General features: G+C 38.7%; 1 protein-coding gene and 1 pseudogene across 1 annotated transcript; one reads left to right on the forward strand and one right to left on the reverse strand.

Annotated features, from left to right (window-relative positions):
• The first annotated feature begins 13693 nt into the window (after nt 1–13693).
• On the forward strand, nt 13694–171233 carry ANTXR2 (ANTXR cell adhesion molecule 2). Its single transcript, XM_062198612.1, has 17 exons — nt 13694–14237; nt 14730–14801; nt 16825–16896; nt 31703–31784; nt 32242–32349; nt 32457–32525; nt 33314–33394; nt 51604–51664; nt 54558–54656; nt 56564–56633; nt 66023–66101; nt 77760–77855; nt 91274–91318; nt 92168–92260; nt 102508–102675; nt 103663–103743; nt 168046–171233. The coding sequence occupies exons 1-17, from the start codon at nt 14086–14088 to the stop codon at nt 168082–168084; spliced, it is 1467 nt and encodes a 488-aa protein (XP_062054596.1). The 5' UTR covers nt 13694–14085; the 3' UTR covers nt 168085–171233.
• On the reverse strand, nt 149700–149842 carry LOC133766164 (U2 spliceosomal RNA; annotated as a pseudogene).
• Nucleotides 171234–288358: the final 117125 nt, after the last annotated feature.

The following is a 288358-nucleotide window of genomic DNA, read 5'->3' on the forward strand; positions in this document are numbered from 1 at the left end:
AGTCCCATGAATAAGTGCCTTTAGGGCTTTCTCCCTAGTTTCCATGAGACCCTTTGTAGCTTTATAACATTGCTTCCTCTTGTCTTTACCTAGTTCACATCGCTGTCTATTACTAGCACTAAATATCTTTAGCAGCACATAAGGGTAACTCTGTGTGTTGAGTTGAAAACTTTGGGTCCCTATTCACTGTCAAGATCTCTGGGCAGTGTCCCAACAATGAGAGCTCCTGGGTGCTGTTTCCTCTCAGCCATCCCGCCCACAGTCTAACGCACACCCACCCATCTCCAGCTTTAGTCCAGGCATAGCTTTACCTCCAGACTCCACGCATTTCCCTGCAGCATAGGCATCTCCCTGCCTTCCCACTCTTAAATGTGTCATTCTTCTGATTTTACTTTCAAATACAGTTTTGAACCAGTCTGGGCTTTTATATTTCCTTGGACACAGTATAAAAAGCAATATAATTTATACCAACTTTTATCTACTCAAAATAGTTTTAAATGCTCTCTGTGCCTTCTTGTCATTCCCTCTAATTTGTCTTGCTGCAGCAACCTGACTATCCTTCTAAAAAAGATCACTCTAGTCAAACCCCTCTGATGTTTAAAATCTGCTATTGGAGACAAAAAAATGTTCATATGCTTATTTTTTTAATCTAGTGCAGAATACAGCAAACTTTTGTTTGAAAGGGAGAAAAAGAGAAGGAAAAAGAGAGCTCTCCTGTCTACTAGTTCACTCTCTAACTGCTTGCAATGATGGGGCTGGGGAGCTCAGTCCCAGTCTTCCATGTGGATGGCAATGACTCCACAATTGGGCCATCACTGCTGCCTCCCAGGTTCACTTTAACAGGACACTGGAGACAGAACTCGGAATTGGACCCAAGTATTCCTAAATGGGATGCGGGCTTCTTAACTGCTGGGCCATACGCCTGTTTCTGAAAAACTTTTTCATTAAAGGCCAAAGTCAATATTTAGACTTGTAAGCCATAGAGTCTCTGCCTCAATCATTCATCTCTATTGTTATAGCATAAAGAAGTAGCTACTGGTAAGACAGAAACAATGGCCATGGCTCCGACCAATGCAGCTTTATTTTGAAGAATATGTTGTAGAAGGGATTGACTTAAAGCTTCACCAAATCTGACAGCTTTACTTTCTGCTCTCGCCCTTCACATACTCAGGACTGCACGGAAATTAACTTTCTTACTGTGTGCACATTCACAACTCTATGCACTATTCCCTTGAATAGGGGCTGAGGTGGGTTTTTGGGAGACTGTTGTCTCTCCAAGCATATTTTACGTAAGAGATGCCAAGAGATCCATCTTAAGGTCATGCATTGTCATATTGCTTGTTAAGAGCATGATAAGGATATACTGGAGAAAACATAATAAAATTATTAAAGCAACACTCCTCGGACTATGATAAAGGCGATACCAGCTGACAGGTTGAAAAATAGTTAAAGGGTTTGTCTTTCTGAAAACCTTGTGCCCTTCCATCCGTCCCAAGGTGATGCCATCCTTTCATCACCCCAACCCGCAGATACAAGCCCGTTATTCTTTTTGTTCCTATCGAGTTTTCCTCTACTCACCTGTGTTCATTTAAAATATTACACATGATTCAAGATGCAGATTGAATTCTCCATCCTCCATAAACTCTAATCTCTCCAACTGCAAGTAATCTGTCCTTCTTTGACATTCCTTTTGTGCTCTATCCCTTTATTTTAATTTTGGTGGTATCGTTATTCGTTTCTGTATCATAGTCAATAACTAGAATATCCATCTATATGATCTGTCTTAATAGATCTTACAGATCAATGCTTTGAAGAAAGTAGGCAGTAAATGATTATTTGATTAATAAACTTTTAAAATTTGCAAAAATTGCCTCCTCTAAATTAAAGTTTCATTTGATTTAAGAAAGTATACAGGGGCTATTGTGGAATCGCAGCTGTTGCCTGTGATTCTGGCGTCTTGTGTGAGTGCTGGTTCAAGTCCCGGCTGCTCTACATCTGATTCAGCTCCTTGTTAATGTTCCTGGGAGAGCAACGGAACATGGCCCAAGTGCTTGGGTCCCTGCCATCCATGTAGGAAAATTGGATGGAGTTCCAGGCTCCTGGCTTCATCCTGGCCCAACCCTGGCCATTTGGGGAATGAACCAGAAGATGGAAAATCTGTCTCTCCTTGTATCTGTAACTGTGCTTTTCAAATAAATGAATAAATTTTTCTTTTAAAAAAAAGTTTTACAGAGTTAATAAGTGTCAACTCTGTCTAAAGAGCAGTGAAAAGCAAACCCCTGATTCACCAATCTTAAAAAAATACCCTCAGGCACTCGGGGTTCCATATTATTGAACTTTATTGTTCAGCAGTATTGTTGAACAGCATTGTTGGTATTTTTGCCAGCCAAATTTGCTGCATATGAAACCCATTGGCCATTTGGGGATTGAAAACTTCCCTACTGCTCTTTGCAAAGAACTTCCCAAGAAAACTGGGATAGATAATCTATGTGCCATATGTGCTGTTAAAATAAAGTTGGATATGCACTAATCAAGTGGTTTCCATGAGAAACACAAGGCCTCCTAAATATAAAAAAATCTTTTTAATTGTAGTACTTATGGTAGTCACTCCAAAGAGCAAAATTACATTTCAAACTTTTTTTGTCTTAAAAAAGGAGTTAAATATCCAAAACTTAAATATCTTGGAGCAGAAACACTGTGACTGTTAAAAATGTTATATAAACAAGTTGGAAAAAAAGCAAAAAAAAAAGTTTTGATCTCTTTCATATCGCCTACAAAGTCTTTAAGTTAGTGCTTAGGCTAAGAGATTTTCTTTTTCCTTTTTTAATATGGTAGAAACGTGGTTATAGTGCCCTGCTTCTACTCTGCAGGCAGGGAACCTTGAATTTTCTTCAATGAAGGTATTGGCTAAGATAATTTTCTTTTAGGTACCATTCCAGGGTAACCCAGCATTTTTTTATTTGTTTGCTTTTTTTGAGAAAGGTGATGGATGAGGAGGAATCACAATTGAGTACTGTTAATTTTTAATGTGCATAGAACCAAAAGCCAGGAAATTGAAAACTCAAAATGTGTTTATCAAAAAGACAATGTACAAAGTAGAATTTTAAAATTATAAGTTATTATTCAAATTTCTTTCTATTATATCCTAAATTTTATATTGTTATAGTATATCAATATAACATCAATATTGCTATTATATATTAATTCTTTGGAGTTATTCTGTATTATAACCTCTGAGAAGTAGGTTGATATGCAATCTATTTATGTATTAGAGAGACAGATAGATAGATATATAGATAGAGAGAGCAAACAAGTGAGCTCACACTGATTGGTTCATTCCCTAAATGCTTGCAACAGTCAGAGTTATGTCAGGAGCTGGGAAGTCCATCTGGATCTCTCACATGGATGTCAGGAACCCAAGTACTTGAGCCACCACCTGCTGTCTCCAGGGGATGCATTGTCAGGAAGCTGGATTTGGGCAGCAGAATTGTAACTTGAACCCAGGCACTCTGATATGGGATGCCACCATCCCAAATGGCATCTTAACCACTAGGCCAAGTGTCTGCCCCTGAAATTTTTGCTTAATTCTAGAGTAGCGGTAGGGAAGTTTGCTATTTTAATCATTCCTAGGTGTAATTTGTTTTGTCTCTTTTCTGAGATATTAGTTTCTATCTACAATCAATCTCATTCTTTTAATTATTTTTTTAATTTGAAATCTATGTCCATATTCTGAAGTTAGGTAACCAAAAAGATTTTTTAATTTGTTTTGTAAAGTTCTCAAGGAAATATGTTGAATTTCCTTCTCTTCTACCCCCTCCTCCTTTTTGAATTTAATGTTGCTTTTTCTTCCAGGATATGTGAGTTTAACAAGGAAAAGAATTTAAAATGCAAGCAATGGGCAATTTACAAACTTTTATAATTTCTTACCTCTTTTCTTTCACTTTTCATTTTTATTTATATACAAATGCCAATAAAAAGAACCAACTTCATGTACGTGGAGTTCATAGGACCTCCCTGTAGAAGACTAGGCATTGTCCACTTTCAACCTTCCCTCGCATTCAGACAGATGTGCTAGAGGGAAGTTGGAGCAGTGATGGATGACTTCCTCAATGGTGTCTACCATCTCTGTCATCTTCTATTTTCTTTGATATCTCCCATGTAACCTAACCCAACCCCCTCTCATCTCTCCGCAGGGATCCTGATACTCAACAAAATGAATCACATTGTGTCACAGATGCATCAACGAGGGGCTGGCAATGTGCATAGCAGGTAAAGCCGCTGCCTGCAATGCCAGCATCCCATAAGGGCACCAGTTCCTATGCCAGCTACTCCACTTCCAACCCAGGTCCCTGCTAATGGCCTGGGAAAGCAGTGGAAGATGGTCCATGTGCTTGGGCCTCTGCTATCCATGTGGGGTACTTGGAAGAAGCTCCTGGCTCTGTTGCAGCCATTTGGGGAATAAACCAATAGATGGAAGATATCTCTGCCTCTCCTTCTCTGTAACTCTGAATTTCAAATAAATAAACAAATCTTAAAAAATGCATCAAAGATCTATGAGAAGAATGACAGTAATATACATTAGGATGTCAAGGAGACACTGGTGTGAACTGAAGCCATTAAGTAAAGTTTCAAGAAGATTTTTTAAAAAGATTTATTTTATTTACTTGAAAGGCAGAGTGACAGAGAGAGAGCAAGAGCTCTTTCATCTGCTGGTTCACTCTCTAAATGGCCACAATAGTCAGGAATGGGCCAGGTTGAGCCAGGAGCCAGGAGCTCCGTACAGTCTCTCACATGGGTGTCAGAGGCCCAGGTACTGGGGCCATCTTCCACTGCTTTTTCAGGTGCATCAGCATGGAGCTGGATCAGAAGAGGGGCAGCCCGGACTCAATTCAATGCTCCAGTATGGGATGCTGCATTGCAGACAGCAGCTCAACCCACTGCCCCACAGTGCTGGCCTCTCATAAAGGATTCTGACCTTACTATAACCTTCAGCTAGAATCTGAATACTCAAAAATATTCCAGCCTTGTGTGATAACACAACTCAGCAAATGTTTATTAAAGTCTATAGTGATATGTTCACAGTAAATCACAATTTAGGTAGATTCCTGTGTGTATAGGACATATATGTTTTCTCTATTGGTTTTTAGTGAGTTGCATATTTTTTTTTTATTTTTATTTTTTTTATTTTTGACAGGCAGAGTGGACAGTGAGAGAGAGAGACAGAGAGAAAGGTCTTCCTTTTGCCGTTGGTTCACCCTCCAATGGCCGCCGCGGTAGCACGCTGCGGCCGGCGCACCGCGCTGTTCTGATGGCAGGAGCCAGGTGCTTCTCCTGGTCTCCCATGGGGTGCAGGGCCCAAGCACTTGGGCCATCCTCCACTGCACTCCCTGGCCACAGCAGAGAGCTGGCCTGGAAGAGGGGCAACCGGGACAGGATCGGTGCCCCGACCGGGACTAGAACCTGGTGTGCCGGCGCCGCAAGGCGGAGGATTAGCCTGTTGAGCCACGGCGCCGGCCGTGAGTTGCATATTTTGATATTTAAATATGTATGTGCTAATATTCTGCTAAATATATTTACCTATTGTTACATGTAATCTATATTTGTTTATATATCAATATAAATATTCTAAGAGGTTAATATAAATATAAAAATACTGATATAAATTAAACAAAAACTGCTTTGGCTGAAATTTGGACTGTTAAAGGTGAAATAAACTGACCAGCAGTGATGGTGAGTTGAACATGTTTTATAAAGGGGAAAATATATGAAATATGTCTCTATGGTGAATGGTATTTTAACTACACTGAACAGACCTTGAAGCATGAATAGTATTTATGTTAAAAAATTTTATTTTAGGATAATTTTAGATTTAAAAGTTTACAAATAAGCTACCCTCTACCCATTAGCATGTGACATAACCATGGCACATTTGTCAAAAATAAGAAATTAACACTGGCACAAAACTGTTAATCCTAATAATGTCAGTGTCAGCACACATACTATTAATGAAACTGCTTTATTACAGTTTTAGTGATCTTGGATTCCCGAGCTATGAGAAGCAAATTTCTCCACTTATGAGGCACACACTTTATGATATGATGCTGCAGCCGCCCCAGTGGACATGGACACTCCCTAAGCTGAGCAATCTCTGGTCATCACTACTGCCCATCCAGCTTGAGTTCTGCCATAACCACCACTGTTCACGCTGACCCTGGTGCCGGGCTACCCTCTCCCATCCTCCTCATCTGGCTTGATCCCCACAGACTGCATCCTGTTCCCTCCGTGTGGAAGCCACTCGCCTCTCAGGCTTCCATACTGTGCACCAGATCTGTACACTTGGTGCAGTCCCCTGAGGCGATGACTCCTGTGCTGGCTGATACTCCCAGAACGGAGTCCTCCCTGTTCTGAGGGCTTCCTCACCCTGCTTGGGTTCCGATGCCCCACATTGGGCTGTCTTTCCTGCTCAGAATTCCTCTTCAGTGCCTGGGCTCTTATACCTGCTCTCTGCTGGTCCATCCCTGCTCAGAGATTCTGAGATTGCTTGCTCTCTTTCAGTATAGCTTCTTTCTTCCCTGTTGATGCTCTGGACTCTGTGTTGGGATGACCCCCTGAAGGGGGAAGTTCGTGCTTGGGCTCCAAGTTCTCCAAAGCCCCCACTTCTAAAACCTCAATGTCCCCCTCTTCATCCTTAGGTAACCTCCCCACCTAGCTCATTCTTGGATTCTACATGCTGGACCATTGCCTTCCCTGGTGGACACCTTGCTCAGCCCTCTCAGACTTTGATACCCCATGCCAGGCTGCCTCTCCCTGAACCAGAGGGACACTCTCCTCACTGTTTGGCTTCTGACACCTGCTCTGGACTGTTACAGCTCCTCTCCATCCTGACACTCATTTGCTAGTCCTACCAAATGGCTTTTGACCTGGATTTTCCCGGAAGGGAATGGAAAGAAAGAGAATGAGAAGACAGCATTTGACACCTGGAACAAGATGGCAAGGAAATGGGGGTACGAAATGAGGTAAGATCCAAAGGTACAATAATGTATATGGAGGAAACAATGACTACCATGGTTACTCTGGAGCACATGGTACATGAGGGGACCACAGTAGTGCTCTTTACCCTTATTTTAAGTCAATCATAATATGAAAAATTAAATGGAAAAGCCTAGAAGCAAACCCTCTAAGTTTTACATTGCATGCCATTCTGGACAGCGTGGCAAAATCTCTTGCCAGACCAGTCTATTCCTCCTGGGACGAGAATCATCTTTCTCCAGCCATATCCAACCGTCTACACTACCTGTGCCTTAGTCCCTTGATAGCCTTCGTGGTTATCAGATCATCAGGTTGACTGTCGCATTAACACAGTGCTGTGTTCAGGTTCCCCTTACTTCCATTCACTTACTTAATAATAATGGCCCCAGAGCTCAGGTGTAGTGATGCAAATGAAGCGCCAGTCCCTGAAACACGGAAGGATTGATTAAGGCTGGTACTGTGCGGCAACAATGCAAGGCGTTTAGAAGAGAAACAGGAAATATATGGGATTTGCTACTATTTGTGATTTCAGGCTTCCACTGGGGTGCTTGGAACATATCTGACATGGATAAGAAGGGACTACTATGGACTTAGGAGAGGTGGAGAGAGAGAACCATGTAATGGTGCTACTGTGGAGGGCCTTGCATTGTCAGGACATGATCTGCCACTGGCAGTAATTCGGTAGGTGATAAATGCTGTAAACTTTACACTTTGGAAGATGAATCACACTGAAGGGTATAGGAGGGGTAGGAAGACAGAACACTTATTGAATAGTGAGCAACTGACATGGACCAGGACTACCATATAGGGCATGAGAGAATGGATCAAATACATGACAGCATTCCGGCATGGCAGGCCAAACCTGAGCTGTTTGGGAAGGCCTGGCTTTGTGTGCTTTCACCAAAGTGCCTTTCAGGACCTTCAGCTTCCCGGTGGATGCTCTGGATAACATGGCTGTGGACTGTTCTCAGCTGAGTCGATGCTCACACCTATCCCAAAGGAAGCCGCAGTGCCACAGGTTATGTTCCCCGTCAAGTGGCAGCCCACGTTAAAAAGAAGTTTTCAAAATTAATAAATTAATTTTACTTGAGAGAGAGAGATAGAGACAGAGAGATCTCCCATCTGCTGGTTAACTCCCCAAATACTCGCAATAGTTGAGGCTGGGCCAGGCTGAAGTCAGGAGACTAGAACTCAATCTGGATCCCCCATGTGGGTGGCTGGGACCCAAATACTTGGACCTGCTGCCTCCCAGGGTGCACACAAGCAGGAAGCTGGAATCCAGAGCAGAGCCAGGACTGAACCCAGGCGCTCTGAAATGGAATGTGGATATTCCAAGCACTGCCAAACTCCTACGTCACAGTGTTTTTATCATGACAGTCATGTTGGGACTCTCTATAGCTTTCAATTTCAATCAAGAATAGGAGATGGAATGCAATTTTGTTGGAGAGAAACTTTGGCCTGAAATTTCATAAAGTCCTAGGCTCCATGTCTCATTATGTTCAGGAAAACTATGAAAGGCCCCTGCAGCTCCAGAGATTCCCCAGGGCTACAGAGGTCGCCTTTGCCGCTGCGTCATTGTCCAACTTTGCTTGGACCGTTCCTGCTTCTATCTTCTCTCACGTTGAATGTGCACCTCAGTATACCTCCTGCAAGCGAATCTGATTCCCAATCTGTCTTGAGAAACTAGACTTAAAACACATCTGGTTCCAGAGTCAGACCCTGGGAATCATTCTCTGACATTGGCTAACACCCTTGGTTGTCATGCGTGGAGATATTAATTTAGAAGTAGTTGCGCTTTCCCAAAACATTTTATTCACTCTCAGGAACTAGTTCAGACATTGGGGAAATCTAGCTGTTTAATGACTCTACCTGATAAAGGTTGAAGTCAGCTTTGTCACCTATACATAGTGAAGATTGATTTTCCTCCTCTGAATCACCATAGATATCATATAATGAATCACTTCCTATGTGATGTGAATATGAATCACTTCCAGAGTCATTGTGGATGCTCTACATAGAGGTCTAGTAGCAAATCCTATAGAGCAGTGGACAATTTTTATACGTTATTTTCCTATGCTTACTGTTAATTACCTTTTTGTTTGTTGGGGTAAGGAATATAGAAATAAACTAGAATGGAAATGCAGATGGCTTGAAAGCAAGAAGTCTAATGTTTGTGCTTAGAACACTGCTAGATACACAGTAGGTATCAAGAAATACTAGTTAAATAAAAACTGATAAATAAATAAAATTTTATGTGAATCTCACAGTGGCTCTTCAGGTAGAAAAAACAGCCAGTGATAGAGAGTCAAGTGCTTGCCTTAAATCATTAGGTGTGAACCTCAAGCTGGTCTAACTGCATTACACTGAATTTAAAATATTTTGGGGTTCATTGGCCTTGTTGTGTAATGTTGACCATTGTAATCTTGACTTAGAAGTTTGGTTTGATACACAGAATACTTTCCAAACTGAAACCATAGATCTGGAAGCAAATGCAGTCTAAAGCTTCTCTCCTTAAAGTCAGCTTTCCAGGACAAGTGTTGTGGAGCAACAGGTTAAGCCACCACTCTCTTTGCTTACACCTCGGAAGGAGTGCCTGGTTTGAGTTCCATCTCCACTTCTGATTCAGCTTACAACACATCCTAGGAGGCAGCAGGTGATGGCTTAAGTGCTTGGGCACCTGCCACTCACAAAGCAGTCCTGGATGGGGTCCTTGGCTCCTGGCTTCAGCCTGGCCCATTCTCACTGTAGTGGGCATTTGGGGAAGTGAACCATTAGATGGAAGCGCATGTTCTCTCTCTCTCTCTCTCTCTCTCTCTCTCGCTCTCGCTCTCGCTCTCTCTCTCGCTCTCTCTCTCTCTCTCTCCACCCCCCTACCCCATTGTTCTGCCCTCTAAGAAGATGAAAAAAAAAAAAAAAAAAGCTCTCCTCCCACTGTTGACTTAAAATCTAAAGCTAAACAGTCCAGGCATGATTATCATGGTACAAAAGTCACTTTGAAACTTTAGCTGGCAAGTATCCAGCAGATAAGGGCAGATTTCTCTCACTGATCCAGGAGAAGGGAAGTAGTTGCTGTTGCTACCACTCCTACATAACTTGGAGAGATTTGAAAGTCTGCTCTTGCTTCCACCTTCCCGGCTTGGGAAACTGGCAAACACCAGTCTTCATAAGCAGGGACCAGTCCAGGCACTGTTGCAGTTTTAGCACTGAAAGTCTCACAACCCTGGATATCCTGCAGGCTGGGAAAATTTGGGACAGTTGATTGCCCCAGTAATTAATGACCTTCCCATGCATTTTCACTAGATGAAAGTGATTCGGTTAATTATCATTCTGTGCTAGGTGAGATTATTTCTTCCTTTGCTGTTGATGTTGTATGAACAAGTGAATGATATGTAAAAAAGCTCCAAAAGTGGGCTGAATTCATTATCCCCAAACAAGCAAGAAAACAAAACAGTGCTAATATGCTTTTTATTTATTTATTTTTTTGACAGGCAGAGTGGACAGTGAGAGAGAGAGACAGAGAGAAAGGTCTTCCTTTGCCGTTGGTTCACCCTCCAATGGCCGCCGCGGCCGGCGTGCTCTGCGGCTGGCGCACTGCACTGATCCGAAGACAGGAGTCAGGTGCTTCTCCTGGTCTCCCATGGGGTGCAGGGCCCAAGCACTTGGGCCATCCTCCACTGCCTTCCCGGGCCACAGCAGAGAGCTGGCCTGGAAGAGGGGCAACCGGGACAGAATCTGGTGCCCTGACCGGGACTAGAACCCAGTGTGCCGGCGCCGCAAGGCGGAGGATTAGCCTATTGAGCCATGTTGCCGGCTGGCCGCTAATATGCTTTCATATGCCTGTCACCTCAGTTGGCCTTATTGAAAGACTGATTGAAAGAAGAACTGAAAATTCTATGAAGGCACAGGGAATTTTAGTAAAGATAAGTCTTAACTTCAAGTTATTTTGCTTTAGTTTGAGCCTAGGACAAGAACTCTTAGGCTAGTTTGTGGGGTCCTAGAAGGGGAACAGATACTACGGCAGGAAGCTAGGGACAAAAGAAACCAATAAATGTGAGTTTGTAACACTTCATCAAGAGGACAGAGTCCAACGTTAGTGTCTCAAACTTCTTTATTTCTGTCCCCTTCTAATTTGAATCCAACCTTTCCATGCAGATTTTACTCAGTAATAGACTGTTGGGTGGGATTGTTAAAATGTGTAGTGTCTTTGGTTCTGTCGAAGACTAACTTTGAAAATGTAAACAGTGGCAGCCAGCAGCAAATAATACACACTTTGGAAAGAAACTTGAATAAGTTGTTGATGCAAATTTTCTGAAAGTGTCAGCCTGTTTGAGTTCTGCTAAGGGAAATCAAAGAGATGAATGTATTCGCAGTTGGACCCAAATGTGAAAGGAGAAGTAACATGCTCTTGGAGACCTGATGGGTCACAGAGTAATCAGGATGGCAGAACCCTAGGGAAATTTGAGGCCAAGGAAGATGGAATTAAGGTGCTTACAGTAGAGCTACCCCCTCCCTTTGACTTTTCTGCTAGTGATCATTTCTCTGAAACAATGGACATTTATTTTTATTTCCAACAAAAATGAAAATCAGCTTCCAGCCAGCCAGCCAGCCCCAAGGTCTATTTGTACCTTCCCCACCTCTTAAGAAGTGGTGGATCTGGGGGGAATGGTGGTGGTGGAGGAATTTCCATCTGCAAGAGGCCAATTGTTGAAGTCAGAAGGGATCGATCGTAGGCATTCTCCATTCAATCTTTGAGATTTTTTAATGCAGAGATTTTCAAACTGGAGGTCTGTTTGTACTTACTGAAGTTTTCATTCATTCACCTCTCTCCGTTTAGCTGTTAGAGGGATGATCACCCAGGATACCATTTTGTTTTGCTTTAACACCAAAATAATCTCTAACTGCTCTTCCTGCTGTCACTCTTGTTACCTCTAAATTCATCCTCTCACAGCAACTAGAAAGATCTCTGAAATGATCATATCAATTCATCGCCACCCTTCCCCCTGGACTCCTATCATTCTCAATAGAAAATAGTTCATAAAGCCCCACACAATCTGGCTGCTGCCTGTGTTTTTTCATCGGTGTAACCGCGGAGCTGCAGCCATACTACTTTTCTTTCTCTTTCTTGAATATGCTAAGCAAATGCAGTTTCCTCTCTTAGCTCATGGAGTGGTTCGGTCCTTTTTGTTGGCCATCTAGTAAGTCATTCTTTTTTGTATCACCATATTTTACATTTCATGTTTTATTTATTTGAAAAAAAGGAGGAAAAGGAGGGAAGGAATAGGGAAAGGAAGACAGAAGAAGGCAGAGAAGGGGAAGACAAAGGGGCGGGGAGGGGAAGTGGAAGGGAAAGAGGAAGAGGAGGGAGACAACTCCCATCGGCTGGTTCATTCCCCAAGTTCCCCAAAGGAGCTGGGATCCCAATTCAGGCCTCTCATAGAGTGGCAGGGACTCAAGGACTTGAGCTATCACCTGTTGCCTCCCAGGATGTGCAGGCTGCTGGAACCTGGCGCTGAGTCAGGCCTTACCCAGGCACTCTGATATAGGATGGAGGCGTCTCAACCTGTATCTTAACCACTAAGCCAAACATGGGCCCCGCATCGCCATATTTTTAAGTCTCTGCAAACAAACTTGTGACACAGACACATTTCTCTTATTTATGGATTTTAAATCACTTGCCCACCCTCACTTCCTCACCAACCGGGCTTTATCATTATGTTCTAGTCATTAACGGCCACTCCTGGAACAGCGCCCAGCACGTCGTAGGCTCTCAGTAAAGCTTGGTAACGTGAATGGTGTCTTGACAAAAGCTGACAAATCTGACCAGTACGACCAGAAGGAAGATAAAACGCAATATACGAGCGCTCCAGGTGCTTTTTATGGTAAAGCATTGATTTTGTTAAAAATGAAAAGGAGGGCGTGGCCCCTCCTACGGCAGTTGCTACAGCAGTGGGCTTAATTCTAGAAGTCACTTTTGGTAAAGGGAGGTGGGCAGTCACAGGTGGGGTAGTGGGGTAGTGGGGCGGAAGGGGGTTGGGATGGCGCGCGCAGATGAGCGCGTGGAGAGTTGGCCGCGCGCCTCAGCTCCTGCGCAGGTGTGGCGAGCGCAGCCCACTCGTCCCGAGGTGGGATTCTTGCTGGCCCGGCCCCGGGCCGAGGGACAGCGGGACGGAGTACTCCGAGGCTCAGCAAGCCCCTCCGAAGTCCGCCCTCCGCCTCTCCCTCTCTCCTCCCACTTTTTCTCGGCCAGGAGACGTGGAGCCCCTTAGTAACTTTCTTTAAAAGGAAGGAAGAAAGAAAAAGAAAAAAGAAGTGAGCTTCTTGAAGCCAGCGGGTGCGTCCGCGGCAGCCACCGGCGCCCGGGAAGCGCCAGGCTCCGGCCTGCGGAGCTCGCGGGGCGCCGCTGCCGGCGGAGGCTGGGCCTGCCGCCTCGGCGGGTGGGTGTCGTCTCCCGCGGACGCTTGTTCGCCTCCACTCCGTCTCCCCCTTTCCAGCTGGCGTTCGCGGTCTCGAACCGTGTGCGTGCGCCGCTCGCCCGCCCGCCCCCGGCGCCAGCGGCCCGTCCCCGCCTCGCCCCGGCGCTCGGGCCGCGCGCCCCGGGCCCGCTCCGCCTCCTGCCCTCGGCGGCACCGCCCCGCCGGGCCGCGCCGCTCCGGGGTCCGGCGCACAACAAAGTTTCTGCGCGCGGAGCGGACTCGGGCGGCGGGGCAGGGGCCCCTGGAGGAGGCGTCGCCGTGTCCAGAGCCGCGCTCAGCCGCGGGACTTCGGCCTGTGGGAACCTCGGTGCGGGGGGACAGTTCGCGTGCGCCCGTGGCCGTGGGCCTTGGTGGTCCGCTCGCGCGCCCGCTGCGATCTGTCCGGAGTTGGGGCGACAGCTGCGGCGCGCGTGGAGCCTCCCTTTGTCCTCTTGGACCTCCCTCCCCGGCGCTCGCCCGCCCTAGCTGCGCGGCTGGGTCTCTGGGTCCTGCGACCCCGCCGGCTCCCGCCACCCTCGCGTGCCGGCCAAGCCGAGCCCAGGGGACTGCGAGCGGGAGGCAGTCGCAGGCCCCCGGCCGCAGGATGGTGGCGGGGCGGACCCCGGCCCGCAGTCCCGGGAGCTGGCTGCTGCCCGGGCTGTGGCTGCTGGCGCTAGGTGGGCCCGGGGCGCTGCTGCACGCCCAGGAGCAGCCCTCCTGCAGAACAGCCTTTGATCTCTACTTCGTCCTGGACAAGTGAGTGCCGGAGCGGGGCCGGGGGCTGCGGGTGCGGGCGGCGCGGGATCAGCTGGGCTGGGGAGGCTGCGGGGTGCTGGATGCCCTGTTGCTCTCCCCTTCCCAAGGGCGTCCGTTCTCGGATCTGGGTGGGCTGGGGGGCAATACAGGGCCCGGGCTACTTGGTCTTCCTTGGAGGGATCCAGACGGGCTCTTTCTCGGCCCCTCCGTCCTCTCTCACGCTGGCTAAAGTTTGCCTGCTTTTCCCCCTGATGTCAGCGCCTTCAGCAAAGCCAGGAAAAGCCCTGGGCTACCGAATCCAGCGCGGTTTGCATTTCCTGCGGAGAGAGGAGGCTTTTGTGTTTATTTTGAAGAGCCCCGGCGGGCTGACTTCCCTTGAAGAGCCCAGGGGCCCCCATCTTTGGGATCGAGAAGGAGGAACTGGTTTGAAATGTCTGCTTTCTTTGCAGCCCCTTGCTTGGTTTTTCTGATCAGTTCAGTTTTGTTTTTCAGGTCTGGGAGTGTGGCAAACAACTGGATTGAGATTTACGATTTCGTGCAGAAACTTACAGAAAGATTTGTAAGGTATTTTCCCCACTTTTTAGTTTTCTAGGCTGCGGGGAGGAAGTGGAACGAAGTGTAGGGTTTCCCTTTTCTGAAACCTTTGGCAGGAAAACTCTTTCCTGAAATGGTGATTAAGTGCCTCAAGGTTGTCATCGCATCCATGCTGGCATTAGGACGGTCCCTAAGTCCTTGCGGGTTTGTTTCATCTGCATCCCAGAAACTTGGCTCAGACTGTGCGGAAGCATCTTCAAATGCTATTACAAATGGCTTTTCCTTTCTGAATTTTCATCTGTTTCAAATTTCAGTTATGCCTTCTCATAATTTATCACATTAAAAAAATAAACGTCGTGCTAATAGTATCCCTGATCCATTTTCCATTCCACACAATTCTTAGTGTTGTGGAGGTTCTCACCTGAAAAAACAGTGTTGGAAAACTTCAAATGAGCATGTGCTAATAGCCCACTATCAGAAAGGCACTTGTGCCTGTGTTTAAAGAAAGGAGTTGTGTTTACACAATGTGTGGGTGTGTGGCTGGCTTTAAAATGTTCTATATATGCAATAAGTGTCACTACCAAAGAATGGATTTCTCTCCTATAAAAAACACTGCTGCTATGAAATCCAGCTTACTGTCTTATTTAGTGGCAACCAGGAATTAGTGGCATCTCCTACTTAAAAATAACCCCAAGATACCACGCTTCTGAGGCTTTTAGTTGACTCCTTTTTTTAAAAAGAAAAAAAAAATGCATTGAGCCAGTGTAAGTTTATCAAGATAATGGGAAGGACATGAATAGGAAGTGTATCATTAAATATTGCTTCTTTCAGTCTTGCTAGCCCAAATGTTTTCTGTAAAACAGGCTTGGATGATCAAAACATTTTGAAAGTCATGTTGCAAGTAACTTCAAACAATCTGTAGAGGCCTAGGCAATCCTTGCTTTCAGTTATTGGCAGCAGTAAAGTTATCCCCATAAAAATGTATGCCTGTCCATGTTCAATCATCAGGCCCCCTGCTTAAGAAGCCAAGTGTAACACTCATATCTGGACAGGGTCTGAGATAAAACTGTCCAGGAAAGCGAAATAAACAAGACCTTATATCTTTAAACATCAAAGGCAGAAGAGACAGTTGCTTAGAGGTTTTCTGATTTCATACTGGAGTGTGCAGGGTCATGTCCATTTTAACCAAAAACAATGGGTCAATTCACTGCAACAGCTTTAGGAAGCAAGGTTTTTAATCAAGTTGGAATTCTGTAATACCTAGTTTGCTCACTCATGGCTCAGTTACTAACAACACATTTCAGGAAATGAAGAAGGGGGCGGCTGCTGAAGAGAGTGACTTTTGGAATATACATAAGCCTTTGAGTTAGCTCTGATCTTGAGTTTATCACTTAGTTTCCCGACTTCAGTTTTGAATCTTAGTAATAGCTGCATGGAGCGCCCCAGAAACGAGAACCCTTCCGTGTCTAAAGCGTGAAAGGTACAGCTTCCTGGGCGTTGGTTGCTGATTGGGAATGTGAAGTCTGAGACATGGAACGCTGAAAATACCTAGCAAAAGGTGACTTGTTAGTGCCTTTCACATTTTCCCTCATCCTTTTAAAGTATGCTTAGTTAACGATGACTTTTGTAGGAACTCATGTTGTCCTTGTGGTCATTACATCAGATGGGCTGCTCTCCAGCCCTAAGTACCGGTGCAGCTGTTGCTACTCACGATGGAGCCTGGCCTCCTTCCAGGAGATGGGATAGCTTACCAGGGAAAGAGGAGGGCATTGTGCATTGACTTAGAATTTATGTTTCTAGTTAGTCTCATTTCTAAATGCAAGTCCCCATGAGTTGCAGAGGAGTGTGATTGCTGGAAAGCATCGCCTAAATCCAGAATGACTTAGGCAGTAATGTTAAGCAGAGTTTGTGCATCAGCTCAGGGACTTCCATTTGAAAGGAGCCTGGACCATTCAGAGAGACCAATTTTAAATGAGACTTCTTAGCTCTGCATCTGTATTGTATCAATATTTCTTTTTAAAATGTTTTAACTGCCTCTTTTCTTATTTTGCAGCCCTGAAATGAGATTATCTTTCATTGTGTTTTCTTCTCAAGCAACCATTATTTTGCCATTAACTGGAGACAGGTTAGTGCATTATCATTTCACTGCAGGCTTTTAGTAGAGATGAATCTTCAAGGAATGATTGATACTTCCGTGTGGTGATTCAGGCCTCTCAGTGGAGTCAAGCAAATGCTCAGACTATTTGGTTTCTCCGTACTAATAGAAGGGAAGGGAGGAATGAGTAATACAAAATAGCAGATTATCTCCAAATCAATAGCATTTGTATTGGCTGTGGAATGAACAGTGAAACTCAGATCCCTGCCTTAGTGGTATGTAAACTAAGTCCCAGGTTCCCTGCTCTGTTACAGCAAGGAGTTCTACATTTTTCTTGTTTAGGTGTGATACACTAATCAGCCAGGAATTGGAAGAACACTGGGGAGGGCAAACTTGTGGATCTGTTTGGGTAACTTACTAGATTGAGCAGACAGCCTGGGTTTCTAGGTTTTCTCTGAGGTCCACTGATGCTAAATACAGTCACGCTGATAAAGGAATTTGCAATACTTATCTCCTTAGTGCTTTAGAAAAGTACAGCCTTTGAAAAGCCAGTGTCATGGTATTTCCTGTAATCATTTCTGTGCCTTTATAATGACATTTCTGTTATTTGAACACAATGTGGCAAATTAGAAGTCACTGACATGTTTTGAAGAACCACTACTTTGCAAGGTGTCAGTTTTGCTTCTTAGACTATGAAATCCATAGTGGGAGGAGAGCTTTCCTTCATTCTTCTATTTCCTGTAACACAAACTATGTAAGGTATCTTGTGCCCAATAAATTTATGTTGAATACATGAGAGGAAGAATGAATGCGTGAATATTTTGAAATCAAATATCTCCAAGATGTAACTTTAGCGTGTCATTTTAGGCTAGCGTTTTGCATGATGTGTGGATATTTGAAAAGTTGTGTGAATAGATTTCTTTTTTGTAAGTTAATTTTCTCTTAAGAAGGTCAAAGAAGCATACTATTTAAAGGAGATCAAGGAAAGAACTTGTTGTAATTTATTGATTTTAAAAATTATAATTTCTTTGTGCTTAAAGTTTTCCTCCTTCTGGACAGTAAATATCTCTGCAGTTTATGAGTCTGGCCTTGGATCTGTGTCTTGTTGATATTTCCCCAATATTTTCACTTCTTCCTTTCTTGTGTATACATGGGTATCATCGGGGCCAGAGCAACACAACTCACTTACAGCAGCTTTTTATAGTTCTTGCTTTGGTAAAATTTTTTTTTCTCTATTGTCCAGCTTAAATGTTCATTAAAAAAAACCGACTTTGGACTCAAGCCAATTTTAATGCTTGTGGTGTGCATGTATACAGAAAAGCTCTTAGCATAGCGCTAGAAGATGTGCAAGGCTGTCAGTAATTGGCAGCTACATACATTGTGCCAGGGTCTCTGCTAAGCAATTGCATTTGGGTCCTCCAGCACTTTGAAGGTGAAGTGTAGTGTTTGGTAGAACAGACTGGTACTGCTTCCATAGACACAGAGCGAGTTTGAATCTTTAAGTTAAAGATTCTTCCTTTAGCAGTGGTTGAGTGTCATAGCAGAGAGACTGCAAGGGGTTGGAGGAGAGAGGTTTCTCTTTGACAGGCCGTGTAATGTTGTAGTGAAGTCACTGAAGCCAGTCTGCTGGTGAGCTAAATGGTCAAGGGCAAATTGCTGAACTTCTTGATGTCTCAATTGTTCCCTGTGTAATGACAATGACGATGATGATGGCGATGACAGTAACACATAAATTATAAGGGTATTGTAATAAGGATCGAAGTTGATGAATGTGAGTGTGTAGGACAGTGTTTGGGATGTGTATAAATATCATCCTCATCCTCATCTGGAGCTAGGGAATATGTAGTATTTTAATGATCATGGAAGAATTATGCTCATATAAAGGGAATGTTGCCCTAGTTGGAATGATTTATAATACTCCAGGAAGGATTTTAATAGAGTTCCTTGCAACTTATTCCAAAATGAAGCTGGCTTCTCTACCTCTTTCAAAATAGAAATACTTTTGGTTTTAATGAATTTCAATACTGTGGTATGTTGAATTAGTTTGGAGTTGCAGGCAATACACTGAGAAAGCTTGATGAGTGTTCTGGTTTTGCCACTTACTGATTTGGAACCTGGGGCAGATTATCAAATCAGTGTGTCAATTTTTATGTCTATAAAATGCAGACATAAAATCTGCCACATTTCACTGGAGAGCTGTGAAGATCAGAGTAAGAGAATGCATAGAAAGGTACTTTGCATATCATAGAAAATCTCCAAGAAAGGATATTATTTCCTTCTATTTTATTGTCCTTTTTTACTTAAGTAAACTATAACTTCACAAATTTCTTTGGTCCTCCATATTTGAACATGGAATTGCTTTTCTTCCAGTACACTTTTTACACTTTTTTTTTTTAAAGATTCATTTATTTATTTATTTGAAAGGCAGAGTTACAGAGAGGCAGAGAGGCGGGGGTGGGGGGGGAGAGAGATATCTTCCATCCGCTGGTTTACTCCCCAGATGGTCGCTGGAGCTGTGCCAGTCGAAACCTAGGAGCTTCTTCTGGGTCTCCCACACAGGTACAAAGGCCAAGGACTTGTGCCATCTTCTACTGCTTTCCCAGGTCATAGCAGAGAGCTGGATCGCAAGTGGAGCAGTCAGGACTCGAACTGGTGCCCATATGTGATGCTGGCACTTTAGGCAGTGGCTTTCCCTGCTACACCACAGTGCTGGCACCAATTACACATGTTTTTAAAATTTTATTTAAGATATACAAGTTTCATGTATTTCATACATACAGATTTGAGAATATAGAGATACTTCTCACCCTACCAACCCCCCCATGCCTCAGCCCTTCTTCCTCCTCCCTCTCCTATTCCCACTCTTAATTTTTACAAAGATAATTTTCAGTTTACTTTATACTCAAAAGGTTCACCCTACACTAAGTAAAGAGTTCAACAAATAGTATGAAGAAAAAAAACACTGTTCCTCAACAGTAGAGACAAGGGCTGTAAACAGTCATTGAATCTTGGAATGTCCATTTGTAATAACAGTTTACATATTTAGATGCAAGACCACTGAGCATGCTCCCACACCTATTGTAGATCTTGGTTTCAAACCTAGAAACAGGAATTTTACATAGCTACTTTCCTGATAGCATGTGTCACACTCACATGTAGATCTGCATGAGACAAGCCAAAGTTAAGCAAAAAGAAAAAAAAAAGCAAATGTCAAGTACAGCAGGTTTCACAATTTTGGCTCTGTTACTCATAATGCTTTAGTACTTTGGTAAATATGAGAAGTTGTGCTTTTGTGTTTCTCTGAGTGTTGCTAAAGATTTTCAGCAGTGATGAGGCAAGACTGGCAGGCAGTAATTACTTATGACCGAACTGTGTCTTGTTATGATTTCAGCATGGTGCCTGGCAGTATGGAATTGCACGAACAGAGTAAACATGCAAGAAACTATCAGTTATACAATTTATGTTCTCATCATTTAAAAACTTCCTTCTGTTCAATAGTTCAATTTAACATACTCCCTTTCTTTTTCTTAGCCTCATGATTTTTATCTTCCAAATGTCTGTCTGTTCATTCATTCACCTACCTACTTACTTGCTTATCTCCTTAATATATATGAGAGCTGTGAGCCTTAGAGATAATGCAAAGGTGAATAATCTACTGCGTGAGTGAGCGGGGGTGGGGCGTGCACATCCACACGGGCATTCCAGGGTTGCATTATAGGGACAAGGAAGAGGAAACTGCCTGGTGTTGATTAAGTATGGAAACATCCAGCCTCTGGATGTCACAGAATTTGGAATCAGGGCTAATTTGAAAAGATACTTTTAGTTATTCTGTTACATAATTGGGAGTAGTGAGTTATGGTCAATTCTGTTGGATAATGTCTTAATGCTGTTGTAGTGATGTAGTTGAAAACATTTACTGAGCAATTACTATATGCCAGGCAGTGTGCAAATTTCTTTTCACACATTGTTTCAGTTAATCCTTCTATACGCTTCATGTAAGAGAACATGTTGTTATCTCTCTATAGATGAGGAAACTGGAGCTGAGAGAGGCCATGTAGCTTGTCCAAGCACCCACAGTTAACAAGTGTCAAGCAGTGCATTCACCAGAATCATATTTTAAAGCAGATCTTGCCACTCTCATACTTAGAACAGCGTTGGCTTAGAATAAAAAACAAGTGCCTCCTGGTGCCCTCAGAGCTCTGCTTGATTTTCCCCACCCAGTCCTCTCCTTCAACATCGTCCAGCCCGACCCACCTTCTTCCCATTCCTGGGACAGGTCATGTGTCTTTCCCCATTAGTACCTTCACTCTTTCCTGTGCCCTGGCTCTTCCCTGGCTGGCCTTGCATGTGTCACCTCTCTGAGGAGCCTTGCCTGGCCAATACATCTAAAGGAACCTCTCCTCTCCTCCCCAGTAATCTCTTACAATGTTCTGTTTGACTATCACTTTTTGAAATTAAAATTGTAAATTAAATAACTTATTTTTATCTCCATGACCTTAATGTAAACATAAAAGCAAGGAGATCTTAATTTGTCTTGTCATTCATTTTTTCCAACACCTCAAATAGAACCTGATGCACAGTAGATGTTAGTAAATGTTTGTTAAATGAATAATTGAATTGGTCTGACTGTACAACCTGAGTTACTAACTGCTAGCATAGAATGTCTCTTAAAAATCATGCCAATGATATATGATGGCTTATATTTGCTATTTTTCTCATCCATTTTCTCGTAAGTTATTTATAAGTATCTCCAACTCCCTTTTCAATACTCTTGTCCCTAAATTGAAAAAAATCATATGATTGTTTGACACGAGCACAATAATCAATTACTTATGAAAAAATATTCCTTAAGCAAACTTGTAAGAAATTATAGAGAAGCCATTTAATTAAGTTTAGACAATATATACATTTCTTATTTAAAAGAGTTTCCTCTAACTCCTTAAGAGGTGAATTAAAATTTATTTAGGAAAACAGGCTTTTGTCTACAATTGGTAACTTATATACATCCATTTTGGAGGGAAATTTGGCAGTATCTAGAAGGTTCCTAATAGCAATTGTACTTTTTAGGATTATGTCCCACCGAAATACTAGCATTAACATGCAAATATAAGTATGTGTGCAAAATTAACTACTTCATTGTTTGTAATAGTGAAAAACTGTATTCAGTCTGAATGCTCATCCATTGATGATACTATAATTAAATTATCATAGATACATAAAATAGGATACTATGGAAAATTGGAAACATTCATATGTATTGACATATACACAAAATATATATATATTATATATTATATTATATATGTATATATAATAATATATACAAAATATATTAAATCAATCAAACAAGTTACAAAACATTGTTAGTATGGTTTTGTTTTTGTAAAGTAAAAACAAAGCAAAATCCTTACCTGTATATATGTGAGGGGTGTGTGTGTATGTGCATGTGCGTGTGAGTGTGTGATCACAAATGCATGGAAAAAGTCTGGAAGCTAAGCAACAACTGATAGAAATAAATATTGTCTTAAGTGTGAGATTGAAGGTGTGAGAACCTCACAGTTCTAGGTTGTTTGGTTTTATTTCAATAAGAATTTATTTGTTAAAATTTTACAGATGCTGAAATTAAAAAGAAAAAAGTTACTGATTTCTTCTGTGGCCACAGATAGCTAACTTGGAATCAGGATGGAATTCAGGGATTAGAAAGAAAAAGCATTCGAGAATAGAGTGAATCCAACTATTCCCTTGGAGGATCCCATTGGCTCCCTGTGAACAATGGAAAGACCAGGACTGGACCTTGCATCAAGTAGATATAGGAGTTGCATACCAGCTGGGTAATCTTGGACAAGTTACTTAACCCCTGGCTCCACAATTCTAGGCCTCTTAAAAGGAGCTAACTGTTCCTACCATATGACAATGTTAAGACAATTAGATGCATATAATGCACGAGAAAGCCTTCGAGTTTGATGCATGCAGGATATGTAACAAATGTTACAGCTTTGTTCATTTTTCTTTCTTTTCCTCTGTCACCTATTTGCAACTGCATACCTTTAATATTTCTCTGAATTTTTCCAGTTCTTCCTTCTTTTTCTTTATTTGTTGTCTTATTGATTGGGTGGGAAGGAGGCTGAGGCTCAAGTGGAGCTTGGAGGTTGTCAGTGTACCCATTGTAGTCATTGTGCTTGGATGTTAACCGCTCGAGGTGTGCATGTGCTGGGATGCTGATTTGTGCTTAAGGAGTCAAAGGTCTATGCTCACAGTGACCCAGCCCAGCAGTTGAAACCAGGATTCACACCCAAGTCTGTGCTGAGTGTGAGCACCTAACCAATGCACGGTACTGACTCACACTTCCCGAGTTCCCCTTCTGCAGTCCTCACATTACTCAGAATTCTGTCATAATTCAAAAGCGTAGTCATCCGTTTATATTTCCTCTATTCTTTCAGACTGGTTAAGTGGTAAGAGGAAGTACCCTAAGTTGAGTTGGTAAAAGCAAGCAAAAAAAAAAAAAAAAAAAATTCCTTCCAATCAAGTCCTCCATCTGATTTTGAGTATGCCCTAGAAGATTCTGTATACTGTTACTTATGCCTGCAAGACACCTGGTACACAGCAGTGGTAAAATGCTGGGGTTGATTTCTCCTGGCTCAACAAGGCAGTGAGCAGGAAAATGGAGTAAAAATATGCAAAACGCATCAGGCATGAGCTTCAGGTGTGAGCTGAATACCACAATTTGGTATGTGCAGACAAAATTGGAGAAAATGTTCCACAAAACTCAGATTGTGCAGATTACTTTGTGAGTAGCTATTTTTGGATCTTGGACTGACACCTTGGATTTATTGGTCTGAATTATGGACCCCAAAGACCTATGTGAGTGTTAGTCATGGAGTGACATGTGAGCTGAACGATGGTGGGTTGTTATGTGAAGTATAACAAAAACCTGTTAGTTCCTAAGAGATATATATATATATATATATATATATATATATATATATATGATAAACATATGTGAGATTTATTTATTTTTCTGAAAGAGTTACAGAGAAACAGAGGCAGAGAGGGAGGGAGTGAGAGAGAGAGGAAGAGATAGAGAGAGAGATATGTCTTGTATCCACTGGTTCACTCCCCATATTGCCCCAATGATCCGACCTGGGCAGACCAAAGCCAGGAGCCAGGAGCTTCCTCTGGGTCTCGCACCTGGGTGCAGGTGCCCAAGCACCTGGGCCATGTTCTGCTGCTTTCCCAGGCACATTAGTAGGGAGCTGGAACAGAAGTGGAGCAGCCGGGACTCAAAACCAGCACCCGGGCAGAGGCTTTGCCCGCTGCACCACAGTGCTGGCCCCTAGAATACATTTTATATACATACACACACACATACATTTAAGAATCTGGACCAGGTGTTGACTGACTTCAGTTCGCAGAATGCAGCAAACGTCGAGATGAAATCGTGCCAGTTCCAGGCCTGCCACTGAGTAACACATGCCAGTTTCCTCTGAAAGGCTCTTAATGAGGAAACCAACTACCGTATAAAAACTTGGACTGCCTTGGAACAGCCATTCTAGGAGGACTTCCAGCCTAGCCCTGTGGGGAGACTCTGTGGAGGGGAACAAGACCCTGGCCAATGGTTCTAGCTGAGCTCTAAGGCTACAGCCAGCACCAGCCCCAGTGCCAACTTGCCAGCTATGTGAATGAGAGCATTGCAGGTCTTCTAGCCTTTCTAGCTTCCCACCTGGCCACATGGGAGGCCCAAGAACCACTCATTGAATGCACAGTACCATGAGAAGCAATCCTTCTTATTTATAACTGTTAACTTTGGGGTAATTTTTAATGCAGCAATAGGGAATCAAAACACATTGTATCTCTCTCTGTCTCTCCCCCTCTTTAGCTCTGACTTTCAGATAAATAAATCTTATAAAACAACAACAAACAAATGATAGACATTGTGGCTAGGATGGAAGCAGAAAGACCTCGAGGAGATTGGTAGTGAAAACTGGAGAGGCAGCAGTGAGTCAGTGGTTACTGCAGACAGAAGCACAGGGGCCAATTCTGTAACCGTGGAACGTTTGGTGAGGATGTGGGAAATACAGAATGTATGCAATCAACTTATGGAAATAGCTAAGGAGGCTTCGAGACAGACCCCTGAAGGTGCCAGTTGGCTTATTTATTTCCCGTATTGACACATGAAAGAAGTGATACAAGCCAAAGAAGGATCTTTTTAGTTATAAATCAGGCTGTAGAGGAAATATAGAGAGGCAGGAAGTGATAGATTTGAAAATAAAATTCTTACTTGTAGTCTCCCTTGGCAGAGCATTCTTCCAGTTTAAGAAATGGTCATGGGTGTGGTGGTGTGGCACAAGGGGTTAAGCTGCCACCTGCAATGCCAGCATCCCATATCGGAGCTGGGGTTTGAGTCCCGGCTGCTCTGCTTCTGATCCAGCCCCCTGCTGATGTGCCTGGGAGGACAGTGGAAGCATGGTCCAAATTCATGGGCTCCTGCCACCCATGTGGGAGACCCAAATAAGAGTTCCTGGCTCTTGGCTTCAACCTAGCTCAGCCCTAGCTATCAGAGCCATTGAGGGAGCAAACCAGTGGATGGAAGAGCTCTCTCTTTCTCTGCCCTTTCCGTCTCATGTCACTTTGCCTTTCAAATAAATAAAATAAATACATCTTTTTAAAAAATGGTTTTACATCAGTCAGGTCTAAATTGTTACCTTTATAATGTGGCAATACGGGGCAATTAAGGGTGCAGCTGAAAGAGACTTGTAGGACTTTAGAAAGGGTTGAGAGTATGACTTATTGATCCTCTCTCATCTAGACAAAGAGACTTATAAGAATCTTAAAGGTGCGCCTCTGGGAAACAGCAGAACTTCTAAGCATCCTTTGGGTGTGGGTTTCATCGTGCTTACTGCCTAAAGTGGAAAGAAACCTCTTGAAGAAATTTTGTGCATGTGGCTTTTGTCTGATAGACAAATCACAGTTTGATATTCAGGCATCTCACAAGAATTTTAAAGGATTTTCATCAACTTGGGTTAAAAGAAACAGGTATTTCAAAATGTAAGAGACTTCTGGACCCCATCATCCTATGGGCAGGAAGGTGTTACAAATGTGAACTATTTCTTATGAAAAAGGAGAGATGACTCAAAGTGGAACCAAAGTGTGGAGGGTAGAGTCAGGGGGCCGTAAAGCTATTTTTTTTGTTAGGCAGAGTTACAGAGAGAGAGGGAGAGATGCAGAGAGAGACTTAAAGATATTTCTGGGAGATGGAACTTAGCGCTAATCAAAGAACTGGGACTAAATGTGATGATGGCCTATCTGACAACTCCCTCTCCCTCTTCTCTTTCTCCTTCTCTCTCCTCCTCCTCCCTTCTCCAGAGGACTATAGAATTTGGTCCTCTGATTCTCAGCTTCTTGATCCAAAAACCAGAGGTTAAACATATCATTTCATTGTTTAAATCTTACTTCTTTGCAAAAAGTATCTGAGACTGAATACAAAAGAATAATTATTAAATTTTGGAAATTTAAGATCTTAGAAAAGAGGATGCAACAGTGGGATAATCATAGGGACTTGAAAGAATTTTTCTTAATGAGTCAGAAGTTTTACCGTGGGCTTCCCACATTTACATAGTTCTGAGTAGCTGAAAGGAGGAAATGTGTAGCAACAGTTACTCAGTGGTGATAAAGAAACTTCTGCTGTGAGACCGCCTAGGGGCTGTCCTGCTCAGGATAGCAACATCCTTGACAACAGGTTCACAACAAATACTGAAGCAGTTTCACTAATACCATTGCTTGTAGCTGAAGACTTACCTTAAAGGCAAAGTCAGTGAAGCTGACCTTTAAGATGATGTTGGATTTGAGTTTATCTGTATAACAAATCTTTTTATCTTTCTAAAATCGCTCACCTGCCCCCAACCCTGCTTTCCTTTAGAGTTTTGTTTAACATCACAGGGTGGGTGGATGAGTTCTGTATTACATAATTTTGCTTTTCTTTAGTTAACTGTTTGCTTTTCTTTATTCATTGAGAACCTTAGAACATTTTAAAAAATATTTATTTTCTTATTTTAAAAATATTTATTTATTTGAAAGGTAGAGTTACAGAGAGGCAGAATCAGAGAGAGAGAGAGAGAGAGAGCGAGAGATCGATCTTCCATCTACTGGATCACTCCCCAAATGGCTGCAACAGCCAGACTGAGCCAATCCAAAGCCAGGAACCTGGAGCTTTTTCCAGGTCTCTCATGTACGTGCAAGGGCCCAAGACTTGGGCCATCTTCTGCTGCTTTCCCAGGGCATAGCAGAGAGCGGGATTGGAAGTGGGGCAGCCAAGATTCGAACTGGCGCTCATAGGGGAGGCTGGCACTGCAGGCGGCAGCTTTACCCACTACACCACAGTGTCGGTCCCAGAACATTTTTTTAAAAAGATTTATTTATTTATTTGAAAGGCAGAGAGTTACAGAGAGGCAGAGAAGTCTTCCACTTGCTGTTTCACTCCCCAGATGGCTGCAACAGCCAGAGCTGGGCCCATATGAAGCCAAGAGCCAAGAGCCTCTTCTGGGTCTCCCACGTGGGTGTAGAGGCCCAAGGACTTGGGCTATCTCCTACTGCTTTCCCAGGCCATAGCAGAGAGCTGGATTGGAAGTGGGGCAGCTGGGACTCAAACCTGCACCCATATGGGCTACCAGCACTGCACACAGCTGCTTTACCCACTACACCACAGCACCGGCTCCCTTAAAACTTTTTTTTTTTTTAAGATTTATTTATTTATTTGAAAGTCACAGTTATATATGGAGAGGGAGAGAGAGAAAGAGAGCTCTTCCTTCCATCTGCTGGTTCAATCCCCAAATGGCTGCAGTGTCCAGTGCTGAGCCAGGCGGAAGCCAGGAGCTAAGAGCTTCATCTGGCTCTCCCATATGGGTGGTAGGGGCTCGGGTACTTAGACTATCTTTTGCTTCTTTTCCCAGGCCATCAGTAGGAAGCTAGATTGGAAGTGGAGCAGCTGGGACACGACTATACACTCATATAGGATGCCAGCATTGCAGGTGGTGTCTTTACCTGCTATGCCACAACACTGACCCAAAGAACCTTAGGATTTATGTTGAGTTCCTTGGCATCCTTTGGAAGCCCAAGATCTGCCCTCCTTTGCTGTGGCTCCTGTTTTCTCTAAAGTGACGTCCTGTTGGTTAATAACAGGTCTACCCATTGGGCAGTTACCCTGGAAGAAGTGTAAGACCAAGACTTGTGTGTTGATATCATTGATTGTGGCCAAGGTTTTGTAATGCCCAGTTCAGTCGTCCCCAAAGACCACCAAGGAGCCGATACCGCTGTAAAGCACACGAGAGTTTTATTACAGGTCCGGGCCTGGTCTCTTAATCAACACCGACGCAGTGGGTCTGAATTGAGAGCCCCAACCCTTCAGTTAACAGGGTTTTTATAGGGTTTTCAGAGACATTCTATACATCATGGTACCATTTAGCAAATGATCTCATCCCGCGGGAAATTCAAAGGACATCTCCTAGAATTGATTAGTGCATCCAGTGGTGGGAACGGACCTACTAAAGGTGGTTGGATGGCTTTGGGGTTGATGCCTTTTGAATTGATTGGCTGAAGCTTAGGGTCCAAGCTGATGGGGTGTATGTGCCAAACTGCAGGGTCTCAGGAAGCTAGCTAGCTGTCAATTACCTTATCTGCCCTGAGAAGACACCAGGGACTCTAGGTATTTCTCTGTTATCTGTTAATCGGCTGTTGCTAGGAGAGTTTATTGCAAGGTGAGCTCATTTATTTACTTCTGGCTTAGGGTTCAGGGCCTGGTCAGGCCCAAGTTACAAGATGGAGGCCTAATTTAAAGTAGTTACACCTTGATTCAGGCTCAGGTCTCACAGTTTTATGGGATAAATTAAGACACAATTTAATATTTCTGATTCTTGATGTTTACCTAGAGAAGAGTTCTAAGCACCAGCTCAAATAAGGCATGTGGCATGATAAGGTTTAAAATTTATTTAGAAGGTAAGAAGAATACACAGGAATGTGAGGGCTTTATTAAGGGAGAGTGGGCCAAGAAGGGTAAACCGGGAACTCCATATTCTTAGACGGAGAGCACAGGTAAGAGTTCATGGGAGCAAGAGCGGGGCAGGCAAGAGAGAAGAGGCAGGCCCAGTGTTCTCCTCTTACTTCCAAAGTAAGGCCTCTTACTTCCAAAGGATAGTGGTGACATAATCTGATTCACAGATGGGTAGATATAGGTGAGCGTACATGGGGGTAAGGGAGGGTGTGTGGCTTCCAGCTCATGAACCTAATCTGACTCCTTGACCAGTCCCATGTCAAAGGGGCTCTTGCGATTGTGCAGCGGCAGAAGTAGTCTTGGGATTCAGTGGAGCCTGGCCTGTTATGGGGCAGGTGTGGGTACAGACAGAACACCACAGTGCTCTGTCTCTTCTACCGAATAGGCCAGCAGAGGCTCACCTTTCCAAAAGACTGCAAATCCTACACATGCCTTCAGGTTTGAGTCTTCTGGTGTCATCTGATTCTTAGAAGTAATGGTGGGGGCCGTCACTGTGGTGTAGTGGATAAATCTGCAACCTGCAGTGCCGGCATCCCATATGAGCACTGGTTCGAGACCCGGGTGTTCCACTTCCACTCCGCTCTCTGCTATGGCCAGGGGAGGCAGTAGAAGATGGCCCAAGTCCTAGGGCCCCTGCACCCATGTGAGAGACCCAGAAGAAGCTCCAGGCTCCTGGCTTTGGATCAGCTCAGCTCTGGCTGTTGCAGCCATTTGGGGAGTGAACCAGCGTATGGAAGACCTCTCTCTCTCTCTCTCTGCCTCTGTCTCTATAACTCCACTTTTCAAATAAATAAATGAATAAATAAATCTTAAAAAAAAAAGAGTAATGGTGAGCTGATCTGAACTGAGTGAAGAAGGATATTTTTACCAAGCAAAATCTGTTTGTGTAAACTCGCATTTCAGTTGTCTTTCTCATTTCCCTTTTGGCAGCCAGCATTACTGCTTGAGGACACGCTGCCACTCATCTCTGGGAAGCCCCAAATATTTGGTTTGTATCTGCATTCAGACAGAATCAGTTTCAAATTGTTTCTGTAGATACTAAACATAAATATTTGGATAAAACAAGTTATAAATCATGTAATTTACTCCATCATCGGGGGAATTATGAATATTTGATGCATTGAAGAATTTATTGAACATTTACTTTGCAAAAGGTATTATAGAATTAGTAATTAGTGAGGTATAAGGGGGGACATCATAAACAAAAGACATGGCGATAGCCTTTTGTAACCTTCCAGATTAGTTCAGAGGTGGAAATATAAATGAAAATAATTAAACTTATTAAGCATTTTTAAAGGAGAGTGTTTTAAAGAAACAAAACTTTTCATCGTAGTAGAAGTTGCATATAAGTATGAATAGAAAACTTGGGGTATCTTAGGAGAGAGTGTAATGAAGTTAGAGAAAAGTATAGAATGCTTAGATATTAAACCAAGTATGCAATGAGACAACCGATGTGTGTTGGTAGAAAGGACTGGACCAGGAAGAAGGAAGGTTAGGTTAATACTTTGAAAGTTGTCTGTTTTCTAGAACTTTCCTGAGATAGAGAGCTTGCTTATATGATAATATGTGTGCATCTCTGGTGAGTGACTCACTTGTTTCCAGTATTTGAGCACCATATTTCAGTGACAACTTTTTTTTTTTTTTTTTAACTATTTTTGGCATGTGTTATAATGGCATCTGATGTATACATGCACATACTTATAAATTTTGTGTTTGACACCAGTAGTAAACTCCTTGTTGTTCAGATAATACTTTTTAGAATTCATCTCCTTCTTCTCTCACCCTCGGATGCTCTCCATGTTTTATTTAAAAGCTTGTCGTTCTGTTTACCATTTCAAGAACTTTAAAAAGACACTTTTCCTTGCTGCTTCTGTTGAAAAACTAAAATTCTGAAATGAGTGTCTTAAGAAGGAGTCTTCTGATTTGTTTTGAATAGTTTTTGCAACAATATTTGATTTATCTCTTAATATTCTTGTAGTTTTATTTATTTTTAAAGGGATTTGCAATCTAAAAAAATTTCTTAACATATTAGGTCTTCCCTTATCCATACACAATGAAGAGCTCTTGGTAGTATATTTAGACATAATCCATTGGGACAATTAATTAGTCATGATGAAAAAGATTATTCTGTGGTTTTGCATCTTTTTCATTCGTATTGCCTCTTCCATGAGTTTAGTACCCACTCATCTATTTATCCATCCTTCTGTTCTTTCGTTTATCCATTAAATATGCGTTAAGGATCTACTGTATTTAAGAGAAGGTGCTGGTGTCTGGATGGGGGAGAAGGGCCACAAAACTGAATAAATTATGAGACTGAGGACTCTGAGAGGCTAGAGTAGAAAAATGTTGCTCTCTGTGAGGGTTAAGTAATGTGCTTTTGGAAGTCACAGATAATAAAGAAAATTTTTCCACTTTTAAAGAGGTGGGAGAGTGTTTTGAGAATAATTTTGCAATGAAGCTGAGCTACTCAATCCTTGTAGTTTTGTGTTAATCCTTAGAATTTAGTAAAAAAAAATGAAGATATTTGTTCTTAGTTCAGAATGCCTAGAATATACTTAGATTTTTTTCCAGACATTTTTAGTACTTTTGTTTGTAGTTAACGTTGTAGACATTATTAAGTACATATTAAAATGACAAAAAGTATTGTGGAGCCATCTGCCCACAAATCCACTCCTTTACTCTGGTTCTTACTAAGGAAAATGTGCTTGTGTTTCTGCTGGGTCTTTCAAGAGGTATTTATTGCGATCTTTGCTCACTTTTCTTTCATTGAATATTATAATACATTATTTTCAGGGGCAAAATCACCAAAGGCTTGGACGATTTAAAGAAAGTTAGTCCTGTAGGAGAGACGTATATCCATGAAGGACTGAAACTAGTAAGTTCTTTTACATTTCTAAGTGTGGGAGAGAACCATTTCCTCTAGTGAAATGCAATTCCCTAGCAAAGTGTAAAAGCCCATCACCTAGTTTTCTGTAGGCAAGTTTTTTTTTTTAAAGATGCTTTTCATTGTGCTAAAGATGAGACTGGTGTAAAACATTAGTTACTGTGGTGATTCGAATTTGGATGGCGTTTTCATTTTTAAGGAATTTTCAATTTTTTTCTGTGGTTATGTTCAGATGAGGCCCAAAATCTATTATCATTAAAACACAATAACTACTTTATCATGTGACTAAATGCATATTTCAAATAAAATAGCCAACACAAAATACCCTGTTTCAAAATCTAGTCAGTAGTATTTCGATTTTGTCCGACTTAAAAATTCAGCTTGATGGAACATGCTGGTTAAAAGTTAAAATTAAATTGTGAGTTGGATAATTATTCTTCATTTTCAGGCGAATGAACAAATTCAGAAAGCAGGAGGCTTAAAAACCTCCAGTATCATAATTGCTCTGACAGATGGTAAGTTGGACGGTCTGGTGCCATCATATGCAGAGAAGGAGGTGAGTATTGAACTGAAACTGTTCTCTCCACCCCACTGTACATGGATATGTGTGTCTGCATACATAGCTGGATATTTGAATAATTCACTTCCGCTTTTTCTCGACAGGCAAAAATATCCAGATCCCTCGGGGCTAGTGTGTATTGTGTGGGTGTCCTTGACTTTGAACAAGCTCAGGTGAGCTACAACAGATAGGAACGCTTTAATCTAAATCACACACTTGTCCTTTCAGGCTAGTTTCACCTGTTCGCAATAATCACTTGTTAAAGGTTTTCTATAAAATGATATCAGTTTTTCTATAAAGTGGCTGTTTAATGAGCTCTACCTTACTAACATGAGAATTATGATAGGCTTCATGACCGAAAGTAAAACTGCATTTCTTGAACACTTTATTTGTTTTGAGGAATTAAAGTACACATTTGGATTCATTTGGATGAATTTGGATTGTTATGAATACTCCTTTAACCCAACAAACAAGATTATTATGTCAATTTAATTTAGAGTTTTTACTTTGATTTAATACCTGACTTGTAGGTGTAGAGGATTTGAGAAGTCCATTTAAGAGAAATCTTTAATAATTTTCTTTTGGAGAATTGAGTTTTCATGAAGTTTTGAGAGTTCTGCTTTTTTTTTTTCACTCGCAAAATCACCTTATGTCTAAATTTTTGCTTGAGCCTGGGTTTGCCTCCTGAGTCTTGTGCCGGTAGCAGCTATCAGAACTCTGTATTGTCCTGAAATTGCAGCTTGGGGCCCCGTAAAGGGGTTTCACTGATCTCAGTGATCCATTTAAAGTAACACTGGCATCACCGCCCTCTCTCATTTCCTGACCTTGACCCCAGATCACACTGGCAAATGTATGCTGTGGAGTGAGGTGTCAGATGGACCGAACTGAAACACAGTGGCTACGTTTGCGAAGTTTTATGTCTCTGCTGCATCCTAATTAAGTTTTCTTCCTTTTTCCAAAGCTTGAAAAAATTGCTGATTCCAAGGAACAAGTTTTCCCTGTCAAAGGTGGATTTCAGGCCCTTAAAGGAATAATTAATTCTGTGAGTATATCCCAGGGGGACAGGAAAGGCAGATCATTTTATACATATCTTAACCATAAAAAGTAATCTTTATATGCAGCACAAATGGTCAGTTTCTAGAATAAAGAGAGTAAGAAGGAAAGTGATCTGGTATCACAAATGCAGCGTAATTCTGAGGATCTGGATTTTGCTTGTAAATGCTTTGGTACTAATTCTTGCTTATTGGGCTGTATTGAGCCCGAGTTTGTGATTTCATATCCATAACATTCTCAGACACGTCCTCTTTGGGAGCACAGAGTTAACTGTCTGGATACCTTGGAGGTGTTATAAACTTTTTAGAAGAAATGTACAATAAAAGCTGGGATTGAATACGTGATGCCTCCCTCCTCCAAAGATGGTTGTTCTGAGCTGCCCGGTGGGCTGCTTGAGCCAGTGGCTGAGTTTTCCACTGCCATTGTTGTTCTTTACATTGAAATGATAAATCGTTTCACTGGGGCCCATAACATTTCTGTTTGGAATTCAGTTGAGCTGTCTCTTGTGATCATTAGAATCTTGGCTCCCCGGAGCAGGAGATGGGGAAGGAGAGTGATGAAATGCAAAGCAAAACTCCTGGGCTTTCACAGCTGAGGTTTATGTTTCATTTCACTGCCTTTTGCTAGAAGGACTATGAACAGTTGCTATTAAGTATTTATGATATTTTGGTAAACATCATCCTAAAATGGAGGTGAATAATGTGTATTCTCCAAGCCAAAGCATTTCCTTTCATCTTTAGGTGTTTATTAAAGGGGGAAAAAAATCTCAGTTTCTTCTAACATTTGGTTCTGGCATTTAAAATTTCCCTTTAAAGATTATGTCTTGCAGAAACAGAGTGAGATTTATTGAATTTGTTTTTAGTAGCCTGTAGGTCTCTTAAAAAAATAATGGAGCTTTTCAGAGAAGACATAATTTTGTTCCATGACATATCAGTACTTTTAGTGGACAAACCAAATATAAATGCAGAATGGAAGAGAGATGCAAATATTCTAGGAGTTCGTGTATATTATGGTGTTCAGTTTTTAGGGAAAAGTTGCAATGTGAAAAATGATAAATAGTTTTATAGTTGGGTTCAGGAAAATTGTTCTATAACTGTGATTTAAGTTTTGAAACACAGGACAAAGAATGGGTAATGCAAAAGTGTGGATAATTTGACCTACTAAGTAAACAAGTCAGCGGACAATTTTTTTTTAAAGATTTTATTTATTTGAAAGGTAGAGTTATAGACAGTGAGAGGGAGAGACAGAGAGAAAGGTCTTCCTTCTGTTGGTTCACTCCCCAAATGGCCGCAATGGCCGGAGCTACGCCTGCCAGGAGCCAGGAGCTTCTTCCTCGTTTCCCTTGCTGGTGCAGGGGCCCAAGCACCCGGGCTATCCTCCATTGCTTTCCCAGGCTACTGCAGAGAGCTGGACTGGAAGAGGAGCAGCCAGGACTAGAACTGGCGCCCATACAGGATAAAGGTGCTGCAGGCAGAGGATTAACCTACTGTGCCATGGTGCCGGCCCTAGCAGACAATATTTTAAGTAGAATTTTATTGTGTTTGGAAATTTGTATTAAAAATAAAAAAAAATTTTGTCATTGTTCTGGCAGGGAAAAGAGACCTTTTAGATGTTTGTGTATGGTTTAATTCAGAATTCTCCAGATGATGGATTAGCTTTCCAAAACTCTATTTTTATGGGTTAAAATCATAGATTTCCCTTTAAGGAAATTGGTCGTTGACTATCAGAGGAAATAAAAGTTGTTTTATTAAATTCATTCATTAAGTTCTTCTATTTGTATTAATTACATTTTTTATTCATATGAGAGGCAGAGAGACAGAGGGAGATAAAGCCAGAGAGAGAGAGAGAGAGAGAGAGAGAGGAGAGCGTGTGCCAGCTTCTATTCACTGGCTCATTCTCCAAATGGTGCAACAACTGGAACAGGGACATGCCAAAGCCAGCGCCGGGAACTCCATCAGATCTCCCACATGACTGATAGAAATCCCAACCGTTTTAGCCATGACTGCTGCCTCCCGGGGTATGCATTAGCAGGAAGCTGAAGTCAGGAGCTGATTCAGGCATCATACCCAGACACTCCAATATGGGACAAGGGCATCTTAACCAGTTCCTTAACTGTTAGGCAAAATGCCTGCCCCTGTTTTGATAAACTTTAGAATGTAGTATTTCAGTACCTTCTTGTCTGAAGTTCTTGATAGAACTTAGCTTGAATAAGTTATGGTGAGAGATTTTGCATGAAATTAGGAAGATCTGCATTATTTTAGCCAACCAAGTCCCTTGAGTTTCATCTGGAGGAGGAGGGGTATAGCTTTCGCATCAATGTATTTTCACACAAAGCTAGCCTCTATGGAAACTGATAGTATTGGCAGAGCTGGCAGGCAGAAAAAGGGAGTCATTACAACCAAGCTTCATTTTCTTTAGTAATTAAGGTTTTTTTAAAATTAGAGTGATGGTCATAGAGATTTTTGGCCACTTTGTAGAAACTTAAGGTAATGCAAACATATCATCTCTCTTTAAGGATAGAGATTGCTTCACCCATGAGAAATGTACAAAGGCTATAATGCTGCCTCATATTTGAACTGTACTTTATAGGTACAGAGTATCATCTTATTTTAAAAATATATTTGATCTTTAAAATAAATAGAGTGTGTATATTATAAGGTAAGAGAAGATAGAATATCCCTTTATTCTTTGCGATTTACCAAACAAATGAAAAAATTTATATTGTGGAATGTAATTACATAATAAACACATACAAGCAAATGGAAGAAAGCAGAAAGCTTAAAACTTTCAGGTATTTAGCACTATGAAGGCAAGATTTACTAAGTTGATAGAGAGTTTCTTTTTCCTGAAAGATATTATTTAAATACACCTTGTCTCATTGTTTGTCAGCGTATTAATTTCTTTGAAGTTAATCTTTGAGAAAAATGGAGAACATGGATTTCTTTGTTACCCCTCCTTGCCCCCACAATGCAGTGACTTGTCCCCTTGATGTTTAAGGTATCCTATGTTCTTAAGATGTTGTTTGTCTAGAATCAGTTTCTTAATCAGTAGAGGTCAGGGTTTCATTTTGGAGACTTTCTTTGTTGTGGTTGGAAAAAAGCAGAAGCACTGTAGTAGGTCTGTCTTTTTTATTACTTAGAAATCAAGTGACGGGGTTCAGCATTGTGACGCAGGATAAGCTGGCATTTCATATCACAGTGCCAGTTCAAGTCCTTCTCTCAGTTTCTGATCCAGCTCCCTGCTGTGCTTGGAAAGGCAGCAGAGGATGGCCCAAGTACTTGGACTCTGTCACCCATGTGGCAGACTCTGATGGAGCTCCTGGCTCCTGGCTTCAGCCTGGCCCAGCTCCAGCCCTTTTAGTCATTTGGGAAGTGAACTAGCTGATGGATGATCTCTCTCACTCTCCTCTCTTTCCCTTTCTCTGTAACTCTGCCTTTCAAATAAATAAATACTTAATAAATAATTTTTTTTCTTTCTCTTTTTTTTTTTTTTTGGACTGGCAGAGTTAGACAGTGAGAGAGAGAGAGACAGAGAGAAAGGTCTTCCTTTTCCATTGGTTCACCCGCCAAGTTGCCGCTACTGCTGGCGCTGCGCCAATCCGAAGCTAGGAGCCAGGCACTTCCTCCTGGTTTCCCATGTGGGTGCAGGGCCCAAGCACTTGGGCCATCCTCCACTGCCTTCCCAGGCCACAGCAGAGAGCTGGACTGGAAGAGGAGCAACTGGGACAGAATCCGGCGCCCCAACCGGGACTAGAACCCGGGGTGCCGGCGCTGCAGGCGGAAGATTAGCCTAGTGAGCTGCGGCGCCGGCCTAAATCAAGAAATTTTTTACATAGTATTAAATTGTTAGCATGCAGGATATTCATAACAAAGACTTTTTTCAGTTACTTGATTTTTAAAAAAGATTTATTTCTGTATTTGAAATTCAGAGAGAGAGAGAGAGAGAAAAGAGAAGAGATCTTCCATCTGTTGGTTCAATCCTCAAATGGTTGACATATCTGAGATTGGGCCAGGCATAAGCCAGGAGCCTGGAACTCCATCTTGGTGTCCCATGTTGGTGCATGGACCCAGGAACCTGGGCTATCTTCTACTGCTTTCCCAGGCACAATAGCGGGGAGCTGTATTGGAAATGGAGCAGCTGGGACTTGAACCAGCACCCATATGGCATCACAGGCGGGTAACCCTGCACCACCGCGCCAGCCCCTAGAAAATCATTTAAACATTCTGCTTTAACTTTGGGGAAAAGATATTGTTTCAACATTTTTAGATTTTTATCCAGGCAAAAGTAACACTTTTTGGAATGTTGGTGTAATTTCCAATCTTCACAGCACATATGGAGGTTTATAATTCATTATTATCTCAAGGAGATACTTGTGAAGAAACATTTTCTCTTTTTCTCCCTTCTTCCCTCAATTAACTTATTCTTTCATTCATTAAACACAAAACTCAAATATGACAAATTCTGTCTTTGAAAGGTTCTTAAAAGGAATGCTGATTCCAGGTTTGGAATCTTTAAGGTTTACTGTGGGGACTTGAGGTAATTTTTGTGAGTCACCTTCTGGGATAAAAAAGGACTTTGTGACAGAATTGGTGGTGAATGCCATGTGACTGGAGTGGAAGTTGGCCTGGCCAGAGGACAGATTTGGTTTTATAAAGTTGCAGAAGACTTCTCATTGTAGGATTTGAACTGAGCTCTGCCACTAGGAGTAGGGTTAAACAGACGCAAGTAATGCAGAACTTCAAGAACAACCTGGACCGAGTGTCACAGGAAGAAATGTGGTTGGGCTAGGATTACGGAGAGTGGAGCAGATAAATTGACAAATAGTCGGATTCCAGATTATAGAGACCTTCACATACTTGGATAGGGGATTGACACTTAGTTCATAAATAATCGGCTAATCACAGGAGGTTGATTTAGAGTGTGGGATTTCTCTGGTAGCATGAACGTTTAGGAGAAGTGTTCTCTTAACTTACAGGATGATGTGGAAGTTGGGGAGGTATACATATCTGGCAGTTGTCCCGTGAGATATGCTAAAGGGAAACCTTATATAATTGGAGACAGTATGAGTTTGGGAGTAGGAAGACCTGCGTGTGAATTTCAGCTGCTGTTGCCTAGGCACGAGACCTGCCTTATGTCCTGTAATGTGGTTTCTCTCAAGGTTAAAATTAAACCAAATGGGATGATGATTTTCATTTTGCTGAGCTGTGTTTTGAATTAAATGAGGTTAATTATTACCAGTGATTTAAGTCAAGAGCAGGCCTTGAAGAGGTTTGGTGGGAAACTAGGAGTGGTGGGCAGCTGTGAGTGGCAGAGCTAGGATGGGCTCTTGGGTGTGTCTCCAGGACAGTCCAAAGAAGAGGTGGCCAGCAAGCCACATGATTAAAGTCTTAGTTACACAAGGACATGGCACTGAGATGTTAGAAGATCAGATTCAGCAGGGAGTTCAACAAGGACTTCTGGGTGGTGTAGCTACCCGAAGGCGAGCATTTGGGGTTTCCTAGTTCCAGATTCTCAGGCCATGAAGTCAGGATCCAGGCAACAACTGGGAGACAACACTGAGTGTTCCCATGACAAAAGCAAAGTAGAATTTCAGGACCCCACATTCAGAAGAGAGCCATAATGCTTACAGCGGGGAGGGTGGGGAACTTCCAGGACTAAGGAGGGATTCAGAGTAGAAAGCCAGTTGTTAAAGAGGAAACAGCAGTCCTTATTTCAGCATTGGGACTCTGAGTCTTTCAGAATAAAACTAGGTCAAGGGCCATGACGAGAGCATCTAATAAACTCTCTGCCCTATCAGAATTAGGTCAGAAGCAGGGAGGGGCTGAACCTCTAGGTATAAACTCCTGGTTTCTTGCTGAGCTCCTAGGGATATGGCAAACGTTGGCTGGCACATACTAGGTGTTGTTATTATTATCGTGATGGAAGGCAGACTGGAAATGGAAAGGTAAATTTGGTGAGCACTACAGAACCAAGAGAGCCTCAGAGCTCACCACAGATAGGATTAACAGGACGGGAAGGCGGTGTGTCAAATGTAACTTGGCTGTTCTGACTGGTATGAAGAAGTGGGCGTCGACAGAGTGTTGATGCAGAAGGGGGGAGTGTTAACTGCTCCAGGTGGAGGAGGGCAGAGAGAGAAGCTGAGCTTGCCAAAAGAAAATCCCAGTGGGGGATGTCCCTTAGGGAGCTGGAAGTCTGGTGACAGCAACACACTGAGAAAACTGCAGAACTGAGTCATTGTTTCTCCTCTTACTCCTCCTCCCCTCCCACTACCCACAAACCCAAGCATATACTTCTGTTTTTCACTTCAAATTATCTTTAAAACCATGGACTGTTAAAAAAAAACTTTCTGTTTTGGTTTCTTGGAAGGTGATTATGGAACTTATTTTTGAAAATAAATTTTATTTGAACTGTTAAAGACCAGACTGACATAAGAGTGTCTTATGTTATGGGTTCTTAGTGTTTCATAATACAGTGTTGAGGATGAAAGCATTACAAATAAAACAAAACCACAGATTGGTGAATAATATGGAAAGAATAAACATCAAACTATTCTGTTTATACCCCCTCTTATTTCCAAAAAAAGGGGGAGCATGTGATGTATTACTATTTGGAATTATTTCCACATTTTTTTAAAACAAAAATGTCTCAGAAAGTATTAAGTTGAAACAGACGAATCAGTTGTGAAGCTTGTTTTATAAATAATTCTGGTCTAAAAGAATTGGGAACGTTATATCCTAAGTGATGGCAGTTCATGCCTGAGCTTCTAAGTCCCTAATGGGAAATACAGGAGTGTAAATGAGAGGAGAATGGCTACCCATACACGTAGGAAATTTAAATAAAACTGGAGTGGATGACTTTGAAAGAGAAAAATGCAATATACTTTTCAAAAAGTAACTTCATCCATACTGCTGGAAATACAAGCTTCATTTGATGTTTGGAGCTAAATTGTTTTTCTTAGTAGTGTCTGTTGTTGTTTTGTTTGAAAAGTATCTCAGAGGGATGTCTAAAACTATATTATCGTGGAGTAAGAAGATGGTGCAAACACACTTTTTCTCTAGGTAAATCATTTTCATAGGAGAATTGGGTACCTAATAAACTTTCTGATAAGACCTTAGCTTAAGTGCTTTCGGCAGGCTGTGCTGTGAATGTTGACTGTGTAGTTGTGGAAGCCTCTATTTGTAAAATCATGGTTTGATGAAAAATCTGATGTCTGAGCAACAGTAAAAACACATTCAGGAGCAAAGAGCCACTACATTTAGGAGTTTCTCAAAATTAGAAATTGATATTCAGGATTTCTGTTATAGAACGCTGACTATAATGTGAGGATCACTATAAATTAGAAGAGTTGGGGCTTCTCTTTATCTAAAGATATTTAATACTGAATACAGATGAGATACCTCATTAGAACATTCTTCCCGTTAATAGTATGAGGCTTGTTTTTTTTTTTTTTTTTTTTTTTTGACAGGCAGAGTTAGAGAGAGGGAAAGGCATTCTTTCTGTTGGTTCACCCCCTAAATGGCTGCTATGACCGGTGCGCTGTGCCGATCTGAAGCCAGGAGCCAGGTGCTTCCTCCTGGTCTCCCATGCGGGTGCAGGGCCCAAGCACTTGGGCCATCCTCTACTGCCTTCCCAGGCCACAGAAGACAGCTGGACTGGAAGAGGAGCAACTGGGACAGAATCCGGCGCCCCAACCAGGACTAGAACCCTGTGTGCCGGCACCGCAGGTGGAGGATCAGCCTAGTGAGCCGAGGTGCCGGCCACATACTATGAGGCTTGTGACTGTATTCTGCCAACCCCTGTTTTCAATATAATGTATGATCTAGTGTTGGGAAGTAATCATTGCTTAATTCGTCAATGGATACATAAAATTCCTGCAAGTTTTTAAAAATATATTTTATATTTCTATAATATAGCATATCTGAATATTAAAAACATTTCTGAATTCTTATAACTTTGATTTTTAAAAAAGATTTATTTATTAATTTGAAAGATTTACATAGAGATAGGTGGAGAGATCTTTTATCCTCCGGTTGACTCCCCAGGTGGCTACAAGTAGCCAAGAGCTTCATCTGGATCTCCCATGTGGGTAGAAGGGGTCTAAACACTTGGGCCATCTTCTCTGCTGCTTTCCCCAGGCTATTAGCAGGGAGTGGGATTGGAAGTGGAGCAGCTTGGGACATGAACTGGCACCCATGTGGGTTGCTGGCATTGCAGGCTGTGGCTTTACCCACCATGTCACAACACTGACCCTATAACTTTGATTTTACTGCCTTACTGTGTTCCTCTGTGTTAAATTTCTTGATCACATGTGACAGTAATCCAGTTAATACTAGTTTAAGGGAGAGAAACAAATGTGTTATTGGCCTACATAAGCAAGCCCGCTAAAAAAAAGTTCATACCATTTCTTTCTGCATCAGTGCGTGTGGTCCCAGGTAAAGGCTCTGATTCCATTATTCATTCCTGTATGTTATACTGTATGTTGTGCCGTTTGTCATTCTTGTACCAGTTATCATGTCAATGTTACTTAAACTAGTCTAGTAATATGCCCACCCATGACGAGGGGTTAGGGGCCAGGCAGAGAAGGAGAACAAGGTAACCTCACTAGGGCCAGATGGAGTGGAGAACAGTTTCCCCAGTTGGAAGAGGGTGCTGTTCATAGAACTGTGAAGGTGAAGTACAGGCAGGTGAGCTTTCGTTTTAAGTCACAATCCATTTTTGACATTTTTCTATGTTGTGGTAAAAAAAAAAGACCTGGTAATATGATTCATTATAAAAACTACAGTTGTGAAGTACAGAGTAATTTAAGTGTCATTTGGCCTCTTTTTTGTTTTGTGTACTGTGGGCATATTTTAACCAAAATTGTAGTCAAAGCAATTTTTTGCTTTGTTTTGAGATAGGAAGAGTAAAAGGCAATGATTGTGACTTACACTCTTCCTGAGCTTTCTCTTTTTAAGAGTTTGTTTAGAAATTTGTCACGTGTACCTTTATGACCTTCTTGCAGAAGAGAGAATCCATATTGAGAAATAGGTCACAGTGGTGCCTGCTATTGAGCAACTGATAATATTTTGAAGCTCCAAACATTTTTAAAGAATGAATTCAACCAAAACATGTGATTACATATGACCATTATTTTTAATTAAAGTATGACTTATTAGAGAAAAATATATTTGGGATGTTTGGTAGAGAGCAAATAAAATTTTCATATCTGAATATTGAAAAGAAACAAGAGTATGAGAAATGTCTTTGTGATTGTTTTGGCTATTCATTCCATACACAAAGAGGGTTAATTACCAAGGCTTCATTTTATTGGGAACTTTAGAACTAATGCTCTTCAGGGATTTTTCCTTATAAGAATCAAAGTTAGGAATCTATGTATTTGTAGTGCTTAAAGCAGCTCTTTGAATCAGAAAAAAATGCTTTCTTTTTTAGAATTTGTTCTTCTACTGATGTTTTTTGGCATGCTGGCAATCATGGCAACTAGCAGCCTCCCTGTGCTGAGGACCACCGGGGGTGTTTGTGAATTAAAGCAGTGAGTGGTGGTAGGCGACACTATACACCCAAAATCGCGTGAGAAAGTTATTGCTAGGATGAATACTTAGAATTCTTTAATAGAGTTAGAGCAGTGTTACAGAAGTTTGGGTAGCATATGTGAATTTAAATGTAATGAAATATGACCATTTTAAGGGAAAATAGCCCTATTATTTAGAATTGACCTTAAAAAATCACAGAAAAAAAAACCCATTTGATGGAATTTAATATCCCTTTTCTCTTTTTACATATCCTATCTAAAATCAGCTTATCTAATATAATGTGTATCTTATATTTGTTCCTTTTCATATTGTTCATAATGTTTTTATTGTTTCTTTTATTTTTTGTTTCTGGTCCAGAGTTTTCTGAGTACCATTGATTACCCAAATTTAGATTTATCTGAACAAATTTTTTTTCATTGTGTGTGACTGAAAATGTGATCATGTTAATTCAGATAACTCCTTGCTAAACTCTGTAGTTTTTCTTTACGTGCTTAATGGTTCATGAAGTGTCACACACCTCATTGTGCTTTTCTTAATTGAGAAAGTATTACATTTATTTTCAACTAAAAGCAGTAAACATTAACTGAGCAATTACTGTTTGATAACATTGTACTGTATACTTTTTATATTAGATTGAGTTTTGAATATGTAGTATTACTATTCATTAAAAATGTTATTTTTGGTCTTGAATGGTCAGTTATTTTGCAGATATAGTCTCCTTCCCACTACCATTTAGAAACTAAAAAAAAAAAATGGATATTTAAATCTATCTTGGCTTATGTTAGCTGTAAAAGGTACCCTTTTTGTTTTTCAAATTAGATGTTTGATCTTCAGAGCCTAATTTCTAGATACTTCTTCCAAATTCAACATAAACCTCAAAAACACCACAGGTCCTAAATTATGACTTTATTTCCCAATCATAATTATTTCTATGCTAGATTTTTATATTGGGTACATCTTAATTATAACTCTCCACTAAGTCATTCCGTGTTCCCTTGAATGCCAGAAGTAGAAGGCTGTAACTATAATCATTGTGGCATTTTTCAGGCCATAATATGCCTGTAGCTGTGTCTTGCATGTCCCATAATTTGCTATGGTAACACGTGTCCATTATGTAAACGTGTCAGTGACTTGCAGGTTCTCAAAATACGGTTCCATATGTTTCTTAAAATCTCTGAGAAAGGAGAAATCAAGTGAAGATGCTCAAAAAACTCAGACCTTCTGTATTCTCTCTGGTTATTTCTGCTTTGGATAGTTCCTTGACAGTCCTGTCACTTTATCTGGTGAATATGAAGTAATTATAAGGACATGAATGTGAGCCTGTAGGAAAGTGAGATAGGAACCCTCTTTGTAACCAGTGTGATCTGGGGACACCTGTGTCTTGAGGTTACAGTACTATCTCGGTTGTCTGAAGGGTCACAGGCTCACATCCACATATCACAGGTTGAGTATCCATTATTGCTAGTGCCCAGAACCAAAGTGATTTGGATTCTTTTAAGACTTTAGAATATTTGCATATTCATAATGAGATAACCTGGGCATCTGACTCAAGCCTGTATTTGAAATTCATTTATGTCTCATATATACACCGTAGGTTCACGATCTGATGGTAATTTTGTATAATCTCATATCTCATATCTCTGTCTGCCTTGCAAATTTAAAACGATATCTGAGAGGCAGAGAGAGAGAGAGAGAGAGAGAGAGAGAGAGAGAGACAAAGAGAGAACGCTCCCATCTGCTGGTTCTCTCCTCATGTGACTGACCCTGGGCCAGGCTCAAGCCAGGAGCTAGTCTAAGTCTCCCATCTGGGTGACAAGAACTTAGTTACTTGAGCCATCACCTGGTCCCTCTGAGGACCTGCATTAGCAGGAAGGTGGAATTGTGAGCTGGGGCTAAAATACAAACCCAGGTATTTGAATCCATGTGGTGTGCAGATGCCTCAGCTGGCTTCTTAGCTGCTGGGCCATCCAGCTGCTCCTGTGGGATATCACACATGAAACAAAGTTTCACAGTGTGGAATTTTCCACTTGCAGTATCATGCCAGCATTCAAAAAGTTTTGGATTTTGGAAAAGTTAGATTTGTGATGTCTGAATGAGGGATGCTCAGCCAGCAATATGCATGAGTTCATGAAATAATAATAGGTACACTGACATGGGATATTTGGGAGGTAAGACAAACCTAGATAGTGATTATATTCAGAAAAAGAGCCTCTGTGTGTCCAGCAATCTGGGTGAGACAGTTGAGGGGCAGAGATTCAAAGATTAATCTATATAAAAAATTTGCCCCAAATTGGCTCCCTTTTCTGAAAAATAGGAGGAGGGAGGGAGAGAATGGGGAGGGGAGGGGAGGAGAGGGGAGGAGAGGAGAGGAGAGATAGAGGAGAGATGGAGGAGATATAGTCAGGGAGAGATAGCCAGGGAGAGAGAGAGAGAAGATCCAAAAACCTGTGTATCCCATTCCAAATGCCTTTGCTGTATCTAAGACTCAGGCTAGTTCTAGAATTTTAGAACCATGAAACCTAAGTATTGTTGGCACAGTTAATTTAATAAAATAAGTGTTCTAAGATCAAATAAAAAATGTAATTTTTTATAAACACATTTTGTTTTTAGTTTTCTAGGCATTTGCTGTGTCCCTAAACCAGAGTTAGGGCTTCTGGTAGCTTGGTGTTGCAGTGTGGCCTCTGTTGTCTTCAAGGTTCTGGATGATGCTGAGAAGTGGGAAGGACAGTATTTTACCTGAAAAAAATAAATGTGAGATGGAGGGCAATAATTAAGTGAGATGCCCAAGAAAAAAGAAGAAGGGGCCCTAAGGATCTGGATTATTTGCTAAGTTACTAATTTACAGGATGGTTTACAATTTTAATTTATCCAAAGCCAGTGGTGCTGGAAATTTTACAACAAATGTAAAAACTGCTAAGATTAAGAATAAACGTTTAGTGACATACTTGTGAAGATAAGAGAGAATCCAGATTTTAGATTGTTTTGGGTAGTATTAAAGGAGTCCAGTAAAAACAGGCTGGTAAATTTTGCGGGTTGTTAATAGGTTTCATAATGGTGAGTCAGTCCATCACAAACCTGGGTTCCCTGGTAGGAAGAACAGGTGTTGGCCTCAACCAAACCTGAGAACATCTGGCTTACTATTACTTGAAAGCGAATTTTTCTTGGGAATTTAAAGAATCTCTTGGTTTAGATTGCTCATGCATAAAATACTGATAAAAATAATAACTGTTCATAAGACTTGTGAGAATTAACTGAAGAAATTCAGATAAAGTGCTTGGTACAGTTCCTGGAATAAGTACACAGCAAATGATACTTGTGTTAGAAATTCTTTTGAGTTTTTGACTGTTGATATTAGTACTTTATTTACTAAGTTTATTTACAAAGTTTGACTCTTTGTCATCCATATTAATGTTTGGGGAGCTAAAGGTAGGGATTATATAATAATGCACGTATTATTTTTCATTTGTAAGTACTCATCTTTCATACTAGTATTAATTTTTGAGTGAATAGATACTTCAGTGAAATGTGTTTTTCATGGTGAGCATGAAGTTTCTTGTCTGTTTTGTATTTTTATGTGTATGTGTGTGTGTGTGTTTATGTCCCAATATTTAAATGATAAGATTTTGAACTTAGTGTATATGGCTTAAAGTCCCAATTTTATTAATAGCATTTGATTTATCTGCAAATTTGGTCTAGGGTGATCTCTCTGGTGTCACCTAGGGCTGATCTTTGTTCAAAAATACTTTGTTTCTGTTGGAATATATTGAAGACACATGGAAACACCTAATTGTTGAAACTTTCTTGCCTGTTCCTCTGTTGTACAGATGATGGAAGTATAGAGAATGAGAGAGAGATTGTCTCAGTTATCATAGATGGAACATCTGATCCAATGCCCAACCAATTAGTAACAGTATTTAATTTGGTATGAATGAACCAGAGGGTTTATAGAAGACTTGTCTTGCTTGTCCATTGTTTGGTGATGATAGTTTAATATGTAATAGTCACATTGTGATATCTTTAGCATTTTAACTTATACAATTACTTCATGAAGCTAGATTGTGAACTATTTTTAATGGAATTGAGTTTTAAAAATTGATGGTGTAAGCCATTTCTTCAAACATCAAATTAATTTGATTTGTTGTTGCTTTCTTTATGTAGGAAAACAAAATTTAGACAAATACTTATTTCTCTTTAAATGTTTATTTTCATCTAATTGAAAGGCATAGAGAGAAAGGAAGGGAAGCAGGGAGAGAGGGACAAAGTGGGAGGGAGGGAGGGAGGGAGAGAGAGAGAGAGAGAGAGAGTCAGCCATCTATCTTTCATCTGCTAGTTCACTCCCCAAATGCCCACAGTAGCTGGGGCTGGGCTAGGCTGAAGCTAGGAGCCTGGAACTCCATCGTCATCTCCAGTGGCAGGATCCCAAGCACTTGAGCCATTGTTAATGCCACCCAGGCACATTAGCAGGAAGCTGAATCAGAATTAGAGGAGCTGGGACTCAAATCAGGCTCTCCGATATGGGATGTGGGCATCCCAAAATAGCGGCTTCACCCGTTGCATCACGATGCTCACCCCTGTTTTCTGAAAGTACATAAACTCTCCTCTTCTCTCCCATCCTTCTCTTATTGTTTTTTCATTTATAAATGGTGTCTGTGAGCTTGTTTCAAATTACAGGTTTCTGGATTTCCAATAATAATAATAATAATAATAATTTATTCAAGGACTTGATGCTTTTTTTCACATAAACACACTGTATCATGACTTAGTCCTAATGATTGTTGGTTTGCTAGTTAGCTAGGCATTTTTAATATTTTGTTCATTTATGCATTTGATTAATTTTCTAAGACTTTTTGAGTTATACTGCATGTACGAAACAATATATCAGGTACTGAAAGGCTTGTCTGATATTATAGATCCTATTTCTGTCCTTAAAGAGTTTCTCTTTTACCAGATGAGCTAAGTTATGCACTCTAATAAGGCCCAAAGAGATTTAAGGTGGTGAACTCCAAAGGGGAGCAGGTAATGTTGTGGACGGCATCAGATGGTGATGCCAGTTTTCTGGCTCATGATTTCCACTGCTTACCTTTCAACAGATCTGTTACTGGAGGCACCTTTTCATTCAAGTATACAGTTTCTTTGAAAACCTACTGTATTAAAATAAATGCAAATATTAAACTCATGTAAGCGTTGTACAGTTTACTGCAGGATGTAATGAAGCTTAGTTATTCTTTTTTTTTGGTAGTAAATATTCTTTTTTTTTTAAACTTTTATTTAATGAATATAAATTTCCAAAGTACAGCTTATGGGTTACAATGGCTTCCCCCCTCCCATAACTTCCCTCCCACCCACAACCCTCCCCTTTCCCGCTCCCTCTCCTCTTCCATTCACATCAAGATTCATTTTCAATTCTCTTTAAATACAGAAGATCAGTTTAGTATATATTAGGTAAAGATTTCAACAGTTTGCCCCCATATAGCAACACAAAGTGAAAAAAATACTGTTGGAGTACTAGTTATAGTATTAAATAACAGTGTACAGCACATTAAAGACAGAGATCCTACATAATTTTTTTTTAAATTAATTTTCTATGCCATTTCCAATTTAACAACAGGTTTTTTTTTTCATTTCCAATTATCTTTATATACAGAAGATCGATTCAGTATATAATTAGTAAAGATCTCATCAGTTTGTACCCACGCAGAAACACAAAGTGTAAAAATACTGTTTCAGTACTAGTTACAGCATCACTGCACATTAGACAACACATTAAGCACAGATCCCACATGGGATGTAAGTACACAGTGAAGCTTAGTTATTCTTAATCTCTGCTTGATGTAACTTGATGCATTTAGTCTCAGACTCTGTTACAACAGAGTTGTAGATGGCTACATCACCCAGAGCCTTATGTTTAAAGTTAAAACTCCTGACAGGGGACAGAGAGGGTCTGGCTTCAGAGCTGCAGGCCATCCACAGTTCTTGAAGGTGTTTCTTTAGCAACTGGGAGAGCTCCATAGCTGAATTGCTCATTCATCCTGCTACTGAAGCGTTCGTTCGTTTAGAAATGTTTTGATGGATTAGACCACGTGAGAGGAGGAAGGCAACATATGAATACTGTTTGAAGTTTTCCTGAGGTCTGATTAAGTTATGGTCAACACTAGCAGGCTAGAGAAAACAGTTTACGAATTTCACAGAAGTCATTCTGGGATATATTCCCTGACACGAGCTTAAGAGCAACCTTCTGATTTAACCTTATTGTAAGAGATTCTTAAAAACTAATTCATTTAATAAATGAAGCCATCTTTAAAACCCTTAATTTTCCCTGTTACTTGAAACATGTTACAGTATGCTAATAAAGGTGTGACTAAAATAATAAAGAGATTGTAAACTGGAAGATGCGGTGAGCCTCTGTAATAGTCTCTGTTTTGATATTTTATTTAAAAAATTATTTCAGGGAGAATTGTGCACTGAGTTAGTTCCCACTTTGGGAAGCCCACATCCCAAAGTGCCCTGGATGGAGTCCTGCCTGGGGTGGGGTCCTGCCTGGGTGGGGTCCTGCTTTCATTCCTAGCTCTCTGCTAATGCGTGGGGGAGGCAGCAGATGATGGCCCAATTGCTTGGACCCTGCCACCCATGTGGGAGGTCCAGATGGAGTTCCAAGCTGCTGACTTTGGCCTGGCCCAGCCCCAGCTGTTGCATGCATTTAGGGGGTGAAAGTCTGGGTAGAAGGTTCCCGCCACCTTCTTTCTCATCTTGTTCCCCTCTTACTCTCTTTTTGTCACTGTGGTTTTCAAGTAAATAAATAAAAATCAATCTTTAAAAAAATTTCCTTCAGAACTGGTAGCAGGCAAGATACATTTGGGGCTTTTGTGTTTTCCATGGGCCTTTTGTTTTCATGGCTCACCCTCACTTTTATCCCAGAGGGGCCAAAGCTACAGTTATCATGTGGTTAGTTGGAACCTTTGTGGCTCCCTGTATTCTTACAAAGCTCTTCTTTCCTTTTTTGTTCAGAGTGTTATCAGCTGAATTATGTCAAAAATACTTAAAGGTGTTAGTGATTAGAGAGATTACCCCTTCTAGCGGCCACACTGAGCCTTTTTTTTTTTTTTAAAGATTATTTTACTTATTTGAATGAGTTATAGAGAGAAAAGTAGAGGGGGGGGGGTCTTCCATCCACTGTTTCACTGGCCAAATGGCTGCAATGGCTGGTGCTGAGCTGATCTGAAGCCAGGAGCCAGGAGCTTTTGCCGGGTCTCCCATGTAGGTGCAGGAGCCCAAGGACTTGGGCTTTCCTCTGCTGTGTTCCCAGGTGCATTAGCAGGGAGCTAGATTTGAAGTGGAGCAGCTGGGACTCAAACCAGCACCCATATGGGATGCTGGCGTTGCAGGCCAGGGCTTTAAACCACTGCGCCAGAGCACCAGCCTTGAGGGCACATTGAGCTTTAACAGTGCTGTTCATTTGCCGGAAATGGGGTGAGTGTGGTTACAGTCGATAAAGTCACAGACCAAGAGTCTCTGTTTATGCTCAAAAAGGTCTTTGAGTGCCTATGGAATGTCTTTGGTAATTTCTGAGTTTAGATAGGTTTCATGCATATTTTTCACCCATGAAATCCTACTGTATTTGTTTTCTAATCCCTGAAGCCTCAATCACAAAGTGAAACTTTGGTTTCACGGGAAGTAATCTAAAAAAGTGCAAATGATGGCCCCTTGGCAGAGCTGCGTATTTTGCAACCAACGTTTCATGATTCAACACTGTTGGTTTTAGATGCTAAGAATTCACATTTCCACTGTGAGTAGGGAGAGCATTTCTACTTCCTGTAAACAGTTCTTCTTCCTGTTCTAGTTAGGAGCAGGGGATACTAGAAATCACTGTACATCATCTGCATTCAGCTTCTGTCCAGAAAGGAACATTGTACAGAGATCATCTGGAACTTGTCTGACTCTGATAATGTGGTGCAGAGCAGTTCTAAAAATAAAGGCAGGATTGTTGTGTCCGTTAGGAGCAGCTGATTTCATCATTGTTATTTTTCAGTTGTAGCCTCGTGCCTTGTATGGTGGTTTCTGTTTCTTGGAACGAGCTAAGAAGAGCCGATCTATTCTTGGGCTCTGGGAATGCTTCACTGCAAGTCTGTGTTTTCGAGAATAATGTTTGGCTCATACAAGGAGTCTGTGTTCTGGAAGTGTCATGTTGGATGCATGTGAGGGGGATTAGCACCCATGGGAACTGAGCCTGAGAATCGGAATAGAAAACGCCAGTGTCAGATGAAGAAACGCTTCTTTATTGAGACTGTATTCAAGTACAGAAAACACAATAATGCAGCATTATTAAACAGGAGCCTTCTTTGCTCTCTTTCTGCCTGTTGGGGAGGCTCGACTTGGATTTTATGGTTATCAGGAAATTTTAGTTTCATCCATACCCCAGGCAGCAGTACCTTTGCTTGTGTTTATTTGGATCTACTCTAATAAATAAGGGTCCCACAGTACATCCTTAGAATAACCAGAGAGACAACGTGGATGTTCCTGAGAGCCTGGTAGCTGCATATGTAATAGTTCATAGATTTTTCTTGCCATCTGTTGAAGAAAGGAGAGGACTTCAGGATTATTAGTTATCTTACACTTAACATGTTATAATTTAGTTGTTTAGATTGATCTTCTGTCTTTTTTTCTTTTTTAGATACTGGCTCAGTCATGTACCGAAATCCTGGAATTGCGTCCCTCAAGTGTCTGTGTGGGGGGTGAGTGTTTAGAATTTAAAAATATCATGTAAGAAATTGTATTTTTCCATAGCTAAAATATATGATTTGAAACTCATGTTGGAAGAAGAGTAGCAAAATTAACTTTTTTGGCATCTTTTTTTGTGTAAGAATTTTTAAATAATTCCTTGAAATATTTCTATTTTAAATTCAAATTTTTAAGATGGGAGTGTTATTTTAAATAATTGAGCATATTGTGTGACAGGCTTTTAGAATCTTCTGTACCCTTAGTTCACATGTGAGACCTTTCCTGTGACAAATACAATAAAAAAATCATTTCTTTTATCTGATTAGATAGTCAAGTATCTCTAGACTGTGAGCTCCCTGCTTTAATGCCCTGGCCAAGGCACAGCATCGCCCACGTTAGGCACTTAAGGAAGTGACTCCCGGGCGTGTGGCAGGAAGGAAGCAGGTGGCCAAACAGCTATGCTAGAACAGACTCAGGAGTTTGCACCTCTCAGCGTCTTTGCCCAGAGAGAGTATACTTCTTTCTGGACCATTTGTATCTTCCTCAAGTCTGACCGAGAGTTCACTGTAACATGATTTTCTTTGTAGAAATACAGAGGGGTGAGTGTTGGGCACAGCAGTTAAGTCGCCATTTGGGATGCGCGGATCCCATATCAGAGTGCTTGGGTTAGATTCTTGGCTCTGCTCCTGATTCCAGATTCTTGCCAATGTGCACTCCTGGAGGCAGCATGTGGTGGCTCAAGGACTTGGGCCCTGCCATCCACATGGGAGATCCAGACTGAATTCCTGGCTTTGGCCTGGCCTAACTCCAGCCATTGTAGGCGTTTGGGGAGTGAACCAAGAGATGGGAAATTTCTTTCTGTTTGTCTATGTTTCTGTCTCTGCCTTCAATTAGAATGAAAGTAAATAAATAAAAAATTTTAGATGGTGATTCAGTGTAGTTGAGGAGGAAACGAAATATATTGTATCGTTGACCACAGAGCTTCCTACTCTGCTGGACCTGGGCCTGGCCTTTTATTTACTTATTTGTTTATTTCTTAAAAAGATTTGTTTGTTTATTTGAAAGGCAGAGTTATAGAGGGAGGAGAGAGAGAGAAATCTTCCATCTGCTGGTTCATTCCTCAAATGACTGGATGGCCAGGGTTTGGCCAGGCCAAAACCAGGAACCAAGAGCTTCTTCCAGGTCTCCCATGTGGCTGAAAGGCTGTCAGTGGCCCAAGGACTTTGACCATTCATTACTGCTTTCCAAGGTCATTAGTATGGATCTGGATTAAAAGTGGAGCAGCCCGGACATGAACCAGTACCCAAATGGGGATACCCACATTGCAGGCAGTGGCTTAATCAGCCATACCACAATGCTGGCCCCTGGAGCGGGTCTTTTTTTTTTTTTTAATGATTTATTTATTTATTTGAAAGGCAGAGTTACAGAGGGGCAGAGGTAGAGATAGAGATAGAGATAGAGATAGAGAGAGGGAGAAAGTCTTCCATCTGTCGGTTCATTCCCCAGACAACTGTAAAGGCCGGAGCAAGGCCCATCTGAAGCCAGCTGCCAAGAGCTTCTTCCAGGTCTCCAATGCTGGTGCAGGGACTCAAGGACTTGGGCTGTCTTACACTGTTTTCCCAGGCCATAGCGAAGAACTGGATTGGAAGTGGAGCAGCTGGTAACTGAACCGGTGCCCATGTGGAATGTGGTGCCGCAGGCAGTGGTTTTACCCACTATGCTATGGTGCCGGTCCTGAAGCTGGTCTTAAACTCTGCATTTTACAGACCTCTTAGTAATTAATCATTGATCTGTTTAACAGAAACAGTGTATCCAGACATCCTAGAGCATGGATGAACACATTTCTAAAGATAGTAAGGAAAAATAAATGGGAAAATAATATGAAAATGATAGTATTTATTGTTCTTATTATGTTCTGGCTTCATACTGGGCCCTTTGCATTTGTCATTTGTTTTAAATTAAAAAATTATTTTGGGGGCCAGGGTTGTGGTGTAGTGGCTATAACTGCTGCTTGCAATGCCAGTATACCATGTGGGTGCTGGTTCATGCCCAGGGTGTTCTATTTCCAATCCAGCTCCCTGCCAATGGCCTGGGAAAAAAATACTTGGCCTCTGCTACCCATGTGGGAGACCTGGCAGAAGCCTACGGCCCTGGCTTCAGCCTGGCCCAACACTGGCTGTTGTGGCCATGAGGGGAGTGAACCAGCAGATGGAAGATTTATCTGTCTGTCTCTTTCCTTCTCTCTCTTTCTAGCTTTGTCTTTTAAATAAAATAAGTAATCCAAAAAAGATAAAAGAGAGAGAGAAAGAAAAAGAGAAAAAAAATCTTCCATATGCTGGTTCACTGTCCAAATGCCCACAATAGCTGGATATATGGAGCTAGTGCAAAGCTTGGAGTTTGTTCTGGGTCTACCTCATGGATGGCAGGGACATACGTGTGTGAAGCCATCATCTGCTGCCTCCTGGGATGCACATTAACAAGAGGGTAGAGATGGGAGTGGACCGGACTCCAGCCAGGCACTGCAGCTGCAATATCTGAGAGTGGAAAACAACAACGTGATTTCTTTCCTGTTGATGTTTGTCTAAGGAGAGAATTTGAGTACGTTTGATGTGACTCTCTGAAATTACTGTTAGCCTTCAGTTCTAATACCCTGAGTCCTGTTGGAAAACGCTTGGTCTAGAAAATAAAATAATACATCTCTATATGACAGTGGGGAGTCCCTTCACTGCATTGACCTAGATGTCTAAGAAAGGAAGCACAATTGGAAATACAGAACTAGATCCTCCTGTTGTTAGTGGATTGAATAGGATGAAGGAATTCATTTTGTGTACTGTGATTTATTCCGTTCAAGTTGTCTTTTTTTCTATAAAGCAGTGACTAAAATGTCTCTTTTTCTCTTTATTCTAGAGGAATTTCAGATTGTTTTGAATGGGAGAGGATTCTCGTTGGGCAGTCGGAATGGCAGTGTGCTCTGTACCTACGCTGTAAATGAGACATACACGAAGAGTGAGTCCCCAGTGATCTCAGTGTTGCTTCAGTGCCTGCACAGTGTTTGGCACCAACTGCTTTTTTTCTCCAACTAAAACCAGCTGTGTTATATTTTTTATTCAAAGAAGAAAGAAATGCAGTCTCAGTAACATAACTATTCGTGGTTATTTTATAATTATTAAAATGGCAACATTTATTCATAAATATTAAATTGTTTTAAGTAAGCCTCATTATGCAGATAATATTTTGAGACTGAAAGGATAAAATGACTTGCTGTGGTGCCACCATTAACGGTAATACTAGGCAGAGCTCATATTGGAACTCAGTTTTCCTGACTGTTTTTATATATGGTACCATTGACTGATTTAACTACCTCTTTCTCCAGACTTTTTTCTTCCTACTCTTGCCTTGAAATCTAATTATCTTGAGTAGTTCCTACTGCTTGATCTCTTTCATTGTTGCTTTTAAAAACTCAATTTCCCAGTAATTTGTGAGTCAGTTTCGTGAAGGACAGGTTTTTTTTGCCTTACAGATTTTTTTTTTTTTTGTATCACCAATGACCACCCAGTACATTGTCTGTTGAAAATAATTGTATTTGGGCCGGCACCGCGGCTTACTAGGCTAATCCTCTGCCTGTGGCTTCGATACCCCGGATTCTAGTACTGGTTGGGGTACCAGATTCTGTCTCGGTTGCTCCTCTTCCAGTCCAGCTCTCTGCTGTGGCCCGGGAAGGCAGTGGAGGATGGCCCAAGTGCTTGGGCCCTGCACCCACATGGGAGGCCAGGAGGAAGCACCTGGCTCCTGGTTTCGGATCAGCAGCGCGCCTGCCGTGGTGGTCATTTGGGGGGTGAACCACCGGAAGGAAGACCTTTCTCTCTCTCTCTCTCTCTCTCTCTCTCACTGTCTAACTCTGCCTGTCAAAAAATAAAAAATAAATAATTGTATTTATAGAATTGGAGTTTATTTTCCCTGGTTTCAACTTTCAGAAAAGCTTAAATGAATCTAAGTTTTCCGAGTATTTTGGGTCTCTATAAAGTTCCTCATTAATGATTGTGTTGGTTTATAATTCTATAAACGCTAGTAGAGTTCTTTTATTGAGAAATTCATCTATGATTTTACTGATTATCTGATGGTGTGCACAGCTCTGGCCACACAGAAACTGTTCAATATGTGTTTGTTCAGTTAAAGTGATGAAGATCTCAGTATGATCAGTGTCACAATTAGTTACTGTCTTTCCTATTAAGATCGAATTTCAATAAGGCAAAACAATAATATTTGTAACAAATGCTCTTCATAGTAGGTTTTACTGTTAAGTAGGACAAAATAATTTTATTTTTATTTAGTATTAATTTGTATTCTAAGTGTTCATTTTTCAGAACTCTTTCTAGTTACATATTTGAGTTAAATATATGAATATTTTATGCTTAGCTACATAAGATTAAGCTTATTAAATCCTCAAATAGAGTCAGAGTTGTATTTTCATTTCTTACATTCTGGGATGATGCATTTTATGATAGTACTTTTTTGAATATTTCTAGTCTTGTTCACTTTTCTCATAGATTATTAAAATTCCAAGGACAATTTTAGTACCTTGCTGTATAAAATATACTTATTTATTGTAGACACAACTGTTTTATAAATTCATGAGCTAAGTTTGTTTTCCTTTGGAAATTCATCTTCCTTTCTCAATCTTTTCTAAATTCTACCTAAAAATTAAACATATATGCATATATATATATGTATATGTATATATGTATATATATATATGTCCCATCACTTTTCTTCTCCTTCTTCTTCAGATTTTTTTTATGCTAAGATACCCAACATTCAACCGTTGAACTCTGAGGGATGCTCTTCATAGTGCCAGTGAAACTGTGTGAGTTACCTAAAACTCTTTATTAACCCAGTGGCATTTTATCTTGCAGGTGTAAAGCCAGTAAGTGTGCAGCTCAATTCTATGCTTTGTCCTGCACCCGTCCTGACTAAGGCTGGAGAGTAAGTACCTCCCTGCTGTTCAGGTCAGCAGCCTTGAATCACTGATTCTTTCCCCCCCGTTTTCTTGGCTGCAGATCTCCTCGGCTGTCCTTTCCAAGTATGTCCAGAGTTCAGTCTCAGCTCACTGCTCGCGCTGCTGCCATCCTGAGCTCAGCTGCTGTCACTGCTCGCTGGGCCTTTCTGTCTTGCCCTTGGCAAGAGTCATTTTGGTAAAGCAGAGCAGCCCCTTTGCCCGACTTCTCCATGCTAAGTGCCTCCTGCCACTCAGAGTCCAAGTGCAGCCTCTTCGAGGGTCTGCAGGACATGGCCCCGCCCTGCCTCCCAGACCTCTTCTGCTGTTTGTTCTCCGCTGACTCAGTTACGGTCACTCTGGCCTCCTTGCAGTCCTTTCCCTGGTCAGCAGCTCACTCTCACTTCAGCTCTTCTACCTCTGCTCTCTCCGCTTTGAATCCTCTTCTCTTCTTGGCTTGCTTCCTTGCCTTTCAGTAAGCCCTTTTGTGGGTACTCTGTTTTTTTATTTACTTGAAAAGCAGAGTTATAGAAAGAGAGCGAGCGAGCCTGGAGTTTCTTCATGGTCTCCCACATAAATGCAGGGTTCTAAACACTCGGACCATCTTCTGCTACTTTCCCAGGTGTGTTAGCAGGGAGCTAGATTGGAAGCAGAGCAGCCAGGACTAGAACTGGCACCCATATAGGATGCCAACAATATAGGCAGAGGCCTAGCCTGCTGTGCCACAATGCTGGCCTCATGTTATTCTATTTAATCAAACAGTCTTCTCTCCATTTTGGGTCTGTAACTCCTGTTCCCTTTGCAGGTTTTAATTTTTCTCATCAGCACTTCCTTCTTTATTCTTGTTTATCTTCTTTCTGCCAGGATGCATTTTGTCTAATTTCTTGTGTCTCTAACACCTAACAATACCTCAAGCTTAGTAGATTCAATGAATATTTTAGATGAAAGCAAGTTAATTTTTCTCAAATATTTTGGCTTATCAATTATTATAAAGAGATAAAAGGGCCATTTAATTGCTGGAGGTGGGAGTCAATGTTGGGTAAGGGAAAATAGGTCAGAATCCTGTTTTGGGGGTAGGCATACCATTTAAAAGAGCAGAATACATCATTGGATTTTAAATAATGGTGACTGGCTAAGGAAGGCAGCTTCTTTCCCAAGGTAGTTATAAAACTCAGTATGCCTGTTCTGTTCCAGGCATTGAATTTGTTGCCTCTAGAATTTGCCTTTGGGCACAGTCTCCTTTTGCGTAGAACACCATAGAGATTGCTATAGTGTTTAAAATCTCAAGAACAGAATAAATACTGGACATGAGAAGTAACCATTTGTTTGGCTTTTGACATTCATATTTTGCCTATGAGCAAACAGAGTGTTTCCGGATTGATATCTGCCAAACAGGATTACTCTTTTGCGTTCTCTCCCCCACTTTGTCTTTTGGATCAAGCACATGCAGCCACTAACTGAAATTGGTTGAAGGTTTTCTTTGTGAATGTATAGGGTATTTTGGGACATCATTATTTGTTCTGCCTAGCTCATTGCAGGCAGGTTGGACCTTTCCTTTGCCTTGGATTTTCTTCAGATACTTTTGTAGGTAACAAGCTCTCTTATGAGATTGAATTAAAATCAATATAAGTGGAACAGTGTAGCCTCCTAAGGTGACTGATGCTTAATATGTTTGCCTAATTAGCTTTTGGCTAAGGATTCAAACCCGTTAAGTAGCTAGTTAGTCTATGTTTCAAATAAACACATCTGGCCCAACAATGAAGGAAGGCTTTTCCTGTGTGAGGGTGACAGATGTGGTGATGGTTCCCCCTATTCTCTCACTTAAATAATTAACAAGGCGCTGGTGAAGTAACCCTACACAGACAGCCTCAAAGCCAGATGCATGGTCTCAGAGCTGACTCCATGGGCATGTGCCTCATCTCATTAGCCTGCTCTGTCGTTCCGTTTCCATCATTACGTACATGCTGAATTCATTTTACTTGAGGATTATTCTTTCAAACACTTAACGCTTTTGGATTTTGGTTTAAAAGAGGGTTCACATGAAGATATTTACTTACTGGTGAGGACTGAGAAGGTAGGGGAGTAGCTAACACATGGGTGTGCATTCAGAAATTGATGTTATGAAGTAAACAGAGGTATGTGGGCAAATCCCATCCAGGGATGTCATTGTTGAGGATGGTAGGAAGTCTTTCAAGGAATTTCTTTGAGAAAATTCTGTTTAGGTAATTTCTTTATTTGAAGTTTAAGGCTTTCAGGCTCTGAGGAACAAATTCTTAGTATTTACATAGAAACAAATGAGTGGTAGTAGTGAGGTTGTTCTTTTCTACTTCTTCCATTGGACACAATTTACTGTTAAAATGCCATATGACTAAACACATTGTGCTACCAAGAAAAATCTGTAGATTACTTAGGAGTTTATTTCTGCCAGTGGTTCATTTGTACCAAAATGCCTCACGTTCTCATAGGATGATCTCTTTGAAGTTCTGTGGGTGCTACCCGTCGTAGCCTCACGGTTTAATCTGCAGGTGTCACAAATCCTTACAATATAGGCTGATTCTCTGACTCCTGTTTTGTGAGACAGCAACAATAGCACAGCTGCTCTGTAATAGTTGAGATCTCAAACCTGTAATTTGGCAAGAAGAACGGAACGAATTGGGTAAATATACATAAACACATTGTGAAGAAAGAAAAACAGAACAGAATGAACCAGAGCCTTATCCTACAGCTTGTTTGATAGCGATGATTTAAGGAGGCATATGGTATAGCTAAATGTGCTTTCAAAAACATTGGCCACAGTCTTCTGGCAAATATGAAATAAATATCTAAATCAGATGAAAGTGATAGTATTAGTTCTCCTAAAAGGCAGTGTGGGAAGACACTTGACAGAGTGTTTTGAGTCAGAACTATGGGGTATCAGTGCGTGTGGAGAATTTCAGACATCAGATGCTGAAGGATCATTGAGCTAAACAACATGGGCAGCAGTGGGGTTAGGGGCTGGCCTGGTGATGGAATCTCTTTATTTTCCTCAACACTGTGACTTTTTCAGTATTAAGCCTAATCTATTTTGGCTGGAATAGAATCAATTAATTCCATTTCTCTTTCTTGGTTGAGTAATTTCTGCCTTGATGACAGCCTGTCTTTCCCAAAGGATACCTGCGGGTGTGCACGATGTACGTCTATGCAGTCTATAATTGCATTTTGTTAGTTACTTACTTATTGATTCTTCTGACTCGTGTCTTCTGCAGATGACATAACCACAGCTGTGTTATTTCTTTCATTTCTTGTGAAAAATGGGAATTTTAAAAAATATAATGGCTATGAAGATGTTACACTTTTATTTTGAATATGAATATAGGAATTTTGGTGAGTTGGGGAAAGACTGAGAATCCTCTATGTTCTTCCATGTTTGTTGCAGTTAGATGCATATATTGAGTTGTCCTATAAAGAAATTATTTAATTCGTGAATCTTTTAACCACTTTAAAGAAAGTATCCTTGGCAAAACAGTAATTTACATATATACTATAACCAGAAGTAGAATCTTATAAAACTATTCACTAATGTGAAATGCTGTTTTTAACTGAACATCTTTATTGTGAGTAAAGTTTTAACAAATTCTGCAGAATATTTAATAGTAGCACTTGATTTCAAAATATCTTAAGTCACCATGATTTTAATAACTTCTTGAGTAGTTGCCAATTTAATTTTCAGTATGTGCAAATTGGAGGTAAATTATTTATCCCTTTCAGCAAATGTCTTTTACAGTTTTATTTAACTTCTTCATTCTTTTTAATGGATCATAAAATGGCAGCCTTTTATTGGATATACATAAACTCTGAAGTAAATGAATACTTAGCAAATAGGTTACTGTGGATCGAAAAGTCAACCATGTTTCAAGGAGTATGAAATTTCTCAGATCAGAGTAACCCTGACATATGGCTTCTCTCCTGTTTTGGAACAGTCACGCATCTTCAAACATTAAATTAAAGTATTGTGACTGTTAGTACTGATTGAATTTTACTACTCAATTATACATCACAATATAATTTAATACTTTCTCTTGTGGAATCAATTTAGTACACTTGTACTTAGCTCTATCACTACTAATTGAGTACCAGTTGATGTAAAAATGCACTTCAAAGAGCTTTTCTATATTTAAAGATTTCTTTTATTCACCTACTTTGAAAAAACATTCTTTTTTATTTTTTATTTATTTATTTTTTGACAGGCAGAGTGGACAGTGAGAGAGAGAGAGAAAAGTCTTCTTTGCCATTGATTCACCCTCCAATGGCTGCTGCAGCTGGCGCGCTGCGACCGGCGCACCGCGCTGATCCGAAGGCAGGAGCCAGGTGCTTCTCCTGGTCTCCCATGGGGTGCAGGGCCCAAGCACTTGGGCCATCCTCCACTGCACTCCCGGGCCATGGCAGAGAGCTGGCCTGGAAGAGGGGTAACTGGGACAGAATCCGGTGCCCCGACCGGGACTAGAACCCAGTGTGCCGGCGCCGCAAGGCGGAGGATTAGCCTGTTGAGCCACAGCGCCGGCCCTGAAAAAACATTCTAAAGCTGGAATAAAGAGTGGATTAAGATATTTGCAGGAAATATTGAACAGTGAAGAACTAACTTATAGAGTGGGAGATTAAAAGCATTGTCAGTTCTTAGCTCTGTCTTTTTGACCTCCCTACACTCTCAGCGCTGGGACCTTACTTTCTGTCCCAGAAAAAGGCCTTCCCTTGTATTCTGTGATTTTGTATTTTCACCTTGGCTGTTGTTTTTCCCGCAGGTATCACTTAAAGCTCTTCATCTTCTTGCAGTTCCTTAGTTATGAATTTTCACTGAGGTTGGATTCCTGATCCGTAAACTCATCTTCTACAAAGGTTTCCTTTTCTAGTTGATGAGCTTCACATTTTTCCTTAGTTTAATCCTCTGTCCAAATGTCTTCTATACTAATGTCTGCTGAGTCACTAGGCTTTCCCACAGGCACCTTAAACTTGGAGGTCACAAATTAAATTGATGTTCTTATGTTCAGGCATGCTTCTTCTCCTGCATTTCCTGGGAACTGGGTGATATGTGAATGTAGTAAAAAAACAGGAGGAATGATACCAAGCTCATATCAATAAAAAAAATTTAAATATGAGGCCATAAAATAAGTGTAAAAGAGTAAAGTAGAGAAAGTGTTTTGCTTGCAGAGGGGTTCAATAATTGAACAAGTTGCATTTTTTTTTTTAAGATTGCTTTATTTACATGAAAGAATTACAGAGAAAGAATGAGAGACAGAGAGAGCCCGTCTGTCTGCTGATTCACTTTCCAAGTGGCCAAAATGGCTAGGGCTGAGCCAGGCTGAAGCCAGGAGCCAGGAGCTTGGAGCTTCACGGGGTCTTCCATGTGGGTAGTAGGGGCCCAAGCACTTGAACCAGCTTCCACTACTTTCCCTGATGTATTAGGGACTGGATTGGAAGTGGAGCAGCCAGGACTTGAACCAACACCCAAATGAGATGCTGGTGTTGCAGGTGGCTGCTTTACCTGTTACAGCAGAATGTGGGCACCAACAAGAACGCTGGCCCCAACAAGTTACCTTTTTTAAGATGCAGGTTTTGTTTGTTTGTTTGTTTTTAAATGGAGATAATACTAGTGCCTACCTCCATGGGCTGTTGTGAGAATTAAATGAGAAGATGAGATAATTTGTCTCCTAATAAGAAATCAGTAAGTGCCTGTAATTATTAGTGTCGTGGATACTAATGTTTTGATTTTGCTGCTATCACTTTCAGGAAGGGCGAGTTTTGTTTAATTGAGTCCACATGTCAAAAGAATCATGCAGTGGCTTTTCATCTCTGTGGAGACTTAGGTATATTTGACAGTAGCCGCATTATATTAGTCTGAAATCTGAGGATAGCAGTTATTTTGGTTGGCTATAAGATCTCATTAGCATGCATTTTTATTTCAGGAAGGAGTGAACTTTGTTTTAAAATTGTATCTTGTGTTTTTATTCCATTTTAGTAAGCACTAGAAATTGTGAATATTTCCTGCATTATAGAACTGTTTGTTTTGAGTAAATTCAAAATGTCAGATTATGAATGTCGGTCAGTATCTACTGATCTCTTAAAGTTGCATCATGTGATTACCTGTGATAATCATATGACATCATGAATCAAAATAATATTGTCCCCAAATGAAAATAGTCTATGTCATATGATTCCTGGAACATGCATAAAGTAGGGAAATTAGGAACTAGGGAAGATTATTTTTGGATTCAGTTATGCTTAGTCATTAAAACAAAACAAAACAAGTCCTGCAGAGTGAGCAATTATGTTTATATTTCTTTCTTAAGTAGGCCACTTGACATTCTGTGTTGGGATAGTGGCAGAATTTCAGTTAATTTCATGTAAACACCCCAAATTCTTGTTGTTTATTGAACCCAGCTAAACTTTTGTTAAACAACATGCCTTGAAGTGAATATTTTTCATGAAATATTTGTAATAGTATTTCTGGGTTTTGAAAAGGAGATCAACTTGAACTTCCCCAGTATTATCTTTTCCTGGTCCCTATATGAATCCACAATAAAAGCCACATTGAGAAAAGAAGCACATTATGGTCTTTCACCATTCCATAACATGGTCTGATGGAAAGAGTTCAAAATTAGAGTCATAGCTTTACTACTTTGGGCAAGGCAGTTAACATTTGTGGGCCTCCGCATCTGTAAGATTGAAGAACCACTATTTCAAGTGCTGATGTGAAGATTAAATGACAAAATGATGATAAATTGCCTAGGACTGCATCTAGTACATCACAAGGACTAAATACCACTTCTCATCTCCCCTCTGTGGCCTCATTATTGAAAATTCATTGACTTGCGATTGCTTCTGTCTTATCTTGTTCATAACTAATAGCATTTAGCATTGAAAGGCATTGAGAAGAAATCTTCTAAATATAATAAAATTCTAATTTAGCATGAAGTTTCTGTCTTGGAGTTTGGAATCTTTTATGATAATTGGAGCTTGATGCTTTAAGAGGCATACTATTGAATATAAACCATATTAACAAAATGATGTCTACTACTCTCTGTTTTTAATGAATGGACGGCTTTGGTTTGTTGGCAAGCTGATAATTGTATGCACTAAACTTGGTGAACTATTTTAGAAAAGAGCTGTTTCCTTATATACTTTAAAACTCCCTTATCATTTTTCCCTTTGATATCATGTTATAGCTTTTATTTTATTTTTCATTTTTTAAAAGACTTATTTTATTTATTGGAAAGAAAGAGTTACAGAGAAGATAGGGAAAGAGTTATTGAGTGAGTGAGTGAGAGAGATCTTTCATCTGCTGGTTCACTCCCCAGAGGGATGCAAAGGCCAGTGCTGGGCCAGACTGGAGCCAGAAGCCAGGATCTACTTCTTCTTCTTCTTCTTTTTTTTTTTTTTTTTTTTGACAGGCAGAGTGAACAGTGAGCAAGAGAGAGAAAGACAGAGAGAAAGGTCTTCCTTTTGCCGTTGGTTCACCCTCCAGTGGCTGCCGTGGCCAGCACGCTGTGCCGATCCGAAGCCAGGAGCCAGGTGCTTCTCTTGGTCTCCCATGCGGATGTAGGGCCCAAGGACTTGGGCCATCCTCCACTGCAATCCCGGGCCACAACAGAGAGCTGGCCTGGAAGAGGGGCAACAGGGACAGAATCCGGCACCCCGACCGGGACTAGAACCCGGTGTGCCGGCGCCGCAGGTGGAGGATTAGCCTATTGAGCCGCGGTGCCGGGTAGGATCTACTTCTGGGTTTTCCAATGTGGGTGGCAGGGTCCCAACCACTTGGGCCATCTTCCACTGCTTTCCCAGGCACATTAGCAAGAGGCTGGATCAGAAGAGGAGTAGCCAGGTGGGTGTCACAGGCTGCGGCCTAACCCACTGTGCCACAATGCTGGCCTCGGATATCATGTTAGAGTTTTTATTTATTTTAAATAATTATTTTATTTTATTTATTTGAAAGAGTTACAAAGAGAGGTAGAGAGAGATGGAGAGAGAGGTCTTCCATCTGCTGGTTCATTCCCCAGACCTCCGTAACGGCCAGAGCTGCACTGATCCGAAGCCAGTAGCCAGGATGTTCTTCTGGGTCTCCCACGTGGATGCAGGGGCCCAAGGACTTGGGCCATCTTCTACTGCTTTCCCGGGCCATAACAGAGAGCTAGACAAGAAGTAGAGCAGCCAGGTCTCAAACCAGCGATTGGACCATCTTCTACTGCTTTCCCAGGCCATAGCAGAGAACTGGATCCGAAGAGTAGCAGCCGGGACTATAACTGGCGCCATTGGGGATGCTGGCACTTCAGGCCAGGGCTTTAACCTGCCCCATGTTAGAGCTGTTAAAAACAAAAGACTTGGCCGGCGCCGTGGCTTGACAGGCTAATCCTCCGCCTTGCGGCGCCGGCACACCGGGTTCTAGTCCTGGTCGGGGCACCGGATTCTGTCCCGGTTACCCCTCTTCCAGGCCAGCTCTCTGCCATGGCCCGGGAGTGCAGTGGAGGATGGCCCAAGTGCTTGGGCCCTGCACCCCATGGGAGACCAGGAGAAGCACCTGGCTCCTGCCTTCGGATCAGCGCGGTGCGCCGTCCGCAGCGCGCCGGCCATTGGAGGGTGAACTAACAGCAAAAAGGAAGACCTTTCTCTGTCTCTCTCTCATTGTCCACTCTGCCTGTCAAAAAAAACCACAAATAAAAACCAAAAGACTTACCAATTCTGTTTTGATTCCAAATAATTAATTGCTCGAATCTGAATTAATGAAATTTTAATTATTATAACTTGTTTACAGTATGTTTTAAAAATGATAGCTGTATTTTAACCATGATATTTCTTACCTAGGGACAAAAATTATCCTCTCTTTTTTTCTATTGTTTGTCAGGATATTTTATTATCTTGGGACTGTCGGCAACAAATGCTTGTGCACACATCTCTTTCTCTTTCATTCATTTTCTCTTTCATTTGCAGTTTCCATATGTTTTATTCATCCTTGAATGATTCATTACTTCCAATTTTTTTTGTTCTTAAACAATAATCTTGTGATGATAATATCTAAAAACAGGGAAAAATAAGGTAAACAGATCCAAGGATTTTCCCCCTTAACACTTTTTGTGGAACCTGAAACAATCTCACCATTTCTGTGAATTAAGGAATTTCTTAATATTCCTATTAATGTAATGATTGTAAAGGGAGCAGTTAGGTCACTTAGGGAGTTACCTTTAGCTAATGAACAGGGAACAGAAGTGAGGAGCCCAAGAGCTGGGATAGCTGATCAAAAGCTGTGACCTTTATGCAATATGTTTTCTGGCTGGTTTTGAATTATACAAGGAAATAAAAATCACCCACAGTCCTTTAGTTTGTTAATTATTGTTTCTTCATTTTCTTTCAGAACTCTTGATGTGTCAGTGAGCTTTAATGGAGGAAAATCTGTCATCTCAAGTTCATTAATAATCACAGCCACAGAGTGTGTAAGTAAAAAATTTGTGTAAAGTTAATTTTTGAAAATAATCCTATCCAGAAATCATCTATGGAGTCTTTGTGTTGTTCCATATCACAATAAAGAAACTATAATCAATAACTTTGGAGACCATTACAAGGGAAAATTTATATGGAGTTTATTTAAAGTTGTATTTTGAGTATGTGTTTCCTCTGTAATGTGTGTTGCAATTTTTTGGCTTTGTGGGTGTTGCAATCTTTGTAGGTTTTCTGGTCCCTGAGGATGTGGTTGGTTGAGGTTGCAACTCTCTGGTATGTAGTTTGTCAGTGGTTAGCTTACTGAAATTGCTTTCTTTCTTGTTTCTTCCTCTTATTTTGCACCTCTGGCTATCTTTATCACTTCTTTCCTGCAGGCAAGGAGCAGATGTTTGCTCCTGTTCTACAGCCATGCACTGCCTCCTTGCACACAGCTGCTGGGTTAAAAGACTCAGCTGGAAATTAGAGGCTGGATGCTTTAAGGAAGTCCTCCTAGGTCTCACTAGTTGTCTGGAGAGCTGGTTCTATGACTCCAGGTAGTTTAACAATAAGGTGATTTTGGAAACAGTAACATTGGTTGTAGGAGGTAAGGTAGAATGATGGGGCAAGTTCTAATAGGAAATCAGGGACTTGAGAAGCCTGAAGGAGTGAGCCCTGAACTACCCCCTACGCAGAGAGAGCAGCTGGAACAAAGCCTGCAGAGGGAGGCAGCCATTGTGCTGCAAAGGTGGTAGTCAGGAGAGAATGAGAAAGAGCTGTGTAAGCTCTGATGAGAGCTTGATGTTTTCCTCTGAGTGAAGCTGGGACGCCCCAGGGGTGAAATTATTTGACTTAACCTTTTAAACAGATCAGTCTGGTTGCCGAGTGACAATTGGTCTTACATATGGGGATAACATTGGGAACTTTGAGAAAAATTCTTGCTTTTCACTGGTCCGGGAGAAGGTGAGGGTAGTCCTGTCACTAGAGAAAAGAGCCGTGGAAACTGTGGGGTTCTTGTCTTCATGCAAGGAAGAATGCAAGCAGGAGACAGAGAGTGAAGTAATAAGGTGAAGTAATAAAGTGAAGTATATCCGTTAGAACAGAAGGGATAGATAGAAGGTGTCCAGTCACTTGGACTGGGGGAAAGCAAGATTACATGGTTGATTGGAGAGAATACACCTGGGCAGGCCAGGTGGGTTGCTCAGCAGAGAGCAGAGGGCTGAGCACGCAGTCTTTGTTTGGACTCCTATTTTTTTTTCTAGAAAACTTTTATTTAATAAATATAAATTTCCAAAATACAACTTTTGGATTATAGGGCTCTTCCCCCCATAACCACCCTCCCACCTGCATACCATCCCATTTCCTATTCCCTCTCCCATCCCATTCTTCATTAAGATTCATTTTTAATTATGTTTATATACAGAAGATCAATTCTATACTAAGTAAAGATTTCAACAGTTTGCACCCAGACACACAAGTATAAAGTACTGTTTGAAGACTAGTTTTACTGTTAATTCTCATAGTACAACACATTAAGGACAGAGGTCCTACATGAGGAGCAAGTGCACAGTGACTCCTGTTGTTGATTTAACAATTGACACTCTTATTTATGACCTCAGTAATCACCCGAGGCTCTTGTCATGAGCTGCCAAGGCTATGGAAACCTCTAGAGTTCGCCAGCTCCGATCTTATTTAGACAAGGCCATAGTCAAAGTGGAAGCTCTCTCCTCCCTTCAGAGCAAGATACCTCCTTCTTTGGTGGCCCGTTCTTTCCACTGGGATCTCACTCACAGAGATCTTTCATTTAGGTGTTTTTTTTTTTTTTTTTTTTTTTTCCCCACAATGTCTTGGCTTTCCATGCCTGCGAAACTCATGGGCTTTTTTAGCCAGATCCGAATACCTTAAGGGCTGATTCTGAGACCAGAGTGCTGTTTAGGGCATTTGTCATTCTCTGTGGACTACTGATTTTTAAGGGAGTCTCTTTACCCTCTACCTCCTCCTCCTCCAGGACAAAGGATGGGGAGCCCTAGCAGAAGGGTTTGTTGGGTGAAAATATGAAAAATTCATTTCCAGGTTTACTGCTGATGTTGTCAGACAGGGGAAACCTTGCTGGCATCAGCCAAGGGGCTTCTCTCTAGGGTGCCCACCTTAGAGGAAAGATGTTTATCAGGCCAGGCAAAAGGGGCGGGGCTGTCTGGAAGGTTATCAGGGTCTGGACAGGACTTTGAAATGCAGATGCTGGATACAGATGCTGGACTGCCATAGATGTCATTTTCCTTAGGCCCTTCTTACACACATAGGCTGATTTCTAACTTCCTGATTACAGTCCCCTTGGGATGAGAGCAGTGGAGATGTGGAGAAATGATCGAATACATATGTATTTTAAATCAGAACCCAAAGGATGCCTAGACAGATTAGGTATGGCATGTGAGGGAGAGAAAGAAACAAGAGCTTCAAGCTTTTTCACCTGAGCAACCTCTCTCCCTCCCTCCTTCTCTCCCTCCCTCCTTCCCTCCCTTCCTCCCTTCCTTCCTTTGTTTCTCTTCCACTTTTCCTTTCTCACTTCTCTTTCTTTATACATTTCTGTCTTCTTTTTGTCCTCTTCCTCATCTTCCTCCCATTTCTCTTCCTCCTTTTTCTCCTGCTTCTTATTTATTGTTAACTTGGAAAAATGATTAGCTAGTAAACATATATGAAAAGCTCCACTGTTTTGTTTCATTGGCTTGAGAAAATGCTCGAGTCTGACTGCATACATAATAGTGGGTTTCCAAAGGGCTTTGGGCTTGACTGTGATGGTACAACCTGCTATTTTGGGAAGATTAGGTTACGGGTGCCATGTAAGAAAATTAGGACTGAGAAAGAAAAACAAGACACAGAAGAAAGCTTTTTGGAGGCAAATACTAGGATTTAGGCATAAAACTTTAGGTTCTGAAATGACTGAAGGTGTTAGAACCATTACTAGAATCTGTAGTAGAGATTGTGTTAATGAAGAAACATATGCCCCAATTCACCCAATTTTAGAGGGAATGATTAATTCCAAAGTATCAATATTATGTTTTGGAAAACTGATGGGATCTTTGGAAATATCTATAGACAGTGAAATCTGGAGATGAAGAGAATTTTCACTGGAAAAGTACTGAGATGGAAGATGGAAGTTGGCAACACCAGATGAACAGTTGTGGGCACAGCCCCAAATCTCAGGGATCAGGACTAGAGATACAGATCTGTTTCACTTGTGCTGAGTTTGTAGCAGAGAGAAGGAAAATTGGAAAATTTGGGGTTAATGGCATTTTTTAAAAAGATTTCTTTACATTGAAGTCAGAGTTACAGAAAGAGGGAGACACACACACACACACACAAAGAGACACAAAGAGACACACACAGAGAGATTCCATCCATTGGTTTACTCCCCAGATGGCCAGAATGGCCAGGAATGGGCCAGGCTGAAGCCAGGAGTCAGGCGCTTCATCTGAGTGTCTCCCATGGGTGGCAGGGTTGAAACACTTGGGCCATCTTTTGCCGTGTTTTCCAGGCTATTAGCAGGAAGCCGGATCAGAAGTGGGGCAGCCAGGACACGAACCAGTGCCCATATGAAATGCCAGGATTGCAGGTAGTAGTGTTACCTGCTGTGCCACAACACCGGCTCCAGTTAATGGCATTTTTGACATAGAAGAAATATATAGAGTCAAAGAAAAATTGTTCTGGCCAAAATTACACAGATGAGGAAGACCTCATTTAATTCATTAAATTCAAAACACCAGGAAAGCAAGAGTGAACTCTGCTGCAAAAGCGACTGAGGATGTTTTCTTCAAAGCTTTACTTATTTCTACGAAAGGTAGAGTGACAGAGTGGGAGAGAGACCTTCTGTGTGCTGGTACAGCCTCCAAGTATTGGCATTAGCCAGGGTTAGGCTAGGTCAGAACCAGGAGCCAGGAATTCCATTTGCATCCCCCACCTGGATGGCAAGAAACCAAGTAATTGGGCCATTATTTCTTGCCTCCCACGTGCCTTAGCAGGAAGCAGGATCACAAGTGTGGAGTAGGTAGGATGTGCATCACACTCTGTTATAGGAAATGGGTGTCCCACTCCTCTGTGTCACATCACCTGCCCCAGTGGTGGTGAGGGGAATTGGAGGTGACTTGTATATGCTGATTTGCCTTACCTAAAGGAAAAGCAGACTTGCTCTCACCTTCCTGACAGGAGGTTGTGCTAAAGCTTGGAGCCAGGGACACAGAGAAGCTGGGCACCTCCCCAGCTGAGAGAGGGGTGCTGTCTTCTTTGATCCTATTTCAAAGGGTTTGTCCTCAGGCCCTTAATAACAACCTTTTCTAAGTAAAACTGACTTCCAAAATACTTTTAAGGAAATTTAAATACATTGCAAAGGATAGAAAGATTTTGCAATTACGAGTTTTCTAATGTAGCCTCTTTAGGACAGTGGAGATTAGAGACCCACAGTCCAGAATAATCTCATTTGAATAAAGTTTAAAATTCAGTCAAACTGAAGGAAAAGGTCATCAGGTCATCTTGATCAATAGAATAGAAAAAGAAGTGAGTAAGAGAAGAAACAGCTCAAGATATGGTAAAACCAGGATGCTTACCAAAGACAAAGAAAGATGGAATTCCCACCTGCCTCAGCCCAGGCTGGTGACTTGAAGGCTTCTTTTCATGTGACTTTTTTTAAAATTATTTTTTGATGATTTATTTATTTGAAATGCATAGAGAGCCAGATAGGTAAAGAAAGATCTCCCATCCACTAGTTCACTCCCCAAATGGGTACAATGGATGGGGCTGGGCCAGGCTGAAGCCAGGAGCCTGGAACTCCATCTGGGTCTCATAATGGGGAAGGGGCCCAAGTACCTGAGCCAACTTCCCCTGTTTGCCCAGGGGCGTTAGTAGGAAGCTGCATTGGAAGTGGAACAGCCAGCACTGCAGGGGGCAGATTAACCTGCTGGGCCACAGTGTCTCCCTCCTCCCTATAACTTTTATTATTGCCCTAATTTTCTGGCTAATAAATTTTATCATTGGTCATAGTCATGGGGAATTTTTTCTCACTAGATTTAACTATTATTTTGTATTCAATCTCAAATACCTCTATCAGGTGGTAGTAATATTACTATTTTATAGACATGAAAAGGGAGACTTGAGTTGATCAGGTACATCTGCTGACTTGGACATTAAATGTATTCAAAATACAAGAGGATTCTGGGTAATACTTGTATTAGGAAAACTCTCTGAGCTTTGAATCTAAGAGATATTTAGTCCTTCAGGCATATTCAGATAAGGGACTGGGTGAAATATGGTTAGTGGTATTGCTCATTGCATAGATGATGCTTTGGACTTTCGTGGACATTTGAAAGTCAAACTAAATAAAGCACCATTATTCTAGTAATTGGCTAGTCCTTGTGAAAATTGTGCAAATAATAAATAATAATAAAACCCTCTCTATGCTCCAAGAGCATCCAGGACCATGTCACATTAAGGCACTTAGGACACTGACCTGCAACTCTCTGTTTACTTCTGGGTTTTTCTTACCAGCCTTGAGACATTGTTGTGATGGCAGGGCCCATGCCTACCCTTTTTCATGCTCTTCTCCCAGTGCCTGGTTACATAGTACAGGTGCTCCAAAGTTATTTGCTTAATAAAGGTTGGTGTATATTTAATTTAAAAGTGGAGAAGTGAAGATTTAGATTTAATAGACTTAAGGGACAGGCATTTTGGCAGTTGGTTAAGGCACTGCCTGGGACACCCATATGCCATGTTGGAGTGCCTGGGATTGAATCCTACCTCTTCTTCCAATCCCATTTCCTGCTAATACACACACTGAGGGGCAGCAGATGGTGACTCATATAATTGAGTCCCTGCCACTGATGTGAGAGACCTGGATTGTGGGCATTTGGGGAATGAACCAGCAAATGAAGATAGCTGTCTGTCTCTATATGTCTTATCTCTTTCTATTTCTCTCTCTCTCTCTATGCATGCCTGTGTGTGTGTGTGTGTGTATCATTCTGCCTTTCAATTAAATAAAAATAAGCATTTAAAAAGATTTAAGATGAGCATCTGAGATGTTTGTATTTAGTCAGTCCCTTCTCTTCATATCTTCTCAAAATCTTTTAAATGTATCTCAACTTAAAAAGGTAATGCTTTTTTTTTTTGTCTTGGAACTTCTGCTCTTATTCTACCTTTTTGAAATAATAATACCAAGACCATGTTTTCTGAGCATGCATTCTATGCTGGACATCGTGCTGAGCTCTATTGGACAATTCATAGCTTCATTGGATACAGTCCCAGAAGAGGCTGCTACTGTTAGGTTTCGTTTCCAAATGAGAAAACTGAGGAACAGAGTCACTGCCAGTCTTTATGGGAACATTTTAGAAGGTGCTTCTTCTGTTGACGTTCCCAGCCCTTAAAGGGGGCACGACTTGATGAGCAGAAAATTGGCTGATTTTAGTCCTTCTTGTTCCTGAGAGAGGAGTTACCTGGAGCCTGGGTGCTCTAAAAGTTAACTTACTTACTCAGTTTCACAGTCTGGTAAATGCTAGAATTGAACCCATCTGTCTCCTCACCTAGACTGAACACTTGCACAATCTACCATCTTTAACTCAATCCTTAATTGATTTATGTAGGAGAGAGGTTAGAAAATTTTCCCTATAAAGGCCAGATAGTAAATGTTTCAGGTTTTGTGTCTCTGTCAAACTACTGCAACCTGCAATTATAGTGCAGATGCTGGATTCATGAAAACCATGTATGTTGAAATTTGAATTTCATATAATTTTTTTTTCAATGATGTAATAGTGTAACAATGATTCTTAACTCACAAGGGCCTTACAAAATAGATGGGCCTTATTTGGCCTGTGGGCCATAGTTTGTTAATTCCTGAAATAGCATAATCCAAAAACACTTTAGTAAATGAAATTAGCATTTATTCTATGACTGTTTTTTCCTTTCTTACTCTAAATTCCCAGGAACAAAATTGTGGAAACCCATTTCCCCATTTCTGTGGCTGCTTTGTTCTATGAGATTGCTGTGATTATTTTTCTAGATAGATTACAGCATGTTATTCATGCAGTTTTGAAACTTCTGAACAATTCATCCCTTGTTGATAGTTATTTTACAAGTACAACATGACCCTGATTTGTTATTATACTTCTATGATTCTCTTAGCTAGAAGTTCAGGTATATTTCACAGAGTGAAGCTCTTTTATTGTATAACTTGCTTTTAATGAAGGAAAGTAATTTATATGAAGATGAAATCCAAAACTTAACATGTCCAGGATGAATGGAAAATGTGTTTCTTCTACACTACCAAGCTCCAGGTTCTGGCATGTCCCCAGTAAACCACTGAAAGAATTTTGACTTCATAGCCTTGACCAACATCTGGGTCTTGAACCTCAGACTGGAGTCCTCACTTAACTTTCACCCCAAGTCTCCTAGCCAGCTGAGAATGCTGTTGTTCAGGAAGAATTGGTGCAGCAAATGGGCAGTTGAAAGGTCAGCTAACAAATGGCCATTCATCCAACAAATGGCCAGTTCTCTCTGTCATAAACCACAGCTTTTCAGAAATTTGAGTTTATTTTTTTCCAGCTTCTGCAGGTGTCTGTCAGTCCCTTCAGACTCTGTGCTCTCTCTATAGTGTTCCTTCTCAGATTTTTCTAAGAAAATGCTAATCTGGCCACCCCTGCAGCTTTGTTTTCTCATCCTTCCTTGAGGTCATCTCAGAACCCTACACTAGGTTAGTCCTTACTTTACATGTTTCTGTTATATTTCCCTTCCACATTTCTCATAGTTATACTTATTTGTCTGAGGTTTGTCTCACTAACTAAACTGTGGACTTTATGAATACTTGTTTAAAATTCTAACCCTAGTACCTCTTTATCTGCTTAGCAAGTAGTGGGGGCTCCTCAGATATGTTTTGGATGAATGAAAAGCTATATTTAGCTTCCAGTCATGTGTATTCACTATTTCATTTAGTTCAAGCAGAATGACACCCAAGTGTTGAATATTTATTAAGATTTTTTTTACTTGAGGTCTGCTTAAAATGGGCTTGCATAAGTTGAAGTGAGAAGCTTTTAGTTGCCGTCCACAACACAGATCTATGTGTAATCATATCTACTTTCAACTTTTCTTTGTCTGACTCATGTCATTAAATAACCTATGTGTTTGACCTTTCCTTAATGTGTTTGTGAAGTTATATGAACAATGAAATTATTTCCCTTTCATGACTGAAATCTTGCATGCTCTGATAATGTCTCTGGCAGTCAAAACAAAGGAAATAGGAAAGCCTGAATTTTTAGACAGTTAATTGAACCAATGTCTGGGTACTTTGCAGCCAGGAGCTGTGTCTCATACAGATATATCAAGGTTTGGTTGCATTAAATTCTTTACTTCCTGTGACTTCCCCCTTTCTGTTGTGATTGGTTTAAGTATGAGAAAGATGAAGTCTGTCCATCTTTAGAAAGTAATGATTTTATTTTAAAAATTTTTAGGAAAGTCTTTGGAATCAGTTGAGATAATATTGTCATAATAAATGTATATTTGCATCTGGAGGTCCCTGGTATTTTGTCAGTGCTACTAAGAGAGACATTTCTTTTAGAGAAAAATCAGGATTTCTAGTATGTATCAGGGCCAGCCCCCCTACTTCATAATGTGTCAGCAAGATTATCTGAGTATCCTGTTTATGACACATGCACATAAAGAACAAAGTAATTACTAAATTGTTGCAAACGTGTGACCTGTGGTTGTACATCCTTTTTCTGAACACAGGATGTGAATTCTAAGAAAAAGGGGAACTAGAAGTTTATTGAAATCTTTTGAAAGTGGCATAGCCTAGGCAAATGACCCACTTTCATGAGATCCTCACGTGTGGAAGATCTGGTAGGGAGTGCTGCTTTCATTTCATTCATGGGCAGTCTCAGATTGGGGTGTCTTACCTATGCCTTTCTATTTGAAGGTGAGAGTAAGAGTGTAGCCATTTGGCCACATTTCTCCCATGGGATCCCATCATTTTCCATGTATTTCTGTGCCATAATTTTCTTGTTCTATTCCTGTTTGCCTAGATTTTAGAGCTTAACCCCACGGAGAGTAGCAGGATTTCTTTATGAACATTTGAAATTCTGTGTGGAGAGGTGCACATTATTTCCCTGAGTAACCCGATGCATGCTCTGCATTGTTTTCTTTAAGAACAGAATGCTTAGATATTTTCCTGGAAACTTAGACATTTATTATGAAGTTTCCTCTCTGTCTTTCTTTCATTCTCCCCATTTCTCTTTTTTCTTTCCTGAATTCTTTTCCTTTAAAAACAAAACATTCACACCGAGGAACCCAGCGAGTAAGAGTTTGGGAGAGACACTTTGTTTCCATGGAAATTACCTTTACACTAAAATTTCAGAAAAATGCTCTTCTTTATATTGATGAAGTTTGCAGTCTTCTTTGTTTGGAGTTCATCCTCTCAGTAAATAGTTTTTAAGTGCCAGGCACGTACAGTGGTATGTAGGTTGGGTCTAGCCCCTGACTTCCTGGGGCTCTCCGTGAATTATGGCAGAAAAGATAAATAAATAACTAGAAACTCATATGGATTAATTGCATTGTGATGAATGCTAAAGGTTAACATGTAGAGATCTTTAAGATATCATCGGGAGAGGCCGTTTCTGGCTGTTACCAGAGACAGCTGCTTGGAGTTCCTTGTCTTTGTGCAAGAAAGAACTCGGATAAGAGACGGCGAGTAGTAGTAAGCAAGGTGGCAAGGTTTAATGAAGAGAAATACACCTGGTAGAGCAGCCTGAAAGAGCTAAGTGCCCAGCCTGCTCTAGATTGGTAATAAAGACAGTACCTCTGACAGAGCAGGTGGGCGTCTCGACAGAGGACTGACGGCCCCGTTTGCATTCAGACAGGAGTTTCTCTGCATATGGGTGTAGGTCCTCTGCTTCTCCTCCCTGCCCTCTCCTAGGGTATTGCTGGGCAGAGGGCTTTCTGGGTGTGGAGTCCCTGAAATTCCTCCTAGGACAGTGATTGAACCTGCTAGTTCCCTTGGAGCAGGGTGGGGAAAACACCCCTAAGTTGCACCCCCAGGAGAGGGCTGGAACCCACCCAACAAGTTCATTGAACAAGAGCAACATTGCTTTTACATTTTTCCTTATCCTTCTACACAGAAATTCATATTTTCTTAAAAATAAAAATTTGCATTCTTGCACTGATTTTACATACACTGTGCCAACAAGAATGGTTGTTATTGGTTTGTCATATACTTGCTGATTTTGTATATTTATCTTGTTTTTACCATTTAAATATACAAGTAGCATTACATCATTGAAAAGTCTGTGGGGATTTTGCCTAAATTCTACTTTTGGGGTAACGATACTTGGAATTGAAATAATCCTTGCCCAGATGCAAAAAATAGGGTCCACAGGGCTGATGCTGTGGCAGAGTGGGTTAAGCTGCCTACGATGTTGACATTATATGTGGTCACCAGTTTGAGTCCTGGCTACTCTACTTCCGATCCAGCTTCCTGTTATTGTGCCTGGGAGAGCAGTAGAATGTTGGCCCAAGTCTTTGGGCCCCTGTACCCATCTGGGAGACCCAGGTGAAGCTCCTGGTTCCTAGCTTTGGCCTGTTCCAGTCCTGGCTGTTGGGGCCATTTGGGAGATGAGCCAACAAGAAAGAAGTTCTCTCCTTTTCTCTGCCTTTTAAATGAATAAATAAATAAATAAAAATTTTTTAAAGCATCTATTAACCCCAAATGGTTATTTTTTACTACATTCCTTTAGAATGTATTTTAAATAGTCTGCAGCATTTTGGCAGATTTTGTGTTTATTGTTGCATTTTTTTAAAGATATATTTATTTATTTGAAAGTCAGAGTTACACAGAGAGAAAAGGAGAGGCAGAGAGAGAGAGAGAGAGAGAGAGAGGTCTTCCATCCACTGATTCACTCCCCAATTGGCCTCAATGGCTGGAGCTGCACTGATCTGAAGCCAACAGCCAGGAGCTTCTAACAGGTTTCATACATGGGTGCAGGGGCCCAAGGACTTGGGCCACCTTCTACTGCTTTGCCAGGCCATAGCAGAGAGCTGGGTTGAAAGTAGAGCAGCAGGGACTCAAACTGGTGCCCATATGGGATGCCAGCACTGCAGGCGGAGGCTTTACCTGCTATGCCACAGCACCGGCCCAATATTGCATGTCTTAACATAAAATAAGTTAAATAGAATATAAAGCAATTTATTAAATTTAAAGGGCATAAAGAACAATAGCAGAAATCTGGTTCGGTATTTTTTGTTTTCTGTATTATTTTCTGGTGTTTCCTTTAAAAAATATGCATGTGGTTACAGAGGCTGGGAAGGCTGGGTAGAAGTGAGGTAGGGTGAGGTTGGATAAAGGCCAACACGATACAGTCAGAAGTAGCAGATTCTGTGGATAGTACTGTGGGGATACGAGTTCATAATAATCTAATATATTCTGTATAAAGAACTGGAGAAGAGCTTATCAGTTTCTGGAGGAAGGGCTGGAAGATGGTGATGACTGAGTTGTTCAGATTACACTGTATGCATGTGTTGAAATATTGCACTGTGCTATAAGGGTTTACAAGATTACATGTTAAGCAAAGATTTTTTAAAAAAAAGAAGGCCCGTGGGATCTGACTCTGAGCATTGCTGACTGCTTTGTTTTTGTCTTTTGCCAACTTTAGTCTAATGGGATTGCGGCCCTCATCGCTGTTTTGGTGTTGTTGCTGCTCCTGGGCATTGGTTTGATGTGGTGGTTTTGGCCTCTCTGCTGCAAAGTGGTGAGTAAGAAGGATTGGCTGTGCTACCTTTTTCTAAATAGTAGGATATCAAATAAGGCTCCAAATATGAATGAATCATGCCATGTTGTTCGACGATAGAAAAGCTTCAGTTAGCAAATTGGATTTTAAGCATTTTCATTACCATAATAAATTCTAAAAACATGCGTATCAATAAATGTTTATTTAAAAACTTCTGCAGAGTGCTTCAAAGTCAAGTTTGTGGGGAGAAGAGGAAAGGTAGGGAGATAGCATAACAAGTGTTTCTATTCAAGCATAAGAGAAATTCAATCTAATTGAACATTTCTTTTGTATTCATTTTTTTAAAAGTGCTTATTGAATCTTTTCTCTTTGAATGATCTACTATTTCAGGACCTCTTTTGTCTTTGAAAAACATTTTAGAAATTAGCCATGTGCAAATGTTAGTGTGTCTGTTCAACAGTGCCTTTTGGAGGAACAGCAGGTGCTTTCTGTTTGTGTCATTTCTTGTGTTTCCATAAACCGTGTGAAGGAATATGACTCTGCATTGTGGCTGCTGTAACAAATTGTCACACACTTACTAGCTTACGTCTCCACAGGTTTGTTAAATCTCACCAGTTCTGTAAACAGAGCTTCCACCCAAGTCGCCCTGGACTTACCTAGGCCCCCCAGGTGTCAGCAGGGATGCAGTCCACTCTGAGTGCAGTGCTCTAGGGCAGAATCCATCTGCTTCCGGTCGTAGCTCCTAGGTGCCGCCCGCATGCCCTGCCTCCTGGCCTCCTTTCGCCGCGTTCAGAGCCAGCAGCAACGCATCCCTTTGACCATTCTTTCATAGTCGCAGCTCCCTCTCCTTCTGAACCCAGCTGGGAAAGGCCCTCCAGATTTAAGGAACTGGGTGGTCAGATTGGATCCAGCTGGATGATCACCACTCTCAGAGTCTTCAGCTCTGCACCTACAAAGTCCCTCTTGCCCATAAGGTAATGTATTCACCAGAGGTCTCAGTTACGGACATCTTTGTGGGGGCATTATTCTGCCCACCACAGGATAAAAGGTTGAGTAATAAACTTCAACACATTTCAAGCGATCTCAATTTAGATTGTTCACATTTCAGAGAAAAGATTACCCCGAGGAAGCCCTCTCTCAGAGCATGCTTGTTGCTTACTTTGAGAGCATCCTTCAGGTATAGGCACATTGTTTAGAACTTTATATCCTATAGATCACAATGGGATTTTCCATAATAGTACTAGACTCCCTCCTGCCCTTACTTTTGCTCACTGATTGCAGCTTCCTTGCAATTTCAGGCAGTGCTTTGTATATCATCCTTGCATTTATTAATTGTACTTCAGTATGCTTTCATGAAGCAACTTTGTAATCCTTTATCTCAGAGCAGTTGGCCCACGGAGGAGGCATAGAATTAACTCAGACAACAGTAGAGACAAGAAGCATCCTGTCTCTTTGCTGAACTAATCAGTTTCCTGCCATAGCAATTTATGCTCAGCCGGCTTCCTGTTGTAATCTTGATTATCCTAGATATGGCTATTTTAGGGCAGCTAGCGTTCTTGAGTCTCAAATTAAAAAGCAAAAAGGTGGCCTAATATGATTTGTGCTCCTTGGGTTTTTAATTTAAATTTTGCAGGCATGGATTTCCTTCCCCCATTACTTTGCAATTTCATTTAAAATTGGCCAGAAGGTTGCAAAGTGTCAAAGTATGTGATTTTTTTTAAAGATGCATGAAAAAACTAAAACACGATTCTTTGAGGGTGGGTGCTAGATGTGCTCAAACACAGGTTTCAGGGATTGTTTCGGATATTATGGAGCAGATCTAATCATCCGGTAGTGGGACTGGATCCTTTCCAACCCTGGGATACAGATTGCCAATCATGGAGTTATCTTTATGCAAGGAATGGAGGAGCCCTTTTCTTGTGGTATCATCATGTTAAATAGGCTTCCTGTCCTCAGAAACATCATGAAGGCTTATTCGTTTGTAGAACATTTTAGTAGAGAAAACCATGTTTATCTTGCCCTTAGAAACATATAGAACACAAAGTAGCTACTCCTGAGTGTGAACTTACATTTTACTGATGTATACATAAATCATAGACAGTGTTTTCCAAAGTAGGTTTAAAAGCAAGGAGAAGGTAGCGACAAAATTCTGTTTTTGGTCCTTGGCAAATAAGTATATCTTTGTCATCTAGCAGGTGTCAGTGGTGGGCTAGAAACTGGGGACATGGAAATGCCTGTGATAGGACATTGTATGGAAATTCACATTTTAATATGCAGACACAGAAGTGTGGCTTAGAAAGTGTAAATGGAAGGTCATGAGCACCCTCACAGTAACGTGTTAGGAACATTAAGAACATATGGAAGGATTGGCCAGAGTCTAGACAGGGTGTTTCAGAGAAACCTGACTGAATGGATGACCCCAAAGTGAGTTGTGAGTGATGAATAAGATGTTGTCAGAGGAAGTGTGTGTGTGCAGCTATGAGTTATCCTGGCATGCTTTGGGAAGTGCTAGGCTGACACCCAATGTGAAAGATGGTTTAGGTTTCAGTAAGAACCCCAAAAGGGAGGGTCTCCTCTGTCTTGTAGGAAGTCAGAACCCCTTCCAGGGACAATGAGAAACTAGTGGAGGGATCTGGGCAGCATAACCAACTGGGAGAAGCTTTGCTTGTGCCAAAGTCTGCCCCTGCTGGGGAGTAATTGATCTTATATCCAACTGAGCTCCTTCCACAACTGAAACGGAAAAGCAGCGATGGATGCCAGAGCCAGTGCACATAGTGCACATAGTGGAATCTTCAGATGGAATTAGAGTGACAAGAAGAGAACATTAGAGGCAGTGTGAGCAGAGAGAAGTGAGACCGTGTGCTCTGTGTAAGTGCTTCTGAGAGCACTTTGAAGAGCAGCTGCCTGGTATTCATTTCATTTGGATCCTGCTAGAGGATAGATGTGGGCAATGCTGAAATTAGGATGTGGCCAGTCAAGTAATTCTTAGTAGTGATAAGTTATTAAAGATCAATTTGACTATGTCTATCATTACTAGTAATACATCTTCTTAATGGAAAATGAAACATTTATTTTAGCTTGGGTTGTACAAATTTCCTTTTGTTTGAATGTATTTTAAGTCCTAGTGGCAAATATTTAAATCTAACCTTCCAACCGAAACATGGAAACACAGCTTAAAATGTCTGTGCTGAGGCGTATTGGTATTATGTCAGCTGTCTGCCTCCCTGGGTATCATATGCTCAGGACCTGCTATCAAGACAAAGAGCCTGGAAGGAAGCCCTGAACAGAGTCCTCAGTATCTGCCACATATTCTTCAATCAATCATTTCATGTTTTATGAAATAGTAAAGTAGGAAACATTGAATCATATGTTATGAAATGATAACGCCATTGTTCTAATCGATGACTTGGTGATGACCATGTTACTTCAATGTAGACCGTAGTAGTCAGTTTGTTTTCATTTTTTTTTTTCTGCCTCTCATAATGGGAAGGCTGTCAGAACAGTGGTTCTCAGGATTCCAGCAGTGGTGCTGCTCCTTTGGAGGATGGGGATGGCAGAGGGAGACATCTGCAGAGATCAGTGCAGTGTGCTGTAGCTTCGCTGGTCGGCTGAAGGAAGATCCCTGAAGACATCCAGGTCTTAGTCCCTGGAGCATGTGAATGTTGTCTGCAGCCAGAGACCTTTGCAGAAGTGATCAAATTCAGGATCTTGAGATAAGGGGATTATCTAGGATAATCTGGGTGGGCCAGGAATGCAGTCAAAAGGCTATGAGAGAAAGTAGATTTGACTACAGAAGGTGAGAAGGCCATGTGAGCCTGGAGGCAGATTTGAGTGATGCAGTCACAAACCAGGGAATGCTGGCAATCAATAAAAACAGCAAAGACAGCAAAGAACTTGAACACTTGACTAAATCCTGTGACTATGAACATGTAACACATACCTGGTTAACCTGAAAAGTTTGGTATCAGGAAGCAAGAAATGTGAAAAGGCAGAAAAATCTCTGGGTTATTTTATATTAAATTTTTTTTACCTTTTTTTGTAAAATTATCATGAAAGATTTACATCATTAATTATAATCTCTGTCCTTTTATAGATTAATAATTTCATTATGGCAGATACTGAGTATGTTTTACCCAAATTTTTGTGTTGCAACAGTAAATGCTTATTATTAAGTGCAGCTCCTTGAACTATTCCCAATTCTCAAAACTGAGAAACTTGGTGTCTTTTTCAGAGTACTGATACTCAAGTAGAATATCTTCTCGCGAGTTACAATAAACATTCCGTTAACTCTGTATGAGAGAGTTTACAGAACAGTTATGGTTCTTTATTTGATTTTCATTGACTTCATTTAACATTTTATTGCCTTGGCAATGTTGTTCTGTAATAACTAAGATACAACTACATAAGAGTGTCATAATTTTAGTAAAACTAAAGTGGAAACAGTTTAATTATCTAGTTACAGCTACATATACTTCATAGGCCTTTCTCATCTGAGGAGTATGGATTTTTATGAAAAAAATGTGCATTTTTACTTGTAACTGAAATTTGTCATTTTCTCATTTATGATTATAGGCCACTTTCTACAAAAGTATTAGCATTTCTAATACTTCATTATCACATTTACGCCATATCACATTTATAGTTGAGGTATTTTATTTTCATTGTAAGTTAAGGTATTTAAAAATTATCTTTTACATGTTTGATTCCTTAAACATCGTGCTCGCTACTAGGCCTTGTACTAGATTTCATTATTTAATGAATTATAAACAAGCACACTTTTTTTTCAAAATTTATTTTGTATTTTTTTGAGACACACACACACACACACACGGAGGGAGACAGAGAGCCAGCACAAGCACTCTCCTTTCCACTGCATTGCTCCCTAGGTTCCTGAAATGGCTAGGGTGAAGTGGAGAGCTAGGAACTGAATCCAGGTCTCCAACACGACTGGCAGAAGCACAGTTGCAGCGGCCACTGTAGTCTCCTCGGCTCTACACTAGCACGAAGCTGCAGTCTGGGGCCGGAGCCCGTCATTGAGCCCAGGTTCTCCATGTGGGACACAGGCATCTTAATTAGCTGGGCTAAATGTGCAACCCCAAAACTCAGATTTGTATATAACTATACCTAAATATAGTGGCGATTCTTTAAATTATGCTTGTTTTAATTTAACTTCCTCATGAAAAGAGTTCAGAGGTTCACCAGATTGCCAAAGAGGGACACAGAATAAAGTGATAGATAGATGCTTTTCAAATGATACTGTTTTACAAATTCAAACCTTGTAGTTCATTTTAATGAATGCTTTCAATGATGATAGAAAATATCTTTTTTAGTGTTGATGAAAGTTTCTTCTATGGGGCTGGGTTTTCCATGCAAAAGTAGAAATCTCTAAACCAATGCTATTTGGAGAACTTTATCTAGTCATACTTGTAAAAACAAAACAAAACAAAAACCTCCTGTGAAGGTGATTTTTTAGGCACTGTCATTAGTGAATTATAGATGGTGTTGAGTTTGCTGTTTCCCAAAGGGAAAAGTTTGGGTGAAGCTTCTTCTTAGCTTCTATTTAAAAAATTATATCCTGCTCATTGGGTATCCTCACACATCCTCTACAACAGCTTCTCTTTAACAGAGACTTAGTAACAGCTTCATTGCTTTATCTTTAGACTTAAAAAAGGGATAGAGAGAGATGTTAACAAATTAGTGTATTTCCATCACCATAGCTTAGAGGATATATTGAGTTTATGGCAAATTTGTTTTGCCCAATAGGATAGCAGAAATGATAGTCCTATAGTTGTATCATTTGGGATAACCATACACTCCGTAGAATTATAGATGGAAGGTTAATGAGGTGGCAAACAAAGGCTTTCTGGAGTGTTGTCAATTAGAGAGTGTTATACAGCTGCAAATCAGTATCAGAATATGCTCGAAATGATAAATGTTCACTTTGCTCTGGTGTCCTTGGCTAAACTTCTCTATCCTCAAGAGAAGATTGCAAGTTCATTTTTCCTTAGTGCATTTAAGACATTACATAAAGATCTCATAAATCTTAATTTAGAAAACCATTTCCAAAAGTTATCTTTTTTAAAGCTTAATTTGCTTATAAGTAAGTTGAGCTTTCATGATGAGGATATATCCGACTGAAGCTCTATAGAGTCTTTTTCTTAGCCAGCAACAGCTGTGCTGTACTTTCTAAATAGTAATAATACTTCTACATTGCACTTGTTTTTTATTGTTGAGGAGGGCTCCTGGTGTCTTTATTGAGTTACTTTGAGAACTGCCTGATTTCTTTTTTGGAATGCACAATAAAACAGAAGTAATTTAAATTTTAATATGCCTTCCTTGCACCATTAATTAAAATGATTTATGTTTGGTTGCCTCCTTGAAATAGTGTGATGTTAGATCTTATTGCTTCCATGGTGATGTTTTCCAACTGAACATCATTTATGAAGCAGGATATCAAATTCTTCCTGGTCTTAGTTTATTTGCTTTGACAGCAACACCTTTATTACTTAAATCCTGCAGAATACACTCTCACAGCGTTCCTCCGAGACCCCATTAGGCATTTTAAGCTACATTTTTGTCTGGATTTCTGGCCACTTATCTCTTTGTTCTGAGTAAGATTCTTTGAACACTGACGAGTTTTCCAAAGAGGAAAGAGGTAAGATGAGATAATCTGGACCCTATTTTGGTCTGGATGTTGAAAGCATTTCATTTTGTGTAATGCAGGAAAGGACTTCCCAAATATGAATATGAGAGCTTTGTGTTTATGTACTTCAGAAGAAAGGCATGGTTCTTGCTTTCAGATCTTATCAGAGAGAAAAGGGAGAATGAAAGGAAGACCCTTGTATATTTTAAACAAATTTCTGTAAACACTGAGAGTGTTTCTTGTATTGTCTGTGGGCTCTTAGGCACTGAGATGACATTGCTGATGAAATGGGCATTTATTCTGTCACTAGCCAGAGTCAATTCTGAAATACTACTTGACTTACAGTCATTGTACAGTATCTTTTTTTTTTTTTTAATCCAAGGCAGTTCAATGTTGACAGTTCTTTTCAGTTTTTTCTGAATATCGGAACATATGATTGCATCAAGCTGGCTGCAGGCTCCGGTGCTGACATTTTCTAGTGCAGAGAATGCCCACATCACTCGAACATTTGAAAAGTGTTAATGAGCGGATCAAAAGGACTGTTGCCTGAAGCAGCTAACTTACTTTGTTTTTTTTAAAGAAGTCGGCTCTCCTCCAAACTGAAATCTTCATTCTAGCAGCTGAGTAGATGAGATGTATTCCTCCCTCGTGATGATAATAACAAATGAAAAAAACTGGAGAAGAATCAAACTCTGCATATGGTTCATAAAGTGGTGAAAGTGTTTTCCAGAATCTTTAATACAGAACTGAAGGATGCTAAGTGGAAAAAATCCTGGCAACTAGGCAATATTATGCCTTTTAAAATCTGCAAATTCTCATAAAATATGGTGCAGATGAATACATCCTCTTCTGAAATGTGTTCTTGCACTATTTAATATAAGAGTGCGATTCTCATGACTGTTATTTTTAATGTATTTGGACTAACAGTAAATTTTCTTTTTGTTCCTGAATGGGGTGTCAGTTGGACACAGATATTTATCAGTTTTGACTTTCTGGTCAAATGGTGTCAGAATTTTTTCTTTCCCTTTGTTGTTTATGAGGCCATGTTGTAGAGCATAGAGAGTGAGCATTTCAAATTTTAACAGGGTGCCCATTTTATTTCCTGCTACAGAATTTCTGGTTAGGGAATATAGGGCATGTTGAATACTTCTACATCATTATAAAGTGAAGATCAACTGTTTTACACAATTATCATACGTTTTAGAATCATAGCTGCCTAATTATCAGTCATCTGTATATCCTTCTGTCCATCCATCCATCTATCCATCCGACTATCCGAGTAAGTAGCAGTTTCTCAACAGAGCTTAGTCCTTTTCTTCTGCATGCTTTCCTTTTATAGTCCAAACCTTATTTTTTAAAAAAACTTTTTTAAATTTGACAGTCACACAGAGTGGTGGCTGGGGGGAGGGAAGGAGAGGTCTTCAATCTGCTTGTTCACTCCCCAAATAGTTGCAGTGGCCAGAGCCGAGCCAATCCGAAGCCAGGAGCCAGGAGCTTCCTCAGGGTCTCCCACACAGGTGCAGGGGCCCAAGGACTTGGGTTATCTTCTACTGTTTTTCCAGGCCATAGCAGAGAGCTGGATCAGAGGTGGAACAACTGGGATTTGAACCAGTGCCCATATGGGATGCTGGCACTTCAGACTGGGGCTTTAACCTGCTGCACCACAGCGCTGGCCCCCAAACCTATTGTTAATAGTAATAAGAACATAGATGGGCCGGCGCCATGGCTCACTTGGTTAATCCTCTGCCTGCGGCGCCGGCATCCCATATGGGCGCCTGGTTCTAGTACCGGTTGCTCCTCTTCCAGTCTAGCTCTATGCTGTGGCCCAGGAGGGCAGTGGAGGATGGCCCAAGTGCTTGGGCCCTGCACCCGCACGGGAGACCAGGAGGAAGCACCTGGCTCCTGGCTTCAGATTGGTGCTGCATGCCGGCCGTAGCGGCCATTTTTGGGGGGTGAACCAACGGAAGGAAGACCTTTCTCTCTGTCTCTCTCTCTCACTGTCTAACTCTATTTGTCAAATAAAAAAAAAAAGAAAGAAAGAAGGAAAGCATTCTAATGTTCCTTTCTGGAATACAGTGAATACAAGTGCAAATAGACATAAGGTCATAATTTTGGAAAGGCATAGAAGCAAAAGACCTGGTGGAAATATGGTGAAAAGTATTTTAGAATTTTATTAGAATTTTCCTATTGGAAAGGACCTTAAATTAATTATAATTATTTTCAAAATGAAGAAACTTTAGTGATCTTGTGACTTCCCTTCTGCCATTGAGTTTATTGATTCTCCATTGTTTGAGAGAGAAATTTGATGCCTGGGTTCATGGAAATTTGTCTCTATCATTTGTTTATATATTCCTCAAAATTTCACTTATCAATTCGAAGATCTATGATCCTTTGTGAACCTTATCGTCCCTTTACTTTCACTTTAATTATATTTTTAGTATTTGATCTTTGCAGAGCACTTTATTAGTCACTGATGCCATTGATAAAGAAGGAGAAATGACTATTACCCTCTAGAAAACTGAACTTTCCAAGGATAATTTTAAAATTCCACAATAAACATATAAACCCCAGGTAATGAATCCCGAATGGTTCACCCAGGAAGAAATATGTGTTTTTAGAAGTGTTACAGCTTTTAGGTGAAGCCGTAGGAAGGTGGTGGATGGAAGGATGAATGGAGCCTAACATGGACACAGTGTACTGGGGGAAGAGGAGAGGTACTCAGGCTGGTTGCAGTACATGTAGGTGCAGATAAATGCTTATCAATAAGATGTTAGTGCTGAACTGTGGAGGGACTGGTACACCACACTGAGCCTTTTAAACAATGAGAATAGGAAAGCTGGCTCACAAAGCTGAACTGAAAAAGGGGCTTTCGTTTTCCGGCCTGTAGCTCATTTTAGGTAAAGGATCTCTGGTAAAGACAAAGAATACAGTGATACCTCTTATGATCCTCTTGTGAGTTTGATAGCAGTGGCCATATGAGGATTTAAAATTGAAACTTAATTTTCTTATATCAATGCTAAGCTGGATACCATACAAGATAAAGAGTATTACATAAAAAGGAAGAGTTATGGAAGATGATTAGAAAAGAAGTTAGGGAAACTATTTATGTCTTCAGAAATTTATATACCAGTGCAACATGTACAGGTAATAAGCAGAGTAAATTTGAAACCCTCACAATGCAGTGAAAATGAGTACATATATATTATGCTCAGACTTGGAAGAGCAGAGGGAGCTTGATTTTAATCCTAGTTACAGAACTCCAGAGAGTACTATGTGGGAATTTGCTAAACTGATAGTGGAGGCTATCAATTTGGAAGGTCCTTTGAATAAAATTCATTAATGCATTGATTTAAACTGTGGGCATTGTAACCATTAATTCATTTTGATTGGGAAATGATTTATTAAGTTTCTATTAGAGGAGTATTGACCTGGCTATGTAGGTTAGAATGAAGCATGAGGTAGAGATAAAGAAACGAGCTGAGTGTCTAACTTAACTGCAAGTGGAGCATGTAGCCACAGAGTCTATGGTAATTATATACTGCAAATCAATTTATCTATGTATCATCATTTGAAGTGCTTAGAATTGGGGTTGAATAGTGAAGCGGGTACATCTGTTTTGTCTGAGCACTGCTCATTTACTGAAAATAGCTCGAGCATACTTAAAATGCCATTTTCAGTTCTGGAAGGCACACTTTGAAATTGTAACCAAGTGAATATCTTATACCAAAGAAACTGACCGAGATGACTAAATAACTCAGAACCATCCCATGAGTAATGGTTGATGTATTTAGCTTCCAAAGGGGTAGACTCAATAGTAGTTATAGGGTAATTATCCTAGTATTTAAAAATAGAAATTATTCTCTTCTGGAAGATTAAATTTGTGTGTGTGTGTCAGTGTGTGTGTGTGTGTGCATGTGTCTGTGTTTCCAGACTCCAGGATTAGGACTAAAGAGTGGAAGATACAGAGAAGGAAGCTTTGGCTTCATTTGAGGGAAAAATTTTCAAATGATGTGAGTCCCTTGCCAGTGGAATGAATTGCTTTGTGAGGTAGTGAATTTCCTTTATTGCAGCAATTCAGACACAGTTGGACTACAGCGTGGTGAGAATATTTCAGAATATTGAAATTTGGGTTGTGTTTGCATTCTGAGAGATGAAAATTGTTGAACTAGATACTTTTATGTATCCTGAGTTTATGATTTTAAATAGTAACAGTGAAGATGGCAGGAAAAAAATCCTTTCTAAAGTTATCCTTTCTTGTTTTTTCCTCCCTCTCTCCATTCCTCTTTTCTTTCTTCCTTCTTATCCTGTTTCCCTCCTTCATCCCCCCTTCCCTCCCCTTCTCGTCTCCCTTTGTTCCTTCCTCCTTTTACTCCTTTCCCACCTCCTTTTCCTTTCTTCCTAACTTCCTTCCTTCCTCTGCCTTCCTTCCTTGAATGTCTTGTTTGTTCCAGACACTCTACTAGGTGCAGGGCTTCAGTGAGGAACAAAGCAAACATAAAACTTGTCCTTGTGGAAATTATGGTTTTTTGGAGCTATAGTAAAAGTATCAACTCTGACAAATGCTGAGGAAGAATAAAGACATATCTATGCTTAGAAAGAGAATCTTGCTTTGGGAAGATTGGAGAGGAAGGGAGCGAGAGGCAGAGATCTATTGGACATGGACATTATTTGGTAAAGTCTTTTAGGAGTGGTAAAGAAATTGTGAATTAGAAGAGTGATTTACTTAAAAAAATAAAAAGACTAGGGAAGATAAGATGGAAATTTGACTTTTAAGTGAAGACAAATGGGTTGGTTTTGACCTTGTAGAGTGACGTGGTGACAGATCTAGTTTTCATTCATTGATTTGAGCATTCAGGTGGATAATGATATGAGGTGTTTCCTTTTTTAAAATAAAGGAAGGGCCGGAGCTGTGGCTCACTTGGTTACTCTTCCACCTGCGGCACCGGCATCCCATATGGCGCCGGGTTCTAGTCCCAGTTGCTCCTCTTCCAGTCCAGCTCTCTGCTGTGGCCCAGGAAGGCAGTGGAGAATGGCCCAAGTACTTGGGCCACTGCACCCGCGTGGGAGACCCGGAGGAAGCACCTGGCTCCTGGCTTCGGATCAGCACAGCGCCAGCCATAGCAGCCATTTGGGGATAGAACCAATGGAAGGAAGACCTTTCTGTCTCTCTCTCACACTGTCTCACTCTGTCAAATAAAAAAAAATAAAATGAAAGAAATATAACTATATTGGTAACCCTAATTTATTATGTTTTACCACAGCACTATTTTAAATTTTAATCTTCCGTTGGCATTCATTCTACGCTAACTATAAAAATTACAGATTTTTATTCTTCAATGTGACCTGAAAGTACTAGAATTTTATGTTAATTGATAAAGTTGAATTAAATCAAAGACTTAATAGAAATGATGACTTTTTTTGTAGCATTCAGATAGAGAATCAATCAATTTATATTACTGCTGAGTTGTATCTGTGGTGTTATAGTTACTGTGTATATTTTTTTCTGAAGTTTAGATCTAAACTAAAATTTGAATGATGAAAATGTTATACTTACAGGAAATTATTGATCAGTTCTCTAAACATTAACAATATTATTGAAACTTAAAATCCTTTCATTGTGAAAAATTTAAAACACTTACAAAAAGAAAGACTAACATAATGATTCCTCATGTCTGATCATTTAGCCTCAATGATTCTCAACTGATTTTTAACTTTATTTCATCTGTAACACCTTTCAGTTCCCCTACCCCAAATTGTTTTATGAAAATATCAGTCATATAATTTTACTTGGAAATATTTGTGTAGACTTTTAACAGATTAACTGCTTTTAATCCATTGTAAGAGTAATACTCTAAACAGTCATAGTAGTTCCTTGATGAGGTAGAAGCTACTTCATTTTGAGTCATTATTGTTTAAACCTTTGAGGTAACATAATCAAAATATTTCACAATAGATAAATTGAAACAGTTACATTTTCAAATAGTTTTGCCTCTTAGCATAGAGACTTGGTTGCACACCTGAAGTATTCCAAGACGTTGGCACTTGGCAAAGACTTTCTATTACAATGGAGTGAAAGACTTACATCCTAGTATCAGGAAAGGCCATTTCAAATTAGGCCTTTGATCCCTTTCCTCTCACATGAAGATTTAACCCATGTGCTATTTAGTGAGTAATGAAAGGAGTGTCGGCTAAAATTGACTTTTTACAAATAGCTTCAACCAACAATTGAATATCATTATATTTCTGTGGATAAGACCTGCTCAGCCAGGAGATTCTCCATCAGAACCTCAGATGACTGCAGTCAGGTGTCAGACTGGCCGAGCCATCTGAAAGCTCCGTGTCACTGGATGTCTAGAAGCTTGGATTCTTCCCTCACGTGTCTGGCTTCTCAGCTGGGCCAGCAGAGGGCTAGCAAGTGTCTGTTACCGCACAAGCCTTCTGTAAGGTTGTGCTGGGCTTCCTCACAGCATGGGGTTCTGAGCAGACTTCTGCCATGACAGCAGGATCCCCCCAGCATGAGTGTTCCAGGAGTCTCGGGGGGAAACTGAAGAGCTGCTTGTGACCTAACCTCAGAAGTCAGTGATAGCGTTTCTACCTCATTCTGTTGGTCAAAGCTGGTTGCAGGCAAGTCCATATCAAAGAAAGCAGCATACATTTTTGCAAGGTGAAGTTTCATTGGGGGGCATTTTTGGAGCCTCCCTGGTATTTATCTAGTTGATTATTTTTATAAACCCTTATTTTCTTCTCCCTATGCCATGAAAGCCTTTACAATTGATTTTTTTTTTTTTTTGAACAGGTTATCAAGGATCCTCCTCCACCACCACCGCCTGCACCAGAAGAGGTAAATGAGTGCCTAATAAACTAGAATGGGTATTTTCCCCATGCATACGTACATGTCATCTTCACATTTGATCAATTCCATTTGTTGTTACAGAACTATAACCATGGATTGTGTGGGTCCCTAATTTGTAAAAATGAGTTATTTTTCATCTTCTTGTGATTTCTTTCATGGGCTAGATCACTGGGGCCTTCATACTTTGGTGAATATAAAATGACCCTTGGGATCACTACTGCATAGAGATTTCATATGATTTTATAGCTGTATAGCAGTAGTTGTTATGTGATTTATTTTATTTACAAAGACTTAGAAGGTCCAAGCTCTCAAAGTTGTTATTACTTTTCTCAAAAATATTTTTGACTTTATATAACTCTGTTAGCCGACATTTTGTTATCAGCATGAAGTAAGGAATATAATGATTCTGTGTGTGTTCAAAGCTGTTGCACTCCTATCTTCTCAGGCAGTTGGGATTTTACAGTTCATACATACATTGATGCTAAAATGATTGTTAAAAATCCATCCTAATTTTAATGTTTTATCTTTGAAGTATGAGTGATGTGGAATAAACAAATAATGTTTATATTAAAAGAGCAATTTCTAGTCACTTATGGGTGATATAAGGGAGATCTCTCTCCCTAAAACTGGGGGAAAGGAAAGACTGCTCTAATCTTGTATATCTCCACTTGAAATTCATGTTTGTAAGCATAAAGACATCCCATGTCCTATGTCTCATTTCTATATTTTTTCCATAACATTATAGTGACATTTTCAGAAAAATATTAAATGTGAGACAGATACGACTATTATTTTAATGAGTTAATTAAGTCCTTTTAAAAAATTGTACCTTTGTAGGAGGAACAGGAGCCTCTACCTACCAAGAAATGGCCAACAGTGGATGCCTCTTATTATGGTGGTCGAGGGGTTGGAGGAATTAAAAGAATGGAGGTTAGTATCTTAAAAAAATAGAAGCTGCTAATCTGGATTGTGCATTTCTGGCACTACTATATTGAGAAAACTGTACTGCTCACCATTCAGTATCCTAATATCATTCATTTTTACTTAACACTGGGTCTTTTTTTTTTTTTTTTTAACGGAATCATCCTAGCCATTTCTGAACTGTTCAAAAGGACTGGTTTTATTTGTCAAAGCATTGCATTGATGAGATTTCTGAATTTTAAAGGATAAGACAAAGCTAGGATTTTTCCCACTATTTTGGAAAAAATTACTACATAGAACATCACTTTTGAATAAGTCAGCTATTTAAACTTGCAACAGTGTTCTTCTATGAAGTGATCCAGAAGTTATGTACCATTTGAGGAGAAAATGTTAAAATGCTCAATAGCGTAGAAATGACCTTATCACAAATATAGAGGAATCATATTTAAGGCTTTATAATAGCCTTTAGTTACCATTTATGAACTATCATAATTAATATTACATGTCATTTATAGAATGCATTGAACTTTCATAATGGCTCAAAGTGTGGATTAAAATTGAACTTTAATATTATATCTTAAAAGTCAAATGAAATGTTCTTGTCGCCATGAAATATTTTTCAAAGTGATGGATTAATTAGTAATAAGTAATTATCGCCAGTTCTGAGCACTTAACAGCAGTGTTGACAGACCAGTCTCCCATCCCTGGAGCAATTCAAAAATTTTTCTCATTTATACATTGACTTTATTGTGAAACAGAGATCCTGGTGTGTCTCCTCCTTGTTAGTTATCCTTTAATTTTATTTCTTGGTAAGAAGATTTATTTTTATGTTTTGTCATCATTATATGTCTTCTATTGTCATAACGACTTGTCTCCTTGCTGCCAGAAAAAAGTCAAAAAGCTAATTAACAACCTACAAGTTGCAATTTTCTCTTTTTTATACTTTTCAGTAAAATTCAGACTCCCAAGGAGAGTGTCCCTTTTTCAGAATAAATTTCAGCATTCTGTAAAAAAAAGGCCCAGGCGTCCTTAACATAGTTGTCATCACCAAAGTGTTTACTCCAGTAATCTGACAGTGATTTTCACTCTGTCATGCTAGATCTTGACACAATGCACATTTTTCTCCAAGAACTTACCACTCCATTACTGAAATATCTTCTGCGTAGGTGCTTCCTTGCCCGTGAACTGTGGGTAAAGGCGAATGCTAGAAGCTGTTGGTCCTTTGGAGAAGTATTGCATGTGTCTTTGCATGTGGGTAGTTGGAAATCTCCTTAGTTCAAGAGAAGATGATTAGGCCGCTTGTTGTGTGGAACACAAGCTGGGTTATTTTTCTTCCTCTTGCCTTTGTTGTGGATCCTAGACTTGGAAGAGTGAGAAAGGAATGGATTGAATGTTTGTATGTGTATGTAAAAAAAAAAAAAAAAAAAAAAAAAAAAAAAGCTTGTAAATAAAATTGTAACATATAAATAGCCAATTGTGATCTATCACAACCCATTTTTAGTATATTTAGCCTCGTTCCAAAATTTATATGTTAAAAGACATATGTAAGAGGGAAAAGGTTTAATGGGACATACCAAAAGTTGTTAATAAGTTTTACGGATGAAGCAACTTTCAATGTGTGATATGCATTTCCCTATTATTTTTTGATTTATTGGACAATGAGCATGTACTGCTTTATATGCAGAATAATAAACTTAATTCCATTTTGAAATTCACACATGTAAAACATCATGTGACATTAAGGTTAGGGTACAGTAGTAGGTGAGCCTTACTTTCAATCAGTAATGCTCTTGCTAAAGCCAGTAGGACTAATATCCTGTTTTTGTTAGTCTGATATTCCAGGATTTCCAACATTGAGGTCTCTTTCTAAAGGAAAGAAAAGAATGTGTGTGAATCACTGAATGGAACGTTATTGGTTTATGCTCGCAAGAGCCAAGGGCATGAAGAATTGTTGACTCTTTACTGTGTAAGACTATATCACCCACTTATCTGCTTCAGTTAAAGAAACTTTATGAAAAGAATGTGGCTTACATTTTAGTAAACATAGGTCTGTTTTACCTTTGAATAATTTTGGCTATATCATGTGGAGTATTCTGTTAATGACAAGGAACGACTGAGAATAAAGTGAGAGAAAAACGGAAAGCAAATGAGAACATTGCAAAGGAGAAACTCAATACATGGCAGTATACAATAAAATTGAACTGAGAATAAGCATTATTAACTTTCTTAAATAGGAACTTAAAATTCGAAGAGGGAAAATAGAAAATAATCTCTTTTAAAAGCATAGCTATTTAAGATCATCTAGGGGCGGAGCCAAGATGGCAGATAGTGAGGACGTGCGCCGTAGTTTGGGAAAATAAAGTTTCATAAAAGTGGAATTACTGTAGCCTCAGGAAAAGATTCAAGAAAAAAACTGCAGAGGAAACGCTTCCGGATCTAGTGGATGTGACACAGAGAACCTACAGGGAGCCCACCACGTGGAAACCCAACCGCGGGAGCCAAGCCGCAGAATCTCGCCAGCGCGGGAACAAACGGGAAGGGGACCCAAAGAACTCCACTAAGAGACTACTGGAACTCATCGAAGAGTTTGGCAAAGTAGCAGGATATAAAATCAAAGCACAAAAATCAACAGCCTTTGTATACACAGGCAATGCCACGGTGGAGGAAGAACTTCTAAGATCAATCCCATTCACAATAGCTACAAAAACAATCAAATACCTTGGAATAAACTTAACCAAAGACGTTAAAGATCTCTACGATGAAAACTACAAAACCTTAAAGAAAGAAATAGAAGAGGATACCAAAAAATGGAGAAATCTTCCATATTCATGGATTGGAAGAATCAATATCATCAAAATGTCTATTCTCCCAACAGCAATTTATACATTCAATGCAATACCAATCAAGATCCCGAAGACCTTCTTCACAGATCTGGAAAAATTGATGCTGAAATTCATATGGACACACAGAAGACCTCGAGTAGACAAAGCAATCTTGTACAACAAAAACAAAGCTGGAGGCATCACAATACCAGATTTCAGGACATACTACAGGGCAGTTGTTATCAAAACAGCATGGTACTGGTACAGAAACAGATGGATAGACCAATGGAACAGAATAGAAACACCAGAAATCAATCCTAACATCTACAGCCAACTTATATTTGATCAAAGATCCAAAACTAATCCCTGGAATAAGGACAGCCTATTCAATAAATGGTGCTGGGAAAATTGGATTTCCATGTGCAGAAGCTTGAAGCAAGACCCCTACCTTTCACCTTACACAAAAATTCACTCAACATGGATTAAAGACTTAAATCTACGACCCGAAACCATCAAATTATTAGAGAGCATTGGAGAAACCCTGCAAGATATAGGTACAGGCAAAGACTTCTTGGAAAAGACCCCAGGAGCACAGGCAGTCAAAACCAAAATTAACATTTGGGATTGCATCAAATTGAGAAGTTTCTGTACTTCAAAAGAAACAGTCAGGAAAGTGAAGAGGCAACCGACAGAATGGGAAAAAATATTTGCAAACTATACTATAGATAAAGGGTTGATAACCAGAATCTACAAAGAAATCAAGAAACTCCACAACATCAAATCAAATAACCCACTTAAGAGATGGGCCAAGGACCTCAATAGACATTTTTCAAAAGAGGAAATCCAAATGGCCAACAGGCACATGAAAAAATATTCAAGATCACTAGCCATCAGAGAAATGCAAATCAAAACCACAATGAGGTTTCACCTCACCCCGGTGAGAATGGCTCACATTCAGAAATCTACCAACAATAGATGCTGGAGAGGATGTGGAGAAAAAGGGACACTAACCCACTGTTGCTGGGAATGCAAACTGGTTAAGCCACTATGGAAGTCAGTCTGGAGATTCCTCAGAAACCTGAACATAACCCTACCATACAACCCAGCCATCCCACTCCTTGGAATTTACCCAAAGGAAATTAATTTGGCTAATAAAAAAGCCATCTGCACATTAATGTTTATTGCAGCTCAATTCACAATAGCTAAGACCTGGAACCAACCCAAATGCCCATCAACAGTAGACTGGATAAAGAAATTATGGGACATGTACTCCATAGAATACTATACAGCAGTAAGAAACAATGAAACCCAGTCATTTGCAACAAGATGGAGGAATCTGGAAAGCATCATGCTGAGTGAATTAGGCCAGTCCCAAAGAGACAAATATCATTTGTTTTCCCTGATCGGCGACAACTGAGCACCAAAGGGGAAACCAGTTGAAGTGAAATGGACACTATAAGAAACAATGACCTGATCAGCTCTTGTCCTGGCTCTAGATGTACAATGTAATACTTTATCCTTTTTAGTATTTGTTGTTGTTGTTCTAGTACTATTGGTTGAACTCTGTAATTAACACACAATTATTCTTAGGTGTTTAAATTTTAACTGAAAAGTGATCCCTGTTAAATTTAAGAGTGGAAAAAGAGAGGGAGGAGATGTACAATTTGGGACATGCACAGACTTGCCCCAAATGATGGAGTTAGAAATGTGCCAGGGGATTCCAATACAATCCCATCAAGGTGGCATGTACCAATGCCATCTCACTACTCCACGTGATCAATTTCAGTTCACATTCGATGGCTCTGATAGGTCTAAGAATCAAAGGGATCACACAAACAAGACAAGTGTCTGCTAATACTAACTGATAGAATCAAAAAGGGAGAGAAAGATCCAACATGGGAAGTGGGATACACAGCAGACTCATAGAATGGCAGACGTCCTAAACAACACTCTGGCCTCAGAATCAGCCCTTAAGGCATTTGGATCTGGCTGAAGAGCCCATGAGAGTATTGTAGGCATGGAAAGGCAAGATACCATGGGAAAAAAAAAAGAAGAAGACCTAAATGAAAGATCTCTGCGAGTGAGATCCCACTGGAAACAACAGGGCCATCAAAGAAGGAGGTACCTTTCTCTGAAGGGAGGAGAGAACTTCCACTTTGACTATGACCCTATCGGAATAAGATCAAAGTCAGCGAACTGTAAAGGCTTCCAAAGCCCTGGCAACTCATGACTAGAGCCTAGGGAGATTACTGACGCCATGAACAGGAGTGTCAAAATGTTAAGTCAGCAACAGAAGTCACTGTGTACTTACATCCCATGTGGGATCTGTCCTTAATGTGTTGTCTAATGTGCAGTGATGCTATAACTAGTACTGAAACAGTATTTTTACACTTTGTGTTTCTGCGTGGGTACAAACTGATGAGATCTTTATTAATTATATACTGAATCCATCTTCTGTATATAAAGATAATTGGAAATGAAAAAAAAAAACTTGGTGTTAAATTGGAAATGGCATAGAAAATTAATTATTTTTAAAAAAATATTATGTAGGATCTCTGTCTTTAAAGTACACTCTTATTTAATGCTATAACTAGTACTCCAACAGTATTTTTTTTCACTTTGTGTTGCTATATGGGGCAAACTGTTGAAATCGTTACCTAATATATACTCAACTGATCTTCTGTATATAAAGAGAATTGAAAATTAATCACGATGTGATTGGAAGGGGAGAGGGAGCGGGAAAGGGGAGGGTTGTGGGTGGGAGGGAAGTTTTGGGAGGGGGAAGCCATTGCAACCCATAAGCTGTACTTTGGAAATTTATATTCATTAAATAAAAGTTTAATTAAAAAAAAAAAGCATAGCTATTTAAACCAGGAAAATACTTCCCATTTAAAAATACCTTAGGGGCAGGTGTTAGTCACAGTGTTTACAGTGCCACTTGGGACAGTTGCCTGCTTTATCGAAGTGCTGGGGTTCAAGTCCCAGATCCACTCCTGATTCCATTTTCTGCTAAGTTTAACCCTGGGAAGCAGCAGGTGATGGCCCGAGACCTTGTGTCCCTGCCATCACAACTGACCCAGATGGAGTTCAGGGTTTCAGGCTTCAGATTGCCCCAATCTGGGCTTGTGGTAGACATTTCTGTAGTGAACCAGGGGCTGGAAAATCTCTCTCTGCTTTTAAAATAAAATGAAGTAAAAATTAAAAGTATCTTAAACTGTAGAAAGTTAAAATTAGAGAAATTATGATCGCATCCAGATTACAGAAAATATCTTCATAAATTGGTTTGTTTGAATCCAATGTAAGGATTTCACTTAGGTTTTTAAAAAGCTTATTTTTCATTTAAGTTAAATATTTAAATACTGAGGCAATGGGAATTTGGAGAAAGCTGAAATGGAGCTAATGTTAATAACAGCTGTTAGCACAGCTGATCCACAGTTCCTAGAGTTTAACTGTGTTTCTGCCAGTTCTTCTTAAACATGTTTTTGTTTCTTTTCTCAAATCTGAAATTGCTCCTCTGTGATATAACCTTCTAGTCCTCCAAACATGCTCTGGAAATTATGGAGTTTCATTGTTGATAATGAAATCCAAGTAGATTTCAAATAATTTAGCTATCAAGTTTGAACTATATTTTTTTATAGTAGAAAAGCTAGATATATTAATTGGTTGCTTTAAGCAATCTATTCTTGTTACCCATTGATTCTTTCAATTATCTCAATGTGATCAAACTAAAAAATTAAAATTTGCCTTTACATGTGTATATGTATTGAATTGCTTCTAAGGGTTTTTGGGAATTTCTACAAAGTATTTCCTAGTGTAAGACTTTGAGATTGAGAATTGTTTGTGGTGGTGGTGATGATGGTGCAACAGCTTCTTTGTGAACACTAATGATTTTGTTTAATTATTCTCCTTTAGACACCAACAACTATAGTTCATAAGTATAGTCCCTTCATTGCAGAGGCCCTTGAAATGCCATATTGGGTCAGAACTATAGTTCAACTAGCTTCATATTCTTTATCTGAGAATGATGCCGGTGAAACTTGAGGGAAATATGATTATACTGTCGTATGCAGTGTACAGGATAGACTAGAGAGCTGCATACGTTAAAATGTGTCATTTTGTCATGGGATGCCTGGGTCCAGGTTATTGTCTCTGATGCAGGAGCAGATTTGAGGATAAGATGTAGGTAAAGATCAGCAGAGAGACAAGATGGATTTGTATGCAGAGTCCAAATACAGGCCAAGAGGGAGTCCAGGCATACTCAAGAGCAAGCATTCAGTGAGTTTCGGGGTTACCCCCTATATGATTTGGAAGCATAGAGGGCTGTGTTGGGGCAGGGTTTAATTGAATATTTATTGGAGGGCAGAGGTTGGGACAAGGTTTGAGGACCATTCATTTCTTTGCCCTTTCCTGGAAATGTTGAAATTGTCGTGGTGACTGGTGTATCAGGGGAATAGAAGTGTCAGCCATAGTAATTTTATAATAATGACACTATAATGAGCTAAATGCCAATGTGGGGACAAAGTGGGCAGTCAGGTTGGTTATTTTGGCCAGCACAGTTTCCTGGAAGCTGTGGTTTCTGCTGTATGGAAAGGGGACTTGGGGTGGTACAGGTGAGGCTGCAGCCCAGGCTGGGCTGTAGGGGGAGGTTGACAGTTGCAGCTCCTCTTTGCTAGCTACTGCCTTGCCTACATCAACTTTTGAATGGCTCTAAATTTTATCTATTTATATTTGCATCCTGAATTTCTTCTCTGAGTTGTGGGATTCATATGTGTACTTAATTGTGTATCTCCTTTTATTTTTTTGTTGCTCTTCCATAAAATTGAAACTTTACCACTGCAAGGGTATGTATCCTGATTTTACAGTTTTCAATTCAATTTAGCTGTATCTAAAGATGTTGGAAGTGTTAGTTTATCTAGTGAAGATACCATGATTTGAAGGAGAAGGTCATTTTTCTGGAAAGAAAGCCTGCTATCTAGCTCTAAAGGTTTAATGGTGTTTAAAACAATTTTAACAACCTCATAAAGAACATTCTAGTACCATTGATCACACGGAAAGATACAGATACATTTTAATGACTCAACAGGGTCCACTTGAAATTGAAAGCCCATTCTAAAATTGTAGTAAAAAAAGGTAAAAACATCTAAGTAAGCCTTATCAAAAAGCTGTGAATAGTTCTTTCAATGAACAGTAATCATCTCTTTCCCTTCCCACTAATTCAGATCATTAAAATGCTTTAAAAAGTCTTTAAATTTTTTTCCTTTGGAAATTACTGAACTGTGATGTGTTGGAGTGTGGTTTGAATAGGCCTTAGTATTTCTTTTTAGAGCTTCACTTGTCTTTGTCCTCTTTGGTGGTGTCCTTGGATTTTACAGACTTCCCATGTGCTACTGGGTGTGCAAAGCCTTTATCTGGGGGCCACACGCATAGTTGGGCCAGATTTAGACCTTAATTTCTGCTAATTGAAAAACACAAAAAGTAATAATTTGATCTTGTGGTTTCTAAATGTCAAGAGTTTTCTGAGAAGGAAATTCCCTAAAATTTGTGCAGTTCCCTGGTGTTCTTGGATTTTCTCTTTTCTAGTTTGTAATCCTCAATGAAAAAATTCAGACATCAAATTGTGAAACTCAAGTGAGCATAGGAGCCAGTGATCAAAAACTGCTTCCCCAAGTAAACCTTTTAAAAGTAAATTCATATATAATTGTTTTGCTTCCAAAGGATAATGCTTAAACCCTACTTTTTAACTTAATTAAAATTGATGAGAAATTTGGAAGTAGCCACTCCTTTATAACTTACAAAATTCAAATTGACATGAAATTTATTAACCCATGTCAGATCACCTGTGTTCAAATTCCTACCAAAGCACTTCCTAGCTATGTGAACAAAGTTTCGTTATCTAAAATGAAAATACTTGGTATCTGTTTCATTGCAGTTTTGTATTGATTAGATCAGAGTGACACATAGTAATCACTAAATCAATACCAGTTATCTGAGTGGGCTTGTGGTGAAGCAACTTAAACCCCTACTTGTGATGCCTGCATCCCACATCAGAACTTCATTTCAAGTCTCTGCTGCTCTACTTCGAATCCAGTTTCTTGCTCATGTATCTTGGAAGGTAGCCAATGGCAGCTCAAGTGCTTGGACCCCTGCCATTCATGTGTGAGATTCAGAGGGAGTCCAGACCTCCTGGCTTCAGCCTGGCCATCCCTGGCTGTTGGGGACATTTCAGGAATAAATGGAAAATCTCTCTCTCTGTCTCTCTCTGGCTGTTGGGGACATTTCAGGAATAAATGAAAAATATCTCTCTCTCTTCTCTCTCTCTCTCTCTCTCTCTCTCTCTCTCTCTCTCTCTCTGTCTCTCCCTCTCTCTCTGTCACTCATTTTTCAAGTAGATGAAAATAAATCAATAAATATTTTAAAAATGGCAATTATCATCTATTTTCCCCAAGGTCATCAATACATATAATTATGGTTAATTAGCAGGGGAAAGTACCCAATATGAGATAATGAAATTACATGCTGTCATGCTTTTCTTATGTAAACCACAGATCAATACCTTATTTTTTTTTTAAAGATTTATTTATTTGAAGGTGGAGTTACTAAGAGGCAGAGAGAGAGAGAGAGGTCTTCCATCTGCTGGTTCACTCCCCAGATAGCTACAATGGCCGGAGCTGGGCCATTCCGAAGCCAGGAGACAGAAGTTTCTTTCAGGTCTCCCACATGGGTGTAGTGGCCCAAGGTCTTGGGCCATCTTCTACTGATTTCCCAGGCCATATCAGAGAGCGGGATTGGAAGTGGCACCCATATGGTAGCCTGGACTTGACTGGCACCCATATGGGATGCCGGCCCAAATATCTTATTTGAAACTTAGGAGAGATGGTTACCTGACTGACTGTAGCTTTTTGCAAAGAATCTTTCTTACTAGGCTCAATTTTTTTTAAAAAAATATTTATTTATTTATTTATTTGAAAGGCAATATTATATATAAAGAGGGACAGAAAGATTTTCCATCTGCTGGTTCACTCTCCCAAATGGCTGTATTGGCCAGAGCTGAGCCAGGCCAAAGCCAGGAATGAGGAACACTATCCAGGTCTCCCATGTGGGTGCAGGGGCCCAATTGCTTAGAACATCTGCTGCTGCTTTCCCAGACACATTAGCAGGGAGCTGAATCAGAAAGGGAGCAGCAGAGAATCTAAGCAGCATTCACATGGGATGTGGGCGTTGCAGGCGGCAGCTTAAGTGGCTGTGTCACAACAGCAGCCCCAGGCTCTTGATAGTAAATGCAGTAAGAATTGGTGAGAAACCTGGTAGATAGCAGAGGAAGAGGAATTAGCAGTTGATCTGCCTCCTTATTTTCTTTGTACTCTGACGGGGTGAACCAGTGAGAGCTTGTTCCCGCAGGACCCTCTGACATTAGTGTTGCTGCTTTGTTTCCAGGTGCGTTGGGGTGACAAAGGATCTACCGAGGAAGGTGCAAGGCTAGAGAAAGCCAAAAATGCTGTGGTGACAATTCCTGAAGAATCAGAGGAACCCGTGCGGCCTAGACCACCCCGACCCAAACCCACATACCAGCCCCCTCAGACGAAGTGGTACACACCGATTAAGGTATTTCCTCAATTTGTGCAGCTAAACCTCCTCGAGAAACTGTAACTTTTGTAGTGCTCCCTTGCCTCAGCTATTGGAAAGAGCATGAAGGTAGATGAAGTGGCAGATGTCCGGTTTTTGTTTAATGAATGCAAATTTCATAGGTAGAACTTTAGGAATACAGCAGTTCTTTCCCCCCATACCCACCTCCCACCCTCACTCCCATCCCACTTACCCCCTCTCCGATTCCATTCTTCATTATGATTCATTTTTAATTAACCTTACTTACAGAAGACCAACTTATAGTAAGTAAAGATTTTAACAGTTTGTACCCCCCCCCACACACAACATTTAAAGTACTGTTAGTGAACAAGTTTTGTAGTTAATTCTCATAGTACAACTCACTAAGGACAAAGGTCCTACATGAGGAGTAAGTGTACAATGACTCCTGTTGTTGATTTAACAATTGACACTCTTAGTTATGACATCAGTGATTACCCAAGGCTCTTGCCATGAGCTGCCAAGGCTATGGAAGCATTTTGTGACCACAAACTGTCAGTATTTAGACAAGGCCATAAGCAAAGTGGAAGTTCTCTCCTCCCTTCAGAGAAAGGTACATCCTTTTTAGATGGCCCCTTCTTTCCACTGAGGTCTCATTCACAGAGATCCTTTATATAGGATTTTTTTTGCCACGGTGTCTTGGCTTTCCATACCTGAAATCATCTAATAGGCTTTTCAGCCACATCCCAATGCCTAAGGACTGATTCTGAGGTCAGAGTGTTACTTAAAGCGATTGTCTTTCTGTGAGTCTGCTGTGTGGCCGATGTCTGTTTTGTATGGCAACAACAAAATACTTCCTCAGCCTTAAGAACCACCCAAGTTTTCGTTGGTTAATTTATGATGGAAATGAAAACAGTTACATTTTACCTTCTTCCTTTTGCCACTCATTGATTCAGCAAGCAGAGGGTGACTATTTCCCTGGGAACTTACCCTCTCTCTTCCTTCTAGGGCCGTCTCGATGCACTCTGGGCTTTGTTGCGGCGACAGTACGACCGGGTTTCCTTGATGCGACCTCAGGAAGGAGATGAGGTTTGTACATTTCTCAAGCTGGGAAAGAGCTGATGGCTTGGGTCATGTAATGCAAGAAATGAAATAGTAGTCACAAATAATTTTAAAACCCTTATTATTCTTAAGTAAGGGATTATTATTGTCTAGTACACATTCTTAATCCGTAGGGTGCCTAAGCCGTCATTATCTATTTTTATAATGTATCTTCAAGGTACAGTTTCACGCAAGTCTAGTTTCCAGCGATTCATAAAGCGTACGACAATTTTGATCCATGCTTTGGTAAGCATACACATTGCTTTAGTGTTTGACTTTGGAGAAACCACGTTCTGAGGACTTACCTGGCTGGAGCGACAGACTGGCATTTATAGCTAGTTTTTCTCTAACGTTTAATAGCCATGAGATCTAGCAACAATGCCTTAGAATCTCAGCGACTTTAGGCATAATTATGTTCCCTGCTTTTAACAGTGATATGATCTAATTTCTTGAATGCATGAAAGTATCTTTAAAAGCATAAAACATTCTAGAACCCTGTGATAGTGACGTCTGTCTGTCTGTCTGTCTGTCCATTCACTCACACAGGTGGATATGCATGTATTTTTCTCCTCACTGAGGAATTCTGAATCATGTTTTTTTTATTTTGGGAATTTGGATGATATTACTCTAGTTTTATCACTTAATTAACATGCTTCTGTAATCATTATTTCCTACAAACAATTGTTTAAAATATTTTCTGATGCAATAATGGGTGGCGTTTGTTCAACAGCCTAACACTATTCACAGTATAGGACTGTCTGTCACTGGGTGTCAACGTGATCATTATTCTGCTTTTACAAACGAGTAAGCTTCATGCACTTCCTCTTCAGAAGACTTTAGATTCATTCAGGTCTGAGACACGAATGTTTGAGGATGAAATAGTTGATGAAGTTAGTGTTTGTTTATCTTACATTGCTAACCTAAGTTATATTTAGTATTATATAGTTTTAGCTTCATGTTTAAACTACAGAAAATCTGAAGCTTAACATTTTACTTCTGTGAATTGGGGATAATTTAAGAAATGTCTTGAGTTCAACTGTTTAGGAAATCTGATTTGAGATAATATTTCTGGAATTTTTCAGTAGATCATTTGCCATTTGTTAGGACCATGGGGAGTGAGAACTACCTAATTTATATATAAAGAAGCCTGTTTTGTTTTCAGATCACTGTGGTTCTTTTTTGTTTTTTTGGTTTTTTTTTAAAGATTTATTTATCTACCTGAGAGTCAGAGTTACACAGAGAGAGGAGAGGCAGAGAGAGAGAGAGAGAGAGAGAGAGAGAGAGAGAGAGAGGTCTTCTATCCAGTGGTTCACTCCCCAATTGGCTGTAATGGCCGGAGCTGTGCCAATCCAAAGCCAGGAGCCTGGAGCCTCTTCTGGGTCTCCCATGCAGGTGCAGGGGCCCAAGGACTTGGGCCATCCTCTACTGCTTTCCCAGGCCATAGCCAAGAGCTGGATAGGAAATGGAGCAGCTGGGACATTAACCGGTGCCCGTATGGGATGCTGGCACTGCAGGCCAGGGCATTAACCCGCTGTACCACAGTGCCGGCCCCTACTGTGGTTCTTAATAGAAAGTTCTAATATAATGAAATTTATAACTCTGCTTATTTTTTAATTTTATTTTTTAAAGATTTATTTATTTATTTGAAAGAGTTACACAGAGAGAGAAGGAGAGGCAGAGAGGGAGGTCTTCCATCCACTGGTTCAACCCTCAATTGGCTGCAACGACAGGAGTTACACTGATTTGAAATCAGGAGCCTGGGGCTTCTTCTGGGTCTCCCATGCGGGTGCAGGGGCCCAGGGTCTTGGGCCATCTTGTGCTGCTTTCAAGGCCATAGCAGAGAGCTGGATCAGAAGTGACCCAAGTGCTTACCCCCTGTACCCATATGGAAGACCCAGATGGAGCTCCAGGCTCCTGACCGAGCTCCGACTGTTGTAGCTATTTGGAGAGTGAACCATAGAAGATTCTCCCTATCCCTCTCCCTCCCCCTCCCCCTCCCTCTCCCCTCCCCCTCTCCTCTCCCTCTCTCTCCTCCCCTTTCTCGAACCCTCTCTCTCTGTAACTCTGCCTTTCAAATAAATAAATCTTAAAAAGAAAAAAAAAAGAAGTGGAACAGCTGGGACTCAAACCGGCGCCCATTTGGGATGCTGTCTTGCAGGCAATGGCGTTTCCCCGCTATGCCACAGCGCCACCCCCACGTCTCTGTTTAAATTCCTATTTTATGTGGTATTGTTTCTCAGACATGTGACAGCTCTTCCTCTTAGAATGCTGCACTTTTACCTCATATGTTTTAAAACTAGTTTTCTCTCCCTGAGGTTATACACTAACCAATTTGTTCAGTAATTTAACCCGATTAACTGCAGGGTTTTGAGCTAATAATGAGGATGTAGTAGACAGCAAATGCAGTTACTGCTTTCTTGCTGATACTTTGTATCCTCCTTTATCATGATTCAAATTTAGCATTCAGTCTTTCAATCATTCCTACTAATTTTCATTCAATTCAGTAATTTTCAAATTATAAATATGCACAAATGATTGCATCAGGTAATATGGAGTGGTTGGAATAAACTAGTCTTTGTTCTTAGATCTAAAAATTGTTTGGGGGTCTAGAGTTGTGTGGCATAGTAGGTTAAGCTTCCTTCTGCAATGCCAACATTGCTTATGGGCTCTGGTTCGTGTCCCGGCTGCTTCAGTTCTGATCCAGCTTCCTGCTAATGGTCTGGGAAATCAGTGGAAGTTGTCCAAGTGCTTAGGGCCCCTGCACCCACATGAAAGACCTGGAAGAAGCTCTGGGTGTCTGGGTTTGGCCTGGCAAAATGACTATTGCGGCCATTTTGGGGAGTGAACCAGCAGATGGAAGATTTCTCTCTCCATCTCTCCTCCTCTCTCCGTAACTCTGCCTTTCAAATAAAACAATAAAAAAATTTTTTAAATAAAATTTGGGAAATAGCATGACAAAATATTTATTCTGTGTTGTGATCTGAGTACTTGTGAGTGGACAGAGAAAGACTAACTCACTCTGAAGGAATTAAAGCTTCTTAAAAAACATAGTCCTTCTATTTTCAAAAAAATGGGTGGGATTTCAACATGTGGAAATTAGCAAAATGTTTGTATAGGTGAGGTATCATGAGCAAAGTCACTGAGACAGTCAGGTGTGCATTAATTCAAGAATTGCTACAAAATCTGGGGGTTTGAGATTAAAACTAGAAAGATCGTTTGAGAATAGAAGAGATCTTTGAGATTGGATTAATTGACATATTTGGTTTTTTAAAGTGATGCTTTATCATCCTTCATTCAACAGCAATTTATTGCCTAACATATACCAGGCAGATAAATTTAACATCCTGCTTAATTATAGTGCTAGATTATTCCACATATGCTCCAGTAACTTAATTTTCATTTGATTCAAGAATATGCTTCCATTTGCATTACCTTGACCAAGATTTCTTTTGTCATTTTTTTAAAAAGCAATTTATTCATATTTTTGTTGAAGATAATTCAAAGCCTTTTCCCCCCCTAACTCTTGAGGTCAGATTGTTTCAAAATTGGGAATTTCTCTGATTTTAGGAATTTTATAGAATCTTTATGCCCCACATTATGTAAAGCAGCATCCCTATCACATTGTTCAGATATATTACTAAATTAGTCCTGTTCAGATTTTGCTTCCAAATGAATTTTGGTGAGAAACTTAGGACAAAACTTTACATTTCAATGGTTTTGGATTTTAGATAAAAGGGAATAGATCTTTATTGTGTGAAGTTGACTAAAACTTCACTTTTTCCACTTTAAATTCATGCTACTTTTTTGTTTATTTTTGGCTCATTTTTACTTAAATGCAAGACTTGAAACTTATTAAACATCAATTGTTGGTTTATTGAATTTTTTTATCAAATATCTAATATAATTCTATATGTTCCTGATGCATTCTGAGTTAATCTTTTTTTTAAAGATTTATTCATTATTTATTTTGAAAGTCAGAGAGAGAGGGAGAGACAGGGAGAGATCGTCCATCCAATGGTTCACACTCCAGATAGCCTCAATGGCCAGTGCCAAGGAGGCTGAAGCCAGGAGCCGGGTGCTTCATCCTGGTCTTCCATGTGAATGGCAGAGATCCATACACTCAGGCCATCTTACACTGCTTTTCCCAGGCCATTAACAGGGAGCTGGATCAGAATTGGAGCAGTTGGAACATGAAAGAATCAGCACCCATATAGTATGTTGGCATGGGAGGAGGTGGTTTACCTGCTATACCACAACGCTGGCCCACCTGACTTAATCTTGCATCATCATACTTATCCATTTCAGCTCTACCACGTCTAACATTTTGTCAACTGTAAACTTTTGTCACTTATTTCAAGCTACTGTTACCACCTCAGCGTGGCAAACCATGAGCCTCTTTCCCCACAGGTGACATTCTGTAGCTAGTTGGCATTACTCTAGGAAAGCTAGGAACCCAACCAATTGGACAACCTCAGTTAACCTTATACCTCACAAGGATATTTAATAATTTTTGTTAAATTCTTTGCTGAATTTAAGGTATGTTGTATATCTGTCTGTCCATACAACCAAACCAACTTCACAAAGTTACTATTTACAGAAATCAGGTAAAGTTGGCATAATTTACTCTTTTGTTGCTGTATTTCTTGCTAATGTCCCTTTATGTTTAACATTTTTTGATTGAGATTTTTTTGTCTTCCATTGTTATCAGCATATAGCCTTTTCCTTTTAGACAACTTGAGAAATCTTAGCTGTCTTTTTTCCCCATTTCCCCATTTTCCGTGTCCCACAAAGATTATTAAGAATATATAAATTTATGACTTCACATCATCTACTAGGTCTTTATTTAATAGAATTAATTCTAATATAAACTCTTTAACCCAAACACATACATAACTATAGTCCGTATTTTTACAAAGATTAAATCACAGAATTACACAATGAGTCATTTAATACTTCAGTGAATTAGCTTTCTGTACACTGTTAAGACAATGAAAGATCCCAGCATTGTTCATATTGTTGACATCATGTTTTAGGAAGCCATTATCTTCCTTTGGTTTCATGCTCTCTGAATGCTTCCTCCCCTCTCTCCTTTCCTTTCTTCCTCGTCTTATTTTTCTTATTCCCTTTTTATCTCTTCTTAAATATAGTTATATGTACTATGCTTTCATTTTCAGCTTTGCCAACTTCTTACACCATTTACACAGTTCTTACATATTTCGGTCGACTACTTTTGAATGAATGAAGCCTTCAGTTGCTTTATTCATATTCTTATGAACACAGTAAATAATGTTTTTTGATGAAGGCAACCATGGTACTCTGTGATAATACTTGTACCCAAAATAATCTGCACCCATCATGGGACATTTAGCCATAACTATTTTGGTGGATTTCAATTAAAAGTTTCCAGAGTAACTTAAATATACCAGATGTTATTATCCCAAAAAAAACCAAATAATATTTGGCATGATGCAGTGATATAATCTGTGCTAACATCCTACATATTTTATTTCTATTTTATAAAAAATAAGAATTTTTTTCAAAAATTTAATGTCTTAAATTCCAGGAGTATTTTTGCTTTGTTTCTGCCCTAGAGTATTTTATTTAGGGAACATACAGAAATTTACATAGTATGAAATGAAGAAAAAGAAGATTTTCAGAGAATTAAGAGTATATTTGAAGCAAAGCTAATTTTGAGGCATGATATTAAAATGTGATGATTTACTTTGGTAATGTTTTATCTGTGCTCAAGATGAGACCATGGATCAGCATTGCTTTTGGGATATTATGTCCAGTTAATTAGGTCCTCAAAAATTAAACCTATTGAACCTTACGGTTTTTATCAATTTAGCTTACTTAGATAAGGATTATCTCTTAGGAATACAGGGAGTAGAGAAGATTTACATTTAGGAAACTAAAGAAGCCAGAGTGGTAGTTTCTTCAACCTATCTGGTTGCTCTTTCAGAATAGCTTGTTCTAGCTGTCCATCCATGTATCAATCGTCTAGCTTTTCTTAGAGAAATGGGAAGATTACTTCAACGTGTGTGGCTATGTCTGAGCACCCTAGGTAAGCCAGGGCATACTCACTGCATGGGAACAGTTAGTCTTAAAGTGCTTTTGTGAGCTTTAGGTAACCACATTCTACTTAATGGGTTCCTAAAATCCTGTGTACCTAAATTAAATTTAACTGAATTAAACATTGACCTGAGGCCAACTCATGAGAGATTTCATACATTTGTACATATATTTGAGGTGTTCATTGTTCTTTATGCTTATCATTTTTATATCAACAAATTATTTTCCCAGTAAATTATCCCATTAAATATTAGGCAGTTTGTAAATAGTAATATTATCAGCCTAGATTAGATACACTGATTCCCTGTAGAAAGGCTTGTTTATACACAGCAAATAATTCATTGGAACAAATGTTATTAGCTATGAAGGCCAATTCTTTTTAAAATAAACTTTTTTATCGGCATGTAAATTAGTGAGTATAATTTGCAAGTGGTTTTTTTTTTTTGATTCTTAACGAGGTGTGTGTGTGTGTGTGTGTGTATGAATGCATAGTAGAAATTAGGAAGACTCTGGGAAGCTTTTTCTGGTTGTTAGAAATGGGTGTGGAATGTCCTGTCATGTCAATCGATATAGATGAGAAGGGGTTCTTATGTCACAATTTTAAAGGAAATAATAGTATAATAGTCAACATTCTTTCTTAAGAAAAAAAAAAAAAAGGTAAAACAAACTTTTTGCCGCCTGAGATAGTAAAAAGGATGAGACTAAGGGTTCCCAGTCACACCACCTCGGTGTGGTCAGCAGCCTGTTTTCTACCTTGGAAACCCATCTTGTCATTTATTTATAAATTGTGTACTGCAGAATCTGCCTCTCGAGAGTTCAGTTTAACAAACAAACCGGCGTACACAGAACTAAACCCAGAGTCACGCACAGTTGCTCTGCGAGTCCCGTCACGGTGGATTTCCAGCCAAATGCTTGCCTTTTATGGCTCCGAGGCCGCACCGGGCTCGTTCGGGGGAAGAATTCACCACTGAATTGAAGTCCTTGATCAAGAACTGAAGTGGAGGCATACAGTATCAAAGCAGCGCCGGGCTGCCTCCTGCCACCTCTCCCGCCGAGGTGGCCGGGCAGGCCGGCGCTTTGATGCCGCGCGCGGTCCTCCGAGTCATGAATGTTTCAGCGCGGCGCGCGAGGCCGGGGCGGCGCGGCCAGGTGCGCGCCGGGCAGGTTGTCGCCCACATCTGCTGGCGGCGGCGGCGGCGGCCCCCCGATTGTCAGCGGAGGTAGTTGAGAGCGGCAGGGCCGTTTTGGTCTCTCGCTCGCTGCCTGGAGGCCCGAAACACCAAAGGTAGGAGCGGGGGGTGGACACAGCTGCGCTCCCAAACTTGCCTTAGGCGCAAATACGAGATCTAATGTAGTTTGACTCGGTGGCGGTGGGGAGAGGAGGACAGAAAGCCACTTCAGAGACAACTTAACGCTACAACATCTGCCGCCAAGTTTCCAGGGAGTGACAGGGGACAGCAGGTACAGATCCAAGTCTCCACACAAACAACCTCCATTAAGCCCTGGACTCTTTTGAAGCGCCTCCATCAAACATGCCCCAGTCCGCAGCAGGAGTTTGTTTGGTTTTCAAAGCAGTGTTTTGTTTTTTTGCAATAACAAGGTAATTTATAAATGATGCATTACCATGCGTTGTCCTTTTTTTTTTAAAAATTTTTATTGGAAAAGAGAGTTAGAGGAGCAGAAAGGCAAAGAAGAAAGCAGAGCACTAGTTTTGGAGTTGTTCCACAAGCCAATTAAGTCTCCGAGGAGACTCTTGGCTGTCGTGGAAGCCGTGTTAACCCTCACGCTGCTCCGCAGGCACCACTGGCAGACATCAGTTTGTAGACTTCAGTCGCCCAGCTCCAGAAACACCCGTGAGGCACATCCACTGTTTGTTTTAGACTCAAAGAGTTTCCTTCCTATAACACAGAGGTGAAATTGAATTCATTTTTTTTCAGGTTTTTTTTTTAGCAAAATAAAATTAGAATATTGCATTGACTTTAATTTGTTCCCCTTTTTAAGGGTTTCATGCCTATAATTCATGGTATTAAATAATTAAAGCTAAATGTTAAGTAAAATATAAGTAGAGTCTTTGTTTTTTTCCTGCCTTCAGCCAGAAAATAAGAAAAAAGTCAAGACAAGAATTTGTTTAATTTTCAGGGATCACATTGGAAAAATTCAACATTGTACACTCATCTCTGTAGCATACTAGGATTATTTAAAATATTAGCCTCGTAAGAGCTCCAGGGTATGGTAAGATAATAAAGGTTCTATGGTGATGTAAATTATGATCATTCATAAAACTTAGACTCCCTCACAGATGAAATAGCTGCGTGACCACTATGTGGTGAAGGAAGACTGCTGACTCAAAGGTCTCCTCTGGTGCGGGGCGTAGCCGGGGAGCAGTGGCCTGGGGATAGATGCTAGTGTGCTGCCTGGGTTTCGCCGGTGCTGAAAGAAAGCAGCATACCTACATGGTGGGTTTTCAATTAAGCTGAATGTATTATGTTGAGAGGGCTTTTGAAAATGGTACACATGCACTTTGTGTATTTTGGAAACATTGATGGCGGCTGCTTTTTACAAAAAATGTCCTAGTTGGCAGAACGCAGCCTCAGATGTCAATTTTTAAAGGTTTACAACAAAACAAAACAAATCTGAGGGCGTAGGTAGCACGTTTATCTAGAGGGCACCAGAGAAGTCAGGTAATGGGGAAGGCAGGTGATGTAGACTCCACCTGTGTTGTCTGTACTAGTCCTTGATTTATGTTCATACCTGTCAGTCCTGCTTCTGAATTCTCCTGTGCAAACCAACTGGCCACGCCCTTTTTAATGGCAGCATCCCTCCCGAGTAACACTGAATCCCGTTATACTCAGGAAGCACTGCTTTGCGCTGTGAGACCACTTCAGCTTCCCATTTGTAAGAATCTTGATAGCAGAGATGTTGTGTGATGCTGCCTTTCTGTCCCCCATCTCATCTGCAAAGTGTAGACCACTGTGGGTCTTTCAGAGAAAATGGAAAATTTTCTCTGCTCCAGTGACTTTGGTATTCTGATATTTCACATCTACCTGGAATTATGCTCATGACAGCATTCATTTCTTTTAGACACAGTTTTTAAAATGCGATTTTTATTGATAATCTAGGTGGGTCAGTCTCATTTTTCCAAAAGTCTCCATTTAGAAATGATTACATTCTTTGGGTGGGTGCTGCAGGGCAGCAAGTTAAGCCCCCACTCGGCAAGTTGTGCCAGAGGGCTAGTTCCAGTCCCGCCTGCTCTGCTTCCAGTCCCGCCTGCTCTGCTTCCAGGGCAGCTTCCTGCTACTGCACCTGGGAGACAATGGATGATGATGGCTCAAGTACTTGAGTTCCTGCTACACAATTGGGAGACCTGGATAGAGTCCCTGGCTGCTGGCTTCAGTCTGGTCCAGCCCTGGCTCTTGTGGCCATTCGGGGGAGTGAACTAGTGGATGGAAGATTCTCTTTCTCATTCTCTCTTTTTCCTCCCTTTCAAACAAATAAATAAACCCTTTAAAATGTTAGTATATTCTTAAACTTAGCTTTTAGATTCCATCTAATTATTTTTTGTCATAAGGCTGAACTCTGATAAATTTTAGGGACTCTAAGAATAAACATTTTCAATTGAAATAGTCATATTGTACCCCAAATTCCCTTTGTACTTTCACACATTTCCCTTCTTAAAAATTCTAAAATGAAACTGTAAAGAAAAATCCAAATGTTTGAAAACTGTAACTTTTTTTCCTATAACATTTGACATATATTATAGTCTTTTAGGCCATTTATTGTGGGACATTGTTGGGAAAGTACATCACCAGGCTTTTTTTCCCTTTGTATTCCTGCTAGTGTCTGTTATTTTTATTAACTCTTGACTTTGCATCCTGTGGTATCCTGAAAATATTGTAAGATCCCGTTTACATTAGTAGGAGTGTAGTCATATTGTTCTGAGACATGTTGCTGGGAGATTCACTAGTTGTTTTGAACCCATGCAGTGTGCTTACTCAAACCTACATGGTGCAGGTCAGTCATTCCATGTGGCATCTTAATGCAGTCAAGAAACAGAATTAGGAAGTTCTTGCCCCAGTAGCTGTTGTACTGTAAACTTAAAGTATAGCAATATATTATAAAATAGTGGCAAAAATACCATAGTAAATATATAAACCAATAACAGTCATCGGTTATCATGATAAAGTATTATATACTATACATAATTATATGTACTGTACTTTTTATATGATTGGCAGCACAGTGAGTGGTAGACCAGCATTGAAATAGATATGTGAGTAATTTGTTTGGGTTTGACGTTGTAATGGCTGTGATATCACTAGGTGTCAGGAATTTTTCAACTCCATGGTAATCTTGTGGGATAAGCATTATATATGTGACCTGTTGACAGAAATGTCATTATGCAACATAATTAACTTTACATATGTATGAAAGATACATTTTTACTAGACTAGTCCATGTCATGAAAATGTCATTATTAATATAATCCACAGATTTAGGAGTTTACACATGTATATATATGTATATGTGTGTATGATATGTTTAATAGAAGTATATCTATTTCTACAGAGCACATTTTCTCAATATCCATGTTATCAATGTCTATTTCAGTGAAAAATAAATTCATGAAATAGTGTGGTTTTTGCTATTATAACTATTTTTTAAAAAGATTTATTTATTTAAAAGACACAGTTACAGAGATAAGGGGAGGAATAAGAGAAAGAGAGAGATTGATCTTCCGTCTACTTTTTCACTGCCCAAATGGCTACAATGGCCAGGGCTGAACCAGACCAAAGCCAGAGGCCAGGAGCTTCATCTGGGGCTCCCATGTGGGTGCTAGGGCCCAAACACTTGGGCTGTCCTCTACTGCTTTCCCACGCACATTAGCAGGGAGCTGAATCAGAAGTAGAGCAGCTGAGACTGGCATCACAGGCGGCGGCTTTACCGCTATGCCACAAGGCTGGCCCCTGATATCATTCCTTAGGTGAAAAAAAAAAATCTCTTAATTATACATATAAGTGGCTGAACTGAAATGCAAAATGTGTGATATTTAATCATTTAAATTATCAAAATAGATTTTTTTTTTTCGAAAAAATATTAAACAAGCTTGAGGACTTACTTGGCATTTCCTGCGGGGTCCAGACATTGTCTTGTGTTTAGGAGAATCCTATATGTGTGAAAGATTAACTTGTTAAGTTGAGACAGAGGTATATCTAGGTTAAAATTGATGAGCAATCTTTCAGTAATCGAGAAGCAAATGTTACTATAAATGTTACTATTCTCAAATGATTTCCTTGATTTTAGAATTACAACATTTTTTCATCATCAGTGAGCTGTGGCACCCTGAAAGGATACTTTTTTTTCTTTTAAGATTTATTTATTTATTTGAAAGGCAAAGTTACAGAGAGGCACAGGGGGGACAGAGGTCTTCCATTTGCTGGTTCACTCCCCAGATGGCTGCAACGGCTGAAGCTGGGCCAATCCGAAGCCAGGAGCCATCAACTTCTCCTGGTCTCCCACGTGGGTGCAGGGACCCAAGGACTTGGGCCATCTTCTGCTGCTTTCCCAGGCCATAGCAGAGAGCTGGATCGGAAGTGGGGCAGCCAGGACTTGAACTGGCACCCATATGGGATGCTGGCACTACAGGCAGCAGCTTTACCCACTACTCCACAGCCCTGACCTCAAAAGAATACTTTTAACAATATCAAGAATTAACTTTGGTTGTCCAGGGCCAGACACCGTATTTTCTTAGGCTCAACATACAGCTTTGATATAGAGCATTTTGAAGACGTAAGTTAAATTACCCAATTGGGAGCAGAAGTGTTAGCACAGATAGAATTTTTAACCCTTTTTCTTCTGTTCCTGTGTAGTCTTTATATAATTTTTCCAGTAGAAGATTAAGTATATATTTACATACACCAGAATTTTAGTAATTTATAATTATGTTTTTGTGTTTGATAGAAACTTTTCTAATGGGGGAGGAGTATTTCCTAAATGTTTATTTGTTTTTAATCTGTTTGAAAGACAGAGCTAGAAAGCAAAAGCAAGAGATCCTCCATCCCCAAATCTCTCCCACATGCTGGGCAAAGCCAGGGCTGGGTCAGGCAGACCTCCACCGTGGTCTCCCTGGTGTGTGTCTGCTGCCTCCAGGATGTGTCAGCAGGACGCCGGATGTGAAGCTGAGGTGCAGAAGCCTCTGGTGATGGCCTAACCGCTTGTACCACCATGCCCACCCCCCTGTCTTATAGACATTTTGTTCTTTAAACAGAATACATTAGAATGGTGCCTGTATGTCTACTAGCCCCTCCTTTTTAAGTTTAGTTTAAGGGAAACTTCGTAACTCAGTTAACAAAATTGGCCTGAAGAAGAAGCTCTTATTGTCCCCTGTTCTTAAAAATGCATAAACACATGACACACACACACACACATATATACTATTAAAGAGAAAGGCTATATTTTCTAATTTATAAATAAGACATTTGGATTTTTATAATATATACTTATATTCTCTAAGTAGTCCCTGTTTAAAATTGCTTCACATAACCTTTTACGTTTTCTATTAATTCCACTCTGAATCACATAGCAACGTCTAACATTGGAGAATCTTATTTATTTATTTATTTATTTATTTTTATTTGACAGGTAGAGTTATAGACAGTGAGAGGGAGAGACAGAGAGAAAGGCCTTCCTTCCGTTGGCTCACTCCCCAAATGGCTGCTACGGCCGGAGCTGTGCCGATTCGAAACCAGGAGCCAGGTGCTTTCTCCTGGTTTCCCATGCGGGTGCAGGGGCCCAAGCACTTGGGCCATCCTCCACTGCCCTCCCGGGCCACAACAGAGAGCTGGACTGGAAGAGGAGCAACCGGGACTAGAACCTGGCGCCCATATGGGATGCTGACGTGCAGGCGAGGATTAAGCAAGTGAGCCACAGTGCCGGCCATTGGAGAATCTTGAAACACATAATTTTAGGTGAAAAAAGCAATTTACTTTTTCAAACTTTGAAAATAGAAAGAAATACAAGGGCCAGCGCTGTGGTGCAGTGGATTAAAGCCCCAGCCTGCAGCACCAGCATCCCATATGGGCACAGGTTCGAATCCTGGCTGTTCCTCTTCCAGTCCAGCTCTCTGCTGTGGCCTGGGAGAACAGTAGAAGATGGCCCAAGTTCTTGGGCCCCTGCACCTGTGTGGTAGTCCCAGAAGAAGCTCCTTGCTTCTAGCTTCAGATCAGCACAGCTCCGGCTGTTGCGGCCATTTGGTGAGTGAACCAGTGGGTGGAAGACTTCTCTCTCTCTGCCTTTCTGTAACTCTGCCTTTCAAATAAATAAAATAAATCTTTAAAAAAAAAAAAGAAATACAAGTGAACATTGTATACTATTTCATTCTTGATGATTGTGAATTAAATATTAACTCTTCTATAATTTCAAAAGACTACAAAAAATTTCCTTTCTTCTCCTTATGATTTTTAAATCATAGTGGAGTTAAGATACTCTTTAAGAACTCATTTCAAAATCATTTTATCCTCTGATATAAATGCCTAGCTGCTCAGAGCTTTTCCCACTTAGAAACAGTGGGAAAAATGATGCTTCTAATTTCCTAAACTTTAGGTACTCATAATCCTTCCTTCCTTCCTGCCTGCCTGCCTGCCTGCCTCCCTGCCTCCCTCTCTCTCTCTCTCTCTCTCTCCCTCTCTCCCCCCTTCCTCTCCCCTTCTCTCCTTCTCTCCTCTCTCTCTCTCTCTCTCTCTCTCTTTTTCTCTCTCTTTCATTTTATTCATTTGAAAGAGTGACAGAGAGAGGGAGAGATAGAGAAAGAGGTCTTCCATCTGCTGATTTACTCCCCAGGTGGCCGCAAGGGCTGAGTGAGTCTGGGCCAAAGCAAGGAGCCAGGAGTTTCTTCCAGGACTCCTATGTGGTGGCAGGGCCCAAACGCTTGGCCCATGTTCTACTGCTTTTCCAGGGCCACTAGAAGGAAGCTGGATCCAAAGTAGAGCGGCTGGGATTTGAACTGGTGCCCATGTGGAACATTGGTCTCGCAAGTGGCAGCTTTATGCACCACAGCACAGCTCTGGCCCCATAATGCTTCTTAGCAAGCAAGTTAGTGTACTGAAAATTATATATTACTAGTATATTGTAATTTATAAGTACATATTTCATATAATTATCTAGTACAGTTTTTGGAGTCAAAATTAGTGTTTTCTGTTAAAGTAAACACTATTTCCATATTAAAATAATTTTTCTACTATTACCAATTCCTGTCACTTAATGATTTCTTAGCAAATATTTTGTGATGAATTCAGTGTATTTTATACATGTAAGGTCTCCCCTCATGGTGTCTGAATGCACACATACCACATATCTCGTATCTTAGTTGTAGCATGCAGATAAAAGCTCTAGAGAGAGGTCGCTCTCCAGTTATCTTAGGCTAACTCTTTCCTTTCTCTCCCCTTTCCTGTCTTCAGTATTGGTTGATTGCTAAGGTTGGACTGTTGTTCTGCTTCTCTTACCTCTCATTTTTCTGTGGAGAGAAGAGAGTCTTTCACTGCTTTGTTAGCATCATCAGGTACCTACTCTTGGCCATCATTCTAGCCTCTCTCCTGAATTCCATTTGCATTTCTTGAGAGCTTATATGAATTCTCCACTTGGATGCCCTGTTGTCTCTGCATTATGCATGTTTAACTTGATTCAGCTATATTCCTCATGGGCAGCTTTCAAGTTTTAGTGATGTCACTCCTCTCAGTCATTGGCTCTTTCCTTGTTGGGTATATTTAAGCTGAGAACTACTGTCCTTATTAAGCAACCACCATGATTCCCACAACTCATTGAGCAGGGTCAAGATTTTAATGTTTTGAGGACAATGTTATCACCGTATAACATGATACACAGGAGATATTGTTTTGAAGCTCCTTTTATTTTTATTATAATTAAGAATAAAAATGAGTTATTGAATATATGCATTAGGTTTTAGTGATTTATAATTAGATGTATCATTCAACTTTGTAGAATTTAAAAGTGTCTGTCATTACTGCTTTTTATTTTACCTTCATTACTCTTCCTGGGAAGTAAGCTACTGAGAAAATGATAGAATAACTCTGAAATTTGACAAGTTTGAATTATTGTCTAGAGATGTGGCTCAGGATGCTGACACATAAACATAGTTTTTATATGTTGCTAAATTTGTCATTTCTGGATGATTATTACTTTTAAGTTACAATTAAATCTATTAAACATGTTCTCAGTTATAAAAATATGGCAATAATTTTCCTTTAAGCTGAATTCTGAACAGATGAGGGCTTATGATTTTTATTAATTATATTTATTAGGATAGGTTTATTATTTTTTGTTGCATTGCATTTTTCGTATTTTTTTTTCCTAAAACAGATTTGATGTTTGATCCAAGCAGAGTTGTCAGTGATTGGAATTCTTGGGAGATCTGTATCTGTCCCAGGCAAATCATATATTTCTACATCAATTTATGTATTACGTAGTTATCTATTGTGCAAGTCTGTGAGACTTCTGTAACCTCTGAGGGTCTTGTTAGTCCAGTTTGCTGAAGTGCTGGCTTTTCTCACTCAACAAACAGTGAGAAGAAGCCTGATAATTTAATTTGAATCCTACTCTCCAGAAGAGGTGTGACAGCTTTAACTGTCCTCAAAAGCCAAATTTATGAACTAGTCCCCTGCTCTTAACTAGATTAGTTCCTTTTCCATTACATGCTTAAAGTAGGGCAGCTGTCTGAGCTGTTGGTTGTAAATTTGCTAATGTCTATTTTGTTAATCTCAGATACAGAGCAGCAGATAACAGGATCAACTTTTCAGGACCTAGGGTTTTCACAGGCTGAGAGGAGCAGGGAAGGGCAGGTGGAGTGAGGGATTTAAGAGATGGCAGGAAGTGTTACACTGGAGAACAGGGGATGACTTCTGCCATTAATTAATTGCCAAGAGTTTTAATCTGAGTTATTAATACTGAAGTCAAGCCCTTAATACAGTGTTTATGCTTTGGCATTGGCTACTGTGTTAGGAGAGAAATTTAGGAGGGAGAAAAGTTTGTGTGTGTGTGTGATATAAATATATTTCCATTAATGTCTTCCAAACATTTCCCTAGGTTAATGTTCAGGTCTTCACCTTTTGCTGTGGGGTGGTTAGGAATGATAGACAAGTAACAATAAATCCAAATGATATGCCTAGGTATGGCAACAGCAATAAATCTGGATAATATTACTCCAGCATAAAAAATACTTCACAAAAGGAAACATCAGATTATGGGATGAAGTATGAAATAAAAGAAGGGGAAATCAGGAGGTAGGAAATGGAAGAGGAAAGAAGAAAAAAGAGAGATGAAAGAGAAATGACTAAGAAGTATTTTATTTTATTTTCCCTCTGCCTTTTGCTGTTCCACTCATGTTAATCTCTCTTTATAGTAAGTCTATTTACTATTCTGTGATACTTTTCAATGTGAAATTGCAGCTAACTATACTAATTATGAGTATTTCAGCTATCAAAACATTGCTTGCAATTCCTTAGGGGGAAATCTTTAATACACAGATAAGATTCAAAACAAAAAATGTCATTTCAAGGTTGTATGTTGTATTCTCCATATTTTTGGAAAAAATTAGAAAAAGTTTTATATTAAGAACATACAGCACTCAAAATTATGTTAGCTTTTACATGCATATCTTAATGTCTGACGACAGTGCATACTCAATGAGTTGGATATTACTCATTTGTCTACACATATAAATTGCAAATTTGTCTTTGAGATATCTTCTTTGTAACAGCATGTTCTTTTTGTCATTGACTTTAAGTGTAAACATAAAAATTAAATAGTATTTATTTGTTTCATTATCCACTACTTTTTACACATAGTAGCTGGTTATTGAAGGTTCAAAAAATCTACAGGTATCAAAAGTTTTTATTTTAGTTTGTAGGCTGAGCAGAGCCAGTGAACATTTTGAAGAGGGCACTGATGTGACCCAAAGGATGTTAGCACTGGGCCCTTGAAAGGTGTTGATATAAAGTTGTGATGGGAGTGCAGATGCACCCTGTGCCGTGTAGCTGAGCCATGCATCAGTTTTCATCTTTGTATACAGTCTTTCATCATGGGTCACAAAAGGAATCATTTGAAGTGTATGATGCTGCATATCTGGTAAAACGTTAAGTAGTCAAATGGGTTCTTGGAAGAAAAGGACACCATTTTTCTAAAAAAAAAATCTTTTTATAAGAATTCTAATTTAGGTTCATGGCCTCAGATATTTTTCTTAATTTGCCAAGGTTTTTCTTCAGATGAATCACAGAAACTTGGGCTTCTACCCTTCCAGTGGTTGTAGGTGTGTGTGTGTATGTGTGTGTGTGTGTGTGTACATGCATGTTTACACACATGACTCTGTGAGGGGGGTATTTTTGTGTCTACCAAGGGTGGCAGGGCATTGTAACTATTGAAGAAGTTCATAATGCCAGGTTACACTGTGAAAAGTCAGGGTTTTATTTGTTTGTTTGTTTATTTTTTTCATTTCTATCCCAGTGAATATTCCATTATTTCATGCCATCATTTTTACAGTACAACACTGTATCATTCTCCCTATTCAGTCATTAACTGATCAAGTTAGGGCAAGTGTACAGGTAGGGAGGTACTATTAAAATTTTAACTTTGAACTTAATTCTCTGCTGCCTAAATCATCAATTTTATATCTGTAGCTCTATTAATAAATTGTTTTGGCATGTATTCAGAAGCTTGCTATTTCTGTATAGTATGGTATATATGTATAATGTGCATTTAATTTTTGCATGTTTATAAATAAAATTTAATGTTTATTCATTCATTCATTTTTAAAGATACAGAGAGACATCTCCCATCTGACAGCTAGATTGAGCTGTCACAACAGCCAGAGTGAGCCAGGTGGTGGGAACTCAATCTAGGTTTCCCATGTGAGTGGCTTGAACCCAAGTACTTGACCATCACTGCTTCTTCTCAGGGTATGTGGTAACAGGAAACTGGAATTGGGAGCAAAACCGAGACCTGAACTCAGGCACCCAATATGGACTGTGACCGTTCCAAGTAGTGTTTTACCACTGTGTCAAACACTAGTCCTAAATTTAATATTTAGAAGTGGTAATGAGTTCCATAGAAAGTTAATGGGATTCATGGGTTAAGATTTTTTTTGCATCACAAGAGACCTTGGGAGTTGTGGGCCATCTTCCACTACTTTTCCAGGCCATAGCAGAGAACTGGATTGGAAGAAGAACAGCTGGGACTTGAACTGGCGGCCATATGGGATGCTGGCACTGCAGGCGGCAGCTTTACCCTGTACGCCACAGTGCCTGCCCCTCGTATGTATTCTGATTCTAAGACAGCTCATTACTAAGTGTTGTTATCACCATTTTAAAGATAAGAAAACTGAGAAAGGGCAGGGAAATTGCCAGGGTCATGTAATTAAGGAGATAGTAAATGGCATTAACCATAAACTTTTAAACAATTATTGAGAAATTTAGTTTACATATCAGTTCTGCTTTAATTATGATTCAAATTACAGAAAATGCATAGCAGTTTAGAATTCAGAGTTGTAATTTATAGGCTCAGATGTTAAATTGAGAAATTTATGGCAATGGAATTAAATTGAAAACAACAACACATAAATGTGAAGTTCTAGTAAACTTTATTTTTAAAGAATTTATCTGTTTATTTATTTGAGAGGTAGAGTTACAGAGACATAGAGAGACAGAGAGAAAGGTCTTCCATCTGCTGATTCACTCCCCAAATGGCCGCAACTGCCACAGTTGAGCAGATCCAAAGCCAGGAGCCAGGAGCCTTCTCCGGATCTCCTATGCAGGTGCAGGAGCCCAAGCACTTGGGCCATCTTCCACTGTTTTCCCAGGCCTTAGCAGAGAGCTGGATCTGAAGAGCTGCAACCGGGACTAGAACTGGTGCTCATGTGGGATTGTGGTGCTGCAGGTGGAGGCTTAGCCTACTATGCCACACTGCTGGCGCCTCTAGTAAACGTTAAATAACATCTGGGCTTCTAGTGACTAAGTATAAAATGTAATTATTTTTATAATAATATAATTATTATATATGAAATATAAATATTAAGAACTTTAATCAATCTCATTGTTTTAAATATTGGGGTCCGAAAATTATTTGTGGGTTGATTTTTGGACATAAAGATACTATGCAGGGACCTGTGCTTAGGAACAGTTATGAAGCTTACATATTTTCCTTAAACAAAGGAATGAAGTAAAACCAGTGGTAGAAAATGAGTCAGCAGATTACTCAATATTAAACTATTAAAATTGCTTGTAGTACCTAATCTGTGAAACCAAACCAGAAAGAAGGGTTCCATCTGGAGGCTAGGATTGTGACACAGTCTCCAATTACATTTCCCAAATACCAGAGCTCTCAGATTCACTATAGAGAAGTCATAATTTTTAGTTTAGGATACTGTTGGCACAGCCATGTAATTTACTGTCTATAATTCCCCCTTAAAACCCAGTTTTTTGGAATATTTCATCATCGTTTTAGACTTCAGTGAAATTTATCTGGAATTCACTGTTTATTTCCCAGGCCAGCCTCTCCCAGAGCCTGAGTTTTCAGTTTGATCTATGGAGCAACTTATTCTACTTGTCAGCTTTATCTCTTGATCTGTTGGAAAATAGTGTGTTCAAAATTATCCTACAAAATACAACCCTGCAATGGTTTCTAAAGTCCCTTTCAGGTATGTTAGTGAAAACGGAGTTAAACAGCCATCCTTTTTTAAACAAATCCCTAGTGCATGAGTGGTGGGGGGTTGAAGGGCCACCTGTAAGTGTACCCCTCACTCTTGCACCCCTTTCCTGTCCTGTAGGAGGCCAGGCTTACTCATGATGTAGCTGAGAACCTCCCGTGTTACTGGGATATCTTGAAATGCTGTCATGTCATGGCATACTAACATTATTGTTGCTGCTGTTCTGCTGCTGGGCAAAACCTCTTTACCCAATTATAAGAAACAGTAGTGCTCCCTTACCCCAGAGGTTCTTCTATGTACTCCCTGATGCATGCAAATCACAATGCTCCTTTCAATTGTTATTTGTATCCACTGTCTATATTCCTGCTAAACTAGGCTCTTTTTGCTTTTTACTTGTTCAACTATTTATTTGGTGAAGTATTAAGTCTTTTTACTGTAATGTCATTTTCAAATACATTATCCCAACAACTGAAAAAAAAAAAAAAGATAGTACTATTAGTACTGCTAATAGTAATGATATTGAAGATGAAAATCTAATGGTAGTTCCCAGAGGCTGGGGAGGGGACTGTGGAGAGAGGCAGAGAAAGTTGATTGATGGATTCTGGGTTTTAGCTAAATTGGAATAAGCCATTCTGAGGTTCTGCTGCAAGCAACGGTACTAGAGATAAAGTTGATGATACTGTCTAGTTCTCTTTCAAAAAGCTAGAAGCTAGGATTTTGGATGTTTTCAATGAAGAAATGTTAAGTGGAAGAAAGGATAAATCTATTTCCTCTGATTGGACATTACACAATATATAAAAGTAACAAAATATCATATAGTACCCCATAAATATCATTTTTATGTCAAAATTTTTTTAGAAAAATTAAAAAATAGTAAGACAGTTTATATAATTGAAGGCATAGAAAAATATTCATGAAAACTGTGTTTTAAAGCTTAAAATATTTAAAGTAGTTTTTCTATTTTTTTTTTTGAAAATATTTCTTTATTTGAAAGTCAGAGTTAGAGAGAGACAGCTTCCATCTACCGGTTCACTCCCCAGATTGCCACAATGGCTGGACCAGGCTGAAGCCAAGAGCCAGGAACTTTATCTGGGTCTCCCACGTAGGTACATGGACTGAAGGACTTGGACCATCTTCTGCTGCTTTCCCAGGCACATTAACAGGGGGCTGAATCAGAAGTTGAGCAGCCAGGACTTGAACTGGTGTCCATGTGGAGTGCCTTTGTGGCAGGCAGCGGTTTTACCTGCTCTGCCACAACTCTGGCTCCAGTGTTTCTAATTTTTGATAAGCACTGCTTGTTTTGAAATCTTTAGAGTTTGGATTAATTAATAGTATTAATAACATATAACATTATAATATTACTTATGAGTATTTATTATAATTTGAAAATTATGAGTATTAGAATTTTCATTTTTAATGTATTGGGAAAAAATAGTACTTAAACCCATTTCTGACTTCTCTACATTTTTGCTTAAAAATGTTTTCAGGAAATTTATACACAGGAAAATGAGCAACACTTGTCAATAGACTCTTATGTCAAGAGAAATATCTCCGTGTTTTTAGAAAACTTCATGATTGGATATTCCCCACCTGCTAGGAATTTATTAGAATATATTTAGGAGGGGAAATAAATAAAACCTAAAAACTATAATCCAAAGCAGAGTAAGCAAAATTCAATTAATTAAAAAATAAAGCCAAAGTGGGTTCTAATTTTTTTTAACTTTTATTTAATGAATATAAATTTCCAAAGTACAGCTTATGGATTACAATGGCTTCCCCCCTTCCCAAACTTCCCTCCCACACACAACCCTCCCCTTTCCCGCTCCCTCTCCTCTTCCATTCACATCAAGATTCATTTTCAATTCTCTTTATATACAGAATATCAGTTTAGTATATATTAGGTAAAGATTTCAACAGTTTGCCCCCACATAGTAACACAAAGTGAAAAATACTGTTGGAGTACTAGTTACAGCATTAAATCACAATGTACAGCACATTAAGGACAGAGATCCTACATGATATCTAATTTCTAATTTGATTTTCCACTACCTTTTGGCCTTGAGATCTATGACAGCACTATACTATACATACTATAAATACTATATCTGAAGAAATAAAGTAATTCATATTCTTAGTAATACATGAATGTGTTACAAATAATCTCTAACATGTGTTATATAGCAAAGGATATTATAGAATTTATGCATGCATGTGAGAATATATACATATTTGAAAACTCCACTTATAATTCCACATTAAGACATTGGTAGCTTTAAAAATGTGTTAGAATTAGGACATGTCAGGCAAAAAATAAACTAAACCATTTCTTTATTGAGTATTTTCTGGCAGTCTTTAAGACCCAAAATATTTAATACAAAGTCATCAACATAGAAAGTAAAATAAAGAAATATTTAAATATCATTTCAAGCCAGTAGTAGAAGAGTTGTCACAGAAGTGTTGGTTGCCTCATTAATTACCAGATTAATGTGCTGGACATTAATTACTATTTCAGTTATTAAGGAATAATACTTCAGACCAGGCATTAAGGTTAGAATTTGAAAAGGAAGAGAGATATGAATGAAACTTGTAAGATTTATTTGGGTAGAGAAAATAGGAAAGTTTACTTTTTTTTTAACTTTTATTTAATAAATATAAATTTCCAAAGTACAACTTTTGGATTATAGTGGCTTTTCCCCCCACAACCTCCCTCCCACCCGCAACCATATCATCTCCCGCTCCCTCTCCCATCCCATTCACATCAAGATTCATCTCAATTATCTTTATATACAGAAGATCAATTTAGTATATACTAAGTACAGATTTCTACAGTTTGCACCCACACAGAAACACAAAGTATAAAGTACTGTTTGAGTACTAGTTATGCTGATAATTCACATAGTAAAACCCATTAAGGACAGAGATCCTACAGGGGGAGAATTGCAGTGACTCTTGTTGTTGACTTAACAAATTGACACTCTTGTTTATGGCGTCAGTAATCACCCTAGGCTCTTGTCATGAGTTGCCAAGGCTATGGAAGCCTCTTGAGTTCGATGACTCCGATCTTATTTAGACAAGGCTATAGTCAAAGTGGAAGTTCTCTCCTCCCTTCAGAGAAAGGTACCTCCTTCTTTGATGGCCCATAAGGGCAAATTTTGAGTTCTACGTAGGGGGGAAAATAAAGAATAAATCTAAATATTAAGCAGTTCTGAAGTGTCTGGTATATTGGACTAACAATAGTGAATATTTAGCAAGGGTATTTTGTTCTCTTTCTGAAGCTTAAAGTTAAAACCACCTGTGTCCCACCAGACAAAATAGTTTTACTCACTTTTGTTTTCTAATTTTGTGCTAGGACTTCATGAAAGCAGTTGTTTGTTTTCTCTAAGTGTTAGCTTGGTGACAGGCAGTCGTATGCTGTTGGAAAGACTGACAGCCAGATCAGCAGCAGCTGGGGCTAACACAGGAGCCGCTCGATTGGGGCAAGGCAATGAAAAGTGGCCCCACCAGACTGTGATGACCAAGTGGAGCTGGGTGTGCATCAGGGAAGACAGGAGGAGGGAGCCCTTCAGGAAGATGCCACGTGCATAAGGTTTGGAAACCTTCAGTAGGGAGTGGGAAAACCGGATGTGGCAGAAAAGGCAGGACTGGACATGCAGGCTGGAGAGACTTCTCAGGTCAGTGACAATTTGGGACTGGTTAAAGGGCTGAGGATCACTTTCGCCTTACTTTAATATCACATATTTTCTCTCTCGTGGAAAAAACCAGTATTTATTTTGATTTTTTTTTTTTTTAACTCAGAAATAGCCTCTTGGCCTCTTCTTGGCAGAACATTCTTATTTGCCAATGCTTTGCCATTTTTGTTCTCATGAAATCTACAAAAACTCAACTATGTGAATAATACACAACTAGAATAGGGGGAGGGGGAGTGGAGGGAGAAAAATAGTAGCTTTGCTTTGGGAAATCGTACCACTGTTAACTTGCTGCAGTTATTTCCAACAGCTTCATTCTTAGAAAAGTTGTAAGTTAGTAGCTATCGGAGATGTCTCCCTCTCTTCTTAACAGCAGGGGTTTTGTAAATGGATGAGGGTCCGGAGGCTCTTATGAGCCATTGTACTCGAGGAATGGCTGTTACAGAACACACTTAATACTTACAGAGTAATAGTACATATAATAACTACTGACATTTTTAAATACGTTGGGAAATATGATACATTTTGGCTGTATTCTACAGCTGTCTTCAGGATCCCCGATGCAACAAGTTGTCTTATGATGACCATTTTGTTAAAAAGAATGTGAACAGATATTGAACAAATAAGTACTGAGTGAGATGGTTTTAGAAATGGGAGTTTTGTAGACCCACTTGAAACCATGACTGTGCAGAGCACGGCCCTGGCATGATTGCTGTCCTTCTGCCTTGTAAATAATAAAATGTGACTACCGTCAGCTGTGTACCTTTTTAAACTAGAAGAAAACTCACAAATTGTACTACTTGTAAATTGGTTTATTTTTCACAAAAATTTGTAACAGTGCCCTAAGTTTACTAACGGAAGGCAGTTTTAGTTGTGACCAGCTTGTTCAAGAGAGAACTTGGGTTAGGAGAGAATTCAAATGTGTTGGGTACCTTCTACGTACCAGCTGTGTTACATTCGTTTCTCATTTAATCCTCATAAACAGCAGGTTCTCCATTATGTTCGTGGGAAATTAACAGAAGTTAAACAGCTGCTGAGTGAGAAAGTTTTAACTCGGTTTCTTGACATCAAAGCTTTTGCTTACCTTGGATTTAGTAATTTATAATCTGCCAAGAGGCAAACTCTGGAGGTGCTGAAGGGGTTGAGATTTTATGTATTTGTTTCTGTTTGTAATGCTTATCATTTATGCTCTTTTAATCTGCTGTGCTAGCCTGCACTTTCCCAGGAAGCCCTCCATAGAGATAAGGATTATGGCAGTATGGTCACCCACCTGGGACGGTGACAGCTGCTGCAGCTGAATCCAGCCCTTGTCATCATTAATGACCTGCACTTGACACTTTATTCCAGCATCCTTGTTTGGTGTACAATGTATTGCATTAGAATAATTACTACCTGTCACCCTCTATTTAACAGACAGCTTTTTGTCATCCCTGACATACAAGCATCATGTGATAATGTGCCCAGCCCTTGTGATCTCTTGGATGCTCATTCCGCTTGTGGGTGATTCCTTCTTTTTGTCATATATTTAATTAAATACATTTCAGACCTGAACTGATGAATTTTCATTCTGTCACTCATATTCAACAGATTCTTCCTGGTTTTTAAGTAATAGCTACACATTTCTGGAGGAGTCTGAAGGAGTAATCTTAAGTCTGTAGACTTAAGAGTCTCTCTTCATCTTGCTAAAAAATACTGGAGAGCAAAAGGAGAAATCAGAGAAAGGAGCAATAGTGCTCATTCAAGGAAATGATGATGATGATGATGAAGAAATTAAAAGGTTATAAATCGTGCACAGAGAGTATTATAGTCTATATTAAAACTTTGCTTCAATTCCAGGATCTGGGTTACTTTACAAGACTTTTGTTTTCTTCTCCTCCCCTCTCCCTTCCCTTTCTCCTTTGCATTTACTTGAAAAAGGAAGGAGGAGAGAGACAGGAATTCACTCCATTACTGAAAGAGAAAAGGAAGTAACCTGCATCGCTGTAATCCTGAGTTGAAGTCATCATAGTGTTTTCGTGTTCCTGATGGGTTTAGAAATCCCTTGGTTGCAGAGATTGAGGATGGAGAGTGTTTTTAGATTTACATTGTCTTTGTTTTGCTTGCAAATACATTCATAGGCATCTGTTAGGGTTCACTTTACTTAGGAGTTAATCCAAAATTGTGCTTCTGAATTTCTGTGTATCTTAATTTGACACGTTAGGAAAACAAAATAAGTCATGACTAAAATGTACAGTAACATATACTTTGTGTTTCTTATGTGACACACCCCAGCTTTATTGACGAAAGTCCAAATTGAAATATCAGCTTTTACATTAACCAACTTAGTAGCATTGAGCAAGGTGTGTAACCTCTCTGAACCTTTTTTTTAAACAGAATTTTGTAAGCAAGTCTTCTTATCTGAACCACAGGATAGAGAAAATAACTTGAGGGACTATTTTCTCAATTCTCCAAAGTATGCTGCAAAATTGACATAAGTCTTGGATAGAAGTTGTTTTTACACGGTAGATGCCTTTGAGCATTAGGGCTTAATGCACTTCCGGAACTCTGATTAAGAAAGGCTAATGAGAACAATAAAATATTTCTATGTTGTTTGCCACTATTTTCCCATTAGTTGAAAAAGATTTTGGCATTGCAAACTAGAAATGAGTGCAGTCAGCTGGCAATTGCCTTAGTCTTAAACTATTACTCAATAAAAAGGAGATTTCTCTAGAGCTAAAATTAGTTTCTCGACTATGTACCTTCAGTATAAAGTGTAATTTTATAACAATAATGAACAAAGGTGACAGAAATCTATTTTGACATAGGCTTATTCAAATCTCTATTTGTGAAATTGAGTTACATGTTACGGGAAGTAGTATTTTTTTGCTTTATGATATTTGTACATAGCGTACCTAAAAGTAGATACTAATTATCATGCACACCTATACAGTTATTTCAATAAATTGTGTCATCACTCAGAAGTGACCTTGTTAGGTGAGGGGGAAGGCAAGAGAGACATAGAGGGCCTCCTGAGAGCAAGTGGAGTGATGCGTATCAGGAGAAGACACTAAAGATTTATTGTCTGTGGCAAAGGAAACACAGATCTCTGCAGGAGCGGTAAGTGTTTTTGACATCACCCATGGTAAAGGGTGATTGGAAGCCATAGCTTGGAAAATGTTCTGCTGGTGCAAAATAATAAACGTTTTCATGTTGTTTGTATTATGAGTTGGCCTTGCTGTTTAGTCTTTGTAGCTCTTAAAACGAATGATGGTCATGCCAAAGCAATCCTTGTAAATAGGACCTTGCTTCCCAAATAATCATATTACCTAATTAATATGTAAGAACAGATTTAGTTATGAGGGAAGAAGGTAATATAGAGAGCAACGTGACTCCTGTTTACTTCCAGTTTCATATTTTGCTTGTGAGAACTTTCTTCCCTGTTTCCATGGGTTAGTTTAAAAGAGGATAAATGTGGATGATTCGTCTAGCCAGAAATTTGAAGATGGGGCACCGTTTTAATCAGAAAAACTGCAGAACTAGCTACTCTAGATAACTTTTTGATGGATAAGTCAGGATTTTGATTCCATTAATTTAGTTGGGTTCTTGTTTGCTTCTGGCCCAAAAAAATAGACAACTTTTCTATAGGAGAGTTTCATAACCATTTGTAATATTACCTACATGGTATATACATCTTTTTTTCTAAGATAATTATTATAGAAAATATTCATTTGAAAGATTAGATGTAAAGCCAGAGCCTGAGCCATCGCCCTGGTTGCCAAGCAGGTCTGTGCCCCACAAGTGCCCTTCCCCAAGCTTCCTCAGATGCACTGGCCAGGAGCCATCCCCGCCGCCTGCTCTCTTTCTCAGCTGTTTCTCCTCCTTCTCGTTCAGTTTGCCAAGAGGGTGACAGAAGGCCCAGGGGTGCCCCCAACCTCTTCTCCTGCCCATAGCAAGTGCCACTACCACCATGGGCCTCACTGTCTCCTCTCCCCTTTCCTGCCTCTTCAGCTATAGGAAAACTACTTCCTCTGATGTTTGAAATTATATAGAAAATATACACACACATACACACAGTACTTTTCCAAAGTGGCGTTGATATTCTCCTAAGATATTAAAGATCCAAGTTTTGATTTTCCCAAACTGATACAATGTAACTGTAGTGGTTGCTATGATGTGCTACCACATCCACCTTCAGGATGGACATACTGATTTTATCACCTGCCAAAAGGCTTGGCTACCGACAGCTTACAGTTGAGACCCTCTTTGGAAACTTCTCCTCAATACCAGTGTACACCACTCCCTCTGGAGCTGTCTACCATAAGTGATTAATTGATGGGTTGCATCTATTAGTTGATGCAAAGATTTGGCCCCTGTCTTAATCAAGCACAACTTGCAGTGCCCCTCTTGCTTCAGAACTCCCCACGGGCCTTGCTGAGACCTCACATTTATAAGTGCACCACAAAACAAATTCTCCCTTTGCCTTGTCTTACTTATTTAGAAGAAAGAAGAGTTGTTTCTAAAAGCACTCCCAATTAACTTCTCACACAGAAATCTTCATCTTAGAGTCTGTTTACAGAGGCACATGACCTTACTTGGCAACTTGTCTTACTATCTTTCTGTATATGAGTTACATTCCTGATTGTATTGTTTACTAACTCTGTGTGTCCTTGAGCAAATTCTTAAACTGTCTGAAGTTCATTTTCTCTTTATAAATATATATATATATATTTTTATAGGCAGAGTGGACAGTGAGAGAGAGACAGAGAGAAAGGTCTTCCTTTTACCGCTGGTTTACCCTCCAATGGCTGCTGCGGCTGGCGCGCTGCTGCCGGCGCACTGCGCTGATCCGAAGCCAGGAGCCAGGTGCTTCTCCTGGTCTCCCATGCGGGTGCAGGGCCCAAGGACTTGGGCCATCCTCCACTGCACTCCCGGGCCACAGCAGAGAGCTGGACTGGAAGAGGAGCAGTCAGGACAGAATCCGGCGCCCCAACTGGGACTAGAACCCGGTGTGCCAGTGCTGCAGGAGGAGGATTAGCCTATTGAGCCGCGGCGCCAGCCTCTTTATAAATATTTTAAACACCTCTTGTCTTATAAAATTGTTTAAAGATTAAATGATAGAATGAAGGACATAGCTTAGTGATGGGAAATCAGAAAGTTCTTGATAAATATTTGGTATTAGTTTGAGCCTACTTATCATTGTATTTCCAAAACTCTGTCCCTCTTTTTCAAGTTCATGCCCAACCTGCATTTTGTCATTTTATATATTCCAGTTTGGGAGAGTTTACTCTCTCATTTGAGTTTTTTTTCTTCCCTCTACCCCCTCCTCCTTCTCCCCCTCTCCCCCTCTCCCCCTCTCCGCCTCTCCCCCTCTCCCCCTCTCTCCCTCTCTTCCTCTTTCCCTCTGTACCGTTCCCTCTCTACCTCTCTCCCTCTCTCTAACACTGGCTTTAAAAAACTAAATCTTAAAACTCCTGCAACCTTGAAATTTTTTTTTAAAGTTTCTAAGAAAAAAAAAAGTATGTTTCAAATGCATTTGTGCTTAAGTTTAGAAAATTTAAGCATAGAAAGCAGTGATGTCATTAGGTAATTAAGAAACAACGCTGAGCTTTCAGTGTATTTCTCTAATTTCCTGTTGGCAGGAGACAGTGTAAGCTGAAACTCAGACTCTGGGGAGAAAACAGTGGGCTTGAAACGAGACTCAAAGGGGTAGAAGAGTATCAACAGTGGTGGGCACGCTTTATGTCAAAGTTAATGGATTACTGAAATGAAAATGGCCAACACAAAGCATGTTACACCAAACTTGAACCTAACCTGTACGTTTAGCCACCATGTGGGCTAAAGCTTAGGTCAATGACTTATTTCTATATTGTGTAGGGCACTTTTTGTTTTATTGTGAAGGCTGCTTAAAATACCTTTTATTTGTCACACATTTTAGAAATACACAGTACAGAACTCTTGTCCAGAACCCTCCTCAGCCCACCAGCAGAACAGTGCCTTATTTTTTGGTGTGGTGCCAGAATCTGATACTGTAAAAATATGAACATTTTTCTCCTACTGCAGCAGTTTAAAATGGTCTTGTGATTTAATGGCTTTTAATGAGTATAACATTAGTAATTATTCCTATATATAATACAATATATTAACCACCATGGATAACAGAGTAGCAATACTTAAAGTAATGTGCCTCTTTTTCAGCATTATTTAAAGTTTTCTGTAGGGACTGAATTGGTTATAGAGAGCTTGGCATGAAAATGAAAAAGTATTTTGGATTCATCTACTGGGTTTGAATTCTAGAGCTCTCTCCTATTTTCCTATGATTCTGTTTCTGTTCTATGGTTCACAAAGATACCCTCTAGAGTAAAATATTTTGTAATTTGTATGGGAAGCACTATCAGTGGCATTAGACTTTACAAAGCTTCTGGCAGATTTTAATTAGCTTGATTCAGACTCAGAAATGATTGACATTTTGCCTTCAGACTTAGCAAGAGAACTTGCCTTTTGTTCAGTGTTCTTTCCTTTTGACCATCCCTCTCTATGTGTTCAATAATAATGTTTATAATCAACCTCTTGTGTTCAGTAATAGTGTTTATAATCAACCTCATGGTAATTTTGACAGAGTTAAAATATCAGATTCGTAGAAATAAGAAATGGGTAGGTTCATCACTTATGAGTGAAAACAAGATAAAATATTAACCTGGCATCAAAATGTTATTTTTTTTTTACTTAAAAGCAATGAATTATTTTTCACTATTAGAGGGGTTTCAGAACACTGGCATAGGGCTAGGTACACAGTAGATGCTCAGTAATTGTATATACTTAATTGTTCAAGTTGTTACGTTGTTAGTGAATAACACATGATGTTTAATTTATTTCTAGTGAAACATCCATATTGTTTAAAATAGCACAGCAAGCAGTATCTCTGTCAGGGTGGATACATGTTAAAGAGTTAGGGAAAAAAAAGCGGCCAAGTAAGTGGCATAAAAAATTGCTCCCAGATAGACAATTTTCTGTGGCTGCACTACAGTGACATTGAATGCATATATGTCCAAATGCAGTTGATCAGAAAGCAGCCAGTGCAGGTGTTGTGGTGCAGTGGGTTAGGCTGCCACTTGGCCAGCCACATCCCATTTCAGAGTTCCTAGTTGAGTCCTGGCATTGAGTCCTGGACCTCTTCTTCCGATCCAACGTCCTGCTAATGCACCTGGGAGGCAGAAGACGATGGCCCAAGTGGTTGGATTCCTGCCATGCACAGGGGGGCTCTAGGTGGAGTTCTTGGCTCCTGGCTTCCATTTGGCCTAGTCCTGGCTGTTGCTGCCATTTGGGAGTGACCCAGTTTATGAAAGATCTCTCTGTCACTTTGCCTTTCAAAAGTAAATAATAAATCTTTAAAAAGAGAGAGACAGAAAGAAAGGAAAGAAACTAGTAGCACTAGCATGTGGATAGCGCACGCAGTCTTCTGAAGACTTTCTGCATTTCTGAGTGTTTTACAGAATTGCATGGGATTGAGTTTCCAAGAACTTAATTGAGCCAAATGTGAATCTTCTGAGGTTTTCCTGTTACTGGTAATTACCTCATTAAGAATGTGAAATGGGCACCTTGTTTTCTTAATGCTACTGTGGAGACACACTGATTGATTTCTAGTCCTCATAACTAAATTAAAAGCTTAATTAAATTTGAGGGTGTTTTTAAACTACATAAAATTAGGGCTAATTTATTTATTAATTTTCTTAAAGAGTAAAGCAAGAACACTAATACATTTTTCTTTCTTTGTAACATAAACTAAGAAAAGCAAGGCTTTCAAATGACTGAATAAATGCACAATCAAATTATTCACTGCTTAGTAATTTTGTGCCCAGTTGGGCAAGAGATAGAAGAAATACAGTTCTTGTCTAGGTAGGAATGATTATAAGTGCAAAAAGATCATTATAATCCACATGCAATAAATAACCAGAGCTTAACATGAATTAGTTTAAATAGTATACAATTATTTTTAAATTAATTACTTGCTAATTATTTTTTGTGTTAATTTTTTCTTTACAATTTTTTAGGTTATTATACGATTTTTATTCCTTTTGCCTTATTTCTCAGTCTCTGAGACCAACTTGAATACTTTTGAAATATTCCACTAATTCTTAGCATTGGCAATTATATATGAGTTCTTATGAGGAAATAGATTATTTTAAACAGAGAACGTTTCATAGAATTAGAAAAAAGGTGAGAACATTTGGTTGTTCACTTGGGTTTTGGACATGAGATTAAAGGGAATACTTCTTGTATGAGAAGCACATAAGTTAAGTTCTAAAGTAGTTTAACCAATTTTAGCATTGACTTATAAAAGAGAATAGTAATGATTTTGAAGAAATTAGTAAAATTTTGCTGACAGAAGGTCTGAAAATAAAACAGGTATATGCCATTGTATCATTTAAACATTTATGGGGAGTGGGAGGGATCGGCGTTGTGGAATAGCCGGTACAACCACCACCTGCAGTGCTGGCATCCCACATCGGCACTGGTTCTGGTCCTGGCTGCTCCACCTCCCATCCAGCTCCCGTCTAATGTACCTAGGAAAAGTGCTTGATGCCCTGCACCCATGTGGGAGACCTGGAAGAAGCTCCTGGCTTTGGCCTGGCCCAGCCCTGGCTGTTGCTGCCATCTGGGGAGAGAACCAGTGGATGTACTGGGGCCAGATATTTGGCAGTGGTTACAGCCCCACCTGAGATGCCCACATCCTACATCACAGTTCCTCTGTTCACGTCCCAGCTCTGCTTCTTCTTCTTCTTCTTTTTTTTTTTTTTGACAGGCAGAGTGGACAGTGAGAGAGAGAGACAGAGAGAAAGGTCTTCCTTTTGTCATTGGTTCACTCTCCAATGGCCACCACAGCTGGCTCACTGCACCAGCACACCACGCTGATCTGATGGCAGGAGCCAGGTGCTTCTCCTGGTCTCCCATGGGGTGCATGGCCCAAGCACTTGGGCCATCTTCCACTGCACTCCCGGGCCACGGCAGAGAGCTGGCTTGGAAGAGGGGCAACCGGGACAGAATCCAGCACCCTGACTGGGACTAGAACCCGGTGTGCCGGCACCGCAAGGCGGAGGATTAGCCTATTGAACCGCGGCGCCGGCCCCCTGCTCTGCTTCTAATTCCAGCTTCCTGCTGGAGTATCCCATGGGAGGCAGCAGGAGATGGCTCATGGGGGTCCCTGCCAACCATGTGGGAGACTCAGATTGAGTTCCTGGCTCCTGGCTTAGGCCTAGCCAAGCCTGGGTGCTACTGGCATTTGGGGAGTGAACCAGTGGCTAGAACATATGTCTGTCTGTCTCTCTGCCTTTCAAATAAATAAGTAAATAAAAAAAAGAAATTTTATTTTTCTGAATAGAGATTAATTAAAATCCAGAAAAAAAAAAAAGAATGTCCCTGTGACTAAATAATCATTTGTTGTACTTGTTTAAGAGTGATGATTGAAACATCTGAACCCCTTTCAACAGTAGCATTATCATAGTAGCAGGAATGACGTGTAGTTACTTCCTGAATTTAGAACTATGAATAGTATCTGAAAGTTAGAACATGTGATCTCTAACTAGGTTGTCACATTAGTTCCACTTTGTTACAACTTTGAAATGGGATCATAGCCCTGTTGCTTTTCTGTTTTCTGTTGTTGTTGTTTGTTTGTTTGTTTGTTTGGAACAGGCATTTGTAGCTTAAGAACATGAGTTCTTTTGGGATATGTGGTATTTAATGAGAGTACATTAACTAGAGTGTTTTCATTTAAAATGGCCCTACAACAGCTGGACTGCAATGGAAATATACTGCAGATTATTGCAGTGAATGTGTGATATCAAGCATCGCTTCTACAAAAAAGTAGCCTGCTTACATATAAATGGGCACAGCATACCCAAAGAAATTTATCTTAGATTTCCAAGTCCTTTAATTTTAAACTTGCTTTAAAATTTCAACACATTGCAATATCTGCAGCCAAAATAAATAAGACTTCTTTCCCCCTCTATCCCACATACCTTAGCCACATAGTTGTACACAGAAATCTGCCGCCTTGCACTTTGGTTTTTACTATGTTTCCTCATATTAATGTTGTGACCCCGCTTTCAGCTTAGCCACTGCTACTTCAGGGACTCCCCCCAGTTTTAGGCCCCCCCTTTGCTGGCCCATTTGGCCTTGATCTTCTTTCACGTTCAGTATTGCTCCCTAGATACTGTGTCCCTAACTCCGCCACTACCTGGTTTTCACATCTGTGTTCCATGGTGCCTGCCCCTCTCCTCCGCTCCAGGGTTCCTGTATAGTTTCAGGAACACAGCTGATAGATGAACAGTTCAGGTCCCTTGTAAAGGTGGAAACTGAGGACATTGTGGGGTAAATGGGGAGGTCACTGAATCCAAGACCTCTTTGTGTGGCTGCACTGAGTTGGCCAGCCTGCAGGACATGGTGCTGTTTCAAATGGTCAGAGTGCTGCTTTAAAAGGAGGGAGGAGGGGAGGAGAGCAGAGAATTGTTGAGCTCATGACACTGTTAGAGAACGTGCACTCTAATTTGAGGGGCATGTTATGCACCTATCTAAAATGTCTCGGTGGTGGCCAAGGCTGTTCAGTTGTTTTCTGAAGCAGATAAGCTCGCATGGTCTGCACTAAGAACTGCCAAATACAAAGATATTTTTGGCTTGAAACTGACTAATGGAAGGTTTCTGTTATAGTTGTTTTGTTTTGCTCTAATTTCTACTTAGAAGTTTAATTTAGAACAACTTTGTGCATGGAACTGTTTTCCCACCTAGAGGTGTTGGACAGCCGTAGTTGTTCTACATGGCATTGATTTAGTTTTTATAATGGGTAAAGACCTGAGCTTCTGTGCCTTCTCACACTTATTCCAGTAACCCCGTGAAGCAGGTACAGTAATTTTCCACATGACGCGTTTCCTCACGTGTGTAAGGGAGGATGGTAAGAAGAAAAAGATGCATTGCTCCTATTCAATGCCTCTGAAATGGTAGGTTATTTTTTTTTTAAGATCTAGTTTATTTATTTGAAAGGCAGAATTACAGACAGGCAGAGGTAAAGAGAGAGAGAGGGAGAGGTCTTCTATCTGCTGGTTCACTCCCCAGATGGCCGCAATGGCTGGAGCTGTGCTGATCTGAAGGCAGAAGCCAAGAGCTTCTTCCAGGTCTCCCATGTGGGTGCAGGGGCCCAAGGCCATCTTCTACTGCTTTCCCAGGCCACAGCAGAGAGCTGGATCGGAAGAGGAGCAGCCAGGACTAGAACCTGCACCCATATGTTATGCCAGCGCTTCAGGCCAGGACATTAACCCACTGTGCCACAGCGCCTATCCTTAGATTTGGTTTTTAAAGGCAGAAAGAGCCTAATCCTGGACACTGCTATCATCTTATTCAAGAACGTTCACTGTCATTGACTAATCACAAAAATACTGTTCTATTGCTTGTTCCGCATTTTTTTGTATGTTGCAGTGTACATCTGCGAGAAAACTCAACATGAATAATGGCTATGTAGTGTCTCCCAACAGCTTGATTCATGATCACATTGCAGTTGAGAAAAAGTAATTTCAAATTTTCTTGTGTAAATTGAGATGGGATAATATTAAAAAATAAGGCAATAATTTTTTTCTTTAGAATGTGGGTGAGCAGAGATCATTATACCTTTATCATTCCAAGTTGGATTTCTTTTCAAGATTTATTTATTTTTTTTAATTTAAGTTGAAAGAGTTACAGAGAAACAGAGGAAGAGAAAGACTGAGAGAGATCTCCCATCTGCTGTTTCACTCTCCCAGTGGCCACACGGGCCAGAGTTAGGCCAGGCTGAAGCCAGGAGCCAGGAGCTTCTTCCAGGTCCCCCATGTGGTTGCAGGGGCTCAAACACTTGGGCCATTTTCTGCTGGTTTCTCAGGCACATTAGCAGGGAGCTGGATTGAAAACGGAGCAGCCAAAATTCCAACTGTCTGCCATATTGTATGCAGGTGGCAGCCTTACCTGCTGTGCCACAATGCTGGCCCCCTAGGTTGCATATTTTTGAGGAGAATTAGAATTGGATTTTTTCTTTTTCCCAAAAAATCATCATTCCTTTACTGCAATAAGAGTTGTTGTAAGCCATTTAAATAATTATACAATGTTATCTCAACATAAACGGAGGAAGGGAACTATCATTATATCTTAGAATTGTTTCTGTGAACTACATGAAATCTGGTCTGTTGGTATTAATATCACATTAACATGAAAATTGATGAGAATTGTGTTGCAGTAATTATTATGCACTTATTGTGACCTTAAGAATGTAACATTAATAAATTCCTTTAAAAATAAAGGTAGTATTGCCAAATAAATAAGTAGGCAAGTACTTGTACAAGGCAGTGCTTTCTGCGTTGCTGTTGCCTCCCTCCTGGGATGTCTCTGTGGCCAGTCTCCCCTGCTCTCTTCAGACTCAATCTTAAATTTATAAATTTTGTATAAATGTGAATATGAAATTCCCAGCCCCTTTCTCTTCATTATGGCACTTTTCAGGAAAAAACACACAACTGTGTGATAGACACGAACAGCATTACTAAACAAAGTAAATTTTATTAGCATTTTGCTTATACTTAAAATTGAACAATATATAGATCTTGAAGGCCTTAGTTGGACTTACATATGTAATTTATATTTACTGTGTGGTAGTGTAAATTGATCAAAAAAGAGAAAAAAAATCTACTGTCTTCAAGATAACAGTCAGTAGCTTAAAATAAATTCAAATGTGTATCAGAATATAAACTATGTTACATATGAATGCTTTTATTCATTCCTTTTTAATATTCATTCAATTGACAGCTTTTTTGCTAGGCACTGGGAGAAATCAGTGAACAAGATAGATCAAGTGTCTTTTCTTTCAGACCTTACCTGTAGTTCAAGAAAAAGACAGTAAATAGATATTCAGAATAACTGTGGAATATGAAATTATATGAAGGGTGATATGCACAAGAATAGTGGGAGAAGCATCCTGTGGTATATTTATAGAAAAATGATAACTTCAAAAAGCAAGTTTCATAAAAAAAAATAAGGTAAGGAAATAGCAGCTGAGAAGAGTTTACAGGTATTCAGATACACATGAACACTTGAATGTGTTCAGACAGTTGCACACATTAGATTGTCTTCATTTATTATTATTTCTAAGGATACATCATTTATCCAAATACTATCTGAATTAATGCACTTGTGGCAGATAAATTAAATATGCTCATTTGCTTGAGGATTTCTATTGTCGATCTGGGAACAAACACTGAGCTCTCACAGTCGTAGCTTCAACCTTGCCAATCACAGACTTCCTGTAAGTGCACTGCAGTTATTTGGACCCTTTTCTGGGTTGGCGTTGGCATTCTTTTGCTAGATTACATTTATGCATTAGTGCCATCTGTGCCTGCTGCACCTTCTGTGAGTTAGCCCAGGCCAAATGACTGGCATTTATCTGGAAGAGAAAGAGAAAGAGAGGGAGAGAGAGAGATCCTAGAGCATAGAGCATTCTACACATTTTACTCACTGTTGGCACAAGTGAATAATTTAGGGAAGGAGACACATCAGTAAGCATAAAATATTTGCAGCTGGTGTCCCTGACTTCAACCCTTCTAAAGCTAACTATTCATTTGCTTTCTCTGAAAAATAAAATGTAATAACTATTTATTTTTAGCCTGTGGTATGCAACAGAAATTAAAACTAAGTATTTAAATAAGAAAATACAACAAAGCACATTTGCAAAATTTCCAAATTGAGAAAATTATGAACAATTTGAATACATGTGCACTTGTATTACAGTGAATATAGATAATATGAAATTTGGTTTAGTTGGTTAGATTTGGTATAGATCACTTGAATTAGGCCCTATTTTGATAAATATGTCAAAATGTAGACTTTACAATTGTATTTAGGAAAATTATCGCTCTATATTCAGTATATATTTAGAATATTACTGATTTTACAGAATATTTATGAGATTCTATAATATTAAACCATATTCTATTGCAAAATAGATAGCTACCATTATACTTACAACATACTCTGGAGCTGTCAATGGAAATAGATAAATGGTTCTCTGATCAGTAAACCTAAATTTCAGCTCAATTGCACTGTATTTATTTTCTAGTTATGTCTACTTTTAGTATGCTAGATTATCTGATTTCCATAGTAGAAGCAGATTAGAAGCAGTGAAATAAAACAGAGGCAGAGTCTCCTGAAGATGGGTCCAGCATAGTAGTGAGGGAATAGCTGTAAGGAATGGTAGGAGAGAATGGGAGAACGGTCAGGTGACAGGCACTGCCATGTTGGGTTGTTTAATGAAAGAAGACAGAGTTTCCTGTCGCCCATTGTGCTCTGCAGACATTGCTGGAATACACTGTGGTATAATAACATTCACAACTACAAAGCTTTAACTTCAATTTGAGGGTATTTTCAGACAACTCATTATAGGAAAATGGAAATGTGAATACTTTCTTGAGAAAATTGCAAAATGGCAAATAAGTGAGGTTTTAGGGCTTAATGTATTGAATCCACAGCTATCCTAGTGTACTACCTTTATTTTATGCATTGGAAATCCTAGAGGTAGGATTTCACTTTCTCTGGTTTTAAACTGGTGAGATGTCCCTCATTGAAATACCCTTAATATATTTTATATTTATTTTCATAATATTCCACAGATTTAATGTAAAATGTATCTAATTGCTATGATTCCCCCTGGATTTAAGTTTCATAAAGGTAGGCACTTTTTCCTGTGTTCCCATCCAGTAATACTTATTATTGCTAGTGTAATATAGTTTGTAATGTAGCTTTAAAAGATCTATGCTTTAGTGGTTATGGTTGTAGATGTCAGAGGTTGACTCTTATGGGTCTAAATCCTGGACCTGCAATTTAGTTATTATGGAGATTTGAGTGTATGACTTACTCTGTCTGAGTATCAGTTCCTTCATATGTAAACTTGTGTTAAACCCTCCCACAAGACCCTTGTGGTGATTAAATGATCCTGGTACTTGTAAGACCCCTAGAAAAGCAATTGGAATATAACAAGGACTAAATTTTATGTTGGTTAATTATTATTGCTATGGCCATTGTCAGAAAACTATTGATTATATCCATGTGAAATACACTTGGTTATGGTCCAGATTATACTTGAAGGATTCAACTTTCTTTTCTGCTTCATTATTTTATGTCTATTTAGGTATATAAGACCACTTCAAAAAAGGTCATGAAAAAATGGAATTTAAAGATTTTTTTGGTACAGAATATTTGAAATCTATACATATGTTTTTCACAACATATATTTTCCATCAGTTTTTTTTTTAAAGATTTATTTATTTATTTGAAAGTCAGAGTAACAGAGAGAAAAGGAGAGGCATAGAGGGAGGTCTTCCTTCCGCTGGTTCACTTCCCAGTTGGCTGCAACGGCCGGAGCTGTGCCAATCCGAAGCCAGCAGCCAGGAGCTTCTTCCAAATCTCCCATGCAGGTGCAGGAGCCCAAGGACTTGGGCCATCTTCCACTGCTATCTCAGGCCATAGCAGAGAGCTGGGTTGGAAGTAGAGCAGCTGACCTGAACTGGCACCCATATGGGATGTCAGCACTGCAGACGGTGGCTTTACCTGCTATGCCACAGCTCTGGCCTCCCCAATAATTTTTTTGAAGAACTCTCCTGGCATGGATTTCAACATTATTTTGCATCAAAATAAGCTCGTCTTATAATTGCACTTCTCATGAATGTGTTGAAGTACTCATTTATCAGTTTGGGAAGTTTCTCAGTGTCACAGAGGTAGTGCCATGTTAGTCTAGGGGGAAAAATACCATAGTAATGTCCCTGGGCCTTGAAGGCTATCTCAGTATAAGCAGTTCATGGTGGTGGTAACATTAACTACAGCTAACCACTTCTTTCCTTTACTAACAATGGATGCTTTTTACATTTGTCTCTCCAGTAGCCAAGTCGGTGAGCCCAGTTGTGGTCACCAATACTCATCAGATGGTAAGCAATAGAGAGGAAAACCCCTACGAAGGCCAACTCAAATGACTGAGGAAACTGATCTGGTGAAAAACCAGTACCACTCAGTCATTAAGATAATTGTTTCACTCTGAATTACTTCTTTCCAACTATACAGTTAAGATTTTCTCTGACTCCATTGAATATTCTGTTGAGATTATGATAGCAATATTTCTAAAATACAATTTTGAGTTAATATTTTAAAGTGTCCAATATTTTCTTGGCTCTATATCTTGCAAAAATACATATTAGGTGGTATTTTTATTTGCTGTCAACTTTGTTACATTAAAATGAACTGACTGCATGGTAAATAAAATAATCATGATAAATGTATTTATGGATAACCATATGTTCATTAACTGTAATAAAAGCTATCATATCTTTTTAAATAAATTAATACATTTCCCAGTTAATTATAAATCTTTCAAAATATGCCTACCATAATTATTACTTTGTAAGAATATTTTGATGTTTTAAGTTTCAAATTCACCTGTTCACTGAATTCTATGAATTGCAATCTTTCAGTTGCTTTTAAATTTCTATAAATAGAGGTGGATATTTGAACTAATGCTTAAGACGCTGCTTGGGACAGCCACATGCCAGATTGTAGTGCCTGGTCCAAGACACAGCTTCACTTCCGATTCCAGTTTGCTACTGATGCACACCCTGGGAGGCAGCAGGTTATGAATTAAGTACTTGGGTCGATGCCACCCACATGGAAGCCCCAGATTGAATTACTGATTCCTGGCTTCAGCCTGGGTTAGCCCTGGCTGTTGTAGGCATCTGGGGAGTAAACCAGCAGACAGGAGGCCTCCCTCTCACCCCCTCTCAAATAAACACACACCAAAACTAAAATACTCTCAATATTGACAATATGTTATTATAAAGTGGTAAAACATATACAACATAGAATTTACCATTTTAACCAGTTTTCTGTACAATCCAGTAACATTGAGAGTATTCACAAAGTTGTGCAATCCAGTAACACTGAGTATATTCACAAGGTTCTGTAATCATCACCACTCTCCATTTCTAGAATATTTTCATAATTGTAAATTGAAACTCATTAATCAATAATTCCCTAACTTCCCATCCACGTAATCTCTGGTAAATACTTTTATTTTCTGTCTCTATGAATTTGTGCCATGTGTAAGTGTAATCATGGAGAATTTGTTCTTTTGTCTGATTTACTTCACCTTCTGTAGCATTTTTAAGCTTCATTTATGTTGTAACATGAATTTCATTTCATTTTAATGTATGCCTAAATCACATGTTGTCTATCCATTCATCCATGGATAGATATTTGGATTATTTCCACCTTTTGGCTATTGTGAATAATGCTGCTATGAATTTTGTTGTACAAATATCTGTTTGACACTCTACTTTCAGTTATTTGGGGTATATATACAGAAGTAGACTTGGTGGATATTATGGTAATTCTTTGTTTAATTTTTTAATGGACTGGCATACTGTCTTCCATAGTAGCTACATCATTTTTCATTTTTTTAAAGATTTTATTTATTCATTTGAGAGTTAGAGTTACAGAGAAAGGCAGAGAAAGAAGTCTTCTAGGTGCTGGTTCACTTCCTAGACGGCCCCAGTGGCCAGAGCCGAGCCAATCTGAAATCAGAAGCCAGGAGCCTCTTCTGGGTCTCACACATGGGTGCAGGGGCCCAAGCATTTGGGTCATTTTCTACTGCTTTCCCAGGGCATAGCAGAGGAGTAGCCAGGACACAAACCAGTGCCCATATGGGATTCTGGTGCCGCAGGTGGAAGCCTAGTCCCACTACACCACAGTGCTGGCCCCATCGTTTTACATTTCTACTAGCAATGTATAAGAATTTCAGGTTTTCTAGATCCTCTCAAATAGTTTTTCTTTTTTTCATATATCAGCCATCCGAATGGGTGTGAAGTGGGACGATGATAGGGCTTTATTTAAAAAAAAAATTAAAGATTTATTTATTTATTTCAAAGACAGAGTTAGAGAGAGAGGCAGAGATAGAGAAAGAGAGGTCTTCCATTCTCGGTTTCACTCCCCAAATGGGTGCAACAGCTGGAGCTGAGTCGATCTGGAGCCAGGGGCCAGGAGCTTCTTCCGGATCTCCCACGTGGGTGCAGGAGCCCAAGCACTAGGGCCATCTTCTGCTGCTTTCCTAGGTGTATTAGCAGGGAGCGGGGTTAGAAGTAGAGCAGCTGGGACTTGATGCTGGTGCTGCAGGCCTGGGCTTTAACCTGCTGTGCCACAGCACCGACCCCAGCGTTTTTTTTTTTTGTTGTTGTTTGTTTGTTTGTTTTTGTTTTTTTTTTAAGCTTCCAATTTTCTACTTATGTTTTCAATTCTTAAATAAGTAATGTGCATTTGTTCTTAAAATTTGTTTTTATTTATGTACTTAGGGTCTACAACATGTTGCTTTGAAATCCATATATATGCTGAAATGATTACTGCAAATACACAAACATATTCTTTACCTTCCACAGTTACTGTTCAATGTGGGTTTGTGAGTGGCAAGAGTACTTCAGATCTATTCTCGTAGGTAATTTCCTTCATACAACAGAATATTATTCATTAGAATCCTCATGCTGTACATTACATCTTGAGACTTATTCTTCATTTCTGACTGCAAATCTGTACCCTTTGACCTACTTCTCCATGTCTCCTCTCTTTCCTTGCCCATAGCAACTACTCTTCTACTCTGTTTCTGTTTATGCAACTTAAAAGAAAGAACCTGTGTATATAAGGAAATGTGGCCATCCAGTATTTTTCTTTCGTCTGGTTTATTTCACTGATTATGATGTCCTGCAGGCTCATCCATGTTATTGTAGATGGTGCGGTCTCCTTTTTAAAGGATGAACTGTATTCCATTGGGTGTGTGTGACTTTTCCCCCATTCATCCATTGATGAACACTTATCCAACTTGGCCATTGTGAGTAATGCTGCAGGGAACATGGCAGTGCAGCTGTCTCTACAGTTACTAGGCATTTCCAGTTTAGGCATTCTGCTTGGCATGGAAATACAAAGATAAATGGCCTATATGATAAGTTTTGATTATCTAAGTGCATATTTCTTAAGAAATATAGTTGATATTTTTGTGTGGTTCTATGTTTTTATTTCTATTAGGAAAATACATAGTTGTAGAATTGCTGTGTCATAAAATAAGTATTTAACCTTCTTTAAGAAACTGCTAAATCATTTTCCCAGGGAGATGATACCATTTTATACCTCTACCAGGTGTGTATCAGCGTTAGAAAGGTTCTTACTGATTGGTAGACATTACTTGATTAGGTTGCCAGAAATTCTTTTTTCATTACTTTTTTTTCTAAGTTCATCTAAAAAATCTAGACGTGTTGTTTAGCTGTCTCTATATTTGATTAAATTGATTTATTTTTACAATAAAAAGATACTTAACATTCAAGTCATTACAGATCTTTGTGAAATGAAATCTCTCTCTGCTTCAGCATGTCAACCTGTCTTATTCCCACTGTGCGATTTAACACAGTCCTCTGGAAAGGAGGTTGGCGTGTGGTTTGCAAGATCATGAAGTTACAGTGATGACCTTTGGACACCAAGTTGACTGATTTCTGTCTCCTTGATCCATGGCATAATAGACTTGTTCTATATGAATGGTTAGGAGTGTTGTGTGTTAGTCAATTGAAAATCATGGTTAAGTAAATATCCTTCAAAAATATATACAAGAATGTATGAACTATAGAAGGATTATTAATCCTTAAAAATATTGTATACAGATTCTCATTCAGAAGAATTTATTGATTGAACATAGATGAATCGCTGTTAACTAAACAAGCTTTTGGTAATCCTGAAGTTTGCTACAAGTTTTATTTTTAATATCCATTTTCATACACAATTCTCTCAAGGTAAAGCGCATAGGACATTGAAGTTATTATTTAAGAACACGCTGACTAATGATATTTTCCAAGTCCATTTTGGATATGGGTATAGCTTCATTTCCTCATAAAAGTGAAAAGCAATAAAGGATAAATGCTTTAAAAATTCTCTTGAGTGGGGGATGATTGAACAATACTAGATTTCTGTTTGTCAGACTTCAACTGAAGTCTCAAAACTTGCTTGTTTATGAACACCACCCCTGTGATAATGTGGTTAGGAGGGTAGATAAAAGTGGTTAAACTGATAGAACTCAATGGTTCCTGCTAATTAATTTGTTCATTATGTAGGCTGTAAGGGTATTATTCTAAATATAAAAAGAAGGAATCTTGATGTAATCCTTTTAAATCTGGGAATGAATTTTGTAAATCCTGAACAATGATATATCAACTGTGGAATTTTAAATCTTAAAGGTTGGTATGATTATAGGAAAAAGATTCTGTTAATTTTGAGTTTTAGTAGCCTACATGATTTGAGTCTATTATAAAGTAATAAATTTATGTAGTGTTAGCTTTTGAACCAATATTTGTGCCTGGAATTTAGATTTGCTTTTTCTTATTTCCATATGCTCTGTTTGAAACATATGTTAAGTTGTATATTTAAAACTAGAAGTACCAAAAAATCCACAAAAAATATGTTTTCTTCATTATCAAAGGTTTCAATGCCATCATACTTTGGGAAAAGAAAGAAAGTGAATATAAGTCAAATCTGTAGAACGGACTTTTCTTAGCACCAAATGAACAGCTGGCCCTCTTTTTGCAAGGTGCATTGATGTTGTCAGAACAAACTCAATAAAAATTCAGATACAATTGTCCCTGTTTGGGTTTGCCAGCACAAGAATATTTTATTCATTCAAGCTTTTCCAAGTTCCAAAGATTGATGTTGACTTTGATGGAAAAATACAATGATGCATATTTAGAATGACCGATCTTTCATGTTTAAATCTAAAAACTGTGCTGCTGCAGTTGGATTTTTCTCAGGTCTGGCATTGAAGTAAAGCCCTGCACTGTCAGAGTATGTTAGGTCAGAGTATGACAGTTTAGCACAGCTTTGGTTATGGCATTGCACTGATGTCTGACTGCCATGATTGTTTTTAGGTTTGTTTGTTTCAGTTACCAAAGAGATACTTTCAATCATGACATTTTAAAATTGAATTTTCATTGTTTAGCTCAAACAAGTGAGCCAGGGATTGAATTTAAAGAAAGCAAGCTTTATAAACATGAGAGTTTTCACAGTTATAGTTTTCTGTCTTTTCATGTTTGTAACTCTAAAAAAGGTCTCTATTCTATTCCTGCCATAGAAGTACTAATTTTTCTAATAAAATCACACCAAAGGAAGAACAACTCTCAAAATTCACTGTAGATATTTCATTAATTATAAATAGGATGTAGTCATTGAAACTTATTTATCAAGTTACATTTCACTACTTTTATTTTGTTTTGAAGATTTGTTATTTGAAAGAGTTACAGAGAGAGAGAGAGAGAGAGAGAGAGAGTCTTCCATCCACAACAGCTGGGGCTGGGCCAGACTGGAGCCAGGAGCCTCTTCTGGTTCTCCCACATGGATGCAGGAGTCCAAGCACTTGGGTCATCTTCCACTGCTTTCCCAAATGCATTAACAGGGAGCTGGATCAGAGTGGAGCAGATGGGACTCAAACCAGTGCTCACATGAATGCTGACATTGCATGCATTGGGTTAATCCACTGTCCACAAACTGACCCCATGACACTATTTTTAATAATATCCTCATTGCTTTTTAAAAGCCAACATCTTTTCTTGTTAATGAGAAATTCAGTACTTAAAACTTTTATCTTTGTTAGCAAATTCAATTTGAGAGCATTTAAAAATATGTTTCAGAAAATCTGCATGAATTATGCTGTTTTGTATTTTCAAATTTAATGATGTTCACAATAAGTATGAGATTATTTCTCCTTGAGCATAAGTTGACTTCTAGAATTTTATGAATACATAGAAACAGTATTATTCAGCTATGTCAAGAACAAACATGTTTCCTCAACTATTGTTTTTGTTGACAGGGATTAACACAGGCTTAGAGGAAAGTAAATACCAATGGGGTCAGTTAACCAGGCCCTGATTCAGCATTTTTACTACTTCATGATATGTGTACATGTGGTTAGCTTGCACAGTATGACTACTTCCTGCATGTTGAAAACGTGTTGTATTTAGTCAAAAGTATCACAGTGGACTCAGAATATAAACTTTCTGTTTTCACTGTTTGTTGGTGGCTTTAACCATGAAAGAGGTGCCACTTCCTCCATCTACTCCCTGTTTAAGATGGCATCAAGTTACACTCCTCTCTAATGCCTACTTGTTTCCCAGTTTAGAACACTTCTATCCTACAGTTTAGCCACTTCCTTATTGTGCCCAGTCACTGGAACACAAAACAGGAAATAGGGCATTTAGGCCTGCTTGAATGTTCAATGTGACAGCATAAGCCAGGAAAACTTGCCATAGAACAGTGGCCACAATTATTTAATTACAAGACGGTTAGCAAAATAAAGTGTAGTTTTATAGTTTAGTTTTATATTTATATTTTAGAGAAGTTAATCATTGTATTTTATTTTGTAGCTTGCTAAAATCAGTGTGTTGTTAGATACTTTCAATGGTTACACAAATCTGAATATCAGATAGCTATAGATATAATTTATTACTTTAAGCCCAATAGTTCTTATTCATTCAGTAAATATTTTCTACACTTGATCTTAGCCAAAAGGCCGAGAAGCGATCATTCAGTAAATATTTTCTAAAAGGTTTATTTATTTATTTACTTGAAAGTCAGAGTTAGAGAGAGAGGGAGAGATAGAAATCTTCCATCTGCTGGTTTACTCCCCAAATGGCCACAACAGCCAGGGCTGGGCCAGGCCGAATCGAGGATCCAGGAGCTTCTTCTGGGTCTCCCATGTGAGTACAGGAGCCCAAGTAGTTGGGCCATCTTCTACTGGTTTCCCAGGCACATTAGCAGAGAGTTGGATCAGAAGTAGAACGGCTGGGACTTGAACTGGCTCCCATATGGGATGCTGGCACTGCAGATGGCAAGTTAATCTGCTGTGCCACAGTGCTGGCCCCTCAGTAAATATTTTTAAGCACTTATACCATAAGGTGGGCACTGACTCAGATATTTGCAAAATAGTAAGAAAAAACCATCATGGAGCTTGCATTCTAGAAATGATAGACTTAAACAAATATTCAAGTTGTTTGTTTAAAAAGTTGTCATAATGCTGAGTGCACATGAGGAGCAAGAGCCACTGTGCACTTGCTCCTCATGTGGGATCTCTGTCCTTAATGTGCTGTACATTTTGATTTAATGCTTATAACTAGTACTCAAACAGTATGTTTCCCTTTGTGTTTCTATGTGGGTGCAAACTGTTGAAATCTTTATACTAAATTGATCTTCTGTATATAAAGAGAATTGAAAATGAATCTTGATGCAAATGGAAGGGGAGAGGGAGCAGGAGAGGGGAGGGTTGCGGGTGGGAGGGAAGTTATGTGGGGGAAAAAGGCCATTGTAATCCATAAGCTGTACACTGGAAATTTATATTCATTAAATAAAAGTTAAAAAAACAAACAAACAAAAAAAAAAGTTGTCATAATGCTGAAACAACTTTAAATTCATCAGTGTCTAATTATTTTTTTTATTAGGATAATATAGGCTATATTATAATTACTATTATTATATTATTATTCTTGATTTAAACAACCATTTTGGCTTAGAATATCAAAAATTTATTTCTCTAAGTTAACTTTATATCCTTATCTATCTATCTTCTATCTTGCACTAGCACTAGACTCAACACTTGATTTGTGGATAGATCTAAATTCCAATTTCTGGTTCTGGAATAATTTTGAGTACTTACACAGAACATTAGGACATGACCAAATGGGAATTAAATAATAAAAGCCAATAACTTTTGTTATTTGACACTAAAATATATATATATATATATATCTTCATGATAATTTTTTTCTGTGTACCAAGTGAAATGTTCTTTATACCTAGAAGTAAGTGAGTATACATTAGATTTTAGTCAACTTGTTTTTTGATATGCTGTCACAATTATGCTGTTTCCTTAATTTGAAATTCTGTATACTTATATGTATATAAATGTTTAAACTTTTTGAAACTGTATACTTTCTTTTTTTTTTCAGATTTGCTTATTTATTTGAGAGATAGAGTTACAGAGAGTAAGAGAGAGAGAGAACCATCTGCTGGTTCATTCTCCAAATGGCCACAACTACTAGAGCTTGGCTGATCTGAAGCCAGGGCCAGGAGCTTCATCTGGGTCTCTCACATGGTGCAGGAGCCCAAGAACTTGGCCCGTCTTCCAGTGCTTTCGCAGGCCATCAACAGAAAGCTGGGATTGGAAGTGGTGCAGGCAGGACTGGAACCAGAACACATAGGATTCTGGCACTGCAGGTAGAGGATTAACCTGCTATACCACAGTACTGGCCCCTAGTTTCTTTTTTGTTGAAATTAAATACATTGCTAAAGATGATTTAATTTCTCCATAATTATTTTAAGACTCACTCTTGTTAGTTGGTATAAGTTATTTAGACTAGGAATGCTGGCTGGTGCTGTGGCTCACTTAGCTAACCCTCTGCCTGTGGCGCCGGCAACCCAGGTTCTAGTCCCAGTTAGGGCGCCAGGTACTAGTCCTGGTTGCTCCTCTTCCAATCCAGCTCTCTGCTGGGCCTGGGAGGGCAGTGGAGGATGGCCCAAGTGCTTGGGTCCCTGCACCCGCATGGGAGACTGGGAGGAAGTACCCAGCTCCTGGCTTCGAATCGGCGCAGTGCCAGCCGTAGTGGCCATTTGGGGAGTGAACCAATGGAAGGAAGAAGACCTTTCTCTTTGTCTCTCTCTTGCTGTCTCTCTCTCTCACTGTTTAACTCTGCCTGGCCAAAACAAACAAACAAACAAACAAACTAGGAATGCCTTCAGAGATTAAAAAATAAAATTAATGCACATTTCATTTTTTTTCTAATTGTGAGCAAGGAATCCCCATTAAACACCACTTGTATACTTACTGATTAGTAAAATGACAGTGGCTTCTGTCTGTGCAGTGTAGATCCTGGTGGCTGTGTTTGGGCGGCTTGTTCAGAATTGCATTTGCACATAAGACCAGGGATGGCTTCCTTCTGTTACTGGCCTAATTTTAGTATCTGTATATGATTTAAGGTGTTGCTTGAACTTTTGTTCTTCATGGTAAATTTAGCAATAAATGTAGTCATTTGGATGATGCTCTTGCAGCTTGGAAGGCAGAGGTATAATGTAGAGACTTTTAATTCACATTACTTATGTGTGATCAAAGCATACATCATTTTATATCATACACCTAAGTATTAGTCTGTAATACATATTCAGAATTGAATCCTGATAGTAGAGATTTGGATGTGTATTTTATATATTAAGAATGACCTCAGCAGTTGTTTTAAATTGGTTTTCCTAAATGAGATAAAATATTGAAAGCATAAGTTTGATGCTGGAAATTGAATATAGGGGTTGGTATTGGGTACAGTGGTTAAGTTATATCACATATCAGGAGAGTCCCTGAGTTCAAGTCCTGCTCTGCTTCCAGTCCAGCTTCCTGATGATGTGCACCCTTGGAAGCAGCAGGTAATGGCTCAAGTAGCTGGGCCCTGTCACCCATGTGGGAACCCAGACTGAAGTCCAGGCTCTTAGATTTGGCTGGCCCATCACTAGCTGTTTCTCTCTCTCTCTCTCTCTCTCTCTCTCTTTTCCCCTCTCTGCTTTTCAAATAACTTTTTTAAAAAAAAGATGTTGAATATGTACATATGTCTTCCAGCTAGAATAAATATGTGGAATGTATTCAGTAACTATTTGCTGTGCTGAAGGAAAGCAACATTAAAAAATTTATTTTACAGTTAAAGCTTTACAAAATTTTTCTAAGAATTGTTTATCATTTTTCAGAAACTCATCCAATGTTCTCCAGTGTGAAAATTTAAAAATCATACATTTCTGAAAATAATTTTAGTTGATATTATCCACAGAGAATCAATTTTAAAACTTGAAGTTTTTAATATTTGCTGTTCTTTGAAAAATCCTGCTAAACAATCATTCTTTGTCTCAAATTGGCTGCAAATTTTACCATCTGACAAATGGATTAAAGAGCACTGAATATTTTTAACTTAATCAAACATGTACAAGTACAGGCTGAGTTAGACAATATATTTTAGTTATTAATTTTTGACTGGGATGACAAAGTACATTATTTTAGGGCCCCCATACTGAGATTTTAACTCAAAATACCAGATTATCTAAAGCTAAATTATTACATTGCCAAGACTATAGACATACACTAGGAAAATCTCTCAACAAATATTTTTCAATGTTAATTATGTGTAAGCTTCAAAATTTCTCTCATAATATACCAGTAGCAGTTTGATAAACCAAACGAATTTTCTCAATGCCTAATTTTCTAGAAAAATACATGCATTGTATGTAATATTTTTACTGTGTGACCTTAACAACTGACATGGATTTTTAAGTCTAGAAATACTATAGCTAAAATTAGTAACTTCATACCAGAATTCCTTCACACTGAGTAAATTAATTTATCCTATTTCCCACATGACTAAATGGTGGTGATGTAATGTGCCTTCTATTTGATCTTCTAATATTTTTCTAAGTGCATACTCCAAATATTGATTATGTTTTCCATTAGCAACTTCTGGCCATAATGGTTAGAGTTTGGGTTCTTTAGTTTAACATTGTGTGTTATTATTTTTGGACTGGGACAACATACATTAAGTTAGGGACCCAAAACTAAGTATTTAGCTCAGAGTGTTTTTGTTTACTTTGTTTTGTCTTTTGTCCTAGTAAATCTCAAAAATTTGAAATATAAGTCACTTAATATTTTAGTGCAATCTGCTGTAGAGAAGAGATCCAGATGTTTACTATTTGTAATTAGTGACTTTTTAAAAAGATTTCTTAAGTTTTTTTTTTTTTTAATTCTTTTTATTTCTTTTAGAGAGAGTTATAGATAGAGAGGGAGAGGCAGAGAGAAAGGTTTTCCATCTACTGTTTCACTCCCCAAATGACCACAAAATGACCACAACATTTCTGCAAGCAGTTGGGACATTTTCTACTGCTTTCCCAGGCCACAGAAGAGAGCTGTTTTGGAAGATAAACAGCTGGGCCATAAACCAACCCCTAAATGGGATGCTGGCACCGCGGACAGAGGCTTAGTCCACTGCACCACAGCGCCAGCCCCTGTAATTAGTAACTTTATTTTTTGTTTTTGTTTTTGTTTTTAATTTTTATTTAATATATATAAATTTCCAAAGTACAGCTTATGGATTACAGTGGCTTTTCCCCTCCCATAGCTTCCCTCCCACCCGCAACCCTCACATCTCCCACTCCCTCTCCCATCCCATTCAGATAAAGATTCATTTTCAATTATCTTTATATATGGAAGATCAATTTAGTATATGTTAAGTAAAGATTTCAACAGTTTGCACCCACACAGAAACACAAAGTATAAAGTACTGTTTGATTACTAGTTATACCATTGATTCACATAGTACAACACATTAAGGACAGAGATCCTACATGGGGAGTAAGTGCACAGTGACTCCTATTGTTGATTTAACAATTGACACTCTTATTTATGATGTCAGTAATCACCCTAGGCTCTTGTCATGAGTTGCCAAGGCTATGGAAGCCTTTTGAGTTCTCCAACTCTGATCTTATTTAGACAAGGCCATAGTCAAAGTGGAAGTTCTCCCCTCCCTTCAGAAAAAGGTACCTCCTTCTTTGATGGCCTGTTCTTTCCGCTGGGATCTCACTCATAGAGATCTTTCATTTAGGTTTTGTTTTTTTGTTTTTTGTTTGTTTTGCCACAGTGTCTTGGCTTTTCATGCCTGAAATACTCTCATAAGCTTTTTAGCCAGATCCGAATGCTTTAAGGGCTGATTCTGAGGCCAGAGTGCTGTTTAGGACATCTGCCATTCTGTGAGTCTGCTGTGTATCCCGCTTCCCATGTTGGATCGTTCTCTCCTTTTTAATTCTATCAGTTAGTATTAGCAGACACTAGTCTTGTTTATGTGATCCCTTTGACTCTTAATCCTTTCATTATGATCAGTACTTTATTTTTAACAGAGACAATGTATGACAGTTACCACTACAAGGCTTTGCATGATAGATTCTCAGCTTCTTTGCATCCTAGAGTCTGTGGTCTCTCATTGTCCATCACTCACTCTGTTCCTGCCACCTTTCTGTACTGTTTTTCACAGACATGGCAAAGTTGTTTTTACTCTAGGGCATTCACACTTGCTGGTTTCTCTACTGGAATTATTCTTCCCCAGATAGTCACAGTATCATTGATTCCCTTTGAATGTCTAATCCAATGGCACCTCTACAGTACTACAACATTGCAACCCATCCAACACATGATTGCTAAATATTTTTGACATGACTCCAGTTGTTCTTGATAAAGTTCTTTCATTGTGGCATGTGTTTTACATTCCTGCCCCCAAAACTAATTAACCACCTCGCTCCAAGGAACCCTAGATGTTATGTTATTTAGAGAATACATTTTGGATACCAGAGGTACTAATTGTTACTGTGTTAGGTTTGCTCCCAAGCCTTTCAGCAGACAGAGCTAAAAATATAATGATTTTGAAAAATAATCCTGAGTTCATTCATGGCACAGTTTCAGTTCCAAATTAACATTACAAGGTTTTTCTGAATGTTTTTAAATTTATGGTATCTCTTCACTTTAATGTGAAAATTGTTGATCTTAACAAATTAATGTAATTACTTACATGGTTCTGTCCTATTATACATATAAACTAATGCTAAAATAATATGAGTAAACTTAAAACTGGTGGATAAAATAAAACATTTCTTTGCTGGTCTACTTATCTTTCGAACATTTTCTGTTGTAGGTACACAGTCAAGATACTGAATCACTTGAAATAGTTTTGTTCTGAATATGGTTTAGTATTATTTGTTTCAGTATATTTTCAGTACTTAACTCTTCTGTATCTGATTTCAGTTTGCTTTATTTATTCTTTGTTCTCCCTTGCTCTCTCTTGGATTAATGTGGTATCTTTTCGGTTATATATTGCATCTATTACCTTTTAAAGATATAATCTTTGTGTTCTTTTTCAGTGATTGTACTAAAGATAATAGTATGTTTAGTTTTTCTACCATCAAATAACCATAGGTCAGTAACAATATGTAAATAGCACAGTAGCATGATTTCCATTTTGCTCTTTCCTGCATTGTGTGGTTTTCTTGTCATATATTTTTTCTTCATATGCTATGAATTCAGTAATAACGTTACTTTTTTGGCTTTAAATGATAGTGTCATGAAATTTTTATTTCTTTTATATGTTTATATTTTTGTCTATTTACTCATGTTTACTGTCCTGTCTCTGTTTATTTCTTTCTGTGGATCTGGACAGCCATTTATTCTCTTGTCCTTTAGTTTACAGAACTTTCAGCACATGTTATTATGAAAGTCTACTGTGGATAAATTATCTCCGCAGGTATTTATCTGTAAATATCTTTATTTTGCCTAGATTTCTTTAGGGTATTTTTCTCTGAATATGGAAATCTTGGCTGACTTTTTTTCCCACTTAGCAATTGAGAGAGTTCTATTGTCTTATGGCCTCCATTGTTTTTGATATAAAGTCAGCTGTCATGCCTCTCACTATTCTGTCTATTCTCATTTGTTTTTTGTTGGTGGGCAAGCAGGCAAGGTATGTTCTTCTGACGTACTTAGGCTATGGCAGTTTCACCCTATGTTTTCGTGTTTTCTGTGTGTTTATACTGCATCAGGTTCACTGAGTTTCTTCAATCTGGATGTCTTGTCTTCCATAAATTTCATGAAGTTCTTAGAAATTATTTTTCAAGTATTTCTTCCATTGTGTTTTCTTTCAACTCCTATGAGATATTAATTACTCATATTAAAAAACACTAAATATTGTCCAACATCTCAGATTTGCTTTAGTTTTTTTCCCCTTTGTAATTCAGTTTGATCTGTTTTCTTTTCTCTTACCTTCAAGTTCAGTAAGTCTCTTCTAGAAGCTATGTCCTGTCTAATTTTACACAAATCCAATACATTCTTTATGTATTGAATACTGCATTTTTCCTCTCTAGTCTTTCTATTTCATTCACACTTAGAGTATTTTCAGTTTCCATAGTTCTGCCAAAATTCCTCATATCTTTATGCATGTCAACCAGCTTTATCACTAAATCTTCTGATTTTTTTCATAGCTACTTTAAAGCACTTGTAAACTGCAATATCTTGGCCTTCTGTATTGGTTGTTGAAGGGTATTTTTTGGTGTTTGTTCTGTGATTATAGGTCATATTTTTCTTTGTGTATACTGCAATGTCTGAATTTATGCTGGATATTTTTAATTAAAAATAGAGACCAATTTAGATAATTCTACACCTAGAAAAGTATATAACACTTCCTCTGTTATTTTGCTAGTATTTATTGTTGGGCTGGATCTGAGTTGCTTTGTGGTCTTAGTTTTAGTTAACTACTAGCTTCAACAATTTTGAGGGCAAGATAAAGAATTTCCCTTCAACACAGTTCTCTCTCTGCTGGACAGATGTGAACGTGAGTTGTGGAGGAGTTCTCTTGCTCTCACTGTCATATTTCACTACTATTCCAAACTTTCTGTGTCTTGGAAGTCCTGTCTCCATATTGATTCCCTGTCCACATCCTTTGGCCAATGCCATGCACTCTATCCATGAATTTTGGATGTGTTTTCCTTCGTTCTGCTTTAACCTCTCAGCAGGCCCTCAGTCCCACAGGGTTATTTTTCTCATTGCTCTTGCCATGTCCAGAGCCATCAGTATGATGCTTTTTTTCCTTGGACAAGGCCCATGGGTGTTTGTGGAAAGAATATTCTCCTGCCTTTTACAGACTTCAGTTGACTGCTTTCAAGGAAAGCCTCATCTACTGTGGCAAGATATCTCTCCACATTTGCTTTCCTGCCATATTCTTTGCTTTTGCAAGGCTTCTACCTTGCCTATAGTGAAAGCTATTATGGTTGTAAGAATTTCTTTTAATTAGACATTTTTTTTTCAAATGCAGAATATTTATGTTTGCATTTGGTAGTATTCAAAAAGATATATTGGAAGTTGCCTCATTTACGTTCTTATTCAGTATTACCTGTTCACCTTCTCTACCTGTCAATAACTACATTTGTTTTCAAAGCAATTATTATTCTCTTTCTTTTAAACATAAGCATATATTAATGCTAGTGTATTTTTCTTTTAATAATATGTAGATAGTATATGGTGTACGCTATATACACCCCATTTTTCCCCTTTAATAAATTCTGTACACTACAATATACTTAATAGTCTATAGAGATCTTCCTCTTGCTTTCTAACAGCTGTATATTATTTATAGTATCCCATTATCTATTTGATTCTTATTTTATTTGGCATGTCTCTTACAGATAGAAATTCGAGTTTTCAATTTTTGGTTAATACTTGTATTGCTAACATGTGCATAAATTATTTCATGCTTTTTTCTAATTTTGAAGTTGTATTTATAAGTTTTTTTAACAACTGGTTTAAGATCTAGGACATAATATGTACTATAATTGAATTTGGAAAGTAAAATCATTTCTGCACTACATGTGAAGAGTTCAATGAAATAATATTGACCAGCTAAAAAGATACGCAGAATTCCATTCTGATTATATCTATATCTGTATCTATATGTGTATCTTTTGGGGGATTACTTTCCAGTCTGACTTATGAAGCCAAACAGAAGCTATTGCTAACAATGATTTCCAGAGGATTGTCAAAATTGTATCTATATCTACATATATCTCTGTATCTCACAACTAATAACTTAAAAGGATCATTTTCAAATAGTATTATTAAGATATGTTCGATACTTCATTAATTTGCAACTATATGCCTGAGATAAGACATAATAAGAAGCACGCATATTTTAAAAATAAATACTAACAGTATGTGTGGAGTCATTAAAATGTTGCAGGTACAAAATGAAGAATGAAGAGACTTTAAAAAAATACTTGCAAGTAAAATTTTCAAGCAACTCAGCACTTTCCCTCATGATATTGACAGAATATCCACATGGGACATGGTCTGTATTGTAAAGTGGGATATTTATAGATTGAGTTCCCATTAGAAAAGAGTTTATGGAATTTATATTTCAGCTCAAAACCTTGCAGTTTTATGTAGAGACAGAGGGAGAGAGAGAGAATGAGAATAGTGTGTGCCTTTTCTTCAGTCTGTAGTTGCTACAGAAAATCTCCATCCAAGAAACCTATTGTGTTCTCAAGTTTCTCCTTATTTGAGTGATTTCTTAGGCTTGTTTGATTTGTCTTTGTGTCTGTGTCTATGTGTATCTGTGCTTTGTATATCTGTGCTTTGTATACAGTTTTAAATTTGGAGCACTATTCACTGTTGCTCAGAGTATGCAGCTTTAGTAACTTCTTCTTAGAAGTGGAGATATAAATAAATCAACTATCTGTGTTTGAAAAGTCTAAACGAAAGTGCAGTTGTTTGCTTCAGCTTGTCAATGGATATTTATGAGGTGTGTATAATACTGTAACAGTTATAGCAGTGAAATATATCCTGTGCAGATAGCTAGTAAAGGAGCTCACAAGTGTTAATGCCAGTGGAATTTTAATGCCCAAGATATGGGGAACATGGCACTTGCTCTGGTTAATGCTGATCCGACTGGCCTCAATAAAAAAGAGGGGGTGAAATCAATATTTAAATACCGTGATGGAGTTGAGTTCTGTATACTTAACCAATGGCAAATATGTCAGTTTCTACCGTTGTCTTGTTTTTATCCCTCAGTTTAGTTAACTGCAGACTAATAATGCACTATCAGGCATTTTTCTTGGAGGTGTCTCTTTCTCCTCCATACTCACTGTGAAACCTAAGAGAAGAGGTTGCCAACAATGATTTCTGGGATAATATCCATAATTTTCTTACTCTAATAGAAACTTGTTATTATCTGGAAAAAGGGTAAGTGAAATTAAAGCTCCCAGATTCTGATTATGAGTTTACCCTTGGTTATGACCACGGTTTTATTTGTGATGCATCCTCAGTGCATTCTATTCCTTTTTTAGAGAGAATGTTTGTAGTAGAACAAAATTCCCACAGAGTTATTCTCTAAGAGATAGGTTGAGGATATTAATACATTTGCAGTCTGTAAAGAATTATATTATGCTTACTTTCTCATAACAGGGAAAGAAAACAAGGTTATGTTTTTTGTGTTTTGATGCAGGCAATTTCTTTTTGTGGAAGAACTTTTTTTGGGTTCCATGAACAATAGTACAGTTTTAACCAGTTTTAATGTTTAAACTAAAAGTTTGTGTTAATTATCTGTGCTATCTTAGTTCAGTTTCAGTTCAAATGAATCATTGTTTGGCATCAACTGCCTTATTTTAATTTTTTAAAAAAGATTTTTATTTATTTACTTGAAAGATAGAGTTACAGACAGAGAGAGGGAGAGACAGAAAGGTCATCCATCTGCAGGTTCACTCACTGAATGACCACAATGGCTGGAGGTGGGCCAGTCTGAAGCCAGGAGCCAGGAGGTTCTTCCAGGTATCCTGTGTGGGTGCAGGGGCACAAGCATTTGAGCCGTCTTTTACTGCTCTGCCAGGCTATAGTGGAGAGCCGGATTGGAAGAGGAGCAGCTGGCTCTTGAACTGGTGCCCATATGGGACGCCAGCATGCAGATGCTTAACCTGCAACACCACAGTGCAGGTCCCGACATTAGCGGTCTTCATTAAGTTCTACCACAAGAAAATGGAGAATAGATATGATATGGCCTTTTTGTATAAGGTAGAGATTAAGGTAATACATTTGTTGGAGTGTTTTTGGAGTTTGAGATGAATTTGGATATTCTTTATGACTGGGAAAGTTGAGAGCTAAGAAAGCAATCTGCACAAGTTTAAATTTGCTTATCAGTTACTCGCTTCTAAAGAAGTATTGAGAGAGAGAAAAAAGAAGAAAAGCTCAGAAGAATAAAAACATAGAAATAACCATGGACCAAAGTCAAGGTATAGCTATAAGAGAACATGCATACCAGAAGTAGCAAGAGCTTTTAGAATTTTCTGTAAATCTGAGTTTCCTGAGAGCCAAGGTGTAAAGAGAAACAGGTTGAGTTCTGTCATTGGCATTTTATAGGAACAAAGGGAAGCACGTGTGCTTAGCAGAGCATGCTTTTTCCCAGCTTTAACCTCCAAGGAAAATTGATCCCTGAATACCAGTGTCATCAATTGCAGTTTTCCAAAATGCAGATTGCTCTTTATGTAACAGAAAGTCACATGAGACCTTCATATGACCAAAAGTTAAAAGGAAAAATGTATTGTCATAGATCTGTGAAGGTATTTCCAAGGAGATAAAACCAAGTCTAGATATATGGATGGTTTAATGGTGATCTGGCTTAGGGTAGGCATGAAAATATCTGGAATAATAGTTATCACACTACAGCTTTAGATAAAACAAAATATTGTACAGTACTAAATTTCAATTTTAAATGTTTGATGAATTTGAAGCTTTTTGGGTTGAATCAGGTTTGAAAGCCTACTTTCTCTCTTCTTGTGCATCACCCTGGCTACAGTGGCCTCACATGCACTTGTACAACTCACAGACACAGTATATAAAAGTCACTGGTCTTGATATATAGAAAGTTAACATTTTACTCAGAACCTCGTTCTCAAAGATTGTTTTGCCAATTGATCTGGAAAAATAGGATTCAAAGTTGTCATTGATAAGTACTTGAGATATGAATATTCTGAATTGTTAATTGGACAGAGAAATGTATGCCCAAGATACTGAATGTAAGATGAGAAGATTTGATGTGGGATGAAAATTGAAGAGCCTCCCTTATATTTATTTGTATTTAAATATAATGAACTCCAGTGGGCATAGGGCATAGGGGTAGGCTATACATGTATACTGCCATTTACCTACATGCAGATACATATTGAACACACATTTCACTGAAACTCCAAGAATTTTGTACCATAAAAATGAAATTTTTGACTATAGAGTATAAATTTTAATGTTGACTATAGATTGTATTTATAAGAATATATTAAGTATAGATTATGATTTATTAATATGTCTTTTGCCATATGCACTTTTGAGTTCAACCACACTCAGGTGGGTTCACAATGGAATTGTTCATTAAATAAAACCCAAAGACAAGTAAATGAGTTGATCCACGGGAACACTAAATACTGAAAAGCTTTGGTGTAGTTAGCAGTTGGTGGCGATTCCTGAGAATGAGTAACTGACAAGTTCCTGGGTTGACTTTTAAAAACGTAAACATCAGTGTTTAGAAGGGATTTCAATTTTGTTCATTGTCTTTATTCTCTGAAAACTAATCTCTTTTAAAATTAGCAAATATATGAATATATGGAGAAGGTATTAAACTAGAATGCAGGAAATCATTTGCAATCCCACCCCCATGGCATGTTGGTGTGTTGTCTATGAGTGTTTTAGTTTTTGAATGTATGTTCCATAATTGTAATCATGTATGTATACAGTTTGGCATTTTCCTTACACTTAAAATTTCCTTACATCTTCACAAAGTTTTCTATTTTGATGTGTACATAATATTGAATTAGATGGATGAATCATAATTTAACTATTCTCTGATTATTGGTGAGAAATAAATATAAGTTGACAGGTTATATTTTCCAGTATTATAAAAATACATGATAATATTTTAGAATCTCTTTCTAGCTATTTTATTGGGTTAGATACCCAAAATGAAATTACTGAACCAAAGGATATAAGCTTTTTAAGAGCATTTTTGTATACTTGTACTCTGCTTACCCTATAGACTTCGTCAGTTTATGCTTCACTGGCATCGTGTGAGAGTTCTTTCCTTGACATAGAAACTCACTAATTAGTAATCTATTCAGTATAAGGTATCATAAAACAATATCCTTTAAAAGCAAATGAATTTGTTACTTCTAAGCCACAATTTTTATCAGGCAAAGAAAATGTTGCCATTCCTAGGTCATAGTACAAGGATGTCAGTCATTTGCACATAAATGCATTTCATACGTGCTATAAAACATTTTATTTTAGGTTGAGAAACATACCAATAATATTTGGGTTTATAACTTCCCAGATTTTTAAGATATTGAGAAAGATCAGCTATAACCTAGTCAATCAATATCTGAATCATCACAATTTCTGAATTAATGTGTTTTAAATGTATTCGTCTGTAATCTAAAATCAGTTGTTAAAAATCTGTCCAGTCTGCCTAGTCTTAATTTCTTTATATATTTAAGAAATTCTACTTCTAATAATTTTGCTAAATGAATTAATTTTCAGAATGATTTCATTACATCGAACTAATACTATATTCCCAAGGCAAATGATGAAATATATTGATCCAAAATTTTAAAATTATTATAGGCTTGAAACACTAATTTAATTCCATGTTATATTTGCTAAATTGTGTGATCAGGTTTATGACTTAGCGATTCTAAGTCATGATACTGAATTGGTTGCATTGATTGCCTGATTGCATGAATGCTACTGAAAACAACCTAAGAATATTCTTGGCCTTTTCCATATCTGGATGCCCGAATAGAGCCCAATTTTATATCAAGAAAATTGAGAAATAGTATGAAAATAAATATTTGGAAATAGATAAAATTACAATTGTTTCTTCATATTAATAATTATAATTAATAATACTACATGTTATATTATTCCTTCAACATTTAAGCCACCTGAGTTCAGATTTCTTGAATTATTTTGTGAACTATAATGTGAGCATAATATACACTCATCTTAACTCTTACTAGCAGAAATCTTGTGTTTCTCTATTTTAGTATATTACTACCATTTTTACAGTGGTTATAATCCTGTCACTTGAATTAGTATTAACTTCTATATAGAGAATAAAGGTTAAAATTATGTAAATTCAGGGAGCTTCAAAATATCCACGGATGAAATGCAATCAAAAGATAATGGGCATCTCTGTGAGCTTCCTTGAGTCCCCGCATTATTTTGCCTTTATGTGTGTCTATAAATGTGGCCTATGTTGAATAGTTTCTGATTAAACCATTCAGGTAACTTTTAAAAATTTTTTAGCACTTGTATTATTTGTCATAAAAGTGAGAGATTCTCAGAAAAAAATAATATTAACCAATAATACTTTATATGCCATACTGTTCTCTGATAAGTTGTGTTTCAAGCTATCTTATATTGCTTTGCTTGATACCTTGATAAGATATCTTTTGTGGAAGGCATTTTAAGCATGTGCTATGACAGAACTGCAAATTTATCATGTCCCATTTCTTGCAAAACAATTGTTCTGTAATGTTCTAGAATAGTCTTCTTGCTGTGATGTCAGTGGTAATCCAAACATCCCTGCTTGTAAGCATAGTTGACATTATCACTAATATGTTTTGAAGGACAGTATTGGGCATATGACAAGGGCCACAACTACCTCATCATAGTCTCTTCCATCCAGGATGTGTTGCCTTGAATTTATAATTTTCTGGGGGAGGGGATTATAGCTGCCAAATGAAACAATTCCCTGGAAGTAAGATGCCTAATGGAATACTGAATAAAAATTCCTTACTTGCCCAAAGTTGCTTTTTTTCTTGATGATCTTTCCTCTTTAGGGCTACTCTCATCCACTTTCTTTGTATTTTCCTCTCTGTTCCCTCTACTGCATTTCTGTCCTTCTTCAAATTAATCATTATTCATTATTTGCATTTTTGATCTGAATCCACAACTAGTGGAGATTTTAAACAACTTTTTGTTTATATGAGGTGGCGGGGAGGGAGGGAGAGAGAGAGAGAGAGAGAGCGAGCAAGCACATGCTCCCATCTGGTTCACTCTCTAGATGACCACAATGTCTGAGACTGTGCCAGGGCCAAAGCCAGGAGCCAGGAACGCAATCCAGATTTCCTTCTTGGGTGACAGGAGCCTTATTATTTGAGCTATCACATTTGCCTCCCAGATTTAATGTGGTGTAGCTTTAGAGGAGATACAGTGGTCTCTGTAGGAGAAGGGGTCGATGATTGGAAGAACTGGGGAATGCTTGACAATAACTCCTAAGCAGTTCTCCTGCAAGTTGTCAAGTTTTAAATTTTTTCTGGAAAAAAAAAATCACATCTAGACTTTAACAGGTATTGGTAAAATTCCATGATCACAAGAAGATAAAAAACATTTGATGGTTTCTGTTAATAGATATGGGTATGTGTTAAAACATATGAGAGCATTTGTTTTTTAGAAGTCTTTCTTTTCCTTTCTGGTACTTAAATCAGTAGACAGTTGCAGTTGATAATTGATACTTAATTGCAGCATTGGGAGAGTTATAACATGGCCTCAAAGTCAAAACCCATAGGATTTTCTTCATTCACATTTTCTGTGTTTTTAATAAAAATACAACAAAGGAAATAAGAAATAATTTAGGACAGGAATAATTTAGCCATTGAAGTGATTTTAGAATTTGAATAAGCTATAAATCCCACTTGTTACACTATCCAGTTGTTTAAAGTAAACTAATTATAGTGGCCAAGACTAATCCAGTATGTAGAATAGAATTAGTCAAAGAAGGGCCCTTATTTCTATACCCAGTTCATTAGTGATAGAACTCAGATTCATGATCAATTCTTCCCATAATTAGAAGAAAAAAAGCTTTTATTTTTGTCCTATAAATACACAAAAGATGCTGTATTCCTCATATATTTGTTTGATTCTGGAAAATTGCCATAAGGTAATAGCTATTAATGTTCTTCATTGTTTAATGTACATTGTTCAGAACTATATTTTATTGCAGAAAAGGATACTTCTAAAAGTTCATGGAAAATAGAATTAGAAGATATGTTTAGTGCAAAAGTTTTTGAGATTCATGCATATAGTTGATCTGCAGACAGTTCATGAATATGCATGTTAAGAAAAAAACTGCATGGATTTTAAATTTTTACATGAAAATGAACTTTTTATTCAATTTTTCTATGAACTTCTTGAACTTTCTTCATATACTGTTACATTATTATCATATAATTCATATATAGATACATTATTATTCTTTAGGATTGATTTATTATTTTGCTGAAATACTTCTATGTGATGTCACTTTCCCCACATGCCTCCCTTAAGAAAAGTGTGCACAAAAAGGGATTTGTTGTGGAAATAACAGTTTGAATGTTTTCCTATCTTTGAAGGATGTACTTTTCCCTTAGCTAGTCTAGAACAATCTTCACTTAATTTCACTTAATCTTCATTCTAAAATATTTTTTTAATTTTTAAATTGTTTTCTTTTTTAGCTTTAAAATGTAACTTTTTTTGCCATATTCACTTCATATATAGATAATATATACATACACATATTTACTAGTTTTTTAAAAATACATTAATATCACAGAGAAGAATTCATGATAATGATTATAAGATAGTGTATGTTAATGATTGTAACAAGGTATATTGTCATGTACGTGGCATGATTCAGTAAATGAATATTTATAACCATATACCAAATGACATGACATCACACAATTTTTATACTCTCTCTGTATTAACTTCCACACATAAGAGAAAACACAGGATATTTGTCATTCTAAAAATCTTACTTCAAAGATCAGAGTCCATGACCAGTGATCATGTGTGCTACCAGGCACACTCAACCTCATTCTGGTGTGACTTCTCTGCTTCTCTTCCACTTCCCTTTGCACTGATATTTTTTGTAGACATTAGACACAAAGTCAGTAATGAAATTGGCAATTATAGTAGTAATGTTCCCTCTAAACTTACTTAGAAGACAGATAATTTGATGAATGTTTGCTTTTATGCAAAAGCTAATGAAAAGTCTTACATCTATTTCACTTTTATGTTTTTGTTTCTTCATTAATTTCTGAAATTCCCAAATGTATTGAGCAATCATTTTTGAAAGGAAAATAGACAAGCAATTCTGCTTTTATGTTTCAAGCTTTCTTCTTCAGCAATATTTATTGTTCCTTTTGAATTTTACCATGTTGGGATATTGAAAATAAACTTGCTCTTCACAGTTAGAGGGGGAAAAAGATAAGCTTTTAAAGTCTGAAATACTTTGAGAGAAGATGTAAGAAATAGAAAAACCTCAATTAGGATGATCAACCTGACCCTAAAGTAGAAGGAGAAATGCTAATTTTTGGCCAGTTGAGGAATCCACATATGATTTATGTAGAAAAAGATCAATAGTAGCAAACCAAGGAAAATATACCAAAGAGTATCATACCACTAATTGGAAACTTTGTTCTCCAGTAGGTTTTGCATTATTTAAACTATGTTTAGACCAATGTGTCCACACAAGTTGCATTGAAATATTAAGATACTGGAATGGTAAATCTCTTTGGAAATGTGCAATGCCAAAAAGTAGACACTACTTAGAAAACATCTTGGTGGTTACAGTTGCACAGAATGATCAAAAAGAGTGGGCATGTTCAAGTCTCTGTCAAAATCCTTTCATGAAATAGAATCACAAAGAGATGGCATCTCTTCCTTGTCTCCTGATTCCTTATCTTTAGTCTTGTTATCTGTTGAATGTACTTGTAGACATGTTTTCAAGGCAGCCAGCTTGTATAAGCACATATCTTCTTTCTAATGCAGTACAGAAATAAGTATGGAAGGTTATGGCTTTGGTATTTTTATCACTGTGATACTAGTGCTATGGTTTCAATGGTAGTAACAAAGTTCTATTTCTATACTGTTTTCTATCATACTGTCACATAGGTCAGTTTATTGTGGAAAAGATCTGAATGGACCACCATGCTTTAACCCAAAGGGGGGAAAAAGGAGTATAATTTCATGTCTTATCTGAACATTGTCCAGGAAAAGGGCAATGAGTAATCAAATCATAGGAGCACTGGGTATTCTGAGGCTTTTTCATTCATGATTGCTGTAATATTTCAGTATGGCTCTCTTTCTTTCCTCAGGGCCGGTGCATAAACTTTTCTCGAGTTCCATCTCAGTAAAAGGGAAACAGGAAGACCTAGAGGGTACGAAGATGGCACACTTTCACACTGCTGATTTCCAACCAAATGAAACAAATCAAGTGCATTTCAGAAGCTTTTGGAAGAGCACCTTAATTCCTTCCAGTCAAGAAATGTTTTCTCTGCCTTCTGCTTTGCTTGCACTGAACATTTTCAAACACTTGTTCTGCCGTCTACACAGGAGGTGATGAAACCCAGTTGTATCTTGTGATTCGTGACCTTGAAAGTAAAGAGGGACATTTATTCAAGGAAGTTTGTATGTGTAGAAGAAGCCAAAGCAACAACAGCAATGGCAACACGAAGAGGACATCAAAGCCAGGAGCACCGAGCAAGTAGCCATGATGGGTCGTTAATGGAGACAGGAGTTTTTTACACGGCACTTGTGTCTGTATAATGCAAGAGCTTTAGCCAGAGGCAGAGGATGAAATTTCCAACCAGGCTAAGCAAATTATGGAGTCCACTGCCTTATAGCTATGTCAGATCACGAACTCCTTCCGAGTCCCCTATCACAGTGTGCCTTACGGGAAGTTTCTGACTGGAAAATCTTGTCATTCTAACACTGAAAAGTGCACACGCATGACAAAATGTAGACACAATGCCTCAAGGTATTGGTAGCAAGCAAGATTTTGCCCTTTTGTTTCTGAAGACACCTTTCTTTCATTATGCACTGGGGACAAGAAAATTAATAGAGCGTTATTCCACAGGAAGACAGTCCTCTAACCAGAGATCTGAAACGGAGACTAAGGGACTCACGGTTTGAGCCCTGATGCCTGTGACTGGTAGATTCCCCCTTTTCCTGTGTTTTGGATTTAGTAGTGCATAAAGCATTAGTATCTGTAAACATACCCAGGAGTTTGTTTGGCTTTTAATTTAAAGGAAGCAGTACCCACAAAGCTTCCGCTCAGGGTTTTTTCTTCCTTCAGGTCTCCAAGGGCTCTTCAGCGTCACAAGCCAGCAACTCTCTTTGCATGAAAATTTCAAAGTTTAATTAATATAATTAAAGGCAACAGCAAGCAGCAGCCTGTGAAGATTTTGCTCATCTTTTTTATGCCTTTTGACATTGAATGACCTATTACTGTATGCGCATTACTTGGATGTTGAGGAGCACTCTACCTTGGTTACGATTCAGTAGAGAGAAAAGGCCCCCTTTCTTCAATCCGTAAATTACAGTTTCAGCAGGGTCGCCATCACATACCATTGGCGATGTATGTATTCTAATGTATTAGAAAAACCACCATCGTGTCACGTCGGCGATGCCAAGTTATGTTAGCGTGAGCAAAAACACTGTGGGGGCGGAAGAAGGCAGCAGCTGAAGAAAAAAGCTCAAATGATCTAGTCACTTTCGATACTGTACTTCAGATGCGAAATGGATATTCGACTCGAAACCTGACAAAGTGCGCCTGCTTTGATGTGAACTGGTATAGACAATGACCAGTGGCCGGGTCAGTGGGATGTCTCTCTGCGAGCACAAAGGCTTATCAAATGACACTAAAAATAAGTTCAACAACCATCATGTTGGAAGGGAGAAGGCGAACATTTCATGTTTGGCGGGCATGTGAGTGCACAAGATGGAAAGAGCGATTTGGAGCATCCTGGTGTAATTACCCCCATTGTGCACTTAATGGAAATTTCAATGGATGGGAGTGATTCTGTTGGTTTGGTGTCCAGGTTTGTGGCACTGCTCCAAGAAGCCTATGCACACACACAAATATATGTATGTATGTATATATATATATATATATACACACATATATGTATATATATGTATATATATATGTGTATATATATATATTTGTATCCTCTAGCTTGAATCTTTTGCTCAAATTTATTTATGTCACTGGCTGGCTGGATCCAAAGTCATGTGTCCACATATTCATAAATAAAATTTTTAATCTGTGTCTGTGTTACCATTTCCTTTAAGCACTCATGAAGCTCATGTCTTCTTTGATTGAATTTAGCATTGTCCTGATTAGTTTCTGGGAAAAAATGTGTTTATTTCCAATATGCCCCTCTATTGGTAGTATTTGTGCATGCAAGTGTAATGTTGAAGCCTAATACAGTACACACAACCCTTTTTGCAGTGAGTTCTCATAGCTCTTTGTTCTGCATTTGCATTTGGAACAAGACTTTGTTGCTACTTTCTCTAGTGGATACTTCATTTCTGATCGGTGTACACCAATGGATGGTATTTTAAAAGCATTAAGAGAATTAAGTATAAAAGTTTAAGTTACATTTATTATTAGCTGCTTAAACTTTCTGTAGTATCCTATAGCGTATTTCCATGTTGCTGAACTTCTCTGCTTTAAGTGATTAGTTTTTAGGGGATCGTGACACAAATGCTATGAAGATCTCTGACTGGAGAAGGAGAGTCATTGGTCTATATGTAGGCTTGGAAAATACCATTCATAAAGTTCAGAGACAGATAGAATTTCATTGCCCTTAAAGATACGAACCAGTTGTGTGATAAGCTTTCTTCTGACTATTCTAAGTAGAGAATGAGAAGAACACATTTTAAGGAGTAGTTTTCTTACCAAACGACTACATTTAAAATAGCTCTACATCTTGACGTCAGTAACACAGGTTAGAATAAAGCTTCTTCTATAAATTTCATTTAAAGAAATAGCTCCTGTTTAACTTCCTGGACATGTCAGTCAAGATTTTTCTGTGTGTAAAGGAAGAAGTCTTATCCATAATCCATTTGTGTTGCATAAGGTTGCAAAAACAATTAAGTGGGAAATGACTCCTAACTTATGTGCCTACTCTGCCTAGAAAGAAAGTTTTGAAGGCATCTATATATATTTCATAACAATGTCTGTTCTTTATGGATTTGATCCATAAATATTTATCTATCTGAAAACTTTGATACTTGGAATGTTTTCCTTAAAGCATTTGGTGCTCCAAGAAAAAACATTTGGTGCTAAGAGTTGCAGCAATGATGCCTTTCCCCAAGCTAATTCTATTTTAAAAATTTGTATTTCCTTCCCAATGATATGCACAGTAAAATTTGAGACCTTCCATTCACTAGGGAGCAGCATCTGTCATCTATAATTACTATTTTGACAAAAATATATGAGGTCTGAAACCCTATATTTCAGGTTGTTAGAGAAAGAAGTGATTTGCTTATATTTCCCTTGAACTTTATTCCAACTATTTGAATAGTAAATTATTCTCTATATTTGTTTTATAATAAATCCTTACCGGATATAAGATCTGAATGTATCTGTGCATTTAACTTTATTATTTAAATATTAGTGATTATTATGCTCAGCGATGGATTTTTTATTCATTTTAAGATATAAATAAAATTATGACTGACTAGATGTTAAAGATACTTTTGATTAATCACATTACATACATTCCTTTTGAGATTTAAGGAAGAAAAATATAATTAGGTCATAAATACAAACATTACAACTTCTTCCTCCATGCATATGTTGTATTTTGGCTAACTTTCACTAGATTTTGTACAGCATCACATTACTTTCTGAAGTTTTTTAGTGTTTTCTTACTACTGGAAAATTCTGGTGGATGGGTATGCATAAGAGAGAAATATACACATTGTACATATTTTATTTTTTAGTATGAAAGGAGATACATAACTTGAAATGTAGATGAACTCTGGCATCTGTTCCATAGTTAATATGAGGAACAGGTGAGGCTAGAGCATGTTGTCTATTTATAGGAAATGAAGACTGTGGAACCACATATTCTGGTTCCAGGGTTAGATTAATATTAACACTTAGTAAATTTCTATGACATAGTTCTGAGAACACTTTAATTTAGAATGCGTCTACACTTACTAGGATGTAATTCAGTTAGTTGGATAAAAGAAAAAAAAAAAAACTTTGAAAACCCATAATGTAGCAGGCCCTCTGCCGCTTTTAAAATGTACATTATTTTTGTGTTCTTCTGTCAAAGGAAAATGCTGTTAAGTAAGTACACGATGTAACATGTAGATTGATATAACAATGTGGCCATTCACCTTGTTTTATAGTAACTACATCAAGGGAGAGACAGAGAGACTGACTCAGTGTGGTGTGCTACAAAGTGTCTTAGAGAAAGAGCCAGATGAGGAGGTCCTAGACCACAGACCCGGCCACCAGCCAGCTTGGTGATCGTGAACGCATCAGCTGCTGAACCGTAGACTGGAGGTGGACTGAAGATATCTGGAGTTCTTTCCAGCTCTGACAACATTTTTATTAATATGGTCACATGGGAAGTTTTGATATTTATATATGTATGCTTGTGCTTCCCATAGCAAATAGTCAATGGAAAATATTTTATTGAATAATTGCAACACAGCCCAGAATACATTGGATGTTCGAATTGCTAACCTTTCACAAAGATACCATTGTCTTAACATAGGGCATTGTTAAAGCCAGAATTCAGAGTTTTTGAAAGTGGACCCTAAACATTATCTTCTAATTACTCTAAAGTTATTTGTTCTTAAATGGATTACATTTCTAAAGTTCTAAGCATCAATTAAAAATTGTGATCCAAGATAATTTTTTAAACTTATTAAAATACACATTAAGTAGAATTAAATTTGTTAGAAACACTGGGTAAGAATTGAGAATGCAGATTATTAAAAAAAACATCCATTGCCTTCGTGATTAAAAGGCAAAGTGATTCTAGACAATTTAGATGCAAAACCAAGGAAAGCAGTGCTTCCAAAGCCATAGGTGATGGAGAAAGGAAATTGTTACAGCGTGTGCTGAATTAGAAGCAGATCTAAACCTCTGGGCATGCTTATGTACTCCTCCATCTGATACAAGTAATGGGGGAAAGGAAATACAAAACAAGAAGACTAGTTCTAGCAAATGACACCTAAATAGAATTTGTACTAGTTGAGATTCTGATGTGAAGTGAAACTAGTATTACTATCACTCTAAAGGAGTTTTTTTAGTTCTTTTTTAAAATCATCATCTGATTCTAAAATTCTGTAATTAAACAGAGTAATGACAGACCTTCATCTTCTTTAAATACTTTGTGTGAGACTGTCACATAGAAAGGAAGATTATATTTTAAATAATATGTTCAAGTGTAAAATCTTCAATAAATTCTTAATATTTAAGAAAACAGAGCAAAAATTCCATGACTTGTGTAATTAACCTCTTGGGGTTCTTCTTGAGGAGAGTTTGAATGGGTTTTTAGTACCTTTTCAAAGGATATAAAAACTAAATTATGATCTGGACTACTCAATATGCATTTTTTCATTTTGAGTAATAGTGATAGGATCTGAGTTACAGCACAGTGCTAAACAAAAAGGAAAATCACAGTGGCACTGACAGTTGTCATCGTCTCTGTATACCTGTCACCACTCAGCACTGAAGTGATGTACTTACAGGGCTCAATTGGTGATTTTAAAATTTCTGATTCAAAGTGATAGAAAAAGGCCAATTTGTGACACTGATTGAGCTGGTAGAATAATAGAGTATACTAAGTATACCCCCTTGATGTTCTTTTAAAATAAAATGGTATCACTTAGCTTTAAAAAAATATTTTTTTAACTCTTCAATAGTCTGGTAAATGGCAATCCAAAGTAATTACTGTAAATATTTATAAGTTCTCATTTTGAAAAAACACTCTTAATAGCAATTACATTGAGAAGATGGGCTTGTTTTAATTATCCATTGCTGTGCTAGCAATTTATCACAAACTTTGTGGCTTAAGCAACACAGATGGACTCTCTCTTAGTTCTGGAGGTCCAAAGTCCACAGTCAGTTTCAATGAGCAAAAGTTAAGCTTTCAACAGGGTTTGCTCCTTCTGAAGTTCTCAGGAGAGCATTCACTCCTTTGTCTTTTCCAGTTTCTAGTGACTGCCTGTATTCCTTGGCTTGTGGCCCCTTCCTCCATTTCAAGGATGTGTCACTCCAACCTCTGCTTCAGTCCTGACTTCACCTGTTGTTTCTTATGTGCACAATGTTATAAGGACCACTATGACTCTGACCTGGGTACCTTCTTGTCAGAAGCTTTATCCTGATTATACCTGCAGAGTCTCTTTTGCCATAAAAGGTAAGAAGCAGAAATTCCGGGGGAAAAGACATGGACATCTTGGGAGGCCCACTACAAAGCTTGTAAGAAATTTCTTTCATTAAATATTTCCTTCTATTTAATACTGGAAGAAAGTATGTATGATGAGTTTAGCTTTCTATATTAGATCCTCCCCTGTCCAAATCCTTTGAAACTTGTCACATCAGAAATTTTAAAAAGCGTTGTTGGAGAAACTCCACTGTCCCTATCCTACTGCTTTATATTTCACTTGAGATTTCTCAAAAGGAAAAATGCCAGAGGATAAAATATTAGAAAATTTTTGCCACATGAGAAACTTCATTCAAGTGGGCAGCTCTTGTTGCCTCTGAAACATTGTTACAGAAGCTGAGGTGTTGACCTAGAGTGACGCCCTTTCTACTGTCATTCTGTCAGGAATGTATTGACATCACCATAGACGAAGGGCAAAAAAAGTTAATATGTCAGTGCTGGTAGCAATAGATGCCATAGGGATTTTTTTTTGACAGCTTATTTATTTATTTGAAAGGCTGAGAGAGTGAGTGAGAGTGAGTGAGAGTGAGCTTCCATCCACTGGTTAACTCCCCAAATGGCTGTAACAGCCAGGGTTGGCAGACCAAAGCCAGGAGCTGGGAGCTTCATCCAGGACTTTCTAATAGCTACAGGGCCTCACAGACTTGGATCATCCTCTGGTGCTTTCCCAGGCAGGTTAGCAGGAAGTTGGATCAGAAGTGGAGCAGCCAGGACTGGAATCAGTGATCATATAGGATGCTGGCATGGCACCAGTCCCTGCCTATGGATCTTAAGCATAAAATTGTCCCCATCTATTAACTGTTTTTCCCAGAATTTTTTAAAAAGGATTTTGAAAGAATGACTTTAAATTCCATGAAGCTAACACTTACACAAAAAATTGTTCAAGCAGTGCTCTTGAACAAGACAGTATAAACTCAAATGGTAGAAATAAAAGGAATCAAATTCTCTAAATTTTTCTCTAAAATATAACCAAATGTGTTATGTACCTTGAATTCTTAGGAACAAATTGAATTCTATACATGTAATAGGAATAGCTTTTATATCTCTCCTTTTTCCCTCATATTTGATATATTCCCTCCTTTCTAAGCAGCCTTGTTTATATTTGAAAATGCTATTAATGACTCACAATATGAACTTTTATGTACTTTGAAATCCTAAGGCTATCTCAGACTATTCATTTGAAGCAATTTGTCATTTACAACCAATGAGTTCTTAACATGTCTAAAGAAACCAGGCAAAGGACCTGATAATATTAATAACTTGTATTCCTATATAATGTTGCCATTTTCCAAAGTGCTTCTACATGTATTATTCATAGTTTTCTTTAATAATTATACACTAGATGCACACTATGTATACCACGCCAATTTGTCTAAAACTGAGGCAAATTTAGTTTATGTTCTGAGGGTATATATGGAGGGTTGTAGGACCTTCTGATGATACTCAGTAAAGATGTCTTAAAGCATGAATCCTGAGTGGCCCATTTAAAAATAAACCCTGATTGCATACAATGAGATTTAATGCTAAATGAGGCCTGTTTTATATGGGCAAGCCTAGATAAACTCTATACTGCTGAGAGTATCTCATTTTGCTGCCACACAATTTTCAGTGTGTATTAACAGCCTTCCTGAGAAATCAAAATGCTTTTAAATCATCCTATTTGTTGTGAAACACTTCTTTGGCCTAACTCACAGATAAGTTAAGCCACATAAAAATTTAATATCCTCTAAGGGTAAACAAAACAAAACAAACAAATGCCATAAAAATGAGCAGGTTAGAAAGGTTGACACCATTTCCAAAAAGAGGGGACGTTCCTGTAGGAAATTGCTTTCAGGGCTGGCTGAAGGGCAGTGTGGTCGAGATCACTGCTGCAGCATATTTCACAAGCAGTTATGCTGAATAAGAAAGGAAAGAAAACCTCGGACACTGGAAAGGATAATTCAGAGTCTAGAATTTCCAGGGGTTACAGAGTGAAGCAACCCTCTCAGGATAGAAAACTGAACAGCCAGGTGTATATTCTTTGCCTTGTGATAATCACCTGTTCAAGGTGTTTATTCTGTTCTGACCTCAACGTTCTCCTCTCTGTGTTTTCAGCTGAACCACTCAATGCACGTAAAGCCAATGCTGCTATGGGTGAAATAACTCTGACTTTCTATTAGCCCTGTTGGACGTCAGGGGTGATGCATCTTGGTGGAGTCCTGTGGGTATGTGAGGTTGGTTGGACTTTATAACCACAGTGAAAAGACTTCCTTAAATGAGAAACGGGTGAGCACATATGGATTTTGTTTCTGTTGCCAAGAGGAAGGACTGCAAAACTGAATTGAAGTCAAATGTCTTGCAGCAACTGCACCAGAGATGAAGAGCAACAGTGAAAATGAAGCCAGAGAGGAGGGAAGCTGCCTTGAATCTGAGCATCCATCCTCCTAACGAGTATTGGCAGGTGCCTATCTTGTGCCAGTCTTTGTACCACATGATGGGATATTGCAGTGAGAAAGATAAACGGGTCTCAGTTTGGACAAATGACAGACACTGAACAAGGAAGTACCAGTTTTGTGAGCTCTATAAAGGGGGGTTTCAAAGGGCAATTATTGTAGTTGATTTCTCAACAATGTTGCAGTGGATTCATTTGAGAGGAGCGTGGTGGGGGCAAGAGGCGCAGAGTCACCACACAGACCCCAGGAGTCGGGTGAAAGCAGGCTTGAGGCAAGCAGCCTGCAGACTCATTTATTTCAGTTGGTACAACAGCTTATATAGCCAAGACCAGCCAATCCAGTCAAGGGGCGGTCTATGCCCCAACCAATCACAGCCTGTTGCCAGGCAGTTTCCAAAGCCATCCAATCACAGCCTGTTGCCAGGCAGGCTCCATTGCCAGGTGGGATTCAAAGCCATCCAATCACAGCCTTTTGCCAGGTAGGCTCCATTGCCAGGTTGGTTTCAAAGCCATTCCTGAGTAACTGACGCTGGCTTGCCAGCGACCACCTTGGCATGACCTTTTCATTCCACCACAGGCAATGTAGAGCAGGGAATGAGAAGGGGCTAAAATAGTCTGGGTCACTAGAGAAGCAGGAAGGTGAGTAATAGTTCCCTCTTTCCACTTTTGCCCCCTCCTTTCTTTTCTCATTCAGTCTGACCTATTTAGCAACATACTTAGCAGAGTGCCTGGCACACGGTAGGCTCTCAATGAATATTTGGGAATGAGTTAAAAACCGACTATTCAGACTTGCAGCTCCTCCAGGATTGAGTAGGCTCATTCCGCCTAAGTCCCACCACATATATCTAAAAAATTCTGTACGTAACACAAGAAAAAATGCATAGGACAGCTCTGGGAGAAGCTCTCAGACTTGAGGAACCACATGGAGTAAGTCCCAGGGGATCCAATGTTGCATCCCACATATCCCAGGTGCCACAGAACCCTCTGAGTGAAAGAGACCCCCACTGAGACAGATACCATGCACCCCACTTAAGACAGGGCCTATCCTGATAACTAGGTGGACCCTGTCACCTGTGGTTCCCTTTGAAACAAATTAAACCACATAAATTGGCAGAGCATATTGTAAAAAGATTCTCCAAAAGTATGGCTATCCACAAGTAACTTCAGATGGAATGGCATACACAGATTACAAATCATAGAAAAAGATAGACTATATATTTTTTTAAAAAGAGTGACTCAATACCAAATTTTAGAAATTAAAAGAAAATTACTGTTGGCAAAAAGACACCTTTCATGAGTTTAATGATACAAAGACCAATCTTTCAAAAAGATTCAACACCATAAATTTGTACATGCACACCCCAAAATACAACAAGCTTAGAGCCTCAAAATACATGAAGAAAGAAAACTGATAGAGCTAACAGAAGACAAATGCACTAATGGACAGTTATACCTGCAAACTCAGCCTACTTTCTTTTTTTTTCTTTTTTAAATTTTTTTATTTCATAAATGTGAATTTACAAAGTGCAACTTTTGTATTGTTGTGGCTTCCCCCCCCCACCCTCCTTCCCTCCCGGGGCCCTCCCATCTCCCTCTCCCTCTCCCTCTCCCATCCCACCCTTTATCGAGTTTCATTTTCAATTACCTTCATATACTGAAGATCAACTTAGTATATACTAAGCAAGGATTTCAACAGGCTGCACTCACACAACCGCACAAGGTATAGGGTACTGTTCGACTAGTAGTGTTTTTAAGTTTCATAGTAAAACACATTAAGGACAGAGATCCTACGTGGGGAGCATGTACCCAGTGACTCCTTTTGTTGATTTAACAATTGGCACTCTTATTTATGACGTCAGCAATCACCCGAGACTCTTGCTATGAGCTGTCTAGGCACATAGCCTACTTTCATCAACTGGGATAACTAACAGGTGTGAAGTCATAAAGGATATGTAAGAATTAGCACAGTCAGCAAGTGGGATTTAATTGACATGCGGAGAACAACAACTTCCTAACAACAATAGAATATACAGCTTTTCACATGTTCCTGGAACATTCGGTGTATCATATCATATCCAGATCCTTAAATAAAAACCTCAACAAGTTTGAAAGCATCAAAATCATGTGGGCTATGTTCTATGACCACATGAAATCAAACTAGAAATCAGTTTTGGAAATACAAGATCAAATTCTCTGAACACTCCAAAATTAAGCAACATACTAATAAACAGTGGATTAAATAGAATTATCAAATGGGTAAAAATATATAGAAATAACTGAAAATGTGAACACATAATATCAAAATATGTAGGATGATACAGCTAAAATAGGAGAAAATGTGTATGACTAAATTCTTACATTAGAGAGAATTGCTCTCAAGTCAATTATCTAAATTTCTACCTCTAGAAACTAGAAAAAGAGCAAAATATACTCAAAATAAGCAGATGAAAAAATAGTAAAGATAAAAGTAATCAATGGGATTGAAAATAGAAAAATATAAAAACAGAACAACTACTGATGCAAGGAGATGTTTCTTCAAAAATAATAAAAACAATAAGCCTCTAATAGGACTGACAGTTATAAAAATCAAATAGTCATCAATATCAAAATACACGGAGAGATGTCACTATAGATCTTTCAGGCACTGAAAGAACCACACAATGTGTGTTGTCTTTGTATTATCACAATGAACCAACCGAGGCAACTCAAGTAAAGACAAAGGTTTCAGGAGTTTTGGAAGTTTGATGTCCAAATGGCGTGGTGCAGGCTTTGTCTCCATTATTGGCCTATGGCAATTGATATACAGCAGAGTATATGCAGAGGAAGGAGCATGTGGTGAGCCAGGAAGCCAGAGCGTGGGGCCAAACTCAGATTTCATAAGAAATTCTCTACTGAGAACCACTAGGGAGTCCTAGTAGAACTACCTTCTCAGGACCTGCCTCCAAAACCTAAGAATCCCCACCTCCTAAAAGGTTCTGTCACCTCTCAGTAGCACCACCGTGAAGACAATCTTAAACACATAGGCCTTTGGAGAACACAAACTAATTCCAAACCATGTGGGACCATCATAAAGAACTTTATAAATGTTTAAAAATTGTTTATGTATTGATGTATTTGAGAGACTGACATTTGGGTTCACTCCCCGAATACCCACAACACCTAAGACTGGCCTGGCCAAAACTGGGAACGGGAAACTTGATCCAGGTTTCCCACGTGATGGTATGGAACCAACTGTATGAGTCACCACCCACTGCTCCCCATGGTGCATGTTAGCAGGAGGCTAGAAGCAGGAGAGCCATGTTGTGAACCCAGCACTACAACATGATGCCATCCTAAGCAGCATCTTGAAGGTTGAGCCAAATACCCACCCCATTTCTAAATTTTAAAATGTAAAGTAGAACAATTCTTCAAAAATCAGAAGTGAATCATCTGAAAATAAGATGAAATAAATTATACTAATAACCAATAACAATTTAAAGGAATTAAATTTTAATTTAAAATATCCATTTTTTAAAAAAAAAAATTCAGGCCCAGATCATTTCTTAGATCCAAGGCCTGGAGCTTCTTCCAGGTCTCCCATGCAGGTGCAGGGGGCCCAAGCACTTGGGCCATAGCAGAGAGCTGGATCAGAAATGGAGCAGCTGGGACTCGAACTTGTGCCCATATGGGATGCTGGCAATGCAGGCAGCAGCTTTACCCACCAGCCCTGCTTGATACATTTTAAGTTGATTTTTGTAAATGATGAGAAGTATGGGTCTAATTTCTTTCTTCTATTTATATAAATCCAGCACAGCTTTGCCAGCACTATTTGTTGAAGAAATCATGCTTACCTCTATATGGTCTGAGCACTTTTTTAAAAAACCTGTTGGTTGTATGTATGTGAATTAATTTCTGGGCTCTCTGTTGTGTTCTATTGATGTATGTATCAGTTTATATGCTAATGCCATGCCATTTTAATACTATAACTTTGCAGTATGGTTTGAAATCAAGTATTATAATGCCTCCAGCTTGATTTTTCTTTTTTTTAAAATTTTATGTAATGTATATAAATTTTATGTGCCTCATATATGCAGATTTAGTGATACTTCCCACCCTACCCTCCCTTCTGCCTATGCTCTCACCCTTCTTCCTCCTCCCTTTCTTATTCCCAGTCTTATTTTTCATAAAGGTCAATTTTCAGTTAACTTTATACTCACACGATTAACCCTATACTAAGTAAGGAGTTCAACAAACAGTATGAAGAAAAATATACTGTTCCACAACAGTAGCAACAAGGGCTGTAAACGATCACTGGATCTCAAAATGTCAATTTCACTCCAACATGATATGTTGTAGATACTCTATTAGTTACCATAGATCAGGGTAAACATAGGGTATTTGTTTTTTGGAGACTGGCTTATTTCACTAACTATAATGGTTTCTAGCAGCACCCATTGTGTTGCACCTGGATTTCATTTTTTTTTTTTTTACAGCTGAGTAGTACTCCATAGTGTATATATACCATAGAGTCTGGATATTAATCCTTTGTCAGTTGTGTAGTTTACTAATATTTTCTCCCATTATGTCAGTTGCCCCTTCACTTTTCTTAGTGTTTCTTTTACAGTGCAGAAGCTTCTCAATTTGATGTAATCCCATTTGTCAATTTTGGCTTTGACTACCTGTGCTTGTCCAGTATTTTCCAGGAAGTCCATACTTATTCCAATGTCTTGCAGAGTTCCCCCAATATTCTCTGGTAATTTGATGGTATAATGTCCTAGATTTAGGTCCTTAATTCATTTTGAATAGACTTTTGTGTAAGGTGTAAGGTAAGGGTCTTGTTTCATACTTCTTCATGCAGAGATCCAGTTTTCCCAATACCATTTGTTGAAGATACCATCCTTGCTCCAAGGAATGATTTTAGCTCCTTTGTCAAACATTAGGTGAGGGACTAGTGCTGTGGCATAGTAGGTTAAGCTTCCATCTTTAGTGCCAGCATCCCATATGTGTGCTGGTTTGCATCCCAGCTTTCCAATTCCAATCCAGCTCCCTGTTAAAGTGCTTGGGCCCCTGTACCTACATGGGAAACCCAGAAGAAGCCTCTGGTTCCTGGCTTTGGATCAGCCCAGCTCTGCCTGTTGCAGCCATTTGGGGAGTGAACCAGTGGATGGAAGAACTCTCTCTCTGTCTCTCCCTCTCTCTGTCTGTAACTCTGCCTCTCAAATAAAAATAAATTTTTAAAAAATAAATAATAAAAATCTTTTAAAAAGATAAGATAAATGTGTGGATTGATTTCTTGGGTTTCTAATGTGTTCTGTGGCTATTTTGGGTCTGTTATGATTCCATTTGAATTTTAAGATAGCTTTTTCTAGTTCTGTAAAGGATGTCATTGGTATTTTGATAGGGATTGCATTGAACCTATAAATTGCTTTAGGTAGTATAGACATTTTAATGATACTGATTCTTCTGATCCATGGGCAAGGAATGTCTTCCCATTATTTTCTATCCTTGATGATTTCTTTCATCAGTGTTTGATAATTTTCACTGAAGAGATCTTTTACTCATTTGGTTAAATTTATTCTTAAATGCTTGATGTTTTTGTGGCCATTGTGAATGTGACCATTTTCTTGACTTCTCTTTCTGTGAGTTCATCATTAGTAGCGGCAACCATGGACATTCTTATCTTGTTCCAGAACTGAGGGGAACTGCTTTTATTATTATCAAATGCTTTCTCTGCATCTGTTAAAATGACTATCTAATTTTTGCTCTTCACTCTGTTGATGTGATTTATGACATCTGTTGATTTGCGAATGTTGAACCATACCTACTTTTCTGGGATAAATCCCACTTGACCATGATTTTTGATCTTTTTTGATGGGGTTTGGGGTTTGATTTGTTGATATTCTGGTGAGAGTCCTTGCAACTATGTTCGTTAAATATATAGATCTGGATCTGTAGTTTTCTTTTTGTATGGTGTCTTTGTTGTGTTGTTTTGGTGTCAAAATTATGCTGGCCTCATAAAAAGTTGGCAGAGTTTCATCCTGTTTAATATTCTGAAATAATCTGAAGGATATTGGAATTACTTCTTTGTTAAATGTTTTGTAGAATTCAGTAGTAAAGTCATCAAGTCCTAGACTTTTCCTTGATAGAAGACTTTCGTTTATTGCTTCAATCTCATTTCTTGTTATAGGCCTGCTTAGGTTGTCTATATCTTCTTGAATTAACCTTGGTAGGTCATATGAATCCAGGAGTTTATTCATTCCTTTGAAGTTTTCCAGTTCATTAGCATATATTTCTTCATGGTAGTTTCTTAGGATCCTTTGTATTTCAGTGGCGTCAGTTGTAGTGTCTCATTTTTTTTTTCTTTGTTTCTTTGTTAGTCTGGACAGAGGTTTATCTTTTTAATCTTCTAAAAAAAAACCCAACTTTTTGTCTTATTGATCTTCCGTATTTTTTTGTTTCAATTTCATTTCTGCTGTGATCCTTATAATGTATCATCTCCTGCTGATTTGGGGTTGGTTGGTTCTTATTTTTCTAAGTCTTCAAGATACATCAGTAGCTCTTTAATTTGAGACAGTTATCTTTTTAAAATATATGCACTTAATGCTATAAATTTCCCTTTTATTACTGCTTTTGTTGTAGCCCACAGATTTTGGTATGTTACGTTTTCATTTTCATTTATTTCAAGAAAACTTTTGATTTCTTTTTTAATTTCTTCAAAGACCCATTGATCATTCAGAGCATGCAGTTTAATTTCCTAGTATTTATGAGTGTTCTATTATTCTTGCTATTTCCTAGTTTTATTCCTTTATGATATGAGAAGATGATTTCAATGTTTTTAAATTTTCTGAGACTTGATTTGTGGACTAATATGTATTCTATCCTAGAAAATGTTCCATAGGCTTATGATAAGAATATGTGTTCCGTAGCTGTTGAATGAAATATCCTATAAATACTTGCTGGGTCCATTTGCTCAATGGTATGTTTCAACTCTCATGTATCTTTATTGATTTTCTGTCTGCATGATCTGTCCATTGATGAGAGTTGGGTGTTGAAGTCAAGTCACCTACTATATGAAATTGGAGTCTGTCTCTCCCTTTAGGTCCAATAGTAGTTGCTATATATACCTAGGTGGTCTTGTGCTGAGTGCATATATATTTTTGTTTGTTATATCTTCTTGATGAATCAAAACTTTTATAAAAATATAATGTCATTTTAATTTTTTTGTTATTTTTTATCTGTTTTTACAGTTTTTGATTTAAAGTCTATTTTATGGTTTTCATTTGCCTGATGTATGTTTTTCTAACCTTTTGCTTTCAGTCTATATGTATATTTGTTTGTGAAGTGAATTTCTTGTAGGGAGCCTATAGTAGGTTTTTTTTTTTTTTTTAATTAATAATGCCAAACTAAGTCTTTCGGTTGGTGAATTTAATCCATTTACATTCAAGGGTAATTTTTAAAAAAAATTTATTTATTTATTTGAAAGAGTTACACAGAGAGAGGAGAGGCAGAGAGAGAGAGAGAGAGAGAGAGAGAGAGATTGAGGTCTTCCAACCAATGGTTCACTCCCCAATGGCCGCAATGGCCGGAGCTGCACCAACCCGAAGCCAGGAGCCAGGAGCTTCTTCCAGGTCTCCCACGCAGGTGCAGGGGCCCAAGGACTTGGGCCATCTTCCACTTCTTTACCAGGCCATAGCCTAGAGCTAGATTGGAAGTGGATCAGCCAGAACTTCAACCAGCGCCCATATGGGATGCCAGCACTGCAGGTGGTGGCTTTCCCTGCTACACCACAGCATTGGCCCCAGGAGGTTTCTTTAAAAAATAGAAATAGGGCCGGCACTGTGGCTCACTTGTCTAATCCTCCGCCTGTGGCGCCAGCACACCAGGTTCTAGTCCCAGTTGGGGCGCCGGATTCTTTCCCAGTTGCTCCTCTTCCAGTCCAGCTCTCTGCTGTGGCCCGGGAGTGCAGTAGAGGATGGCCCAAGTCATTGGGCCCTGCACCTCATGGGAGACCAGGAGGAAGTACCTGGCTCCTGACTTTGGATTGGCACAGCGTGCCAGCCGTAGCAGCCACTTGGGGGGGTGGTGAACCAACTGAAAGGAAGACCTTTCTCTCTGTCTCTCTCTTACTGTCTAACTCTGCCTGTCAAAAAAACAAAAACAAAAACAAAACTAGAAATAGTATTGCTATGAGATCCAGCAATCCCATTACTGGTTATATACCCAAAAGACACAAACACATTGTACCAAAGAGACACCTGATCTTCCACAGTTACCTGAACACAGCCAAGATTGGAAATCATCCAAGGTGTCCATCATCAGATGAATGGGTAGAGCTAATGTGTTATATATACACAATGGAATACTATTCAGCTATAAAGAAGAATTAAATCTTGTTATTTGCAGGAAAATGGATGGAACTGGAGTAAATCGTGTTAAATGAGGTAAGTCTGACAGAGAAAGACGAATATTGCATGTTTTCTCTTATTTGTGGGAGCCAAAAAAGATCTGAACACAGAATGCGGGTTACCAGAGGCTTGGAGTGGTGGAGAGGATAAAAAGAGTCTGGATAAAAAAAATATGGAAGTTGAGTATGGCTAATTAACTGTGAGAATTATATGATACTAACATGAGATGTTAATAATAGGGCAAGGTGAGTTTAGCATAGTTGGGAATATTGTGTGCTACAGTATTTTTGTTTTCTAAATTTAAGACTATTCTGAAATACTTTTTTTTTCAAAGATTTATTTTATTTATTTGAAAGACAGAGTTGCAGAGAGAGGTAGAGACAGAGAGAGAGGTCTTCCATCTGCTGGTTCACTCCCCAGATGCTCAACAGCTGGAGCTGCGCCGATCCAAAGCCAGGAGCCAGGAGCTTCTTCTGTGTCTCCCACATGGGTGCAGGGGCCCAAGGATTTGGGCCATCTTACACTGCTTTCCCAGGCCATAGCAGAAAGCTAGAGGAGCAGCTGGGACTAGAACCGGAACCCATATAGGATGTCGGCGCTTCAGGCCAGGACTTTAACCCACTGTGCTACAATACCGGTCCCCTGAAGTACTTTTAAAATGATTGAAAAAAATAAAGTAAGCAAATAAAATTTGAATGCTTTAGCATGGCAAGTGTATCAGTTAAGTTCTTAGTTAAGCAGCAGAAACAGATGACTTGCGTTTGAAAGATGGATATGAATATTGCACAAATCATTGTTTCCTGAGACCAATTTTCTGACTTGGACATCTCAGGACATAAAAGGGACACATAAAAGGGCTGTGTTCCAGCCTATAGAAGCAGACATTTATGTAGGGAATATTTGAAGCCAGAAGCACAACCAAACATTTTATTAGACAACGTCTCTTAAGTGGAAACTGCCGATGCTACAATCAAAGTATAGGCTGTGCTGTCCACTTAGACTTATGAGGATGAGAAATTCCTAAACTTACGACTGGAGTGTGGATGTTGTGCAACCCAAAGTGTGATGAAATATTTGTGGAAGCTTATAAGGGATTTTGTGATCTAGAATCTAGCCCACTGCAACCCTGGTCACTTAACCATCTACATCCAAATCACATAATTAAGCATCATTGGAGTTTCTGCAACATTCAAGTGGTTTGAATACTTGTATCACTTTTACAATCAACCCACTGTTTCCTTTTACTTTCATGCTGACAGCACAAGGGTTAGGCTTTCCTATGCAAAAGAGTATAATTAGCAAATGCTATGTGTGTGAACCTTCTTTAGAACAATTTTAACTTGTTTGATTCAACATTAAAAGGACCCAAGGCCACGGCTATAAAACGATTCACATTTTGGAGGCTACATTGGTAGGCAATGCATTTCATGATGCTGTTCCATAATTTGCCTGCTCAAATATAATGAGATCAAGCTTACATTGGAAGGGTGCAACTTCTCCATTCTTTCAAAGTTATGCTTAACTAATCACACAAGGAACTAATGTTTTCCTACGGTTTTGGTTGCAGTTTTGAACAAGTTAGAAGTCAGAAATTAATCAGCCGGTGCCGCGGCTCAATAGGCTAATCCTCCTCCTAGCGGCGCCGGCACACCATGTTCTAGTCCTGTTCGGGGCGCTGGATTCTGTCCCGGTTGCCCCTCTTCCAGGCCAGCTCTCTGCTGTGCCCGGGAGTGCAGTGGAGGATGGCCCAAGTGCTTGGGCCCTGCATCCCATGGGAGACCAGGAGAAGCACCTGGCTCCTGCCTTCGGATCAGCGCAGCGCGCTGGCCGTGGCAGCCATTGGAGGGTGAACCAATGGCAAAGGAAGACCTTTCTCTCTCTCTCTCTCACTGTCCACTCTGCCTGTAAAAAAAAAAAAAAAAAGAAATTAATCAGTGTGTTTCATCCCTCTACTAATGTTTAGTGAGACTATTTTCCCTATCAAGTAAAATAAAACAATGAGATGAATGTATGTTAATTAAATAATTTAAAGAATAGATATTTATTGTTTTCTGGTTATGTATAGGTATCTTAATGGCCCCTTATTCACAAACAGAATTCAAAAACAGAAACATAATCCCTGCCTTTACTGGACTTCTTATCTCCATTTAAAAATATATGTGTGTGTGTATATATATATATATATATTTATTTATTTAATTGGGAGAGGGAGAGGATCCCATTCACTCATTCACTCCCCAAATGCCCACAGCTTGGGTTTGGCTGGGGTCCAAAATGGGAGATGGAAACAGTGCAGGTCCCTGACATGTGTGGCAGGTACACAAATATGAGCCATCACCTGCTGCTGTCCAGTGGCTACATTAGCAGGAAGCTGGAATTGGGAGTAGAGTTGGGACCCAAGCCCAGGCACTCCAAAATGGAATGCAGTTTTCCACTCTGTCTTAACTGATATGCCAAGTGCCTATCCCTTACCCCTGGTTTTCAATTGCCAGTATAACAAGTTATTGTTAACCTATTGTCTTAAAAGAACACAAATTATTATCTTACTTGTCCGTAGGTCAGGAATCGGGCTGCATTCCTAATGGAGGCTCCTGGGGAGAGTCTGTTACCTGGAAGTTACAGAATGGATTCTGTTTGCTTGCTGGCTATCAGTGGGGGACCATTCCCAGTTACAAGAGGCAACCACATACTTTGGTTCATGGTTCCCCTTCTCTGTCTTCAAAACTAGAAATAGCAACTCAGGTCTTTCTCACTCTGCATCTCTTTGACCCGTTACTTTTCAGAACTCATATAACTGGACTGGGCTCATGCACTCAAAACAAATAATCTTATTTTCAGTACTTTGATGTTGGCCGACGCCGCGGCTCACTAGGCTAATCCTCCGCCTGTGGCGCCAGCACACCAGGTTCTAGTCCCGGTCGGGGCGTCAGATTCTGTCCCGGTTGCTCCTTTTCCAGGCCAGCTCTCTGCTGTGGCCTGGGAGTGCAGTGGAGGATGGCCCAAGTTGTTGGGCCATGCACCCGCATGGGAGACCAGGAGAAGCACCTGGCTCCTGGCTTCGGATCAGTGCAGTGCGCGGGCCACAGCAGCCATTGTGGGGTGAACCAATGGAAAAGAAGACTTTTCTCTCTTTCTCTCTCTCACTGTCCACTCTGCCTGTCAAAAAAAAAAAAAAAAAAAAAAAAAAGGGACTTTGATGTTAATCACACCCACAAAGTCTTTGATGACATGCAGGGTAATATATTCAAGGTTATGGAGCTTCAGGGATTCGTTTTCAGACATCTTTGGGGAGAGGTAGAGCATTAGTCTTCCAACGAAACTAACAGTAAGAGGGCATCTGGTCCCACATTCATGTGTCCAACTAATGCAGATTGAAGATATTTGGAAAAAGAATTGCATCTGTACTGAACATGTACATACTTTTTTTCTGTAATCATTCCCTAAACAATATGGTATAATGACTACTTAAAGAGAATTCACATTGTATTAGGTGTTAAAAGTCACGTGAAGCTGATTTAAAGTGTACAGGAAGATGTACACAAGTTAAATACGAATATCAGGGACTTGAGCATCCTCAGATTTAGGTACTCATGAAAGTTCTGGGACTAATTCTCCACAGATACCAGGACAACAGGATATAGAATGAATTTAAGAATTAGTTTTGTAAAAATAGCTTCTTGAAATAAATCTGTTTCAATTAATTTGTTTAAATTCATATCATATGCTTTGGGAATGAAGCTAATTTAAAAATTACTCCAATTTTCATACTGACATTTGAAATTCTTCATTAATTTTGATTTCAGGTAAATCCAGTTTATTAAAACCAGGTGGAAAACACTGTTTTTCTTATGACAACTGGATTCTTTTCTCTAACATTTTTAAAAGGTTAAGCATTTCCAGCTTTTTTTTTTAAATAACCAATTGATCATACCAACTTAGAAATTTCTAATTCTAAACTACTGCTTTTCCCTTTTTGTATACAAAGCTATTAAACACTGCTAGAAGACATTGAATCAAACAGCCAATTAATATCATTAAAACAGTAATGAATGCAAAAACTATAGTTTTCCAATATTATACCTAGGTTTTCTGAAATTGATAACAAGTAATTCTTCCAAAGGACAATTTTGAAATATAAAATATAATCCTTAACAAGCACTTTTTCTGGAATCTAATATATATATTTTATGTTTACTAAAAAGGAAAAAGAAATAGATATGAAAAAGTATAGCTGTATTATTGAATACTGCAGCATCATCAACAATAAAATAAAGAAACACTTGTCCACATGGGAAATGTGTATAACACACACACACACACACACATATATGTGAATTGTACAAAACACCAGTTTATAAAACATAAGCACATTATGGTTTTGATTATATAACCAATTAAAATAACATAATAATAAAAATATATGTAGGCAAATATATAAAAATAGAATTTAGGTACAGCAACATATATATATATATATGTATCAATTTTGATTTCTATATCTCTTTTATATGTTGTCACAGTGCCTTTTACTTTTCCAACCATAGATCTACTTGTGTATTGCATTTTTGGGGGGGCTTTCCTATCTAGTCCCCTATGCTTAGTGAAATAAGCCAGACCCAAAGAGACAAATATTATGGGATTTTTTTTGTGGCAGTTAATATATAGATTACTAAAAAATGTAGTGTATGTGAGTGAAATTGATATCTTGAGATTTGAATATTGCTTATAGTCATTGTCTATATTCCTGTGGAACAATGGTTTTCTTTTTTTAAAAAATGCTCTCAGAATTTGTGTCAATGTTGATTGTCTACATATAGCATAATCTCCCAATTAATATCTGTTTGATGTATGAAAGACATGAAAATGGTGGATGAGATCATGTATGGAAAAGAGAAATACACAGGGACAAATAAAATGAGAACTATGCAAAGCATATTTGAAGACAATTTTTTTTTGCTTCAAAAAAGACCTGAGTTTAAAACGAATCTAAACAATAACAAAAATTAAAAGTAGGGATGATATAAACATGATAAAAAAAAAAGTAGGGATGATATAAATGCAAGTAAAGATAAAAACACAAAAACTACAATATCTAAATAAAAGAAGACCAAATATACCACTTATGATCACAAATTAAAAATTTGAAACATTTTGTAAAATTCAATGTTTCATATTTATCAGAAAAAATTAATATAGAAGTAAAAGTAAAAGCTAACAAATTGAATTTGATGATAAAATATAACAAAATTTGTACATAGCAAAAATTTAACAAATCTAAAACAAGTATACAAAAGTTTTTAAGTTAACGAAATATAAAATATAGATCACAGAAAGTCAAAATGTCTCAGTTGATGCCAATGTTATACATTACAACTATAAATTGAATTGGTTAAATTTCACAATAGCCAAGATATAAAAACAACTGAAATGTTCATTGACAACAAATAGATAAAGAAAATGTATCATATACATATAATAGAGCATTACTCATCTCTGAAAAAGAAGGAAATCTTGATATTTGAAACAATTTTTTAGGACACTTCAAAAAGTTCCTGAAAAAACTGGCTTGAAATGTAAGCTTTTGGTGCAAAAAGAATTTAAATCCATGTATAGTTTTTCAGAATATAAATTTTATACATATATTTATTTGTTGAGGGGACGGGAGAGAGAATGATAGACACAGAGAGAATCCTTTTGCTTATTTACTTCCCAATTCCCACAATGGCCAGTTGAATGCAATCCAAGTCTCCCATGTGGGTCACAAGGATCCAACCTTTTTTTTTTTTTTAAAGATTTATGTATTTATTTGAAAGTCAGAGTTACACAGAGAAGAGAGGCAGAGAGAGAGAGAGAGAGAGAGAGAGAGAGAGAGAGTCTTCCATCTGATGGTCCGCGCCCCAGTTGTCAACACTGGAGCTACGCCCATCCGAAGCCAAGAGGCTCCTCCCTATCTCCCATGCAGGTGCAGGGTTCCAAGGACTTGGGCCATCCTCCACTGCTTGCCCAGGCCATAGCAGAGAACTGGATTGGAAGAGGAGCAGCCAGACCTCGAACCGGCACCCATATGGGATGCCAGTGCCTCAGGCCAGGGCGTTAACCTGCTGTGCCACAGCGCTGGCCTGGATCCAACCATTTGAGCCATCACCTGCTGCCACCCAGATCTGCATTGGTAGGGAGTTGGAATCAGGAACTAGAGTCAGAAATTAAAACTAGGCATTCTGATATGGGATGTGGGTATCTTAGCTTCTCAAATCTTAGACTGAATGTCAACACCAATGAACATTTTTCATGAACTCTTTGAAGACCCCTTATATGCATGAGTTTGAAAAACTTAGAATGGAAAATAAATTTATCGTTTAGTTTAATTTTCCATGAACTTTTTGAAACACTTTCATGGGTGAACCTTGAAGAAATTGCAATTGCAGAAGAGCAAATACTGAATGATTCCACTTATATGAGGTATCTAAAATACTCAAATATATAGAAGCAGAGGATACAATAGGAGTTACCAGGTGCTGGGGGATATGGGGAATTTTTTTTAATGTGCATAATTTATTTTGTTATGCAACATGATTAAGTCCTAGAGATCTGCTGTAGTATTTATAGTTAACAATATGGTTTTGTTAATTTAAAATATGTTATCAAGATCTCATATTGTGTTCTTACCACATGAACAAAGTTTACACAAAAGGTCACAATGACAATTTTTGAAATGATGGTTATGTTTAGTACCTTGGTTATGGTGATGGTGCCAGGGGTGTGTGCATGTGTCCAAACTCATCAAGATGTATACATTAAACATGTAGGACTTTTTCTATCAGTTTTGTTATCTCTATAATGTAAAAAAAATGAATAAAACAACACACACAGATCTTTTAGCTTATATCGAGTGAAAGCACACACAAATAATAGTTGCTTTTGTATCATATTCAAGAATAGGTGGAACTAAGCCTCAGCGGTAGAAATCAGGAAGTGGTTGGAGAATGAAGAGTTGTGTGGGGTGTTCACTTCCTGGAGAAGAGAATACATGATCTGTTGGAGTGATTAAAATGACCTCTGTTTGGTGGTTCTTGAAAATTGATCCCCGACCATCTGGATAAGCATTTCCTGGAGACTTGTTGAACATGCATATTTTAGGAACACACTCCAAGTCTTCAAAAGCAGAAGTAGAAATTCTAAAAGTGTTGTCCAGCAAGACTTCCCAGTGACTGATAAATTCTAACATTTAAGAATCAGTATCTTGTTTTGGGTGCTAGTTACATACATATAGTAAATTGTCAGTAGACCAAAATATTCACAAACTATATTGCTTTATTTAAATCATGGTCAGCATTAAAAAAGAGCTAAAAACAGACTCATTATTTAGAAATATGAATGGCCTACATTTTTTACTACATATAAAATTGACGTAAGAATAAAGCAACCAAATAATATTTTAACATGTCACAAGAGTGTAAAAAATAACAAATTTATAAGTACAGTTTTATAAGGAAAGCATAAATGAAAACAGAGGAGTAGATTACCATTAGACAGCTGAAGCTAAAAGAATATGTTGTCCTATGACTGGTTAAAATACTCAAACCTGAAGAAAAATTAAATGGTTTATTTCAGAAAAATCTAGTGTGTGGGAGATGTTGTTAATATATAAAAAGGAAAAAATAAGTGAGTTTTAGTTAATTAGACTTATCTATGATAGTTAACACTCTTTAGACAATATGAGATATCAAAGATAATATCCTCCCTTGCGGTTTTGACTTAAAGCAAGGCTTGGTTTTATGGAACAATGGAAGTCTATATGTGCAGATAACCAGTCAATTACGGGGCAAGGGCTGACAGCTGCACTCTATTACAAACAAAATCTGCACTACATATTTATATATGTCCCCAAATGCCTCTTTATAGGATAAATCACAGTAGTCTCAAAAGAATGTTGTGGTATTTAAAAACAGAGTGTGAGTGCTGATCAAGTAGGAATTACTACCATATCATTCTAGGAGCAAGTATGGTGTCTTTGGGACAATTTTTAAAAATCCAAATGCAGATAACTTTCTATATATTTCTCTGTTTCATGAGACCATAATTTTTTAATGGTAGATCTAATCCAAGGGAAAAAGTACTTTTAAATGCAGGAAAACAAAACAAAATAACTGAGCTGGCGCCGTGGCTTAACAGGCTAATCCTCCACCTTGCGGGCGGCGCCAGGTTGGGGCGCCAGATTCTGTCCCGGTTGCCCCTCTTCCAGGCCAGCTCTCTGCTATGGCCCGGGAAGGCAGTGGAGGATGGCCCAAGTCCCTGGGCCCTGCACCCGCATGGGAGACCAGGAGAAGCACTTGGCTCCTGGCTTCGGATCAGCACGATGTGAGGGCCGCAGCGGCCATTGGAGGGTGAACCAACGGCAAAAAGGAAGACCTTTCTCTCTGTCTCTCTCTCTCTCACTATCCACTCTGCCTGTCAAAAAAAAAAAAAAAAAAAAAAAGAAACAAAATAACTGGTGTATTCACAAAACTTTTTTTTTTTTTATTGTAGATGTAGTATAGCGCAAAGACAATGAGAATCCTGAATGGTTTAAGAATGGCTGTCCAAAATAAACAGTTGGACAAATATGAACACTTTTTGAAGAAAGGTCTCCTGATAAAAAGATAAAGAATGCACAGAGGTTTTGAATTTAATTGTAAGCAGTGATTTAGGAAATATTCACTAGGATGTACAAATGTCATCTCACCCTCCACAACAACATCTATGAATAACTTCTCATCTAAATATCTTGGCATTTCCAGTGTCCACCAATTTATAATAATCAATCATGGTATGTGGGAATCACAATCAACTTCCTCCTCTCATTATTCTGGTATTTCTTACTAGTTTTACTTTTTCCTCTCTTTTTTTTGTTATTTCTACTCTAGCAACTTAATTTAGGGTAGTACTATCAAGTAGAATTTCATGAGATAGTCAATAACTTCCATGTACCTTACTATCCAATAGGGTAGCCATTCACCACCTGTGATCATTGATATACAACTTTAAATTTTGTTTACTATTAATTAACTTATTAAATATTCACATGCTGCAACTAGTATCTACTATATTGGGCAGCATACATCTAGGGCTCCATAAATCCATTTCATTTATAAACATTTAGTCCTTTAGAAATATATTTGGGGAAAACCTATTATGTAACTAGGCTCAGTAGAGATCCAAATTCCCAAAGAATTTTATGACCAAAAAAAGCAGTACAGATATGCGCATGGTATTATAAAAGAAAGGACACATTCCCCATAGGTGCAGAGAAAAGACTTCTTGAGGAAGGTGGTGCTTAAAATGAGGTATACAGAATGAAGAAGAGAGAGATGAGCAGAAGCGGCATGCAGAATGGTAATGAGGCAAAGGAGGAGTGCCCATCTGGGAGAAAATTATAGAAATTTAGAGTGAAATCTAAAATTTGAGGGGAAAATGTCTTGAGATGTGCTTAGAAAGTTAATCAAAGATTCTAATATCATATTTAGTACCTTTTCCCATTCTAAGGTGTTTAGTACATATTTGATAGGTAATGCACTAACCAAGGTTGCTGGGTTTTTATTTACTTTTTAGGCAGAAGAGATGTATTACATATGCATGTTAGAAATGTCAAGACACAGTATGTGGAGTGAGTTGAAGAGTGAAAATTTGAGAAGTCAGTTGGGAGATTATTGCCATGATCTTAGCCCTTAAATGGAAGTACAGGTAGAAAATTAATTGGGCTGAAAAATATGTTTTGGAGCTGGAACCAACAAGCTTTGGTGACTAATTCCCTGTATAAGGAGATGGGAGTCAGGGAATCAATATAGTTCATAAGTTTCTGGCTGTGGCAAATCTGGCTTGTGAGAGACTGGGAATGCCATGCACAAATATGGAAAAACTAGTACTTAGAAAATTGCTTGTCTCATTTTCATAGTATGGAATTGTTGGTAGAATTAAAAGCTGTTACAACTTAATTTGTACTGTGTTAAGCCCCTTCTGTTGGGGGCTTATTTATTACAGCAGCAATTGTTTCCTAACTTATTTTTGAGTGCTTTACTGATAAGATGTTAATTGTCTCAATTAACATTTACCTAACTAACAATTACCCTAAAAATTAGAGAACTAAAGCAATTAATAAGTGTATGACATTTGTGAATCAGAATCCAGAAGTAGCTTAGTTGGGTGGTTCTGAATTAGGATTTCTCATATTGTTTCAGTCAAGATGTCAGTTGTGGCTACAGCCCTCTGAGGAGTTTCCTGGGCTATAACATTACTTCCAGTACACCTCCCTTCACGTGGCTGTTGGCAGGAGACCTCATTTCCTGATCTGTGAAACCTGATAGAGTTCCTTGAATATCCTTAAGATATAGAAGGTTTCTCCCACCAAAATAAGGGGGGAAGGAGTGAAAGTGGGAGAATATGTTTTGTGACTTAGTTTTGGATGTCATGAAACATCACTTCCATTCTATTTTATGAGTTGGAGTCACTAAGTCAGTTTACATTCTGCAGGAGGGAATTAGGCTCTACCTTTGAAGAGGAGTCTGTCAAGGAATTTATGGACAAAGTTGAAAACTAGGGCACTAATACAGAAGAGCCACAAGCTTATCTATTCCAACAGGTAACTTTGTTCTAACACAGGGAAAGTATGAGCTTTGTTCTGGTCTCACTTGTTTACCTGAGAAATATATAAAGGGCATCTCTCAGTGAGCTGTGATGCACATGGTTTCATCCCTTATTGGAGATGTCAGCTGAAGCCATAGGAGTGGTTGAAATCACTTGAAAGTTTGAGGATGAAGCAGAAGAGGGCAAAAGAAAGAACCCAGGCAGTATCTATAAGCATGGCTACCGTAAGAAGATATTTATGGAATTTCACATAAAAATGAGTCTGCAAGCCAAATAGTTAAAATATGTAAGGAGAATGAAGAGAGTGATGCAAATAAGTCAAATATTAGAGTGTTTTGAGAAGAAAGGAGTAGACATAATACATATTGACTGGGGTTAAAAGTTACCCCTGCAGTGGAAGAAATGGAGGAAGAGTGAGGATTTTCAGATATCTGTTATGTTTTGTTTTTCAGTTGGATAATGTTCAAGCAAATAATGCAAAATGTCTCTATTTGTCTCTTCTGAATGGTAGGTAATGAACATCTGCTGTATCTGTTACATGTATTTGCATATTTGAAGCAATTATATGTGTGAAATACTTACAATATTAATAGAATTCAAAGGAACTGTTCAACTTTGCTGAATCCTGCAGAAGGTCAAGTAGGGTAAAGGCTGAAAAATCTCTTTGGATTTAGCAATAGCGAGCTCTCTAGAGACTTTGACAGAAACAATTTTAAGGAGCTGGTGGTGGTGGCAGCCAGATTCCAATGGGCTGAGAAATTAAAAGGAAGCTTGGCTAGAAAGTTCAGAAGTAGGACTTTGTAGGATCACAATAAGTTACTCTGATTTTGTTACTACTTTCTTTTAAATCATTGTGACTTAAAAGGAGAAAATCAAGTATAGAAGCAGGACAGGCAATACCAGGAGTTAGTACTTTCAAAGGAGCAGGGCAAGATTCAGAGAGCAGATAGATGCCTTGTTAGGGAAAGGACGTGAAACTTGTCCTTTTTGTATGGTGAGGGCGAAATAGAGGGTAAAATGGCCTGTTTTAGGACGAATGAATGGTACTTTTACAAGCTTTGTTTTTAGTAAGAAAATACAGGTTCTTGTCATAGAAGGAAAGCAAGGAAGGAGGTCATTTTCTGAGCTGAAGAGGCATGAGAATGGGAGGGGTGGATGAGAGAGCTGAAGTGTTTGGTATCTGTTTCAGAATCAGAAGTGAATCTGCCAGAAATAAAACTATTTCCAAGTTTCACAGACTGACTTCTCCAGAAGCAGAGAGTGAGATGGAATTTGTAGAATCAAGCTTTCTTGGTGATCAGTACCTGTGGAAGAGTAGAAATCATCCAGTGATTTCAGATGGGTTGTTGGATGAATAAGCCATGGGTCATTCCTGTAGTTAAACGCTCAATAGGCTAATCCTAATCCTCCGCCTGCGGCACCAGCACACCGGGTTCTAGTCCCGGTCGGGGAGCTGGATTCTGTCCCGGTTGCCCCTCTTCCAGCCCAGCTCTCTGCTGTGGCCCGGGAAGGCAGTGGAGGATGGCCCAAGTGCTGGGGCCCTGCACCCGCATGGGAGACCAGGAGACGCACCTGGCTCCTGGCTTCGGATCAGTGCGGTGCGCTGGCCGCAGCAGCCATTGCAGAGTGAACCAACGAAAAAGGAAGACCTTTCTCTCTCCCTCTCACTGTCCACTCTGCCTGTCAAAAAAAAAAACAAAAACAAAAACACATGCATTCTTTTGGAGAAATCTGTGAACAACAATGAGTTCAAGAAAGTAACCTGCCAAAAGCTACCTGCTGTATGATAAAATTGATCCAGCTCTAGTTGTTGTGGGTATTTGGGAAGTGAACCAGAGAATGGAAGACATCTTTCTCTTTCTCTCTCTCTTTCCAACAAGATGAAAATAAACAATTAAAAAATCTAGTTGTGTTTTTTATGTTATGCGTAGGTCATTAGAGTAAATGTAAAAAATTCAATGGGGGTGACAGAAGTGATTTTGGGGACCTCTGGTAGACCTGAAATGAGAAGGGGTGGAAGGTTCTGTGAAGCAACAATGTCACAGTTCATGCTTGACCTGCGGTAAAACTGTAGGTGTTGGCTTCCTTAATAATAAGGCATATTCACAGGGTTTGTTCTGTTACTGCATATAGAGTTGTCTACTATGTTATTTTCCTGTTTTATCTTTGAAAGCATTTATACTTGATGATTAAAAAAATAAAATCATTAGACTTTTCCCTAATTATGTGAGTCCGAAAATCTTAATTTCCAACATGACTTGATAATGTATTTCAACTTCCTAGGAGGCAAAAACTATGAATTGGTTACCAAGTGAAATAGTCAAGCTAGCCCCAGAGTATTTGACTGACCACACACACACACACACACACACGTCTCATCTCAGTGTAACGTAAACACCAATTATCTCCTCTTAAAGTGAAGACCTGGTGCACCTGTCTTTCCTCCTTCTCTGGTGAGTTCTTCAAGGGCAAGGACTGTTGTCTCTCTATGCTCTGCCAGTCGTCCCTAGCATATTGTGAGCACTCAATAAATAATAATTAGTTCCATCCCTTAATAAATAATCATCCATTTACTCAATGAATAATAATGAATGATAATGAAATGACTGAAAAGGGTGGCAAGACTTGAAAAAAGTTATAAATGAGATATATTTGTACCTAATTAAATGCAATTTTGTGGAAAACATACTTAGAATTTGAGCATGATGCATTCAATAAAGCTCTTTTATGTCTTAGATTTTAGGATGACCTTGGACTTTAATATTGTCACAGCATCTTAATTACACTTACATATATTTATGTAAGCTTGTACCATGCATGTGTGTACATGTATGCACCAGTATCTCAATTATAGTCATATATTCGTGAAATATATGCATATATTATGCATATGTATACATGTATGCCTTTATAAAAGTTTATGAAAAAAATGAAACCAGAGATTATTTTGGTTCCCCAAATTTTGAAATTAATTTGTAGTTTTTCCATAGTACACACTTGTCATTCACTTTTGGATGAGTCCTCATTCATATGTATTTTTATGCAAAGACACATATTTTCCCATCTAGATGCAAGTATATATATCAAGCACTGCCTCTGGGCAAGTCTGGGAGTTACTCCATGTTTTGTGTGTGTGCATGTGTGGGAAGTATCCCTTCCACATTTTACCATGATGGACGTGGTGGTGGCTTATCCCTGCCCCAGTCTGGCTATGCTCTGCTTCCTCAGGAATCATGTTGGTGCCCCATACTCTTCCTTTGGGACCTTATCACTGTGATGACGTGTGTGGATTGCGGATCCACACCCACATATTTGAATTTCAACTCCCTGATTTCCCTGATATCTGTTTCTGTCTCAGTATCCTCATCTGTGACATGGAGATGGTATCAATGGGTACCCTCTGGCTACCATCCCCAGGGACTGTTGGGAAGATGATTTAAGTTTATCATATACAGTTTTAGGTCCATGACTTGTGGGTGATCCTGTGAGACTGCCTGCCTAGCCCATGCAGTCAGCCTGACTGCTGGCAGGCAGCAGGACCCCCAGCAATCCCCCCCACAATCAGACAGAGAACCTGCTCCTGGATGTGGCGCAGGCCCACCTGGAAAGCTACCCTAGCTATATGACCTTCAAGCGATTGGAGACACATATTGGTGTCAGTGTCGGTTCTGTCCTATAGTTAGTGTTGCCCTGAATTAGTTATGCCCCTTCTGACTGCCCTTTAAAAGTGCACATGGCTGTGAATTAAGATGGACATGTTCCCCAAAGCCTGTCCTGGTGGAAGAACACCGTCGCTCTGCTTTCCCCAACAGTGTGGACTTCACAGGACAAGACCGCAATGACTGATGTATAGTGAATGTCGTAGGTGTTAGTTGACATTATTGCTACTAGATAATTATTTAGCTAATCTTGTAAAATAATTTGTAGCTTGGTGAATTACTTTTTTACCTTAGTGAGTTTCTGTGGTGCTTTCCTCTGAAAAAGTGTTTGCCAGTATGGATCCCATACATCCTTCCGTGGGGATTATCACGAAGCAGGAATGTTTTTGATGCTGATTAAATTGTAGCATATTTACATTCTCTTGCTGCTCATTTCAGGTGGAAAGTGAAAAATGAGTCACCCAGTCATTTGTTTTCACATATCCACTTTTCCCATCTAACAGATAAAACAGCATCCAATACTGATTTCATACTTATCACCTCACTTTTAGGTAGTACAGACATAAGCACTGAAAAATAAAAAAGGCCGGCGCAGTGGTACACTTGGCTAATCCTCTGCCTGCGGCGCCGGCACCCCGGGTTCTAGTCCCGGTCGGGGCACCGGATTCTGTCCTGGTTGCTCCTCTTCTAGTCCAGCTCTCTGCTGTAGCCCAGGAGGGCAATGGAGGATGGCCCAAGTGCTTGGGCCCTGCACCTGCATGGGAGACCAGGAAGAAGCACCTGGCTCCTGTTCCGATCAGCACAGCATGCCGGCTGTGGCAGCCATTTCAGGGATGAACCAACAGAAGGAAGACCTTTCTCTCTGTCTCTCTCTCTCACTATCTAACTCTGCCTGTCAAAAAAAGAAAAAAAAAAAGAAAAAAGGAGTGAATCCTGTAGCTGACAATGTTCGGATAATAAGTACCCAAAGGCACACTTACGAGTTGCTTTGTGATTTTAGCCTAATGCTCTGGAAGAAGGGTCCTTTCCATGGGTTAGGTGGGTAAGTATGCTACAGGGTAAAGTAGTGCAAATGGCAGTTTCCACTTACTTTAAAGATAATCTTCAAAGTCAGATAACTCTCTGTACCAGGTTAGATCACTGAATTATATACTTTAAGAATCCATGTTTTTCATACATTACTATCCCAAAATGTAAAAATAATTCTGTTACTCAAAATACACAAAAATAAATGCCTTAATTCATGCAGAGGAATTGGTTGACGGGTTGTCTAATGGAATGGCATGTCAACTCTGCCCCTGGAAAATTCACCTTTGTTTCTAATACGTGAGCTATCACTGAAGATTAAAGGCAGTATCCAAGGAGAGCTATTTCTCATACTTTATCTGCTCATTAAATGCCAAGATACTTTTTTATCCAATTACGCAGCTGCCAATGAAAATAGTGAGCAAAGACAACATCAAGGCCATGTTTTCTTTTCGATCATTGTTCCCCAGTGAATTACAAGGTTGTCTCTTATAGCAATTTATATTGACCCAGGCTTCATAAATCTGGTACAGTAGATTGAGTTGCTGGGGTCTATGTTGTGATCATGTCTTTCAACTAACAACATCAATCACCTCCTCAAGAGGAAGGAGCAGTTGAAGAGTGTTCTAAGTTGTGCTCCCATCAGAGAGGATATCTTAACAGGAGGCTTACAAATTACCCTGCCCCCTCTGGAGCATCTGTGCTCAGCCCTCTCTGGAGGTTTTCAAACTCTGCCCTATCTGATACTGCTTATTAGGCAATGTGAAATTGAACAAAAAATTCCTATAATTATGTAAGCCATGAAAAAAATATTCTGTTTGTAAACCACAGTTTCTAAGGATGGAGATAAAGTTAAAGACAATAGGTGCAGCTGCACATACATCTATTCCAGATGCATTTGAAGTTGGACATGTATTTGAGGTAAAAAGAATTTTATGTTTGTCCTGATGATGGACTGCTTCCAACTCATTTTTTAATGAATAATTTTCTCCTTAAGGAAATACTAAAGTGAACCAGAAACCATCCAACACATCTGTCTATGAAGTGTTCCAAGGCAAAGATATTAACGTGTTAATATTAGGTTATGCATCTGACCACCAATATTTTATGTGGAAAAAAGGAGACTATGACTAATAGACAGGAAATTGTTACTTGACACTGTATTGCATTAGAGAACAAAACAAAACAAAAATTAGGCTAGCAAGAATGAGATGAAATAAGTGAGATCATTTTAGGCATCACATACTGTAAGCACATCATTTCTTCCCATTGTCTTAGTGCATAAACAAAAGCAAAGATAAATCTTTTTCACCAAAAAGACTACTAAAAGTAAATACATACGTCCTTTGCCAAACTGATGTTTCATTCGCCCTCTTGTAACAGTTAGTAACTAACTCTTATGGGAGATTTAATTTATGTGTGGAGTAATTTGTAATCAAATGGTTGATTCTTTTAAATAATAAGATTCATCTTGGGGCCAGAGCCATGGCACACTATGTTAATCCTCTGCCTGCGGCACCAGCATCCTATATGGGCGCTGGTTCTAGTCCTGGCTGCTCCTCTTCCAGTCCAGCTCTCTGCTGTGGCCCGGGAGGGCAGTGGAGGATGGCCCAACTTGTTGGGCCCCTGCACCAACGTGGAAGACCTGGAAGAAGCTCCTGGCTCCTGGCTTCGGATGGCACAGCTCCCGCTATTGTGGCCATTTGGGGAGTGCACCAGTGGAAGGAAGACCTTTCTCTCTGTCTCTCCCTCTCACTGTAACTCTACCTCTCAAATGAATAAATACAATCTTTAAAAAGAAAAAAAAGATTCATCTTGAAGATCATTGTCCTCTATAACACTACTGGTTAGGACCTAGAACATTTCCTTTCATACTTTTTCCTCTTTCTTTTCCTTTAACTTGAACTTTCTTCTAGTACAAAGTGTGTAGGGAGAAATTAGTCTTATTTCTTCTTTAATGGCAAACAGGATGGCATTTTAATGGGGAGAGACAAAGAATTCTCAGAATTTATTTTTATTCTTACCAGTGTAGAGCATATATTACACTTTCAGAAAATGTTTTTCTTCTTCTGATCATTTGTGAAAATTTTAGAAAGCCATTTAAATAGAGTTTAATTGATACGGTTTGTCAGAATTCACCTTGCTGGCAGTTTAATTACTGTTGATAATATTTGCTTGCCTGAAAGTAGGAAGGCCAACTGAATTGATGTATTAAAATACATAAAATGGTAATAAGTTTCTTCAGTCCTCGAAGCAAAAGACTAAAGTTTTAATCCCATTTCTGCCACTAACTGGAGGCTGCTGAAGCCATGAATTCTCTTAGCATGCCCTGTATGATACAGACCATTTCTAACACTACAATCTCATAATGGATGTAGGAATCAGATTGTTGAAATATTTGTTCATTGCTTATTAAATAATCTTTAAACCATCTGTACCTGGATCACAATTTTTCTTACAACAAAATTGAAATGAATCTCTGGATAATAAAGACATTTCAAGGAGTGTTGGATAATATAATTCAAAGGTACCAAAAATAACACCATGCTGATATTATTTTGTAGAAACATAATGAAACATGTTGATAAAACCACTGCATTAATAATATTTACTCTTGCTATAAATTAATGCTCAAAATCATAGAACCGACTGGTGCCTCGGCTCACTAGGCTAATCCTCTGCCTGCGGTGCAGGTACCTCGGGTTCTAGTCCTGGTTGGGGCGCTGGTTCTGTCCTGGTTGCTCCTCTTCCAGTCCAGCTCTCTGCTGTGGCCTGGGAGGGTAGTGGAGGATGGCCCAGATCCTTGGGCCCTGCACCTGCATGGGAGACCAGGAGGAAACACCTGGCTCCTGGCTTCGGATTGGTGCAGCACGCCAGCCGTAGCAGCCATTTGGGGGGTTAACCAACTGAAGGAAGACCTTTCTCTCTGTCTCTCTCTCTCACTATCTAACTCTGCCTGTCCAAAAAAAAAAAAAAATCATAAAAGCACAAAAAATAAAGAGCAAAAAAAGTCCTTCATGATCTGAGAGGCATTACTGTTATTATTTTGGAGTGTTTACTCATGTTGATTGGAAATTTACAACATGACAGATTGTGGGATTCTAATGGATGTCGAAGCATGAATAAGAAACTCTTCTTGCACATGTGAAAATAATTTAAATCCCACAAAAATTTTAAACATTATTTCATAGAGCAGGACTTTCACAACATCCTTCCATTAAGAAAAGATTAACAGGTTATCCACATAACAAGATCTTTCAATACTGAACACCAGTAAGACTGTGGGAACATCCAGAAACTTAAAATTTAGAAGGAAGGATGGAGGTTGCAGAAGGACTTCCATGTAGAAGATTACTTCAGATTTTTTTTTCCTGTATGTAGGACTTAGATAGCAAAGAATGAAAGTAAACCCTCCAGCAATGGCATGGTATTTACTACAATATCAAATACTTGGATTAATCCACCGTTAACATGCTAATCCAATTAGAAGGTACAGAAAAATCTTAGAAAAGTACTTGAATTTCATTCTTCTTGGATACTTGTGAATCACCCATGTGCTGAAGAGTTTTAAATATTTACCTCCAGTGTTGTCTCCCTTCTCACTCCAGGCTGGTGCAAGCAGCTGCCCCTAAAACAACCATTTGGAAGGTTCACAGTCAGCTCACACCCAAAGCGTCCAAAACTGGACCTAGCAGATTTTGCCCACACTGAAAAACAAAGGGAAACTCTCCTTTTCAAAATCTATATTTAGTTAACAACCACATCCTGTCAATCCACTATCGGAAACTCTCTTAAGGGCTTGGTGTCACCTCTCTCTATCCCATGAAGACTTCTGGCATTCAGCCCAGTGTCACCTCCCATCCAAACAAGCCACAGTGACTTCCTCACTGTCCTCCTGGTTCCTCCCAATCCACATTGCAGTAAGGGGGTAGGGTGGGAGGATTAAATGAAACTCTGATTTAGACTCACCCTTGATAAACACTTGTAAATATTTTTTTTCTGAGTCTAAACAGTAGAAAATGGATTACAATTGTTCTCATGAACAATTCTTTCCTCTCCAGCATCATTTCTCAAGTCATCCTGTCTTAAACTCAAAGCCCCAAACTCACTGAAATTCTACACTTCAATACAACAAGCCTCTTTCTTTTTGAATCTCTGCACATGTTTTTGCCCTTCTTGCAATATTATGCTCCTCTTCATCTTGATTTCCTTTCATATTTCAATAACATCCCTCAGGTGACCTCCTCATTGCTTTCCATGTCTTGGCTGGGTACGCTTTCCTAGATACTTCCAAACACCTGAGATTTCTTTATTAGAGTTCTGTCTTACTCCATTGAAATTCCTGCCTGTTTTCTAGGTACAAGAGTTGGTGTTGTGTCTTTTTAGAGGTTTTCTCCAGCCTAAGTTTTCCAGGGGTCTCCTAGTTCTCCCATCCATCACTTCTGTCTCCGTCAAGCAGTTCCATCCATAACTCTGTGAACCTGCCCTTCCATCCTGCCTGTCTCTGTTACTCTCCTTTGAAATCACCCAAATTCATTATAATTATGTGGCATTTACTGGCCTTGTTCAATCAGTGCTTTTTTCCCTATCTTTCTTTTCATTCCTTGGAACATAGGTAATGAGTATATGTTATATTTTATATTATATTATATTATATTATATTATAGCCATCAGAAGGCCTCAGTAAGTATCTGGAAATTAGGCTTTGGTATATAGATAAATTCCCAAAATCTGCAGGTTGAGAAACTCATATACTAGTTGTACCATCCCTATCTTGGTGTCCCTCTTGTTGGCATCCCTCCTATCTCTGTCCCTTCTAAAATACATCCACCCTTTCCCTAACCTCTTTAAATAGACATATCAGACATCTCATCTTCCAGGAAAAAACTCCCCTGTTACACTGTTTCCTCCTCTACCCCTTTTTCCTGGGTGTCTCTTCAGTATTTTATTTTTTACACCACTTCTTTGTAATTACTAATGTGTCATGTTGTATCTTTTCAGATAATTCAGTATTCATTTTGTCACCTAAAAAGTCTAGAAGGCACTCTACAGTAGGACTCTGTGAAAGAAATATTACATGCTGTACCACAGAATGTTCATGCAGCTACTGAGCACTTGAAAAGGGGCTACAAGCTGAGGGATAAAAATTAAAATTTTAAATTTTTTTTTACTTTCCATAGATATTTATTTATTTTTTTCCCAGAAACTTTTTATATAAGGAATACAAACCTCATGCATTTCATAAATACAACTTTAGGAATATAGTGATTCTTCCCACTGTACCTGCCCTGCCACCTGCTCTCCCACCCTTCTTCCTCCTCCCTCTCCTATTCTCATTCTTATTTTTTACTAAAATTTATTTTCAATTAATTTTCTACACAGAAGATTAACTCAATAATAAGTAAAGAGTTCAACAAATAGTATTAAAAGAAAACTATTCCTCAACATTTTTTTGATTTCTCTTTTGATTTCTTCTATGACCCCACTATTCATTCAGGAACATGTTGTTCAGTCTCCATGTGTTTGCATATGTTCTAGATATTCTTTTCTTTTTATTTATTTATTTATTTATATTTTATTTTATTTTTGACAGGCAGAGTGGACAGTGAGAGAGAGAGACAGAGAGAAAGGTCTTCCTTTGCCGTTGGTTCACCCTCCAATGGCCGCCGCGTCTGGCACACTGCGGCCGGCGCACCGCGCTGATCCGATGGCAGGAGCCAGGTGCTTCTCCTGGTCTCCCATGGGGTGCAGGGACAAGCACTTGGGCCATCCTCCACTGCACTCCCTGGCCACAGCAGAGAGCCGGCCTGGAAGAGGGGCAACCAGGACAGAATCCGGCGCCCCAACCGGGGCTAGAACACGGTGTGCCGGCGCCGCAAGGTGGAGGATTAGCCTAGTGAGCCACGGCACCGGCCTAGATATTCTTGAGTTGTTGATCTTTAGCTTAATTCTATTATGATCCAAGAAGATGCATGGTATGATTTCATTTTTTTTGAATTTGCTGAGCCTTACTTCATGGTCTAGCATGTGGTCTATCTTTGAGAAAGTTCCATGCACTGATGAGAAGAATGTGTATTCTGCAACTGTAGGATGAAAAATTCGGTAGATATCCATTAGGTCCATTTGGTCTACAGTGTTGATTAACTGTTGTTTCCTTGCTGATTTTCTTTCTAGTGCATCTGTCCATTGCTGAAAGTAGAGTAGTGAAGTCACCCATTACTATTGTATGGGCATCTATGTCTCCCTTTAGATCCCTTAACATTTCTTTTAAATAGCCCGATGCCCTGTAATTAGGTGCATATACATTTATAATAGTCACATTTTCCTGTTGAATTGATCCATTAATCATTGCATAGAGTCCTTCTTTGTCTCTTTCAACAGTTTTTTTGTTAAAGTATCTTATGTCTGATATTAGAATGGCTACACCAGCTCTTTTTTGGTTGCTGTTAGCATGGAATATCTTTTTCTATCCTTTCACTTTCAGCTTGCATGCATTTTTATTAGTGAGATTTGTTTCTTGTAGACAGCAAATAGATGGGTTTTGTTTTTTAATGCATTTAGCCAATCTTTATTTTTTTAACTAGAGAGTTGAAGCCATTTACATTCAAGGTGACTGGTGATAAGTAATGACTTTGCCCTGCCATTTTTCCACAAATATTCCTATTGTTTACTTTGGACTTACTTTATGTTTTTACTTGGAGATTTTCTATCTTCACCTTCTTTCATAATGATGTCCATGTTTCTGTGTTTCTGTGTGAAACACATCCTTAAGCATCTTTTGTAAGGCTGGATTAGTGATGACAAATTCTTTCAATTTCTGTTTATTGTGGAAGGTCTTTATTTCACCTTCATTCATAAATGTGAGTTCTGCAGGGTATAGTATTCTGGGTTGACAGTTTTTTCTCTTAAGACTTGGGATATATCTTGCTGTTCTCTCCTAACCTGTAGGGTTTCTGATGAGAAGTCAGCTGTGAGTCTAATTGGAGATCCTCTGAAAGTAATCTGGCATTTCTGTTGTGCATGTTTTATAATCTTTTCTTTATATTTTAGTGTGGAGAGTTTCACTACAATGTGTTGTGGTGAGGATCTTTTCTGGTTGTGTATGTTAGGAGTTCTATGTGCTTCCTGTGCTTGGATGCCCCATATTTTCCTCCAAATTAGGGAAGGAAGTTTTCTGCAATTATTTCACTAAAAAGGCCTCCTAATCCAGTCTCTCTTTCCATGTCTTCAGGAACTCCTAAGACCCATATGTAGGGTCATTTGATAGTATCCCATAAATCTCCAACGCTGTTTTTTAGTTTTCTAACTTCTTCTTGTTTTTTTTTTTTGTCTGACTGTAAAATTTCCAGAGATTTGTCTTCTAACTCAGATATTCTTTCTTCTGTATCACCGAGTCTGTTGCTAAGGCTTCCCAACTGCATTTTTTGAATTATCTATTGAATTCTTCATTTCCAATATTTTGTTTTGATTTCTCTTTAAAATCTCAATTTCATGGGAGAAATTTTAATTCATGTCATGTATGGATTTCTTTAATTCGTGGATTTGCTTCTGGATTGCTTCTAAATAATCTTAAAATCAATTTTTAAAATTCCATTTCTGGCATTTCTTTTATCACTTCAATTTTCACCTTCTCATGTTGGAGTGTTGTCTTCCTTTGCAAGCATCATGTTGTCTTCCTTGTTCTAGTTTCTTGAATTGTTGCATTTATTTTTAGGCATTTGTGGAGATACACTTTTTTGTGTGTGATGGATTTTATCTTTGGTCTATGCCTCCATGGATTAGTGGAGTTTCTGCTCCTTCGCTGAATACCCTGAGGCATGTGCTGGGTATGGCCAGGGAATTCTGTTCAGTGTTCCAGGGTGAGGGGAATGTCCAAGGTGACACCCAAATTGTGCATGGTAAATCTTTTTTCTTTTATCAGAGGTGAGGTTTAGCCTGCTCTGTTGACTTAGTCTCATGCTCACCCCCTTTTCTCCAAGTAGACCAATGCCTGGGGTTACTAGCCCCAGTGGGCATAATATTCATTCGTGTTACCACAAGAACCACACAGGGAATCTGTGCAGTCCTCAGTGTATGCATGGATCCTGCAGCAATGACCCTCACCAGGGAATCAGGGAGCCCTGAGCATGTGGAGCCGCCCACAGTGACTGCCCAAAGTCCTAGCCACACCCTGCACCCTCACACGCAGCCACAGTGTTTTCATAGTCCCAGCCCACAATGCTCCCACAGCCATGAGCACCCAGCCCCTTGTCAAATTCTCCCAGCCAGACTCAGGTGTCTCCTCTCAGCTGGGTGCTGGATGTGCAAACATGAACTGGCACAGCTGTTATGTATGTCTGAAATGGTGCCTGTCCCCTCTTGGCTAGTTACAGGTGCCAGGTGGTTGGTGGAGAGAGAAGCATGCCCCCTTTTTTCCTCTAGGCTGGTAGGTACACTGTGCCCCCACAGAGCTCCTAGCAAGACTCACACCAGGCTCTTCCTGCAGCTTTATTGCCAGTGGCTTGGGCTGCTGCAGTCTAGTCTCACCTCTCTCTCCACAACTGGTACTGAGGCTCTCAGCTGCTGGGGTCCTGAGTTGTGTGCGTCCACACTCTCCACATAGAGGTGTCCCTCTGATTTGCATGGGGTTTCCTCTGCCATTTTCTCCCTAACTCTTCCCTGAGATTATATTTTCTCCATTTTTTTTAAACTATTTTCCCCTAGACTCTAAAAGTTTTAATTATTTAAAACTACATCATGGCCAGAGGTTATCATATTGGACAGTGTACTGCTCAGTACCAGAAAAATACATAAATATGAGGCAGAGGGAGAGGTAAGGAGGGAGGAAGAAAAAGAGAGAGAGAGAGACTCTTATCTGTTAGTCTGCTGCCTTCCAAACATGCCTGCAGTGCTCCCTGGCTGGAGATGAAGTAGAAAGCTGAGAACTCAGTCTGGGTCTTCTGTGTCGGTGGCAGGAACTCAATGACTTGAGCTACCATAGCTGCTCCCTGGAGTCTGCTTTAGCAGGAAGCTAGAGCCAGGAGCTGGAGGTGGGTATCAAACCCAGGAACTCAGATATGGGATGTGGGCATCCTAACCACTAGGCTAAAAGCCTGCCCCCAGAGACAGACAGTAGATATTAAATAATTACTCTTCTGGAACATGTCTGGCACTTAACTGGAAACAATAGCTCAGAATGAGAAGGTATTATCAACTACAGAGCCCTACTCAAGTTCTGAAATTACTCTCACATGGCAACCACTGGCAGATTAGTATCCATTTCTCCCTCCCATTGTTTGCTATCCTGACCCTTATGCTGTGATCTTTCCTTTTAAATGTTACATTCACCCTTAATCAAATTTATTAATAAACTAAAATCTTAAAGAATCTTCTTGAGACTACAGAATATTTATGAGTTGATTATCTATTCACTCAACAACCACGTAGTGAACTTTGGTTATGAGCAGGTGCTAACAATAAAGTGTATGGATGCCTGCTCTGAGGGGGTCTGTGTTCATGGGTCCGAGGGGGTACAGTGACAGACAGTAAATAACTAGCTGCAAAAATATCAGAACAAATGGCTAGAGTTGGTGAGAAGTGCTGTGAAGAATATAAACTGAGTGTAGAGGAAGAGAGCAACTAGGGGGCCTCTTGCAGGTGAGTTCTTGGAGACAGTCGTAGTCAACAGAGGTTTAAGGACAAGTCTTAAAGGGTGAGAAGAGCTGGAAGAGAATTCTGGGCTGAGCAAACTGCACATTTTGAGGCTGGCAGGGAGCTGATGAGCTTCGGAACAAAGAGAGGCTCATGTGGCTGCAGCATGGTAAACAGGGCTGTCTTCATCTGCGCAGGCTGCCATAGCAAAACACCATGGAATGCATGGCTTAAACACAGGAAGTCATTCTCGCACAGCCTGCCAGCCTGGGGTTCTGGCGAGGGCTACAGACTGCTGACTTCTCTCACAGGGCTGCTCATGGAGACATGAAAGGAAGGCATGGAGACAGAAAGGAAGAGATATTCCTTTCTCTTTTCATAAGGCCACCAATTCTGATGAAAAAAGTCACGTTTTATGACCCATTTAACCTTAACTCCTAAAACCCCTATCTAGTAATATAGCAACATTGGGGATTACGTTTCAATATATAAATTTAGGAGGACACAATTTAGTTCATAGTGTGTCATAAAATGAAGTTAGAAAGAACACTGGGTTGGCTACATAATGAAGTATCTGGTAAGGCACTTGGATTCTATTTTGAGAGAAAAGGAAAAACATATAAAAATGGCAAAATCTTAAGTATTAACTCACCTTCCTTTCAGCATCTAGAAAATTTATTCATTCAATGTTCACTTACTAAGATCCTGTATAGAGAGCTGTTAGATCAGGCTCTATGATTATAAGGATGAATCAATCATAGACTACCACAGAGAGGTTCACAACTGAGGAAGCACACAGACAAAAAATAAACTGGAAAAAACAAATTCTTTCAACAAAGTGGATTGGAACAACTTTGACTCCTAGCCCAATAACATACTCAAAAGTGAACTGGCGACTCACAGTGGACTTCAATGTAAAATCTAAAACTACAAAGCGAGTAGAAGTAATCATAGAGAACATATTCGTGACTTGAGGTAGATAGAAGGTATTTAGACAGAACAAATATAAAATATAATGCAGCAATTTAATATAAAACAGTGTAATGTATAATGTGACTCAATGTGCATTACGATTATAATGCAATATGATAAAGCATTATTATAATACACACAACATAATACAATATTTAGTAATTGGTCTTCATCAAAACTAATGAAAACTTAAGCTCATTGAAAGACATTTAAAAATTAAAAAACAAGCTACAAACTGTGAAGAAATATTCACAGTGCATATTAATCTAACAAAAGACCTGTATCCAGCAAACATGAAAACATTGCAACTGAATAATAAAGAGACAATCAATCCATAAAAACATGGGTAGACACTTCATGAAAAAGAATGGTCACTGAGCTCATGAGAAGATTCCCCACATCATCACCAGGGGGGCCTTTGCAGGGAAATGTAATGTAAAATCAGAAAGGGGTACAACTATATGAGCATTAGAACATAAAAATAAAAATAGGCTGGCTGAATATCTAAATATAGAATATCTAAAATAGTCAAGTTCATAGAAACTGAAGGTGGTGTCTTTGCCAGGGGCTGGGGTAAGTTGAAAATGGGAGCTGTTAATCAGTGATATAAAATTCCAGTTAAGCAAGATGACAAGTTCTAGAGGTCTGCTGTACAACATTGTACTCATAATTCAATACTGTATTTCACAGTTTAGAATCTGTCAGTAGGGAAATCTCATGTTAAATGTTCTTACCACAATAAAACAAAAGCTGGCAATGTCAGGTCTTGGTGATAATGTGGAGCAAGTCAGCTCTCACATTTCTAATGGAATTGGAAAAAGGCTTAACAGTTTTGAAAAACAATCTACTTGATTATAACAAAGATAAACATAGACCTATCCTATCACCTGGTGATTCCACTCTTAGTAATTTACCCAAGATGTACTAAAACATGTGTCCACCAGTAGCTTTATTCCTAATAGCCAATAACTAAACAATCAACTGCCCAGCAACAGACAGATGCCATTATGTAATGCTCATTTGGTGGAAAAACATTCAGTAATAAAACCAATGATATATCTCATATCAGGATTGAATAAAAAAATACTGTATGTGTTTGACCTAGAAGTTAAGCTAAAAGTGGGGACACCTGCATCCCACATGGCAGTGCTTGGGTTTGAGTCCTGGCTCTGTTTCTGATTCCAGCTTTCAGGCACAAGTGATGATTCAAGTACTTGGGTCCCTGGCACTCACATGGGAGATCCAGACTTAGTTTCTATCTCCCAACTTCAGCTTGGCCCAGCCCTAGTTGTTGTGGACATTTGGGGAATGGACAAGAGATAGGAGCTCTTTCTCTGGCTCTCAAATAAATAATTAAAACAAATAGAAAAGGATGTTATGCCGTGCAAAAGGAAACAGGGAGAAAATAGTGCATATGTATAATTATACTACAGGAGTTCAAGTAGAAGCAAAATTCAAAGTTCCAGAGAGTGATTAGGGTTGGAAGATCAGTATTGACTCAGAAAGAACTTTCAGGGATAAAAAAAAAAAAACCTTCATCATGTTTAAGTGATGGTTACACACTTCATTGATTCATTTGTCAAAATTCATGAAACTCCACGTGTTAGCTCTGTGTACAATTTAAAATTTAAAACCTACGTATATAATAAAACAAAAATCGTACTAGAAAATGTGATAAATAAAAGAGGGAAATGCAAAAACTGAGTAATTGTTCCTTAGAGCCTGAGTGAAATAGAAAAAGATGAGGAATGAAATCTGAGATTTAATCTGACTCATTTGTGACGCGGGATTGGGCTCTCTCGACTATGGACCACGAGCATACAACTAGAGCAATGGCTGGATACTCTCTCTTCTACTCCCCACTTTCTAAATCCAAATGAATACCCAGTATCTACCTGGAGATTCTGACCTTTAGAAGCATGTAGACTGAAATTTGTGATGAGCCATGAATTTTCCCTTGGGGAGATTCCATCCACTAAACACCCGAAGTTTACAGTCTGCTGGAAGGGCGGGGAATTCTCAGTGTTGGAACCCATTTCTGTTGTTTTTCTGTTGCATCCCGGTAGGGCTAACCTCCAGGCCTCAGGGCAAGCCTCATCTGCTTAGCCTAATTATTAAGGGAAGGGCGGTTCAGCTGTAGTCTCTCTGGGAAGGGTGTGGTTGCAATTCTTTTATGCTTTTACTTGTTGATTTTAAGTACATGCAGAAGGCCAGTGGTTAATACTATCTTCAATTTCAAAATCAGATGAAACAAATTAAAATCAGTAAGTCCAAGAGTGCAGAGAAAAAGGTTTATAGCCTTTGTAGAGAGATGCAGGAAAATAAAGGATTACACCTGCACAGACCTGGATAAATATTGGAATGATCATTTTCTTTAAGCTTTTTTTTAAAGATTCATTCATTTATTTTAAAGGTATTGTTAGAGAGAAAGAGAGAGAGAGAGAGAGAGAGAGAGAGAGAGAGAGAGAGAGAAATCTTGCATCTGCTGGTTAACTCCCTAAATGGCTACAATGGCCAGTGCTAGGCCAAGTAAAAGCCAGGAGCCAGGAGCTTCACCCAGGTCTCCCACATGGGTGCAGGGGCCCAGATGCTTGGTTTGTTTTTTGCTGCTTTTCCCAGGACATAAGAAGGAAACTGGATTTGAATTGAAGCAGCTGGGGCTGGCACTGTGGTGTAGCGGGTAAAGCCACCGCCTGCAGTGCTGGCAACCCATGTGGGCACCGGTTCAAGTCCTGGCTGCTCCACTTCCCTTCTAGCTCTCTGCTATGGCCTGGGAAAGCAGTCTTTGGGCCCCTGTACCCCACGTGGGAGACCCGGAGGAAGCTCCTGGCTCCTGACTTCGGATCAGCCCAGCTCTGGCCTTAGCAGCCAACTGGGGAGTGAACCAGTGGATGAAAGACCTCTCTCTCTCTCTCTCTCTCTGCATCTCCTTCTCTCTGTGTAACTCTGACTTTGAAATAAAAAAAACAAAAAAACAAAAAAACAAAAAAACAACAGTGAAGCAGCTGGGACATGAACTGGCACCCATGTGGGAGGCTGGTGTTGTAGGTGGTGGTTTACCTGCTACACCACATCTGCAGCCCTGATAATTTTCTTTTTGATCTCCACTTACATTCCTTTTAAAGGTTCCTTTTTGTCTCCACATCTTCCTGACGTGCTCCCTCTTCACTTTACTATCTCCTGAAGCACTGAAACCTGTGAAACACCCCAAATCCTGCAAAAACTTTTCTGTCCAGTAAACTATGATGTATGCATTATTATTATTCCATATTTACAGATGAAGAAACAAAAGCACAGAGGAAGTAGGTGGCTTGCTTAAAATTATGCAACCTGGAGGAGTGTTAAGAACTGAACTTGCCATGGTATTAGACCTGGGATGCGTAACCACTAAGCTAAGTTACTCACCATCTCCTTCCTGCTCCTTTCTCTCTTCCTCAGCTCCGATTGTGTGACAGCAGCCCTAGTACGCCTTTACAGATTGTGTTTAATGTAGTCCTTGCAAAGACTTTGAGAGCTAGTATCTAGAATCTTTAGTTACAGATCAAAAGAACCCAGAACACTAAGGCTGAGCAGTTTGACTGGCTTAAGATTGTGCATGGAGAAAGGGATGCATTTGAACCCTAACTCTGTGGACCTCCTCAGCTGTGGGTTGTGCTGCCCACAAGACATACATTTAATACAGGAATTCTTCCGGAGAAAGTTACGTTTAGATAAATTAGGAATCACCAAATGCTGACTTTTTTGGCATCTGAGGAAGATAATAGCCTGGGTGTAGGTCCCTCATGTAACACTACATAGCAGCCTTTTTTTTTTTTTTAAAGGAAAATTTACTTGTTTATTTGAAAGAGCAACAGAGAGAGAGGGAGAGACAGACACAGAGAGAGCTGTTTCATCCAGTGGTTCACTCTCCAAGCCACAACAGCCAGAACTGGGCCAGGCCAAAGCCAGGAGACAGGAACTCTAACCAGCTCTCCCACATGTCACAGGCCCAAGTACTTGGGGCATCTCCTGCTGCCTCTCCAGGCGCATTAGCAGGGATCTGAAACACGAGCAGAGCAGCTGGGAATCAGATCAGCACTCTCATGTGAGATGCCAGGGTCCCAGGTGGCAGCGTGACTGGCTGAGCCCCAATACCAGCCCCAGTGATACCCCTCTTCTTGTAAAGCTGGTGCTGTACGTATGATGTCTAAGTAAGGGAGAATAGGGGCTATTGCTACTGCTGCTTTCTCCTACAAACGATGGGAAGTGAACAGTGTCTACGGGACATGTGGTGATTGACAGCTAGACTTAGCCTTTTACACTTGATTCCCTTGTTAATTTATAATATTGTCACTCAAGGCATTTGGAAATCCTCTGAAACTGGTTCTTCCTTCGTATGACCTCAGCAATTCAAGCAAAAGGGTCCATCAGCTACAATATGCTTAATCTTCAAAGATTTCCTTAGAGAAGAAAGGTTTAATATATCTCTGAAATTCATTCCAATACATGATTTTACCCAATTATGTTTTAACTTAAGCTAATTTTTGAGTAGTTTCCATTCTTTGGGAAATGTGTGAGTGTATAACAAAAAGTTCTTGGAAATGGACTTAAAAGATGTTATTCTGAACTTCCACTTTGACTATGGCCTTGTCTAAATAAGATTGATGTCCGCGAACTCAAAAGGTTTCCATAGCCTTGGAAACTCATGACAAGAGCCTAGGGAGATTATTGATGCCATAAACAAGAGTGTCAATTTGTTAGGTCAACAACAGGAGTCACTGTGCACCTACTCTCATGTGGGATCTGTCCTTAATGTGTTGTTCAGTGTGAATTAATGCTATTACTAGTACTCAAACAGCATTTTACACTTTATGTTCTGTGTGTGGGCAAGATGAAATCTTTACTTAACATATACTAAATTGATCTTATGTATATAAAGATAATTGAAAATGAATCTTGATGTGAATGGAATGGGAGAGGGAGTGGGAGATGGGAGGGGTGTGAGTGGGAGGGAAATTACGGTGGGGGGGAAGCCATTGTAATCCATAAGCTGTACTTTGGAAATCTATATTTACTAAATAAAAGTTAAAAAAAAGATGTTATTCTGGTGCAAAAAATTTTTGAATCCATGATTATGTGGATCATGAAAAATACAAATTATGAAGTCTATGTATTTCAAATTTTTGCACCTAAATATATACTTTAGTTGCACATTCCACTAATTTTTTAATTGAAATTATGATGCAATTAAATGAAGTACCTTCATTCATGAAGGGAACTGAGAAATGAGTTGGAGGTCAACAGAGCAGGATATACGGATATAACTGAAACTTGTATAATATGTGTGTGTGTGGGGGGGTGGTATGTCCTGAGGTCTCATTGCTTTTCTCCTAGTCAACGTTTAAAATTTCCCTGGACCTCATTTTCTTTCTTTTCAATTAAGGCATTGAATCTTTTGATTTCTAAGTTCTTTTTCTGGAAAACATATTTTTAGTTTTTGAAAAATTTAGAAGCGCTGCAAACTGTTTTATCAAACTTTATTTTATATCTTTGTCAAACAAATTGTTAACAATGATATGCTACTATAGTTTTAATGATCTGTGATTATTTTAAAATTTACTGTATATGTGTGAAATTAGCATCTCTTCATTTGATTATCATTCATAGCCCTTACCTATATTCTGGCTAACTATGGTCTTTTTTGCTTTTTTAAAATAATTTTTTATTATATAAGGTGGACAAATTTCACATATACAGATTTAGGAGCATAATCACACTTCCCACCCTACCCTCCTTCCAACCCATGATCCCACCCTCTCTCTTCCTTCCTTCCTTATTCTTTTAATTTTTACAATGAAATACTTTCAGTTTATTTTATAATAATAAGCTCAATTCCCCACTAAGTAAAGAATTCAACAAGTAGTAAGAATAAGAAAAAAAAAACACTGTTCCTTATAAGTAGAAACAAGGGCTGTGAACAACAATCAACTCTCAAAATGTCAATTTCACTCATATACATTACACTTTTTGCTTTTTACTTGTTGAACTTTTTAGTTGGTGGAGCATTAAGCCTTTGACTATAATGTAAATTAAAATTATGTTATCTCACAAGGTAAGAAAAATAGAAAGAGAGAGAGAAAGAAAGAAAGAGAAGGAAGAGAAAGAAAGAAGAAAGAAATAGGGAGAGAGGGAGGAAGGGAAATATCATTATATTCTTAGAATTGTACCTATGAACTACATGAAATCTGTTCTTTTTATATTAATGTCACACCAAAAAAGTTAAAAGAGTAGAAGTATAACAAGGATAGATTTTTTTTGTCTTATTTATTCATCTGTTTTTTTTTTCCATCCTGCAAATTATTGAGAACCTCCTAAGTGTTAGGTACTGTGTTGGCTTTCAGGATGAACAAGATGTAGTCTGTGTCCTCAAAGAGGACGTAGAACTAAATTAAGCTATAAAGAAAGCTAATGAAATTCTCATAGATGACAAAGTTCCTAAGACAACAGATTACAGTGATTCTTCATTTCACTGCAAAATGTACCAAATATTCATTTACCTTACAAGTCAACAGGCATATGCTTCCCCTCTAGCAGTGCGCTTATCTTTTGTGTAACTGCCTCAGAACTGGGGTGGTCTCTGTTTGTCTTCCTCTTTTTGGTACATAAATGAGTAATACAGGGGAAAACCAATAGCCAGTGTGTCTTCCCTGCTGTCCTTCCAATGCTTCATAGCCCAAAATAAAGGTGCTGCGTAGGTGGAAAACCCAATTTCCATTCTAAGTTTCACATGGTGGGTTTCAGTCAATTAAAATTTCCGTTTCTAAGATACAGTTGCTTATGGAGGCAAGTAGCACCCACATTTTTTGGAAACAATGATTTCAGACTAGAGGGGTTTTCTTGTAATAGAAGTTGAGACCTCAGGGGTTCTGTTCATTTGCTGAACAAGGTGTCATAGAGCCAATTTCATCTCTTTCCCCAGCATCCACCTCTCCTGATGACTTAGTTTTTGATTTCTCTGTGCCCCAACAAACACCTTGGCTTGTGGGTAGGGTGGGGTGGGAAGCAACATATTTTTTGTTCTCTTTATCCTCACTAATGCTTTGGAGCTAGGCCATCTGGCTGCCTTCTGGATAAATCCATTTTATAACCAGATTTTTGTGTGTGTGATTCAGTAATTAAACCCTTTTGGATAGGGTTCAAGATGGACCTACCTTATGCTGAATTTTGTTTCGTAGCAAACAGTCATAGGTGCTAGTGAATTTGTAATGCAGGATGAGAAGTACCTTACAGATTTCAGAGATGTGGCCATCTCTTTGTTTCTTTGACCTTAGATCCACTCTTCTTCAGAGGTGAGTAAGGTGAGAATGTGCTTAGAATTGCCCCTGGACTAGTGCTGCTAAGATTATTAGCTGTCATCTTTATCCTAAATTTGACTTCAGTGCATCCAAATGCTGAAATCAAGATTCCAGCACCACGTAATTTCTTCACTCATTCATTGAGCAAAGATGTGCTAGGTTGCTAGGTTGGGAGTTCAGAGATGTAAGCTAGGCATCATTGCAACACATTTCATTAGGGACCCAGAATTCTTTTCTTGTCATTCTTATGCTGTGACTTCGAACATAAAAATGTGGAATATTTTCTGAAAGGTATTTCTTTTGTGTACTTTGATATATCTTAATTCAAAAAATATAAATCAATAAAAATGTGATTAAAATTGAATGTTCAGTCATGTTTTCCCCCGATATCTTATGGGAAAAATTGCAGCTTCCAAGCTGGTCATGCTTTAAATTATTTTTTCCATGAATCAGAAAATTCATAGTCAGTGTGAAAATTTTCTTGTGGCCATTGGCCCATAGGAAAATCTCTGTAAAACATCAGTTTGGACTCTCTCTTTCCAAAAGATTCTTAATGACTTTGTATTTTTAGAATATTTGATGTCTACAGCAACATCAAGAAGATCCGATAAGTGAATCAACTTCTGCTTATCAATATGCCCCAGTAAAGTGGTATATTTGAAACAGTTGATGAACCTTCTTTAGCACATCAAAAGCATCCAAAGTTTATAATTTACAGAGATGCTCATATCCTGTGAATTTTGGCAAAGGTTTAATTGTGTATATCGATCATTAAAGTGTATTGGTATCTATAATGATATATATCCACATTATAATATCATACAGAGTATTTTCACTGATAAAAACACTATCTATACTTTGCCTATTACTCTTCATCTCCCATCCCTGGGAAACCACTTATATTTTTACTGTTTCCATAGTTTTGCCTTTTCCAGAATGCCATATGGTTGGAATTAGTAGGTAGCTTTAGATTGTTTTCTTTCACTTGGTAATATGCATTTAAATTTTCTCCATGTATTCTCATAGTTTGATAGCTCATTTCTTTTTAGCACTGAATAATATTCTATTATTGGAATATTCCAATATAATTCCAATGAATAATATTCCATTGTATAGAGCCACAATTTATTTATACACTCACCTACTGAAGGAGTCTTATTTTCTTCCAAGCTTTAGAGATTATGGAAAGTTGTTATAGACATTCTTGTGCAGGTTTTTCTGTAGACATATATCTTCAACTTCTCTGGGTGAATGCCAAGGAGTATGGCTGCTGGGACATATGTTAAATATATTTTAATTTTTAAGAAACTACCAAAATGATATCTGAAGTGGCTATACCATCTTTCATTGCTATCACCAATGAACAAGAGTTCTTGTTGCTCCACATTCTCACCAGTACTGCTGTCAATATTCTGCATTTTGTCCATTCTAATAGATGTGTAGTAATATGATATCATTACTTTAATTTGCATTTAGATGATGACCTATGGTGTGGAGCACCTGTTCAGATATTTTTTTGCCATCTTCTTTGCTGAGATATCTGTTAAGGCTTGGTTCCTTTTGAAATCAGATTGCTTGTTACTGTGGAGTTTTAGGAGTTCTTTGTATAGTTTGTATAACAATCCTTTATCAGACGTGTCTTTGTAAATATTTTCTCTTCACCTGTGTATTGTCTTTTCAGTCTCTTGATGATGCTTTTTACCGGAGCAGAAGTTTTTAAATTTAGTGGAGTACAGGTTAACAATTATTTTTTCATGAATCATGGCTTTGTTGTTGTACCCAAAAAGTTACTGCTGTAGCCAAGGTCAACTAAGTTTTCTTCTGCTACTTTCTGAGAGTTTTATAGCTTTGCTTGTCATATTGAGGTCTATGGTCCATTTTGAGTTAGTTTTCACAGAGAGCATATGTCTGTATCTAGATCACTTTCTTGATTATGGATGTTCACTTGTTTCAGCACCATTTATTGAAAACACTATCTTTGCTCCATTGTATTGCCTTTGCTCACTTGTAAAAGATCAGTCGACTATATTTATGTGAGTCTATTTCTTGAACTTGTATTCTGTTCCATTGATCACTTTGCCTTTTCTTTCAACAATATCAAGTTGTCTTGATTATTGTGGCTCTATAGTATGTAGCTTGAAGTTGGTTAGTGTTAGTCCTCCGACTTTCTCTTTTTTTTTTTTCCTCTCTGTATAAACTCTAGAGATTGTTGATCTCCACAGTGCTTGCAGAGATTTTGATTGGGATTGCATTAACTCTATAGATCAATTTGAGAACACTCATTCTTTTCTTTTCTGCTTGTTCTAAAACACAACAGATTTGGGAAATGAACCATCTCTCAACCTGCCTGTGTTTTTTTTAGCTGTAGTCTAGTTACATTGTCACTTATATCAGTCACACTGAAGGCTTATTTGACAAGGAAAGCACCCCTTATTGTCAGTTAATTGAGTAGCAATTCATTTTTATTTCAAATTAAGTTTTTTGAATCTTTGAAATAGATAATGAGCTTTCAATCTCTTCTTAGTCTTAAGAATTGCTTTGGAAGTAATAGGATATTTGATTACTGGCATTGTTCTTGATTGGGTATACCTTTGCTTTTGTTTTAGATTCCACAGATAGTTCCTATGCTTTACTCCACTTTACTGAAGATGGCATGGTCATGAATTCCTGGGGATTTACCAGATACTACCAGATTGCAGAAAACAAGTGGTGATTTTGACCTTGTGACTTCTTTGTTGACTGACGTAAACCACACCTCCATGATTAAACAACTGATGTTTATAATTAGAGAAGAACATGCCATATGGCTTAGCTTTCATCTCCGCAGACTAAAGGGCCAGATTAATGGATTTGGCGCATAAGACCGATTGTTTGAGTTATATCTGCGTCATACTTGGTTTCTTTGTGTGTACTGAAATTCTTTGAAAAAATTTTAAAATTTATTTACTTGAAAAGCAGAAGGGGGAAGAGAGAGAGAAAAAGAGAGAGAGAGATCCTTTCTGATGGTTCACGTCCCAAATGTCCACAATGACCAGACTGGGCTGGGCTAAAGCCAGGAGCTGGCAACTCAATCCAGATCTCCCACTTACTCCAATTGATACCCAATTACTTGAGATATCATTGCAGTCTCCTAGGGTCTGTGTTTGCAGGATATTGGAGTCAGGAGTTGGAGCTTTGTATTAAAACCAGGTGCCTCAGTAAACCCTACCCCTCGCTGAGATTCTGAAAATCTGTTTATGTAATTAAATTTTGAAATCCCTGAAATTTCCTTGAAAATAAATCTTGTCATGCGATTTTTAAGGAATTTCAGATATAGCCTTAAAAATAGTTCATCTCAATTGACACTGTTAATAATTTGATTTGATAATATACAATGTTTCTTTCCAAATTGTACTAGTGTGTAAAGCTATTGAGAAGCATATAGATGGGGTGAAGGTTATGGAAAAGGGGCAAACATCAGATAATTATAGGTAGATAGAATTTGGGAAACTCTCTTAGTCTGTTGGGAGAAAAGAAATCTTCCTGCCATTTATCAACACAACTTTTTTTGTGGGTAAATTGACTTACGTTTTCGATAAAAATATTAGCCAACTTGGACTATCAAGACACAATGATACGGAGTGGGTGGCTTATACAATGAAAACCTATTTCTCATTGACTTGGATGCTGGAAGTCTGAGATCAGGGCACTGGCATGGATGGGTTCTGGTGAGGCTCCCTTCCTGGTTTCAGATGGCTGTCTTCCTGCTGCCATTTCCTAACATGGTGAGAGAAGAGCGAGCCCTTTGTTCTATTTTTTTTCTTGTGGGGACACTACTCTCATCATGGGAGTCCCACCAGCATGGCCTCATCTAAACCTGATCAATATATAAAGGCCCCACTTCCAAATACCATTACACTGGGGATTAGGACTTCAACTTGTTAATTTGGGTGTCAGGGAACAACACAGTTTGTAACAATAGTGAGAGTTTCTCTCATTTTCCAACTGGGTAGGTCATGTCTTATGGTGTGTTTTTTGTTGTTGTAAAGTAATAATCATGAGATATTCTTTTATTCAAATTTCCTCTTTGATGTTATTCCAACTTTTTTTTTTTAGTAACTGACCATTTCTTGCTTTTCAATCAGGATGACATGACTAAAGCCAGAGGTTTTCTTTTCCTCACCATAATCATAGATCCCTACTGAATTGATTTTTTTAATACTTATCTTTTAAGCAAAACAAAGTATTTTATTTAACAAATAAGCTTAAAAAAGAAATTAATTTTTTCTCATCCTTTGAGTATAAAACATTAATAATATAATAGAGTATATATGACAGTTGCTAGCTCAAAAGTATTTGAAAAGCACAAGTGTTAGGAGAGAGAGAAATACATGTCTTAGCAAGCAGGAAGGGGACTATATAAGAAAGCCAGCTGTATACCGGTTGGTAGGAATTTATGAAGGCTTGAATTACTGAGCAAACACATCCTTAATATGGGCATAACGGACAGCATGTTGTGACTTAGTGATCAAATAATAAATAACAAGGAAAAAATTAAACTTCAAGCACTATATAGTGAAGCATGAAATGGAAGCTCTGAACCATGGAACATAAGTTAACCAAATAACTGGAGTACTTCTGTAGGACTTTTAAATCCCTGAACTGGACACAAATCTCTGAGAAAAAGAGATGCTGGTTCTGGTTCAAAGCCACGTTCATTCAGATGTATTTTACATGCTTTGTTAGAAATAATTTCTAATTATGATCATCATCAATTGGGTTTTTTACTTAATACATTTTAATGTTCATGCCTATTCTATGCCAGGCTCTATGCTTGACACAATGGACACAACGATTTCCCGTAGTTCATAGTCTATCAGTAGAAATGGACAGATACTTAAAACTACACTACAGGGTGACAAATTCAGTTAGAGAAGGGAGCCAAGAGTGCTGTGTAAGAAGAGCCACTAAATCCAACTGGAAGACACTCAGAGAAAGCCAATAATTAGGACAAGTACGAGTAATTTGGAAGAGGAAGTTGATAGGAGGGCCCTTCTTGGAAGACGTGTGAGTACCCTCAAAAGCATGTGAGACTTGGCTCAAGACAGTAGTTTTTAAGGGGCTATAATTGGTATTTAGGGTGCAGGACTGGGAAGACAGACTTAGATAACGTTTTGCAGGGTCTTTACTGAAATCACTGTGTTGCTACCCTGGTTTTAGATATGTCATATGGTATTACAATTGAAGGAAAGAAGACCTAAAAGGCTGTTTTATAGTAACCAAAACAAGAACCAATAACATTCCAAAACAAGGTAATCGGAGTTGTCATAGGCAAGTGTCAAAAACTTAAGAAATATTTTTAAAGTAGAATCGATGACAAATTTCTTTTCTTTTTTTTTTTTTTTTGGCAAATTTCATATGGGATGGGGAGTAAGGGAAGATGATGGGCCAAAGATGATCTTCAGTTTCAGATAAAGCACATGTGTGGGTGCATCCATTCACCTAGATAGGTGAAAAGGACTGGGAAAAGAAAAACAATAGGAATGGGCATCCATGAGTTCAGTTTTGAGGTGGGTTTCATTTTCAGCATATTTTTGAACCTTCAAGTAAAAATTTCCAAAGGTAGCTTGTCTAACGGCATAAACATCAGGTGAGAGATTTGGGCTAGAGATGTAAAATTGGGAGTTATTGTGTAGTGATAGAACTGATGCCATTGGCATACATATAGTATCCAGGTATTGATCATTGGATAAGTCTGTAGCAATATTGTATTTTAAGAAGTAGACAGATAAATAAGAGACTAAACCAGAAACTATGAGGGATTGTTGGTAAAACATGAAGATATTTTCCTGGACTCAAGGGAGTTCAAAGAAACAGCCTGGGTTACAGATGCTATTGTAGTACATAAAGCAAGGTAAGGACTGAAAAAGTAGAAAGGTTGATTATATAAATTATTGTCTTAAATGGAAAATATTTGAGAATGAAAATGGTTATTGGTAACAATTATGATAGGACAACATGTATAGGCCAGGAGTACTGTAGGCAAAGCAGGATATATGGTTATCCTTCATTTGAAAGAATTATTTCAGTGATGAGGTAGGGGTGGTAGCTATAGGTAGAAGAATCAAGGAGTGAAGTGAATGACAAGAAATTTAAGTCATTGGGTATACACTACTTCTTGAATTAATTTTTTTTTTTAGGGAAGAGAATCAGTGGTAGTTGGACATAGATAGGGGGCTATAGCAGAATGTTTTGCCTGGTGGAGGCTTTAGCAGCTTGTATGTGAAACAGAAAATGTCAATGGAGAAACAGAGGTCAGAACAGTTTTTATGAGAGAATAAATGATTGAACAATTTCTGGAGATGATGAAAGATTAGCTTTAAAAAGGAGAATGAAATAACTTTTTTAGAGAGATAAGAAAAAAATAAATAACAAAAATAGAAAATGTGTGGGTGGGTGCGCATGAAAGTGGACAAGTTTTTATCTGATTGTTTCTGTGTTCTCAGTTTCTCAGTTAAAAACAAGAAGAGGATTTTTGCAGAGAGCAACTGATGAGATTATGGGGTAGGGTGCTTATGAGAAACAGGTAGAATAGTAATGGTTCATCTGAAGGGTGAGAAACTGCTGATTAGGAACGCAATAGGATTTTTAGGCAATATTAAGATCCAAGTGGACCTTGTTGACTGGTAGTGGCATAGATCTACAGTTTTGCTTTATTCCCACTCCATCTGTTTTAGGTAGTAGAGATGGTGGTAGTGGCCAGATTAAGGTTATGGTAGGCAGATGAAAGAGCAGGAGGCAAATGAGTGGAGGAATAAAGCAGTGATTCAAGTACTGGATAATTATTCTATGAGAAATGAGGATAAGAGGAGAATGATGTGTGAAAAGGGAATAGTCAACAAATTTCAAGTCTTATTGAAGTCAGGGAAAAAAGATGTTAATAGTACAAATGAGCTAGATAGAAATATGGAAAACATTGTTTACAGAGTGGTTGTAAGACTTTAAGATTCCAGAATTGTGTTATCTGAGCATGCTATCAGCAAACCCATTTATCTTCCCTAAATATGATATTTGTTTTTCCTTCTCTGGTTTGTTTTAGGATCTTGTGTTTTAGTGACCGTTTGGCTTTCTTACCTCTAATTCCTCCTCTGTCAGCCTTGGAATCATCTTTGTTTGGGGATAAGTAACCAACTCCTTCTCCAAGACTCACTCTAATACCCTTAGAATGTACATGACTCAGCCAGAAAGCTGAAAAAAGATCACTTCCAAACCTTTTAGCACTAAATCTGGCCCAGCCTAGAGTTTCCTTATGCCGTGATCGTTTTGCTTTCTGGCCTTAAAAAAAGAGACTGCCAAATAACTTTTGTCCATCTAAACAACTTTCCGTGTGAGTCATCAAAATCCACTCTTGATGTTGCCGAATGGAGGAGGTGACTTGAATCCTTGCACTGTTAGAAACCACCCTGATATCTCTAGTTCTCTCGTTTTCCCTCATCCATCAGTGAACTTTGGAGTCTTCTCAAGGCTTTGCTCCAATGCAAATGATTTATGGTTGGTTCATGGCCGTTGAATTTTCCAAATAATATAAATATCCAAAATGAATATTTTCAGTTAAAGCTTGTAACATTTTGTCTAAAAGTCATGGTTGTGAATATGTCACGTCTACTCATCTCTGTCAGTCTATAGCACTGGATGTGATAACCCTCATAAAAGCACAGGTAGTGCAAGGTCCTGATGGGATGAGGTGACCATGTTACTATGGTGACTCTGCAGCTTGCCAAGAAGTCAATGGTTGATTTTCTCAGCAGGGGTTTTTGCAAAAATTATTTTGGTGAAAGTGAAATGAGACTGCTATATTTTCACCAACAAAATATGTAGTAAAGATGAACAATAAGTGGTTTTAGATTAATTAACCCTGAAAAGCAAATGGTGGAAAAGTGGGAAACATTTGGTAGAAGAATTTGCTGAAATCCTATAGAAGTGATGTTGCTTGCAAGGTCACAACTAGAAGACAGAGGTTAATCTTGTCCTATCTGTCATATGGTAGGTGTTGAGAGAACAGGCTCAGAGAAATTTTATCTCTATATATCTATGTTGAATTATGTGGTCACAGATATTTTAGTATTAACCACCTTTCATCCAATGAGAAATATCTGTATAGAGTAAGACTATAATGCTTAGAACAACCAAACCTGAACCTGAAAAATCATTAGTGCTATGCTAGGGCTCTTAAGACCACTGTAGTGTCAGCAAGTGAGCTCAAACTGCTTAACGATTTTATTTCTGCTACTTGATTTGTTTCTGAGGGTCCTCATAAACATAAAATAATCTGTGAGGGAATTGGAATCTAAGCCAGGTTTGTGGTGATCACATCTGTAACTGCTGTATTTGTTGAAACACAGAGACCATCTAGCATTACAGATCCTTCAAAAAACATTTTCACTGGTTAGAAAATAAACTCGCACACATGAGCACACACAGTCTTTTTTTTTTTAAATTGATAAGTAGATAAATATTTAGTAGATATCTAGTAGATTGATGTAAATCAATGGGAGAAATTTGAAGTAGTCTCAATGAAAGCATAATGCCTTATTGATATTAGCTCTTCAAGAATGTCTGAATGAAGGAAAAGATGAATGGATAAATGTTTCCCTCTTAAGGTATTTGGGATGCATTTTGGCCTGAAGACCTCATGTGAATTTTGTATATTACTACTTATTTATATACATATCTTGGATTTATTATAAGTGTAATATTTTGCACTTACAGTAGTCTCTTAAATGGAACAAAAAATAATGAAGGGTTTCACCCAAATTTTTGAGCAAAATGGATTTTCTGGAAAGATGAGTTCCGTTTTTATCATACACTTTTGTGTACCACCTGGCACACCAGAGTCTTTCCCAAATTCAGTGGGTTATATCTGTGGCTGAACACTGGAAACATGAAGGCATCTTTTAAAAAAATGCCAATGCTGGGTTTCACTGAAGACCAATTAAATTTGAATCTCTGGAGGGGATAGATTCTTAGCAGTGTCATTTTTAATAATCTCCCTAGGTGATTTTTTTTGACAGTCACCTGGGCCTGAAAACCATTGTTGTAGCTGTATGTTTTCTCCAGTTTGAGAAACAAGGTTAAGGTTATACTAGAGCTGTTATACTACTTGTCTATATCATACCTCTCATTGAAACGCCCTGTTGTTTCTTTTATTCCTGAGACCTTACATTAGCTCTATGCACGATGGTAATATGATTATGGGGAAGTGGAAATGTAGTCCTCAGTGAAACACAGGCCTAGGATGCAGGCATCTGGGATCCTGAAGCTCAGCATTTGAGCTATTGATTCTAAAGCCAAAGAGCCAAAACTCCTGCTACTCCTACTTTTTTAGCACTTTAGGATAGGCACTGACTTTTTCTTTCTTTTCATGGTAAATTCCTACATCAGAAGAAAAATTCACAAAATTTAAATGGTTGATTTGGGGAAATTAAAAAAAAATTATGATCTTATCAGTTTGACTTTTAAAAACCACACCAAGTTCTTTCACGGTATTTTCAGTATTTGCTGAAGGATGACATCCCCCTTCCCTTAATCATGTGCCAGATTACTCGTAAACCTGGACCATATGCCACTGCAATTTGCTGATGGGCCCAAGCTGTTTTGGTAGATAAAAAATCCAAGGGGATTAGAATGACTCAATCCTCACCATGAACAGAGCAACGGCGATAGGGCAGCTAAATGCTAGCTTCTCTTTCCTTGTCCACATAGCAGCTCTGTTCTCTTAATTTAGGTCATCGATTACCCAAAGTCTAAAAATCACATAGATGATCACAAAAATGTATTTCACTTTATATAAGGTCTTTGCTTAGACACTTAGGTAGAAACTAAGTTGCAGAAACACACAAATCATGCCAGGGATGGAATAGAGACTTTAGTGTTGAAGTAGGAAATGTTTCCCCTGTCTTCTTTCAGGGTAGTCTGGTGGGGACGTTGTTTAATTCGTGAGCAACACAAAGAATCTCACTCCCTGATTTGGCTCCTGTCTTCTGCTCAACATAGTTAATGAGGCTGTTCTTTGTCATCAATGTTAGAGTGACTGCATGTTTTCGTTCATAGTAAAATGAATCCCTGTAACTCTTGACTTGAAATCAGAGTCAGATAGTTGATTACATTCTTATAATTTATGATGACCTTTGGGAAAGTATAATTTTCTGGGAGAAACTTTCCTCCACTCTTACTTTTCCTTTTAGTACAAGTCAAGCTTTCGCAAAGAAGAAAACCGTTATTGTTCTAAATGCCTGACACACTTGTCTCTTTAGAGACAAAGCAATAAAGAACTTTGCCATGAACTGTACTGGTTTAGTAGTTATTTGTACTCGTGCTGTACACAAATATAAAATAGTGTGTCAATGCTCACTATCCACATCCTTATGCTGCTGTTAAACATGTGCACACTTCACTGTTAGTGTTGCTCCTGTAGGACTGGAGGAGTAATGCTTACCGTCGCGTCGTATAAAAGGTCACTGAACTGCATTTGAATCATCTCTGTGCTACCCTACTGCCAACTGAAGAATCCACTCTAAATTTTCCTAAAACTCTTATCTGAAGCTTGCAGCAATGAAGGATGCTAGAGAGACATTGTTGTTGTTGATTTTGAATCTTATTCCCTATGACTTTTCCTCAAAGTTCTGGTTCTGAGTGCTCATTGAAATAATTGTAATTGAGCTTTTCCCCCGTAACGACCCCGCAGATGCTTGTCTGGGAGGCATACCTCCACCTTGGGAACTTGACTGTCGTGATGATTCACCTTTGAGAGGCATTTGCCGTTCACCACGGACCCCGATGCTTAGATACAGGTAATGATGTTGTCACTTACATGCCCAACAGCCTTGTCATAATACTACAACCAGCCAACGCCACTGCATGTGTCCAAAATCAGTCACACTCAGTGAGAACAGTGAGTCAGTCTTTACTGACTGAGGGTTTCTTCACAGCATTCGTAAAAAGATTGTGTTCTCTTATGAATCCTCCCTTTTGTCTTTTTTGTTGAACATAAGTAAGGTTTATTTAAAGATCTGACATCACATTGTAAAAAGGGAGTTATACCTTTCACTTTATCGGTGGTGGAGAATTCTGTCTTAATTTACCTGTTAATTCTTATATTATCTCTTGGTTAGGTTTTATTTATTTATCTATTTATTTATTTTATTTGAAAGGCATAGTGACACACAGAGAGAAATAGAGATAGACATCTTTCATCCACTGGTTCAGCCCCCAAATGTCCACAACAGCTGGGCCTGGACCAGGCATAGTTTAGTAGCCAGGGACTCCATCTAGGTCTCTCACGTGGGTGGCAGAGACCCAAGTACTTGAGCCATCACCTGCTGCTTCCCAAAGTGCTCATTAGCAGGAAGCTGAATCAGAAGGGGAGGCAGGAATCAAACCCAGAAACTCTGAAATAGGAAGTGGATGTTCCAAGTAGTAGCTTAAGCCTGCTGTGCCACAATACCTGCCCCTCAAGTTTCTTTTAATTGAATATGACAGAAACAAAATCCAAATTTCATAAGAAGCAAGGAATTACTACTATTACTATTTTGCACATGCAGGACTCCATTGCAAGATCAATAGGATTCAATCAATATCAGTGATTTCCTTTCAATTTCTTGATTGTGTTGGACTCACAACTCTTATTCCAGACATGCTTTCTCCAGGCTCTCAATGCTATGCTAATAATCTTGGATTCATGTATTCCAATCAATAAACTTAATAGAAGAGTTTTTGTAAATCTCTGCATGAAAACTAGGGTACACACACATACACACATGTGCACACAGAGGCCATAGGAAATAATCTCACAATTGATCAATGCTGACTCTTGTGGCTAAGTTTGTACTCTGGTTCCAGTAACTTGGTTCTTACCTAGTGTCTCCATCCCACTTTTTCTCTAGTGCCTACAGGCAGATGCCACAGATGCTGTCCTGACTTCTGGTCTATTTCTTATGAAAGTGAGAGTTTAGCTTACAGTATGGTTTCTTACCTAAAGTGAGTAATTGTGCCCTAACTGTTCTGGAAATTAAATCAACACCTATCAAGGGGAAAATAACATCTATCCCTTGGAGTTACTTTGGAGATTAAGTACTATTACATAGTAGATTGGTTAACAAGTGTGAGTTCATTCATGTTTGTATTAGAGAACATTTCTGAAGAAGGTGAACATATTGATATGGAAGGCAAGGTGCTATGGTTAAATGTGCACGTAATTAATGTGGGTTCCAGGACCTTGGGGTTGGAACTTTTCCAGTGATTTTGGAAATTTGAATGTTGGAGAAATATATTTTTGAAACTTTGAGGCTTCTACTGCTGAATTCTGTTCCTGAAATGGACTAAAAATATAACTCCATTTAAAAGCTTATTTTTAAGTCCAAAGATCAATGCTATCATTAAATTCCAGAAAACTCTGTCACATGGAAAAATGTGAGATGGTTTTATTTACTGTGATTACAAACCACAACAACAGAATTTATGATACGTACTCTGAGTCACAAACAATGTCTTTCAGCCACCAACTTAAAGATTAAAAAGACCCTTTTTGTCACACGAAAGCTTAGCAATTACAAACTGGGTAGATATTTAGTCAGGTTTGTTAGTTAAAATTAATCTTATGATTATAAAATGAACTGAAAGCATGTTGTTGTAAAAATTAAAAGAGAGAATAAGAAAGTAAGGGAGGGAGATAGGAGTGTGGGCAGGAGTGAAGTACCACTATGCTCGTAAATCTGTATATATGAAATACATAAAATTTTTCACCTTATACAAACAAAAAACTTTAATTAAAAATTTTAAATGTTTAAATGTCTTCAAAATTCTTATAAACGGAGCGAAAGATGTAGGAAGTGTGAAATAAAAAATGTTTTCACTCATTAGAGATGACCTTATATAGTTTCACTACTTATGAGTTATCAGGGCATCTGTAATTTGTGAAAATGATTTTCATATCATATTCCTAAATACTATGTATTATCTAATTTTGGAAACATGTAAATATACAAATGCACATATTGAAAGATGTATTTTTGTGTTTACTTTTTTTAAACAAATTGTCTAAAATAAAAGTTTAAAAACTCATTTGTTAGATATCTGAACAAAGGCATAACTAAACATACTACCCAAATTATTTATGTCCTATTCCTTCACAAAAAAAGGTCACCTTTCCAGAGGCATAACAAACTGGCACATTGGGTATAGAGAAACATCAATAATGTCAAATACTTTTTTTAGCTTGTGTACTGAATGTACAGCAAGGTGAACATAAATTTAAAAAGAACAGAAAATGATGAATAGAAGATCAATGTGTTGAGTACAAGGGTTAAGCACAGATACAGAAATGGAAATCTGTTTCAAATCTATTTCCAAAAAAAATCACTTCAAAGCCGTGCACATGAGACACGTTTTAAATAGGCAGGTGGTAAAAATCAGACTGAGTTGGTGTGATGATGTCGGTTGGCATCTGCATAATGTGTGCCCTGCATCACATCTTCTTGGGTCACCGTTTTACTCTAGCAATTGGTGCAGGCACTAGTGGTATGCAGTTGTCCACCCTGCTATGTCTTCACCTCAGCTGTGTGGAGGGCAGTGAGATGCAAATGCTGTCAGCTGAGGCAAAGTGCTTTAGAGGAATGTTAAACTAAGAAGAAAACTGAGGTCCATGTGGGCAGAGGGGCTGGTTTGGGATTTTTAAAAAAAGTGCTCAGTGAAGACCTCACTGGAAATATATGATTGCAACAAAGAGGGTAAAAGTGGGAACATCTCTGAGGGAAGAGCCTTCCTAAGGCAGAAGCGTGGCTAGAATATGGGCAAGCAAGCATCCCACAGAAGCCAGGGTTCCTGGAAGACACAGAAAAACAGGAACAAAAGTGCAATGTAAGGAGGCTCCTAGGCCTTTCATGACGATGGCTGAGTGATGAGTATTTGACCTGCTGGTTAAGGTGCTGGTTAGGATGCCAGCCCCCACGTGACAGCACTTGGGTTCTTTCCTCAGCTTTGGCTCCAGACTCAAGTTTCCTGCTAATGAAGACACAAGTTAAGAAGCTATTACTAAACGTTAAGAGGTGATAGTGGCTTTGTGAAGAGCAGAAGCAATAGATGTAGGTGGGTAAGATGAAATTCTAGATGTTTCTAGAGGCTGGAAACAACATGATTTACTAGACGTGAAATAACTCTGAGAAAGAGCAATGGAGGATACTTTATGTTTTAATTAAAGAATGGGAAGGAAGAATTACTATTAACTGAGACTTGGAAGACTTTGACAGTTGGTGGACTTGAGATTACAAGTTAAAGATGTACCAAGTGGAAATGTATGTTAGTCATGGGCCCAGTATATGTATCTGGAATTCAGGAGAGTTCCTGGAAGGAATTGTAAGTTTGGGAGTCATAAAAATCTGAATGGTGTTTAAAGTCACAAACTGGATGAATCACAGAGGTAGTGTTATGAAATTTGATATAAAAAACAAATACAAGGGACCGGCACTGTGGTGGAGTGGGTAAAGCCGCTGCCTGCAGTGCCAGCATCCCATGTGGGCTCTGGTTCAAGTCCTGGCTGCTCCACTTCCAATCCAGCTCTCTGCTATGGTCTGGGAAAGCAGTGGAGGATGGCCCAAGTGCTTGGGCCCCTGCACCCACGTGGGAGACCTGGAGGCAGCTCCTGGCTCCTGGCTTCGGATGGGAGCAGCTATGGCCATGGTGGCTAATTGGGGAGTGAACCAGTGGATGGAAGACCTCTCTCTCTCTCTCTCTCTCTCTCTCTCTCTCTGCCTCTCCTTCTCTCTCTGTGTAACTCTGACTTTCAAGTAAATAAATAAATCTTAAAAAAATAAAAAGCAAATACAAAAATATGCCTTTCAATATGTGCATTGGGATATTTGTATATTTTCAAAAATAACAAGAAAATACATAATATTTGGGAATAAGATATGAAAATCTTTTTTACAAGTTAGATATATTTCTTGATAATTCATAAATAATGAACCTATGTAAAATCATCTATAATGAATGAAGACATTTAATTTTAGGATTCTTACTTGTGGATGGTATTTGAAGTCACAAATCATGGAGGCAGTGCGTGTGGGAGAGAAGAAAGAATTTGAGGACTGAGCTCTGGGTTACTCCATTGTGCACAGGCTGAAAAACTAAGGAGAAACTTGTGGAAGATTTGGAGAAGGAGTGTACATGGAGGTAAGGGACAACCAGGAGAGTGAAATGCTGGCAGCCATATGAAAAAATGTTTCAACACATGAAGCACTGAAGAGAGAGAGATGTGATGAAGACTGAGAACTCATCGCTGGATTTAGCAATGTGGAGATTATCTATGACCCTGCGAAGTAACCTCAGTAGGGTAGCAGAGGAAAAAGTCAGAAGGAATAAAGAGTAGGAGCAAGAAAAGTAAAAACAGTGACTACAGACAACTGTAAAGAGAAGACCAGAGTGGAGAATTAGTGTTAGGAGAGCCTGTGAAATTAAGAGAAGGATCTTTTTATTTGTTACTATGGGAAAGGTGATGTCATGCATGTAAACTATTAGAAAACACAGAATTTGGTAGAGAAAGTTGATGGTGATGATGCAAGAGCAGAGAATAAGGCCTTGAGTAGGAATGTGCCATGGGTCCATAGTGTAAGTCAACTTTGATAACAATAGTTTGTATGAAATGGCAGGATGACAGGAAACTTCAAAGAAAACATGGGCAGGGATGCACAAAGGGTTTAGATATGGTGGTGAAGGTTTGTGGGAATTTTTTTATTATATTTATTTCCCCTGTAAAATAGTAAGCAAGGTCAACAGCCAATGTGAAAATAGGAGAACAGGTGTAGGGTGTGTGAGGATAGAAAAGAGGTTTGAAATAGTCTGTAAGAAATGTGGATAGAGAATGGATCAGGTGAGTGTATTTTGCTTTCTAAGTAAATATTAGGGCCCATCTAACAGTGGAGCACCTACACCTAAAGTTGTGTGATTTCTTCAGTCATGTTCATCTGGGAATAGGTGAAGAATAATCAGGGATTTGAATATAACCAGGATGAAGTTTCTGCTAGTATGATGTGATAAAATGAGGGAGATCAAGAGAACTAAGGCTGTATACAGGGCAGTGATTTTCATGATACTAGTGATTTTACACCATGTTATATACATCCATGTTATATATCCATGTTTTCTTTCCAATTAACCTTTAACTCCTCATCTGATTATAGTGTTTCTATTAATGGTACTATTTCTTATTCACTGCACTTTGGAATATTGAGGGATTTCTTGTATCTTCTCCCCTTCATTATCCAAATATAACCAATCACCAAGTAGTATCCCTCAAATAATTTTCTTCTTTACCAAACTCACTTCTAATGGAAGTGACTATCAGTAGAGGAGCTGACAATGCATGGAAGGAAGAGTGAAGGGTAAGGAGAGAAAATGAGTCTGAGGGTCAGAATGTAGAGGTTCCAGAAGTCTGGGTTAAAGAGCAGTATTCTTAACTCCATGGGGACCCATGGACTTCTGTAGGGACATGCTTCTCCAGTGCTGGCATCTCTGCAGAGCTGTAAGAAGATACTCCAGGCTGGCTCCATGGCTCACTAGGCTAATCCTCTGCCTGTGGTACTGGCACCCAGGGTTCTAGTCCCGATTGGGGCGCCAGATTCTGTCCCAGTCGCTCTTCTTCCAGTTCAGCTCTCTGCTGTGGCCCAGGGAGTGCAGTGGAGGATGGCCCAAGTGCTTGGGCCCTGAACCCCCATGGAAGACCAGGAGAAGCACCTGGCTCCTGCCTTTGGATAGGTGCAGTGTGCCAGCCATTTAGCGGCCATTTGGGGGGTGAACCAACGGAAAAAGGAAGACCTCTCTGTCTCTCTCTCTCTCTAGCTTTGCCTGTCCAAAAAAAAAAAAAAAAAAAGATACTCCGTATGTTCTAACTGAAAAACTCTGGGTTAAAGAGCAATATTCTCAATTACACATGACACCATTTCTCCTTTTCCAATAAAGTTAGAGCCTCACGTGTGCTTTAGAATAATTAATCTACAAATTAAATGATATTGTGAAGAGATTAGAGGTATAAGAAAAATAAAAAGATTTTACATTTTTTTTTTCAAAATAAAAGGTAATACTAGCTGGAACTAGAGTAGTAGCAGTAAAAATGTAGACCTTGTAGAGATAAAAGAAATTTGACAGCTGATCGAGGTATAGGTATCAGAAAGATTAAGAAAGTTAAAAATATCTCTCCAGGCCAAGGAATTTGGCCTAGCAGTTAAGATCTTGGTTAGGGTGTGCACCCTCCCAGCCCCCACCCTCAGTAAGCGGGTTCAATCCTGCTAAAGAAGTTGGAACTAGGAGGCAGCAGTGGTGGTTCAAACTGTTGGGTTCCCCATGGACTGGGCTTCGGCTTCTCAGCTGCAGCTGGCCTTTGAGGACAGAACCAGTGGAAGGGAACTCTTGCCTATCTGTCTCTACCTCCCAAATAAACAAATTCTCTGGTTTATGGGCTCATGGTCAAGGAGGTCGTGATTCTTTTCACTGATGAAACAGCATGTTTTATTAAGTATTGACTCTTCAGTACATGTCTTCTAAATATGCTGTATGACGAAACGGGAAATACAAAGAAGTTCTGCTTCATATCAAAGTAGGATGGTTGTCTTCAGGAAAACATTTGTGCAATTGTTTGAGTTGTGGCTGGGCTAGCCTTTTTGTTTGTTGGTTTCTCATTTCACTTGGAAGAATAACAGTATGTGACAGGCATTTTCTCAACTATGGGCAAAGTGAGTCTCACTCTTGCAAGAGCATGGCTGACAGTTTATGTTGCTAAGGATAAAATTTGAACTCTCATAACAAATTTACAACTTTGGGAAAACTTTTGTCCTCCAGCACAAAGTTGACAGCTTACCAGTAGGTAAAGACTTATTGAATTTGTGGTCTTCTTAACACATGTAAATTTCTTATATCACACAATAATTCCCCCTTATCTAGGGTTTTACTTTCCACAGTTTTAGTTGTTTGAGGTCAACCATGATCTGAAAATATTAAATAGAAAATTCTAGGAGCAAAAATTCATAAGTCTTAAGTGACTTTTATTATACTCTATTGGTATATTTTGTTACTAATTTTTGGTGTTAATTTTTTACTGTGCCAAATTAATAAATCAAATTCAATCATGGGTATGTCTGTTTAGGAAAAATATAAGATAAGGGTACTTCAAAAATTGTCTTATAAATTTATAACTATTCTGAAACAAAATGCTAGGAAGAAGTAGGAGGAGGAGAAAGGAGAAAAGAGTTTTAAAAATAAGCTTATTTTGCTGGCTGGCGCTGCGACGCACTCGGCTAATCCTCTGCCTGTGGCACCGGTACCCTGGGTTCTAGTCCCGATTGGGGTGCCGGATTCTGTCCCGGTTGGTCCTCTTCCAGGCCAGCTCTCTGCTGTGGCCCAGGAGTGCAGTGGAGGATGGCCCAAGTGCTTCGGTCCTGCACCCACATGGGAGATCAAGAGAAACACCTGGCTCCTGGCTTCAGATGGGCACAGCACGCTGGCCGTAGCAGCCATTTCGGGGGTGGATCAATGGAAGGAAGACTTTTTGTTTCTCTCTTTCACTGTCTAACTCTGCCTGTAAAAAAAAAAAAAAACCAAACAAACAAACAAACAAACAAAAAAAAAACACTTATTTTTGCTGCAAAAAACATTGACACCCATGACAAAAAAATCTTCAAAAAGTTTTTGGGAAATGTGTGTAATGACAATTTCTTTGTCCCAAGAGAAACTTATCTTTTAATTTCATTTTTCCATAACAGGTCAGGGACTTTGGAAAGGCTCAGCTGGGCAGGTTGCTTGAAGTTTCACATGCAGCTTCAGTCATATGAAGACAGAAGTTTCAATCTCCTGAAGACCAAATCGAACCCGACATGACAAATGGTTCACCCACACGCTGGTTGGTGTCTCAACGAAGGCTGCTGATGACAGTACCTTCAAACCACGTCTCTTTGGTAGTTAGACTTCTTCCTTCGCAGGTTTTCCTGAAGTGACCACTCCAAAAGGACCAGGAAGAAGCAACAGCGCCTTTTTTGACCAAGCATCAGATGTCATACAGTCTCACATCCATTATACCTAAGTTAAATCAGTTGTCAGCCCTTCCAGATTGAAGGGGAGCAGACACTTCTTCCATTCTTGGAGGAAGTATCAAAGAACTTTCGACCCTTGCTTTGGCCATTTTTAAAGAAATGTCCCTTCCACAATAAAATAAGAATAGCATTTTACAACTGTCCATTTTGGTATCTTTCCCCCAAGTGACTTTCAATTAATTATCTATAATTAATATTTATAGTATTAATTCATATACTTAAATTTATTTATGCTTAATAAATTTACACACTTAATTATAAATTATGTTTTATGATTTATACATATTATAAATACATATTATATCCTGAAAACTTTATTTTTCAAGATTTTTATTTGATTATTTGAGAAAAAAAGAGCTAGACAGATGGATAGGGACAGAGAATGAAAGAGAATGAACTTCCATTTACTAGTTCATTCTTCCGATTCCCACAATGGCCTGGGTTTAGCCAGGGTCCAACACTGGGAACCAAAGTCTCCCATGTAGGTGGCAGGAACTCAACTACTTGAACCACCACTTCTGCCTGCAAGATTCTTCATTAGTTGGAAGTTGGCATCAAGAGGTGGATGCAAGTATTGAACTCAGGCGTTCTGATGTGATTGTGGACAGCCTAACTGACATCTTAACTGCTAGGCCGAACACATGCACCTATGTCCTGAGAACACTAAATCCAGGCTCTGCAAATTATTAGCTCTGTGACCTTAGAAAGGCTACAGTTTCCATAAAATGGGGATATATTGCTGCCTACCTCTTAGGGTTGTTGTGAGGATTAAAAAAAATAGTCTTTCGGACTGGCACTTGTGGCATAGCGTGTAAAGCTCCTGCCTGCAGTGCCAGCATCCTTTATGGGCACTGGTTTGAGTCCTGGCTGTTCCACTTCCAATCCAGCTCTCTGCTATAGCCTGGGAAAGCAGTAGAAGATGGCCCAAGTCCTTGGCTCCTCTACCCACGTGGGAGACCTGGAAGAAGCTCCTGGTTCCTGGCTTTGTATCAACGCAGCTCTGGCCTTTGCGGCCATCTGGGGAGTGAAACAGCGGGTGGAAGACCTCTCTCTTGCTGCCTCTCCTTCTCTCTCTGTGTAACTCTTTCAAATAAATAAATAAATCTTTAATCAAAAAAGAAAAAATAGTCTTTTTTTTTAACAGCAGTTTTTTGTATTCATTTGAAAGGCAGATCAACTGAGGAGGGGTGGGTAGAGAGGGAGAGAATGCTCTTCCATCCTCTGGTTCACTCCCCAAATGGCAGCCAATAGACAATTCTAAGCCAGGCAGAAGCCATGAGCCAGGAACTCCATCTGGGCCTCCCACGTGGGTGGCAGGGCCCCCAGTACTTGGTTCATCATCTGCCACCTTCCCAGGTGCATTAAAAGGAAGCTGGGTCACAGGCAGAGTAAAGGGGACTCAAACCTGCACTCCAGTATAGATGCCGGTGTTTCAAGCTGCAACTTAAGCTGCTGGGCCACAACACCAGCCCCTGAAGATTTTTATAAACTTTTATCAGAGCACAGCCATGTCCATTTGTGTATATATTGTCTATGGCTGCTTTTGTTTTAAAAAAGATTTTATTTATTTATTTGACAGGCAGAGTCACAGACAGTGAGAGAGAGAGAGACAAAGAGAAAGATCTTCCCTCCGTTGGTTCACCCCCCAAATGCCGCTACAGCTGGTGCTGCGCCGATCCGAAACCAGGAGCCAGGTGCTTTTTTCTGGTCTCCCACATGGGTGCAGGCACCCAAGGACTTGTGCCATCCTCCACTGTTATCACAGGCCACAGCAGAGAGCTGGACTGGAAGAGGAGCAGCCAGGACTAGAACCCGGCGCCCATATGGGATGCTGGTGCCATAGGAGGAGGATTAACCAAGTGAGTCATGGCACCAGGCCCCGTCTATGGCTGCTTTTACAGTTCAATAGAAGCATTGAACTCCCACAAAAGAAACTATGGTATGCAAAGCCTGCATTATATACTCTCTGACCCTATATGGGAAAATGTTTAGTAACCTTACCCTAAACCGGAAAAGAAAGCGTCCCAAGTGAGATGTTTCTAGCTGACCAGTTATGGCACGGCCTTTGCTGTGTAGCTGAGCAGCACAACACCTAATGGAAACCTACAGAATTCATATTGATAAGGTTGACTTATTAATAGGTAGACTAACGTCTACTAAGTCACATATAGGAGGGAGAAGTTCTGGGGTTCTGTTTCACACTAGGACAACTAAAGATAATATATTATATATATGTATATATATTTGAAAAAGAGCTAGAAAGGGTTTTTAATGTTTTCAGCATAAGAAATGATAAATATTTGAGTGAATAGATAGTTTTACCTTGGGTGGAACCTTAGGCAATGTATGCATTAAAATGTCACATGGCACCTATAAATATCTACAATTTTTATACACCAGTGAAAAATTTTTTAAAAATTTAAAAATTAAAAAAGATCAAATTTCTCAGAGAGAATAGAGGGCAATTCCTGCCTCAAAAGATGTTCCGTAAGACAAGACAAAATACATGCACTGCACCCAGATTTAAACATTAACTTTGGGAAGCTTGCCAGACCAGATGGTTAGAAAAGCTAAATACCATTGATTTATTTCTTACCCTTTATGAAGCAACATTAGAGACAACGGACCTTATCAGAACAAATGAGAATAAACAACAGAATGCAGATCAGAGGAGAATTAAGAACAAATGCTACTGGATTTTATTGTGCTATAATTAATTTTGTATGTAGAAAGAGCACTAATTATTAGCAAATTGTGAACGGAACCAACCAAGCTTTATCTAATAGCAGCTGGGCAAGGATGGACTTTTGTTGTTTCATGGATGTCATTTTCTTTAAGTAGCACTGTGACCATAATATCCACTACCCTGAGAATGCTCTCTTGCAAATGCAATTAATCACCCATCAAATGCCTTTTGAGTATGTAGTAAATGTTAAAGGCTGAAAAAAACAGAGATTAGTAACACCTGACCCCTGAAAACACTGTTGCTAAATAGTGGTGATTTCCACCCCAGAGGTTCAGCAATGGTTCCGAAATTCTTTTGGATCACGGGCCCTAATGAGAATATGACCAAACACGCAAATTGTACTTAAAAATAAATGTGCAAAGGCACACATGAAGAAAACATCACTTAGAATTTCAAGAAATTTTCAATTTCCTGAAGTTCATTCCTATCAGTTCATGCAATGCTTCATCCCAGTTTGGGAATCTTGTGGTACAGCATGGGTACGAGTGAAGGAGTGAGCTGGTATATGCATACTTGTGTGTGTATATGTATGTGTGTGTGTGTGTTGCAGAGGAAGGTCGGTGTTCATAAAGAAGTTGTGCCTTAGGAGGGCATTTGGCCTGGCGGTTAAGATGCTGATTCAGTTGCTTGTATGTTGTTTTAGAGTGAGTGCTTGAGTTCAATGTCTGGATCTGGTTCCTGACTCCTACTTCCTGCTAATGCAGACCCTGGGAGGCATTGGTGTTGTATAAAAGGATTGGGCACCTGTCACTCTTGTAACAGAGCTGGATTGAATTCTCCACACTCAGCTTTGAATCTTGGCAAAACCCTGGCCATTATGAATATCTGAGGCACAAACTAATGGATGAGAGCTCTCTTTATTTGTCCTTCTCTCTGCATCTCAAAAAAAAAAAAATCAACAAAATAAGGTTGCATCTCAGTTTCTTCAGGAATTAAGGTGGAAAATATTTTCTAGGCGGCAAGAATGGTTTATGCAAAAGTAGTGAGACAGCACAGGAAACCTGGCAGTGATATGAATGAGCCAACACTAGAGTGGAAGATTAATGCCTTGAAGAAGAGGCTAGAAAAAGACTGTATCCTGAACCACAGAAGCTTTTGTGTGTTATATCAGAGTAGACTGTTTTTCTAGAGGTATTACACAGCTACCAAAGAGCTGCCACTATGGGATATGCCGTTCACCATAGTATTTGAGGACAGTTTTTTTGTGTGTCAGCTGGCTGTTTATTGCTTATTTTATTTTTTTTCCTGATTTTTCCTACCTCCCTGTTTTTCTTAAATTCAGTATACACAGGGGCTGGTATTGAGGCATTTAGCTGGGGTTGAACTGAACAAACTGGACAGCCGGGGAAAAGACTGAAAGTCTAAGATCTGCATTACAAGGTGCTGGAAATTCCTCCAAAAGGCAAATTCGGAGCAGTGGACAAAAATGCTTTCTGTCTTCTCTGAGGGGGATGAAAATGTATAATTAATAATTACAACGTGGAGGAGGCAATGATGGCTTACAGATAGCAGAAACTCAACAAATTTGCAAATATTGCTCTTTCCAGTGTCAAAGGCTATTTGAAATTCTTTAGTTCAGCTCTATTTGGGGGCATAACAAATGATATCTAGAAGGCCTTTCCGAAATTCAAACCTAATTAGAGTATTAAATCCTATTGAAAACTCCATGTCAATAAAAAACTACAGGGTCTGTGGTTATGGAACAGGAGGAAGGGACAGTTCACAAGCGAACATTCCTGGGGATGAGACTTAGAACAGCGACCCATGGGGGAGCTCAGGCCAAGGCATGGCACAAGCATGACACTTTCACATCAGATGAGTGCAAAACTGGATAGAGAAGGAAAACACAGCAGTGCTTGAAGATGACACGAGAGCAGGCTTTAGTAGAAGATGTAGCGGGCTTGGTTCTTCATCATACTCAGGGCCTGCCCTGATCATAATACAATACGATCCTTCACCGGGTGAAGTAATTTATAATGAGGCTCATGGAGCCACATTAACAAGAAAGGGAAAAAAATGTGAGGCACCACCCGATGTCCCATAAATGGTGGGAGGGACATGTGGGATGGAACATGCTGAGTGCAGTTGGTCTGTTTGTCCTTGTCGGTGGAGGACAACCTCTAACCCCACGACCCCAGGCCTGGCAAGTGGCGGTTCTGTTGACGTGCGGATAGCTGCAACCTTCCGGCATACTCTCCCCTCAGCTGGATCCCAAACGCAGTCCCATTTCACAGTCTTGCATCATCTCCTCGGAACACAGCCAGGTGCAGAGAGAACAGCTGGGAAAGGATTACAGAAATCCCCAAGGACTATGCAGAGAGTCCAGAAATCCCCTTTGCACTAAATAAACTTAAGCAGCCTGAAGGCACTTTTATTGAACACAATGGCAATGTGAGGCGAGAGAAACAAAATGCAAGCATGCATGGCATGACCGTTGCAGGGAAAAAATACATTCATCACAAGGCTGGAAGTTTTGTGTGTTTTTTAGCATTTGGCAATATAATGACAGACATGTTTATTAAAGCCTAAGAACAGATGCTCTAGATACAACAATGGAAGTCCAGTAGAAACACAGTTAAAGCCCCACTGAAATTTAATAACTGAAACACATATTTCAAGGTTCTTTTAATTTTTCAGTGTCACTGCTCACATTATAGCTCATTTAAAATAAAAGAAAACCTATTTCTAAAATGACTCTTAGAACCACTGGTTGATCCATAACAGGAGCTGAAGTTATTTGAAGAGGCTATTAGTTATTATTATTTGATCGTCTCATTTCTCTAAATTGAAAGACATAATTAGTAATACACATCTTTGAGAAATATAAAGCATTTTTTCACTCTATTTTGGTTCTTTGAATGAATTTCATTGCTACTCGGTGATTTACAAGCTGAATTTAAGTGTGGAAGTTTTAATCTCTTTGTGCCTGAGTAACAGCAGCTACAAAATGGAGATAATATCAGTATCCATCGATATGGTTCTTTGAGAATTAATTAGAATCATACGTGCAAAGTGCTTAACAAAATACTTGTGACATAGGAAGTGCTCAGTAAGTGCTAGCTATAATAATTTATGATCATCATCATTATTCACTTAAATTCAAGTCTCTTCTGATGGGTCAAGAATAGACTAATTTTAAAGTGATAAATCTTATATTTGAAGATAGTATATAAATTATTACTATTAACTTTATATAAGTTATCATCACCATCTAATTTGAAATTGTATAAAGAACTTCTAGACTCTCTAAATTTTCTTGGTGAGGGTCAGCACTGTGATATAGCAGGTAAAGCCTGCATTGCCAGCATCCCATATGAGAGCCAGTTCCAGTCCCGGCTGCTCTATTTCTGGTCCAGTTCTCTGCTATGGCCTGAGAAATCAGTAGAAGATGGTGCAAGTCTTTGGGCCCCTGCAACCACGTGGAAGACCTAGAAGAAGCTCATGGCTCCTGGCTTCAGATCAGCACAGCTCCGGCTGTTGCGGCTAATTGGGGAGTGAACCAGTGGATGGAAGACCTCTCTCTCTCTCTCTTCTCTCTTTTCTCTCCTTTTCTCTCTGTGTATCTCTGACTTTCAAATAAATAAATAAGTCTTAAAAATTTGCTTGGGAGTCATAAATGAATGGGGAGTTTCTTAAAATTATCTCAAACACTAATAAAGTCCAAGTTTAATTTTCAGGAATATAATGTTTGAATTGTGACAAATCTGAAAATCTCAATGACTAAAATTTGTCGACAATCATATTTACATGATACTTTTTGTCTAATTTTTAAATCCCATGTGCCAACAGCGAATCTTGGAGATTTCGAAATTTGTTTATTCAAAACAAACTCTGAATACATTTGCATACTAATAGAGAATGTTTAAGAAATGCACTAAGCAGAGGAAGATGGAAATAATGTTTGTGAACACCAAACTCATCTTGTTGGAGGACACCAGCTTCTCCAGATTTATTGAGAAATGTTCAGAGATGAGTGGAAAGTATTTTGAAATCATGAAAGAAGACATGCGTCAGTGTCTTCTGCCACAGCGTGGAGAACACTCTTCGTGTAAAGGCCAGCCAAACACTGTCTTTGGATTTTCACATGCGCAACTCAATGACATAAATGGGAGGGTCAGGTTGAAATATTTCCAAACTTGGATATGTCATGTGCTAGATTCTTTAGATCAAAATGTTGTGATAGTTTCCAGGCTTAGAAGCAGAAATAATTAAAATTAAATGCTCCCATAAATTATTTTCTAAAAACTCTATATACCACTTAATTGATTTAAGTCTTATTCTAATAAACAAGGAAAGCATTCCAGGTTCCTTTATAAAATGTAAGGTCCCAAAGCAGTAACATTTTCAGGTTCCTAAAGTTCTTCCATCTGGATTACCATGATCTTAGTTGTTTGCCTTAGACATTGTCTAAAGGAAGTTTTTTTTTTTTTTTTTTAAGATTTATTTTATATATTTGAAAGTAAGAGAGAGAGAAAGAGAGAGAGAGAGAAATCTTCTATCAGCTGATTCACTCCTCAAATGGCTGCAACAGCCAGGGCTGGGCCAGCCTGAAGCCAGGAGCCTGGAACTCTATCAGGGTCTCCCATGTGGTTCAGAGATCCAAGCACTTGGGGCAACTTCTACTGCTTTCCCAGGTGCATTAACAGGGAGCTGGATCAGAAGTGGAGCAGCTGGAATTTGAACTGGGACTCATACAGGATGCCAACATCCCAGGCAGCTGCTTAACCCAACGCACTACAGTGCCGGCCCATGAAGGCAGAGTCTAAGAGCGTCTTATGTATGGGTAGTTTATTCATGAAAACTCCATGGAAAGCAAGGGAGAAGTGGTGGTGGATTGAACAGAAAGGAAGAAGAGCAAGCATGATTGCATTAGAGTTGATCACACCAGTCATGCTCAATTCTGTGGTTCCCTCTAAAGAGTCTTAATGATATATTTCAGAATTGACCAACTGCATATTGATAGGCATGAACATTTATCCTTTAGCATCTGTCTCCCACTGGTGAAGGAAAACCACATATATTTACTTCCTTGAATTTCTGAATGATGTAGTTTCTTGCAGATGCTGCTGGTCAGAGCACCAAAACCAAAACCAAACAAGGAAATGAACAAAATGCCCAGGCAGGATCTGAGAGATGCTATCTCAAGTCTGAGTCAAGCAGTGCCTTCCCTTTTGCATATCATTCATCCCTATTACATCTTAGTTTCTCTCATGCCCTCCAATATACCAGAGAGCTATTTCATTACAGCGGCCAGCCTTGTAAGGATTTAATACAAGGGTGTTGGATGTACTTCAAGTCTTATTGCTATAGCTGGTCCTAAAGCTATAATTAATATTTTATTTCCTCTACCACCTATTTTGAACTTCTCTTCTGTTTGGCCAGTAGCTGGTCTAGTTATGTGTCTAGTGCAGTGATCCCAGGCTTTCTCCTTAGGGGTCCAAGTTCCTAGTTGCTTTGCCCTTGTTGTGCTATGGTTGCTGTAACTGCTGATTCTGTTGTCACTGAGCAGGGAGGCACCAAAAGACATCGCAGTGTGTCTCCTCCTTTCCAGGTGTATTCTTGTCTGACTCCACTGTGTAACAATGCTTACACCCCAGAGTAATTAAGGTCAATTACCATCCCCAGTATGGAGAACTCTTTTCTAGCTGATCCCCTAGTACGAGCCCAACATAGCCAGGAAAAAGTTGTAGCTTCAAATGTGGTAGAGCCCTTGCTGTGTGCCCTGATAAGAGCATTCCATCATAGCAAATAGGATTTTTAAAATAATCTGTGAGTGAGGAAGCACACATTCTGAGAGCAGGACATTGGGAGTGCTGATGAGAAGTACTAATCCCACTTCTACCTCTGATCCCCAGAGCTGTACGTTACATCTCTTGCGGACATGAACTGGGAACAGGCTACTGGTCCAGAGTGTAAACCACATTTTAGAGGATTATGTTCCAAACTCATAGGATGCCATTCCTGAACTGATACCTCTGCAAAGCTGTTAGTGAGCTATTTTACTGTTTCATCAGGCTAACTACTTCTGTGTGATGAGATTTGTGATGAGTCCAATGGATTCTGTGTGTGTGTGTGCCTATTCTTAAATCTCCTTTGACGTTAAACTGGTCTGTGTGAAGTAATGCTGCACATGCTACTATGGTTCAGGCAATAGGTAAATAGTAGGAAAATAGGTAAGTAGCTGGAAAAAGCTCAACTGGTATAAAAGGAGAATCCAGATTTCAATTTTGGTAAGGATGATACAGGTAGAAGAGTTCCAGTGTAACAAAATTGAAATCAGATGATTGGCTAATCACCTTACTATTGGTTTCACGTTGCTGCTAGTGGTAAGGCACTTCCTAATGCCAATAACTAGATCATTCTTGGTGAGGAAAAAAACCCATGCTAGTTACTCCATTTATAGTCCCTGTTCCTTGACCACAGGTCACTTCCTACGTAATGCATTGTTACAGCATCACTGTTACTCAGTAAGTACGATGGCTAACACCATGAGATAGTCAATGGGTTACTGAGTGCTTCCTCAGTGGTGGATGCTCTTCAGTAGGCATTTATGTGATACTTACATACTCTGTTCCACCTCTGTTGTTCCATTCACTTGCTTCTTCTCTAAACTTCTATGCTTCTGATCATAGACCAGAATTTTATACCCCTTCATCTGGCAGTGTTTAGATGAACCATCTTTGACCTGGGGTCATTTGAGTTTTCAGAAAACTGTAGCCCCCATCAACACCTGGGAGCAACCATATCAGGATCCTTTGAATGAAAGGTCTAGCCACAGCTTTCCCAGATTCCTAACCTGATAAAAGAGAAGCAAAACGAAGTGTTTCCCCCTTTATTTTGGAGCAATTTGCTAGGCAGCAATAACAACTGGAACAAGTTAGTATGTGACAAGCACTCTGCTGCACCTGTTATCTCATTAACTCCTTTTCTGCTGACAACACTGCAAAGGAAACAGAAAGAGATCAACACTCTTCCAATCTTATGCAACTAAGAAGAGAAAATTGAAGTTCAAACTCAAGTAGATTGGCTTACTGGAACCTGAAAAATAGAATCAAAAGAAACAGTCACAGGGTGACAGCCATGCTTCAAGTTGGGGGTGGGAAGAAGCTGGCAACGTATAGGATATTAATTGATTTTTAAATACTCATATTCAAATAAAATAATTAAATCATCTTTTAGAGTTCAGCATGTGCAGGCTGAAAATGAAAAAAATTGGCTGAGAGGGCCCTAGTGAAAAACAAATTTAACTATTACCATATGAATGTTGTTGTCTCAAGACTGTTGATGCCAAATTGCCTAGGAAAAGGTATTGGAAATAATCTGTAACAAGTTTTGTAAAGATGTTTTGGCATGAAAATGAAGAGCAATTTCATTTTGAAATACTGAAAATATGAGTGAAAATATAATTAGTATTTGTAAAAAGTGAATATAGTGCTTTGTTTTAAATGACCTTTGATGAAATTCTAGCTCTTTAATATTCCTTTATCCATTTACACTAGAATAAAAGGAGGATAAAACAATTTCTTTGCTTTTCATACCCTTTGTGGTTTGACTGTCAAAACAGAAACATCAGACTTTGACTAATGTATCCCATGCCAAGACTGATTGAGTTGTATGATTATGCCCATTCACACATGACTAAAAATATTTTTTATTTGTTCTGATTGTGTATGTGTAATTTATTTATAGTCACTTTTTCATTTTTATTCTGTTTGAGTTTATAGTTATTTTTACATATTAAAGCTAAATTCTAGCAAACTAACTTTTATCTCTGATTATCCCTTGACTTCTCTGTTCCTGTATCTTCTTCAGGAGTTCTTTGTTTTATCTCACAATGATTTTTGATATTTAAGAAACATGTTGTACGTTTAGGGTACATTTACTATTACTTGGTTTTTTGATCCATGGTTCTCAAATATTAGTGTGCACAAAAGTTATCTGAGGACATAATAACGACTGTAAATTTATGGGTCACATTGTAGGAGATTCTGATTGGAAGGTTATGGGTGGGTCTTCATGGAAAGAAAGCTCTTCAAACTTCTGGGGAGAGCAGCAAGATGGCGGAATAGGCAGGGAGCACACTATTAGTCCGGGGGGAGAGAAAGTTCAATATAAGTGGAGATACTGCAGGGTCAAGGAAGATTAGGGGATGAAACAGCAGAGGAAACTCTTCCGGAACTAGTGATTCACAGTGGACCTGCGTGGAGAGCGTGGGAGCCCAAGTTCGGGACACCAGCGGCAGACTCAACACACCAGCGCTGGAACGCGAGGTGAGCCGAACCTCAATAGCCCGAGATACCAGCGGGCAAGCGGAAAGAGGAGGCTAGAGGGAACGAGGCTTGAAACTTCGTGGGGAAAAGTTCACCAGGCTAACTAGAAGAGAGATAGGAAAAAAATAAAAAAAAGTGACCGATACAGACACAAGTTTCTCTCTCTCCGCTCACCTCTCAAAGGCGAGCAAGACAGAGCAGACGCCATTTTGGACATACGTCATAAGCAGGGCGACCTCAGGTCTGCACCAGCCCTGAGCCTAGCAGAAAAACCTGACTCTGGGGGGAGGGGTGAAATAACAGGAGATTAGGATCTAACTTGGCAACCCAGTGGGAGACTGCAGGAGAATTGGAGCCCACACTGAGGGCAGCACAGATTCCCTGTGTGGTCCTTGGGAAAGAGCTTCCGATCTCTGGCTCCTGTGGGTATATCATTTGCCTGCTAACTACCTCCAATTACGTTCAGCTGTGCGGAATTACTTCCCTTTTAAATCTAAAAAAGAAAGAGAGATTTACCACACCTAACCTGGGAGTGTCATCTTTGACACACCCTGAACCCTGAGGAACCAAACACAGCTCTCAGTCCACACTCATCTCAAGCCTCTAAGGCTCCACTGAAAGCAGACAGTCCACTTAATATAGAGCCATAGTGTAACAAGAAAAAACACCACAGTGAAGACCCCAACAGAAAGAAGTGGTCATCAAAGAAAGATGTACTTTGAAGGGAGGAGAGGACTTCTAGTGGGCCTGTGGACTTGTCTAAATATGGAAGGAGTCAGTGGACTCAAAAGGCTTCCACAGCCTAGGCAGCTCAAGTCAAGACCCTTGTGTGGTCACTGACATCATTCATAGGAGTGTTAATTGTTAAATTAACAACAGGAGTCACTGTGCACTAACTTCCCATGCAGGACCTTTGTCCTAAAAGAGTTGGATTATGAGAGTTAATAAGAAAATTTAATCACAAAGATCTACATCGTTTCATTGTATTAAGTGGAGGGCATTATCTATATCTCATAAGCTATAGTAATGCCTAAGTGCTCACAAAAGATGCACCATTCTTGGATTCTTCTCCAAAGTTAAACACCTGTCTCTCAAAAAAATATATAGATAGATAAATCAAACCTCATAAAGCTTTACTTTTATTTAATTAAAAAGTACTTTCTTTCTTTATTGTAAAAACAATTCTGTTGGTGTTCTACTGCACAGTAGGGTAATAATAGTTAACAATAACATACTGTACTTTTCTAAATAGCTAGAAAAAAGACTTCTGAATGTTCACACTACAAAGAAACCTTGAATATATGAAGCAATGGATGCTAATTATCCTAATGTGGTCATTAAAATGTAAGTATATATTAGAATATTATATTATACCCCATAAATATGTATAATTACTGTTGTCAATAAATAAATAAAAAGAAATAAATCAGATTTAGAAAAACCAAAAACACTGTATATGAGAAATCTGTTCCCTTTGTACAAATAAAAAAGTAAAGTAGTAATCATAACCATGATATATTGAGGTTGTTGTATTTATAGAGCATACAAGTAAATAAATAATATGAAGAGGGAAAAGAGAAGGAAGTTGTAGGAGTAATAAATAAAATAAGTTAATATAAATAGGAAACAGATTCTAATAAATCAGGATGTGTATGGCAAACCCTAGAACAATAACTAAGGAAATGTTTCAAAAACTAATTAAAAAAACTTTAAATAAATATTTCATTAGAAAATAGTCATGAATGCAGACTCCAGTAAAAGAGGAATAGAGAAGCAAAAAGAGAATGAAATAGAAAATGGAAATTAAAGTAATAGTTGTATATTTAATAATATTATTAAATGTGAATTAATTGAACAATTTTACTGAAAGATAAATCCCATCAGGCTGGTTAAAATAAAATCTAACTATGTGCTGCCTACAGGAAATCCACTTTAGAATCACAGATTAAAATATATAGAAAATAAAAGGATGGAAAAGCATAACATGCAAAGAGAAATCACAAAAAAGCTGAAGTTGCTATAGTAACATCATACAGAATAGATTTTAAAACAAAAAATGTTACTGGCAATCAAGAGGAAGTTTTAAATTTTTGTTGCTTTTCTTTTTTACTTTTTGCTATATCATATTATTGTTATTTTATTACTATTACTTTTTACTTTCTGTTACTCTAAAATAATAAAAGGTCAATCAAGAGACATAAGTAACTTGTATACAATTAGCAAGAAAGCACCAAAACATGATGGAAAATTGATGGAAATAAAGGGCAAAATAGAAAATCGAAGAGTATAGTTCAAAAGAAGATTAACAAAGAAGCAGGGTAGCTGGAGGACAATATGAGTAAAGTAGACCTAACAGACACAAACAGAACATGTGCCTCAACAACAGGAAATACATCCTTTACAAGCATACAAAAAAGTTTGCTTGGGTAGACCATATACTAAGCCATAAAACAAAACTGAATAAATTTTAAAAAGGTAGAAACAATACAAAAGTACTCTCTGACTATAAAAAATGTTAAACAAATGCACATTATATAAGGTGATGAAAAAACCGATTTTCTTAATAGGCAATATGTCAACAAAGAATCATAAGAGGACTTACAAAGTCTTTGAATTTAATGAAAATGAAGAACAACCTACTGAAATTTATGGAATGCTTGAAAGCAAGGTTTGGATGTAAATTTATAGCTGTAACTGCCATCTATAAAATAGAAGAAAGATCTCAAATCCATAACCTAAACTTTCTCCTCTGACACTTGCGACACCTGCATCCCACTTCTGAGTGCCCAGGTTCAAGTCCCAGCTCCATGTCTGATCCAGTTTCCTTCCTGTTAATGGTGCACTCTTGGCGGCAGCAAGTAGTTGGTACTTGCTCAAGTACTTGGGTCCCTGCCACCCACATGGGAGATCAGAATGGAGTTCTGGGCTCCTGGTTTCAGCCTGGTCCAGTCCCAGCTGTTGTGGGTATTTGGGGAGTGAGCCAGTGGGTGGAAGAACTCTCCTCTTTTTTCCTTTCAAATAAGTAAAAATTATTAGAGACTTAAGAAACATAGGCACTTTTATATATTAAGAGATATGAAAATTTATCATATTCAAGACTAGAGATGCATATATAACTTATGGTATTATATAACTTTATAACTAAGACACCTTGGAATAGTTAGTCCAGATCTTTTTACTCCTTGGAAGTCTGGCATTTTGCAGATAAGGAAACAATAAAACTGACCATTTCACTGCCACACTTCTAGTCCTGGGCTTCCCCGGGGTTGCTACTTGTTAATCCTCTCTTTTTTGATCTGCTTAGAGCTCTGCATTGCTTTCTGCTGAGAATTTACAGCTTTGTTTTATACTCAGAAAGCCATTAATTACAGTGACAAGCAGAAAAAAGAAAAGACAGTAGAAATATGATTATGTGATTCAGGCAGTTGTGGAGTGATGTGAAAAGAAGATTCGCTTAAAAAGCAGTCACACTGGTATACATACGTTGTTTCCTGTCTGATTAAGTGGGTAAAATAACTTAAATGAAACTTCTTTACTAACACTTGAAAATAAAGACTGCGGTTTTTGTCACCATTTAACTATAATTCTGATCTGTTGTATCTTTTTTAATTTACAGATTTATCTATTTGTTTGAAAGGCAGAGTTACAGAGAAGCCGAGGCAGAGGCAGAGGCAGGGGCAGAGGCAGAGAGAGGTCCTCCATTTGCTGGTTCACTCCTCAGATAGCTGCAATGTCTGGACCTGTGCTTATTCAAAGCCATGAGCCAGGAGCTTCCTCTGGGTATCCCATGTGGGCTTGGACCATCTTCTACTGCTTTTCTAGGCCACAGCAGAAAGCTGGATTGGAGGTAGAGCAGGTGGGACCCGACCCGGCACCCATATGGGATGCCGGCAATGCAGGCGGCAGCTTTACCTGCTACGCCACCACATCAGCCCGGATCTGTTGTACCTTATACTTTCTACAGATACTCAGTACACAAGGAGGGAAAGTAGAAAACTTACTTTTTATGTAATGTGAAATGTAGAGACCATACTTTCATTTTCTTTGATGTCTGTGGCTTTATCAAAATGACTCTTGTCTGAAGAACATTAGTTTTTACCTCATTTAGTATTTATCTCAGGAAAAAATCTAGTCAGTTTGGGTGAGCTTTCAGGAAAACTAAACCACATTTCTCCTATGAGAGATTTTGGGGAAATATACTGTTTGCACCTTGTTCATAGGGAACAAGGGAATGTCTTCTAGGTGATTGGTTCTGATATAAACTTGAAGAGATCATGAAAAGAATAATTAACATACATATGCAACTTTTACAAGACCAGGTGTGGAGGGATATAGGAAAATGTAAAATGCATACTGCTTTGGGTTTAAGGAGGCATTTCAGCCAGTATCTTGCCAGAAAAAAAGAAAAAAGCCACTGGAAATAGAAATATCCCAGCTTTCCCCTTTCTCCCTCTTCCTGTTCTTCCATGAGTGTATCCCATTGCTAACCTTGGTGAAAAGCCACAAAGTAGCTCGTCTGAGAAATGTAGTTGGGTCTAAGGGAGAGTAGAGCTGGGAAGGAGTGGTCAGACAGCAAACAGTAGAGGGTCTATTTGCATGAACGATACCAAATGTGAAAACAGATAGCAACATAGCAAAACTTATATCCAAGTGCTCCAAATTGTAGGATAGAAACTAGAACAGAAGGTAAGACAAGACACAAGAGATGTCTGCTTCGAAAGGATGTGATTTCAGAAGTCAGGAAGTTTGAGATGACTTAGAACTTGTTACTTCATTGGATTTGCAGAGAAAGTTGGGGAAGTTAGAGGGTAGAATTATAGTAAATGAAAAGGCAGGGTTAAGAATTATCCTAAGTGGATGGACATATGAGGTGAGGGTGGAGAAAAAAGAAATTAGTGGTGTTACCATTGAGGAGACCAGAAGAACAATTTGTTCTTTCCTACCCTTTCTTCCAACCTTACTTTACTTCCTCCATTAGATCAATAAATGTTTATTGAATACTTTCCATTTGCCTGGTACCTACACTAGTCTCCAGAAGGTGCAAAACATATGTTAGTGAACAAAAATATGTTTTTTTTTTACCATTGGAAAGCTTATAGTTTAGCCAATGAAATACAAAGTGAATGAATCCTTAAAATATACGTAATTTTTAAATTGTGAAAAGTCTGTAAAAGAAACAAACAGGATGATGTCAAACAGAATAATGTTCAGTAATAAGATATCCATCAGGGTTTGATCCTTCATTCACAAACTGGAATATTTTGGGCATATTTCCTATGCTGTGAAAAGTGATTCATTTTGGAATTTAGCCAACGAAGTGATATGGAGAAAATGCTTTTAGTTTTTCTATAAGCTACCTTGGGCTCAATATATTAGGCTGTGACAGCAATATAAAACCAAATTGAGTTTGTGTCAGAAGTTACAGACACAGGTGAAAACAGAGGAGATTATCTCAGAGCAGTGGCACACTTGACACTGGGCTTAAGGATAAGAAGTCAAAATCTAATAAATTTAACTTGGAAGGCCAGAATGTTCATGATGCTGTTAATCAACGAAGAGAAGTCAGGAAAAGAACTGATTTGCTGGGGAAAAATAACCAGTCCAAACATATAATCTTAAAGATGATGTTCATTCAAGACCACTTGAGATAAGACAAGTGATACAGGTAATTCTGATATGGCGGATTGTTTTACAGACAGTTAATGTAGAGAGGCTGAGTATGGTCAGAGTAGTTTGGGTCATGTAACAAGTTTTCAAGCAATGACAGATTGAAAATCAGGTTAGTTTTCTTTATTATTTTTTCATTTCTGTAACCATAAGACAACTTCCACTGAAGTCTGAGAAGTGAATTCTGCGTCTTGGATTCTCTGAGATTGTTTCTAGAACAACGGCGTTACTCCAACTGTTTATTGATGATTAGATTTTATTAGAATTATACAAGTCTCTAAGAAAGCGAGAAGACTTTTCAGGAACATTTGGTCCTTGATCTGCTTTCTTTTCCTGGGTTGCATTGTTTATATCCTTTCAGTAGCTGAATTTCATATAGAAACAAAGAAAAATCTAGTTTGTGTTAACAATCATTGAGATGGAAACGCATTTATTATTCGAAAAATTCCTCTGGTGCAAGCAGCATTAGCAGACACTGTTAGTAGTTAACCCGCCTCTACTCAGGTCTCTACCATTCTCATATGTGTGAGCTCCTAGGCGGCTTTCATTACAGTAGCTGACACTGCTGCCTATGGAGAGGTAGATGCCCTCAGACCTTCAGATTAATCAGTCCTAGATGTGTGGAGATCTCATCTCAAAACCCCAGGAGATTACCCCTCTGTCCTCACCTCCCTGGCAGTGTGTAAACAAGGTCTGGCCAGAGTCAGATTAATAGTGGACCCCTGGCCTTTTGACTTGGGATGACCCATGCTTGTCTGCAAAGCTTCCCTGCGGAATTTTTCCAGCAGGTTTACTTTATTGTGATAAGAACACCTAACATGAAATCCACCTTCTTAACAATAGTAAGTGTAAATACATTACTGTTGCTCTGCATGGGATTGAGCCAAAGATCCCCCTGGGACTTCGCACAACTGGTTTCTCTTGCTTGGCCTCCTTTCCATCCTAGTTACATTTGTCTACTTCTGGTTTTTCCTGGGAATGCATTCTGATAAGACACTTGGACATGAAGCATCATTTTAGAGCCTAAAACCAACCTATGTCGGAACGTGTGCTTGCTTTCTATTTGCATCTACAATAAACAACCACAACCTTGGTGACTTAAAACAACACAGACTTATTATCTTACACGTTTTTAGGTCAGAGTTTCAAGATGGAATCAAAACTGAGAGTCACTTTAAATTAATCTCTGGACTAAAACCAAGGGTTTCAGGGTTGCATTTCCCAGTGAGAATTTTGTTTCCTTGACTTTCCCAAGTTCTTGAGGTCACTTGTACTCCTTATTTCATGCCATCTCCAAAGCCAGCAAAAGCCAATATGTTTATTTTCACAACACATCCCTCTGACTTTTCCTTCTGCCTTCTTTTTCCACCTTAAAAGACCCTTGTGATTACAACGAGCCCACCAGGATAAACCAGGACAATTTCCTCACCTAAAGTCAGCTGATTAGCAAACTTAACTCTCCACTGCCATAAAACTTAACATATACACAGTTCTTAGGATTAGGACATGGGCATCTTGGGCATATGTATCAAGATTCTGACTATAGCAGATGGTAAATCCCAAATATAAAAGGCTTGTGGCAACAAAAGTTAGACTATTTTCTCACATTAGGCCTTATTCCATTATTCTATTCTGTGTAAAGTGTTATTCTGCCTTTTTGGAAAATTAGAGGCCTGGGAACAGTTACATCTGTTTCTAACATGCATGGTACATTTTGCTTCTGTTAAGTATTTATGTCCTTGGCTCATTTAATCAGTTAAGTCTAATTTGTGAATGTCAAGGAGGGTGGTGGAATCTCTTCTTACCAACCCACAACCAACATTGAAGACCAGAAGCTCAGCCATGTGACCCTGTGATGCACTACTTTTCTACTTAGGAAATTCAGCATAAAAGTATGACCAAAACTCTGCTAGCAAATTTCCTTTCAATTCCAATGTTCAAGAGACTGAATATCAACTGCCTAGGGATAATGCAATAAGAATTCAAAATATGATAGATTAGACTAGATTGTATCTAAGGTATTCTGTATGGTATGTTCTATTATGGCTATCATATCAACACAATAGTTTTTTTTTTTAAATTTTATTTAACAAATATAAATTTCCAAAGTACAGCTTATAGATTATAATGGCTTTTCCCCCCTATAACCTCCCTCCCACCCACACCCCTCCCATCTCCCGCTCCCTCTCCCATTCCATTCAAACCAAGATTCATTTTCAATTATCTTTATATACAGAATATCAATTTAGTATATATTAAGTAAAGATTTCAACAATTTGCACCCACACAGAAACACAAAGTGTAAAGTACTGTTTGAGTACTAGTTATACCGTTAATTCACATTGGACAACACATTAAGGACAGAGATCCCACAAGAAGAGTAAGTGCACAGTGACTCCTGTTGTTGACTTAACAAATTGACACTCTTGTTTATGGTGTCAGTATCACCCTAGGCTCTTGTCAGGAGTTGCCAAGGCTTGGAAGCCTTTTGAGTTCGCCGACTCTGATCTTATTTAGACAAGGTCATAGTCAAAGTGGAAGTTTTTTCCTCCCTTCAGAGAAAGGTACCTCCTTCTTTGATGGCCCATTCTTTCTATTGGGATCTCACTTGCAGAGCTCTTTCATTTAGGGTTTTTTTTGTTGTTGTTATTTTGTTTTTTGGCCAGAGTAGCTTGGCTTTCCATGCCTAAAAAATATTCTCATGGGTTCTTCAGCCAGATCCAAATGCCTTAAGGGCTAATTCTGAGGCCAGAGTGCTGTTTAGGCCATCTGCCATTCTATGAGTCTGCTGTGTATCCCGCTTCCCATGTTGGATTGTTCTCTCCCTTTTTGATTCTATCAGCTAGTATTAGCAGACAGTAGTCTTGTTTATGTGATCTCTTTGACTCTTAGACCTATCATTATAATCAATTGTGAACTGAAATTGATCACTTTGAATGGTGAGATGGCATTGGTACATGCCACCTTGATGGGATTGTATTGGAATCCCCTGGCACGTTTCTAACTCTATCAACACAATAAAATTATCATTGGCTTGGGACCTGTCTTCATATTATAGCAGAAATCAACCATATAGTAATTTGCAGAATAGGTTGTCTGCAACAGGAACTGTCCATATTCTGATCAGTGAAAAAATGAAAAACATTGGTGGATGCATTCCGAGTCATATCACAAATAATGCTTTTAAAGTGTGCAGAGCAGTTCCAGACCCTTTCGTGAGAGACTCTGGGAAGGTGTGCAGGACGATGGATTAACAGCTCATGTGAAAGGAGACTTTAGAAGCCAGAAGAAGAGAGATGCTTAAATATGCTTAAGCTAATTTTTGATGCCAAAAAAGGAGACACTAGAATTGTTTGTCATATCTGAACTGTTGCTGAGAAACCAAGAAAGGTATTTCCAAAGCAGGGTGCCAGCTAGTGCTGAAAAACCTTGGAGGCTACTTGCCAAGACTACAAACTCCATTTGTCACAGAGCCTGTGTAGTACAGAGTTTCTTCTAAATTTATCTTCTCCATTTGTTTTTGTCATAGAGTTATAAACAATGTGAGGTTAGACACATGAAATTGCTATATGTGTTGCTTCTTTTAGCTCTGTCAGGAGCAGCTTTGTTTAAAATCAACTACACTGTTAAAATCTAGGGTGACTTAGATTCCACTAGAACCTACAGTTCGGAGGGTCAGGGATGAAGTCTTGTTCTAAATGGCCCCACTCAGTAACTAGGACATAAAGGTATTACATACCTGAAGTTGGTTAAAATATTAAGAAAAAAGGTTTATTTAGCTCACAGCTTTTTAAGCTGGACCACCATGATTAGTTGGTTCCACCAATTCAGCCTCTGTGTGGCCTCCTGGTGGCTGCCATTAGGATAGGAGAGCAGGCGCGAAGGAGAAACCACATGGCAAAACAGAAAGCCGGAGAAGTAGTCATAGGTCAGGCACAGTCTCTTGTAGTAGCTCATTGTTTGGGGGAACTAGTTGGTGTCCCATGAGAACTACATTAATCCCTGCAGGAGACAGTCCCCCCAATGATGTAACCACCTTTGGCTAGGCATGACTTCTGGATAGCACCACATTGGAGATTAACTCTCCAGCAATTGAACTCTTGAGAGGCAAATCACTTCCAATGCACAGCAACCCCTAAATTTCTGGTATTTATTACAAAGCTGTGGTACAAACCACTGACGCTCTTTCACTACACTTTATGAAATAGAAAATGAGGCTCAATACTAATAACTAATTTTCTCAAAAATAAGCAGAAAAGATTTTTATGCAAGACATTTGACTTCAATTCGTATATTTTTCTGATGTAGTATTCTATTTGTAAATCAGAGGTATAAGGAGGAAGTGAGACTAAGAGAATTAGATTTGCTTGAAATCATGCATATAATTTCTTGTTAAGGTGAGAAGTCATAATAATAAAAATCCATTTTCCTTTCACTCTATTGAGCTTCTTTCATTTGTGTTGTTTTAATGAGAACAGAAAGATCCATTGTAAACTCAATTTGGGTATGATCAAAGGATATTTTCAAGAAAGAATTATATATGTCATGCCTGTATTTCAAATACAGAAAGATTAGCAGAACTGAGAGATGCATCTCTTTTTTGAGGCAATTTCCAGAGTTCATATGTTTCTTCCTTATTGTTTTGCTGAGAAAACCATACTCCATGCCCAATATTTGATGAACCAATTTTTCCATAAAACATTGATATTTCATTTTAGATAGCTATTTTTCCTATTCATGTCTAAGACTCAAAAATCACTCTCACTCAACCTACTCCTTCCTCTCCCATTCCCATCCAATTTTCCAATAAATGAAAGAAAAGAAACAAAAAACCTGTTACTCTATGGTCAAGACAAGGGCTATTCAAGTCATTGCTTCTCAAGGTGTCAATTCCATATCTACAGATTTTCTTTTTAGGTTCTCTACTAGTTATTACAGATCAGAGAGAACATATGGTATTTGTCCCTTTGGGACTGGCTTTTTTCACTAAGTATGATGTCTTCCATATTCAGCCATTTTGTTGCATATGATTGGATTTCATTTTTTTAACTGCTGTGTGGATTCCATGGAGTACATATCCCATAATTTATCCAGTCTTCAGTTGACGGGCATTAAGGTTGATTCCATGTCTTAGCTATTGTGAATTCAGCTGCAATAAACATGGGGGTGCAGATAACTCTTTTATTTGCTGGTTTCATTTCCCTTGCGTAAATTCGCAAGAGTGGGATGGCTGGGTCATATGGTATATCTCTTTTTCAGTGTTCTGAGCTATTTCCATACTGTCTTCTACAATGGCTGTACTAGTTTACAATCCCACCAACAGTGGATTAAGCTACCTTTTCCCTCACATCTTCACCAGCATTTGTTGTTTGTTTATTTGTATATCAAAGCCATTATAACTGGGGCGAGGGCCAATGCTTCAGCTCAATAGGCTAATCCTCCGCCTGTGGCGCTGGCACACCGGGTTCTAGTCCCGGTAGGGGAGCTGGATTCTGTCCCGGTTGCCCTTCTTCCAGGCCAGCTCTCTGCTGTGGCCTGGGAGTGCAGTGGAGGATGGCCCAAGTGCTTGGGCCCTGCTCCCCATGGGAGACCAGGAGAAGCACCTGGCTCCTGGCTTCAGATCAGCATGGTGCACCAGCCACACAGCGTGCCGGCTGTAGCAGCCATTGGAGGGTGAACCAACGGCAAAGAAAAACCTTTCCCTCTGTCTCTCTCTCTCTCACTGTCCACTCTGCCTGTCAAAAAATAAATAAATAAATAAAAAATAACTGGGGTGAGGTGAAACCTCATTGTGGATTTGATTTGCATTTCATTGATGGCTAATGATCCTGAACATTTGTTCTTGTGTCTGTTGGCCATTTGGATTTCCTGTTTTGAAAAATGCCTGTTTAAATCCTTTGCCCATTTCTTAACTGGATTGTTCGTTTTGTTATTATGGAGTTTCTTGATCTCTTCATATATTCTGGTTATTAATCCTTTAACAGTACCAAAGTTTGCAAATAATTTCTCCTATTCTCTCAGTTGTCTATTTACTTTGCTGAGTTTTTCTTTTGCAGTAATGAAGCTTCTCAACTGATATAATCCCAGTTGTTAATATTGGCTTTGATTGCCCGTGCCTCTGGGATCTTTTTCAAGAACTCTTTGCCTGTGCCAATATCTTGCAAGATTTCCCCAATAGTCTCTCATAATTTGATGGTGTCAGGTTGTAGATTTAGATCTTTAATCCATTTTGAATGGATTTTTATGTAATATGTAAGGTAGGGGTCTGACTTCACACTTCTGCATGTGAAAATCCAGTTTTTCCAGCACTATTTTTTGAAGAGACTATCCATGTTCCAGGGATTGGTTTCAGCTCCTTGGGTCAAAAAGTTGATTGTAGAAGGATGGATTGATTTCTGGCATTTCTATTCAGTTCCATTGGTCTATCCATCTGTTTTTGTATCAGTACCAGGCTGTTTTGATTATAACTGCCTTGTAGTATGTCTTGAAATCTGGTATTGTGATGCCTCTGGCTTTGTTTTTGCTGTATAAGATTGCTTTAGCTATTCGTGGTCTTCTGTGTTTCCATATAAATTTCAGTACCATTTTTTTCTAGATCTGAGAAGAGCACCTTTGATATTTTGATTGGTATTGCATTGAATCTGTAAATTGCTTTCGGAAGAATGGACATTTTGATGATATTGATTCTTCCAATCCATGAACATAGAAGATTTTTTCCATTTTTTCTTATCTTCTTCTATTTCTTTCTTAATGTATTATAATTCTCATTATAGAGATCTTTGACATCCTTGGTTAAGTTTATTTCCAAGGTATTTGATTGTTTTTGTATCTATTGTGAATGGGATTGATCTTAGAAGTTCTTTCTCAGCTGTGGCATTGTCTGTGTATACAAAGGCTGTTGATTTTTGTGCATTGATTTTATATCCTGCTACTTTGCCAAACTCTTCGATGAGTTCCAATAGTCTCTTAGTAGAGTTCTTTGGATCCCCTAAATAAAGAATCATGTCATCTACAAATAGGGATAGTTTGACTTCTTCCTTCTCAATTCATATCCATTTGATTTCTTTCTTTCTTTTCTTTTTCTTTTTTCTTTCTTTCTTTTTTTTTTTTTCCTAATGGCTCTGACTAAAACGTCTAGGACTATACTGAATAACAATGGTGAGAGTGGGCATCCTTGTCTGGTTCTGGAATTCAATGGGAATGCTTCCAACTTTTCCCCCATTCAATAGGATGCTGGCCATGGTTTGTCATAAATTGCCTTGATTGTGTTGAGTAATGTTCCTTCAATACCCAACTTGTTTAGAGTTTTCATCATGAAAGAGCATTGTATTTTAGCAAATGCTTTCTCTGCATCTGTTGAGATAATCATATGGTTTTCATTCAGCAGTTTGTTAATGTGGTGTATCACATTGATTGATTTGTGAATGTTGAATCATCCTTGCATACCAGGGATAACCACTTGGTCTGGGAGGATGATCTTTCTGATCTGTTGTTGGATTCAGTTGGCTAGAAATTTGTTGAGGATTTTTGCATCTATGTTGATCAGGGAAATTGGTCTGTAATTCTCTTTCTCTGTTGTGTCTTTTTAGGGTTTAGGAATTGAGGTGATGCTGTCTTCCTAGAAAGAGTTTTGGAGGATTACTTCTCTTTCAATTATTTTAAATAACTTGAGAAGAAGTGGAGTTAGTTCTTTAAATGTTTGGTAGAATTCAGCAGTGAAGCCATTCAGTCCTGAGCTTTTTTTGTTGAAAGGGTCTTTATTAGTGAGTCAGTTTTCATCTTGAAAATGGGTCTGTTTAGGTTTTTCTGTGTCTTCAAGGTTCAAATTAGGTAGGTCCAGCAATCTATCCATTTCTTCGACTTTTCCTGTTTTGTTGGTATATAGCTCTTTGTAGTAATTTCTGATGATTCTTTTTATTTCTGTGGTGTCTGTTATTGATTGGGTCTTCTCTCTCCTTTTTTGGCTAGTTGGGCCAATGGTATGTCAATTTTGTTTATTTTTTCAAAAAATCAGCTCTTCATTTTGCTAATCTTTTGTATTGTTTTTTTAAAATTCAATTTTGTTGATTTTTTCTCTAATTTTAATTATTTCTTTTCTTCCACTAGTTTTGGGTTTCGTTTGCTGCAGTTTTTCTAGATCCTTGAGATGCATTGATAGCTCATTTATTCGGTGTCTTTCCAATTTGTTGATATAGGCACCAGTCGCTTTAAACTTTCCTCTTAGTAGTGATTTTGCTGTATCCCATAAGTTTTGAAATGTTGTATTGTCATCTTCATTCATTTCCAGAAATTTTTTTATTTCTCTTTGATTTCTTCTATGACCCACGGATCGTTCAGGAGCATGTTGTTCAGTCTCCATGTGTTTGCATATGTTCTAGAGATTCCTGAGTTGCTGATATCTAGCTTCATTTCATTTTGATTTCTGTTATCATGGAATAACTTTTTCCATCCTTTCACTTTCAGCCTGTGTGCATATTTGTTGCTAAGTTGTGTTTCTTGTAGGCAGCAAATAGATGGGCTTTGTTTTTTAATCCTTTCAGTCAGTCTGTGTCTTTTAACTGGAGTGTTGAGGCCATTTACATTAAAGATGACTATTTATAAGTAATGACTTTGCCCCACCATTTCTCAAAAAATATTCTCATTGTTTATTTTGGATTTATTTTGTACTTTTATCCTGATGTTTTCTTCCTTTACTTTCTTCCATAGTGATGGCCATACTTCTGTGATTCTGTATGCTGCACATCCTTAAGTATCTTTTGTAGGGCTGGACAGGTAGTGACAAATTCTTTCAATTTCTGTTTGTCATGGAAGATCTTTATTTCACCTTCATTCATGAATGTGAACTCTGCAGGGTATAGTATTCTTGGCTGACAATTCTTTTCTCTCTCTCTCTCTCTCTCTCTCTCTTTTTTTTGACAGGCAGATTTAGACAGAGAGAGAGAGAGAGAAAGGCCTTCCTTTCCATTGGTTCACCCCCCAAATAGCTACTATGGCCGGTATGCTATGCCGATCCAAAGCCAGGAGCCAGGTGCTGATCTCCCTGATCTCCCATGTGGGTGCAGGGCCCAAGCACTTGGGCCATACTCCACTGCCCTCCCGGGCCACAGCAGAGAGCTGGACTGGGAGAGGAGCAACCGGGACAGAATCCAGCGCCCCAACTGGGATTAAAACCCAGGGTGCTGGTGCCACAGGTAGAGGATTAGCCAAGTGAGCTGTGGCACCGGCCAATTATTTTCTCTTAAGACTTGGAATGTATCTCACCATTCTCTCCTAGCCTGTAGGATTTCTGATGAGAAATCTGCTGTGAGTCTAATTAGAGATCCTCTGTAGATAATCTGGTATTTCTGTGTTAGAATCTTTTCTTTATGTTCTATTGTGGATAGTTTGATTACAATGTGTTGTGCTGAAGATCTTTTCTGTTCATATGTATTAGGAGTTCTATATGCTTCCTGCACTTGGATGTCCTTTTCTTTTTCTAAATTAGGGAAATTTTCTCTTTCTATTTCACTAAAAAGTCCTTCTAATCCTTCCTCTCCACACCTTCAGGAACTCCTAGAACCTGTATGTTGGGTCTTTTGATAGTATCCTGTACATTACCAACAGTGTTTTTTAGTTTTCTAATTTCTTTTTCTTGTGTTTGATCTGACTGTATAATTTTCTCTGCTTTGTCTTCTAAGTCAGATACTCTTTCTTCTGCTTCACTGATTCTATGGCTTTCCACTGCATTTTTTATTTGTTCTATTGAATTATTCATTTTTAGATTTCATTTTGATTTCTCTTTAAGACCTCAATTTCATGGAAGAAATTTTCTTTCAAGTCATGTACGTATTTCAGTAGTTTGTGCATTTGCTTCTGATTACTTCTAAGTAATCTCATGATCAATATTTTGAATTCCATTTATGGCATTTCTTCAGTCTCCTCATCTTCACAACCTAGTATTGAAGTGTTGTGTTCGTTTGAGGGCATCATGTTGTCTTCCTTATTCTTGTTTCTTGAATTGGCTCATTTGTTATTCAGCACTTATGGAGATACTTATTGGTTTCTTCTTTTTTCACTGTGGTGTATTTTTTTCTTTGGTTTCCTCTTTGTTTTTTCACTCTGCTGGATTTTTTCTTTGTACTATGCCTCTGTCTCATCAGTTATTTAGAAATGTGTCCTTTATAAGTAATTGAACTTCTCTAGGATTACTACTATTCTTAATTTCTTACTCAATCCTATTGTGATAAGAGAACTTACACTGAAAGATAGAAGTTCCTTGACATTTATTGAGAAAATTTTTCTTGGTCCAATTTATGATCTATCTTGGTGAACATACCTTATGCACTGGAAAAGCGAAAATACGCTCATTCCATGATTTAAATGTTTATGTTAAGTAAAGTAATGTATTTTAATAGAGATATTAAAATTTGAGAAAAAGGGGTAAAATTTCATCTGTGTCTTGAATTTTGGTCCAGAATTTATGGCATTTTGCAAGTGTGCTTTGAATTTCATGTTTTCTGTATTTTTAATATATGAAGATCTTCACATTCCATAGTCAATACACAGTATTAAAAATACATGTGCTTCAAAATTTTTTACACCAAAATAAATTTGTATTTTAATTTCATTTATGCAAATTTTTTCAAATGCCCTGACATATAATTCTACGAGTTTCAGAGAAAAGAGAAAATCTTTATCATCCTATGTTCAATAGGTGGTGGTTGGGTCCAGCATGTGCTTTTGGAAGCTTTCAGTTTATACTGCAGCTTTTAAACAAGAATGATAAAGTGATGTTAAAGATTTATGACAGTTCCTTTGTTGTTCAAGTGTTGTGTTTAAGTAGTTCTTGAATCAACAGTACATTTCAACTTTAATTAATGATATCTTTAATGCATTTTAAATGGAATCTTCTGCTCCTGCAGTACTTATTAGAGGAGATAGACAAGTATTCATACTGACATTAATATGATGGTTTTGAAATTGGAGAAAACTAGGTTAAGGAATGATCTGATGCCTGTTGAATGATAATTCAAAAAATTCTTTAACTTCCCTAAATCCAAATTCCTACTTCTTACCTCACAAAGATGTGGTAAGGATTATATAATATAACATAGGAATAACGATTTCTACATAGTTATTGCCGAGTAAACAATAGCAATTATGATTAATCTAGATAAAGATTTTGGTAGAAATAAATTGTGATGTTAATTGTCATAGCATTTTATTCCAGAATTCACTGCTCCCTTACCCTTAGGTGGAAATACTTGTGTAATTGTCCCCCAACAGATAAAATCACTTATCTGGAGAAACAGAAAAATGGCTGACAATGGTTCCTGTGTGCTGGGACCTTGATATATGAGGGTTTGCATACTGGGAGGAAAGTTTTGTTCGCAGAAGTTTGTGCCAGCTGGTGGTATGTTATCTTTTGTCCTGCCTACACCCTGACCTTTCAGCTTTATAACTTCCAAATGTTTATGTAATGAGAACTGCCCTTTTAAAATTGACACAGTGATTAAAATTGAAAATGAGAGCTGAGGCTGTTCTCTAATAAATAGGCTGGATCTGAGCATACATCTGTCCAGCAAAAATCTTCTAAGCAAGCAGGCACACATTTCTTTGCTTGTATCAAAAAAGTGAAGGTGACATTTATAACGTTCAATAATTTTTCTCTCCATCTGTTTATTCAATGGTGAGATTTCAGTTGGCAAATGCTGTGATCACATTGATACTAGTCCTAGGCTATCTTTCAAATATTCAGCGTTTAGCTAGATGCATCCAAAGTCTTGTTGACAAATAGTTATTTCAATTTCTTAGAAACATCCCTTCAAAAAGAGAACAATGCTCAAAATAGAAACTGTCCTACTCCAGCAGTTTATCTGGTTAGCCAGCCTACTAGTTCTATCAAAGTTTCCCAGATCTTGTAACAGGCATTTCTACCAAAACCATGCAACAGTTGACAACCAAGATATGGTCTGAAAAATGGAGTTAGATGATTTCATCACTGTATGAACATAATCTGGTACATGCAGAGCTTGATCCTTAGGATTAGTTTTTAGGCCCTTTTTCATTAGATAATACCTGCCCTTGGAATACTTATTCTGTAAATTTTTGTGACTTATTCACATTTAAAAATCCATCACTTCCAGAGGCCTTTTGTTACCATTATTTTTTAGCCAAAAGCCTTGCTTTATTTTCTTCATAGCTATTATTTATTTTTATTTTAAAATGTTTCCTTAACTACAGTATGGTCTCCATGACAGTAGGGCCTTCTGTTTTTCGCTATTTTGCTGTGTATAGAAAAGTGCTGGGAATATACTAGCTGCTCAAGCAAGAGTTGTTGAGTGATAAATGAATTCATGAATAATATTTGATAACCAGATTTTTGTATGTATTTTTACTGGTGGCATAAACCTCAATCACATGACAAAGGTGGTGTTTGCTAGGTCTCTTAAGTGTAAATTCACTGTTTTTTTTTTTTTTTTTGGTGATTGAGAAATGTCTTTGAGGAGATATTTTGAAGCTCCTTAATTTTTACTTGTTGCAATTTTTAATCTACTAGTGGGGTTTATTTCCACAAGTACTACCACGTAGCATCTCCCTAATGACAACTTGTATTTCCCTTGTTCTTTCTGTATGTATTAATTAGAATTCCTCTAATTCTAGTAAATACTGTTATTTCTCCTCTTGTTTACTTACTCAGTTATTCATATAAATATAAGCCCATGGATACTTCCTTTTTTCTATGAGATACAATTAGATGTTACCACTAATCATGTTGTTGCTTGTGTTCCAAATATCACTACTGGGAATTTCCTTCCCTTTTGTTTCTACATATTCTTGATGTGACCCCCCCCCCCCCAGCATGTCACTGTCAGTCCCTGCCTCATGTTTCTAGTGATATCAAATGTTTCTGCTCCAGTCCTGGAATCATCACTTATCCAAGAAGCCCTGGTTTCTTTTGTTAGAGAATGCTACTTAGAAACCAAGATTGGGTGCCAGTTTTATTCATTTCTGTAGGAGTCTCATAACCTCTACGTCCTCTTAGTGGACAAAAAAGGGAAATTTAGGTAAATTAACCCACATAAATTCACATGTAGGCGACTTTCTCTCTCCATCAGAGTAATAAGAGCCATAAGTTAATGCTGATATTCCCTATCTCAACTAAACTACAAAGTTAGTAATAATTTTCTTCTTTTCCATATGGATGAACTATTTGTCCAAAAGGAAAACTATTTGCTATAGTTATATACAAAACACTCACATTTAAATTGAATCTTGGTAAAAATATACTTTACGTATTTGTTCACTTATACACCAAGTATATTTATGTGATACTCTTTGTGTTCTATTTTAAGCTCAATTTTAATTTAATTAAAACTTCACCAAAGAAGAGGCACCAATTTATAGTCTCCCAGTGTTAATGGAGGATTTATTTTCACCCCCATAACACACAAATCCTGTGTACTAATTATTTTAATCTTTGGTAATCTATGTAAAAATTAGAATCTTGCTGTGATTTCTTCTGCCTTTATTCATGAGCAGTATTAAATATTTTTCATGAATTTGTGACAAATTTAAGTGTTTTTCTGTGAACTTATTGGTTACACATTTGATGATATTTTATTGAGGAGTTGGGATTTTTTTTTTTTTTTGACAGGCAGAGTGGACAGTGAGAGAGAGAGACAGAGAGAAAGGTCTTCCTTTGCCGTTGGTTCACCCTCCAATGGCCGCTGCGAACGGTGCACCGCGCTTGATCCGATGGCAGGAGCCAGGTGCTTCTCCTGGTCTCCCATGGGGTGCAGGGCCCAAGCACTTGGGCCATCCTCCACTGCACTCCCTGGCCACAGCAGAGAGCTGGCCTGGAAGAGGGGCAACCGGGACAGAATCCGGTGCCCCGACCGGGACTAGAACCCGGTGTGCCGGGGCCGCAAGGCGGAGGATTAGCCTAGTGAGCCGCGGCGCCGGCCTTTATTTGCTTTTTAACAATAAACATACTCTTCTCTCTCAAATATTGTAAAATTTTTTCTCAATTATTCATTTGTTTCTTCACTATTGAAATTCACAGGTCGTATGTGTTCATTTTGATAAGCTGATATCAAAATCAACATATAGAGCATTTTAATTGCCCTGCTACTATTAATTGAATTAAGAGTTTTATGAAAGCGTTTAATTGATCACTCTGGTTTTGGATAAGAGATGGGCTTAGATCTTGTTTACTAAATTTTTTTTTGTATTTGTGATCAATTTATTTTTTTTTTAATTTAGTAAATATAAATTTCCAAAGTACAGTTTATGGATTACAATGGCTTCCCCCACACCGTAATTTCCCTCCCACTCACACCCCTCCCATCTCCCACTCCCTCTCCCATTCCATTCACATCAAGATTCATTTTCAATTATCTTTATATACAGAAGATTTATTTAGTATAGATTAAGTAAAGATTTCATCAGTTGGCACCCACACAGAAACACCAAGTGTAAAATACTGTTTGAGTACTAGTTATAGCATTAATTCACATTGGACAACACATTAAGGACAGATCCCACTTGCGAATAAGTACACAGTGACTCCTGTTGTTGACTTAACAATTTCACACTCTTCTTTATGGCGTCAGTAATCTCCCTAGGCTCTAGTCATGAGTTTCCAAGGCTATGGAAGCCTTTTGAGTTTGCCGACTTTGATCTTATTCCGACAGGGTCATAGTCAAAGTGGAAGTTCTCTCCTCCCTTCAGAGAAAGGTACCTCCTTCTTTGATGGCCCCTTTCTTTCCACTGGGATCTCACTCAAAGAGATCTTTCATTTAGGTCTTCTTTTCTTTTTTTTTTTTTTTTTTGTTCCAGAGTTTCTTGGCTTTCCATGCCTACAATACTCTCATGGGCTCTTCAGCCAGATCTGAATGCCTTAAGGGCTGATTCTGAGGCCAGAGTGCTATCTAGGACATCTGCCATTCTATGAGTCTGCTGTGTATCCTGCTTCCCATGTTGGATCGTTCTCTCCCTTTTTGATTCTATCAGTTAGTATTAGCAGACACTAGTCTTGTGTGTGTGATCCCTTTGACTCTTAGACCTATCAGTGTGATCAATTGTGAACTGAAATTGATCACTTGGACTAGTGAGATGGCATTGGTACATGCCACCTTGATGGGATTGTATTGGAATCCCCTGGCACTTTTCTAACTCCACCATTTGGGGCAAGTCCGATTGAGCATGTCCCAAATTGTACATCTCCTCCCTCTCTTATTCCCACTCTTATATTTAACAGGGATCACTTTTCAGTTAAAATTTAAATTTTTTTGCAATGAGGTTATTTTTAAAAATTCCTTGTGTAATTTTATGATAGATTTTTGTGTTAAAGTCATTATGTTTAAAAATATATACCTATGTGCTGCATAAGATACAGATTTTGATGAGCTGAATAAAGTAGGAATCCAGCATCATTTTCTTTCTTTGTTTCTCCTTTTAAAAATGACTATCTACTACTTGTTCTGACATCATTGGGGAATGATTTATCTTTTTTCCACATTTGAGCCTAGTTCTAATGATCTCCTGTGCTCCAGTTCCAAAATAATAGCATTAGAATATATTTTCTCATCAGCTGCTTTGGTTTTTCATTTTCATACCCACTGCTTTAGGATTCTTTGTTTTCCAGAATTTTCTTGGCCATCTTTCAAATCTATTTTTTATTAGAAACTATAAAATTATTTTTCAAGTTTTTTATGTTCATATTTTTATCAGAATAATATCAGCTTTCTAGATTAATTTACAGAAACTTGGTACCTTTATATTTTGAGACTTTGTGCTTAAGATTAAGGTGTATATTTCAATTTCTTCTACTTTACTTTTAGGTTCCTCAATATTTTTTCTCCGTTTGCTTAGAGTGGAAAGTTTAAAACATGCAAGATATTGGCTGGCGCCGTGGCTTAACAGGCTAATCCTCCGCCTTGCGGCACCGGCACACTGGGTTCTAGTCCCGGTTGGCGCGCTGGATTCTATCCCGGTTGCCCCTCTTCCCCAGGCCAGCTCTATGCTATGGCCCGGGAAGGCAGTGGAAGATGGCCCAAGTCCTTGGGCCCTGCACCTGCATGGGAGACCAGGAGAAGCACCTGGCTCCTGGCTTCGGATCAGCACAATGCACCAGCCGCAGCGGCCATTGGAAGGTGAACCAATGGCAAAAAGGAAGACCTTTCTCTCTGTCTCTCTCTCTCACTATCCACTCTGCCTGTCAAAAATAAAAAAAATAAAAAAACATGCAAGATAAGATGACTGATATAAAGTACCCATCATCTAGATTCATGAACAAATGTAATTCTCCTGCAATTTGCTTCACCTGTACTTTTCCTCTCTGCTCATACCTGGAAGAAAATAGCTGAGATTATAACATTTCCATACTGAATAACTGGACTATATCTCTAAAAGAAAGATTTTTAACTATGAAAATATTATTTTGGTTCCCAAAATTAAAATTCTTTATTATTTATTGTTGAGATTTCCCTAGTTGTCTCACAATTTTTATTACAGCTTATCTGTTCAAAGTAACATTAAAACGAAGTCCACATGTTGCATTTGCTTCTTGTCATCTTTTCTAAGTGTCACAAAAAGGAACTCCACAACCATTTCTCTTCATTCCCTGCTCCCCAAGCTCCTGGCAACAACTAATCTATCTTTTAAGTACCTTTGAACTGTTAGTTGTTTTCTCCCCTTTATTATCTGTCTCTTTAATAAACTGAGTTATTTATCCGATGGATTTCCCACATTCTTGACTTTCCTGCTTTCATCCTTGTAGGGTTATTAATGCATTCTCTGTCTGTATGTTTTCCATGAATTTATAGTCAGGGCTAGAAGTTTAATCAGTTTCAGCTATTTCTTTTTGACAAGAACGCTTCATAGGTGCTGCCTTGTACTTCCTATTACATTCCATCAATAGGCCCCAAATGTCTGATAGTCTCTAATTTTCGATGTTAAAATTAATCAGTGGGTTTGGTTGTTGTCAGCCTGATTTATGCATTCTATGATTACCCATCACCATTCACCTAATGGTGACAATTTTCTAGTTAAGTTACTTCATTTAGAATTTTGACATGGTAGCACTACATAAGTCTGCCATTTCCTATTAATTTAGTAGCTGGAAGTTTCCTACATTGAAATTGCCCTCATTAACTACATGATTAAACAAAGGTAGAGTTCACACAGGAAGGGCAGGATAAATTCCCAATTCTGCCATTTTATTTATGACTTTTCAGAATAATGAACATATTTCTTAGCACAAACCAAAAGTTTTATATCTCTCTTGGTTCCATATTGTCAGGATCTTATGAGCGTTAATGCTATATATTGACATACTTTGTTTCATCATAGATAGGATGCTCTTCCAGGATCACTTGTCCCTCTGAGGAACATCATTGACCAGTTGTCCATCTGAGGGAGCTACTTTAAGTTCAAATTTTAATTCTTTTTATATAAGTCAGGTAGGTTTTGATAGTTTTCCTGCTGTTTGATATAGATTTTTTTGACAGTTAATATGATTATGTTCGTTTGTTGTTACTCAATTATTAATTCAACTATGTATTCTTCTATAAACTGTATTTGATAACAGTGTATATTATCCTACTGACATGTTACTGGATTTTATATGTTGCAATTTTGATGAGATTTTTGTATCTTTGCTCACAGGAGAGTTGATTTGGTTTTTTGGCCTTATAATGTCATTGTCATATTTCAACATCAGTAAAATTATGGTCTCATATAATGAGTTTAGGAGTGTTATTTAACATTCTCTTTTATGAAAGTTTGTATTGAATTCATATCAGTTCTTCTGAAATCTAGTAGATTTCCAACAACAGTTTGAGTCTGATATCCTTTTATAAGAAAGTTTTATGTACAAACTCAACTTTTAATCTAGATATAGGTCTCGTCAGGTCATTGATTTCTTTTTGAATGATTTTTGGGAGTTTTCTCTTCAGGCAATGTGGTATAAATGTAGTTTATCATGCCAAGAATTATAATAGTAGCAACTGTGTTGATGTTTTTTTCACTAACAATAATGGTACTTTGTATTTCATTATTTCTTGAACAGTTCATCCCAAGTTTATAATCTTAAGTAAACTTTACAATGTTTACTTAAGTAAACAAACACAAAGTTTTGATGTCATTGATTTCTCTGTTTGCCAGCTTTCTATTATATTGGTTTCTGTTCTCTGTTAGTTTATTCTTTTTCTTCACTCGGAATTTACCTTTCTTTCTCTGATTTCTTTGTTGGAACATACATATTTGTGTTTTATAATATGGGATCCCTTTAGAAACCTGAAAATATTTGCATCTTTTTGCTTTTATGCTTAAGTAGAAACAGACCTGCTTTTATTTCCCACTCCTGAGACAGAAGTCTTCTGAATACTCCACCAGATACTTATAAATTAGGAGGAGTTTCATTCTGGGGTAGGAATGGAACTCTTGCTGATCCTCTATGATGAGTGGAGATTTCTCTCTTGAATCCTTTCTCGTGATTCTTGGCCTTTTTCCCCCATCACAGGAATGACCAGTGATGCTTTGAAAACACTATGGAGACCCTCTGGATTCCAGGGTTCTTTCTGGTTTTAACTCTAGCAAAGGACTTTCTAGGTAACTTGATTATGGTGCGAATATCTCCACAATGCCAAACAAATGCAGAAACTGAGGTAACAAGAACAAGGAAGACACTAGGATGCCCTGAAATGATAAAGAAACCTCAATTCAAGATTATGAAGATGACGAGATAGAAGCAATGCAAGAAGCAGATCTCAAAAAATTGATAAGAACATTAAGAAGTTCTCAAAAACAAATTCTTGAACTATAGAAATCCTTAATCAACAGGATAGAAAATTTCCCTCATGAAAATGAAATATTAAGGCGGAATCAAAATGAAATGACACAACTAGTAGAACATGAAACTGTGATAGTGACGAGAAATCATAATGAAATGAAGAATTCAATAGATCACATGACAAACACATTAGAGAGCCTTAAAAACAGAATGGGTGAAGCAGAAGAGAGAATATTGGGCTTAGAAGACAGAGAACAGAAAAGTATACAGTCAAACCAAAGAAAAGGAGAGGAAATTAGAAATCTAAAAAATATTGTCGGGAATCTACAGGATACTATTAAAAAACCCAACATTTGGGTTCTAGGAGTTCCTGAAGGCATGGAGAGGAAGAAAGGATTAGAAGGCCTTTTTAGTGAGAAACTAGCAGAAAATTTACCAGGTTTGGAGAAGGACAGAGACATCCTAGTGGAAGCTCATAGAACCCCTAGTAAATACGACCAAAAGAGATCCTCACCATGACACGTTATAATTAAACTCACCACAGTGAAACATAAAGAAAAGATCTTATAATGTGCAAGAGAGAAATGTTAGATTACTCTCAGAGGATCTCCAATTAGACTCACAGCAGACTTCTCATCAGAAACCCTACAAGCTAGAAGGGAATGGCGAGACATAGCCCAGGTACTAAATGAGAAAAACTGCCAGCCCAGAATACTATATTCTGCAAAGCTCTCATTTGTGAATGAAGGTGAAATAAAGACCTTTCATAGCAAACAGAAACTGAAAGAATTTGTCGCCACTTGTCCAGCCCTGTAAAAGATGCTTAAAGATGTGTTACACACAGAAACACAGAAACACGGTCATCAATATGAAAAAAGGTAAAGGAAGGAAACCTCACACTCAAAGATCACAGGAAATTTAAAGCATATATTAGAAAATATCTTTGGCAAATGACAGGGCAAAGTTACTCCTTCTCAATAGTCACATTGAATGTTAATGGCCTGAACTGTCCAGTTAAAAGACACAGATTGGCTGATTGGGTTAAGGAACAAAACCCATCTATCTGCTGCTTACAAGAAACACATCTTTCCAACAAAGATGCATACAGACTGAAAATGAAAGGCTGGAAAGAGATATTCCATGCCAACGGAAATGAAAAAAGAGCGGGCATAGCCATCTTAATATCGGACAACATTAACTTTACCACAAAAACTGTTAGGAGAGACAAAGAGGGGCACTATATAATGATTAAGGGATCCATTCAACAGGAAGATATAACGATTATCAATGTATATGCACCTAATTACAGGGCACTGGTTTATTTAAAAGATTTCTTAAGGGACTTAAAGGGAGACTTAGACTCCAATACAATAGTACTGGGGGACTTCAACACCCCACTCTCAGAGATAAGAGAGATCAACAGGACAGAAGATCAACAAGGAGATAGATTTAAATGACACTATAGCCCAAATGGATCTAACAGATATCTACAGAACATTTCATCCTACATCTAAGGACTTTACATTCTTCTCAGCAGTACATGGAACCTTCTCTAGGATTGACCACATACTAGGCCATAAAGCAAGTCTCAGCAAATTCAAAAGAATTAGAATCATACCATGCAGCTTCTCAGACCACAAAGGAATGAAATTGGAAATTAGCAACTGGGGAATCCCTAGAACACGTGCAAACACATGGAGCTTGAAAAACATGCTCCTGAATGAACAATGGGTCATAGAAGAAATTAAAAGAGAAATAAAAAATTTTCTGGAAGTAAATGAGGATAAAAGCACAACATACCAAAACCTCTGGGATACAACAAAAGCAGTGTTAAGAGGAAAGTTTATATCAATAGGTGCCTACATCAAGAAATTGGAAAGGCACCAAATAGATGAGCTTTCAAGTCATCTCAAGGATCTAGAAAATCAGCAGCAAACCAGACCCAAAGCTAGTAGGAGAAGAGAAATAATTAAAATCAGAGAAGAAATTAACAGGATTGAATCCAAAAAATTACAAAAAATCAGCCAAACGAGGAGCTGGTTTTTTGAAAAAATAAACAAAATTGACACCCCATTGGCTCAACTAACTAAAAAAAGAAGAGAAAAGACCCAAATCAAGAAAATCATAGATGAAAAAGGAAACGTAAAAATAGACATACAGAAATAAAAAGAATCACCAGAAATTACTACAAGGACTTGTTTGCCAGCAAACAGGAAAATCTATCAGAAATGGATAGATTCCTGGACACATGCAACCTACCTAAATTGAACCAGGAAGACATAGAAAACCTAAACAGACTCATAACTGAGACAGAAATTGAAACAGTAATAAAGGCCTTCCCAACAAAGAAAAGCCCAGGACCAGATGGATTCACTGCTGAGTTCTACCAGATATTTAGAGAAGAACTAACTCCAATTCTTCTCAAACTATTCAAAACAATCGACAAAGAGGGAATCCTCCAAAATTCTTTTTATGAAGCCAGCATCACCTTAATTCCTAAGCCAGAAAAAGATGCAGCATTGAAAGAGAATTACAGACCAATATCCCTGATGAACATAGATGCAAAAATCCTCAATAAAATTCTGGCCAATAGATTGCAACAACACATCAGAAAGATCATCCACCCAGACCAAGTGGGATTTATCCCTGGTATGCAGGGATGGTTCAATGTTTGCAAATCAATCAATGTGATACACCACATTAACAGACTGCAGAAGAAAAACCATACGATTATCTCAATAGATGCAGAGAAAGCATTTGATAAAATACAACACCCTTTCATGATGAAAACTCTAAGCAAACTGGGTATGGAAGGAACATTCTTCAATACAATCAAAGCAATATATGAAAAATCCATGGCCAACATCCTATTCAGTGGGAAAATGTTGGAAGCATTTCCACTGAGATCTGGTACCAGACAGCGATGTCCACTCTCACCACTGCTATTCTATATAGTTCTCAAAGTTTTGGCAAGAGCTATTAGGCAAAAATAAATAAATAAATAAATAAATAAAGGGATACAAATTGGGAAGGAAGAACTCAAACTATCCCTCTTTGCAGATGATACGATTCTTTATTTAGGGGATCCAAAGAACTCTCCTAAGAGACTATTGGAACTCATCGAAGAGTTTGGCAAAGTAGCAGGATATAAAATCAACGCACAAAAATCAACAGCCTTTGTATACACAGGCAATGCCATGGCTGAGGAAGAACTTCTAAGATCAATCCCATTCACAATAGCTACAAAAACAATCAAATACCTTGGAATAAACTTAACCAAGGACGTTAAAATTCTCTATGATGAAAATTACAAAACCTTAAAGAAAGAAGAGAAGTGGATGCCAAAAAATGGCAAAACCTTCCATGTTCATGGATTGAAAGATCAATATCATCAAAATGTGCATTCTCCCAAAAGCAATTTACAGATTCAATGCAATACCAATCAAAATACCAAAGACCTTCTTCTCAGATCTGGAAAAAATGATGCTGAAATTCATATGGAGACACAGAAGACCTCGAGTAGCCAAAGCAATCTTGTACAACAAAAACAAAGCTGGAGGCATCACAATACCATATTTCAGGACATACTACAGGGCAGTTGTTATCAAAAAAGCATGGTACTGGTAGAAACAGACAGATAGACGAATGGAACAGAATAGAAACACCAGAAATCAACCCAAACATCTACAGCCAACTTATATTTGATCAAGGATCCAAAACTAATCCCTGGAGTAAGGACAGTTTATTCAATAGATGGTGCTGGGAAAACTGGATTTCCACATGCAGAAGCATGAAACAAGACCCCTACCTTTCACCTTACACAAAAATTCACTCAACATGGATTAAAGACTTAAATCTATGACCTGACACCATCAAATTATTAGAGAGCATTGAAGAAACCCTGCAAGATATAGGTACCGTCAAGGACTTCCTAGAAAAGACCCTGGAGGTGCAGGCAGTCAAAGTCAAAATTAACTATTGGGATTGCATCAAATTGAGAAGTTTCTGTACTTCAAAAGAAACAGTCAGGAGAGTGAAGAGGCATCCGACAGAATGGGAAAAATTATTTGCAAACTATGCAACAGATAAAAGGTTGATAACCAGAATCTACAAAGCAATCAAGAAACTCCACAACATCAAAACAAACAACCCCTTAAGAGATGGGCCAAGGACCTCAATAGACATTTTTCCAAAGAGGAAATCCATATGGCAAAAAGACACATGAAAAAGTGTTCAAGATCACTAGCAATCAGGGAAATGCAAATCAAAACCACAATGAGGTTTCACCTCACCCCGGTGAGAATGGCTCACATTCAGAAATCTACCAACAATAGATGCTGGAGAGGATGTGGAGAAAAAGGGACACTAACCCACTGTTGGTGGGAATGCAAACTGGTTCAGCCACTGTGGGAGTCAGTCTGGAGATTCCTCAGAAACCTGAATATAACCCTACTATACAACCCAGCCATTCCACTCCTTGGAATTTACCCAAAGGAAATTAAATTGGCAAACAAAAAAGCTGGCTGCACATTAATGTTTATTGCAGTTCAATTCACAATTGCTAGGACCTGGAACCAATCCAAATGCCCATCAACAGTAGACTGGAAAAATAAATTATTGGATATGTACTCTATAGAATACTATACAGCAGTCAAAAACAATGAAACCCGGTCATTTGCAACAAGATGGAGGAATCTGGAAAACATCATGCTGAGTGAATTAAGCCAGTCCCAAAGGGACAAATACCATATGTTGTCCCTGATCAGCGACAACTAACTGAGCACCAAAGGGGAAACCTGTTGAAGTGAAATGAACACTAAGAGAAACAGTGACTTGATCAGCTCTTGTGCTGACTGTTGATGTACAATGTAATACTTTATCCTTTTTAGTATTTTTTGTTGTTGTTTTGTTCTAGTACTATTGTTTGAACTCTGTAATTAAGACACAATTATTCTTAGGTGTTTAAATTTTAACTGCAAAGTGAACCCTGTTGAATATGAGAGTGGGAAGAAGAGAGGGAGGAGATGTACAATTTGGGACATGCTCAATTGGACTTGCCACAAATGGTGGAGTTAGAAAAGTGCCAGGGGATTCCAATACAATCCCATCAAGGTGGCACGTACCAATGCCATCTCACTAGTCCAAGTGATCAATTTCAGTTCACAATTGATCACACTGATAGGTCTAAGAGTCAAAGGGATCACACACACAAGACTAGTGTCTGCTAATACTAACTGATAGAATCAAAAAGGGAGAGAACGATCCAACATGGGAAGCAGGATACACAGCAGACTCATAGAATGGCAGATGTCCTAGATAGCACTCTGGCCTCAGAATCAGCCCTTAAGGCATTCAGATCTGGCTGAAGAGCCCATGAGAGTATTTTAGGCATGGAAAGCCAAGACACTCTGGAACAAAAAAAAAAAAAAAAAAAAAAAAAAAAAAAAAAAAAAAGAAAAGAAAAGAAGACCTAAATGAAAGATCTCTGCGAGTGAGATCCCAGTGGAAAGAACAGGGCCATCAAAGAAGGAGGTACCTTTCTCTGAAGGGAGGAGAGAACTTCCACTTTGACTATGACCCTGTCGGAATAAGATCAAAGTCAGTGAACTCAAAAGGCTTCCATAGCCTTGGAAACTCATGACTAGAGCCTAGGGAGATTACTGACGCCATAAAGAAGAGTGTGAAATTGTTAAGTCAACAACAGGAGTCACTGTGTACTTATTCGCATGTGGGATCTGTCCTTAATGTGTTGTCCAATGTGAATTAATGCTATAACTAGTACTCAAACAGTATTTTACACTTGGTGTTTCTGTGTGGGTGCCAACTGATGAAATCTTTACTTAATATATACTAAATAAATCTTCTGTATATAAAGATAATTGAAAAAGAATCTTGACGTGAATGGAATGGGAGAGGGAGTGGGAGATGGGAGGGGTGTGAGTGGGAGGGAAATTACGGTGGGGGGGAAGCCATTGTAATCCATAAACTGTACTTTAGAAATTTATATTTACTAAATAAAAAGAAAGAAAAAAATAAAAAAAGAATTTTAAATTTAATTGCACAGAATTCAGCAAAATATTTTCTTAGTCATCTTTAACTTTTATCTGTGGTTGCATTCATTTCATTCTTCTCATGAATAAATGAATGATTTCATGCTTTCTTTTTTTATACCTCACTTTTCTCAAGAACAAATATATTTGTCTAATTGTTTAGTGGTTAATGACAAGGATTTTGGGGCAATATGCCTGTATTCAAATCCAAGATCTATTGCCTTTTGTCTTTAGGTAAGTTATTAAACTTCCATGTGTCTTAGTTTTGTCTTTATTTTAAGGAGATAATAATGTCTACCATATGCAATAACTAGTCAAGATCTAGTGCTTTGATGATTAGTACATATGCTTAAAAGAGCACCTGAAGATATTATCTGTTATTTTTATTCTGTTTCACAATCATCTGTTCTTTTGTTTATAGCTTTCTTCTACTTTTTTTGTTTGTTTAGGATTTAATATTCCTGCCCTTTTTCAAACTTCGAATGTTTAGTTCATTTATTCCTTCTATTTATGTTATGTTATTTTTAGTGTTATTTCAGTGTTTTTTTTTATTTAACGAATATAAATTTCCAAAGTACAGCTCATGGATTACAATGGCTTCCCCCCCACCATAACTTCCCTCCCACCCGCAACCCTCCCCTTTCCCACTCGCTCTCCCCTTCCATTCCCATCAAGATTCATTTTCAATTCTCTTTATATACAGAAAATCAGTTTAGTATATATAAAGATTTCAACAGTTTGCCCTCACATAGCAACACAAAGTGAAAAAATACTGTTGGAGTACTAGTTATAGCATTAAATAACAGTGTACAGCACAATAATGACAGAGATCCTGCATGATATTTTTTAAAAAAGATTGATTACTTTTCTATGTAATTTCCAATTTAACACCAAGGTTTTTTTTTTTTTTTTCATTTTCAATTATCTTTATATACAGAAGATCGCTTCAGTATATACTAAGTAAAGATTTCATCAGTTTGCACCCACACATAACCACAAAGTGTAAAAATACTGTTTCAGTACTAGCTATATCATTACTTCACCTTGGACAACCCATTAAGGACAGATCCCACTTGGGACTTAAGTACAGAGTGACTCTTGATGTTGATTTAACAATTTAACACTCTTGTTTATGGCGTCAGTAATCTCCCTAGGCTCTAGTCATGAGTTGCCGAGGCTATGGAAGCCTTTAGGGTTCTAAATAGCACTCTGGCCTCAGAATCAGCCCTTAAGGCATTTGTATCTGACTGAAGAGCCTGTGAAAGTATTTTAGGCATGGAAAGCCAAGACATTCTGGAAAAAAAAAAAGAAGAAGAAGAAGAAGAAGACCTAAATGAAGGATCTCAGTGAGTGTGATCTCAGTGGAAAGAATGCGGCCATCAAGGTAGGAGGTACCTTTCTCTGAAGGGAGGAGAGAACTTCCACTTTGACTATGACCCTGTTGGAATAAGATCGAAGTCAGGGAATTTTAGTGTTTTTAATATGATAAAGCTTCCAATGAGATCAGTGTTCACTTTGATCATATAGCTTGTGTTATGTGTGTTTTAGTTATTATTTCTTCATATTGTATTTGTTCTTTGAACCTATACTAGTTTAAGCATTTTTATTTATAAATTTTAAAAATTTTTTTGCTTTCTACTTTGATTATTGATTTACTATTACTTTGCATGATGATCACATATTCTTTGTTATATATCAGCTTGATAGTTTTCTTATTTTAATTGACATGTCATTTTTAATTTTCTTTAGATTTATCTATTTGAAAGTGACAAAGAAAGAGAGAGAGAGAGAAAGAGAGAGAGAGAGAGAGAGAGGTCTTCCATCTGCTTGTTGACTTCCCAAATGGCCACAACAGCCAGGGCTAGGCTATCCTGAAGCCAGGAACCAGGAACTCCAACTCAGTCTCCCACATGGGTGGCAGGGTTCCAAGCACTTGGACCATTTTCTAATTCTTTCCCAGGCACATTAGCAGGGATCTGGGTCAGAAATGGAGTAGCTGACGGTGGAACAGGTACTCATGTGGGATGTGACTTAATTTGCTGCACCAAAACGCCAGCACTGATACGTGAATTTTCAAAAGTGTTTACTTGGGGAAAAGTACTATATCCTTATGGAAATGTATTAATTTGGTTTAGGAAAAATATAGGGACAAATTTACTTTTAATTCTTTCATGATATTTATTTTCCTCAAAGTGTATGAATTATCCTATTTCAACTACTTCAACAAGATGCATTTTGGGTTTCTTATCCTACATAATTTTTTCTGAAACAAGAACTGAAAATTTGCACTTTATATACTCTTGGCCACATTGTTGTTCTATCAGTTTTCCTTACTTCTTTAGCAATACCAATGATAAATATTTGTTCCTTCTTTCATGCTTTTTTATCTTCTTTCATCTCAACTATTCCTAATCACTTGGTAGGAGTCATGTAACATTTGCTCATGTATCTTCAACATATCAATGGTTATTTAAACAGTATCTCATTGTCTTTTTGATGCCTAAATTGGAATTTGTCTTTTATTTTTTTCCTACTAATTTATATTAATAGAGCAATTTATTTTTCTGTTGTAATTTCATTGATTACTTTTATTGAAATTTCATTAAGTTCAATATTTATCAAAATTTGAAACTAAGGGTCCAAACATTGTAGCACAACTGTTTAAGCTGCCACATGGAAACAGGTGTCCTAAACTGGAGTGCTGGTGGGACTCCCACCACCTTGCTTCTGATCCAGTTACCTGCTGATGAGCCTGGGAAGTTAGCAGATGATGGCCCAAGTGATTGGGCCCTTGCCACTCATGTGTGAAACTAGAATGGAGCTCCTGGCTCCTGGCTTTGGCCTGGCCCACTGCTTGCCTTTGTGCCCATCTGTGGAGTGAACCAATGGCTGGAAATCTCTCTCTCTCTCCCTCTCTAACTCTGATTTTCAGGTAAACAAATAAATTTTTTAAAAAAAGTCCTTCAGTAATAAAATCTTTTACTAGATTATGGAATATACAGTTATTTTTCAATTAAGTTGAACACATGGAAAAAAGAAAAAATTCTTAAGAATTCAATATTACATGAAAATAGCAAGGTATGGACAATTTTGTATAGTGTTATGCTTTTGTGGAATTTTAACAAGACTGCATGAATGGAGATATACCTATATAATTGTACACTGATATTTGCATAAACTATTTTTTAAAAGAAATTGCTGAAATTTCTTAGCCCTGATTTCCTATGGGGAATGTGACTGGGAGCAGTAGGGAAAACATTTATCTTTCTGATTTATTTCAATTTTATAGTAGCTATTTTAACTTTCAGCAGTATTAAGTATTATTTGCAGAGTGGAATGGTAGTCAGTATTTGTCTTCATAATTCTCTGGATTAGGAAAGACCCAATAATTACATATGAGGCAGATTCCTCTCTGATTAACATCAATTGTTGAGTCAGGGCCATTCAGTTTAGAGGAAAATGACAGGAATTATAACCAGTGCTGGGCTGGAGAGAGGGGTAAATGGGAGGCATCAATGCAGTTATGAGAAGGGCCTTGAGATCCCAAGACCATAAGGGTACAGACAGACTCCATCAGAAAACTTTGCCCCAGTCAAAATTCTTCATGTCACAGTCTCATATCTGCATGTTCAGACTGTTGAGACAGGGTCTGGTGCTCAACACTGAGGGGCCCAAATGTGCCTAGCCTACCCACAAGAATCCTGCTAAGAGATCAAAACCACAATGAGGTTTCACCTCGTTCTGGTTAGAATGGCTCATATACAGAAATCAACCAACAACAGATGCTGGCGAGGATGTGGGGAAAAAGGGACACTAATCCACTGTTGGTGGGAATGCAAACTGGTAAAGCCACTATGGAAGACAGTCTGGAGAGTCCTCAGAAACCTGAATGTAGCATTACCACAGGACTCAGCCATCCCACTCCTTGGAATTTACCCAAATGGAATTAAAGGGGAGAAAAAAGAGCCATTTGCACCTCAATATTTGTTGCAGCTCAATTCACAATAGCTAAGACATGGAATCAACCTAAATGTCCATCAACGGATGACTGGATAAAGAAACTATGGGATATGCACTCTATGGAACACTATACAGCAGTAAAAAACAATGAAATCTGGGCATTTACAACAAAATGGAGGAAGCTGGAAAACATCACGCTGAGTGAAATAAGCCAGTCCAAAAGGGACAAATATCATATGTTCTTCCTGACCGACGGCAACTAAACGAGCATGTAAAATGATACCCATTGAGGTGAAATGGACACTATCAGAGACAATGACATGATCAGCCCTTGTCTAGACTGTTGAGGAACAACTTACTATTTTATTCCTTTTAGTATTTTGTTGTTGTTGTTGTTGTTGCTCGGTTTGTTTACTTAATACCACTGGTTGAACTCTGTAATCAATATACAATCATTCTTAGGCATTTAAAACTTAACAAAGTGATCTCTGTTAAACATAGGAGTAGGAATAAGAGAGGGAGGAGATATATAGCTCGGCACAGGCTCACTCGGACTTACCTCCAATGGTGGAACTAGAAACGTGCCAGGGGATTTCAACTCAATCTTATCAAGGAGACAAGTACCAATGTCAGCGCACTTGGTAAAGTGATAAGTATAAGTACACAGCCGATCAAAAAAGATAGGGTAAGTGTCGAAGAGATTTTACAAACAAGACTAGTGTATGCAAATAATGAAGGATAGAATTAAAAGGGAGAGAATGATCCTGCAGGGGAGGCAGGACACACAGCAGACTCATAGAATGGCAAACACCCAAAACAGCACTCCGGCCTCAGAATCAACCCTTGGGGCATTCGGATCTGGCTAAAAGGCCCATGAGAGTCTCACAGGCATGGAAAGCCATGACACAGTGGCAAAAACAATCTAAATGAAAGATCCTGGTGAACAAGACCCCAGCAGAAGGAACAGGCCATCAAGGAGGGAGGCGCCTTTCTCCAAAGGGAGGAAGGAACCTCCACTGTGATACAGCCTTGACTAACCAAGTTCAGAGTTGGTGAACTCAAGGGGCTTCCATAGCCTAGACAGCTCATGGCAAGAGCCTCGGGTGATTGCTGACGTCATAAATAAGAGTGCCAATTGGTAAATCTACAACGGGAGTCACTGGGTACAGGATCTCTGTCCTTAATGTGTTTTACTATGAAACTTAAAAACAACACTACTAGTCAAACAATACCCTATACCTTGTGTGGTTGTGTGAGGGCAGCCTGTTGAAATCCTTGCTTAGTATATACTAAGTTGATCTTCTGTATATGAAAGTAATTGAAAATGAAACTTGATGAAGGGTGGGATGGGAGAGGGTGTGGGAGAGGGGAGGGCCGAGGGAGGGAGGGAGGTTGGGGGCGCGGGGTTGGGGGGGAAGCCACAACAATACAAAAGTTGCACTTTGTAAATTCACGTTCATTAAATAATAAAAAGAAAAAAAAAGAATCCTGCTAAGAAGAGTGCTGCTTTTGCAACCGTGATCCTAGGTCCCTTGCCCAGCAACAAAAGCTATTACAGAAGGGAACAGTCAGTGTCAACCTGTGAAAACCAACCCATATGAGCATCCCAAACACCCCTAGCATGCACCCCCCACCCCCCAAGCTTGGTTTCCTTCCCACCAGCCTCTCCTGCTGCTGGGAGCTTTGCTCTGCCAGCCTACTAAAACTTCGCTTCTCTTCTCACCATTGTGTGTGGTCTACTAAATTATCCTAGACTCCTGGACATCAACTTGGATCCCAAGCACAAAATTACTGCAACATTCCCATTGTCTCAAAAGCACCCACCCTATCTCAGTCATCTGCTTTGTCTTCCTCCTTCTTTTGGAATTAAGTCTGAGTAGCCAAGGGGAAAGCCCAGAAATGCCATAGCTTTTTTTTTTTTTTTTTTCACTTGTTTTGTTACATGTAATTTAAATCCAGATTTGGTGTTTTATTCGTTTTCTAGAACTTACATAACAAAATAACATTAATTTATACCAGTTTGTGAGGTCAGCAGTTAATATAAAGTCATCATCAGGTCTGGTTTCTCCCAAAGCTTCTGCCTTGGTTTGCAGGTGGCCATCTGCTCTTTCTGTGTCCTCACATGGCCTTCCCTGTGTGTGGACATCTTGGTGTCTCTTGCTCTATAAGAACATCAGTCACATTGAATTAGGGCCCTACCCCTATGACCTTATTTAACTTCAGTTGTAACCTTTAAGCCCTATCTCCAAATACAATTTCATTGAGGATTGCTGTTGGGAGAGGGCACAATTCAGTCCACATTAGTACTGGCATGCCTTTGGTTAATTTCATTAGAAGTCATGCTGGCTATGCTCATAATCTCTCCTTCTACACTGGTACTCTGCTTCTGCTAAGGCAGTCTTGTCTCCTTGGATTCCCATTCTGTCTTCTTGCTCTGTTCTCTCTGTTGTGCGGAGACTATGTTGATTCTTCCATCCTTTCCATTCTGGTCAGACATCCTGATTGCATAGAGTCCTTGTGGGCAGGTGTTATGGTCAGTGGGTTAACTCAACTGCTTGTGACATCCACATCCCATTTGGGACAGCTGGTTGGAGTTCCAGCTACTCTATTTCAGATCCAGCTCCTTGGTAAAGTGCTTGGGAAGCAGCAGTTCAAGTTCTTGAATCCCTGTCACCTATGAGACCTGGATGTCTCCTGGCTCCTGGGTTAAGCCTGGCTCAGACCAGACTGTCGTGAACATTTTGGAAGTGAACCAGTACTCTCTCTCTCTCTCTCTTTCTCTCTCTCTCTATCCCCATTACAAGCAAACAAATCTTTTAAAGAGGGGGTTTTCAGATAAATTCTTTCTCCTGTGTGATGTGAAGGTGTGATGTGAAGGTAGATACTGTAGTCTTCTATAAAACCTTTCTTAATTTAGTACAAATTCTGTTGGATTTGGCAGTTCTCATTCATAATTTGAGATTTTTTCTGTGCCTTTCTAATGTTATTGCAGAAAATGTTTCTCTTTGTTTTTAGTTGGCTTCAAGAAGAGTAAGGTGAAATACCTTCACTTTGCCATTATCTTTAATCCAGATAAACTAAATTTTTCACAGTTTGTATTAATATTATGGGAGTTCTGAAGACAGAATAGTGAATTTTAAAATCTATTAGGTACTGGTAAGTGTTTAATCTATCCTCAAAAGATTTTTGTGCTAAATATAATAATAATTGTAATCATAACCATGCAAGTTTACTGAGCTCTACTTTACACAAGGTATTGTGCTGTCCATGAGGATAATCTAACTTAGCCTTTACAAGTACTGAAAAATGGAGAAAACTGTATTAAATTTTACAAATAGGAATACTTGTTCAAGGCAACCAAAGTGATAACTGTTGGAGCTGGGTATTAAATCCAGACTCACCTACCTAACATATCTCCAATCACTAAGTTAAAGGGATTATTCCTTTAACATAGTTAAAGGTTCTTGGTTCCTTTGGTTCCTTTGGTTCTTGGAGGAAAAGAACCAAAAATGATAAAGAAATAAACATGAAGGAACAAAACCAGCAGTAACAATAAGACATTCCTCAATGTCTTATAGTCTCAGTTCTTTATCAATTATTTTATTTCTAATATCATAAGGCAATATTTGTTAACTCATCTTATAAATGAAACCATAGTATAAAATAAATGCATGAATGTCATGGTGACTATTATGTGGTTTGCCACTTAACAAAAGCAACATATTGCCTCTACTGTGAGCAGCCTATTCACTTTGTAGTTATTTACTTCCTGAAACACCAAATCTACTCTACGCAGAAAGGGAAGCCCTGGCACTGCTCAGTTTACACTAATATAGCCAATACAGACTGATGCAGTTTTCTCTCCATGCCCAGATATCTATTAACATGGAGGAAATCTGGATTATCTGGTACTGAATGTGCAAAAATGACTTTAGCATTCCATGCTGGCTGATTGACTACATCCTTGGATCAGCCTATCAAGGTTTAATTGAACTACAAATCCAATGGTAATTGGAATAGAGCTCCAGTCCAAAACAGGACAAAAATATTCTAAGCTCAGTGAATGAATAGAGGCAAATGCAGACTTCTGCTTACAGTTGTAGCACCTTCTGATTCCATCTGCATGAAAACATATTATTTAAAATTAAGTTATATTATGATAATCATACAGTAGCCACTCTGTGCTAAATAACTGAGACTAGGAAAATAAATTGAAAAAAAAAATATTTTAAAATAACTTAAGTCCTCCTCTATATCATAAGTTCCTTAAGGCTATCTATTTCTTCAAATAATATTAACGCAGAGTATTAGGTATGTAATTGATGCTTTAAGTAGGTATGGAATGGTCATTTTATATGTATGCATGAATGGTTGTTCTTTGGAGGAAACAGATTAATGGATGAGGTAATATACCCCATTCATTATAAAGGTTATGTTAGTTAATAAAAAAAAGATTTGGGTACCACATAAAAGGTCATGTACTAGTTAGTACCTCAGTTACCACTGTCCATATTTTATCTGTAATATTGAAAGATCTCATTGGTTTGGCATTTCCAAAATTAGCTATGTTGTACTGATATTCACTTAACATTGACTGAATCACTTACAAGATTTGAGAGCTTTGGTTTTTATTTTTGAAATATTTAAGAAAGTGTTATCACTTAAAATTTCACATTTACATTTGCATCCAAAATTAAAGTGAAGGTAAAAATGATTTAGTAAATCAATATGACAAAATTGTAGAGATGGAGAAAAGATTAGTGGTTGCTAGGGCTTACTTGGTAGAAGATGGGGAGAAGGTGTGACTATTGAAGTGTTACCTGAAGGATATCCTTTATAGTTGTGCATCTGGTTTGGGATGATTGTTGTACAAATTCACACATCTAATAAAATGGCATAGGGCTACATATACTGAATCTATCAAGATGATTTTCTAGTTTTGCTTATATAATCATTGGAAGAGACTAGGTGATTGATACACAGGCTCTCTCTATGCTATTTTTGCAACTTCTTGTGAATCTATAATCATTTCAAGGTAAAAGTATAAAAGATGATGAGCTGAGTAAAATGGATACAATAGTTTTGTCCTCTCCTATTCGCCATTTACATGTAAATGTTTTCTAAAATCCTCATGTGAGCCCGGGCCTTGGCTTAACAGGCTTATCCTCCGCCTGTGGCGCTGGCACACCAGGTTCTAGTCCCGGTTGGGGTGCCGGATTCTGTCCCAGTTGCCCCTCTTCCAGGCCAGCTCTCTGCTGTGGCCCGGGAGTGCAGTGGAGGATGGCCCAAGTGCTTGGGCCCTGCACCCGCGTGGGAGACCAGGAGAAGCACCTGGCTCCTGGCTTCGGATCAGCGAGATGCACCGGCCGCAGCGGCCATTGGAGAGTGAACCAACGGCAAAAAGGAAGACCTTTCTCTCTGTCTCTCTCTCACTATCCACTCTGCCTGTCAAAAAAAATTTTTTTTAAATTTAAAATCCTCATGTGAATGATGCAATTTACAAGCTGTACACACTTCGGCTTCTGACAAGCAGTTGCAGGTGGCATATCAACTCATCAAATTCATAATGTGATCCCGT

This window comes from Lepus europaeus, chromosome 8, assembly GCF_033115175.1.
Source record: "Lepus europaeus isolate LE1 chromosome 8, mLepTim1.pri, whole genome shotgun sequence".
Lineage (NCBI taxonomy): Eukaryota > Metazoa > Chordata > Mammalia > Lagomorpha > Leporidae > Lepus > Lepus europaeus.

Coding starts and splice junctions, on each gene's coding strand:
- ANTXR2 (XM_062198612.1), top strand. CDS start 14,086: ATGGTGGCGGGGCGGACCCCGGCCCGCAGTCCCGGGAGCTGGCTGCTG. Junction 32,350..32,456: donor CATCATATGCAGAGAAGGAG/GTGAGTATTGAA, acceptor TTTTCTCGACAG/GCAAAAATATCCAGATCCCT. Junction 56,634..66,022: donor GTCCTGACTAAGGCTGGAGA/GTAAGTACCTCC, acceptor ATTTTCTTTCAG/AACTCTTGATGTGTCAGTGA.